The 254,967-nt window shown below is 41.2% G+C and overlaps 12 protein-coding genes across 26 annotated transcripts in view; 6 read left to right on the top strand and 6 right to left on the bottom strand.

Moving 5' to 3' along the window:
* Positions 1-1,032: 1,032 nt before the first annotated feature.
* abcb4 (ATP-binding cassette, sub-family B (MDR/TAP), member 4) lies at positions 1,033-25,127 on the bottom strand. The gene is made up of 29 exons (XM_035387986.1): positions 24,994-25,127; positions 24,770-24,896; positions 23,982-24,058; positions 23,711-23,771; positions 21,985-22,120; positions 21,732-21,777; positions 21,175-21,366; positions 20,676-20,847; positions 20,451-20,575; positions 18,674-18,845; positions 18,114-18,227; positions 15,895-16,005; positions 15,348-15,473; positions 14,781-14,984; positions 14,187-14,357; positions 13,643-13,804; positions 13,122-13,301; positions 12,009-12,155; positions 11,475-11,579; positions 9,355-9,432; positions 8,774-8,857; positions 7,853-8,056; positions 7,414-7,514; positions 6,969-7,109; positions 5,534-5,690; positions 4,491-4,688; positions 3,378-3,584; positions 2,524-2,670; positions 1,033-1,968 (listed from the first exon to the last, which is right to left on the bottom strand). The coding sequence occupies exons 3-29, from the start codon at positions 24,050-24,052 to the stop codon at positions 1,741-1,743; spliced, it is 3,840 nt and encodes a 1,279-aa protein (XP_035243877.1). The 5' UTR covers positions 24,053-24,058; positions 24,770-24,896; positions 24,994-25,127; the 3' UTR covers positions 1,033-1,740.
* Positions 25,128-31,576: 6,449 nt separating this feature from the next.
* rundc3b (RUN domain containing 3b) lies at positions 31,577-75,629 on the top strand. Of its 3 annotated transcripts, XM_035392438.1 has the most exons (12): positions 31,577-32,059; positions 48,463-48,578; positions 55,618-55,677; positions 55,791-55,927; positions 57,106-57,191; positions 57,866-57,955; positions 60,223-60,303; positions 60,508-60,676; positions 63,485-63,642; positions 69,459-69,605; positions 70,826-70,947; positions 71,644-75,629. In XM_035392438.1, exons 1-12 carry the CDS (start codon positions 31,965-31,967, stop codon positions 71,787-71,789), a joined length of 1,407 nt encoding a protein of 468 aa, XP_035248329.1. In that variant the 5' UTR covers positions 31,577-31,964; the 3' UTR covers positions 71,790-75,629. The 3 variants fall into 3 exon arrangements, with proteins under 3 accessions (XP_035248329.1, XP_035248347.1, XP_035248339.1); XM_035392456.1 differs by lacking the exon at positions 55,618-55,677 and having other exon boundaries at positions 55,794-55,927; XM_035392448.1 differs by lacking the exon at positions 55,618-55,677.
* A 1,697-nt stretch (positions 75,630-77,326) lies between these two features.
* Positions 77,327-87,053, bottom strand: slc25a40 (solute carrier family 25 member 40). 2 transcript variants are annotated; one of them, XM_035384315.1, is made up of 11 exons: positions 86,771-87,047; positions 84,509-84,603; positions 84,352-84,411; positions 84,140-84,246; positions 83,280-83,347; positions 83,032-83,156; positions 80,931-81,104; positions 80,242-80,351; positions 79,881-79,962; positions 79,688-79,768; positions 77,327-79,162 (listed from the first exon to the last, which is right to left on the bottom strand). In XM_035384315.1, the coding sequence occupies exons 2-11, from the start codon at positions 84,597-84,599 to the stop codon at positions 79,032-79,034; spliced, it is 1,029 nt and encodes a 342-aa protein (XP_035240206.1). In that variant the 5' UTR covers positions 84,600-84,603; positions 86,771-87,047; the 3' UTR covers positions 77,327-79,031. The 2 variants fall into 2 exon arrangements, with proteins under 2 accessions (XP_035240206.1, XP_035240200.1); XM_035384309.1 differs by having other exon boundaries at positions 84,140-84,411; positions 86,771-87,053.
* A 232-nt stretch (positions 87,054-87,285) lies between these two features.
* On the top strand, positions 87,286-96,472 carry dbf4 (DBF4 zinc finger). Of its 3 annotated transcripts, none has more exons than XM_035384283.1 (13): positions 87,286-87,398; positions 87,900-87,987; positions 88,563-88,735; positions 89,077-89,262; positions 89,391-89,441; positions 89,603-89,672; positions 90,456-90,541; positions 90,643-90,688; positions 91,629-91,674; positions 92,699-92,830; positions 94,674-94,809; positions 94,898-95,013; positions 95,123-96,472. In XM_035384283.1, the coding sequence occupies exons 2-13, from the start codon at positions 87,942-87,944 to the stop codon at positions 95,955-95,957; spliced, it is 1,923 nt and encodes a 640-aa protein (XP_035240174.1). In that variant the 5' UTR covers positions 87,286-87,398; positions 87,900-87,941; the 3' UTR covers positions 95,958-96,472. The 3 variants fall into 3 exon arrangements, with proteins under 3 accessions (XP_035240174.1, XP_035240189.1, XP_035240181.1); XM_035384298.1 differs by having other exon boundaries at positions 87,324-87,402; XM_035384290.1 differs by lacking the exon at positions 87,286-87,398 and adding an exon at positions 87,607-87,711.
* A 1,777-nt stretch (positions 96,473-98,249) lies between these two features.
* adam22 (ADAM metallopeptidase domain 22) lies at positions 98,250-175,901 on the top strand. Of its 6 annotated transcripts, XM_035402575.1 has the most exons (32): positions 98,250-98,728; positions 99,085-99,245; positions 103,361-103,437; positions 121,673-121,739; positions 128,092-128,174; positions 133,721-133,784; positions 145,844-145,913; positions 146,885-146,955; positions 147,566-147,640; positions 147,818-147,889; positions 148,826-148,992; positions 150,064-150,148; positions 150,818-150,908; positions 151,028-151,079; positions 156,246-156,345; positions 156,852-156,923; positions 158,223-158,315; positions 159,622-159,702; positions 160,221-160,271; positions 160,456-160,519; positions 160,605-160,710; positions 161,279-161,398; positions 163,338-163,506; positions 164,123-164,234; positions 166,030-166,120; positions 166,827-166,844; positions 168,347-168,547; positions 170,594-170,694; positions 170,821-170,887; positions 172,228-172,314; positions 173,893-174,016; positions 174,213-175,901. In XM_035402575.1, exons 1-32 carry the CDS (start codon positions 98,644-98,646, stop codon positions 174,231-174,233), a joined length of 2,898 nt encoding a protein of 965 aa, XP_035258466.1. In that variant the 5' UTR covers positions 98,250-98,643; the 3' UTR covers positions 174,234-175,901. The 6 variants fall into 6 exon arrangements, with proteins under 6 accessions (XP_035258466.1, XP_035258178.1, XP_035258096.1 ...); XM_035402287.1 differs by lacking the exon at positions 172,228-172,314 and having other exon boundaries at positions 98,252-98,728; XM_035402205.1 differs by lacking the exon at positions 172,228-172,314 and having other exon boundaries at positions 98,252-98,728; positions 166,827-166,880.
* On the bottom strand, positions 140,865-144,929 carry cldn12 (claudin 12). Its single transcript, XM_035402621.1, has 2 exons — positions 144,795-144,929; positions 140,865-143,670 (listed from the first exon to the last, which is right to left on the bottom strand). The coding sequence occupies exon 2, from the start codon at positions 143,641-143,643 to the stop codon at positions 142,552-142,554; it is 1,092 nt and encodes a 363-aa protein (XP_035258512.1). The 5' UTR covers positions 143,644-143,670; positions 144,795-144,929; the 3' UTR covers positions 140,865-142,551.
* Positions 175,902-178,346: 2,445 nt separating the features above from the next.
* Positions 178,347-187,301, bottom strand: gtpbp10 (GTP-binding protein 10 (putative)). Of its 3 annotated transcripts, none has more exons than XM_035402601.1 (10): positions 187,105-187,301; positions 185,207-185,400; positions 181,794-181,885; positions 181,358-181,502; positions 180,933-181,006; positions 180,576-180,628; positions 180,177-180,284; positions 179,986-180,063; positions 179,727-179,850; positions 178,347-179,143 (listed from the first exon to the last, which is right to left on the bottom strand). In XM_035402601.1, exons 1-10 carry the CDS (start codon positions 187,135-187,137, stop codon positions 178,902-178,904), a joined length of 1,143 nt encoding a protein of 380 aa, XP_035258492.1. In that variant the 5' UTR covers positions 187,138-187,301; the 3' UTR covers positions 178,347-178,901. The 3 variants fall into 3 exon arrangements, with proteins under 3 accessions (XP_035258492.1, XP_035258500.1, XP_035258481.1); XM_035402609.1 differs by lacking the exon at positions 187,105-187,301 and adding an exon at positions 186,748-186,878; XM_035402590.1 differs by lacking the exon at positions 187,105-187,301 and adding an exon at positions 185,494-185,585.
* Positions 187,302-187,505: 204 nt separating this feature from the next.
* Positions 187,506-189,506, top strand: LOC118212178 (protein FAM237A-like). Of its 2 annotated transcripts, XM_035389841.1 has the most exons (3): positions 187,506-187,545; positions 187,987-188,070; positions 188,457-189,506. In XM_035389841.1, the coding sequence occupies exon 3, from the start codon at positions 188,485-188,487 to the stop codon at positions 188,896-188,898; it is 414 nt and encodes a 137-aa protein (XP_035245732.1). In that variant the 5' UTR covers positions 187,506-187,545; positions 187,987-188,070; positions 188,457-188,484; the 3' UTR covers positions 188,899-189,506. The 2 variants fall into 2 exon arrangements, with proteins under 2 accessions (XP_035245732.1, XP_035245723.1); XM_035389832.1 differs by lacking the exon at positions 187,506-187,545 and having other exon boundaries at positions 187,949-188,070.
* Positions 189,507-195,402: 5,896 nt separating this feature from the next.
* osgin2 (oxidative stress induced growth inhibitor family member 2) lies at positions 195,403-206,482 on the top strand. Of its 2 annotated transcripts, none has more exons than XM_035380898.1 (7): positions 195,403-195,615; positions 196,202-196,273; positions 199,780-199,866; positions 201,472-201,608; positions 202,610-202,801; positions 203,692-203,783; positions 203,972-206,482. In XM_035380898.1, the coding sequence occupies exons 3-7, from the start codon at positions 199,800-199,802 to the stop codon at positions 205,053-205,055; spliced, it is 1,572 nt and encodes a 523-aa protein (XP_035236789.1). In that variant the 5' UTR covers positions 195,403-195,615; positions 196,202-196,273; positions 199,780-199,799; the 3' UTR covers positions 205,056-206,482. The 2 variants fall into 2 exon arrangements, with proteins under 2 accessions (XP_035236789.1, XP_035236781.1); XM_035380890.1 differs by having other exon boundaries at positions 195,403-195,653.
* nbn (nibrin) lies at positions 206,430-219,790 on the bottom strand. Its single transcript, XM_035380879.1, has 16 exons — positions 219,530-219,790; positions 218,193-218,326; positions 217,615-217,754; positions 216,951-217,110; positions 216,628-216,731; positions 216,423-216,540; positions 215,307-215,494; positions 214,611-214,708; positions 214,079-214,217; positions 213,167-213,493; positions 212,250-212,721; positions 211,895-211,978; positions 211,297-211,458; positions 211,033-211,146; positions 210,816-210,865; positions 206,430-206,804 (listed from the first exon to the last, which is right to left on the bottom strand). Exons 1-16 carry the CDS (start codon positions 219,558-219,560, stop codon positions 206,774-206,776), a joined length of 2,352 nt encoding a protein of 783 aa, XP_035236770.1. The 5' UTR covers positions 219,561-219,790; the 3' UTR covers positions 206,430-206,773.
* Positions 219,791-225,561: 5,771 nt separating this feature from the next.
* decr1 (2,4-dienoyl CoA reductase 1, mitochondrial) lies at positions 225,562-235,522 on the top strand. Its single transcript, XM_035391081.1, has 10 exons — positions 225,562-225,729; positions 226,382-226,581; positions 228,685-228,742; positions 229,101-229,187; positions 229,299-229,446; positions 231,223-231,322; positions 232,631-232,703; positions 233,086-233,232; positions 233,687-233,749; positions 233,832-235,522. Exons 1-10 carry the CDS (start codon positions 225,652-225,654, stop codon positions 233,889-233,891), a joined length of 1,014 nt encoding a protein of 337 aa, XP_035246972.1. The 5' UTR covers positions 225,562-225,651; the 3' UTR covers positions 233,892-235,522.
* A 3,833-nt stretch (positions 235,523-239,355) lies between these two features.
* calb1 (calbindin 1) overlaps positions 239,356-254,967 on the bottom strand; it is a 17,662-nt gene continuing 2,050 nt past the window's right edge. The window contains exons 3-11 of the mRNA XM_035410276.1: positions 249,300-249,374; positions 243,553-243,633; positions 243,047-243,103; positions 241,604-241,681; positions 241,066-241,121; positions 240,915-240,954; positions 240,764-240,817; positions 239,966-240,037; positions 239,356-239,505 (exon numbers count right to left, since the gene is read on the bottom strand). Coding sequence (XP_035266167.1) covers positions 239,392-239,505; positions 239,966-240,037; positions 240,764-240,817; positions 240,915-240,954; positions 241,066-241,121; positions 241,604-241,681; positions 243,047-243,103; positions 243,553-243,633; positions 249,300-249,374 — 627 coding nt within the window. The 3' untranslated portion in view covers positions 239,356-239,391. The remainder of the gene's footprint in view (positions 239,506-239,965; positions 240,038-240,763; positions 240,818-240,914; positions 240,955-241,065; positions 241,122-241,603; positions 241,682-243,046; positions 243,104-243,552; positions 243,634-249,299; positions 249,375-254,967) is intronic.

The raw sequence follows: 254,967 nt of genomic DNA, 5'->3' as shown, positions 1-254,967 counted from the left end.
GCCATCCTGTTTTGCGGCTAACTAGTGGTTTGCATCTAGCAGTGTAGCCTCTGCAGTTTTGTTTGTAAAGTCCTCTGAAGACAGTGGTCCCTGCTGCATCCACACCTGCCTCCAATAGAGTGTTTCTGATACATCGGACAGGTTTGGGGATTTTCCTTCATTATTGTGAGAAAATTATGGTCATCATCTGTAGATGTATTCCTTGGCCCACCAGGCCCTTTGCAATTGCTCAGCTCCACAGTGCTCTCTTTATTAATGATGTTTCAGAAAGATTTCGGTCAGCCTAAGGTTTGGCCTGTGTCTCTGTTTTTTTTTTTTCTCAGCCTCATAATGGCTCTCTTGAATTTCACTGGCACAGCTCTGGTCCTCATGTTGGCACATGTGAATAACAGATTCCAAAGGCAATAGAATCAAAAGCCTAGAATCAAAACTCAATACTGAAAGCTCTCTTACACCTTCCCAATGGAAACAACTGGACACACCTGACGAATCAAAAACACCTGTGAAGCCATTTGTCCCAAAATTTATGGAACCCTGAAATGGGGAGCTGTGTATAAAAAGTGCTGTAATTTCTTCACGGTGGAACGGAAATGTATAAAATACCCTTTAATGAAAGGTGAGCATCAGCACTTTAACCACCTCTGAATTGTTTAGAAATCTGAAATTGTGGAGTACAGAGCCAAACTGAGAAAACAATATGACCCACATGTTATGGAGCTCACTGTACATAATTGGTTACAAGCCCAGATACCCATTGTGCTACATTATAATAGTTATAATGATTGTATTGAGCTATCTTGGTAGTATAAATGGAAGCACAGTAGTAATGACATGGTTGGTATCACATTTACTTTAAGGCATGAAAGGAAAGCTTTTGTGATAGAAATGATAGGTAATATGAAAGAAATGAGACTAAGAATAGTGAAAGGTGTGGAAAAAACCAGGCCTGTTGTGTTATAGGATGTTCAGTGGAATCTCTCTAACTGCTTGAACAGTAATTCCATACACCATCTGAAGTACAAAGAGCACACATTTACTTCCATTCAGATTTGAGAATTTATTGTAAGGGTGCCCAAAACGATATAAATATTTGTAAAGATTTCTATTGCAGTCATAGGAAACCGCATACGTACAGGAAGGGAACATATTTAGTTCTAAAAGGCACTTCCTTGGCATTCAAGCATTTCAGAGAAGTCCTCAAGGTAAAAAATCTCCCCCTGAAAACCCCTGAGTATACTGACGGGAAGTAAAAAAAGATTTTTAAAAAATGTGTAATTAAAACTTAAAATACATTTAAACGGAAAGGCTTTACAAGAGCCAGTGTTAGTCCAGTTAGCAATATAATTGAAAACAAAAAGGAAAATGTAGCACGTAATACTTAAGGAGGGAATTTCTAGAGTCACTGCATTACTCCATAATCTCTTCATGTTTTCCCAATATTAAAATTCTATATAAAAGTGGGTGTGTAAACATGAAGCAAAATAAAGTCAATCAAAGCAGCGGCTACTGGACAGAAATATGGCTTGACATGGGTTGATTAGCAAATGGTGAGAATACAGCAAAATTGTCAGACACAGTGACGAATGTGGTTCACAGCATGGCACGTATGGAGCCGAAAATGCAATGCAGAGGCTTCCAACGTGGTTTGAGAATAAATAAGCCTGGTGCCCACCCCCGTGTCCTTAAGCCTTTCGGTTCTGAACCATGGCCGTGGAGCGACGCTCGTTGGCGTGAGTGTTCTCATTCCGCCTCTGCTTTCGGTGTTGTTTCGTTGTACCCCAGCTGGGAAGTGACCAGGGTGTGGTACGCGCTCTGCTTGGCCAGCAGCTGTTGGTGCGTGCCCTGCTCCACCACCACGCCGTTCTGGAGCACGGCGATGCGGTCCGCGTTCTGGATGGTGGACAGACGGTGGGCCACCACGATGCAGGTTCTGCCCTCTCTGGCCTTGTCCAGGGCTTCCTGCACAATCTGTGTGAGCAGAGGGACAGAGTGGGAGGTTTGTTGAGGGTTGGATTTGAGCGGTTTGAGTTTGTTGAGGGTTGAATTCAAGAGGAATTTGAGCAACTGTGTAACCCAGGAGCCACAAGCTTGCTTTTTCATTTAATGGACTATTTCAAGGAAAATTCCAGGCTAGAATCCAGGCATTCACATCATTAGTAAACATGTGCAGTGTGCAATTCATTATCCAATTTATTATATGTGTAATATATTTTTATTTACTGCTATTCACAAATTTTCACTTGCTATCCTGTCAGGATTCCTCTGGATCTGCTCCAGTGTACTGTCCTATGTTACTCAGAAGTACCTTCTGTCCTTTAAGCCTCCAGTTAATTAATAGATTAAACGCACTGGACGGTGTAACAAAGTAGTTCAAAGTAGATTCAAAGACGACAAACTTAAAAAGCGTTAAAAGCAACTACTAAAACACTTTAAAAATGTAAAAGAATGTGCGAAACTTGCTCTAAGTTGCTCAGGTTTAATAGATGGTCTTTGTTTGAACATTGCAGACAGTTTGATTAGCACCTTTTCACTTTCTGTGTCCAGAGCAGACGTGGCCTCGTCCAGGAGGAGGAGCTTGGGATTTCGAAGCAAGGCCCGGGCGATGGCTACCCGCTGTTTCTGACCTCCCGAGAGCTGGGTGCCCTTGTCTCCAGCCTGCGTGTTGTATTTCTTCAAAGAGAGAAAAGAGGGAACACATAATTATCTCTGCCCTCCGGCACCCCACAGCACAAAAGGGTTGATGCTGTTCCACTCTGTAGTCTGTGACTTCCAAAATTCAGTCTGTATATCCACTCCAGTTGAACTAGCTGTGTCAGACAAACCAGTTATAACACCCAGTATTTGATTGTCTAGAAACCCTACAGTGTGTATTTATGATATTTAAAATATAATGTATAATCTCTAATTAAAAAAATTATTTAAAAAACAAGTTCACCATTTTTTCTTAACATTGGGTCTACAGAATAACAAAGGGTGTCTGCTATCAGTAATAGATTAAAATGCTTTTCCCCCTTTTTCTCCACAACTTCCAATGCTCATTGCAACCTCTGTTGACAAACTCGAGAAGCACACACTGGCATGTGTGAAGCAGGTGATGTCAGCCACCTCCTCCTATCACACTGCAGTTTGCAAGTGGGGCTCACGCAGTCACGAGTTGGAGGAAGTCACTGTGTTGTGCAGCTCAGCTGAAGACCTTGCTGGTGCCCGATCAACAAGTGTTACAAATCCCTGCCGACTAAAACTGTCCGTCACCCAGCAGGGCCTGCCAGCCACAGTCGGCACTGGCATGGGCCAGATTCAATACCAGAACATGGGGCCCATCCGTGTGCTACAGCAGTGGTGCCAATACTTTCGTCATCCTGGTAAGGACTGCTTACCTGTGGCAGGCCTTCTATGAAGGAATGGATGTTAGCAGCTTTGGCTGCCTGTACGATTTCTTCCTGACTGACGGCCCTGCTGTTGTCACCGTAGGCGATATTCTCTGCCAGGCTGCAGTCAAACAGCACAGGCTCCTGGGATACGATTCCCATTTGTGCTCGTAGCCAGTGGATGTTCAGGTGTTTGCAGTCCTGCTGGTCCAGCATCTGCGACATAGGGGGTGTCCAGGCGACAAGATTACACCTTTATGCTGACTGTCTGTGTATGGGAACTGGGAATGCATGTATGTGTATAACTGGGCACTGAAGGGTTAACTGTTGTTTAGATGATTCATTGTATTACAGTATTTGTGAATTGTGAATTGAATTTCCTCATACATTCACAACCGGATCTGTATGGCATATAAATTTATCAAACAGACCCTATAAAGGCATGATAACTGTTCTTTCTCCAGTTTAAGTGCCTGTTATACGAATCATTTATGGACCTTATAGAGTGCGGTAAAAATGCAGTGATATCTTTATGTGCAATAAAACATCCTTGACAATGGTGTGCCTGTGCCAGTGTTCTCTCTTTATAACTTTAGACAGTACCATATCATTGTATTCCCAAAGGAAGAGGCCATATATGTTACACAATATGGATGCAATACAAGGAAAACACATAATTTACCGTGAAATTATGTTCTACAATTCTGTACATCTGTAGCACTCCAGTTAATTATCATTTGAATACTAAAGCAAAAATACTTCTCAACTCCAACCCAAGAGCAGGACACCAAAGGGTCATTGCGCAAATAAATATTTTTAGGTCTGGATATTATATTTAAACAACCTGGAGTCTGCTGTGGACTAAACCCCCAAAACCTCACTGAAAACACGGAAACCCAGTGGTTCTCAGAGCACACGTTTGCATAAAGTTGTACGATTTGCAAATGAAACATGTCCATTTTCTTTTTCCCTATCAATGTCACCCTGCTGGTGTCTGGGGGCAGTGCCAGGACATGGGACTATACGGTTACGCAAACTGGGCCACCCATTGAGAACCACCGCTTTCACCCCAAAGGCCAGGGGGTTTATCAGGTTTTTTATTCGGTTTGGGCAGGCACTCACCACACTCCCGTCCACTGGGTCATAGAAGCGCTCCAGCAGCTGGATGATGGTGCTCTTCCCGCAGCCGCTGCTGCCGACCAGCGCCAAGGTCTGCCCCTTCTTCACCCGCATGCTGAGCCCCTGCAGGACGGACACGTCTGGCCGGGACGGGTAGTGGAACTGAACGTTCTCGATCTTGACGTTTCCGTCGAACTTGTCCTAGAAGAGCAGAAACGGAGCCATAGGTTCAGAAGTCAACAGCATGACCGACGCCATGAAAACGACACACTGGATATGACTGCTCAGACAGATTTATAATGGTTCCGGAGCGCTGGTTCTGTTGGGCTCGTCAGACTGCCATTTGACTGTGGGACAGTGAGTGAGGGCCAGACACTCATGTCCTATGGACAACAGTGAGAGTAACTGGTCACTAGATGTCACTAAATACTAGGTGTCACTAAATATCTCGTGGACTGCTGGGGGTGAGGGACTGTCCCCCTAAACTAGGAGTCTCCTCTTTTTCAAGGGGGCTGCCCCAGAACATGGCCTTAGCCCCCCAGTGACAGTCCCTGTCAGTCAGGCTGCTTCCGTTTAGGGTTGGAAGGGGTAAGTGAAGGTCTCTTTGCCCTTGTTGCCCCAAGGCCTGAGAGGGGGGTTGCCCTGCTGGCCTGAGGTGAACCCTGGGGCTTGGTTCTGCCCTGTCCTGACTGGGCATGGCGGGCCATAACTAGGGGTTGTGGGGGCCGTATGGGTGGCAGAGGGTGTGGTGTCCCTCTACGGGGGGAGGCAGAGTTTAAAGGCCCAAAATGACTGGGTCGGACTGATTGGTCCTGCTTCCTGGAATGTGGTGGGCAATGCCTACAGCTCTCAGGAGTGTCAATGGCCTAGACATGTTTCAAACCCAAGCACATGACACAGAGAGGGTGGGTGTCCCTGGCGGCGATGACAGCATTGCATGTCATTCCCCATAGGTGTATCTCAAAAGCAAGATGGTGGAAAAACACCATAGTTTTAAAATTACTACTGTGAATGAAAACCTTCATAGAGCACAGACACAGACTTACCGGCTTTTCTCCCTCATCTGAATCGTTGTCGATGGCAGGAACTCGATTAATCAGCATGAACAGGTGTGCAGCGGAGATTTTGGCTTTGGAATAGTTTGGAGTAAAAGAGTTGGCCTCTCCGATTGCAAGAGCTCCATACAGCACAGCAGAAACAACCCTACAGGTGATTAATAATATTATTAATAATAATCATAATCACAATCGTAATACTATTCAGAATAATATTTATAATAATATCAATAATACTATTCATAATAATATTCTTAATACTGAATTTTTATTTAGGCACCTCTCACTTAATAAAAAGAGATATCACTAGAATATATTGCAAGCACATTGTATTGTATATATCAACCGTAGGTGCCTTCCCCTTCCCTTCCCTACATTATGATGATGTCTAACAATAAATCATGACAATGGCACATTTCACCTCTTTATCTTATCAACTTCAGCAAATAAAGCTTAAAAGTTAGCTAGGCCCAATAGTACTTCCAATACAATCATCTTTTCAAGACTTTCATGTTTTCAAGATGATCACTTGCATCATTATTACAAACGAGATGCCATTCTTCAAGCCACGGGGAAAGGTTGAACAGGACTGGGTGCGTGTGAATGCTTGATAACAGTTACAGTGTTTCAGTGTGCTGTTATCTCCAACCACTTCACCACAGTCACCTGTCATTTTTATGCCTCCCAGCCACCTCTGCCCCATAAAGGAAACAGTTTTCATGGTCGTAAGGTTAATTTGCTCTCAGTGTGGGGGCTAGCCGTATGCCTTCCAAGGCAGTAATCATTAACCGTTTCCATGGCGAAGCACAGAACCTTTGCTCGCTCATTACTGTAGGCAAAGCTTACAGTAGAAAACGTTACATACAGCAGGCAAAGATCCTGTCCATGACATGAAAAGATAAGATGCTACCACCATCCCCCCCTTCATTTATGCATGTACTTGGAATATCAGATACATTTAAAAAAAATTTTAAAGCTGTGTACACACAAAACTGCATACATAAATCTCACAGCAATTTATACGTATAAGGTATGTCAAACACAGTTTTCATATATTATTAAAACATTCATATTCAAAATATAATTTACTGTATGATTAAATTTATTATATAAGGGGCGTAATCCCTATATTAAAACCTCAGTAGCCTAATCTGATAATGTATTGCATACCAGCCGCGATCTTACTTATCATACTGTATGATAATAGACATAACAAACATCTTGACCGGCCCACTTTACTAATGTAACTGAAACATACAGCAACAAGAGCAGGTCAAAACCTAGTATATGGCTGGACCTCTCCGGCCGACCAATGGTGTAACTTCATCACTCATTCAGTCACTCACTCAGTCACAGACATTTGCGTTTGTAGGGCTGGCCCCGCTGCTGCGGGCCAGCCAAAAAAGGTTCAGACACCTGTACTTACAGAAAAACGTCCTCAAAATTCATGTGACCCTCTTCAATCAGCCAGGCCCCAAAGCGGAAACAGCCAGCATAGGAAAAGTAAATGATGGCTTGTGAAAACGCGAATGTCATGCCGTAAACATGAGCCTTTTTCTTTGCATTTCTGATGGAGGAAAAAGACAGATAACCACACATATTGCATAGATTCTCAATTCTAAAAATCCCTCAGTCTACAACAGGGCTACTCAAGTCCAGGTCCTGAGGGCCACAGTGTCTGCAGGTATTTTATCCAACCATGCACTACACCACCAGATTTCACTGATTGTTTTACCTCAGTCCAGGAAATAAGTGCACGAGAGAAATCAGGTGCTGTAATACATGGCTGAAGCAAATGCCTGCAGACATTTCAGCCCTCAGGACCTGGAGACGAGTAGCCCAAGTCTACAAAAAAGCATCTGTGTACACACCTGTATGGCACTACTAGGTTCTCCTGGTAGAGAGACTCAAATTTGTTTTCACGGGCCAGTGACACAACTGTGCGGATGTTCTCAATGGCTTCTGTTGCAATCTGTGTAATCAGAGCACATTTCACACAAAACATTTCTATGTATTGTATATGATATTCTATGAGAAGAACAAAACAGTCTTTCAATCTGAATTTCTGTAACATGTATCTGCTATATAACCTTTTTACATATTTTTATATCATAGAGAATCACAGACTGCCATTAAAAAATTAAATTCTGCATCTTGCCTGTCAATGCATGAAATCAAACATGTTGCCAACACATGAGCTGCATATCATTTGTAGACCATAATCCCCATTTGTTCCATGAGATTCTTATTTTTTCCAGCCTTGGTGGAAGGCTTTTACAGTGTTTGGTACAGTGGCTGGCGGATGCCTACCTTCCCTGCCACCTCCAGCTCTTTCTTGTCCTTAATAGCGTGTCCAGTCAGTGCCTTCATCTGGATCGCTCCAGCAATGGCCAACAGGGGCCCAATGCCGAGGATGAGCAGGGTAAGCTGCCAGCCATACACCATCGCTATGATGATAGACGTCCCCAGGTTGGCCACATTCTGGGCCAGCGTGGCCAACCTCATACCTGTTGCCTGCCAGATAGGATATACATATGTTTGGTTATTGAAATGGTAGATGCTATAGAGTATGTATGCTCTGTTACTGCCAGGGTACGGAGTAGATATGTCCAGTTATAGCCATGAAATAAGGTTATATATGTTCTGTTGTAGCCAGGGAACATGAAATGTATGTAGTATGTACATGTATGACCATGCACAGGTGTATGAATTAATCCAAAACCCTGAAAGCCTCTATTGATTATAGGAACATTTTTAAAAATTTGATTTCCTAGGGAGGTCAGCTGAGCATAACTCAGTTTAGCAGGGATGACTTGAGTAATCAAGGGAGGGAGGGCATACGTCCCAGATATTAGAGCCATGGGTCTTTTGGCATGGTAGGCTAACCGCTCTGGCTAAAGGTTGACCTTGCGGCACTGAAGACTGAGACTGTGGTTCACATCTACTGGGTCTACTGCAGTGGGTCTACTGTGGGTCTACTGGGTCTACTGCAGTGGGTCTACTGTGGGTCTACTGGGTGTACTGGAATGGGTCTACTGTAGGCCTATTGGGTCTACTGCAGTGGTTCTACTGTGTGGAGAGCCACTAAGTGAGCCCCCATCTTATCCCCAATATCAAATTCAGTTGGGCCGATGCCATGACATGGTGACGGCACACAGCTGTGGGCAGATTGAGTAATGTGGCCACCTGAGGAAATGGCATGTGGTTATCAGCCGCCACAGATTGACTTACACCTTGTACTTGGGCAGCGTCTGTGGCAAGCCTGGTGGTAAGGGCTCCCACACTGTTCTTGGGGTCATCAAACCAGCCCAGCTCCTGCAAACAGGGCCAAGGGATTATATGAGACAACATGGAGGCAGATTATCTAATGTAGGGCTGATCAACTATTTCTTCATGGGGAAAAGATTTCTCACTTTCCACTTCCTATTTTTAGAATCATGTATGCATAAATAAGTACTAACAGCATGTGATGATAATGTAGACATAATTCTTAAAATTTGCAAAGCAATTATTCATCCTATCCCTAAGGGAGCAAGAATCATTGAATCATTGCCTTTATTAATTTATCATGTATGGTAAATAGTCATACAAACATATGTAATCAAACTGAAAAAAATAAACTATTAATTCAATATTCAAAAATATTCCAGTTCAACAATTAATGATATTTACGAGCCATGAACCAGGAACTATTCCACAAATAACAGTCAATATATTAAAAAATATATATATATGTGTGGGAATATTCATTTACAGCACCAATGTGTTTTGTGACAATCCAGATGCTAACACCTGCGGCACCTGTACACTACCTGTCTCAGCATTGCCTTGAAAGCCATAAATCTCAGCCTCATGGTTAAAATCTCCCCAGCCTTTCCAAAGCAGAAACCCTGTGGAGATAAGATACATATCTTTATATTGTCACTGATGACAAATTGCTGTCGCTCTCAGCAGTAAATCTGGCAGTGAAAGTATATGAACCAGTGCCACCCAGCCCTTCTTCAGATTGTTAATGATTGAATGGGACTCGTTCGAATGGCTGCTTATTTGATAAAAAATAATTGGAGATGCCAACTCCAGTTGGCTGGTTATTTGTAGTAGTCCAAACAGAGGCATTTATTCAATCTTACCCCTGTCTGCCTTGTCCTTTAATTTGATAAAAGAACATCAGCAAAATAATCCAAAGCCTTCATTAATCCAAAGATTTATTTTAACAAAGATTTATTGTCCGACTTAATGGGAAGTTCAAAATATAAAAATGTAGACAAAGGAGTAGGCGTAACTAAGGACCTGATGTGAAACCAACTGTTGCAATATCAACCGATGCCATCCTAACCAACCAGAGTAACCAACTTTGTATAAACCCCCTGTAAATGATCTAATCTTTGAGACTATCCTGAACAAAACTCTGTGTGGCAGCAGTCTTCTCACCGGTGCTTGTATTAAAACTGACTGAGAACTGCGTATCTGACTCTGCCTGGTGTTTTGCCTCCTGAGCTGTCTTTCCCCTGGTTCTTCCCAGTATTTCACTACACCTGAACACTACTCAATCACTGTGTAAAGCTTGTTTGTCAATAGAACTGTACAAAATTATTGATTGACTGATTGATCTTTTGTTTTTTGGATTTTTAATTATTATTATTATTTTTTTTTTGGTAATGCAAGAGGCTGTGAATCATTGTCGAAGAACCATTTATAAAGCAAACCTGATTACATTTTTTCTAGATCTTAGCAAGCTAACTGAACAGAGGCCTATTTTTTCAGAATTTCAGGTTTAACACGGGAAACACCTGTGTTATCGCAGTACAGTGTGTCCTAGCATTCCTGTACACTGCATATCTGAGTCAGCAGCCTTGACTAGAGGATGGTATGCACGTATAATGAACAATGAATTTTGAAGAAGATTCAAATATTAAATGGCGTTAAATCAGAGGACTGGTTTTAAGGCCACAGTTTGGTACATGTTATTGCTACTGGGTTTATGATTGATGGCTTGGCCTTGGCAGCTCAGGCACACCATGGCAGAAGGCTTGGACTGTGAGTTAAGAGGGCTATCTATCTCTATCTTGCATATCACCTGTCTCATGAGTGCACACGAAGAGTGCACGTGAGATTACGCGTGCTCCTGTGCCCGTTACTGCACAGAGGACTTCCGTCCAACTCTTCAAACAGACTTCATCAAAAATAGTTCACTGTTGTGGATGGGCCCCATGGTCAAATTCAGGCTGTATCGGTGCTGTCTGTTGCCTGGCAGTCCCGCAAACGAATGCAACAATTTGGTTCTAGCATCTAGCAAGGGATGGGAGGGTTTCAGTCGGTCGGTATTACTGCATCTCATCGCTTACTACTGACCCCTGCTGGTCGGACATGCATTCGCGAGTCATTTGTTGCTCTGGGCATGAAGCGTCTTCTTCCACCTGATTAGTGTGCAAGCCTGGCTCGTGAACTGCAGTGTGATAAGAAGGGATGCTTGGTATCACCTGGTTCAGAAGAGTGCATGTGCTTGTCTGGGCTCTCCCAAATCAATCTCAGAAACTGCAGTAATGCATGCTGATATTCTGCACATACATGATTGGTCATTCTAAATATGGCAGAAAAGGAGGGAAAGGCACTAAAAAACATCAGCCTGCATTTAATCAACATTTGCCCTCAGTTTTGTCAAGCACATAAACCATGATTTGAAGTCTGGAGTATAAGGTTTTGGAGTTACTCTTAAAGGGACTTCATCTCCCATCATCGCACCACGGCATACAAAATGTGATGTGGCATACAGCCTATTGAACACCGCCAACCTTAGATTCACCACCGTACATTTCCTTCGAGCAAGCGAGAGTGCTGGTTTCCTGCAGGTCAATTGTTTCTGGTGAACGTTTTTTTTTTTTTACTGATGTGAGAATGCAACTTACATTGATAACCAATAGAGGAATGGTACCTGAAAAAACATTGTGACGAAGGAAACAACTCCAAGAGCCGCAAACATCAGGGAGAAGAATGTGGCCCGTTCTCTGACGACATCTTTGTTCGTTTCAGCAAATACCTGAAAAAATGAGAGAGAAAATCACAGGCCGATATAGATTATCTGCATGTGGAAATGAAACAAAAATACACTTTTTCACAAAAAGGTTACTCAACACCTCCATATATGCACTTTATTTTGGACATTTGATTTTTGGGCACATTACTGCATGAGATGAGTTGTTATTTCACTGATTCACTTGCACTTGCCTTCATACTTACAGGCCTTGCCATTTACTTCACAAAACTAGTTTAAGGATTTATATTTGGTGATCCAGAATTCACCAAACTATGATTATGAAGGGAATAAAAGAAAACTTGCATGTGACTGAAAAAGCAGAACACTGGCACGTTAGTTGTAACTCAAGGAAAAGGGCAAAACTTGATTGAATTCAAGCAATAGCCTTCTTCCAGGAAGAATGGCTGTGTTGAGTCCCAGATAAGAACATACCCCAATAATTTTGGAGAAGATGATGGCGAAGGCGGGCTGCATGCCCCCGTTGATTATGGCACAAAAAATGCCCACCACAATGTACGGCCACTCCGGCAAGTTCAGACGCAGCACCTTCAGGAACGAAACTGGTGGAACCTTCTCCTCCTGAACCAGGCAGAAACACAACATACATCCTAATTACCTTGTGAACCCAAAAGAATCACATGACATCACTTCCTGATTTCCTGTTCTGAACCATAAAGAATCACAAGACAGCACTTCCCATTCTCTTCCTGAACCAAACAGAATCACTTTCCACACTCCTCAACCAGAATTGGATGTCATTGAATCCAGTTCAGACACTGAGAGCTAAACAAATAACACCTGAGAGGAATACAGGTAACTGCCAAAATAAAGGAAACACCAACCACATCCCACTCTGCAAAGTTCTCAATTAGCTGTTCTTGACTAAATCACTGGCTCATGCCCTAGATTGCTATTTGTAGTCATTTGATTCAGAATTGCCCATTTTGCCTTGCCTCTCAAACAAAGCAAGGACACCCCCATCGAGGAGTTCATCTTCAGACTTCCATGCCAACATTACCTTAGCCACTGTTAGTGGTTTTCTCATTTTCTGACAAGTAGTAATCCTACGTGTTACCGAGAGTTGACTTGATTGTACAATTCAAAATGTGCCTGCAATGTCAATGTTTGTTGATATTAGTTCTGAATATCATTACATTTTTTTGTTTTTTTTAATGAAACATCAGCAAGTTTAACCTTTGTCTTTGTCACTGCAGCTCCTGTTAAACATGCCCCAACAACTGCCCATCCTTCAAAGTCACTGACATCTCTTCTTCTAGCTGTGGTAGCCAAATTATTGGGCAACTGGGCCTGCCCGGCATTTTTACGCACAGTTGTCGGCATTCTGGGATGTTAATTAACTCAGGAATCTCGGTGGAAGCACCTGCATTTATCATACTTTTTATCCCTCATTTATTGAAGTTTTTGCTTTATTTTGACAGTTACCCGTAACCCACAACACTGAAACATCACCAGTGCAAGGAATTCTTTTGTGTGTTTGTTCAAGAATGTTGTCTGTACATGCTATATTCAAATATATTGACTTGCCTCTGCCTCAGTTTGGTCACTTTTATCTTTCTCCTGGTCTGCCTTCGTGTTTTCAGGGGATGCTTTGGCTGATTTCCTCCGGAAGAGGGTGGTTTCAGACCCGGACATGACAGCTGGACTCTTCTGATCCATAATGACCTCTTCCTCCTCCTCATCCATGGTCTCAGCACTTTTGAATGTCTTAATAAAAACGAAACATATTTACCACCAAGAATAAAGATAAACAGCGTGATTGAAAAATCATCCTGTGAAATAATGAACAATTTACATCAGAGTGAATGACTTTATGATTAAGGGAACACCTTTGCCAATAAGTGATTGCTTCCAAACATGAAATGCAAATCTCCTAAGATAGAGTGAATTGTCCATACACAGTGAATCATCCAATAATAATTGTTAAAACACAGTGAACCATCCAATAATAGTGAGCAGCCACACCTCAGACAGAAAGTCTTACACTTTATGTTACTTCAAGGAGGATCCAGTCCATGCTGTTGTGTAAGTACTCCATTCTCACTTACCTGCATGGTGACCAGGGTGTGGTATACCCCATGTTGGGCCATCAGCTCACTGTGAGAACCCAATTCCACGATCTTGCCATTCTCAAAGCCAGCGATGACGTCAGCATTGCGAATAGTTGAAAGGCGATGGGCCACCACGATGGTTGTCCGACCTTGTCTCACCTGTAAATTTGAATATGACAATTGTATTATAATATAGTAACACTGGTATTAAGAATCCAACTTCTGAGAGGCTGGGTTTCATTTGCAGAAAAAAAGAATGTTCTTGTATGTTCTTGTTATGTGTTTGGTATGTCCAAAAAGTCCCAACAGTTAATTTTCAGCTGCCATTAAAAGAATAATGGGTTGGCCAAACACAACGGACATTAGAAAGATACATAAAACAACTTACGAAAACATATCAAGCTACACAGTGGTTAGATTAATGTTAGGCATAAGCAAAAACAAATCTTTTTTACTAAATGCACTGAATATTTTCATCAAAACTGAATTCATAATCACATTACAGTTTTCAACACTCAGCTCATAAACCATGAGGTGATACCTTGTCCAGAGCGGCCTGTACGACCGTCTCACTCTCTGAATCCAAGGCAGACGTGGCCTCATCCAAGAGGAGTATCTTGGGATTGCGGACGAGAGCGCGGGCGATGGCAATCCTTTGTTTCTGACCACCGCTCAGCTGGGTACCTCTGTCTCCCACCAGGGTTTCGAATTTCTGACCATAGGAGTTCATGTTCAACTGTCTTCATTACGCAACTTTAGTTCTATGGCTTTCTACTCAATACACATATTTCATATATATTTAAATGTAGATAAAATAGATAAAACATGAGCTCTTTAATGCATACACTGTACACTTGAACACATAGAGAAAGATTATATATTTTCACAATCTACAATCCATTAAAAATTGCAAGTCATGCTGTATCTGAATGAGGAAATTACTTCAGCGGTTTTTTGACCTCTAATACATTTGGTCGTAACTGTACTGTTATATGTTATGACATAGGTCACATGTCACAAAGGAGTTTTTTTTCACAAACCATAGTTTCACAGCCTATTTCCCCAAATTTGTTCTCATGACCAGGACAGCGGCCGCACAGGCCCTACAAAAGCCTATCATCCTGGGAGGTCTTACATCAGGGAGTTTCATGATGAAGTCATAGGCGTTGGCCTCGCGGGTGGCCTGCTCGATCTCCGCCTGGCTCACGTCTAGACGACCGTAGCGGATGTTCTCTGCAATGGTGGTGGCGAAGAGCACTGGCTCCTGGCTCACCACACCAATCATCTCCCTCAGGCAACGAACATTCAAGGAGCGGATGTCGTGTCCATCGATGCTGATCTGCAAATCAAGACACATAAGTACACTGTTCTCTGTTCTTGTGCGGGCGACATAGCTCAGGAGGTAAGAGCGTCTGTCTGGCAGTCGGACGGTTGCCGGTGTGATCCCCCGCCCTGGGCGTGTTGAAGTGTCCCTGAGCAAGATATCTAACTCCTAATTGCACCCAATGAACTGATTGGTACCTTGCATGGCAGCCTTTCACCGCTGGTGTGTAAGTGTGTGTATGAATGGGTGAATGAGAGGCATCAATTGTAAAGCACTTTAGGATAAAGCGCTATATAAATGCAGTCCATTTACCTCTGGACATTTACACTCTTACAGTCATGTATACACACACGCACACACACACGCACACACACTTACCGTTCCTTGGTCTGGGTCATAGAACCTCTGCAGCAGCTGAACGGTGGTGCTTTTCCCACAGCCACTGCTCCCCACGAGGGCCATGGTCTGCCCACAGTTCACCCTCAGATTAATGCCATTCAGGACCTGAGGACCAGACACAGCAGGTTAAAACCAGTCATATGCCATGGACGTTCTCCATGCATTCGTAAAACGAATGCTCATTTAAAGTTTAATGCCTTAACAGTTAATAAAAATACTTCATATAAGATAATACTGAGCAACAACAACAACAACAACTCCTTGATATTATTGATGATTTTAAGAATTAATGATTAATTATAATGAATACTACTAAATTTTAATATGCAAATAATGCTTTGTGTAATTCTTGGTTTTTGGATCTAGAGAGACTTCTACCCATCTATAATTAGCTGTGCATTTTCTTCAGCTTGGAAAGTTTTATGAGAACCTTTGGATTTTTTCTTTGTTGTTATTGCTGTAATTTTATCTGACAAGTAATATTCTTAAAAAGAAATGCAATGATTTTAATTTGTAGGTCACCTACTTTGACGTCTGGCCGTGATGGGTAATGGAAATGGATGTTCTGAAATTCGATATTCCCTTTAACTATATCTGGTTTGTAGCCATCCTTTGAAAAGCTGTTGATTTTTGGTTTCTGGAAAAAGGATTGAGACGGTCTTTGTTACATTATGCTCAGCCAAACCAAAAACATTCATGTTCTCTTAGGGGTTTCAAAGCCAGTGGGAAGCATTTCCGGGATATGAGAGAATTCAGGGGAAATGGCTGGGTATCAGAGACCCCTCATTACTCTCAAAACTGATCGGTTGCCCTGAAAATCTCCAAACTGTAGTGCCCCTAGGTGGAGCTTAGTTGATCTGCCCCATCGTCTGGATTGTAGTAGAACGGGTAAGGAACTGGTCTTGTAACCTAAAGGTCGCAGGTTCCATTCCCAGGTAGGACACTGTCGTTGTACCCTTGATCAAAGTACTTAACCTGCATTGCCCCAGTATAAATCCAGTTGTATAAATGGACGCAATGTAAATTCTATGTACAAAAAAAAAAAAAAAGTTCTGTAAGTCGCTCTTAATAAGACTGTCTGCTAAAATGCCTGTAACGTAATGAATCCTGACCATGCCAGTGCTGACTGGGGCCCAGAAATGCTGTGGGGAAGTGCACGACCGACCTCATTGTAGAACACTGTAGAAGGAGGGACAACATCCGTTTGCAAGGTGTTCTCTGCCTCATTGACCAATAGAAAAATATGGATAAAAAATGAATTACGCTATGTATGGTCATTTTAGTTTTTGCAACCACACCTCATACTAAAGGTAATTTAATTAAGTTAATTATTAATTGCAACATAACCCATATAGTTTGGGCATCATTCTTCACTGCATTCCAATGATTAGGAAAGGAAAAAACACATGGACCAATAAAGAAAAGAACATTTCTTTTCCCTGGTGCATTCTGGGATTGCTGCTCTGATCCTTGCTTCAGAACAATTTAAGGAAACCCCTGTGACTCTGGTTTATTTTAGCTGGATTTTTTTTGAATGACTCTCTGTTCCTCAAATGCAGGTTTCTTCCCTGTTTGTTTGGTTAGCTTTAGTCTAATAAAAGATTGCGTGTATATGACCCTTCTGAGTGACTACGCCCTCTTAGAGACAAAAACATCCATGGAAAGAAATCATGAAACAGCCTTCTCTCCAGTAGAGACAGGAAATCTCTCCCAGCCTCAAAGTTCAGCTGAAGTTTATGTGGAGTTACTGTAAACCTTGGCTCCTGGGCTGACGTCAAACATTAACAAAATTATTTTTTTTAAAAGTAAATGTCAGTAGTGTTGTCTTGTCCATATGCCAAAAATGTGGAATTTGACAACACCGGCATAAGTATCTCTATTCCAGTACAGAAACGATGCCACAGCAAAAATACAGAACATCAAGAAACGTACAAGAATATTATATTAGATAACAGAACATGGTACCTATTCTGACTCTTGAAATTGAAATATATTACATTATTGTTTCAATACATTAATATTTAACTATGTTTATGGTAGCCTATGTAGATTGTAAACCAACTAAAAAGTAGATACAAAGTAGATAAGAATAACTGCTGATAAAAATGTCAGGAATAGAGTAGGCACATGCCATGAACATCATCACCAGAGAATGTCAAGAAAAGGGCAAGAGGACAGAGAAAAATCTGCCCATTTAGCCCCACTGTCCAATGAGAAGTAAGCTATTTCATTCTCTCAGGCTTAGCTTATGACCTTAGCAGTACAGGTCACTGATGATAATGAATGCAAGCATAAGCCCCTGATATAGCAGAAGCCTATGATAGTGGAGAGAAATTAAAGATCTGTTCCACGCCCTTAACTATCTTGCCTTCTTCCGAAAGTGAAAAAAATCAACTTGTTGCCTCGCTGACTGAATATTCGAGGACTTGTTGGAAAAAATCTATCCCTGTCTGTGTTCTGTTATAAAATCATGTAGCTTAACAATGTAATTAGCTATCGTATTCGCTAACCTGTCAGTTTTTGAATGACCGCAGGTTTTAAGCGTTCCATCCAGAGGGCGTGGTCAGGAGGCCGTGCCTGAAATCTGATGGGCCACCCCAGATCACCAACCCCCCCCCCCACCCCCACCCCTCCCAACATAATAATTTTGTGGTCACTTAATTTTTTGGTTGATATTGTGGTACTGTATCCTTTGCTTTATTGTCTTGCTGAGAGATCCCTTTGCAGCCACGTTTGAGTACTCACATGGTCGATGACAGCGAAGACCTTGTGGGCAGCTCCCCGCGCGGTGGCAAATGACTGTATATTCGGCGTGGTTTGTCCCAATGCAAATGCGCCAATGATGACGGCAAAGAAAACCTGGCAAAAAAAATAGCGTGTGTCAAGATCCCTAAATGAAGCATCGAAACGATGACAAACTGCTCATGTCCTTCCTTTAGTGCTTCATTCTACTCACAACTGACTACATGACTACAGTCCCAGCTGTAGTCATGTACAACAGCTCATCTCAAACCATAAGACTTGCTTTAAAACTATACCAATGTAATAACAGCTGGCAAAAAATATTTTCTTTAAATGACCAAACTCAGGCATGAAACATTAATTTAAACAATTGACAACCTGGAAAATGACAACAAACATTTTCATCAATGAGCAGAAAAACAATCAGATAACAGATCCAAAGTGCCAAAGAATATAATTTAAGTTTTGATTAATATACATTTTTGATATGAACTACAGGAAGAATACTGTGTAACCAGGGTGCTAAAACACCCTAAAGTGAAACAGAAGAGTAACACACTCACCGCTAGCAGTGACCCAATGGAGTACTCGCCAGACAGAATAAGAGTGCTACCATACCAGAAGGCCAGGGCGTATGACAAGTATATAATCAGGAAGGTGAAGCCCATTGCAATGTTGCCAGTGATTGCTTTCTTCACACCCACATTCTTGGCATCCTCTAAATTTCTGTGATACCTTGGGGAAGATATGGATTGTTTTGCAAACAGATAGAGAAGAGAACACCTTAAACCTATCTGTACCATCCATTTCCATTTATCGCAACAGCAATCTGTATGGATTTAAATGCAATATAATGAAATTGCACAATTAATTTTTGTTAATATTCAAAAAATAAACTTTTATTTTATTTCAAATCACCACTGTTAATATTTAAGCATTCACCAAAAAAAAAAAAAAAATGACATGCAGCTCATGTGAAACAAAAAAATCATGCACAATGTCCTAATTCAAGGTTGAGAACAAAATACTGTGAGTTTGATCAAACCTGGACCTAAGTCATTAAAGCATAACCCCACGACTTGAAAAATATTTGGAAGTCATAATAAATCCGACATTTTTATATAATAGTGGTGTGAGAGAGAATGGTGGAGAGGAGACGAAGGTTTTAAGCCAGGGAAGCAGAAATGTATGGTTGACATCGCTGACCTTTACGAGAGCTGATATGAATATTCTCCACATCTGTGCATTTCAATAAATGATCTGACAAAAATATCACGCTGGTTTCTTGTTCATTCATAGCCAATTTTTGTGTAGCGTGCAGAGTTTTTAGTCACTGCACATGTATTTAGACTGTCTAAAATTTTTGGATAAGTTACTTCAATTCACACTGTCCTTCTAACATGTATGGACTTGTTTCCAGCACATGTTCCCCACCTCATCCAAGGACAGTACATCCTCATCAAAAAAGGGCCACACAGAGCACAGAAGAGCAAGTATGTCTCGTAAGTATTGCTTATTGCCTATGATTAGGGGCTGATTGCACCTGTAGTGCCCCATCCTTCAAAAGGGCTCAGTGGAGAGTGGAGAGCGAGAGTCCTGACTGGCAGCATTCCCTTGTGTTTGGTCCCTCTTCCCCTTGTGTTTTTGTCTAAGTTTCCTATTTTTCCTTTTTCTTTTGGGGAGGGAGGTCTGGTAGTCTAGTTATCGTGGCTTTATTGTTGTAGTTTAGTTTTTTCTGTTTTGTTAGTTTACGGAGAAGTCCTGGGTCTGACAACCCACTGCGTGGTTGGGCCAGGCTTCTCCTTCCTTTTGTTCTTTTTGACCAGACCTCCCTGCTCTTATTGCTTCATAATTTGTGAGTATTTTTGTGTTTTGTTAAATAAATTTATTTGCAGGTATTTTCTAACTCAGTGTGGCATCCTATTAATATGTTTTTGCCTCATGGTAGAGCCAGTGGTTTTTTAGGCCGTAACATCTACCAAAATGTGCACCTTTCACTGCCCATATCTCTGTATAGGGATTGCTTTGGCCAGCCCCACAGAGAGAATGCATTGGGTACGCCTTGACCTGTTAAATGAGCTAAACATTGTTTTGCGGTGGAATTTTCCTTTAACATTCAGGCTACTATTGTCCACTCTTGTTACATGGGCCTTAGAACGGAAACAATAAAATAAGTCAGGATCTTCTTCAATAACCTAAGAAACAAACACAACGCAACGCTCTGGCATTGTCCATGTGGGCTGGCTTTCCTGAAGCTATTACAGCTATTGTTGACCCCCTCTCTTCATGTTTTCCCGACCCACAGCACAAACACATTAAATGCAGCACTTCCGCACCCACCTCTGAATCTCCTTTCTTTGTCCACTGAAGGCCATGACCGTGCGCACTCCTGAGATAACCTCCTCAGCCACGGCCCCGGCCTTGGCGTAAGCCGTCTGCTCCTTGGAGGTGAATGACGTCATGAGCTGGAGGGGCCGAAAAACCGAGTGAGTATCCCGGAGACCGCCGCACGCAAACACTGGGGACGATGAGCCCGCCCGTCACCGCAGGCCTGCCTGCCCTCACCTTAGAGAGCACCGCGCCGGAAATTCCCAGCGCGGGGCTGATGGCCAAGATGACTAGGGTCAGTTTCCAGCCCTTTATGAAGCCCACCACAAACCCCGTGAGAAACGAGGTCATGGACTGTAGCAGCATCCCCAGCTTGTCACCAATGCCCTCGTTGATTTTGTAAATATCGCTGGAAAAAAATGAAAGCACAGTTAATGAAACAAAATTGACAGCGACCCATTGAGCAGCTTTTGTACGCTTACGTAACGTAATGTATTTCTATGCATTTCTAAGAGTATAAAAACAGCTACTGTTCAGGGCTTGCAAATCCTTTTTGGCTTCTATCAGCTTCTCAAGAATGCATCAAGAACCTCTTGACTATCTTGTTCTATATGCAACAGCTAAAATGGCTCTGTGTGTATTGCAAGGAAGTTTTCCCTCCTTCAAAGGGTGTGCCTCTATGGCTACCTAAACTGAGAATCAAACAAAACAATAAATAAACGAACAATTCACTCACTCAGTCAAGCGTGTGTTAAGTTGGCCTGTCTCGTTGACATCAAACCACCCAATTTCCTGCTGCACAATGGCATGGAAGAACAGCTTCCTCAGCCTTTTGACCTGTCTTCCCGCAGCCAGTGTCCATAGGGCGACTTGCAGGTAAGCGGCCACCAGCACGATGGCTCCCATGATTGAGTAGTAAATGGCATGCCTGGGGACGCAAACAAAAAGGCCTGTAATTGAAATTTACTGAATGCTGTACAGTGTTTCGACAAATGAAAATGGTCCGTTGACCCCCCTACTATACACCACCCATGTTAATGACAGTGTGTTCTACAGTACATACTACAAACTCGACTAGTAACTGGGGAGTGCTGTTTTATTCCTGAGTGGGGAACTGCTGTGGTACCCTTGAGAAATGGTATTGAACTTATGCTATGTTATTATGTGAATATTCAATTGTAACAATTCGATAGCACTACATGTAAATGTTAATGAGAGTACAAAAACAAAGGATGAGCATCTATGTTCAGCTAGCAAACGGAGCAAAGCAATGTCGTTATTAAGTAGCTGTACCTTGTCAATTGGTCTCCCAGTGTTTCATTAGATGGAATGGTTAGGTCTGGGTTTAAGAAATAGTGTTGCGTGAGTTAAAACTCCAAAGACAACTGGACAAAAGCACAGCAATTAAAACAAACAATACAACCCACAAAGATACATGGAGCACAGAAATGTACATTGATTAAGAATGCAGCTAAAAGACACATTTACACACCCATTACAGTGAACACAGAAGCACCCCTTCATCCATTTGGGCAGCTCAACTCACTTTTGGCATTATCCACAAAGCTGTCGGTCATGTCTCCGAAGACGACTGCCATAGCAGGAAGCACTGCGCCATTGGCCATAGCCATCAGTAGTCCCACTATCATTAGAAATTTATCCAGTCCATCCGCATAACGAAACTAAGGTGATGACAAAGAGGAAAAATAGAAAAGTAAAAATGTAACAACAAAAATAAAACTACAATTATCTAAAAGCCATCTTCAAGAGCTGTGTTTTCAGGTTGCTCTTCAAATGTGCTGCAGTCGGTTCAAATATTGAAGTACAGAGAGATGATGTGTGTACTCTTCTTGACTTCTGTCAAGATAATTGCATATATATATATATATATATATATATATACTGTGTGTGTGTGTGTGTGTGTGTATTTGTGTGGTTGTTCGAATACTACAGTAGTAGAGTGATCTAAACTTAAAGTTCATTAACTTCTCAGTATCAGCTTACAAGATGAGAGGTAAGGTAAGGTACTTTAGCAATGTTTCTCAACTGGAAAAGGGACACCTTGCTTACATTACTTATATGAGACTTAAGGCTTCAGTCAGCATTCAAAATTACACCTAGAGTTGTCAGTAGAGACTTGGTTTTGGACACCAGAGTTCCTATATTCTTTCACATTCTCTGTCTCTGAGCCGTTGAGCCAATGATATAGACCTCAGTGTTATACTCATTCAATTTAAGAAATTCCAAGACATAGTGTAATACAAACAGTTTTATAAGGAGCTGACAGTGCTTTTATCATCGTCAAGTAGAATAAGATATGATTACTGCTTTAAAATGGGATGGCAGCCATGCCATCTTGGCAGGGGGCATGCCCCATACCTATACAGCACCAAGAGTTTGGCACTTTTCAGGGTTTCCTACAGAAATAACCACAATGACGAGACTCTCAGCCCTTAAAAACATTCATTTCTATACCTCCTGACCTCATATCAACAGACAGAATTCACAAACAACTTCACACATCCACACAATAAATAAAATTGCATTTTTTAATTCTTCTTTTACCTGCTGATTACATCAACAAAAATGCTCCAGGCCCGCAATGAATATGTCTCCCATTGGACATTTAGCTACATCAGCCAATAAAAACACTGGATACACATGCAAAATGGACATATATAGAAGTGCACCTGTTTAAAAAAGAAACTTCTCTGCGCACTGTGCAGAACTGAAGTAGTTCACAGTTCTGTTTGCGGGCTATTTATTCTTAGATTTTCACCAGTGGAAAGACAGTCCGGTGAAACTGCTGATGCTGAAACCAAATACACCAAATGCTGATGCTGTACACCACAACTGTGTGTAAAGGCACTTAACAGACAGATTGACATTTCTACTACAAACTGTCAACACACAAACTGCAAGTAAAGAAATTAATGCTGATCAAATGTATATCTAGTCACATAAAATATATCTACTACCACAATTTTGAGCCTTTACATTTTGACATAATTTTTCCTTGCCAGAATTCTCAGTAAACTGCAGTATCAAACTGTAGATTGACAACACCACTTAAAACAAATTAATCCATTTTTTTGTTTATTATAATTCAGACAAAAATGAACTGTGCCAAGACTACAACTGCCCTTCTACTACTACTAATACTACTACTACTATCATGATTACTGCTACATTTTAAAACACTAACAGGTATACATAATGATAATAATAATATTGACATAAATAGTATTGACATGAAAGAATCTAGTACTTACAATAGCTAATGGGCTGACCATTTCCAGCTTTTCTTTCGGCTTTTCCTTCTCATTAGCTTCACTGTAAAAAAAAATCATTATCTGGATAAATGACTTTGACTTCAATATCTCAAAAGAAAATTAATGAAAGGAGAACTGCTGACACTGCATATTACCTGTTTAGCTGTGTAAATATAGAAATCACTCATTTTAAACCACAATTTACTGTCACTAATAATAGTTATAAGGATATTTTGATTGGATATAAACATTTTCAAATGACAGCATTTACCTTATTTCCCCATTTTGTTCCACTTTTCCCTTTTCCATTGCTGTGTCTTCTTTGCTATTTTTACTTTTCATTTTCACCTATAAAATGTCACATTTATTTTATTTATAGCAGTTATTTTGCATATATCATATAGTATATAGCACATGATATTGAGAGTCAACAACAGACCCCAGATTCAAATTCCACAGCTAGAATCAACTCCAGACCTTTGCTTAGCTTTCTTGTACATTAACTAATGATGCAAGGCACACAGCTGGCCAATAAATAGCTAAGCAGGCAACTGTCCCATTACTTTGCTCCCTTAGACTGGGGGACTGTGTATAAAGTACTGTAATTCCTACATAGATGTAAATACCCTTAAAGCTAACGGTCTGAACTTTAACCTCATATTCATTGTTTTATTTGAAATGTGCTGGAGTACATAACCTAAGCAACAAAAAATGTGTCACGGTCCCTCCCAATATTTTTGCATTTAACTGTATATTAAATTCAGGAATGTGTATAGTTTAGCAGCCTTTTGCTCCTTATCCAACTGCAGGTAGTTTTTCATGGTAGCCAACAACGCAGGTAGGCTATATCACTTTGATATCGGGATGTCCGAATATACGTTATAAACCTGGCCATTACTACTATGATGAGGTCCAACGTTTTAAATTGATTTCAAAACATCTGTGGCTTTTGCATAATTAAAAAAAAAAAAACCTATCAGCATTAATCCTGTCTGAAATAAGCAAAAATAAGAAATAATCGCAAGAGCCGAAACATCGCTGTAAAACGTGTCGACTTACTGTTTCGTTAAAGGCTTCGGCTACAGTCCAATCCTTTTAGCCTTGCCTGGTTCGTCTCCAAGCACTGATTCGGTGTTGGTCTTAGTGGAGCTGCGAAGCTCCCTTCCAGTGACTCGGGAGAAGAGACCTCAAACCAAAGTGACGCATCCTTTTATTACGGGCGATTTATGACACGCGCGCTATTCTTTCACGGTTACATCAACGACACAACCTTTGGTCCTTACCTTTCGTACAAATACCGTCTTAACAATCCAGGTGTAAAAAATGTAAACAATATATCCTTACAGTGCGTTAAGTATTTTTTACGATATGCTATAGGCTACCTAGACTACTTGTCTTGACCAACAGGACAACGCCCCCAATAGGACAATGTCGATTTCTTACTAAATTAGAACACATCTGGACATCAGTTTAGTATTCGCATATCTATCAAGCGCACATAGTGTTATCCCTGTGTTATCCTTGTAGATCAGTTATAGTACATTTATGTTCCTGACCTGGTATGGTTTAACCATGTTTTCGTTTCATATTACGTATTTTACCCTCCATTTTTATTTTACCATACTACCTAGTTGGTCATCTAAAACTATAGATTGACAAGTTATTTGTTCACATAGACCTCATTTATTTTATGATACACCATATTTTTGATGATCTCTTTTTTTCACTACCTAGCTGGCAAAACCTCAGCCTCACCATTGTTCTCTTTGTACAGTTATCAACGGACTCAGAACATAAAATACAGTGCCATGAAAAAGTAATTGCCCCCTTAAACTTATGTAATAACTAGTTGCACCGCCTTTAGCAGCAAAAACAGTGACCAAATTTTTCCTATAATTTAATATCATTCTTTCACATCCCTGTGGAGGAATTCCAGCTCTCTCTGCATTACAGAACTGCTTTAATTCAGACAAATTGTTTGTTTTCAAGCATTAACTGCTTGTTTCAGGTCCTGCCACAGCATCACTATTGGATTCAAGTTAGGACTTTGACTAGGCCATTCCAAAACTTAAATTTTGTTTCTTTTCAGTCATTAAAATGTGGACTTGCTTTTGTGTTGGATCATTGTCTTGCTGGATGATTCAATTACACTCCAGCTTCCGCTCAGGGACAGATGACTCGACATTGTCCCTAAGAATTCTCTGGCACAAAACAGAATTTGTGGTTCAATAATGGCAAATCATCCAGGTCCTGAGACAGCAGAGCAACCTCACACCATCACACTACCACCACCATGTTGGAGATATTTTGGCAGGCCAGCCACTCCTGGTTCACCACTGTTCCAGGCATTATCCATATGGAGATAATGGTTATCACTGGTTTGGTGGAGTTCCAGAGCCTTTTGAAATGGCGTTGGAACCATTTCCAGAATTACATATTTCAACAACTTTTTTCTAATCTCTTCTGGAATTTCCTTTGATCATGGCATAACGTGCTTGTAGAAACTTTGGTGACTACTTCACTTTGATGGTAAGGTTTAATATGTGTGTGTCTTAGATTCAACAGGGCTGGCTGCAATCAAGCCTGGTTGTGTTCAGCTGAAACTCTTTATCAATTTAATTTGGTTAATTTGTTGATTGAGTGACTAAGGGGGCAATTTATGGGTGTTTGATAACGTTTTTCATTCGATACACAAATTAATTTAAAAAATATGTTTTGTGTTTACTCAGTTTCCCTTTCCCTGTCTAATATTACATTTTGTCTAAAGATCTAAAACCATTCAGTGTGACAAATATGGAATAATAGAAGAAATCAGGAAGTGGGCAAATGCTTTTTCTTGGCACTCTAGATAAAATTCTGACTGGCCCAGGGTTATATTCAGTGAACAAAGGAGGGTAGACATTAGACAGAGCCTTCTGTATGAGAAACATCTGGTTTTGTTCTTGCTGAGGTCAGTGAAAGTGTAATGTAAAAATGACTAATTTAAGTGAGTTGATATAGTGGGGAGGCATATAATATCTTACAATTAAAGTTTTACCAGTCTTTAATGGAAGACTAACTTGTACATTGGAACTGGAGAGGGTGGGAGGGGCCAGACAGTGAAGCATAGGAAGTAGCAGCCTGGGAAATAACGCATGCTCACAACTGTTGAGAGCAAAAGCGCTTGATGACCTTTGAATTCAATGTAGAAAACCAAGGTGATTTAACAACCAAAGAAAACCTCATTGATAAATTTTTATTTCTGATCATAAATTTCATTATTTGTAGGAGCTTGTAAAACAATAGTTGTTATTGGTCCATACATTTTCCGAAAATGTTTATTCAAAATGACATATTATATTGCATATTACATATTTTCACAATGTGCTTTTCACATGAAACGTAACAATCATTAATAGAGTTTCAAAATACCATTGGATAAAATTTATTTTGCCTTCAAAAGTATGATATTCCCCATTCACTTTAATGGGAGCTCCAAAGTTTTGCCCTCAACATGTGCAGTACAGGCTTATTTCCGGGGTTCAACAAGCTTAGGTTAGCTGAAAGCGTCATTTTCTTTGTAGTTAAATAGGCATGCCTATGCTTGTAATTGGACAGGAACAGCATAGTTATCAAGACATACTTTAGTAATGCAACAATTGTACACACAGGTTAGCTACTGAAGAGGCTAGTTCTAGTTATATTTGCTTTAATTACCAATACATCACAAGTCACTTTGAACTACAGAATGATGTCACTGCCAATCATTTGAACACCCTGAAAGCTCACAATTACCATAAAATTAAAACATGTACTTCAGATTGATTGTTAACTTGGTCAATTCTGGGGGTCCTTATATACAGCTCACAGGCTGTAGGCAGTCTAGTGAAAGTAGCTTCTTGAACCAAATTCATCTTTATTAACCCAAAATTAAAACCCACAGTGAGGCGACCAGCATCTACCTCATAGATAAAATAATGAAATTGCTAACTTCTAAGGATATATTAGTTTGTTTTTTGTTAACCAGAACATTTTCTAACAATTTTTAGCGACTTGTATCTTGTCCCTATTTACAAAATCAGGTTTTATTCAACCTTGCTCTAACCTTAACTTTTTCCTTCTAGCTGTGTTGACTAATCAGTTACATTAAAGGAGGCAAAGGTAATATCCCAGTGATGTCATAGCTGACTCAAGGGGCAATAAAATGCAAGCCTGTGTTTGCTAAAGGTGAGGTTAGTGTTGATTTGTGTTATGATCTCTGTCATATAATTTACATGTCTAACAAAGGACACTCAAAAGTGTAAAAAAAAAAACACTTTATAAACTGGGTTAGGAATAATGGAGCCATTCAATCTAGAGTCTCATCTCCCCCCTCTGGTCAAAGCATGTTATTATTCCGTTAGCAAGTGTGGAGTGCAAAGGCAGTCAAATCTTTGTTGGGGTAGAATTAACAACTGTTCATACCAACTACTGTGCAGCATATTCACAAGCATTTTTAAATGGTCAGACTGGGCAGACAGTGTCCAAAGACACTGATATAATTACAACCATGTAGCATAAGAATTACTAAATATAGTGAGGTGCCCTAAAGAGGTGACAGCTGTACGTGATAGCATTCCACTAGATGGCGATACAGAGCTAATTTTGAGTTAAACTGTTGTCAACAACAACAATAAAATACAGTATAGTCAGAATAAATTGTATTTTATGTTTTATTCATATAATTGATACATCTTTATCATGAGACAATGAAGAACCTAAAAGTGATAGATGTTTGTTGTACAGTGGAGGTTAAATTTAACTTTGGCTTTTGGAAATGAATTCAATTGTCTCACATCTTCAAAATAGATATGCGGAAGTATCATAGCCTTATTGACTCATATTTGACTCTGTTTATGTAATCTATCATTTTGCACAGGTATTTTTGTCTGATTTTTTAAATGGAACTACACCCAGTTCTTAATCTTTGACATTGTAATACCTAGTAACTGTCAAAATTTCTGGTGCTAAGCCATCAGCCACTCAACACTACGACCCAAATGCACACCTGCACCCCACAAAACGACATCATTCACCCAAACTCCGATTGTCCTAACATCCTTTCATCACTGCTCATGCTAGGTCTGAGCAGTGGAGTTTTTCTGCAGTTTATGTATGTCTTTGGTTCACTTTTTTCTTTTGTACCATCCCTTTGTCATAATGAATGCTAAAATGTACTTCTCATCGGTCCATTCTTGACTTGAATTTCTGTATTGGAATATTTACGAATGGAAAAACACTTATGAGGAGAGGTATTAACGTTTCATTGATGGCCATCTAAATGTTACTGAATTAAGATATCTGAAAGCTAATTAACAATTCTGCTGATTCATCCAGAGCAAATCTTGGAGACATATTGACTTGACTGACTTTCACTTTCCACAGACATAAAAGCTTCCACTCACTAGACCAGCATGCTTTGAACTGTTTGGAATGGAGAATGTGAAATGGATGGGAAAGTTCTATTTCTATGTCTCACGTACGCAACACGCGATCCAAGGGGAGATGACAAGTCTGAACATATTTGGTTGACTTCTGGAAATTAATGTTCTATTGCCTGCAGCTTCAAATACCGACCAGTAGATGGCAACCATTTGATGAGGATGATGGTGCTTCATTTCCTTTTTTTGCCAACAGCATCTTTCAGCATTATTGATCCTCAGAACAATGTAAAAAGGCACATACAGCTGATTTCCTACCCACATCTAATATTTAAGTACATCATATTGGAGACCACAACAGCAAGGTCAGCCTGTCCAGCAATAGAACATACAAATTAAGCAGTACTTCATGTTTCTGTGAAACATAACTAAACATTCCAAAACGAAACCTTTTTTTAAAAGGATGGCAGGGCAGTCCACCTACCATTACCATGTCCATGACGGGATTCATCTTTCTGCTTTGACCGAGCTGGTTGCAAGAAAGACATTGTTTTTCCCTTTCAGTAAGATTTCGATATTTTTTAAGCTGTACTTGATAATTCACCCAATGACACTGCGGTATAGTTTTCTTGCCTTGCTAATAGTCTGTAATTGCTCGCCTTGGATCTATACTTTTGGATGAAACATGGAAACTAGTATAGTGGGAGTGTTGTCTGTCACACTGAATCTTGCACACTTGCCTGGAATCAGAGTGCCTTAAAACAGTTATGAGCAAGTTTACAGAAACCTGTCTAACTTTTGAGTTGATCAGGGGAACAAATAAAATATGTAAAACATAAATATGTCCTGTCTTTTGATTAATCTGTGACCACAGATATGTTATCTGTTCTTTTGATCAGTTCTCTATTTGGATTTTAATCAGAGCAGTGGTCTGCTGCACATATTTCTGTCAAAGCTGTCAAGCTGATGGTCTTGCACTGCTGTTTACTGCATGGTCTTTTAAAAATGCACGTAATTTGGGATAATACACTTTTCCCAGCAGGCTTTTTGCACTTACGAATACATCTGTCAAATGACATTTAGCAGTTTCTCAAGGCTGTCTTTTCCACAGCTGACAGATGATTCCCCCCTGGTGTTAAACTCAGACCTTAATTGACGTTTGTTTCTTTTTAATTGATGGTCTATTGTTATATTTATTTGTTTGATTTACTGATTCACTGTTACATTGCAAGTTGTGCAAAAAGCCCTGTCTCTGTGCAATGTCCTCGGTGGATATTGTTACCATCATTCACTCAAAGACACCCTTTTCCTCTTTGACATCCATGTCCTGTTCTTCCTTTAACTCTCCCAAATTAAGTCAAATTTTTTATAATTAGCCACTCAATTGTATAATTTGTCATTTCACTGTTCCTTTTAAGTAGCAGCAGAGATGGGAAGTGTTTTACTTATATGTATTTGAAATACATATTTCAATTACTTTGGGGTTATTTGTATTTGATCAGTGTGAAAAAATGTAATTTGTAAAGTTTTTTACAATAATGTCAGAATTTCAATTTCTGAAATGTAGTTTTGTTTTCTGGAAATACAAATTGCATATATTTTTACTTAAATACATATTATTAAACCAGTAATTTGTCGTTTATTTTGATACATTTAATTTACATGTATTTGTACAAGTGTTCTTTATCAGCAGCAAAGGTCTTCCTTATGCAGTGCTCTGTTCTTCTCATTGGCAAGTGACTCAATATCCTCAGAGACAAATCTGCATCAATAGATGGGTTAGCTGCTCTAGATAAGTGCATGTTTCTGTTAGATTATCTTTGTGGTCAAGAAAAAGTGTGTCCAGAAGAAGAAAAGAGCTATTCCAAGCATTTCAGCAGCAATAGATAAACATAATCAAAGACCAAATAATCAGCTGGGCTTGAAACAGCAACATGTCTGCAACACCCCAATCACAAAGCCACAAGCATTGTCGAACCTTACAAATGAAGTCAATGACAAATGGACTGAAAAGAACACCAAATCTACGGGAGTTTAACAATCTGTTATTTTCACTGAATGTCTCTTTGTGGTCATACATTAACAGCTCTGAAAACAACCTCACAGAAAGGCACAAACTCAGGACTATGAATTGCAGTAGGCCTAGGCCTATTATATGGACTGTTTCATGTTTTCGGCATCCCTGAGAACCTCTGCAACACAGCAAAAGTTCTTATTAACTCATTGTGTACATGCATGCATGGTGGGTCATTACCATCCGAAATGTCCGTCTTAATACATTTCGTTTGAATTTTGTCAGAATGTGTGACGGAATTAAATCATAATGCAACCTCTGCATCAAACAAATTGGTCCTACTCGAAGTCACTGCATCTCAGGCAGTGTCAGTTGTTTCCATTTTTTCACGTCAGGCTCCAAGAGAAAATATCTCGGCCCAACCCATCGCGAACACACGCCACAACAGAATTACGGCTATAGGCTACAATTGTGTTCTAGAGCAAACGTTTTTCTCAAACGTTGGCAGCAGCTGCAACAGCTACAGAGCTTCCCGTTGGAAACTCCCGTTTTCGACCCTTCACAATTCACAAACCACGCATGTGACTGTCAATTAATGAGAGATTATAGCGGCTCAGAAAATTCTTCCTCTTTTAGGCTATTTGCCTTTTCTTACAGATCTCATGACCGCGTCTCGGTCTTTCGCAAGCACGAGCTGTACATATCGTGTGTGTTATAACAAGCAAGGCAGAGCACCAGAACCGAGGTGATACAAAACTGCGGTGAACGGGGACTGAAAACCAAATATATATATCAATCTGGAAAATTGCGCACCAGTCAGAAGTGACAAAGCGAGGCAGGGATGGCATCTCTAAGCCTGGGGCTGAATTTATCCCGAAAGAAGGGAGCAACAAGGACCGGTGCCGTGGAAAGAAAGAACCTAATTACAGTCTGCAGGTACAGCGAGCATACAATTTAACAATTAACTAAGAATGTGTGTTTTTATACAGGGATGCTCATGCAATAGGATGATACGGCATTTCAAAACGCTGCACGTCGTTGCCTCTGGCTCTTTTGTCTCACTCACATAGCGAGCTAGCGAGCTCTTGACCACTCAGCTTGCTTTAACTTCAGTTATTTAATTTTGAAATATGTTTTATATAGCACAATAACAGAAAAGCAACGGGAACTCTAAAAATGTACGGAGAGCACAATTTTAGCTCCAGATTTTCTCACAACGTAGTCGCATCTTGAATAACTCAGCCAAATATTCAAACTGCCCTGCTTGCAAACGAATGGGAATTGCGTAGCCTATACAGTTCTTTAAAGAGCAATGATAACTGGTGAGAGCAACGAAGGGTGTGTTTTGATTTCACATACTGCATTTGTGTAGCCTCGTCTACATCATAGGCTATTTAGCCTACTCCTCGTGAAATACGCTGATATTCGTGAATGTAAATGTGCATGTGTTTGTCCCTGTTTGTTTGTAATAGGATAAGATTTTTTCCTAAAGTATACCAGTATTTAGAACATTTTAAGTTAATCATTTTATTACACCAGGATTACATGTATATTATAGCTTTTGCTTCATGCATAGCTGCAATGCAGACATTCAAAGTAAAAAGAGATAAGGACTTAAATTTTTTAAAATGAAGTATAGGCCAATTTCAGTGTGTTCTTCATAATGAAAAAAACAACAACAAATACACAAAAACTGGAGGGGGCTCTTGCCAAAGTGCTTCTCTAGTTCTAACGAGAAGAATTGAAGAATTGAAAACTTTTATATTTATATGTTCTCACAAATGTGATTTTAAAATACTGTTTTACTAATTTGTTTGTATGTTGTATATGTTACAGTAGGCAATTCGCAGACCCCATTATCCCTGATTGTATTTTCAAATATGGCAAGCATATATAAATGCAAATGTGGTTGTAATTACATATACCTGCCATAGTCTGTACTGATGGCAGAATTTTCACTTAACAAAGATGTAGATGAAAAGTAACACAACAGTGATTTAAACGTAATCACCACTAAAGCTTTAATTAATTAACTTGCCTGATATTTGGCAACAGCCAGAGCAGAAAAAAAGAGATAATGGCAGTGACTTAGTACTCTCATCATTACTTGTGGGACCTTTCTCCAAGTTGCAGGGGTAATTGATAGAAGGCAGTTAAAGAAGAGGGGATAAAGCGGTAAGATTAATGTGATGGGACTCCATGTTTGTCACATCAGCCACCAGTGGGTGGAACAGAGGTTATGTCATCACCATTGTTTGAGTGTATGTGAGCGACATAACAGTAAGTAGTAGTAGACATAAGTAGACAGATGTAGCTGAAACCTGGTAAAATGGTTGTATTTATTTTAATGGCTATTTGGGGCAGTGGAGGCCTGCCTTCTCTTCAGTGCCTCTGTATTATTATGTTGTAGATCAGTATACCCGTTTGGCCCGTTGGGGAGTTATACCATTTTGCACCTTTTAATGTAGCAACAAAGTACAGTATATCAAAATGCCAAAAAGCTAAAAGATCATTTTTAATTTTATTTTTAATTTAGAGACAGTGTGTAATGTCCTGTGGACTCTGTGGCAAATTAAAGATGGCTTATTGACTCTGCTTTTGTGACTGGCAGTTATCAAACCTTCATTATTACCAGGAGTCCCATTTCATGTTACCTTTATTTATACCGTGTGAATCACATTTGTTTGAGAAGGCCCTAGACATTCCTAATATACTGGATCTTGTCAGTGTAAATGAATTGAAATAGTTATTTGTGCTGGCATTGAGTGGGGTGGCAAAGGTATGGATGGGCCATAAATATTTACATTTATGGGGCATTGCTCCCCAGTATTAAGTATAATGTTCAGTGAAAGCTTATAATTAGTAATTTGTAATAATTCTCATAAATTTTCCAGAGACTATACGCTACCAGTAGGCTAGTAATGTACTTTAATAAATACACTTTCGGTTCTCATAGTATTTTGTCCTATTGGTCATGCATTTTAAAAGGTTGTCTTGAACAACTGTGCAAACTTGGCTATATACTGTAGGCTACTGGCAGTTTCAGTACCTGTAGCCTAGTTTTAAAATGAGCTGTATAATACCCACATAAAACATAGTCAGCCAGTCTCCAATATCAGCTGGTTTGTGACAAACAGCGAGGCTTACGCTACTTGTATGCAATTAAATGCCTGGTCTATTAATTTAAGTTTTACGATAATTCATGTCAATATAACATTACACTGTGATAAATCATTTCAGAGCAGTGTTAGAGCATATGGTGTAGATTCTTTCTTCCTCCATCGGACTGACAAACACAGGCACCCAGTAATAATACAGCAACATTTATTTTTTGAAAACACAAATTATAGCTACTTATGTCTGTCAGCAGGACTTTGATCAAATCTCGTTGGCTAAACATAATTTTGTAAGGAGAACAAATTCATCTGTTCAATTGAACTGAGGAAACAGACATTTGCCCATTTTTAATGTAGACAAGTGCTTTAGCTAGCCAATTAGTCTACCTTTAGCGTATGGTCAGTGTAAAGCTATTTAATGTCTGTTCTGGTGTGTTGCTGTAATGACTGTTTTCAAGGCAAAAATGCAAAACTTATTTGTCATAGCATACAGCTGAATAGGACAGTAGACAGAATCTTGGGCTTTGCTCTGGTTGTATGCTAAAAACGTTTTGTGTTTATTTGTGGAATTGATATAGTTTCATTCTGGAATGAGTTTTTCTAATTTCACTTAGGGGTTCATGGGATGTCTGGTAGCTATCATGGTACTTGGTAAGCAAGGGTTTGTGGTGGTTAGCATAAGGTAGGTCAGAATAATGTTCACTGCGTGAACTGAACTGTGTTCTTGGCTATAAATAGCTGTACGAAATGAGTATTGTACCTTATTGAACCTGTGTTTTGTAGGTGTTCCAATGACCATGATTTGCACTTTTTGTACGTCACTTTGGATAAAAGCGTCTGCTAAATAAATGTAATGTAATGTAATGTGGTTCCCTAGTGACTGAGTCAGTGAATATGCTGAGAGAGAAGCCATTCACTTTCACGTCACTGTTCATTCAGATGTTTCAGGCATGCTCAGTGTTAGTCCAATTTTATGCCCATTTTGGTTATTTGTCTTAAATATCTCTAAGCCATGTAACTTATTTTTTTCCTGTCATTTTCCGTTGTTAACTCTTTATAATTGTAGGGCTAATTGGTGGTGTTTTTTGTTGCTGTAATTGCAAAGGCTAAACTAAAGTAAGTTTTTAAAAAAAAAGAGAAAAAAGGCCACAGTGATTTCAGTGTAAAGCAGGACTCAAATAACCTGCTAGTGAGATATAATTATTCCAAATAAATATATTTAACTCTGCAGCCATTAATGTTGATGCACTGTAATGCTCAGTCTATCTTTACCTCATACAAACATGGAACACAGTCAGCAGCCTTGTACCCTAACTCATCAGATCTCTCTTTGCTCCCTGGAAACCATGTTTGTGTAGTGTAATCAATGGTGATGTTGCAATCTAAAAGCGCTATCAGCATTTTGGTTTCACCAGCTCGCTTGAGAAGCATTGCAATGGTCGATGAAGAATTTGAGAAAGCCTCGTGTAAAATAATGCTTGTAAACTGGCATAGAAGTCTTGATACTGAGGGGGAGAACTGCAATCCTTCTTTATTGATTCAATGGCTATTTTGAGTTTGGGCAATGTTTCCAGTTTCTCTGCTTTCATTTTTCATTTCTTGTGCAGTAATGGTATGACAGCTGAAATGACCATGTCTCACATGTTATAATTAGAAGAATTGGGGAAAACCTCTTTCAAAACTTTTTTGTAAGGTTAAAGGAGAATTCAAGGAGGTCTTTTGTGAAATGCATCCATACAGAACTGAAAACACTGATACACACATCTGTTTGTTTGAATTTCCCCCTGTGTCTGTAAGGATTTTAGGAACAGGAAACATTGTTTATTTATTTATTTAAGGAGTAGTTAAGACCATGGCTGTTGTTCTGTTGAAACATGATCATTAGTTACTAGATTAGATTTCAGCAGGTAAGATGTTCAAAATTAAGTGATTGTCTTAGCATAGCTCCTGTGGGTAGAAGAATATCCATCTGTAATATCTGTGTTTTTTCATTGCCTTTGCTTTGTTCACTTTGTTCCATCATAAGAAGCGTGAACCATGTTGAGGCTAACGCCACAGATGAAATATATAAAGGGTTTTCTTTGAAGCCAGTGCCAGCTCATAGCCCAGCAGGCTCTCACTGTTCTGTAACTGAAGTATTGAACATCCCGGTGCTCTCATCCTGCTAATTTCAGGTTCCCTGGGATTCAGAAGAACTGTTTTCTACAGCCTTACAGGAGACACCCGTTTCGAGTTCATTGAGCCTCACAAACTGGCGGCAACACATGTAGTGATAATGCTTTTGACACAAAATGAAATGCAAAAAACATAATTTCCTATTATGGGGTAAAGGAAAGCAGATTGAACTGGAAAATTCTAACAGCAGCTTTTGGTTTGATCAGTAATAGGTACATGAATATCCTTTGCAGGGCTGTCTAAACCCAAATTGGAACTGCACCGTTGCATGCAAATAATGAAATAATTGACCAATAATCTCTGGAACATACTTGGACCAATAATCTCTGGAATATACTCACTCCAGATAGACAGTCCTCTAAATTGAGTCGTGCTAGAGTTTAGTTAGCTCGCTAGCAGAATCTAGAAGACTATATGCAAAACGACACAGGCATCAATGACATCGAAACCTACCGATTCAGCGTTACTTGTACAAGCCAATACCAGTCAATCCCAATGATAGGGAGATCGCTGGCACTGCCTCCGGAGTGGGATCTGAACCTGTCCATTGGGTGTATAAATATTTGTCAGAACAGAAAAGTTTTATGTTTGGGTAGCAAGCTAGGTTAGTAATTTGTTGACAGCAGTACTTAGCCAAAATTGTTTATGTAAATATGCAGCTGTATAAATGGATTGTATGCAAACTGTATGTTGTGTAAGCTCTGGATAGGAGCAACTGTTAAAATGGCAAAATGTACAGTATATACTGTGGAACCGAATATATGGCTGTTTGTCATCAAGCCTTCTACCAAATTTCCAAGTGAAATTTCCAAGTTAAATAAAAAAAAAACAAGTTAAATAGCTTGCTTGCCAGCTGCTTTAATTCTCTCTGTCTGATAATGGAGTATCATATATTGTCTTTTTGAACGTTATTTCGCTGCTTACCCTATACTATGCATTAGCCCACTAATGTACCTGGTTATTCCATCTGAACAGGGATGTGTTCCTCTCTGCACTGCTATATTTTTTACAGTGCTAATCAATTTTCACATGCCCACGCAGCTGCTTATGCCTTTCATGGAGGTACAGTGATTCACTGGAGACTGCATCATCAGTGGATTTCATTGAGAGGTGCTAAATGGCACAACTCCCCACAGGTGATGTTACTGCAGGTTTCCAATCATACCTGATTTAGAAACATAACATGCACGGTGTGGCCAACGTGAAGGTATATGCAGACTGATTACATTAGCCCGTGCACTGTCACACAGCTTGTACAGTGTTGCTATGCCTTCAGATGTAAAAAATGTGAATTTTACCTTTTTTTTAAATTTTTTATTTTTTTTTATTTTTTACAAAATTATACAATCTAGTCTTTGGTTGGATCCATTTCCTTTGATTCCTGCAGCCTGAGACTGATGTGTTCAAGAAGAGTTGGCTCGGCTTCCTGTATCAATGGTACTTGTAGTGTATTTTTTTCGCTTTAAACTATGTTGCCTCCTATTCTTGCAGTTGTAAAGCTGGCAGGTCATTGGAAATGTCTGTAAAAACTGAAATATCCTTTAGTGTGCAAATAAACTGTATGAACCAATTGACAATGCACATATAAGAAAAACCCAAGAACATAAACTAGCCTTTGAAGATGTTGATGTGAGTGGTCACTGTGGCGTATTGTCTGAGATATGGCTTAAATAGAAGAGCTGTTTTCCTATATATGCTTAGGATTGTGGCGGCAAGTGAGCATTGTTGCCTGGTCTGAAGAGAGGGAGAATGGCTTGCATGCTAGTGGAAAGCTGCTTTGGTGAGGGATTGAGGGAGTCATGAGTGCAATGTAGCTGTAAATTGAGTTGGACCCTCAGAAATAAATGGGGAGGGGGCACTTTGCTCTGTGAGAAAATGCAACTTATATTCATCACACAGCTGTATGGTATCAGAACTTATTATGTGAGCTTGTTCCTTCTCACGTACTTGTGCCAGTGCTTGTACAGTTTGGGGGCTTTTAGGTGGCACTCCAGTTCTACAGTTCTCTGGCATTGAAGCTGTGGTGGGTTAGCCCAGAGCTCACAGAAAGGTCGCATACTGTACCATCAGGTGCGCACACTACTGAATACCCTACTGAATCGATGAATGGATTTTACAGAGATTGGATGGGCCTATTATTGCAGTTGGGTTCTCCTAAAAACTTAAATATTTAGTATTTAGAATTATAAAATTACATGTTTATCACACAGCCTTAATACTTTCATAATGCCTGTTGATGTACATATTTGCTCAAATCCAAGCTAAAAGGTTTACCTGTTTTAGAATGGTGGTAACTTGAAAAGGCAATAGGCCTAGCCTGAAAAATGTGCTTTGCACACCTGATCTATTGATCTTGTCAAACAAACACACACACACACACACACACATATATATAAATTAGTTTTCTGTCAATAACTGTTTGAAAATGAGCCACAGGATGTAGCTACTTTGTCAGTAAAATATGTTTTGTTAAAAACCTTAAAGGCATCACATGTTGAGTGATGGCTCACATGCTCACGTATAAGATTTCCCACATTCAAAATCAACCTGTGTAAAAATAAATAAATAAATAAATGGGAATATTTCTCAAAGCGAGTGCTGAGCGCATACCAAGCGCACACCAAGTCAGTTGACTTTACCAAGCTGTTTTTTGAAATACTCGGCCCGTCCAATCAAATGCTGTCCCCTAGTTGTTATATTTTCATGGAGTCCCCCTGCTGTGGGTGCCTTTGACAGAGCGCCTCTCTGATTACTTGGCCCTGCACCTCCCTGGCTCCAGATTGCACCAGTCGATGCGCCAGCTGCGCATTGATTTCAGGTCTCAGGATGGTGTGAAACTGCCTATGCGAACTGGAGATGCTGCTTCAGCATCTCATTACACCCTTCCTCTTGCTCTCTTTATTTCTTGTTTAACACAGGAGGTTATTTTCACTCGCAGGCATTTTGCAGGTGCAGCACCTTTAATTGTGGAAGAATCATATTTTGTTGGTGCCCCTTGAGTATTTTTTAATGAGGAACGGTTTGGCTGTAACAGACATCGAGTGATGGTGGTTGAATGGATGGCCGACAGAACTGATTGCAAAATCGGTTCGCAGGAAGCGTGTGATTGCCTGCCGCTGTTCTACACATGGCCAACAGTCGCCTGGCTTTGCCTCAACCTAATTGTCACCCCATGGATAGCTACCTTTGTCATCAAATGTGGGTATGTAGCCACATTGACAAAATGGTTGTGCATCATGTTTACAATACTTGTAATTAGGTAAATGGGGATTGACAGTTTAGGACATTCACATCTGACTGCTGTCCACCTCATCAAATCCTCCCCTTATTTGTAGTAAGATGCACAGAAGCACTTAACTGCGTGACAAAACGGTAGAGGCCAAACAGGCTAAGAATTGTGGTGTAACACCATGGCTGCTTGTGCCAGGAAGAAAGCAGCATAAATCATATTGGGACAGCCAATGAGATAAAGTAATGGATTACACCTGCACATACCCTGGTAATCAACCAGGCTAGTCTGAGCCAAAGCCACATCAGATTTTATAACCTCAAATGTGCTATAATGCATTGGTGGCACGAGAATCCTCAGAAATGGATGGCCAACCATGTAGGTTTTTTCTCCTGATTTTTCTGCAATGGGCAGAATGTTTGCACAAGCCAAACAGTATAATACTTTATCCATAATTTGAATTGGAAACATGTGGATTTTCTGACTGTCCTAAGGGGTAGTTTTTGACGCACTGGTTAGGCGTGATCTGAATTAGTTTGTAAGTAAGTTTGTCCCATGTAGTTCTGTGCTTATATGGTCTGGTCCATGATGTACAGCCTGCATACTGCATCTCATGAAGCCACTGAAAACCATTATATATTCCCTTATGTATTCCCCATTCAGGCCTGAAATTATGCTCTTTGTGCTTCAGAAAAGGAAAGGGACAGCAAAAGGGCATTGTGAATGATAGCTGATCACCAATTCCTCACTTGCTCACAAGGAACAAAAGGTTCTTGAGAAAGTTCTGAAGAAACCTCCATAATAAAACGGCATTAATTTTACATTAGCAAGAAGGGTTTTTTTGAGTGAATGCTGTAGAAGGGCAGGATGTCATTTTTGCTGAATGCTGCGAGTTGGTCTATTAACTTCCCCGAGAGTGGGAGGAGAGGCTTTGTCGCCGCTGAGGGGTAAACACGTCGCTTTCAGAGAAGCCTCCCACACTGACAGCCATGAATGAAGTGTTTATTCCTCAGGCTGTGGGGAGTGTAAGTATTGTACAGAATCAGTCCTGAGCATTGGAAACAGTTCACCCTCAGTTTCACTGTTCACTGCCAGTGTGGTGGGGGAATGAAGAATACGCGGATATTTATTTGCATATTTTTTAAAGTCTCTTAGGATTTAGAACGGCCAAGTGCAAGGTCTGACTGAAAAGCTGACATAAAATCGGCTAATTAAGGTTTAAAAACACTGTGTACAGTACTGTGTATGTAAGAGAGTGAAGTTAACCTAGTTCACAGTGGTTAAGTCGTGTGGCTTTTGAAACAGACCTTCCTGTCATCACATTCTGGGTTTCCTTTTTCTCGTTTTGAATTGAATGAGAAACACACTACATCCTTAAAGCGTGAGGTTTGTGTGTGTAACTATTAGGCAACAGCACAAAGCCTAGCTGATAGACAACAAGCTCTGAGGAAGACAACCACTCTTCAGCTGCTGGTATTTTTTGATGTTTGTTCTTCCACACGACCATTGTTGACTGTTTGACTAACCTCATCCTATCTAGTGTTCTCCAGGTAATTATCAGGGGGGACACTATGCAATAGAGCAGAGCATGATACGGTACACAAGAACATGAGTTTTCCCGAGTCGGCTGTATCTCTTCCATGTGGTCTTGAGGACAAGGTCTGTAAAGTCAGTTGTCGTTGTCAGAAGTTGTGCAAGACAGACATACTGAAGCCCTTTCAGCATCCTAAAATAATTTTTGCCCACCATGCAGAGGTGATTGAATGAGTTCCAAACAGAAATGATCCCTGTTGTTTTTCATTTTTCTGGGGTTTTTAAAAATGATCTGTTATTTTTCTGCAAATACAGTAGCTGATATGACTGCGTGTAAGCGTTCGGGTCCTTTACTACTGTAAATATGGACCTTTTTGTCCTGTTGAAAAGATGCTGTTGCTTTTTTAAAGAATAATTGCTTGTTTTGGATAAAACTATATCGCAACCACCAGAATGAATTGAGGAGCGGTTACAGATAATAAACTGGGCTTTAACAAGGTGGCTGCAGGTGTCCATTGCCATTTAGACAGCTGAGCTGGGTCCTAAAACCTAAAGCTGTAATAGGATGTTGCGCCCTAAATGTTTTATTGACCTGTGTCTTGGAGTCTAAGGTTCTGTTAGCTGCATTAGCATTCTGAGCTGGATACACCTCAAGGGTGAGGGAAGTGTGCCTATCAATGCCATGTGCTGTGTTTCTGCCCATCCAAGGTGTCCACTACAGCAGCTAGGTTGTTTTATTTTTCCTTGGTATGAATTGTATTCAGGCAGAACTGATTTAATTAAAAACTTTAATTACTGTGTTCCAGTCTGTCCGCGCTGATAACACAATACCCATGGAGCCTTAGGCACCCCGATATGATTAAATTATAGGTATGATTTAACAAGATTACAAGGATGACTAAATGTGATCCCACACTGAGAAGAGTGCACCACGCCCTCTGACAGGATGGCATTAATTAATTTTTTTGTTTTTGTTGCACACAGTCATCCACGGTTGTACCCCGCTGCGTGTTGGAAGCCATGTCTGTCACATAAAGGTCATGCTTTCTGCTTTGGCATACACAGTGGATGAGACAAAGGTCCTTTCTGCATTATGGGTTAAAGCCCTCTGGTCTTTTTTATTTTGCACATTCATGAAGTGCCATATAAAATGCAAAAATATGCATCTGTTGGTTTTCTCTTATGACCCCAATAAATATCAACGTGGACTGATTAGTTACTGTGTTGTTAGAATTCCTGCAAGAAATGAGCTGATTTAAACTTCTTTACAGTAATCTCATAGATTACATTAAGTATTTTGGTTCACAGACTAATGATTAGAGAGCCTGCCGTGACACTAGAAGCTTATACACAGTAATTTTTCAGTTTCAGTGTTGAAAGCATTTTTTTCATTTTTGAAAAGAACCTCTTAGGTAATATGTTCAGATTAAGCACCAGTCTTCGGATCAAACAAAGACATGGCCAGTGGTCCGGAAATGAGTCAGACCGTGCTAGTGTTGACTGCGGCCAACATCTCTGCACTGCGTAACATACCTGGACACAGCGTGTCACCTGGAAGATGTGGGAAAGTCCGCCAGCCCTTATCTACATCTGTGTAGAGATTTAGGGCAGATACTTACCTGTATTACCTTATAATGTCATACAAAGACTCTTTACAGCAGATAAGTCCCTTAAGGTAACAGGACTTTTAAAGGAACAGTTTAGATGGGCTGGACTGTCTCTTTTTGCCAAAAAAACGCATCAAAATTACACGTAACCAAAGAGCCCATTCAAACTATTTTCAGGCTGTCATGTTGATGAGGTCTTGAATAATTGAAGCTGTCACAGGTTTTCTATTTAAGCTGTTTTATGAGCCTAATATGGCTGGAGGCATGTGAGTAGTTTAACTAATGCTGTGTCAGGGAAACCAGCATTAGTTAAGTGTGAGTACCTCAGAGGCGACCTTTAAAGAAGCCATTCAAGGAACCCCCAAGTGCACAAGTCTGAACGGCTACAAACCTTAAAAATACATAGCAAATGATCGTTTATGGGCCTGTTTATGTTTTCATGTTAAATCTCATTGATACTGACATGTGGTAAATTGTTGGATGAGAAATCTGGCCAAGAATATGAATGCACGTTAAGCAGCATAAACTTCAGAATACAGGTGCCCAGAAAGAAGTCAAGTGTAATCATTGAAAATAGCTTAAAGCCAGGTTTTCTTACCTATGCACCATGGTCTCTCAGATGAGCCACCAACCCAAAATATACTTCCTGTACCTCTTAACTTATGTAGTCTGAGCTGGGTGATGTGATTTCCTGCCATGATGCTATGGAAGGCGGCCTAATTAGCCCTCATGTTTCATTACTTTCAACCAACCGTTTATCTGTTTTTAGAATAACTGAATAATTAGCATATGTTTAATAATCTGAGACATTTTCCTGCCCAGCAGTAAGTATATTTTTGCCTTAGTTACAATGACAAAGCTCACCATTGTTTGATTCTAACTCATTGACAGGTTTAATTAACTTCTAATACTTTGTAACTCTGTATTAAATTAATTGTTGTAATGTTCAGTTATACATTTAAGAAATAAGATGTACTGCCACAAGTGCATTGACCTGTTTTTGACCATTTGTCTGGGAAGTGCATATAGGGCTGTTAACCACCAACCATCTAACCATATTGCTAAAAGCCTGGGTACGTTGAATGGAAAGTTCAGTAGGTCTTCATCGTAGGCTCTTCATACTCTGCAAATTCATACGCTGCAAATATTAACTCGTGACAATAAAAATTCACCAACCGTTCTTAAGAAGAATTTTCTTCTTAAAACCCACTTACGCAGTTTTCACAAAGATTCTGACATTCACCAATGTTTTCTTATTTGGGATTTGTTCTTAGGTAAGAACACAATCTACGCACACTCAAGAGCACACTTACGCAAATTTGAGTGCGAGTGTTTGTGCAAAATAATTGGTTATTGCGTTTTCTTCAATTCTACAGTTGTGTAATATTATAGGATTTAGATTGCAGTAATATTTTTATCATTTATTATATTTTTTAATAATTATTTTCATTATTTTACAAAGCATTAAGGTGCCAGGTTCCACCTCAGAGGGTGGTTGCCTCAGAGGGAGTTCATCTGTAAATAAATGATAAAAATCAAACCATTGTAGTGACCTTTTATTTTTGGGGGTTTCAATTATGCAATGTTTGGTCTATACTGCAAAAGCAAATGTTTAAATTCTGAATACAAACTAAGCACTTAAGTAACACTTTTTAAACACATGGACATTTTGAAGAAGAGAACACTTATTCAGAGGCGTCACTAGGGGGATGCGCACCGGGGGACACCATCAGAGGGCGGTGACACCAAAATGACTGGCAATACATTTTTTGTGCAGTGTTTTGTGCAGCGATGGGTTGAAACCGATGCCAGTTTCTCTGATGCAGTTTACTTCCGGTTGATTTAATTAGCGATATTAATGTGACGAGAAGCGCTTTGTCGTTTGAATGCATAACACGCAATTCCTTGCTCCCACTCCCACCAGCATTTTTTTTTTTGCCTCAGATTTGACTTTTTTTTTACAGCGTTCGCTGAACGAGTAATAGCATCCCATACATCTTTTTTTGTGTTATTTTATATCCACTACTGACACTACTAAATATGACAGGTCGTTTGCTGTTCACTTCCTGCAGCAGTACCTCCACTTCAGAACTACTGAAGTTTTTCTTACGTTTGGAGTCCGGTGCTCCACTGTCTTTAGGTTTCCGTTTGGGCATTCTTGACTTCTCTCTCAACTTTTCTTTTCAATTTCTGTGTGTGATTTCTGTGTGTGCACACGGCCCTGCAGTCTCATGCCCTTTTATGGGGATTGGCGGGCCATTTACCTATGCTAATTAGGAACAACTGGCACGCGCTTTCAATTTACAAGGACAACGGGATTCATCATTCTAAGAACATGGTTGCGAACAATTCTGCAGTTTAAGAACATCTCATGAATCTGACGTAGACTTTTCTTAGGACCTTTCTCAAGAACAAATTTAAAGAAAAAACTTAGGAAGATATTGGTGAATGAGGCCCATTGTGAATGAGTGCCAGAAAATGACAAAGACATTCTTAAAATTTATGAAGGCTAACGGGCCTCTAATTGGGGTCTACTCTCAAAGTGAGTGCAGGCTGAATTCTGCAGTCATTTGCCGGTTATGATGGAATGTCCTTAGCCATAGTGGTGGGACACAGCTCTAGCTGTCTTATAGTTCTGTGCGATGACTTTACAGGCTAGCACATACACTGAATCATGCACTAAAACTGAAACAAAACTTCAGAGAATGGACTCTTCTTTTAATCTACACTCAGTGGCCGATTTTTAAAGTACACCTGCTTGTTAACACAAATAGTCTGCTCCTCTAAATTGGGAATCGTGTGGCTGAAACTCAATATATAAATCTGGCAGACATGGTGAAGGGGCTTATTTGTTGTTTGGCCAAACATTAGAATGGGCAAGACATGTGATCTAAGTGACTTTGACTGCAGTTGGATTGTTGGTGCCAGGCGTGGCGGTTCCAGCATCTCAGAAACAGCTGCCCTCCTGGGATTTTCATGCACTACAATCTCTACAGTTTACAGAGAATGGTGCAATTAACAAAAAAACATCCAGTGAGCGGCAGTTCTGAAGGCAAAAACACCTTGTTAATGAGAGGAGGTCACAGGAGAGTCGACAGACTTGTTCAAGCAAACATAGAGGCCACAAATGCTGAAATAACAGCTGTTTATAACAGTGGTGTGCAGTAGGGCATCTCTGAACATACAACGCGCCAAACCTTGAAGTGGACGGGCTGCAGCAGCAGAAGACCATGCCGGATTCCACTCCTGTCAGCTAAGAACAAGACATTGAGGCTACAATGGGCATGTGATCACCAAAACTGGACCAGTAAAGATAAAATGTTGCCTGGTCTGATGAATCTCAATCTCTGCTGCAACACGCAGATGTTAAGGCCAGAATTTGGTGTAAACACCATGAATCCCTGGATCCACCCTGCCTTGTGTCAATGGTGCAGGCTGCCGGTGGTGGTGTACTGGGGTGTTCAATGTTTTCCTGGCACATACCAGGCCTCTTGATACCATCTGAGTATCTTTGATGGCGCATGGCTTGACATGTTGCAAGCCATGTGTCATCTCAAGCTGGTTCCACAAAAGTGACTTCAGTTTACTCCAATGCCCTGCACAGTCCCTAGATCTAAATCTATTAGCGCACCTTTGGGATGAGATGGAACTGGAGGTTTGCAGTGTGTGGTCAACATTTTTGCAGGAACCATGTGGTAGTATCGAATCAGCATGGACCAAAATCCCTAAGGAATGGTTCTAGCACCTTAAATCCATGCCGCGCAGACCGTACAATCGGAAGTTTGGACTTGGGAGGACAGAAAAAGTTTTCAAAAATTTTGAAGATAAAAAAATAAGTCCACAATTGTCTTTGTATCAGGGAAAGAAGTCAAGTGAGGACTGATGACTGATGAATGTATCAGCTCTCAGGAGCCTCTCCACATTTCCAGTTTCTTATTCATCAGATGTCACGCCTCAAACCGTATTTTCATCTGACATTCATACGGAAATCTGAATGACACTTGGGAACTGAAAAAAAGAGCAAGAATGGCCTCTGAGGACTGACAGGAAATCAGCTCAGGAATGATAAGCTAGGACTGAGGCGTAAGGGTGTAATGAAATGTATTGCCTTACAGAACAATATCAGCGTGTGCTCTGTGAGGAAGCAGAAGCACAAGGCCCAGTTTCATCTGCTGTTGATGCGCTCGGACCACTTGGAAAATATTATTGCAATCAGGTGTTCATTACAGGGACTGGAGGGGGCGTAATGAATGCAGCATCTGAATGCGCAGATGGTGTATACATGGAGTCTTCCGGTGATCCTCTCCTTTGCGTTCTGACCTCTCATCTCCGTGTAATGGTGTAGCAGAATGAGGGGAGGGTTTCCAGAATTGGGTGGATGGGGCCACACCCAAGTTTCAACTGCTGTTGATGCGCTCTAACCACTTAGAAAATATTATTGCAATCAGGTGTTCATTACGGGGACTAGAGGGGGCGTAATAAATGCAGCGTCTAAATGCACACCCAAGTGCGACCCCCCCCCCCCCCCCCCTTACCCTCCCCTCCTCTCCCCCCCCCCACAATGCCGCAGCAGCCTGCGAGCCAGGCGGTGGCGGCTGCTTGGGGTTTTACTGCCAGCCTTAGTCCCAGCTCGCTACACTCAGGGGGGGCCGCTCTGTTGGGAAATGCTGCTGCGCCTGGCGCCCGTCATTGAAATGTGATGGGTCTATCATTTAGCACACTCTGTGTTCCGCTTTTTATGGCAGGGGAGCGATAATTTAACCTCCCTCAGTTTTGTACATTATGCGATGTACAGTAGATATAGGTGGGTATTGTTTTGAAGGGGCGTTAATGGTTTTTAGAATTTTGAAAATATATAGAGGTGTATTGCATGGCTCATTACCTCAAAGGGAACGGTACAATGTCATTTCGGTGTCATTTTCAGTCCCGTATTGTTTATGGTTTGGCAAGACCCCTCTAAAAAACTAGATGGTATTTTACTTTATTTTGGAACCTCTGAGCTCTGGTTATTAAAGCCAGAAAATGGTGATCGACTGCCCAATCTGGTGTTGTCTTGTTTTTAGCCAGCGAGGCTGCTGGAAGCGCTTTCGCAATAGCTGCACTGATTCCTCTATTACAGCGAAGTGTGGAAAGAGGCAGTTAGTATTCTTGCACCTGCTTCCATTTAGAGAAGGAGCTTAATCATGAAGGCTGTTATCCCTGTTTAGTTTTTATGTCATCTAGATTATTTACATTTTTAGTTTTGGTACATAATGTTGATATTTGATTTCCCTCTCCCTATACCCTACAGATTTCTTTTTTCAATTATTGTTTTATTTACTTTTTTATTTTATTGTACCAGCAGAATGACTCTCAGATATGAATAAATGTATCGGTTTATTAGCTGTATGATTAGTAAGTGAACCTGTAATGATGATGCCACACATCTTCCTTTTTTATTTTTGAGTCATTTCTGTACTATTATTCATAACAACTTACAGTTTGTTTTACTTTCAATTAATTTATGCAGTTTTATTTTTTTACTGAAGCAATTCAAGTACTTTTCTCAGGGGTACAATGCTAGTGCCCCAGTTGGGAATTACCTGCCATTACTAGACCCTGACAAACGCCTATATCCAAACATATGCTCTAACATCCAGCTAGGTGTGTTGAATCAAGAACGATGTCTCTCTTTTGCAGGTTCTCTGTGAAGACGCTCATTGACCGGTCCTGCTTTGAAACCATAGACGACTCCTCTCCTGAGTTCATCAACTTCGTCTCAATACTAGAGCAGATACTGAGCCATCGACTCAAAGGCAAGAAGCCCCTTTCCTCTCACCATCATTTGGTGCGATGTACAGTGTCATCACTCGTTTAGAGTGCCAGACAATGTGATGCAGTAGCTGGCTGTTTTTCTTCTTTCATTGAACAACACTGTCTGCGGAAATATTTGTGCTGATTGGTTAACACAGCTTCCTTCCATGCTAACTTGCTCCCTCGCTTCCTCTCACTGTAGCTATATCCCCATGATTTTACAGCATCGTGGAGCGCATGTATCTCACCAACATTGACAGACACACAGTCCAGTTAGCTCCAAAACTATTCTGAGGACTTGGTTTCCACCAGCCTGTTTTTATAAGGTAGCAAACAAAGTAGTTTCGTTTTTGAAATGTCAGAAATACAATTTCAATTATTATTGATGTAATATGACAGTTGCTTGCATTAAATAGCCAGATGTTTCAAATGCAGTTACGACACCAAGGTGCTTGTACAGATTGCTCAGAAGAGTCAGATCATCATGATGCTCATGTAATGCCTATGATGGTGATGCCTAATGCTTGCTAGCTATCATGTTAGCATGACAGTGGGTCTATAAACAGTTTTTGGCTACTGCATTGGGGATTTTATGGAATAGTATTGCTTAATACAGAGATATTGTTTGGCTTGTATAGCCAGCTACTGTAGATGTTAGCTTGCAAGAATTTACAAATGTGAAAGCAAACATTTTGTTTATCTAACTCAGTGGTCTAGCAAGGGTGGTGTTCATAACATATTAGACAGCAGACTTAATCAAGAACCTTTCTTGATCAGCTAGTAACTGGGGAAAGTAAATCTAAAATAGTTTAATGAAGTGGTTTTTCTTTTTTTAAAGGCATACAAGGTTCAATTGGAAAGGGGGGGGGGTGGTTAATCAAATCAGTGTAAAGCACGATCCCTTCATTATTTAAAGTATACTTCAAAGCTGGGTGTTCGGACTCTTGTCCATCTAGCTCATTAGTGATGGCTGATGACAAGGCTGGGGAAAACCAGGTCATGGAACAGGAGCTCTTTGGGAGCATAAAGCAAAGGCAGTTTTCTATAGCAAACAGGGCTGTCAGCTCCACTTCCTGATTGTCTGCCTGTGTGCTGCTTTTTGTTCTGATTTAATTGCCATGATTAGGTAATTAGTTGCAGTATACATGCTTACTGAGCCCAGGCAAGGAAATTACAAATGGTAGTCTGTAAAATTAAAGTCAAGAGGAAACTGTGTGCATCCATTTTTCCAAAGCCTGCAACTGTGACTCTGAGCTTGGGGATTTTATCCATCATACGAACCCCGAGTTCAGACATGTTGGCTCCACTCTCAATTGAACCATAAATGCCCATTTACATTGAGATCTGGAATATGTTTCCAAATGGAAATGCAAATCAATATATAGGTATTCTTCCTATGGAGGTGAAAAGGATATATGGAGTGGTGGACATTTTTAGATCCGATTTCCCAGAGGTACTTCTGGGGGAGGCAACCCTCACCATATTCAGGATATATTTGTGCTAGGGTACAGAATGGGTATGTAGGTAATACATTTAATAGTTTTTTTCATAGTTTAAATATCTACTGAGCTTTGACTGTGCCAGTGCTGGTTGTGGCAGGGAATCTGGCACACTGTCAGAGGGTTTTAAACATGTTAAGCTAGCTTTTGCATTATCCCAGCCATGTGGTGCAATTTATTGCAGAAATTAAAGCATACACTCAGTCCAGACCTTGGCATTTAAATTAAATCAATTTAACCAATTAAAACAGCTCAAAGCATGTCAGCACATTTGCTGTTATTTACGAGTTTGAAGAAGATAATAACATGAAATAGCAATATAAAAGACAGTTGAATAAGAGCAAAAATATTTTATTTTAGCTCTAAAATTGTGTTGGTTTTATAGTTTAATGCAGACTGGCTGAATATACTTCAGTCAGTAAGGTTTGTACTAGGGTGTTCAGTTATCATTTGTATTCCCTGATAGTGTTATGGAGTTTAAATGTTTAGAAGTTCATGTTTGTGACAGTTATAGGTATATACCTGCTCCATAAGCCCAAATTTTGTTTGTGACAGTTATAAGTAAAAGAGCAGCACAATTCTGACAAAATGAGTAGTGCAGACTGGATAGCATGGTGTAAAATTAAAAACAGATTCAATCTTTTAGACTGGTACAACTGATATAATTTATTTTACTGGAGGACACAGCTTGTTGCAGAGGGAGGGAAGAAAAGTTGGAGGTATGAGAGGGATCAGGATAGAGGGAAAGGGAAAATGGATAAGCTGGTATAAGGGGGAGTGATTTGACTTTGAACTCAAAGGTAAGGGGAAAAGCCACCCTGAAAGTAGAGTAGCCTGGAAACAAAAGTATGTCGCTGCAAGCAGCGTTGTTGGGGGCCAAGCACCTAAAACCTAATCCTCCTACCATTCACACCGACTTCAGTGTGTATTGGGTGTAAAAGTTCATCTGTAATATTTATTTGAAAATTGCAATTATGATGTGGTGTTGTAGGGTGGTAGTGGCACGGAATATGATACACATGACATACATGAGCCTCTCTTCAATTTCAACATTTCAAAAAATTTTAATTGCTGGATTTAAAGGAGGTATAGTCAAATATCTTCAACAATTTATTCATATTCATATTTGATTACAAAGAATCTTGGAATGCTTCTCAGGACTCTTGGAGGGAAGCTTTCTGTGGGCTCCTGTCAAATTTCATACAATTTGGCATTATGGCATCTATGCAAAGTAGAATTTTGCAAAAAGTGTACCCTACAGGCCATATTGCGCTACAACACTGTGAGACTGTGCATGCTCATCCACAATATTGCTATCTGTCATTGCCTGAAGATTATCTTAGGCCATCTTTTGACATATCAAAACTTCATTCACAACTGCAACATGCAGTAATGTACATCATGGATGCTGAATTTGATGAGAATCAGGCAAATATTGTAGAAGTACAAACAAGTTTTTTTTCTTTTTTTAAATGGGAAAATCCAATATGGCAGATATTACAGATTCTGTGTAATTATTTGTTCAGGCTGAACAGTGAGACATGTGGATGAAATTTGGTGCATTTTGGTGAAATGGGATGGCCATAATGGGAAGGACTGCAGAGTGAAAAGAAATGGCAGCTGGGCTTGCAGGTGCGCATTCCTGACAAAGGGCCTGGGCATTAAAAAATTGGGAGTAAATGTAAAAATAGTGAATACCAAGTTGTTGACTAATGGCACATTCTTTCATTGTTCATTGAACAAGCACGGAACCGTCCAGACCCACGACGCAACTCACTTCTGCAGACACATTTTAGCTGGGACCACCTGCGCATGCGTCCTTGTACGTCGCTCTGGATAAGAGCGTCTGCTAAATGCCTGTAATGTAATGTAATGTAATGTCCTACGAAACGAAGCACCACCTGCGCATGCGTCCAACAAAACGTCCCTCAAAAGTCGTCTGTGACTGAGTGAGTGAGTGAGTGACCACAATTTGCCATGCATAGCCCATGGCGCCAGTTCCTGGGCGTCGTGGGAAAAAGAGAGAATAACCTAGAGAGAAAGAGAGAGGGTGTGAGAAAGTCAATCAATGAGAAATGATTTCCATTAGGCATACAAAATTCCAGACAGAATGTTATCCATGCAGTGCGATGTACTGTATAGGTATTCTGTAGACTTCAGGTTATGGTCATTTAGTGCATTTTGTAACTTAAAAAGTAAAGTAAAGATGCTCCAATGTAAATCTTTTGAATACTTTCACCATTTAAATAGTTATTTACATTACTTATTTTGTAGATTTAACTTTTTTATGCAATATTGGAAAAAAATACATAATACCCTATTTCACGAAACAATTTAAAGGCCATTTTACTGCTATTAACCCAATTACCCTCAGACTGTTCCTGTATGCAGTGTATTTGCAGTGCCTGTTACAGGATAGATGGCTTCTTTGCCATCACGTGCCATGGAGCATTTTTGACAGATGGAGGGCAAGCGATATAGTGCCAGATAAAAGTCCTAACTTGCTGGTTTCAGCCAATGCATGAAGTTTAGATAATTAAGCTGCAATTTTGTTTTACATACAATCATCTTCTTGTGATAATGATATCTTTTGTAAATAATGCCACAATATGTCTATTGTGTAATCCGCTCTGCTTTGTAGTTTGCTTTTCAGGGGCAACAGTGTTATACTTATGAATAATAATAATAATAATAATAATAATAATAATAATAATAATAATAATGCCCCATTCCCACCTTATGTAGTCCATGGGTGGCTGACTGACCAGTGGGGGTTGCTAGACAGCACTGAACATGTATTCCTAATTGACTGAACCCTCCCACATCGGTCACAGTCAGCACTGGCACAGTCTGGATCTTTCATTGCATGCTAATTACTTTGTGACCCATTAGGTATCTTCTGCAGTTTGCATTACAAAAAGTCCTGTAGCTACCATTTTATATGTTTAACCTTGACATGTATTCTATAATATTCTGTACCTTATTCTTATCCAGATTGTTTTGTTTTTCTTTTGTCTGAAAATGTTGTAACATATTTTCTTTCGTCTGAAACCCTCTTATGTCATTCCTATATGACATTCACTATATCTTCCTTTCCTATATTTTTTTCCACCAAACACAAAAGGCAACCCCAAAGTTTTTGGGCTGTCTTACTGAAGTTTTTACTTTGCATTTTAATACCGTGAAGAGCACACTCAGACCACAAGTAACTACTGTTCTTTGGGAAAACAGAATACTGAGCAGTCTTGATTTCTCTATCTCTGATGTCCAACTTCAGCTGTGATGAGATAATCCTGGAATGTCAGTGACTAAGCCTCCTGTTTTTTCCCGCAAAATTCTGAGAATTTTCGGAATTGGAATTAACAGGGATTTATGTGAATTAACAGGAATTAATGTTTTTTTGGAATTATTGTGCAAAAAATCCTGATCCTTGTTATATTCTTATCAGTAGAAATATACTCAAGACAAATTAAAACAGATTTTTTTTTATTTTAAGTAAAATTAAACTTTTTATCATTGTGTGAACATTTTTACATTCTTTAACTTGTTATTTATCCCTTTGCCTTTGTTATTATGTAAAATCCTATGTAAATTTCATGTAAATCTTACGTAAACAAAAACACCAATCCTGTTGAAAGCAGTGCAGGATGCAAGCATGTGATGTTTTCCCCCGGTGTCTGATCTCTCCGGCCTGCCCTGCTGCAGTCCACACATTATTGAGAGGATCTCCAGCCAGCTGAATGATGTATGTGAGCCTCTCTGACTCACTACCAGTCCATTACAGTGACAGGATTCTTTTACAGCTGAACTCAGCGCAGCCTGAAAATGGGCTGCGAGAGCAGTAGGTTCCCCCCGGCTCCCTGTTGGCTCAGATTAAGAATCGTTAATACTGTACGCGTAGGCAGCGTTCTTTCCTTATTGAACCTGGGTGAACCTAGATCATAACTAGAGATGTAAATGTGGATGTCCTGGAAAATTATCCCACAGACCAGCAAGAAATATTACACTGGAGAACCACATCCAAAGATCTGCAGTCCTTCCTTACTGCAGTTGATTTAAACTTTCATACTGTTTCAACAATAAGACGTAAATTGAATGGCAATGGTATTAGTGGAAGGATAGCCAGGAATAAACCTTTGCTCTCAAAAAAGGACATTTAAAGTTTGTAAAAGACCATCTGCATGATCCTGTAGACTTCAGGAAAATGTTTTCTGGACCAATTCGTTTGTTAAAAACCTAAACACTGCCCACCACTAAAATAAGCTTATCTGCCAGACATGGTGGTGGCCATGTCTTGGTTTGGGGCTGCTTTTTTTGTGGATCTGGATGACCCAAAATCATTGAGAGGACCAAAATGATCTGGTGGAGAATGTGAGGGCCCAAGTCCCTGCAAATCTACCAAAAAATGGATTGAGATGAAGAAATGTTGTGTTTTGGATTCGCTAAGTCATAGTCCAGACCTAACCCCAATCAGATGGCTGTTCATGCAACCCCAATGGCTGTTCATGCAAGCTTTCCCTCAAATCTGAAGCAGCATAAGCAGGAGGGTTGTGTCAAAGAAGATCTGCGAGACTGATTAGTAGCTCTAGGAAATCATTTGCTTGGAGACATTGCTGCCATTTGCTTGGAGTGGTGCCACAACTTAGTGGCATATGTTAGTCAAAAAATAGGATTTGGAGTTTTCTCCATAAACGTTTGTAAAATAATTATTTTGTGAGTATATTGTGTGTCGGTTACTCAGGTTATAGTTAAGTATAATCATTAAGCTTTAAGTAAAGACTTTCTTTTGTCTAAAATATGAAATACAGACCACCCTATGTAAGGATCCATTCCTTTCAGGCAGCACTGTATAAATGTGCTATGAAGACCCAGTTCAAGGAAAGTGTTGCCAGTGCTTCATGACCAGACACTGAAAGAATACTAAGGCATTTTGCAGAGAAATGGTTATGTTTCTGTTCTTGATTTTGCCTGTTTGTCTCAAGACAATATTACACCTATGTGAAAGGCATTGCATTTCACAATAAGTACAACAGTAACTCAGGAGCTGCCTTTGTGATAAGGTTTTTTTAGCTGGGAAATGAAAGATACCTTTAGGCATTCTGTGATGCAACACTCCAACTATCTCCCATAACCATTATTTATTCGTACTGCTGGTATGATTGCACACTTATTCAGGTTGTGTTTTACATTTTCTTCTGTCTGGCTTGTTGAAATGCGGGTTCCAGTGCATTAAATTTGTCTGTAATTCAGGTGTCAGCATTTGATGTAGAAGACCGATTTACATTTTGTAATTTTGTGGTCAGTTAACCGTTTCTTGACTCATTTTGAGCTATGATTAGGATCATTGTATTGCGGACTGATCCATTTTGGAATGAGCTCATTTTTAGCTTTGTGGATTGGGGGGGGGGAGGTGTCACAGGATTTAGGCCAAAATGACCTGGTATTTGCTGGAATTCTTGATTACTTTGACCTTAACAAGAGCCCCAGGATATTAAAGAACCCCAATACAGTATATCAGGCCCACCTCCATATTTCATTGCAGGTCAACATAAGCAGCCTTCTTCTGATGCCAAACCCACCAGTGGCTTGCGGGACCCAAAAGGTTAATTTTGGTCTCATCTCACCATAGCACCTGGTTCCAATCAAAGACGAGCACTGGAGCCTGGAGTTGAACGGGGTGCGGAGGTAATAACTGCTCACCTTCCCTCTGTCCAGCAGGACAGGTCAACTGGTTTGGCTATGAGAGCCCACGCAGCTTCTGGGACTACATCCGCATGGCCTGCAGCAAGGTGCCACACAGCTGCATCAGCAGCATTGAGAACATGGAGAACGTCCGCATGTCTCGGGCCAAGGTGGGAAGGGGCTGTGTTGGGGGGATGGGTAAAGATAATAGGAGCAAACATAAGATAGCGATGGTGAATATAGGGATGATGACAATGACAACAGTAATGACAGTGATTATTATTTATGTCAATGGTAGTGCTATTAGTAGTAGTACAACTACTACTGTCATCAATATTTTCAGTATTTTCTTCATTGCTAATATGCAGTTTATAGTTTGAGTGATTTATGATACAGATAAAACTATAACAAAGGGCTTAAATGAAATCAGTGTCATTGTTAGAGAGGCAATGAAAAAAGTTCAACCCCCTCATCCATGTGTCTGGTGTAGCACTAGCTGCATGCAAAGCTCAAATAAAGATGACATGGCCCTGCAGCCCACATCATTATGTAGTGGGCGGGTTTTCATTTAGTCTGAATTCTCTCTGTCTGGCTGAGAGGGCATGATCAATAATAGGAGTTATAATTGGTCTTAATGGACTCCCTAGGAGCAGAAAAAGAGAGTGAAGGATTGGGGGAGGTTTTGTGGCTTATAACTGATAGTCAAGACAGTTCTAATAATTCCCACCACATTAATTTCACTGTAATACAAACCTGGTATTCAGATAATTAAGTGTTCATTTCACAATTTGTGTTCATTAGTCAACATGTCAGAGATGTGTATTGCATGTCCTAGTTTGTCTAAACATTACTCTCTGAACTAGCCTATGCTTACTGTGTGAACTGGACTTAATGTGTTCATGGCTATGAGTGACTGTTATATAATGAGTATTGTACCTCATCGGACCTGTGTTTTGTAGTTGTTCTAATGACTGTCGGTTTGCACTTATTGTTCGTAGTTTTGGATAAAAGCGTCTGCCAAATAAATATAATGTAATGTAATGTAATGTCTTGTGAATTTTGTTGAATACAGTTCTTTGACAGGTTTAAAGGAATGGGAAAAAAATATTAATGACAAAAATTAGTTGTTTTTCAATCCACTGAAATGTATATAATATGCAAAGTATGTTTTGTCCCTTTTCATGTTTGCGTGCTGGTATTAATATTTGAGGGAAGCAGGGATTAATAAACATTAGCCACTTAGTGCCCTTAGTGAGCTTACATGCCTAAAAGTGTGTAATGGATCTCTGGCCCGCAGCATGTAGTTTTCTTTGTGTTGGGAACATCCGCCTCTCTCTCTCCTCTGCAGGGTCGAGCGTGGATCCGGGTAGCTCTAATGGAGAAGCGGCTCTCTGAGTATATCTCTGCGGCTCAGCGGGACTTCAAAACCACCAGGTCACTTAGCTTCCCCGTTTCCCTTGTGCCTGCGTTTCTCTAATGTCGTACGGCTCTTCTGAGGAGATCATTCCGCCATTTCCGCTTACCGAACGTCGTGCGCTGGAATTATGTTGATGCCTCAAGACTGTTATCATTTCCACTTTCATATGTGGTGGATTGTGCTGCCTGGAGCCACTTTAGTTTTCAAAGGGACAATTTCGAGTTTGCTGTATTCACTTTGTTGCAAAGGCAACCAGACAAACATTTAGTGATTCATTTTTGTGTGGTGGCTTTATGCTATTTGCGCTGTTTATTTGAAATAGCTACAACAGTCTGTAGCTATTTCAAATAAAAAGCGCAAATAGCAAAATAACAAGTTAGAAAAAGACACAGTGCACCAAGCGGAGATGAAAAATGACTGTATTTTTCATCTCTGCTTGGTGCACTGTGTCTTTTTCTAACTTGTTATTTTATTGTAATAGTGTATCTATTTTAAAACAAAACAGAAATAATGGTTTGACTCAAATCTTACATTATGAGTAGTCATGATTCAAGCTCTCATGGATTTTTCTTGTTAAGAATGAAAGAAAAGGAGAGAAAATCATTAGTCTCTCTGAATACCTCACTCATGCAAGAATCGTTCAGTATTTTAAGATGCCCTGTTCTGAGGGTCCTTGTTCTATGTGGGACAGGCGTTTCTACGAGGACGGAGCGATCATGCTAGGAGAGGAGGCGGGGCTGCTTGCGGACATGCTCATCGGTCTCAACGCCATCGACTTCAGGTAGCTCTCGCCGTGTTGGCCTCTCGAGGGCTCAGCACTTCCTGTCCTCATGGAGGCAGTTCATAAGACCAACGCCAGCCTCCTTATTGTTCTTTTCTGTATGATATCTTTATTTACTTCTTGGAATGGATGCTTACATTTATAAAATAACTGCCCACATGTGGTAAATCTCTCAGATTACATTAGTTTCTGGAAGTGAGTTGAAAATGAGAAACTTGATTGGAAGTCTGTCATTATGGAGCCCAAACCTGTGGGCAATTAGCACTTCTGAGAACTTTGAGAAGTGAGTGGCTGTGTGATTCCCATGTGTTACTCTGACAAGAGAGCGGTTGCTCCAGCACGCCCATACATAGGCTACTGTGGGACATAGAAATTTCCTTGTGAAATGTGTGAGTGATGCCCATTTATCTCTTCTTCATGCTTGTCTGGTCGTTCAGAGCCCAGAGACTTTTTTATTCTTTTGACTTTCCTAGAGTTGAGTATGTCAAATAAGCCAGTTCTTTTTTTTTTTTTGGTTGGAACTGGTTATACTGTGCATTGCAAGCTTCCTCGAGTAGTACACTAAAGAAGCTGTACAATAGGTCCCATGGGCTGAGATCTGGTGCTCCAAGCTCAGATGTGTATCACCATAGATGTAAGAGCAGGGATTGCCCCTAGATCCTTAAGTATGTAATTCTGGCTTTCTTTCTGCAACCTGACCACAGCACATGGGCAAGCAAACCACACAATTTCACCCCATAAACACATTTACCCTGGGGAGGACTTTTTCAACTATTATCTTCAGATCTTAACTCTGCTTCTCATCTTGCTTCCTGCGAATTCTGGCTATGCGCTGTTATTTATGTATTGTCATCTTTGTTGATCCTCTGAAATGTATTTAATTAATCATGCAACATTATCCTTGTGGGGCACTCTGCCAAATCAGTAGTGGTAAAAATTAGAAACATAATTATACTACTAATAATCGTAATAATAACAATAATAGCCCTGTTCCTGGCTTACAATAATGGTGCACTGATTTTGTTCATTTGCAGAGCACATCCTACAGCAATAAACACTATGCAAACGGATTACATCACAAAGACTTGACTTGAGTCAACATCGGCATTGTGTGGCTCTCTAAATGATCAAAATCAGTAACACACCTGCATTTATGTATCAGTACTTGACCGAATGATGTAATCTGTAGGTTCAGACAGAATAAAAAAAGAAGGGATGTCTGCAGAAGACCCCCTTTCACATTGCTTTCATAGCGCTGGAGCGCAGCTTGCGGTGCCCACCGCTGCCCCCCTCCCTAAACCCCCTTCCCAGCTCCGGTGCCCCCGCTCGTGCGGCGCTGTTCTGTCGGTGACCTTTTGCTACGTCAGGGCCGGCTGGCTGAGGCTCAGCTGTGCGTCTCCTGAGATAATTGGCGGCACCCTAGCCTTAGTGTCACCGGCTCCCCCCGGGGATGTCAGGAGGGGCAAATTCGTACTGTCACCTCAGGCAACCCCACGGCGCCCCTTCCCCTCGTCTGTGGCCGCTAAGCTTCGGTGCCGCCGCTGCCGACGGAGAACCGACTCCGCTGGCTGCCTCTCTTTGATGTCGCACCGGTAACATCAACAACAAAAAAAAGTGTGGTGCACATTTTATCATGATATCAAAGTGTTTTTATGTGGTCGTATCAGTGAGCCTTATAATGCTCGGGCCTACACTACAAAGCCTTGGCTTGTGCTAGTCTTTGCGATCTAACCTTTTCTTTATCAAATTAATGCGTCCATGGAGAGTCTGGAGCTGTGAAATGATTATGAATATGCAGTGGGAGGGGTGGAGGGGTGCAGCGATTTCCGTGATTTAAGAACTGGGAGTCACTAAGCCGGAACTGCGACAGGGTGAGGTCAGGGAGTAGCCTGCTGATGAGTGCATTTACTTGCATTACGATGTTAAGGCAACAAACCTCAGCAACAAAAACACTTCTAGCAGCGACGCGTGTCTGATTGCGCAGGGTTTACTGTTTGGCGCAGAGCGAGAGCATGAGAAATGTACGAGGAACTCAAAATGGCCCACAACTGGATCACGAGGTTTAGTCACGACGCTGGCATTTTGCCTAACACATTCCAGTCCTCTTTCTGTGCCAGGCTGCCCCCCACTACGGCATCTGCAGCGCTCCTCAGACGTCTCAGACAGACCGTCCATTTCACATTCCTTTGAAGTTTTCAGCCGCAGAATGTTTCCCTCTCAGCGTTTTTCAAATTTTCCAGAATCCTGTAATTTCTCTGCAATTTCAGTTTCTGCCTGAAGGGGGAGGGGCTTGATGGAAGCTGTCCTGCTGTCATTGACTACACCCCCTATCTGAAGTTCACACAGAGGTGAGCGAGCACCTGCACTGTAATGAAAACCTGGAATACTCAGGCATCTGTTGCTTTACCACTGCCATGATTGATAGTTTCACACTTTAATTGATTACAAACGACAAATTGCCAAATTGCTTCATCAGAATTTATGCTATTTTGTCGTTAGTCCAGCTTGATTAGGACCACTTGTAACTTGCTGACGCATCCCCCCCCCCCCAGCTCAGACAGCATCAGCAGCGATGAGGAGGAGATGAGGACCCTGGGCAGCAGTGGGAGCGAGAGCAGCACGCCGGAGAATATAGGCCCCGCCCTCTTCCTGGACCAGAGCAGTTGGTTTAACAAGTGCAAGAGAGTGGAGCAGAAGTACAGGATGGTCCTGGAGCAAAAGGTGTGACAGAGACAATCATGATCTCATTTTGTTATCTCAAACAGGACATAGAATCCATGCTGCTCTTTGGCACCCAGAATTATCCATCCACAGCAGGTAGTGTCAAAGTCAGGTCTTGGATGCCGCCCCCCCCCACACTCCTAGGCTAAATTGGAAATTGGTTTCATTTTTTGGACAAGACATATATATATAATTGCATTTTAGCTCTTTCCAATATGGTACAATAGTTCTGGAGGATATGGTACAAATACAATTCTCAGCCATGAAATATATCCACAGTAATACAGCGCTGTTCACTAGCTGCTCCTGAGATTTGTTAAAGAAAAAGTATTTGCCTAAAAAAATGAATTGCAATAAAGTGACAATAGTAATACTGATTGATAAATAAGCAGACCAGTGATATAACAGGAGAAGTCTTCTTGTGTTTGCTGGTTTTCCCAGTCAGATTTCAGCTCACAGTGAGTCACCATGGTAATGGCAGACATTTTCCCCGCGCGCAGACCCAACAGCCTGTTCCGTCTCATTTTGAGCAGCCGCACGGTAGGGACATGGGGAGATGGAGAAAGCGAACCGCCATCTTGAGCTGCTGGGCCTCCCCCGGGGACCGGTTAGCGGCCTCGTTTCGACGGCCAACGTGATTACGGGCGGCCGCCGCGCATCCTGGCCCCTCTTGTTCGCGCCGGTCTCGTTTTTCACATCAGCCCAAACCGTTTTTACCGCAGCGGGGCGGCGTGGCGGCAGGAAGGAGGGGGGGGAGACGGGCCTGCAGGCTCGGGCCTGATTGAGCACCGCTGGCCCGCAGAGGGGGGCGAGCTGTGACCGTTTGGAATTTCTGTGGGCTTCACAGCCAGACAACAAAGAGTGGCGCAGGGCCAGGCTTCCAGCGGCAGCTGATCCAGGGCTCTGTTGTGAAATTGTAAACAACACAAGAGGGCCCCTCCGTGTTCTTTAACAGACTTCGCAGCCCCAGGGCATCAAAATAGAGAAGCCTGCTCCCTGCATTAGTGTCAAATGAAAAAAATGTTGTTTTTAACTCTTTGAATTCCGTGAGTTTTTAATTGCCGCCTACACATTTGGCCTGCGTGCAGAAAATCGTTTAAATTCTCAGACTATCCAGAAAAGAGACTGCTTGCCAAATATCGAAGTCAAATCGTTTTTTTTTTTCTTCTGTTTTCTGTCTGCAGTGAAATTGTCAGCTTTGCTTTTATTCTCAGCCGGCTCTCTGCCGGAGCACATGAACAGTACAGTCCATTGTGTTCCTGAATAGCCTCAAAGAAAAGGACAGTGGATGAATCCTTCAGAAATGATTACATTGAATATAAATGAACACGACTGCAAACACGACTGCTCATTCCCTTCGCCGTGACATTCTCAGACACAGGCGAAAGCCAGCTGCTTCTTTTGCTGTACACGCTGTTGGCCAAGGCACCGCAGCTGCCACATCAGAGCGCTGTGCGTCTGGTTTGATGAGGCAGCGGTTAGCATGCTGACAGGAGCCGTCCTTCCCAGGCCGACACTATGGCCAATTATGTCTCCCCGTGAGGCTCCCGGCTGCGTTCAGCACGCTGGGTACAGTCCAGGCTGCAGGACACATTACAGCACTGGGCACAAGTGCCCCAACTTAGATGTGCCACACGGCAGCCTTCCTCCTCGACACTTTATAAACATCTCTGTCCTCTAAAGGAGTTAGTGCTTTAATAGCTCGTCACTAGAAATGTCAGCCATGCGTTGGTTTGGATCGTATCCGTTTGCTTCTATAGGTGACCTAAGGATATTTCATGGCTGCTGTTAAAGTCTGTTTCACGCGTGTGTGCTTTCCTCTGTGTTGTGCATCTTGCAATGCTGCCTCCAGCTGTGACTGGATTCAGACTTTCTTTACATCCCCACATGAATGTCTGCGCTCATCCGAATCCCAAGTTCCGTTTGTGCACAAATCCTTCCTTGGACTGCTGTATAAACGTATGCTCTTTGCATGCTGACTTGGTGGCCATGCTTTCTAGGAAGAAGATATCTTATTGCATATTCTTAAATCTTTAATGAGGAGAAAATAAAAATAATTTCCATAAATTAATTGTATAGTTAAAAAAATGTTTTAAGCATGCAAACCAAACATTTCAGGCTATATATAGTAACCCTTGGACCTGGACCACATTATCACAGTGGTGCTAATTATGGATAAAACTAGCATCCCTTCCAGTTGTCAGAAAATCTAATGATGCAAGATTTGCTATTTTAGATTAGCAGGTGTATCACATTTTTCATCTCCAGCTCTGGTTTACCCAACTTATAATGATGTCTCATTGCATAATAACTCATTGATGATCTAGTAATTGGTGTGTCTGCTTCTCTTGTTTATCCATCCTGCAGTAAAGTTCAGCCTAACCCTGAAAATCATATGTGAATGCAAATGCCATCATAGACACTGTAGTGGGCTCTGGGAGCTATGTGCTCTTTCGGGCTGGGCACACAAGGCATTTTTGCTGTTGTCGCTGTTGTATAGGTCTTTTTTTTACACCAACTTAATTAAAACCAATTATTTTTCCTCACACTGTTTGCCTCCAGAATATTGCCAGCACAAACTATGTGGATGAAATGTCCTTGCAGATGTGTTTGTGTGTGTGTGTGTGTGTGTGTCATTATTTATTTATTTATTTATTTATCAGGGACAGTGTACAATTAAAACATTCATGACAAGCATGCAATGCACACACATTAGCCAAAAGGCTACATTTCATTGGTATCCTCAAGGGTTACCCTGCCACAGATAAACCCCAGGCTGATGCTCTGTGTGTGTGTGTGTGTTTTCAGGGTTACCTGGAGGAGCTGGTACGTCTACGGGAAGCTCAGCTGGCCGAGTCCGTGTCCCAGAACAAGGTGCTCCTACAGCGGCTGTCGGACACAGACGTCAGCCACAAACTTGAGAAAGAGCAGCTAGAGTACATCGTCCTGGAGCTACAGGACCAGCTGTGAGTCAGGCCTGCCACACCCACTGACCACCTGAGCCCACCCCTCACAGTCACCTGACTTAGTGCTGTATCTCCTTTATAGAACCAGCATCTGCCACTCCGCAAACTTGTACATTTATGGTTCTGTGCACCCTAAAAGCAGCATGTTATGTACAAGAGTCAGTGGCCGAAAATGTAGAAATAGAATCTACGTTTTATGGTAGTGTACTTAACGTATGTGCTCTGTTTACACACATGCCCCGTAGCATGAAGTCTGCTATAGTGGTCATTATGCTTCGATTTCCCCTCAGAACCCAACAGGGAACGATAGGTGGCCTCTGAGAATGCCCGCTGGGGCTAATTACAGATTTCGGGAGGAACAATTGTGAAAATGCGGATCTGCGGAACCGTTTTCAGGCAGCCACAGGGACGGCTGCTGCCTGACATTTGAATCACAGCAAGGAACCCTGAATATAGGGTTCCCCCTCAATGAGTAGTGTGATTAAACGCACTGTGCCTTTGTCTGTGGTGGGGACTTTCTGCCCATGCGAATGTTATCTTGAGTTAAAAGAGCACCGGAGTTCTTCAGGAATCAGAGAAGATGAGATCTGATGCAGATGCACATTCTCTGTCTGGAAATGACTTTTTAAAAGACAATGCAAAAACACATAAATGGTCCTGAGAGACAGGTCGTTTCGATGCACTTTTGGATTTTGACTGCAGAGTTCAATAGACAGTTTTGTGAAACAAATTGGTGAATGTTTCAGCTGCAGTTGTCTATAACTACCGAGGCATAATGGCAAAATTCTGGTTGGTAATTCTTTGTATTTAGACAGGTCAGCGCAAAGGGTCTGGACAATTAGCTAGCTAGCATATGCTGTAAGGAAAGGACAGATTTTGAGTTCACAGTACAGAAACCACCGTGGTGGGGGATCAAAGTCCCAACTGTGTGGTGTGACCTTCACATGGTCTGAGTCAGCCACCCCACTGTGCCTTTTTCTGTGGTGGGGACTTTCTGCCCATGCAAATGTTATCTTGAGTTAAAAGAGCACCGGAGTTCTTCAGGAATCAGAGAAGATGAGATCTGATGCAGATGCACATTCTCTGTCTGGAAATGACTTTTTAAAAGACAATGCAAAAACACATAAATGGTCCTGAGAGACAGGTCGTTTCGATGCACTTTTGGATTTTGACTGCAGAGTTCAATAGACAGTTTTGTGAAACAAATTGGTGACTGTTTCAGCTGCAGTTGTCTATAACTACCGAGGCATAATGGCAAAATTCTGGTTGGTAATTCTTTGTATTTAGACAGGTTTAATGTCTGTTGCGTGATGATTTACCCTATTAAGGCAGCGTGATGTCTGAAACAGCTATGCTTTCCACAAATAAATGCCTCATATTCCCATCCCAGGGCTTTTCATTTAGCAGATCAGCTGATGCTTCCATTTCATGTGCTGTGTAGAAAATGATTCCCTTGGAAAGAGGATGCATTTTGAGTTTATTAAATCTGTTGACTGACAGTTGAAATCAGCGAGGGCCTCACTGCTGACAGCACGAACACCTGAGGCCTCATTTACGAGCCGAGCGGACGCACACGCTCATTTGTGTGTCTTATCCAGACCGCGCCGGGGCCAAATGTGGCTGGGAACAGTACAGAGCCCTAGAGTCACTCGGTGATTGGGAGGGGGGGGGTAGCATCTCATCGTGCATCAGTGGCCCCTGATGGTCACTTAAGCACCAACACGTCCACTTTTTAAGGTACACGTGAAGGGCCTCGCTCTGACCCGTGTGCGTGCGAGCCAAACGTGCAAACTGCACAATGGAAATTACTGTCGCAGTTTGTTTCAGCAAGTGCCAAGAAACCAACATGAAGACCAATGTCACACTTTTACATTACATTTATGTATTTAAGCATTTGCAGATTCTCTTATCTTGAGCAAAAATGGTAACAAAGAGTTGAGAGTCAAGACTTTATGGTTGCAACAGATAGTCACCATTTACCTCATTTACTTAGCAAATATGTAAACCTGCTACATTATTCCAACACTGGGGCACCAGAGTAGAAGAAGTTGTACCTGGGAGGCGGGACCTTTTAGGGGGGGAGTGTACAGACAGGACTGTTTGATTTAATAACAGAGTTGCAGGTAAAGGTGCCATTTCTCTTGCTGCACCGTAGACTAGGGCTAGAACTTTGTGTTTTATTTGGGCCAGTGGAGGAAGACGAGGAGAAATGTGACGTGCGCATTTTCGCTGATTATAAATGCTTAGAGCTGCAGCATTCTGCATGAGCTGGAAAGGCTTGGCAGCACATGCAGGGAGAAGGAGAGAATTGCAGTTGTTCAGTCAGGTCAGCGCAAAGGGTCTGGACAATTAGCTAGCTAGCATATGCTGTAAGGAAAGGACAGATTTTGAGTTCTCAGTGCAGAAACCACCGTGGTGGGGGATCAAAGTCCCAACTGTGTGATGTGACCTTCACATGGTCTGAGTCAGCCGCCCCATGGACACCCCACATGCTTCTTCAGTTCATTTTTTGGCTACTTGGTATGCAAGGGTAGACTGCTTTATTTATAGTAGGCTGCAGTTCTACTGACTTTTGCAGATGTTACATAATGCACACCTGCTTTATTTTTAAATACATTTGTCTGTGATCCCTGTCCTTGGAGTGGAGCATGCAGTTGTATCCTTCAATTTTTGCCTCCCTCATCCCCTCCAATGTTGATGCCAAGTTGGCACATATGTGCGGTGAGGCTTACGTGGGTGGTAAGGAAAAAACTGGAGGGGTCCCAAAGATGGATCCTTGAGGGAGTCCTGTGGTAAGGTTGTGCCACTTGTGAATGATAGGATGGGTCAGAAAGATGTGAAGATGGCAATGTGTAGACATTGTCTGAGATACAATCATCAATCTGAATAGTTAATAATAAAATTAATGTATCAGCACACTTGGAATATGATTGTTCCATATGTTTGTGTTGCTCAAGCTCACCTGCAATGCAGGCAGGCCCTACTGATGGTCTCTGAGAGAATGACTTTGACCTACGGTCGGCCATTTTCACAGTATGCTCTTGTGAAGTTTGTGAAGCCAGCATATCTCAGCATATCATAAGTGTAATCCCAATGGAATATCATCAAAGTTCTAAATGGTATTCAGAAAATGAACAAACACCAGGCAAAACAATCCAAATGCATATAGGTGCATGAAACAGTGTAACAATTCAGGACATGATTAGCATGCTCAATTTAAATAAATTTTCTAACTGGATGATCTGTTAATAACCATGTTAATTCCAATGTGTTGGAAGCACATGCTACTTGAAGATTGCACAACAGGGTTGTTTCATACACCAGCATATAAAGAAGTGCAGTAGACTTTTGCGGAACCAGAACACATTTGGAGGTTTCCACGGCACAATAAGTAAAGCTGGTCCTGGAACAGTACTTTTAGAGCCATTCATAACACTCTCAAGGCAATCCCATTTATGGGAGACACAGGCCTAGTTACCAAAGTTACCCTTCTATATTACTCAAACTCTCTTTGTTTTTTTGACAGTGCCTGAGCTCGGGTGGTGGGAGGCTGCTCTCCTGGTAGCATTAGGCAGAACTGTCCGGGTGATGTCATTATCAACCCATCGCTTAATCAACATATTATGCAGTATCTGTGTAAGCAATTAAGTAACAACCGTATTTCACTCTGACATAAATGCACCTACTTCATTAGGTGAGGTTGTATAAGTTCCTTTGTTGAGTGGCATGTTGATTATGGTGTGCAGTCATTCCGATCTCCTGGCCTCGCTGTAACAGATTAGGAGCTGGCTGTGCTCATGCTGTGCGACACTCACTGTGTTTGCACACTAACTGACCTGGTTTAATCATTGAAGCCTACAGTATGTGTCCCAGCATCTGAGTACACAGGGCCCGCATCAACACCAGCTGTTGGGGAAACTGGTGATTGTGCATTTCTGTGTACCAGCATACAACAAACATATGTTTGAAGAAAGTGCTGAGAATGCTTCTTTCACACATTGGTTGAAATGGCTTTGTATCTGCTGTGAGACTAAGTGTAAATTTGTGATCCAAGTTTGCAAAATTGTCATCAATAAAACCGGGTGCTCCCTGGAAGGATTGCTATTTTTCTCTGGAAATAGACTAGCTCCATTCCTGAGGAAGTAGAGGGTGTTTAAAAGAATTATGGAGATAAAATGTGGTTCTTGTTCTGTATAAGAATTATAAATCATACCAAAATTTGTTTCAAGAAATATAAAACAAATGTATCGTATTGTTTGATTGTTATAACCCTTCACTTAAAAACCCTTTTTGGTCTGGCAGCAGAGATTTTAAAGTGTTCATTTTTGGTGTACTTTACCTCATAATTGGTTTTTAATAAATCAGATTTGTGCCCTGCATTACTTTTTTGCTGTTGCAAGTTATGAAAATTCACAGGGATTCGCCAACATTTTTATTATCTGAAATGTATTTATTAACAGGATAAGCCCCTTGAAAAGTCACATTTAGTTTTTGAAGGGGTCCTAACATTTACATTTGTCAAGGGCATACAACTCATTTCTGTCACACTCCTTACTTAAGCTTTTGTCTCTTAATATGAGTGGCAGACTCCAGCAATTATATTCACTAATGAGAACACTTTAAGAGAGAATGCTGCACTGAATCTGTGTTCGCTGCAGTATAGTAATGATGTAAATGCCAATTCCATTTGCATTTTGCCCTCCTTATGCTGAGTGCTCACTAAATGCTGAAGAGGTGCATCACAGCCTCCTCTGCTGCACTGGGTTCAGTTTAATGCTTGAAATGTCAGCTCCACTTCAAAGTACCGATGTGATCGTTAGCCCATCCTTCTCCCTCAGCCAGTCATACTTGTACTTGCGTTTCAGTTTTAGTAGTTTAGCAGTTAGTTTTCCGTTACCAGGTGTCCACACTTAAGCGTTCAGAACCCAAATGTGATTTTGCTTGCCAGTCAATCAGGTCCTTAATGGACTAAAGCTCAATTAACAGCTTATTAGGCACTTGAATTAGCTATCGCAGCTGTAAGGAAATACCAGCATATCCGAGGGTCCATGGGAGCTTGGGAAGCAGTGATCTGGGCCGAATGGCTACCATTCAGCTACTGCATTGTATTCCCGCAAGTCTTTAAGTAAGACTTCTGATGAAGAAGTGTTCATAATTCATCTATTCTGCATTGACCCTCCCTCTTCAATTATGTTGATATAACATTGAATAACATTTATTTAGCAGATAAATCATTTGTATGTACTTCTACAGCATTGCTACCTGGGCTAAAGACCTAGCAGTGGGATAGGATAGGACTCAAAGGGATACTTGAGGCACATCATACGATGTGTTTATTCAAAGGATAATGCCCAGAGGATAAGAAAACTATATATGAGATCTCTGTTGTGTGTACATAATTGTATGCATTGTTGTATTGCCTGTACCATTTCGTATAAAATTGTCTTGTGTTTCTCAGGTTATTCTCTTGGGAAACGTGATTGAAATCTCAATTTGTGCTCTAATCTTAAGGAGAATTCCCTGCAGCGTTTTTTCAAACAACACACTAGATCTATCGTCCAAATTTTCAGGCTGTTCTCATCCCCAGAAGAAAACGATTCAATTTGTCTATCTCACTGTGTTTCACTTTGTATTGCTGTTTTTCTGTGTGTATTGTAGCTTCCTGTGTGGAAATTAGAATCATTCCTCCAGACACAGAACATGCTATGATCATTTAATGAGATGCACCTAGAGGGAATAAGACTGGCTATCTGGAGGTGAACAGACTGCTTTTCCTGTACGTGCAAAAAGCCTGCGGCTGTGTCTCCTGTCCCCAGAACAGTGCTGAAGAACCACGATCTGAGATCCAGGCAGGAGTTAACCACTCATCTCACCAATCAGTGGCCTTCTCCGGGCGCCCTTGACACCAGCGCCGTCGCCCTGGATACCCTGCTGTACAGGAAACGCACAGGACAGTGGGAGGAGTATGTGTAATCTTCCATATTTTCTTTGTCTTTGACGTGATTAGCATAGTGAATGGAAATGTGAGCTGATGAGAAGCATTCTTTGCACTAATAATGATCATCATTGTCATCATATTCATAATCATAATGGTTTATTGTTTGTATTATTGTATTTCTTATTGTTATTGAGATGAATGAAAATAAATTTTTGTGTACAGCCAGGCTGTATTCAACTGAAAATACTACAGCACTTACCGAGGATTCAAACAGTGTAGAAAATTATTATTTAATAGAAGACACCACAAATTAAGGATTTTGTTTTGGTGGGAGAATAGCTGTTTTTTTCCTATTTGCCGCAGTACCAGTTAATTACTGCTGTTGCTAAACAAGTTCCAAGGACATGGTGCACTGTTTGGTTACTTACGCCAATAATGGTGCATACAGGTGCCAGCACCATCCTCAGTGTTCATTTCCACAATCCTGTTGCGCAGAATAAGTTATCCTTTATGTTGGCAGTACACCGAAATAAGTACACCGAGTTGTGCTACTGAAAAGCAGACTTTGATTATGGGAGTTTTCACTGACGCTGAGTCCGTTTGACATTTTTTTTTTCTTCCAATCAAATTAAACCTGCCTTCTTTGTGGTTACAACTGCGCACTAAGGACTAATTTATCTTCCTCTGTGTCCTTTTCACAGTGCTCGGTCAGGGATTTAGAGGAATATATCTTCAGATTAAAATGTAGAGGGCTTCAGTTTGTTGCATGTTGGTTTACAGTGTCATATCGTTCACTCTGGCTGTTGTCAGTGCCTTTGAGTAGTATCGTTTCACTTGTTTATTTCTATTTTGTGGCCATCGTTATTTATCCTGTGAAGTGCGTACAGCCTCCCTGGGTATTTTAAGAGGAAACACTGGAATGATCTGAGAGGGAGATGCTTTCCTAAGTGTGCCCTGCAGGTGTGGGGGCGGGTGTTTTGGGGTAATGCTCTGACTCTGGACATTCTGTCGTGGTATGCCAGGCAGCCTGGGGGGTCCAGCAGCCTGTCCCTCGACCGCTGAGTGCCAGGTCATGGGTGATGTCATCCACTTGCCATCTCCATGTCAGATCTTTGGTGAAAGCAGGCTAACAGTCTTGTGTGCATCCGCCTCTACCTCCTCTCACCAAAACCAACTCTCTCTCTCTCTCTCTCTCTCTCTCACACACACTCTCTCGCTCTCTCTCTCCCCTCTTTATGGTGACAGGAAAAGCTTCAACAGTCTGGATCAGCTCTCGGCTGACATCAGCCTGTCACAGATGTCCCTGGACCCTGCCCAATCTCAGGAGCCGGAGGGCAAGCCAGAGCGCCCCCGCTGGCGAAGCGAAGGTACGGCACAACCTGCCCCCATCCCCACCCCATCCCACAATCCACTGCAAATGCTAATGTGAGGGAGCTCCCGGGGAGGACTGAGTCAGCCTTGGTGATGTCAGCCCAGCTCAGTTAGCCCCCCATCAGGGACCTGTGGTACTGCAGCGCGCTAACTTGCCGATTGCCCTTGCTGTACATAGATGACTGTGAGGGCACCATGACAACACCAGTGTTCTATTTGCTTTGCAGTGTGTCACATACTGATCACGTCAAGACCGACATAGAATTTACAAATTACACACACTATTACATACGGTATTGATGGCCTAAGGAGCCCCATAAAAATAGTGGGGAAAATTGCTCATAGTTTCTTATTTAATAAATTACGTATTTTGGCCTTTTGGATAAACTCCTTGTCTGGTTTAATCTTCTTATTGAATGCTGTGATCGTATGAATTTATTAAGTATTGATATTGTACTAAATCGCTCCCAGTGATTTGTAGATCAGATTTTTATTATTTATTACTTGGTAATTTGGTGTGTCAGTTGTGTACGATACACTGTAAAGCAAGTGACTCCTTTGGAACGATTAAGATTTACTTCTTGATTAAATCCACTCTCTACTCTACCTGGTCAAATAAAGGTCAAATAAATGAGAGTCTGCAGTGTTGTTTCCCAGTCATGCATTCAGCCATCCTGTGTTTTTCCTCGTAGGAAAAGAAGACACCCCTTCCTTGCGTGGCCTCTGTGGGTCCCTGACGTCGGTGGCCAGCTACAAATCCCTGGCCAGTCTCAAGTCCAGTGAATGTCTAGTGAGTCCCACCACAGAGATGACCAGCCCTGGGCTCACACCCTCCTGAACCCGTCACTGGGACTGGCCCAGGACTGGCCTGGCCATATCGGCACCCCATAACATTCGTTAATAAAAAACAAAAACATCCCTACCATGTCAAGCCATGGAGAGACTGGGGTCACAGGTATAGACTTGACATTGTTTCTTTCTCTTTTGTTTCAGTTGAGGCCAGTGTTATTTTAACTGAATTGTTATGTACTTGCTAAGCCTGACTGGGCTATGCAGAGTGTCCATGTCAGTTGCTTCACGTCTGTGGTCTGCTCAAAGGACAGTCTCTTCTGACAAGCTTTAGAAAATGGAGGTACACTAGAGAACACAGGGATCGGTTCCTGGAATGTATCTACAAAGATTGGTTTTTGTAAAGCAACGAGGTTCAGCATAGCTGGTGTAAAAAAAGGTTTGGTTTTTTGCCAGCTTTCATCCATTTTATTGTCAAAGCGGTACGTTTTATTTTGGTGGGTTTATTCAATGACAGGTATTACTGCTTGCAAGTGCAGATAACAAACGATAACCCAAACATAATTTTAGGGAAATAAAATTTTCTCAGGCAGGCAAATAGTGGGAAATCAGTCAAATCTGAATTTCATTACGCATGAGGAGCTTATCTCATTTCACTTTTTCCCCCAAGCTGTGCTCTGCCTGTCCATACCTCAAACCCTCTGTAACGTTACGGGTAGTATGCTAACATAGGGATTGGAGACTGGGGTTAATGAACCCCAAAGTGGGTGGAGCGAAGATGTACTTTCAACCACTAGCGTATTGGAACCAATCATATTTTGAACCAATCATATTTTGCCATTGGAAAACTTGTTCCACCTATTATGGGGCTCATGAAGCCTCACTCTACCGCACCTCACTCAACACCCCTCACGCTCCCAGCCCTGATACAGTCGTGCCATTTGCTTTGTGCCTTCATCTTCCTGACTCCCATAACCTGCCATCAATCATCCTGGCACAGCAACAATTATAGACAGCCCACTCTGCCTTAGTTGCTTGAATGTGTTTGTTTATATGCCATGTTTCCACCTACAAGTATTGCAACTTTTTGCTATGCTGCAGCAAGTCTGTAATTTGATTAGGGTGAATAATGGTTTTCTAGCCTTTTCTTTTTCACCATCTCAAACCATAACTTTCCAGCTTTGTTGTGAATAGATACAGATCTCACACACATTTTTTAAAGATAGTTTTAAAACACTGATTGGCTGGTGGTTCCTTAAACTTATACAGACAGCCATTTTAATAGGCCTGTCATGGATGCACGCAAATTAACTTTTAGTGACATGAAACCCCATTACAGTGGTTGAAAAATGTAGAAGGTGTAACAAGTTCTGTATGTCAGGATGCATTCCTTTCAGCAATAGGAGTGCTTAATTCATAACTATTTTCCAACTGTCAAATTACTGACAGCAGTTTCTGGCCCCAGTCTGCTGTTTTCTTGTTGCCTAAGGAAATTGTTTAGTCTATATTAACGTCATTATTTCATTAGCAAGCTTCATTTATAGTCAATGCAACAACAAAAAAAATGCTCAGCACAATCCACTATCTTGTCAGCCCTTTGAGGATGCAGTTTGCATGTTCAGCAGTACTGTGGGAAATCAGTGGTGTGGTTTCAGTCGCTGATGTAATTAAAATGGAAGACATTTGCATTCTGCGTGGATGGTCAACTTCTGTCTTTCGCGGCCTCGAGATTACGGCATACGATCGGTTTTGCATCACGTGAGCAAACTGCTTAAGTTCATGAAGCCTGGCTGAAACTTTGGCCTTTGGCCTACGGTTTGCTAGATCATTAATTAATCAGGAAAATAAACTAAAGCATACAGAATCTGAGAGGATGCAATAGGTAGCAATGCGGACAAATTGATGTTGATTATCAGCTGGTCACTAGCCATTCATGGATTAAGGAACTAGATCAATTATCCACAGCTCTAATTAGCATTTTCTTTACATTAAGTTTTTCCTCCCAATTAAATTGGCTATATTAACTATATTATTTAATGTAGACTAGTTACCCAATCAACACTGATATTATACCGATTGATATTAATTAATATAAATGTTGTTGTTCCTGGAAAATGATAGCATTCATTAACATATTCATCTAAAAGCCTTGCCATGTGATTATAAATGAAGAATAAGTCATTACTATGGGTCATATGATGGTATATACCTTTCTGCTTGCTCAAGGACGAGCCACTGCACGCCACAATTCATGGTAACCATGTATGCGGTATGTGGACTAAAGGGAGAAATACAAGGATAAAGAATAATCTCACCCTGTGTGAGATGCTTGAATAAGCATTCTCTGTACAGTTCTGTGGGTCCTACAAGCTTTCCATGTAGGACCCACAATATCACTATTGATTTATAATTGCAAAAGGAAACTGAACAATCAGTAGATTTTTGAAAATAATGCCAAAATAATGAACCAATAATTGACCTGTATCCCTGATAACCATATATAATATAATGTGAACAATGAATGTAGCTAGTGTGAGGAAACAGGATGGTCAAAGCCTGGGGGATCAGGGTCTACTTTTGTTCCTTTCATCTCTGTTAATGTTGCACTGCTGCCTGTTAATGGGTCAGGGTTTCTTGCTATTTGCCTGTATGTTTGTTGTAATGCTCTGTTGTCATCCTGTTGGTTTTCTCTGTTTTTTGTATAATGTGCAGTGACTTTTTGCCATTCTTACTCAGTGTTCACACAGCGAGTAACTCAGTGGATCAGTTGCTGAAAATCCATTAGTTTTCTTTGAAGCTGAGCGGCCCCAGAAACTGGGCTGATTTTGCCATGGCGTAGTACTTTGTTGCCAGAGAAACGTTGATCATGGCTGATCTTTTCACAGGCATCACCCGCCAACAGCCAATCAGAGTTTGGCTCTGCACTTCCTTCTTTTCCTTCTGATGTGACACCATTTTGTGAATAATTGCTCAATTCAAATCAAGGCAGTGAATGCACACATTGGCAATGGAGGGTCGATTAAATAGTACAGCTCAAAGTCACCCAGCCCTGTACATCTTTACAAAAGAATACAGGGACAAGTGCCTGAAAAGTGAAGCTTTGAGGGCAGTTGCGACTGTCCTTAGCGTCAATGCAAGTTCTTTAGTTATTTTCTGAATAAAACATTGACACGGGCTATCACATGGGCTAGATAAATGCTAGATTTTTCTAGCTAGCATATTATGTATGGACCAAAATGCGAGAAAGTATGATTTTCTGTTCAAAGGTAGGCAAATTTACTTGGAGGTCACTGCTTTCAGAGTCTACCTTATTGGACAGGGATGCCGTTTTGTTGTCTGTGTAGACAGCCTATCTGTCATAAGTTAACAACATAAAAGACAGGCTGATAAGCTATAGATACAAAATTATATTAGATTTGTAGTTTAGCACCCTGTCTTATATGGCTGATGGGTAGGAAAATTCATTAGCCTCACGTTCATTTTTTTTGTAGCTGCACGAGATCACTAAGAGGACACAACAGGAAGCTCTTGCCCCACCCACAGCATAGTAGATGTGAGCGACCCACCAACCGAGTTGCTCACTGTGTGAACGTTAGGTTAGCTTGCCTGTTCAACAATCAGTACCTACCCATGTAAGCTTCATTGCTGTCGACAAATGGCCTCAATCCTTGTAGCATATGATGTTTGTGTCCACAGTACATCTAACTGTGCAGCTTTTGAGAGTCCAGCCATGGATTCAACAGAATGTTTCACCATTTATCTGTAACCTTTTTTTAACAGAAAACTGGAAAGTATAAAATGTTGGTTTTCCTTAGGGATTTTATTACATTGTGTATTTATTTTTTCAATTAATGCTTGTAATTAATTTAGAATAAATTTGTTTCAACCACTTTGCATTGTCACACCAAATTTTCTGGAGCAGTTCAACACCAAAGAATTTCTTTTGTATTCTTTTTTTAATCATACACATAAAGTGATCCACAATTCCTGAAATATGGGTAGGCACGCAATAAACTACCTTAATTTGAATACATTTAAACAATGTGCTTTCACAGTTCAGTTTCCAGTTATATTTGTCTTCAAAACTAGGTTTCTTGCTTGACAAGAGACCCCTCTGATTTCTCTGCACACTTGTCTCTTCAGGCAACAGTGGCTCATCTCCTGAATGCAGAAAGGCAAATATGCGCATTCTGCCAAGTCCCCTTCCCTGGAGACGAGGCATATTTAATCTGTGATTGTGCAATAAGCAGGGTCTGCCTCTGCCTGTCAAATGATGTGCTGTCATTTGAACGCTGTGTCTATTCACAGTCTGTGTGTGGTGAAAGGGGCTAATCCATTCTTATTCCGCCTTCCCCAGAACCACGGGGGCGTGGTCCATTCTGCAGTTGGGGCAAGGGCTCATTGGGCTGAGCCTCCGAAACCAGCATGGGCATTGTCTGTCACCAGCCTTACCACCTAGTCTCAGATATCTTTCATCTATTGTCTGCACACAGAGTCCACGCAGTAACAGGCCTGATGATGTGTATGTGTATATTTTCTCTGTATACTTAACCACTGTGGGGCAAAAACGAAAACAAAAGAGGGACTCTGAATTTCCTGTTCATTGTAAAGTCGATGATGAAGTGACTCAGGACCTGATCAACAAAAGTAGCACAAGACAGCGATTCTATCATCATCCTCTCCTAAACCAATACATACCCTTAACAAACAGACTTTATATTCATAGCATGCCTAGGCCAGCTCCTCTTGATTTCTCAGAAGCCAAGCCTATCAATACAATGTCCCTTGTGTAAACTTAATTAAAACTAGGTGTCGTCCACCTAAGAACTGCAGCCCTGAGCACTATCACACCCAGTTGGAAAACCAACTCCTATCACTACGTGTCTCTCCATCCCCAACAGGCCCATCCCTTCATTCCCTGTCATTCTGTGTGCTTACCAGGATCTCTCTATCTTGCCCTAAACTATCCAAGTCCTCCTTAAATCAAAGGTGGTTAGTAACTTAGGGAAAGCTCTATATCTTTCCTTCTACCATTCACCTCATTCCAAATCATCCATGACAAAGCATATATATACTCATACCTTATATACATATTAAATAGCAGTGTCCCAAGCTGAATTTAAACTCACTAATGAACTAATGGATATGAATGTGCAAATATGTCTTCAGATGAATTGGACATTTGAAAAGAGCAATTACCCTTTTTGATAGGAGGACAAAATGTTGTCTGCTTATAGCTTATTATAAATTTATGACAATAGAAATAATTTCACTGAGTGGTTTACAATATATTTCAAGTAAAATCCAAATGCACTGATATTAAGATAAAATTCCTAATTCACAATAAAACAAATATAGCATATTTAACAAATAAAAACTAAACTGACTTATTGTTCTTCGGTTGATACTCATGAATGTCATGTCAACAAAAAAAACAAACAAAAAAAAAAACAGTTGGATGAACTGTCATAAAGGAGTAAATCAGTATTTCAAAAAATCTATTTTTAGGATTCCAGTTTCACACAGTTACTTGTCAAAACATTGTCAAAACAAAATGAAATAAAGCCACAAAAGCAAATGTTTGGCAGAGTGCATGTATTCCAGAATAAAAATACAATATCTGAAATCATTTTAATGATATGAGTACAGAGAAAAGGATTGACCTGACATTGCAATATTTATAATTTTCTTTGGTTTGGCACATATCTCAATAAATTATTGAACAAAGTCAAAAAATCAAAGCCGGATGAAAATATTCAGTGGTACCTTTGAAGATGAATAATTTGAGGTAATTTTACCATTGTATGGGTTGGGTATTGTTCAGCTGAGAAAAGGAACCAGATGATCTGTATCCCTGAATGAAGAGACCACTGAACACAACGGGAGTCCGGATTCCGTGTAGCAGACCCGAGAGCGAATTCTGCTATTTGCTGTTCTGCTGGTTAGCCTGGATGCTATGGTTGCTACTTTTTTCTTTTTTTTTACTCCGGACAGCAGACAGACAAGCTTCTCCTGGTGTATGAGCCAAGAAATGCAAATGTTCATTTAAAGCTATGTTTATTTTTCACTTTATAAAATCCCCAAGGAAACTTTATTGCTTTGATTTAAGCCCAACGTGTAACTATTAATGCACTTAAATGCAAGTTCAAAAAGATTTGAATACCAAATCTATTATTTTATTTTCAATACATTAAGAATATCCTTATCACATAAACCTTAAGTGAATTTCATAGTGCAGTCTAAAACACTTGGCATATTGCAGACTTGAACAGAGTCCAGATATTCTGACGACTTCATTCTTGACCAATACATTTAAAAACGTCAAGAATGGAAACCTATAATTAAACGTTTTGCAATTTATGATTATAATACAAATCAAAAATTAAACTGGAGATAACCTAAGAGTGCACTGTTGCCTCTTCCCTGATTAAGAGACTCTAAAGATGTAAAATCAGCTACTGTGGAACATTATCCAGACTACCAATGAACACAGGATAATTCGGTTTTTTTCCACAGTAAAAATGTGCAACACATTTTTCACCATCTGGAGAAACATCTGATGATTATTTCATGAGCCATGCTGCCCACTACCACAACTTCATTTTGATTGTGGGAACTCTGGAATTTTGTCACATGCTTTTAAAAAACTGGAAATTTTTCTAATACTATTATTATTAAGTAAATAATATTCCATATTCAAGTCTGAACACACTGACATTTATTTACATAAAAATGTACAATGCTTAGACACTTAGGCCTCAGTACTTCAACACTCGCTTAAACTTCATGTTCAAAGCCATCAACAAAGTGGTCACACTGAAGAGAACGCAGCCACAAACATATGAAACTACGCTTTGTTCGGACCCAGTGATACCCCCCTTACCACCACAGATCTGGAACCTGATTGGCACAAACTGGCGCTAAAACCGGCTGAGCCAGAACAGCTCAAATCCATTTCACTGCAGTCCCTACAAACAGGGCTTCAGCACAGGCTGCCAGACTTAAATACAGGAATCCACCCAGATACATGCTTACACACACGCAGACACACACATAAATGTCTGAGCACACTGGCTAGACTTCATCTGCTGTTCAAGGCTGAGGTTTTCCCTCGTAAAAAAAGGTTCTGGACTACTCTGATCTTCCCTCACTGGGATAAGTGGAGTCAACGCATGTTGTGCTTATTCCCTTAGGTTTTAGCACCGATTGAAGCCATTTGCTGATGTGCCGGCTCCACCCACAGGGACCCGTACTCTGCGTCCTGTGATTGGCCGGCCCGGGGCCCCAGTGCTCAGGAGCTGGCCTGGACTGTCGGCCGGGCTCTGTCATGGTTGCGTTTGCGGAAGAAGGCCTTCCCGAGCTCGTACGTGCTGATCATGATGGCGCATGCAGGGGCCACTTTGATCAACCTGGGCAGGAACCCTGGGAGAAACGAGACAGGAGCACGTGTTTACCTGTAGTGTCAGCTCTGAGAGTGCAGACTTCACATCGCCTAATCCCACACCCGTTCCACATCGCCTAATACCACACCCGTTCCACAACACTGTATTATTTTTTTCCTCTCATCTCATCGCCTTTTAACTTCACCAGAAGGAAACTGTCTGTAGCAAACAGTGCCAGTTTGAGATAAAGTATTCTTGACAGCATAGCTGAGGAAATTTCTGTTGTCAAGGCGTTTTCCGTTCAGTTTTCACCCACAGTGTTATGATGACACCTAGTGGTAATATTCACCCACACTTCACCCGTTTGCCTCTGTAAAGCAGATTTTGGACCAGCCCTAATAATACACAAAGCCCAGGAATAAATATCCATTTGAATATTAATTTCATCATGTAAAAAGGTCCAAAACCACTAAAGCATCATTAATTTTATTTTAGACATTTAGCAAGCGCTCTATTCCAGAGTGACTTCTGATGACGGGCTTCGCCATCGCTGTGGACACTGTACCTGCAAATAGTCCTGTTGGGCCGTTCTCCGCCACTATTCTCCTCATCACACTCAGGGTGGAAGGAGACGTCTGCGCGCTGACTGCAGAACGAGATCAGTGCAGTGTGTCAACATGGATCCTGCTCTTCACACAAGAAGATCACAGTTCAACGTAATCCTGTTCCCTGTTCTTTAAAGGAACATCGATACTCACGATTCAAAGCCTGAAGCTCTCCGAGCTCAATCTGCCTCCTCGTTTTCACCACGTCGAAGGGCAGGGTCGCAATGGCGGCAATCTGAGATTAAAGGCGAATGCGCAGTCTTTTAACACTGGAACAAGCCACTACTACTCGCAGTAAGTTTGTTAATGCCGGAATCCAGAACATATAGTTTTACAACTGGCTGACGCACATATTTTAAACTACCCACACATCACATATCCCTGACTATTGCAGTGATTAAAAGGACTTTCGTTCGTAAACCATAGAATTCTCACGAAATGGATTATTTAAAAGTATACTCTCAGCATGCACGCAAGTAGCTTGTGGAAACGCAAATTCGCATCCTCCACTCACAGATCCAGACACCGCTCCAGCGATGAAGGTGATGGTGAAGGTGGGCTCCGTGGTCTTGTAGTGCTGGCAAAGCCAGCGCTTCCCCTGCTCATAGTTATACCAGTACATGGCTGTGGGGAAATAGCATGGGAACATATGTCAGCAGATTGCAGCTGCACACGAGGACCAGTAAATGTCAACTAGGCAGAATGGACTGCATACTGAAAGAGGAAAAGTTAGCTTCATGAGAACTGAATGCATGTATACAGCACAATGTGAACTGTGTATCATTATGTTTTACTTTATTATGCTGCATTATTGTCTTGTATTATGGTTCTAGGTTGGCAAGAGTGAATTTACATTTAGTGCTTTATTGATAATGCACTTACAGCTGAGGGTCAGGAAAAGTTGTTGGCCTGGTCTAGCACTCTTGCACACATAACTCAGGTCAATGTTCACTGTAAGTTGCTCTGGATACGAAGCAAGTTGCTCTGGATATGAGCTAAGTGAATGCAATGTCACGTATTGTAATGTACTGTATGGGTGCATGGACAGAGGAAATGGTGATGATGAGAACTATACGTGTCTTGAGAGAGAAAATGGCAGTTGTGTGAGATCTTTTTGTATTGAGAAAAGCTGTGGGGATGATGGTAGGGAGGTAATGCTTTTGAGAGAGAGTGCTGGAGTCTGCAGCTTGGTGCTGGGAGTACCTGAGAAGGGAACATCCCGGAGCAGCGTGGGACCCCATCCCCTCCAGAGGGAGAGCCAGCCCTCGCTCTGGACTGAGGTGCGGATGCAGACGCTCAGCTCTCTGTAGGACAGCTTCTGGGACTGCATCTTCGTACGGATCAGCTCCAGGGGGCTGATCACCGTGGCTGAGCCCACTGCAAATAGCACAAGGGAGGGAAGTGACACAGGTTCCCAAATACAATGCATCATTTCAGTCTGCAGTAGCCTATAGGCTATGGAGCTAGCCGACTGAATGCTGGGAAAAATGCTTCCAGCAGAAATGAAAGAAAAGGAATATTATACATGAAGCATATTATGCAGCAATTTTCCTCACAATACACTGGTGCCAGCACAACTTATCTATGCCGCAGCATTATAAACAACACTGCATTCATGCCATTAAGTCATTTACAACTGAGTCATTTTACAGATGCTTTCAGCCAAAGCAACTTACAAAAGTTCATTTCATGGTAAGCAACACCAGAGCTAGAGATAGGTAGAGTTATAATCATATAAGTGCCACAGTCAGGGCATGTGCCTGAAGACTTACAAGATAAAGGGACAGAAGGGTCAGGGTTTTGTGTTATGAAACAGAAACTTTGAGGTGTTGTCGGGAAAGGGTGCTGTTTTTTTTTTTTACATTTTCAGGAGACAGACACTGAAATCCACTTTCCTGGAGTGGCTGCCAGGAGCTTTAAGAAAAGGGACAGCCAGCTGGAGAGAGGATGCTGACAGTACAGGTCTGGTTGGAGAGTATGGTATAATCACTCGCAGTAGATAGGAAGAGGCAGTACCATTTGCAGCTTCATGTATCAGGGTGAGTCATTTGAATTGAAGGAAGGCAGCCATCGGAAGCCAGTGTGGGCAGTGTTCAAAAATGGTGTGGTATCAGTGGATTTAGACAGGCCGAAAAAAGGCCTACCATGAGAGGATTTAGGCAGGCCGAAAAATGGCGTGGCCTGAGTGGATTTAGGCAGGTCGAAGGCCAAGCAGCACTTCGGACCAGGAGAAGTGGCCTGATGGCACAGATTGGTAGACGGCAGGCAAAGCCACTACAATAACCCTGACTAGAGATTACAAGGTAAAAGTAGTAGAAGTAACTGTGTAACCAGTGTTGTGTAGAAATCAAGCAGCCAGAAAATCTCTGAAATATAACTGAAGTTCTCACGGCTACAGAAATCACAAGCGTAGCTACAGAATACGAGACAAGCTTCCACAAATCCTCACGTTTGTTAGGCTGCTCTGATCGAACGTTTCTGCGGTCTGCTTTAGTCACCAGTCGTAGCACCTGCCAGAGCAGTATTGAGCTGTAACCTGTTATCCGAAACGTTTCTGTGAAAATCATTACCAAAATTATCCAACATTAGTCAGCTGTCGAAATAGATGGGGCTACAGTTCACTGGGGAAAAACTGTTGAAAGGAGGAAGACAAATGTCCAAGAAGAACAAAGTGAGGCTACAAAAGAAACTGTTTTAATGAGAAGTGGAAGTATGAAATAACGACAAGTGTCGCGCATGGCTGGTATTCGAGGGTGAAGAGCAAGTCATGTTCTGCCCTGACTGCCGTCAGCCCCAAAAAAGTCAAAACAACACTCCTGAGTGAAACGCGTGCTACGTTTTATCAGAGATGTAGCTCTAACTTTGGTAGCCCTGGACTTGTCAAAGAAAAAAGACAAAATATTGAAATGAGCTACTATTGTTTGTTCATTTACTGGCACTGGAAATCTATTTTTCCTTAAAATAAAGATTTAAAAAATGTTCTAAAAAAGCATGCTCATGCTGTTAAATGTCTGCTAAATTTTTTTATCCATCAGTGGCTGGTTTGACAAAAAGTCTGTTTCAGACCCTGGGATGATACATGGATTTAACTGTAAAAGTAGAATAGTATTATATAACTATAACTCAAACACACACAACATGCACTGCTGCCACGGTGGGAGTAAGCATATCCAAAAGTCACAATACTTTGTTCAACATTATGTACAGTATCTTTCTGTGCGATTATTGTGATGTACTGCATCTGACACTATTAACATTAATTTATGAGAAAATAATAAAGTCTGATTGGTTCAGCTGGGCTCACCTCTGGCTATAGCGCCTGCCAGTAACGGAGCCGCCCCAGAGTGTCTGCCCATCCTGGTCCTCAGTAATGCACACAGCTGATCATAGCAGGTGAAGTAGATGACAGTTGCTGGTACTGCCATGACTCTACAGGTGACAGCATCATAACAATTTCACACAAAATGCATTGTGGGGATGAAATTAGCTAACTTGTATGGCGTGTGCATCTTGTGGTCTAAAAGGAAGAAGGAGGCCGTGCTGCAAGCTTACAGTGTTGGGGGGAGTCCGCTCCACAAGGACTTGATTCCCTCTCTGCGAACAATGGAAATGAATGCATCCTGCGAAGGGAACAGGAAGAGCCACAGTTTTACTAAACAAGCCACTGTTGTAACAACACAACATGGCTCTCTAAAAATAAGAAAACCCAGGAAACGTTTATATATCAACTATTTAGTGCCATGTGGAGTGTGCTCAGCATTTTCAACTGGAAACTTCACTGTAGTTTGTTTCCAAATACATGCCAACTGTGTTTCAGAAACTGTGAAGTTTATTTAAAGCTCCAACACAGCATACATGTCAAATGACAATTGCAAGGTAAAATAATAATGTTTTGATAAAATTTCCCTGTTTTTGCACAGTAAAAATGACATTTATCTTTTTAATTCATGAATAGACAGTACATAATTCAGAGTCTTGGCATTGTGGCATTATATGATGATGGAACAATTTCATAACAGGTATATTAGCCTACTACAGCTTTCCATGCAAGCTAGATATGAATCAGTAGAACCCTGTTGCCTCCAATATGAAAGAATGCTGTTTGCGAACTGGTCGTTATGCAGTATGTCACTTTGCAGCAACATTTGACAGGAAGCACATTCGGTTCATAGGTTAGAGTAACTACGCAGCTGATATGAACAGAGCCGCCAATGACCTATTCAAAATGACTGCAGTTACTTTCTGTCTTGTTACCTCATTTCTAAATTAACCAAAAGCAACGCAAGCAAAGTACCTAAATCATGTAACAAAAGTACTACATGACTCACAAGCAAATCGAATGGTGTACACATGCAAGAATATTTGAATATTTCAGCTCATTCCTAATCAGTATAGTGAATTGAGATCTTTACCAGAGTTCCAGTGAAATGTCCAGGGGCTTTATACCACGCCCTGGAGTTCCCATTTTCACAGACACAGAGGTGGTCCATGAGTCCATTGCAATACACAAAGCATTTTCCTGGTAAAAAAAAAAAAAAAGAACATACTTCAAAAAATCTGCTTGTCTTAGAAAATAATTTATTATATATGCCTTCAATAAAAAATGCCAAATTAAACAGAATACCTTTGGAAAACGGACTTTTCTGAGCTTGAAGTCGTATCTTCACAACATCCAATGGTGTGACTGGAAATACAGAGGTACAGCTAAGAATACTAGAATTCCAGATACAGAATCGTGGAGTCTCCAAAACATGTTCCCCACACAGGAGTGCTGTGCTCACCGAGCAGTGATGTGAGGATAGCCCCAGAGCAAGAAGAGATCATCTGCTGGAACGGCGTTATGCCGTTCACTTCGGTCTTTAGGGCGTTCATCTCACTGAATATCATACAAAATAAAGGCTTTATGATTCAAACTGTTTTTCTACAGCCATTCAAAAACACATCAGTTGTCTAAATTATAGATTTGCAATTTGTTTTACCCCACAATGATATAACAGTTTGAGGCTAATTTAGCCCAACGTTACAGAACTAACCTTGAGCTTGGCAGCAAAGTGACATTGTCTTCTTATTGTGTCCCTGACTTGTTTATGTTTTTTTTGTTTTTTGTTGTTTGTTTGTTTACATTCTGGACAGATGTGACTGGCAGCAAATGCATGGCTGTTACCCTAGCAGCACTTTGGACACAAGCACTAGGCTAGTTCAAGTAGTTAACAGTAGAAACGCCACAGCAGTCAATTTGACCATCGTCACTGAGAAAATCAATAAATCTTCCGTCATAAAATACATAGCCTATGGCTCCCTCTTCCTGACTTTTCCAAAACATACAGTATGTATTGAAAATTCTGATATAATTTCAATATGAATATTGAATAAGGAAGTAAAGTTATAAACACTTAGCCTACTTAAATATAGTGTATAACGTTGTTGCTGCAGCCATGGAGAACAAGCCCCGGGCTGGGCAAAGCCTGCAATAGTAGACTGAGGTTTTAGGGCCTACCTTGTATTCATGTAGCTATGTGAGTCATGAATAGAGTTTGGAACCAAAAGTTACCCACTGGACTGAAGCACAAAGCTGATTTTGATGCTGAATTTTGGTGCCATCTGAACGAACTTTAAACTTGCTGGGTCAACCCGTTAGAAAGCTATTTAATGTTAAAGTTTGTCAAAATGCTGAAAGCGAAACTGTTGGAAGTGTCGCTGTATTTTACCTAGAAGGTTTCAAACAATGGGATGTGCCTTTGCAATAAAATACATTCTTTAAAGTTGTCGTTTTCTTGTTCTTTTAAAGAAGGTAGACCACCAGTTCAAGTTTGAAAAATATTGTTTTAGCAGGGATATCATCAAAATACTAATGATACCCATACCTAGTCAAGAAACAATATTAGTATATTAGTAATATTAGTACAATATAAGTGTACACTTCCTCATATATCCATTTTGCGTGTGGATCAGAGTATCCTGCAAGAAACTTTCAAGATCCAAGGTTGTTATTGGCTGATGTAGCTAATGTCTAATGGGGAGAATTATTGATTGAAGTACTGAAGCACTTATGATGATGTAATCAGCAGAAAAAAGAAGGAGAAAATGCAAAATCACCCAAGTTTGGGGCTTTATTGTGTGGATGAGTGAAGTTGTTTGTGAATTTTGTCTTTGCGTGAGTTCAGAAGGTACAGAAGTTAATGTTCTTAAGTGCTGAGAGTCTGTGGTAATTTGGGTTATTTCTGTATGGGAAACCCTTAAAAGTTGCCAAATTCTCAGTACTGTATAAGCATGGGGAATGGACCACCAAGGCGTAACTTGGCGGATGGCATACGTATTTTCCCATTTTCTGTAGTCTACTTCAGTATACTTAATCTACAAAGAAGTTCAAGTATAAGCCTAAGTATACTTTTCTGAAGTGTATAATAGTTCAAAGGCCATGTACACTTTCTTATTTTAATAAATTATGCTATAGTATTTTACTTATTAAACTTTGTAGGGTCCACTTTGTCAAAGTTCCCTTCAGCCGAAAACTGGTTATTCAAGCAGCTAGTAGGCCTATCATATGATATCATGAAAGCCACCTTATCACCACTCACACAATTTTAATGGAGAATCCGTAGTTAGAAGTTACATGAGAAAACTTAAGTGAGCCTCAGCCATGTTTTTGTTACTATCTGTCCAGAATCTAAACAAGTCAGGGATTCTTCACGGTAAGAAGAAATTTTACGACAAGGTTAGATAACTGTTACATCACATAATGCACTAAGTATTGTCAAGATACTTTCACAGTCGTCAGATATTTGTCAGTTGTAAACGCCTGATGCACTTTACAGCCAATGAATTCGGAAAAACCAGACGAGTTACTTGAGTTAACTTAGCATCAAACCATTAAACTCTTGTTATTAGCTATATTACATTATGCAATAGCTATACCGGCCACTTTTCTGGCATGCTTATGTAGGTGGCTAACGCTAGATAGCGAGCTAAATGTATACTTGAACTTACCCCAGGCCTTCGGGACGCAGAAAAAGACAACAGTAACAACGAGGATATAAACTTACCTTTACCTGGCAGCTGTAGCTATAACGTTATCTTATTGCAAGCTAAATATTCATCAAATTCTTCGCCCTTTTGAAATGGCATGATGACACAGAGCTGAAGCCCAGAGAACCGTTCTTTAGTCTATTCCAGTAAAGGCGAAGGTCTTAGCCACTTAGGGTAGTTATTCATTCAATCATATGTTGACCTACTGTTCATCAGGCTAATGAGTACCGTGTCGCCTGCAATTCTACGCACACCACAGGACACACATGGTCGCACAGCAGAACAGTTCAGTTTACGCACTGGAAACAACCTGTCAATGTCCCTTTAAAAGAAGCACATTCGTGTCACTGGACATTTAACTTACGCCGGACATTTAATGACGCATTGATTACGGGATCTTAAGGGAGACTGTATGTAACAATATTTTAAACGACATTTTATTCTTTGCGATTTAATAATTTTGTTTAAGTGAATATAACGACTATATGTACGTTTGTAAAAGCGTTTGTAAGTATGGAAACGTCTAATTGGAAAGCCAAGATAGCAGGTAGCTATGAAGACGTCACGAGGAAAGGGGATTCTGGGATGTATTTTCGTCAAAGCGGGAAAGAAGAAACTGCAATGAAGTTTGTAAAGTGTTGATCTGTAGGTAGAAAACAGTTTTCCTTTATATTCTGTTCATATTTAGGTGTAAAAGCGCGATATCGTATGGAGTATCAGTTTTTATTTCTGTAGTTTCTGTTATTGTAAGCCTCACTTTGAATCGTGTAAATTATTATAGCTAGCCAATGATGGCAAGCTAGGCATGAACGTTAATCAACTTCCTGATTAAACGGGCAGTTTTTTAAAACTGCTTCCATTCAGCTGTGTTAGCTAGTAAAGTCGTTTTCTTTCCAGTTTCTTAGCTGTTTCGGCTAAAGCTGTACGGCTAACTTGCTTCCAGTGACGTTATCTTACGGTAACCGTTGTAAAACTTTTAGGGTTGTATTATTGCAGTCGGCAAGACTATTTTTGTCACCTTTTCATACTATGTTGTAATGGACTACAGCAATCAACTGAGCACTGTCCCTTTGTTGATCTTGCTAGATTGAGAAGTATTCAGTTCATTGCTAAAGACTAACTTGGTTATTTTCTCTCTTTCCTCAGAAAACATCCTGAAATTAATTTTTTCAATGAGCTTCACTTAAAATGAAACCAAGAGGTATTCCGAGGCAAAGCAAAACAAAGTTTCATGGTAACAATATGGAAGTTTCACATTTTTATGTATGCTTTGCTCCGATGAGGTCATTAGTACTATTATAGGCTGCTTATTATTATGGACATTATTATTATCATTGTCAATAATAATAAGTAGCCTGTTATACGGTACATTTCAAACTGTACACCACTGCACACTATAAAGTAAAAATTACAATATTGAAAATGTTGGCCGAATCCAGATAGGATATTGTTTATTGGGTTATTATTTTTCTGTTGGCCTTTAAATAGTTTTTAGTTATAGAATTCGTTGCAACAATGGTACTAAATGTTTGAAATCAGTGAAACTGAATACGGTTACATTTGTAAAGACGCAGAACTGTGAGAAATGTCATTGTTACTAGCTTCCGTCTTTAGATCGCATTTAAGTATAACGGCTACATTCTTGCTTATTTGTGATTTCATATTTGATTATTTGAAAACGTACTGGAACGGTACGTTGTTACGAATTTTTAATGTAATATATTCCTATTGGAAGTTGATGGTAAAAAGCAAAATATATCCTGCTACTACTTGTTTTTTTTCAACCGTCAACTCTTATTTTCTGAACAGAATCGCATGCAGATGATGGTCAGTGCAAGGAGACTTTGGAAAGCCGCCTTAAACCTGTGACAGAAACGAACCCCTTACAAAACAAGCCGCTCATTGGGAAAGGTTTTTATTTGGATTTACCTTTCAATAAAAAAACAGAAACCTTGGAGAAGGACATCAAGATCCTGGGAGGAGTAAGTATTCTGATACTATTCCCATTTCATCATAGACATAGTTGGCTGTGTACACTTAATTCTTGTACTCTTAATCTTAATGTGACAAATAACACATGCTTCATCATATTGACTCCTACTAAATTCAGATTTTAAGTGTTCAGCTGCATATGCATTTATGTGGGCCAGTGTACAATAAAAAACTGACATTGTATGTTATTTATTGCGTTTCATTTTGAATCCAGGCAGTTTTTTCTATGGCAGTTTTTTTTTAACTGGGGAAAAAAGATCTGTACAAAACATCCAAACTTTACACACAGGTTCCGCCCTAAATCTTTCATGTATATTTTGTTTCATGTCAGACAGTCGAGAAATTCTTCAGCAAGGACATAAAGTACCTGGTGTCGAACCAGAGGGAGGCCAGGTATGTCCAGAGCCTGGGGCGAAACTCGCCCATTCCCAGCCCCGCCGACTCGGGCCACAGTTCCCCTCACCCCGGCAGCCGGAGAGGAAGCCAGAAAGGCAGCTCGCAGGGCCCCCTGGATGCTGTGAGTGACTGATCATTCACCAGCCTGAGTTTTAGCAGGTCCTCTGTTACTGATGGCTCTTCTCAGTTTTCCTGCATATGCATCAGTCTGCTATTGTTTTGCTTATTGTGTGATTTATTTTTTCACAGGTGATCACAAGTCGAGGCAAATCGTTAGTAGAAAAAGTGATAAAGGAGCAGGTAAATAAGTGTGTAAGTTATGCTCTCCTGTTGTGTTTGTGTGTTTGCAGGGAGGGGTGAAGGTGTCACCGCTTGAATGTTTTACATTATGTTCTATCTTGACTGTTACAGTAATGAACTGTTTTTGCATTTTTAAAGAATTTCTTTTCGTGCCCCCTTAGGAACGGATCCAAATCAACAGAATCTTGTCCAATGCTCTGGAGTGGGGAATAAAAATCCTTTACATTGACGGTAGGACCTTTCAGTCCTTTAACAGTCCATTGTTTATGCTGAAATGGCAGCAGTGACCTGATATTAATTTTGATGTTCCCAAGTGCAGATTTCAGATATGGGTATATGACACTGCAGTTAGACAAACTTGTAGAAATAAAATTGGAACACTTGGATAATTAATTCAATATATTGAGTTTAAATTATCAATATTGAGTTAGTGTTTTCCCAAGGCTCTCCTCTTGATGAATGGCATCAAGACTTTACATTACATTATGCTGGTCTGGGAATAATATTGGCTATCGATCCGATGACTGGTCTGACTTAATATCTATAACTAATAGATTTACTGAAGTTACAGTTGTCCCATAAATGCTAAGTTAGCTAAAGCATTTATCAATACAAGCAAACTACTCCTGGCTGACCTCTGAATATCTTAAGAATTCTTGTAGTCACTTATCAATAATGCACTGTCTGTCACTCAAGATTTCATTGGCATTTGAAAGCGTGGATTTGAGAATGCAACGGCAAGGGTTTGGCAATGCAGCTCAAATCTGCCCCCTCCCCACCAGTTCTGAATGGGGATTGGCAGCCCTATGCTGTGAGGGACCCTTCTATTAGAGGCACGTTTGCTCCTGGTATGCCTGCTGATTTCACACTGACTTCAGGTCTAGTTCTTAAGAAGCCAGGTTGGAAGCCTAAACGTTGCAGCGACTGTGTAAATGGGTTTAAAATTTGAGTCACACATCCTCATTTTCACAGCCTGTACTTATTACCTTGTTCTTTCTGCTACCACCACGTCAGATGTAATATCCTATATTGAAAAGAAGAAAAGTGTTGTCACCTCACTGCAACAGAATAATACATCAGTTCCCGTTGTCAACAAAGTGGTAAGTTATAACAAGAAATCTGATTTGACTTTATAATATGATGTGGATTGTTTTTATCTTTCCATGTTTTGGCCTGAAGTAATTTTCTTTCCATTTTGCAGGCTAAAACTAGAACAACAGAAAAACCTGCTTTTCAGAAATATGATGGTATGTATAATCCAAGTCTTAAGCCTTTATGTACATACATATTTGTTATGTATTTACAGACTGCACTACATGAAAGGCTATAATCAAACTGTAGTTTGCATGTCACAGCAGGTGTATAACTTTGTTGACAGAACTAATCTTAGCTCATGCATTGGCAGCAGCGTAATTATGGTTTTGAAATTTTCATTGCTTTTTATTTCTGTTTAGTTTTTCATTTTGGCTTTCAATTTTCTGTTAGGTATTTTTTGAAAATGACTGATTACAGTTTTGTTTTATGTAATATGGCAGGGATTTGTCAGGGGTAGGATTTCAGCTCACGATGCATGTTGTCTAATATGAACTATACAAAAACACTGTTGGAAAAATCAGTTTGCATAATTAAAGGCTTATGCACACAGCGTTAACCATGAACTTCAAGGAATGCAGTACTTGGATTTCAGAAGTTTTGTTCCAATCCAAATGTGCAAAAACACGGTCACTGTCCAACTCAACTAGATCTCACTTAGTGTGCACGCGCCATGCCGCTGTTGACTTGCCTCGGCCTACTGTCGGCCTCGCTCTCTAACCTTCACTTGAAAAGCCTGGATAGCTTCTTTGTGTGAGCTCTTCTGATGCACGTACAGTAGCAACGCTTCCTTTAGTAGTATGGCCTTAACTAACCTATAGCCATCTAAACTTACGGTTTACTAACATTGGAGGGAAATTAAACAAACTGTTTCATATCTGCATTGAAAAGACAGAAACTGAAGTGATTTTTTACCATAATTTTATTTTATTTTCATTTTGTAAGCACACATTATAGTTTGTTTTGTTTTTGTGAACTCTAGTTTTATTTCAGTTAATGAGAGTGCTTTTTCACACCTAATTTTTGTACTTTTTTGTAAATGATAATAACCTTGACTGGCAGTGCAGTGTTTACCCTCAGTTTTGTCTTTTATAGCTGGACGAATCAGTAAGCCGTTTGTAAAGGTAGAAGATTGTAGCAGGTAAGTGGCTGCTTTGTGTTTTTGACAAATTTTTTGTTTGTGGGAACTTTCATGAAAAATTTCATGAACTGAATAGAGGATACTAAATTAAGAGCATCTCTCATTTTCACAATATATAACATCACTTTATATGTTTTTGCTCCCTTTAAAAATATGTTTCAGTAATTGTGAACGTTTGATAGGATCACCGTTTTCATGTGTAATGAAGGATACTTTGGATACAGAAGTTCCTGACAACCTGCTGGATTTATAATGTATAGTATACGGGCATCAATGGGTTTGTGGTTTAAGCAATAAAATACACTAAGTAAGTTCAAGCAACTTGTACAGCATTACTGTTTCCAGAGGCTGTCCATATGAACACATTGATTTTGTAACATTTATTCAATTGTAAACATAGTCTCTTATGGTGTCTCCTTTTCTTCTCGGTTCATAAGAAGTGCAAACCTTTCACTCCCAGGTTTAAGACCAGAGAGGTGTGGTTTATGTTTAGCTGGCCTTGCCAAGAGAGAGCTTTCCAACTGCCTGTTTTTTCATGCCCAAATTTCGCCAGCCTAATAAACCAAAGCTGTGATTATGAACCTATGAAATATGAAACAGGAGTTTCAGCTATGTTGCCAAATGTTTGTTAGAGCCTGAATGTGCCGATGAGGAGTTGCAATATTTCAAGGTAATTTTCCAGCTAGCTAGCTTCCCTGGGAGGTACTCTAATTGATTGTATGTTGTGAACAGTGCACAGCTAGCAGTGCAGCAGGATTGTGATCCATTCTAGTGTCACCATCAAGCTACTTTTGGGAGTTTAACTTTGTTTTCGTGAAGCTGAAAGTAAGAACTGAGTTTGGAATGCACTTTTCTTGAATAGCTGTCTGATTTCTGTTATTTCATTACCTTTTTATATTAAATGAGAAAATGCTGCATGTTTCTTCTGAGGATGCACAGTAATATCAGTGCCACGCTGGTATCGGCTTATGAGAGTTTAAACGGATTGGTATAGTCCGGTAAAAAAAAACTTTTTGTTTTTTAGGCACTACAGGCCAATCTACCTTCACATACCACACGTTCCTCAGTTGAGCTTGGCGTCTGTACCTCCCTGCAGTCCATTTCTTATAGTAGAGAGTGGGAAAGCGAGTCCTGGAAAGAAACTCAAAGAGCACAGGTAGGTACTGGGGTCCAGTGATATTTCTGTACTTATATTTTTCAATATGAAGCCGATATGCCAATATAGCGCTGTGTATCATTCCTCTTCTGGATTTTGTTGGAGCACGTCATTTGCTTGCTAGCCAATAATCAGACTTTTGATAGCTTAAAGACTTTAATGTTACTCACCATTCCACATTCATACGCGCACTCAGTGTTGATGATTGGCTGGTATTTATTATTATCCTTCTATTCTTATGGTCAGTATAAAAGGATCACATCTACTGTAATATGTGACAAAGCAGAGCCTAACCAGAGTGTATGATTGACAGAGCCACAGTATTTTAAAGGCTAAGAGGAGGGTGTGGTTTACCTCAGAGGATATTCGATGTATCATCAATATTCAATATGCAGATATTCAGTCAATATTCAGAGGGTGTGTCAGACTAAAGTTTCTCCCTGAATTGCAAGTCTGAATCGGGATACGATTTGGAATCAAGTGCATAAAATGTGCTTAAGTCTGCACTTAATTTTCCAAGTCTGGATTCCCCCTCTATTATCAGATGTTGTCATAATATTGTTTTTTTTGTAGCATGTATTCACAATTGTAAACAGTCTCGTATGTTGTCCTAGTTCTCCTTTCCTTCTCAGTTCATAAGAGGTGCAAGCTTTTCACTCCCAGATTTAAGACCAGAGAGGTGTGGTTTATGTTCAGCTTGCCTTGCCAAGAGAGAGCTTTCCAACTGCCTGTTTTTTCATGCCCAAATTTCGCCAGCCTAATAAACCAAAGCTGTGATTATGAACCTATGAAATATGAAACGGGAGTTTCAGCTATGTTGTCAAATGTTTGTTAGCCTGAATGTATGGATGAGGAGTTTCAATAGATAAGGGCTGAGTGGTTTAAGAGGGAGGGTGAACTGGCATGCTGACATTCCCTTTAAACAACTAGCCACAATTTCAGCAGATATTCAGAGTATATGTCCCATAAATATTCAATATGCAGATGTTCAATCAGTATTCAGAGGGTGTGTGTCAGACTAAATCTGAATCAGGACATAAAATGTGCAGAAATCAGTTCTTTATGTAACAGTTCTGGTACCTGGTAACTAGAAATGTGTGAGGGGGAACATACTAGTAACAGAATAGTAGTAATTGTAATAGAAAAGTCAATTGTCATCAAACCATGTGCTTTACTTACCGTATACAGTGCTGTGAAAATTTTCTCCCGTCTCTCCTTCCTGATTTCCTCTATTACTGCATATTTGTTACACTGAATGGTTTCAGATTGATATTGAAAAAAAACCAATACTGCTGGACCTGTAGGGCACTCTCTTACCAAATGCCACCTTCATTTTTACATTGGTGTGAGGAAAGGGGGATTTTGTGGAACTATCTGCTTCTGGCTGCTTGATATTTCGGCTAGAAAATATATGGAGGCGATAGAGGAGTGGTTCTTGGGTGGGATATTGGGGGGCAGGGGTACCCCTTTTGATGGGTGAGTTTTGTTGCAGTTTGTTATTTGTAGTGACTGGAGAGCAACAAGTGTGCGTTTTCCATGGAATTTCATGTCAATGAAAAATGCTAAAATATTAGGCTAACGTTGCTCAACTGTCGATGGATGGAACAAATGGCCTGCTAATGACGGGTTATGGGGGACAAACACAAGAGAATCTGGACTGTATCAACTTAATTGGAACCTTTGGTCGCCCCAGTACACTCGAGGCATTTTGCTAACAGAAAAAATTGTATGGATATGATGAGTTCCAGCTGTGGAATGTGGAATGTGCTGCACTGTGTTTTCGCTGATGCATCACTTGGAAAGCACCTCCCCCCTTTAGCATGTTTATATTTCCATTGTGCAGGAACAGAGGTCAAAAAGCTGCAGCGAGCGAGGCTTGCCGGCCCATCAGGGCCAAGAGCAAAGCCCAGGACGCCCGGGTCAAGAAGCGGGCAGGATACTGTGAATGCTGCCTTGTGAAATATGACAACGTGAGAGCGGTAGGTGGGCTGCGTTCAGTTTCTGCATGACCCGCACTTCGTGTTTTTATTCCCAAAAATGACTGTAGCGTTCCCGCTGCGTTTTCAGCATCTGAATGGCGAGCAGCACAGGGCCTTTTCAAAGAGCGGCGAGTACCATGTGGTGGACCGAGCCATCTCGGAACTCTCCTGCTGTTTCTCTGAAATTCGACAGCGGCTGAAAAGGTGAACGTTTGCTGTGACTCGTGCACACAAGCCACTTTTTTAAGCTGAAGAACAAGCTCAATATTAAAAGTTATTACTTTTAAAAAAATGTTTTCTTGCACCCTCACAGGCCGAAATGCTCTTTATCGTCTGTCGTGCATGCCTCTGGGACCAGGAGAAAGTCTGTGGAAAGGAGGGAGTCGTGCGTTAAGTTGGACCACAGCGTGGAAGACCGAACGGGGGCGTCCGCTATTAGCACCCCTGCAGCAGAGTCCACCACTCCCTGCAGTGCAGCTGGTACTGCGGCTTTCAGACCGAGGAAGCGTAGCATGGTCCTCCGCTCGAGCAGCCAAGGATCCGAGGCACCAGACATGTCACCCAAACCCCAGAAACCGCACAGGTCTGTGGCTTCCAAAAGGGTGGATGACCATGAGTGCCATCCGATGGGGCTGGACACACAAGGCATAAGGTCTGCGCCTAATCCTGGAAAACAGTCTGACGCCAAATCCCCAGAAACGAACCAGGCGCTGACCGATGGGGTGCTGGTGAACAAAAGAACTTGTGAAGACAGCCGGTTGTTGCCAAACCTCGATGAGGATTTTCAGTGTTCTCTTCCACCCAAATACCCCAAAACTACCTCAAGCCAAACTGATGGCTCCACAACTTTGGCGAACCTGACCCAGGAACCGTTAATTGAATGTGAGCAGAATCCATGTCCATTGAGAGAGACTTCACAAGGAAAGGCCGTGGACGACGCAGGCCACCATCCCAGCAGAACAGAAAGCCCCCCAGGCCGGAGATTACAAAGGAAAGTCAGGAATTTCAGAAGATGGAGGAAAGTTGGAAAAACCCCTAAGCACACCTGTAAAGAAGAGGACCCTTGCAGTTGTACCCTGCAGGATCTGTGGAAGCTGTTCCAGTCAAGCGAAGACATGGATGGTGAATTCAAGGGCTTTGCTGTCTGAAGACTGGCTTTCGTTTGAAATTTCAAAATGGCGTGCCTTACGCATGCCACTTTCCTTCCCCTTTTTATTTTTAACAGCGCAGCTACTCAATTATGTGAATTCCTTTGCATATTCTTTTCATACTTTGTAATACAGTTACGAAAATACCACTGGAGCCAAACTGAAGTTGGCTTGAGTAATTTTTCTCCTGTTTTAATTCATCTTAAAATGTGCTTGACAGACCTAATAACAAATTGCTGAAGTAGGAAACTAATTTTGCCAATACCAACCACAGCTCTCCATGTCTGAGGCTTACATCAGGCATACTTTTTCTAAGGAAAATATTGAACCGCTTTTGGTTAACTAAAGTCGTGGTGTCATACACCAAATTCTATTTAAATCATACAATTTTTCACTGCATCTTAATGCATTGTGATGTCTACATATTGTATGCCAACTGATCTTCAATGTAAATATATTTGAGAATTTACAGAATGTAACTTAATTTACCAAATAAAATTTTTTAAGCAAGTTTATTTTTTCCTCTAATATTGAATTCATACATGTGCTTGACCAGTCCCATTACCAACATTATGTTAACATTTTAAATTTAGCAATGTGCACTAGCATGCATGTCCTCAAATGCATATGCTGGAAAGTTCCAGATTTTCTGTCTGCAATCCACAAGCTGAGCTGTGCGGTCGTTGTGTTGACAGTTCATGCTCGAGTAGTATACTGACAGCAGGTGCTTAATTGACAAGGCATGATCAAACCCTTAGACCCACCTTCCCCTACAGCTACAGTTGACACTGGCACTGTCAGCCCAATATAAACCCTTTATAACAATCCAAACTGGGGTTACTGGTTGGCACATCCACGTGTGCCACGCTGGAACCCCAGTTTGGATTGTTTTATACTGGGCTTTATGTATACCACAATCCATGAGGGATCGATGAATGAACTACACTGGTTTGTCAAACCATTTAATGCTCACTGACTACAGTCATTCAACATTTATCATACAAACTTGTGGAGCTGAACAGTGAGCAGAGTAATGTCATATTTGCAATAGATACTGTATTTGGTTAGCTAATCTGGCCCATTGAGAATGGCGGAGACTTGGTGTATCTCTTCTTTTTCTGTTTATACCGCTTCTGTTTCTGCCTGTCTTGAGTGTGCTTCCACTTTTGGGGATATGTTTTTATATTACTGCTGTAGTGGGTTCTCCTGGCTTATCTGAAAAGTCAAAGGTCATGTCTCTACCCTCTGTGATGGGATCTTTTTGGTGACTTGGTGTGGAAATGTTCATATAGCCATTACAAATGAAATCTCTTTAAATGCATCTGAAAGGAAGGTGATGAGGAAAATAAAAAAGCCCATTTCTCCTTGAAAGCGGATATGTCTTTGGCCTACATTCCATAATGCCTCAAAATCCTTTGTTGTACCAGTCGACAACCATTTTAATGGGGGGGAAAAGTTTTCACTTTAGTTATTGCACCTTAATAGAAGCTGAGAATCTGCACTTTAACCACATGTGAATTGTTTGATTGCAAATATAAAATTTAGAAGGGTTCCCACTCGTCCTGGAAAATCTTGGAAACCTGTAATTTTTTCGACGAGTTTTCCAGTCATGGAAAACACCTGGAATATGAGAAAATATACAAAATGTCCTGGAAATATTTGTGAGGTCCTGGAAAATTGTAGGGTAGGCTATAAATCAAGCTATTAAACAGTATATTTAGAGCTGAGATTGCATATTTTTCTGTATTTTTTCTGTATTTCTCTCTGCTTTTCTCATTTTTATTAGCTGCTGAGATTACACGGCAGCACAACGTTTTGAATGGTTATGGTACTTGCACATTGCCCCCCCCCCCCCCCCCCCCCCGCCATGTCTGTAAGTCTTAGTCATGGAAATTGTCCTTGAAAAGGGAATTTTTTTTCTAAAATGAGTGGGGAACCCTGTTGAGGTACAGCAAAATCAAGAAAACAATGTCCCAAACATAATAGAGCTCACTGTATACAGTATATAAATTGGTAAAGATTTTAATTCGACAAAAATTGTAACTAAGTTTTATTTAATAGGGGCAGATATATTTGTAAAACATTATTGTAAAACAAAAAATCCAATGTAATGTATTACAGCATTTATAGCACATGGTAATTCTCAGTTTTACCACATCATACCCATGCAGCCTAAATTATGATCCGATGTTAAATTCAAATAGCATGTGCTGTTTTCTTTGTAATCTAAATTATTAAGATGTATGCAACAGTCTTCATGTGATTAGTGTTTACACAATTTCGTTATATGCCACCGGAAATGATCGTGAGGACGTGAAGTGGCCGCAGGTTGGCTAGTTTTCAATACTTCCCACACTACAGCTCCCGACATTCCGTCTCGGCCTCGCTGTTCTCTCTTCATGTATATGTATAAGGCGCTTCTGCAGTGAGCCGCTGGATAGTGATGTGTTTTAAGGAGGTGGCTCCGTGTTCCGTTGAGGTTGAGAGCGCTCAAATGCACTCGGCGTTTTAACCAGCGTCTCAATGCGGAGGCTGCAGGAACATCCTAATGGCAACCAGTAAGGGAGAATGCGCTAACCAGACGACCACAGCGCGTTCGCGGATGTGTTTAGCTCAGAATTACCTTTAGCGGCAAGGTTACCAAAAAGAAAATATTGGATTATTTTATGAAGACCATCTGATTATAATGTCTCCGCAATGTTGGATTTCCTTTTTTTGCATCTATGGAGCGATGTGCATCGTACATTCCAGCAATCCTCTCCTACGAATAGGTAATCTCATAATATTACCGTACTATGAAATATTGTGGAAATTGTAGATGAAATCTTTGTTTGATGAGATAGTCTACAGTCGACCACTTAGTATCCAATATGTCCCTTTCTATCATGGGTAGCCTACATAATTTCCGATGTAAACATAGGCTATTTTAAAATATGCATGCGGTGATATGAAAGAAAGCCTTGTATTATTAATTTGTCGCTGTCTCAGAAGAGAGATGAGTCCTCAGACGTTATTTGGGTTAGAGCTCTATCCATGCATTTTGAATGTAAATGAAACGGCCCAGTGTTTCGTTTGCTTCCCGAAGAAAATATTGCAGTCATAGAAATCTGTGTTTTCTTTTGTAAAGGAGACGCCTTGTCAAATGGGAAGACTGATCGGGACACAAACAGATTTTTCGGAAAGGAAATTACCATACCTCTTCGGTTAATTTACCGCATGGACAACGACAGTCAAATCTCACACGACGTACTCAACACCAGGATAAAAGCAAGTTCCGACTCAAAACAGGTAGAGTACATGGATTGTGGTGGGCTGTTATCGACGGTTTCAGTGTAGGCTGACTAATGTCTCCGCTGTGCGTTGCCCTTGGAGACGTTCTGCCATTGAAATATTTGTTTATATGTGCTTGTTTGTTTTTCTTTTGAATAGTTATTTTGTTGACTTTGAGAAACGAAAAATATATGTGCATCAATCTAATGCATTTACTTTCACGAATATGATGGGCACATCTCCATTATAGGTTATACGATTTGTAGATCAGGATAATCAAGACATAATTGGAATAGCCTATATAGCATTAACCAGTGTTTATTTGTGTTTTGACACATGTTGGTGAGCAGTTTCACCAAAACAACTGTCTTACACATAGCACTGCAGCAGTTAGTGGCCGTGAAAGCATCAACAAAGCGCTAGCTTACACTGAGATGTTCAGTGGGCCTTACATATCAACAAAGGAGCAAAGCAAGTGCTAAAAACGCAACGTAGCTTAAATTAAGTGTCACTTGCAAATATATGATGAACAACAGACAACAGGAAGCTTAAATTAATAAGTTTAAGGCTATGCTTTCCCCACCACACCTAGTAGGCTACTATAACAATTGAAAATAAAAACGAATTCATAAATCCCACTGGGACATATGGCAATGCTTTAACCGTTACTATTGTCTGATAAAGAAAATGCACGTGCTTTTGAGTATCAAGGTCGTTTTAATATATTTATATCTTTTGGTATATTATTAATTCTAGTTAATAACAGTGGAGTGAAGTGAAGGTTACAATAGGCTATGAACAGATAATATAGCTAGGTGTTTTAACTGTTGTCATTGTCTGATATACAAAATGCGTATGCTGTTGGTTATCTAAGTATTTTGAAGTCTTTTGTCAAATAGTTAAGTTCTATAGTCTGTGATCTGGCTTTTAATGAGATCACGGCATCAGTGGATTGTAACTTTGTGACGTCTCAGGACCCTGCATATAATTTTAATTTAATAGCCTATACAAAAACAAACAATTCTTAGTAGCAATTCTTAAGCATATTACTATCACATTACCGTGGACCATCTTAATTATAACGATGATGTTAGACCACTGTTGACATAAATATAAAAAACAAACAAAATCAAAAGTAAATGACCGATTATAAAATAAAATAACCGTGAAGTTGCATACCATCTAAATTGCTTTAGTATAATTATAACGATGCAATTTCTGTTACGACAAAACAATGGGAATTGGAAATATCTGAATATTTGAAATGCGTTGGAAATTCTCTCGACACGTGCGGTGGGCCAACGGTATGTATAACAAAGACTGTAAAGCGGCATGGGTTAGATTTTTCCTTTTTTGTGTGAATCCTACACGCTGTGTTTTCATCAGGGGTTGCCGTCTGCTAATACACTGCAGTCCTTCAGGCGATATTGGCTTGCTAAGGGCCTGCAGCATGTCAACGAGCTGCAGATGGCAGTCCCATAAAACGTTAACCCCTTGCCTCACTGTTGTCGAGAAGAAAACAATAGTGCATTTAAATGCGCCTTATTTTGTATATGCACACCATGCGTGAGGTATTTTAATAATTAAGATGCTGGAATGCACGCAGTGGCTGTAACTCAATCAGTCTAATAATTGACCACTCAGTTATCACTAATTGCAAGTCTGGTGTAGGCTAATGTCTTAATACGAAGTGTGTGTTGGCAAATGTTTGGTGTGTCTTAATCTTTGAACAATGAATAATAGTGGACTGAAGGATCGCACAATGATTTATAGTTTTGTCTCACTCTGTCACTGCACCACTCGTCTTAATACTTGTTTAGTAAAATATTCATAACTGACCATTTTAACTGGTAGGGGGAGTTCAATTTACCCAGTCTCCTTCAGTTGAAGATTGTTATGGTAAAATGAGGGGATGGGTTTATGTTTTATCATATCTCAAGCTTCTTTTTTCAAAAATTCAAAATTCAGCGCTCTATCAGTCTAATTCCACTTATAAATAAATGCTTGTTATTATTTGAGCAATTTGATTTATTTAATCAGCAAATTAATATTTTGGAAACATTGGTGAATGATTGAGCAATGTCATTTGGGTGGTTGATTAATGAACTAATTCAATCTTAATTTTCTTTTACTGTGAAGAATTCATGGTTCACATTCCCTGACATGATTCATTATGATATGAGGGCATTTGAAACATTTGAGCTATAAAAAAATGTTTTTAACTTTGCCCTGGGAGCAGGGCTGGTTCTAGGCATAGGCCAAAATGGCGGTCACCAATGGCGCCTTTCCTCTGCGGGGCGCCAAATTAAGGGGGAAAAAGGAAATAAAAATCCACGTGTTGTGTCCCTGATAGTCTGGGGAATGGGAATCGGGGCGTTATGAGAGTTGGGGTCGCACCATAACCAGACGCCCCACCCCACCCCGGGTTCGCAATCTCATCCATGGCACCATAAAAGTTTGGAGCCGTGCCTGCCTGTGAGGATTTTAATAAGCAGTGTGTTACCGACATTATGGCCAGCTGGGCACCTGCAGTGAACCTGTACCAGCTGCAGGACTGAGTTTCTTTGCTGCTCAGCTCTGGAATGTCTTTCCCTTAGTGGAGGATACTGCAGCAACAGGACAGCCACAACTACAGCTGGGCATGCTCGAGAAAATAGAGTGGGGGAAAAAAAGGTGATACCAGTAGGAAAACATACAGAACGCCAACACTTTTCTCGGTAAAAAAATGCATTCTTAGCTTTAAAATAGAATGCATTGTAAAGTACACATGTGTAGGTGTAACATGAGATATGGTGTAGAATGTATTTGGCCTCCTGCTAGTTGAGATAACTTGTAAATGGCTACCATGGCTGCTCATTGTTGAAACGGACATTGCAGTGGCCAGAAGATTCTTCTGTTAAATTTTTTCTGTGGGGCCTGGAATCATCCTCCCAATGGAAAAAGCTCTAGCACTATAAAGAGGGTGTCCCACATTTGAAAAGATATTTATTTTTTGTTGTATTATAAGACTTTTTTCCTGTGCAATGTTGTACCTATTTCTGATTCTTTTACTGCTGATCAAGAGGGAATGCTTTTTTATTTTTATTATGTGAAATGCTATAGGCTATCTTGTGTGTTCAGATGCTTTGTTTACATGGAATGCTTCCTTGCACTGGCACGCTGAGTGGAGGCCATTTTATAAATTGACCACACTGTACTGGCTTTTTGTTGCTAGGCTTTATGAATTTTGTACAGTGTTTATTGTTCTTACAACTGCATGAGCTCTAAAATTTTCTAATTCGCACCAAGCCTACCTACAGCTGAGTCGCTGATGCATCTTGGGATCTTGGGGGTGACTACTATGGCTGTGATCAGTTCTCGGCTGTCTTCGAATTTGTCACAAAATGATATGTAAACAAAGCAAATCATTTGGCAGCTGGGTGGGTTTGAGACCGATTGGCTGACGTCTTTGGTAGGTGTCCTGAATCAAAAATGTAGATTTTTTTTAGCCTCACATGTTTACAACCAAAGATTCTACAGTCCAATTCCATCAGAAAACATTTCCTTTAATGATTGCATTGATCACTGTAATGGTCATAAAATCTTAGAGTGGGCGGGGAAGTGGAGGTGCTAGGCAGTTGGTGTTCTGTAATGTAATGAAAGATCCGGTTTAAATGTATTAAATTATTTAATTAAAATTTTCTTCTGAAGCATGTTATGAGAGGTGAACGATTCACACCGTAGGCTATCAAATCAGTTAGATAAGCAAGGTCACTTGGGAACATATAGCTTGGGGTTGACCATCTGTGGTTTTTATACACGCCTCCCCCTATTTTGGGGTTGAATGATCCACGCACCCTTTAGTGTTATTGCTTATGTACTCCTGCTTGGAAATCATGGCAGGCAGACCCAGGGGAAATATCTGCGTGGCTTGGGGGACTCCCATTGACTAGTATGAGGACAATAGTGGGTAGTTCCTGCCTCAGGGACATGAAAGAGTGCATACGACATATGGTCCAATAGCATGGTGCCCATTAATAACTGCTTTAATGCTGTTGTACGACCCATTGAGGTGAAAAACTATTCTTGCTGACTCCCATGTTTTTCAAAAGCAGTACCTTTATTTGTCTGTTTTCTCTTTCATTCTACTACAGAGTACGCATGTAGCTCAAGCAAGCTTCCAAGTGGACGCTTTTGGTGCAACATTCATCTTCGATGTGGAACTCAATCAGTAAGTATGCCTGATGCTGCAGGTTCCTTGTTCCTTGGTCTTATAAACTGGTTGCTGTGAGTATAAAAGACTAGTCTAGGTCAATATTTGTCCTTAAGTTTCACTTACAAGTAAGCACACGTGTTTGTTAGTCAAAATTGCTGTTCTACGCCAACAAAACAAAATGGTATTTTAATTTCAACTGAAATTTAAGAACAAATGTTGATTAAATCCTGGCATGAATCTACATTTACTACCCTTTTAAGCATGGCGAAGATGAAAGAGGCTGTTTGCTTGACTGGATGATGCAGTGCTGTGAGCACTGGCATGCACTCATATGGGAGAATGAAAGTGCTCGGCTATTGTTTCATCCCTAAAGTTCAATTAAGCAATAACTCATGACAGGCAGTGGTATATTGTGATTATGTCACAGCTGAGGGTGTTGGGCACACAGTGCACAGTGGAGGGCCACAACCCCCTTAGCCGTGATATAATCACAGTATACCACAGCCTGGAGTGAGTTATTGCTTTTATAAAATGGTGAACAAATATGGTGATATAAATATTATAGACTCAATCCAATTGAAACAAGAATTATTTACAGGAAAGTAGTTTCTGGCTGCCCAAAGATAGTGCCAGGCGATTGCTATGCAACATTAGTGAAATCTCTTTTGTTCTGGCAAACTATCGATAGTTAGCTAGCAAGCTAGCGTTAGTGAGCCAACAAGAGTATATGCCTTATGATAGATGCTTTTTATTTGTCCTCGTGGAAAAATTGGTTTGCAGCATAATCACAGGGAATTTCATCATAACATTACAAAGATCACGAATAGACATACCCATACAAATACTTCACACATTGCAATAAATTTAAAAAATAAATAAATAAATAAAAAATAAATAGTTAGGATGGGGGCAACTCCTGCCCAGACCAGCTGGACCTCCTTTGTGACCAGGAAGGAGTGGTCAAAGTGCATGGGGGGAAAGTGCTAGCGCATTACCCGTTTAAAAACTTAATGGCTTGTGGAACAAATGAGAACTTGGATCTATTTTTAGTAAACTGGTGCTTTTTTGTAGATTCCCATTCATTGTACAACCACTGAAAAACTGCCCCTCATTAGTGGGATCGCGTTGCTCAGGTCTGCTGAGCTCGTTCGGTGGAGGAGGCGCATTGCTCGGCGAGGCGAGGAGTCCCTTCTCTGGTCCCGCAGTTTCGGTCACCAGTAGCTCTGGAGAGAGCTCGCACACTCGTGGCTGCTGTAATCTCTCTCGCCTCAGGACCCGCATCAGATTGTTTCACAATATTTCCATTTTGTGACTGATTGTGATTGTTACATGTCACGGTTTTCAAATGTTTGACTTGAATGACTGCTTAGCCGCGGTGTGATAATTGAAATAGAACTGTAATGAAGCATTAGCCGTCATAGCCGTGGTATTCAGTTATACCACCGGTTTTTGGTAAGTTAGATTGTAAGTTTTGCCCTACCTGTATTTATAGTGTGTACGTCATGGTGTGGACTTCAATGAGTCAGGAACGCACCTCCAGTACGTTGTCTGCTGAGGGTGCTTAAAAGAATCCGTTTGCAATGCCCCCCCCCCACCACCAGCCCCCCCGCCCCCTAGCCCGTCCAACAATGCCTGCAGCCAGGTAACACATTTCGTGTGAATCGATGGTCTGAGATTAAAAGCAAAACCACAGCGTTCTGTCTCTTTATTTGTGTCTAGTCATGAGAATGTAATTTTCGGAGCTTTTTCCACCTGTGCATTTTTTTTAACCCTAGCGAGTCCGCGCTTTTTTTGCACAGATGATTTAGCGTTCCATCATAGCGAGGGCTGATTTACGGTGAAAGCCGAGCGGAGGCAGGCTTGTGGTCGTGTCAGACTGAAATATTGATCACGCTTCTCTGGATGGAAAATGAGCTACTTGCACTGCTGACTAAAGTGCTGGTACTGTAGCCAGGACGTCCCGTAATATTCTGTACCGGGAGGCTCCTAGAGACGGGTGCTGAGCTCTGGGGTCACTGAGAGCCCTGAGAGATACTGGAATAAGAACAAAGATGATGGAGGTGATCATAATAGTGTTAATGACAACAGTGATGGTAATGAGGGTGAGGAAGAAGGGTGTCCATTGCTGGCAATTTACTACATATGGAATTGATATAGGCCTATGCCTGAATACAGATGTAAAGAAATATCACAAAATGTGGTTAGTAGCCTAATTGGAGAATTCAGTGTACTGTGGCACAGTGTATAATACAATCAGGACGTGAAACCTTGTGATAATAAGAAACACTAAACCCCAATCTCTTTCATGGTAAATACAGACAGATAGACTTTCCTATCTAACAGCTTCAGCGAATGGAGGACGTGACCACTGGATGGAAAGGCTGGCCAGCTGATTAATAAGAAAGGCTTAACGCCTCAGAAACAGACAAGCAAACTTTAATGATTTATACTTGTGAAAGGGCTGGGAGTATCTCTGCATGTATTTCCTCTAATCTCTGAGCCTCTAATATAATCCATCTGTTACCAAATCCCTCTTAATCATGGCGCTATGAGAGTATCATGTCCTGATGTTTGAAGCCTAGGTTTTCATCTCTTTGTCTGTTTGGATGGTGGGGACTTTGGAATCTTCCCGATTGCCGGAACGCATATTGTTCTTCGTGCTGCGTTCTCCTGGTGATCTTGAATGCGTGTAAATAGAAAACTTTTCTTTTGGCAAGATGTGTGGAGCAACCTGGGCCCTGTCTCACATACATGGCTAACTCAGTTAACCCGATTAGTTTGTTGAAATTTTGGGATGAACTCAGGATTTTTGTTTTCACAAAGCAATTTCACAATTTAGCCAGACTTGTTACCGGGGCAACACAGTCTTAAACCCTTGCCTGCGAAACTGCAGGTTTATGCTTGAATTAGCTGGATGACATGAACATAGCCTCTAAGCCACACGGTGAAATCACACACCAACTCTGAGAGAAGCGAGCCCTAACAGTGATAGACACTATTGAGCTCTGCTTTCTCACTCTGCTGTTGGCGACAGCAAAAATATAATAAACTTTATTTGTTCATTTGTTTCATACATAAAATGCTACGTAAAATGCTTCACACTTGAGGACAAAAATAAAAACTAAATGAAACCAACTCACAGGATACAAGATTAAACAATACAGTAGTAAAATGAGGAAATTAAAGCAAGGCAGAGACAAAAATGTAAGGAATAAAATGGGAAATAGGCTGTCGTTAAAGTCAAAGAAAATATAAGTTGGCTAAAGCCACAATATAGCCTACTGAGCAATCAGGAAAGTGTGCCTTGCTTTCAAAAGGCATAAACAGTGTGTTCATCAGATTTCCTGGCCATGCAAGAGTGAACACTAGAAAGGTTTCTATGCAGATATCATTTGCAAGAGGGTTTCACATTGGCAATATTTAGCCTACATAATCACTAATAGATAAATATAACATGGCATTTTCAAAAGTCTTAAGAGGTTAACCACTAACCTGTGCATTAGCTAGTTGAAAATGTAGAATTTCAATAAAGTGATTTGCAATACATTTTTATATTTAACTGCTGCCAGGTCCTTTTGTAACTGCTGTCACATGCGCTCAAAAATAATTGTATGTTTCAGTGCGGTGACGTTATCAGAAAGCAAGTGAATGAAAGTCTTGTTACGTAGGCATAGACCTGCTTAATTTATCTGCAATTATCTGCCTGGTTTCTTCTCTAATTTTGCTGCTATGGCTATGTTTGATTTGCTAACTAGGATTGCTTTCTCTTAATGAGTTCTTAATCCTTAGAGGTGAAAAATATGCCCATCTCCAGTGTTGCCATAATCTTGTGATCTACAATCCCAAAACAAGATTTAAAAAAGCCAACATAGGTTACTTTCATTTATTTCTAAATGTCACATGATCTCGCAAAGGTTAATGGCACCTCGCTTTATGTCTATATAAAAGGGGTATGATCCCGTTTTTGGTGTACGATTTATCTCCCCTTTATTGCAGAGCAGGTGCACTCATTTGTCCGAGGTGATTAAACTAATCAAATCGTAATTCACGTTTGTGAAATGGAGTAAGCCCGAATTTAATTAATGAGATAATTTGATAAGATACGTGTCAAATTATCCCGGATTGTTTAAGCGACGTACGTGAAACAGGGCCCTGTGGGGCGGCTGAATCTGAAGCCGCATTTGAGTCCCCTGTGCGGTTGGGGATTCAATTTCCCTGCCATAGAACCTTCTGGGCTGTGTCCTCTTTCTGTCTGTTACCCTCTCTGCTTTCCCCTACCTAATTAAAGTAAAAAAGAACCAAAAGAAGGGCAAGTTGTTTCCTCACATTTTTTTAAAATCTCATATACAATGCGTATTTGTATATCAATTACATTTTATCTCATGTTTTTGCCTTGGGTGAAATGTTTGTGCTAATGAGAAAAGGCTTGTATGAGGAATTTTGGTCACTGAGAAACCGTCAAGTTCAGCTATTTCCCCGGGTGCAGGGGTTTAGCACAACCTGTGGTTATTGGCTGCATTTTGGACTGGTCTCTGTATGCCTCTCTGATTCAAGTTGCTTTCAATGCAGCCTCCATCTGCCAAGTATCCTGCATTGTCCAGTCTTACTTTTTTGCCATCATGAAACTTTCTCGAGCTGTGAGAGAGTGTGAGAGTGTGTGTGTGTGTGTGTGTGCGTGTGTGTGTGTGTGTTTTCTTAGCGGAGGTCCATAGTGAATGAGCTGGCTTATTCTTGGCGTCCCACGGCGAGGCCTAGTTTTCTCAGAGTGATCAAGGGTCCTTGCCTTTTTCTGTCTGAGTCACTAGCTGATAATCTCTAGCTCTGGGTTTTTATGAAGCTCCACAAACTACCAAAAAAATCAGCAGTTGATTGTGATAATGATGTATTGTCATATATTGTGACATGTTTTATATTGTGACATATTTCAGGCTGTACCTGACATCAGTCCATTTCTCTTGCTCTATTTTTAACACTACCTCATTAGCTGCAGCCTGATTGTATTACTGAAGTGCAAACTGCTGGTGTGTGTGTTTAGACCAGCCATTGAACTGAAAAAAATCTGAGATAGGCACTGTTCACAGAGGGCCAATTGCTGCCTCTAAGTAATGCTCCCCCCCCCCCCCCCCCCCCCTGATTGCTCTTGGTGAATAATTAACATCTCTCTGAGATTAAAGGGGTCTTTAGAATAGTTCCTGTTTCATATTGTTGCAGGATCCTGGCCTGACTTGAGGACAGATTTTAAGCATTTATAAGCATTATAATTGTGCCCAAAGACGGTCATTAAGTCTGTCCGTTGTTGGCTACTCCAAGGATTTGGGATTTAGAGGACAGCTGTACAGCTGTCTGCCTTGGTGTTGTTATGCATTGGTATTGTCACTATAACATTACGTTTTTTATTGTTTGTGATACTGTTAATTTGTCACACTTGGTCAGCTGATGTATTTGGTATTGATGGGTAAAATATTGTAGTCGTGTTGGCTGGAATCACACTACTCTGGTATTAACCTATATCTTTATTAACTGTGCTTATTTGAACCAAACACAGAGTGTTATTTTCTTTGCCCTTTAAAAGATTTGCTTGTTTGTTCTATTTTTATTGTGGCTTAATGAAAAGCAGAAGAATTATGCAGTAGTGGGAGTGGCAGCTTAGTCTTTTCTTCATTTGCATGTTTCTAAATGCATTTCCATAGATATATGCTATAAGCAGTTTTCTGTTGCACCCGAGTGGGTGGATGTCAAACCCAACATTTCTACGTGAGCAAAAATGTACCTTTTCTGAACACAGCGATGGGAAGTGATTGAGAATGCGGACGTGTTCGTAATGCAAATCAAGGATGTCGTGTCAGGTACCATCTGCAGGGCCGGATCCGTTACTCAGCAAACTTCAGCACCCTCCTGAACTCTGCTTATATTATTTAGAATTCTGTCTTCAGTGTAAATTTAGTCCCTGACCTACCCTCAACAGAACAGCCCCGGTCTCTTCAGCACCATCTGCATCGGTCTCTTTCACTTCCCTCCTAAACAAACAACCAAAAAGAAAGACGCAAAAATGTGAAAAAACACACACTGTTGTGCGTGACTTAATGGCTGTCCTTGTTGTATAGATAAAGGGTTTTAGCAGAATGCTATAGGGTTCTTGCTCTAAAAGTTGGCCTTTATAAATTAACCTCCTTTAAAGGCCCAAGAAAGAACAAATAATGTAGGGGAGGTGTGTTTTATATGATACAGGAAGGGCTAATGTGTGTTCATATTTAACTGTTTATGCCTCTATTCTAACTGCTTAGAGTAATAATATCCAAGTAATAATATTCAGCCCATTTGGAAACAGGCGGGGGGTGGGGGTGGATGTTTGGGCTGGGGGGCCTCCGATAAGGACAAAAAAAATCCTGAAACCTCATTCATATGCGCACATGCCTTTGATATATTGCACAGACAAATTAAAAAATGAGAATATAGGAGTCTGAATAAATTAAATTATAATATATCAATTCTAGCTTAAGCATGTTGAGAAGGATTATTCAGGGCCACACATTTTTACTTTTTAATGCTTTTTTTGTCTCTCGTGAGTTGGTTGGTAGTGGGGGGCCAAGCGGTCTGAATTGCCACGGCTTTTGTTAAGAGAACTGACATGTGAGAACTCATGAATGGAAAAGAGGGAAGAAGGGCTTTCCCTGCTGGTGAGCAGCTGAGGGTGAGGGAGCGGTAATTGAAGGCCAATTACTCCACCGGCAATGCCGTCTGCGTCTGGGAGGCAGTTCGCGGTGAAACAGCGTTTTCTCCTGGTCTCCCTTCGCCCCTGACGCTCACGTGGGCCTCGTTGTACATTTGTACCCCTCGCACTCAAAGACTGTAGGAGACGACGAGAGCTGTCAGGGTTTCGTTTGTCGTGATACTGCGTTTCTGGACGGCTTTAGGGGGCAATCGGGACATCTGTTTGTTTTAAAGCTGATTAATGAAGACACCTTTTGAAACAAACAAAGGACGCTGACATCTTTTCCCCTGCGCGACTTCTGTGGCAAATGAGCATGAGGCGAAACATTTTAAAACATAAAAAGATTTATCTGCAGTCCACTTGATGGAAAAAAAGAAGAAACTGTGCTCCCGTTAATTTTCATGTATGCTGCCCAACACTGAGTCTGGGTGACACAAATTGAAAGATGCTGATGCCGTGATGCTATAGCTGTGATGCTAAGATGCTGCAGACTCAGAAATTGCAGGTGCTTGTGCACTATTTTGCAGCAGTAGCTACTGCCAATGTTTTCTTCCCTTTTCCTTTGTAGAAGAACGGTCTGCTTTGTAAATGTGCAGTCCTCATGCGAAATAGACAGAAGGGGAAAGGTGTGATTTATGGGGGGCTAATGAGGGGGAGGGATCCATGCGTCCTTCACGCACCCTTGAGTATGGGGGGGAGGAGGAGGAAGTACGCACGCAGGGCCCGGCCAGGGTCTGGAGGGGCTGCAGAAAATGGCAGAAAAAGCAGTAGGATCTGGGGTAGCAGCCGTGATTAATGGCCTGAGCGCTTTCTCGCGACTAGCCCGCACCTCTCAAATCGCCCTGGGACCGAAGGAGGGGGTTTCGCCTGAGCGTTTCCTGAGAGCTTCCGGAAAGCCCGCGTCGCCGCCTCCCTGCCTGCACTCTGTGGCCCTCGCCTCAGTGGGTCAGGTGGAATCTCTGAGTCTTTAAAATGACCCGGCCCCTCCCCGCGGCTTCCTGTTTGCTTTAATACCGTCTGCCCATCGGCCGTGCGATGACACGCGCTGTGACTGGCAGAGTCTCTGAGATTTATTACGGAGTTAGGGGTGTAGTGAAGAGATTCAGTGGTAGGACAGCGGTCAGTTAGGCTAAATTCAAACCGTAAATATCATTGTAGGCTCTCTAAAAGAAAAAGGTGATGGATGCAGGAGGTCTTTATGGGGTTTGACGGGGCAGTACGTACGCGCTATTCTCCCGAGGCCTTCAGTATGGGTCTGCTGTGCCTGAGAGTCTAGGGTTCTGCTGCATTGCAGCTGCTGCCGGGAGCCTGGAACTGATCTCAGGAACCAAACCACAATAAAAGCTCATCAACACAAATAGGCCCAGAACCTGAGTCAGATGGTCCTACACAGTAAAATGTTCAGGGTTAAATCAACTCTTACAGAGTACGTATAATCCCTATTGGACTCATGAGTACTGCTACTAGAGTTGAATTAACACTGGGCATTTTACTGTGTATCTGACATTTTGTGTGAAAATGTATATCTGATATGGGAATGCTGTTTGTTATGATAATAAGCACCTGAAATTACCTTTTGATACATGTTCAAACTTACACAGGTGCTATACCAAACAGTGCTGTGAAATCAGTCTTCAAAGTTCTAAAATATTATTAGATGTTAATCGAGGAGGAAAGTCCAGGTGTGAGCAAGTAAAAGTGTTTTTTCCACCCATGAATCTAGCCCGCTGATTTCACTAATTACTTCTACTTCCGAGCTGAAGAAATGTGCTAGTAAGCAAATTCGAGTGGTTAGAACAAAATACTGGGGAGGACCTTTCTACCTCTGGATGTAAATCAGTTCTCAAAATACACGCCCCCTTCACACACTGTTTTAATTCTGTTTTGCCAGTGTACTATTTTCCTGTAGCTTCGTGGGATGATTTTGGTGCATTTTTTGCTTCGAATGCCCAGTGTAGGAGGTGCTATATGCCGTATTTTAGTGACTCTAATCTGAATTTGCCCTGTGAATGCAAGGACTTCCAGATTTCTTCCCAGAGGTACAGTTTATCAGCAGCGCGCGCAGAATTGCTTCCGAGAATTGCAAACGCTTGTCTCCAGGGTCGGAGGTCGTCGCGGAGAGGCCAGGTGCGCATTAAGGAACAGCGCTTGACCCATGTGACCGTTCTCCCGATCACTGTGTTAAGCGGGGGGGGGGCGCCGGTCGATCGGTAGGTGCGATCGCCTGCTTTGTGTTTCGGGAAGCCCTTCTGCCGCTCGGTGGAGGACGCGAGGCCGAGCCCGCTGAGCGCGCGGGGCAGAGCGGCCCGTGATTAGAGGACACCATTGTGTTGGGCCTCGTCCGCGGCTCCGGTCGCGCGAGCGTGCTCAAGATGCGGCGTCTGTGATAATGAGAGCCCAGCAGGAGGGGCAGGTGTGACTGTGCTGGCCAGCTGCTGCTGCTATTCGGGGGGGGGGGTGGTCTAATGGGGAAGGGGAAGGGGAGGGGGGAGGGGGCACGTGGGTTTTTCCCCTCTGTGGACTCATCGCTCATATCGCGACCCTCCCCCAGCGCAGGTTTTACCCCTTTGTGTGGGTGTGCAATTGAGCATTTGAATATGCGTATGTGTGTGCCCATTGGAGCGTGTGTGTGTGTGTGTGTATTTGAGCATGTGTGTGTGTGTGTGTGTGCCCATTAGAACATATGTGTGTGTGTGTGTGTGCCCACTAGACCGTGTGTGTGCATGTGTATTTGAGCATGTGTGTGTGTGTGCCCACTGGGGCGTGTGTGTATGTGTGTGTGCCCACTAGAGCGTGTGTGTGTGCATGTGTATTTGAGCATGTGTGTGTGTGCCCACTAGAGCGTGAGTGCAAGTTTGTATTTGTGTTTGTTTACGTGTGTACCCATTAGAGCATGCGTGTATGTATTTTACAGTGTGTATGTATGTCCCCATTTCAGTATGTGTGTATGTGTGTGTGTGTATTTTACAATGTGTATGTATGTCCCCATTTCAGCATGCGTGTATGTGTGTGTGTGTGTATTTGAGCAGGTGTATGTGTCCCCATTTCAGCATGTGTGTGTGTGTGTGTGTGTATTTTACAATGTGTATGTATGTCCCCATTTCAGCATGTGTGTATGTGTGTGTGTGTATTTTACAATGTGTATGTATGTCCCCATTTCAACATGTGTGTATGTGTGTGTGTGTGTATTTGAGCGTGTGTATGTGTGTCCCCATTTGAGCATGTGTGCGTGTGTGTGTGTGTGCATGTGTGTGAGCGCATGTGTTTGAGTGCTTGGATGCATCTCTGTGCATCCTTGTGTTTTGAGTGTGCCTGTTTGAGCACGTTTGAGTGTGAATATGAATGTGTTTGTAAATTGCCTGAAGGTTATGATTAACATATGAATATTGTGGTGAGGATTAAAATGTGAAATTGTTAGCCGTGAACAACAAAAGCAGATTCGGGACACAATGATCAGTGAGGGAAGATCATTGCCTCCCTTATTTCTGACTCGCAGGCGACCACTTGGGTGAAGGCAGTCTGAAAAAAACATAACTGTGTGTTTGAACCCGCAAACATTTAGTGTCGGCTTGGAAATTTGGGCATTCGTGGACTTCAAAATTGTTAAAACCTTTGTTTTTTGGAAGGGTGGCCTTTGTCCCTGAGGTGAGAGTTTAATCAGCGAGACCCATGTGTATGGTTTATACAAGCACGTCGTGTTCTTACAGGGATAATGAAATCCCAGGAGTGGGGGGCGTGCCGGTTCCCCCCGGAGAGCTGATGCATTCTGGGAATTAAAATACTGCTTTCTTTCAGCGCGGAGGACCAGCTGTCACTTGGGCTCAGAACGCGCAGCGCTCGTCTTATCGCGCAGACGTTTGAGCGTGTGCATTATCACTCCCTCTGTACATCTCCAACCGATGCATCTGAAATGACATTGAAAAATGCAATGTTTATGTAATAATGCAATGTTTGCAAAATGGTGAAAGTGGCCGTCTGACTTATTTTGCTGCAGATTTCGAGACCCCGCTGACTGAGGATTTGAGGAAGGATTTATTGCTGTTATTTCAGATGAACCAAGATGTTCGTGGTGCACACGATACTATATGGTGCCTGAGATGTTCTTTTGTAACTTTAGTTGAGTAGCAGTTGATAAGTAAAGGTTTTTTTTTAGCAGGATAGATCCTCACTCTGTGGGATTAATAACAAGTACAAGCTATTGTTTACTTTAAACACCATCAGCATTAAAAATGTACATGTGGCAGGTATTGTTTGTAGTCATATCAGTCACGTTCAGCAGATGGTACAGTTAACGAGGCGATACGTGTTATCATGAATGTCAGAAGCCTGACTCCAGGCAGTACTTGCTCAGCAGTTTGTGTGCGCATGTGTGCATGTCCGTGTCTGTGTGCCCGCATGTCTGCGTGTGTGTGCGTGTGTGCGTTTTTGTGTGCGTGTGTGTATGTGTGCGAGTGTGCATGCGCGCATGTGCGTGTGTGTATGTGTGTGAGTGTGTGTGTGCGCATGTGTGTGTGAGTGTGTGTGCATGTGTGTGTAGATAAGTGTATGGGGGCAGAGGGTTTAGAGATCCCAGCACAAGGACCTGAGACATGACTGGGATGGTTATTAGAGAAATAAAAGTTGCTGTTTGGTGTAATAAAATAAAAGGATTGTTTTTTTGTACATTTTGTGTTAGTCACGTATCTGGTTGGGCCTCCCATTGGAGCCTCAGCCCATTGAATGCTAAGCAGCACCAGTGACGCTGGGTGTCAGGATTTGGTGGGTGGGGGGGTGCAGGATTATCCCCCCAGGCTATGATCCATGATCCAGTTAACACCATCTCTAAGTCAGTGAGCAAAATATTCAATCCTTGGCTCTGGAAAACGGTTTTGGAAGGGGAGGAATGTTTGCGTCCGAATGTTTGCAAGGTGATTGCTGATTCATTGTTTGCTTGCTTGTTTATGGCTTTATTTTCCCGGTGTCTGCATTGCTACAGCTCCGTCGGTCTCGAGTCTCGTTGGCTGCGTCTGACAGTGCATTCTAATCCAAGAGCTCCGAAGATGCTTTTGGCAGTGATAGCGTCAGTGCTAAGATGCAGTCGGGCGTGTGCACATAAGAAGCTCGTTGTTACAAGAAATAAAAAAATAAAAATAAAAACAAATATAAGTAAGTGGACTTAGGCATTTAAAAAGTAATCATGAGTCATCAAGGTCATAAGGAGCTGTACAAGGAAGGCCAAGGAAACCCCGAGGGGTTTATCGAGAGGCTCCCTTAAAAAGACAGACATGGTGTCATGGATTACATTGTAGATATTGCATGCTTGCAGGTCTTGTGAAGGAACAAAAGAGGGTTTCATATCCATGTAGTAACATCCAGGAAATGCGCATTTCTAGGACAGGAAGTGTGAGGTGTTGGGTAGGCGGGTGCTGGTTGCTGTGATTGTGATGACGGAAGGTGGCGGCTAACTTCGCTAACGGACCGCTTGTGTGAAGTCTGCAGATAAACTGCTGCAGCTGCTTGGTGGCCCAGAGGGGTCTCAGGTCCGGTTAATTAACTGTGACCGAGCTGCACTGACCACTGAGTTCGCACTGGCTACTGAATCTCCACTGGCTACTGAATCTCCACTGGCTACTGAGTCTCCACTGGCTACTTAATCTCCACTGGCTACTGATTCTCCACTGGCCACTGAGTCTCCACTGGCTACTGAGTCTCCACTGGCCACTGAGTCTCCACTGGCTACTGAGTCTCCACTGGCTGCTGAATCTCCACTGGCCACTGAGTCTCCACTGGGTACTGAATCTCCACTGGCTGCTGAGTCTCCACTGGCTACTGAATCTCCACTGGCCACTGAGTCTCCACTGGCTACTGAATCTCCACTGGCCACTGAATCTCCACTGGCTACTGAGTCTCCACTGGCTACTGAATCTCCACTGACCACTGAGTCTCCACTGGCTACTGAATCTCCGCTGGCTACTGAATCTCCACTGGCTACTGAATCTCTACTGACCACTGAGTCTGCATTGGCTACTGAATCTCCACTGGCCACTGAGTCTGCACTGGCTACTGAATCTGCACTGGCCATTGAGTCTGCACTGGCTACTGAATCTGCACTGGCCATTGAGTCTGCACTGGCCACTGAGTCAGTACTGGCTACTGAATCTCCACTGGCCACTGAGTCTCCACTGGCTACTGAATCTGCACTGGCCATTGAGTCTGCACTGGCCACTGAGTCAGCACTGGCTACTGAATCTCCACTGACCACTGAATCCCCACTGGCCATGGAGTCTGCACTGACTTTTGAAAGGGAGACACAGAGTGAGGATATGTATCTATGAGAGAGTGCGGCAGAGAGCAGGCCATAATGTCCCAAAGAGCAACACTCAGAATGCCAGAGGACGAGGCGGGGCGGGGAGGGGAGGGGAGGGGAGGGGGGGGGGAGGGGAGGGGGGTTAGTGGTGGCTTCAAGGGAGGATCAGACCCAGACGTGATTAATGAGGGCCAAGCTCTGAGTTCCGTGGCGCAGGCCTGTAGCACGCCTCTTTGTCTCCACACGCGGCTGCTTATTCAGCGCTGGGGGCCCTGACGCCCGTGTGCACGCGCTGGCGCGTGCGGCAGTGCACCTCACACACTGAGCATGCGTGTGGGGACGGTAGTGGGGAGGATTGGGGTCATTCTGCATATCTGGGTTCATCGGCCAAATGGGGCGCTATCAGGGGAGTCACAGCAGAAGGACACACCCCTACGCGCGCACATCCGTGCACGTGCGCATTCGCAGCCGAAAACGGCATCCAGTTACACGCCTACAAACGTACTCAATCATCAAGACTGCTAATATTGCATGTGCTGACCTGGCAGCTTTGGTCTTTCATTCTAAAATGGCAGCTCCTAGTAAAATCAGTCCGTCACAGGCCTTTAATCAATGCCTCACAGTGGAATCTCTCATATTTGTTTAATAGAAGGCCAGGGTTAAGGCCCTCAGAAGTGTGTCGATATCTGGAGCGTGCATATATCTTTCCAGGATAATTTTTAGAAACGGATCTTTTTGGCGCCTGACCCTATCTCGACATGCCACATGTAATCCTCATCGATTGTGACTGGGACTGTGTCCCGCTGGCCCTGAGAAACAGACCTCCCCAGCCTTCGCAGTCTCAGTCTCCACTCCAACCCCCCCCCACGCCCCACTGGGCGCTCGCTAATGAGCTCTACCTTCTGACTAGCAATAACGGAACCCTTTCACGTCCGGTAATAAACGCTAATGCGCGGCCTCACTTCAATTTAGCTCTTTGCACAATGGATTTGAAAGGGGAGGGGAGGTTTCTGTCGATGGAGTGCTTTACAAAGAGATGGATGTTATGCAAATGCGCATCGTGATAAAGGGAGCGAAGCTTGGGGGGCGAGCAGGGTGGGATGGGGTGGGGTTGGGGTGGGGTGGGGAGAGTGAGCACACGTCTCTGCCCGTTCCGTAAATTATTCAAATCCCAAAGCAATTAAAAACAGAAACAGTTATCTGCAGTCACCTCTAGTTATACATTCCCAATTTCGTCGGGGTTTCTTAATAGATTTTAAATGGTTTGAATTTTAAGCAGTGGAATATTCCAACTAGACCGGAGTCTACATGGGGATTGATGATGCAATAAAGCCCCGTGAATAATATTGCCCCATTCAGAACCTACACCATAATAGATTACATTTTCTCTTTGTTTTATTTTGGCCTATAAACCATCCTAGAAAGCATTGTTATGTAAGGTATGCATTATAAAGTGTGGGTGAATAGATTTTAGTAATACAATTTTGAGACTGGCTTAGCTAAACCTGAATTGACTGTGACTGTGATACGAAAAATGTTTTCGGAAGCTTTACAACTGGAGCTGACTCATTCATTAGGCGTGGCATTAAGAAGCAAGCAAACAGTCACTGACTGGGCTTGGAGAAGTCTCTACGCATGCATGCTGTAACGATGCTGCTCTTTTGTATTCTGGAAAGGCACTGGCATCTCACATACCGGATACCGCGCTATCCAACGCTTTCGCTTGCGTGTTTCCTTGCGTATTTCTTCACTGCAGTGGTTGCCGTCAGTGGTTGCAGATTTAATTTATGGTCCGGGTTAACATGGCGGCACCGTGAGTCACTTCTATGGTGATAACCTTAGGAATGTTCTCTGGCTTACTTATCATACTGTCTCCTGTCTTCAAATGACCTCAAAGAGGCTTGTGGCCCTGTTGCTTTCTATACTACAGAAATTCGACATCGGTTATGTTTATTTTAAATCAATATAGATGCTAAATATAAATGAACGGAATCAAAATGACACACAAATACACTACATGCAGCAAATTATTAGAAGATATTACAGTGTAAACCTAAACAAACTTATTTGGGGAAGTAATATTCTGAAATGAGGCAACTTTTGTGACTTGGTGCCACTGTACGGAACAGTCTAGTATTTGCAAACTACCTTTTTGTACAGAAAACATCTTAGCTGCCACACTCAGTGATACAAAGACTGCATATTAGCTGTTTTTCTCGACCACATGGTTGCCTTTTATTCTGTTTATAGTCAGGATGCTCAAACACAGAAACCTTCTCTCTGTGGTTCAGACAGTTTTGTTAAGTGCTGCGAATTGTAGCATTGGAATATGAGTCAGGCTTTTGCTTGTTGTGACTGCAGACAGAGAGTTGTCCTTGGTATAAAGCTATCATTGACCCCTGCATTGATCAGAGAGGCTGGCTCACTGAGGGTAATACTCCTGAGGCTGGTGACACTGGTCGTACACCATACCTTTTTATGGACTATTGTGCAAATCAGAGTAAATCAAATGGTTCAAATCAAATCAAATTGTAAATATGTCAGCAGAACCTGTCCCTAGAAATTCTCCCTATTTCCACCACCTAAAAAAATTAAGATGCATTTAAAAACCAACTAATTATAGAAAAAGAAAACCAATGAAAAACGACTGATATTTCAGAGAACAGCATAGCCTTCCAAGTGTACTAAACTAAACTACTGTACTAAGTACTACATACTAAATCCTAAAAAGGTAACAGCTGTACAGAGGCCTGTATTTAACAGGGTACCTTCAGCCGTCGGAGCAGATGCTGTGCACTTTGTCCTTCTACGGAGAAAAGGATCTTGTGGCCACAGTGTAATAACTCTTGGGAACAAAGATCCTTGTTATCCTGTGCCCGCAAATGAATCAACTAATGATTATAATTGGTCCTGACAAAGATCCCTGTGGATCGCAGTGCTGCCAATGCCCGTGTGCAAATGACATTATCACAGGAGCAAGGCAGTGGGCTGGTTTGTCTGCTTGATTTTTTCGTTTTCATTCAGAAATGTATAAAATATTAAACTGGCGTATATGATTGAACAACCGTAGTGAAACCTGGTGTGGCATCTAAGCATGACTTAAAGACATTGCCCAATGCAGTGACACTTCTTTCTGTCACAAAATGTAGCTTTGTTTCTGCTCAGAAGTTGCTGAGTACTACAGTGAATAGCAGCTGTACTAATTCAGCACAAATTTGTAATTCACTTGTTCTCACAAGTTATTAAGGTATGGCCACAAGATCACGTATTTCCTTTTCTGTGTCCATTCTGTATCCTTGTGCTGTTCTAAGGGCAGTGTAATTCACTCCTTTTCTAAAAATACCAATTGGCAAGTCTCTGGCAAAATACTGTTGGGAGAAATTGTTATCTGAAATGGTTAAAATATCTGGCTAAAATATTGTGTTTTGTTTCAAAATGTCATAAACTGCGGAAACAGTCATATGAGAAAACTGTAAAAGGAATTGGCACTTGAATTCTTTTAGGTCTCAAAGCACTGTGAAATTAGCCATTATGAGCTTTCTGGGGAAAAATATTTGTTTTGAAGAAAATTGCTGGAAATTATGGATGGCATAATTTATCTGTTACGTTTGGTTTCCAATTACAGAGAGTGTGTAGGGAGTAAAATCTGCATTTTTACGGATTTATTCATTCGTAAAGGGTTCCTATAACCAAGAATCATTTCAGGACCATGGACAGCAGTGTTAGGTTTGAGGTTTCTACTCCAGTTTAATGAAGGGAGAAATACCTGTAATTCTGTAATTGAGGCTTTCACATGTATGTAGTGGAAATTGAAGAAACTATGGTAGCTAAATTATAGATTGTCATTCCTGTAACAGTATTGGGCTGTGAATTATGATTCTATCGATCACATTGATCATATTAACATGAATTCAACATTTTTATGACTAGTTTTTATTCTGTTATTTCCCTTTTCTTTTTCCTCTCCTTCTCCCAGTTGTAATTCCCACATTATATTTGTAATCCTATCCATTTCAGCTAGCTTCCAGCAGTTTGACTGAGTGCACACTAGCTTGCAGAAAACATGTCATCCAAACCATGTGCTCTCGTCTTGTGCTAACGGCTACTATGCTCAGCTGCTGTGCAGGAGGGCTACACTTCATTCTTGGGCGATGTGGTGGGCGAAACCCTGCTGACTTAAATCCTCTCTTCTCTCCCACCCCCCCGGTGGTAGCCCGGGTGGTTCTTTGTCCTGGCGGGCCACAGGGTCTGCTGGTTTTTGTTTTTGCCTTAATTTCGGCAACCAATTCAGACTCCAGAGACCAGGTGAGGTGAGATGACTGTGTAATTGGCTGCTTTAATTCATCAATTAAGTTCAGAGTAACGACTAAAACCGGCAGACCCTGCAGCCGGCCGGGACCGAGAATGAAGATAACTGCTGTAGCCGACTGTGCTCTGGACCCCCAGGCACTGTCAGTGCTGACACAGTCAGGAGGCTGTACGGACCACGATGCACATCACTGTGTTAAAGAGCCAGGCTTTAGCTTGACATGTCACATTGGAGACGCATTATACTGAACGTATAGAACTTTGAATAACTTCATTAATGCTTGCATTCTCAAATTACACTCTGTAAAGACTCTCTAAGAACTTATTTGTCAGTGTTTTTCGCAGTTTGAATACCAGAGCGCAGCTAACGTCATGTTGATGGTCCTTTGCATTCATGGAAACTGGCACCACATTGTCCAACTGACTGGCAGGCGGATAGGAGACAGACACAACTGGCGCATCGCTGGCTAATTACCATATGGATGTGTCTGTAAACAGTGGAATTGTCTACAGACACATTTGGCAAAATCCTACTGAGCAAAAAAAATACATTTCTGCTGGGGTGTTTTGCAAACAAACTCCCTCTGTTGAATCTTAACTAGTTGTAAAGTCTTTGCTGGCTCTTCAGTCGTAGTTTAAAGCCGGAAACCTCGTCCTGAGTACAGGTGGCTTCTGTGCTGGGGTTTGGAACATGTTCTTGCTGAGGTAGCACCGGTAAGCCTGGTTTGCCCTTTGCTATCACTTCCTGCAATTTTATTTCCACACTGGAAACAACAGAATGCTGGAGGTTGTGATATTTGGCAGGGTTTATGTATTGGAGCATAGAAAACGTGCACTGGGAAATCTTAAATTTTAGTTGGGGGGGCGGGAGAAATCAAGCTGGTGGATGATGACAGCAGCGGGAAATTAAGTAAGTTTGCATAATTTTTTCTCCTTTTTTTCAGTGATCTCCTGTCTTCAAACTATGTGGAGAGACACATTTCAGAAGACGGGAAGTCCATCATTTCCAAGGTAAGGATTAGAATCTAAGTGATGCTTTGCTTTGATTGAATACCTTGAGGACAGGTGTTTACAGTATTTAAGCTTTAATTCCAGCCAATTAGCTTTGCTTAATTGGTCCAATTAGGAGAATCTACATGACTTTTAACAGCATGGTAATGAATTACCTGTAAAATCTCACAGTAGATTTTTTATGCATGTGCAAGTTTGAGCTTTATTGTATTGTCAAAAACAAATGGCCCCACTGATAGATGTTTGGGCTGCTACAGTAAATGAGTGAAATGATATTGGTGAAAAACAGACCAGCCATACATGTTCATGTACTTTAAGACCCCCTTTATTTACAGTTGAAGTACAAGTATTGTTATCTGTGATATTGGCCCAATTCTACTGTTCACGATAGATCAATTCTGCAATCAAGACCTTTAGCAGGCATCGGCATCACCGTGGAGCCAAAGTGTTAGTGTCATTTTGCTGTCATCTGTTTGTCTTACAGTAGGCTTTGTGATGAATTTTCATGAAATCTTATAAGCATAACCGAAAAATGATATTCAATTAGTTTGGTTTTAGGCTACATTAAACCCCGGAGTTCAGAATTACCGCGTATTAGAGTTGTCAGGGCCTTTGAGAAATAAAGGCTCAGCTCACATACCCTTAGTTCAAAGATCCTCTCATATCCCATAATAATCCTATAAGAGATTATTATATATTATAAAACAGGACCCTTTTCATACCTCGTTTTTATCATACCAGACTTTCTACATCCTGCACGTATTTAACTAAATAAAAATGGTGCGGGAATGTGAAAGGTGCTTTTGCTCTGAGCAGCCTACTACCGTTAGCGCTAGGCCTACTGCATTCTCCGGGTATTGCAACACCACCGAGACCGTTGCGTTGCGGCTGTGTTCAAACAAACAGCGCCTGTGAACATGGCTCAGAAACGCATGGTCAGGGATTATTTTAAGACTCATCCGAGACGGTTGTTTTCTTTTCTCGCGGTGGGGCGACAAAATCGTGATTCTCTCTGTTTCTATTTTTATCTGTCAGTCTCTGTCACCCTGCTTTTCCTCGTGGTCTCATTTTTTCTGTCACCGATTTGTGCGCAACTGTCTCAGTGGATCGCTGCCGCATTATCCACGCCGTTATTATACATTATTAAAAATAATGATGATTATTATAACGTCGTGAATCGTTTAGCCTTGTCTCACGGAGTTCGACTGGGAGAACTGTCGTGCCGTTTTCTCCCTTTTGAGGGACGATGTGGGAGGTGGGGTGAGAATGGTTAGGATTGCCGCATGTAGCCTACTGCAGTCAGAAGTCTTGAGCAAAGTACTTGCTGTACTTGTTAAAATGTAGGACATGGTAGTGACTCCATCATGCAGTCTGTTGTTTCATTTGTTGAAGCAATGTGTAGGCTTATAGAGAGAGTTTCATGGGAGAAGTTTGCATTGAAAGTGTCTTTTGAAACCTTCCGTATATAAAAGGTCAGTGTGACCCAGTTGTTTATTTATGCAGCACTTGACACCTTCAGACTTTTTGGTGGAACTCTTGATGTTGGTATAGAATGATTAATCACTGTTGCCACAGGCAACACCCACCACCTCTGCCATATGCAGGTAAATATTGCTGGTGGGTGAGCAGTCTCTCCCACGCCATAAGCTAGTAAAGTATTTTGCTGTTGGGTACAACACCACTGTAATTGCTAAACTTATTTTTACTGCCTGCCATGCCCTGGCTCCACCCTGCCCCTACCCTTTTTACTCACTCACTCACTCACTCACTCACTCACTCACTCACTCACTCACTCACTCACTCACTCACACACTCACACACTCACACACTCACACACTCACACTCACACACACACACACACAGACCACAGACTGACGTTTACATTGATACCTTTGTCACTATGCGACAAATTCAGTGCAGCACGCCATGCGCATGCTTGCGCTACCTTTATCTAGCCAGCACCAAGGGTAAAATTTGGATGCAGATTTTTTTTTTTGAAGGATAATTTAGAGCACTATGAGTTTTACTGCTTTTTTTATTCTATAAGCAAACCAAATTACCGTAAAATAAAGTAAGACCCGGTGTACTTTTTGATTGAGGAGAAGCAGAGGGCCGGTTAGATCTGTGTGCGGTTGGGATGTGGGTATCCCTCCTGCTCTGTGAGAAGTGGAGCAGAAGGATCGGGAGGCTGGCGTGTGGCTGAGGAGAACTGCACTGTATGGTGGAGCTGAGCCACATTTATAAATAGCTGCCTCTCTCTCCCTCTCTTGGCTACTCTTCTTCTCTCTCTCTCTCTCTCTCTCTCTCTCCCTCTCTTCAGCTCCCTCTCTCTCCGCTCTCCCCCCTCTCGTATTATCTGTCCGCTCTCTCCTTCCCTCTCCACCCCTCTCCCTCTAGCGCTACCTTTCTTCTCTCCTCTCGTTGCCAATTTCTGCCTCTCTTTTTTTCCTTTCTTACCTTCTCCCTGCGCTCTCTTCACTTCTTCACTTCTCTTTCGTCCCTCCCTCCCTCTCTTCTCGGCCTACTCTCTGCCTGAAGGCACAGGCTGCTCAGCTTTCCCCAGCCCACCGTCCCATCCTGCCACCTGCGCTCTCGCACAGGAAACGGCAAGACAGGAAATGATGCGTGCCAGTGCCATCACACCTTCTTTCTGGAATTCTTTTTTTTTTTTTTTTTCAGTCAGCCCCCGAGGTCTCAGTCTTTACATCAGAAGTGCTTCATGGGTCCTGTGTCACACAGCTTGGCTCCCAGAGGGGGGCGCTCACATTCACACTCAGGGCTAAGGGAGGTTTACAGGAACATCATCGACGTGAGAAAGCCAGTGTTGCGCATAAGGTGACATTTACCACCACCAGCTCACACCTAGTCTTGACTCTTCCTCCTTCATTTTCCTCATCATGAGCGCCTGAGGATTCTCTGTGCATATGAACGTCTCTGCACCAATTCTACACTTTTTTTTAAAAAGGGGCACTTACCAGTGATCTGGGAATACCATACCGAAACCTCATTTTCAGTGCTTGAAACCCTGAAGATGAACTGTAATTGGAAGCTACGGAATATCTTGCCTTCCAGGTTTATGTGTTCTTTGGTAACAGAGTTAACTGTCATAATGTTGTGAAGATAATCCTTTTTCTGCAAAGTGAAATGGATGAATATTTGCTCTGCATTGTGTGTTATCAAACTGCAGCAGGTAACAGCCGACGCTACACAGGAAATGGCCTTGCAGTTCATGCAAATTTAAAGCACATTCCCTGTGACCTCTATTATCTCGATACCAGTTAATAGGATTTTAGTTTTCATGGAAACTTTTCCCGAGGAGTATAATATAGCATTGAAATAATATCCCTGAAACTGAGTGGAGTGTGGGATGGCCCGGTGGGCCGGAGTGTGGTGTTCAGCCCAGTGGGAGTGTTGAGCCCCTCCCTGGGTCAAGGTGTGTCCGTCTCTCTCAGTGGATCGACTCGTACTGTCTGCTCCCTGACTGCAGTGGGGCGGGGTTCAAGGGCCAGCAGGCAGTGTCAAAACGGTTCTTTCGTCGCCCCGTCAAGCTGCCATGTCTGATAGGGGCATGCAGGAGGAGGCTTACGCAGGCAGGGGGCGCTAGAGAGGAGAAGAGCCCAGAGCAGAGGGGAGGGGATGAGATGGGAAGAGAACAGGAATAAGAAGGGAGGGGTTTTAAAGGATTGGGCTAGTAGGGGAGAGGACTGGGGTAAAGGTGGAGATAAATGAGAGTAGATGGGGTTGGGACAGTAGATGGGGAAACAAAGGGGGAATGAAGAGTTGGTGAGAGGGCTTTCTAGAGAGATGCAGATGAGAAGAGCAGAGGCTGGGGAGGAGAGGAGGTGATGAAGGGGGGAGGAAGAGCAGAAGAGAGGAAACTCAGATACAGCTCGTCGATGCGCCGCTGACTTACAGTAATAAAGCTGCGGGGGAAGTGATGTAATTGATCTGCTGTTAAAAGCAGCTCCAGCGGAGGACCCGTTGGGACAGGGGCTTCCAGCTTAAAAGCAGCCGGGCTCTGCCCGGGCCCTTAATGGAGCAGTAAAGCGAGGGCATGGGCACTTTGTAAATGATATATATTTATACGTGTTTATGCAGACGTGAGGAGAGGACGCGCTCAGCATTTCGTAGGCGAGCTCCCTGAGCGTCAGGCGCGAGAGGGGTTCACCGGAGGTAGGGACCGGCTGTCGCCGGGACTTCCTGTCGGCAGGAAGCGTAGGGCCGGGGGATATCCTCCAGGTTGCGGATAAAAATCGAGCGGTAACAAGCTGGCTAAGGGAGATATGAGGAACCTGTGGTCGCCTTTGATCTGTGCTTCATTTGCAATTATAAGAAAAATAATGAAATATGTTTGTTTGGTATGAAAAGCCTTGTTAGGAGTGTTCTGGAAGCAGCTTCACCATATTGGTGGGGTTAGGATGGGCCCTAACTGACAGGGGCCCCCAAAAATATTAGAACATTGGATATGCAACTTTTTATATGTCAGTTGTTGAAATTGATATTAATTGAATATTTTATTTGCAATGTACAAATAATAATGGTTCCTGTTGCGGGGATGGTGGGGCCCAATTTGAGAACTTTTCATCAGGCTGAATAGCCCTCATCTGGAGGAGACGCCAGTGCTGGTCAAAACTGTGGTTGTTGTCTCATTTCTTACAAGTTAGAAAAACTGTGTGTGTGTCTGTAGCATCACTGGAGAAATTGTATATCTGAGTGTGGTATCAAATTACTTTCTTCCTCAATAGATCCACATGCCAGGGAAACTAACATACCTTATGTTTTACATTACATCCATGAACTATTGTGGCCCACAACCCTAGTCCTGCACAGCTAGAGGTTCTGGTAGGCATTGTTACTGTGCACTTAACTGATCAGATACAGTAGTTGATTACACAGTTGACTTACCTTATGTAGTTTATTGGCTCTCAAGAGGTTGATATTAGTCCGTAAACAAAAACTAACAGACCCTGTTGCTTTCCTGGGCCAGGGTTAGGGACCCCTATTATACTACAGTTGTGCACAAGCAGGATATTTTCCCAGCATACCCCACCTGCGACCTGAGCCTGCAACCTCTAACCACTACTTCAAACTGCCTCGATGGTTGGGTAAGGTCTGTACTTCCCATATGTCATCTCAGGCACCTAGTGGCGGTGGGGATGTGCTGTAGAGTGCTTGTCCAGGCTGGGCTAGGTGTTACAGTTAGAGGCTTGATAAAGGCCGCTTCCAGCTCACGCACAGGCCCATACGCACTGATGTTCTGCACAGGTACCTTCATTTACGGCACTCTGTCGTCCTTCACACCGGACAACACTTCCATTACTGACATCATGTGGGCGGCGGTGTAGTATAATGGGTAAGGAGCTGGTCTTGTAACCTAAAGGTCATAGGTTCGATTCCCGGGTAGTACACAACCATTGTACCCTTGAGCAAGGTACCTAACCTGCATTGCTTCAGTATATAAATGGATGCAATGTAAAAAATAAGTTGTGTAAGTCACTCTGGATAAGAGCGTCTGCTAAATGCCTGTAATGTAACATCATCAGTATCTTCCTGTCGACACATCTTCCTGGGTACTAAAGCTGATATCATTGCCAGTCATTTTGGTACAAAATCAAAGAATGGTACACTTTACTCATCCTCAACAGGACATTAATACTGATCAAGCCATAGGTTTCAGTATGTGGTGATGACCTGATAGCATGTAATAGAATGCAGAATTCCAGTTTTATCTGCATGACCTTATCTAAGGTTGCGCTTTCAGCGTTTGCAGTGTTCATGCAGTTGGATAAGATGACATTTTTCAGCCTGATACTCATTTATCGTGTTAAATGTGCTCCTCTATCTCTGTTCCACAGTTGTAGTTATTTCTGTGATACACTTGCCATTATGGCTAGAAGTGATTAACATGTAAATTATTCTGGATAAGAGAATCTTCCCAATAAGTAGCTAATACTAATCGGGTTAAGTATCCTGCTTAAAGGTACAACAATAGGACTACACTGGGAATTTGAACCGAAGTGATTCGGAGTCTTTCTGGTTAGGAGCCCAGTCCCTGAACACTGATGCTTTCCACCACTACAAATGATGATAAACGCCTTTGTTTGTCTAGGACCTCTCAAAGAGAGTGCACAAAACCCTTTATAAGGAGCATTAGAGACGACACTAACATTCATGGACAAACACATAAGGAGCCCAGCTGCTCTCTCCCTCCCTCTCTCTCTCTCTCTCTCTCTCTTTTCTCTCTCTCTCTCTCTCTCTCTTTTCTCTCTCTTTTCTCTCTTTCTCTCTCTCTCTCTCTCTCTCTCTCTCTCAGTGGTTGACGTTGACGTTTTCCGTGTCTTGTGTTTTGCAGGGCGGGGAACACTGCTACTACCAGGGCAGAGTCCGAGGGGTCCCCGAGTCCTTTGTGGCTCTTTCCACCTGCCACGGGCTACAGTAAGCAGCCGCGTCCCTCTCCCCCTCCCTCCCTGCGCATACATGCAGGCAGTCACCCAGCACCCGTGCCCAAGGAACGGACTCAAGTAGCAATTATCCCATTTAGCAATCAGTGCGATGTAATTACTGTACAATGCTTTCTGTGCTGATATTCAGCATTGTTTTTACCACGGCTCGCTCTTTTGTCTCCTCTGCGTTCGCGTGCCTTGCCAGCGTGCATTCTCCAGCTACAGCTGACTACACCTGCGCTTCCCTCTCTCCCTTCTGGTTTCACAAGCTGCTGGAAATGTAGCCTATCCATCACATATTGCCCAATTCCCCCCAAAAAACTTTGGCAGTTTGTTTAAAGCTGAGCTTATAGGTTTATGGCCCACTCTCCTGTAAAAGGCACCCTAGGCATGGTTCTGCAGATGCTGAAAAATACAAGAAATGTAATTGCTTAGACATTCTCAGTATATATGTGCAGCTTATTTATATGCAATGTTATGAGCTGGCACAGAATTATTGTGTGTTTAAATATATCCAGTCAGCCCATTCCCTAGTTATCAAATGCTTTCTACTAACTAGAAAGTATGAAATCCACTTTAATAATGTGCTGCATCTGAAGTGATTGTTTTAATATAGAAGTATACAGTTTTTCAAAGCGTTGGTTACCCATTGATATTTTACCACTTTATTAATAGTTTAATGCTTCACAACTCAAATCTCATGGACAGCCCACCACCAATATTGAATAAACATGTTAGTGGGCTAATCTATAATAACTTAATTACATTACTGGTCAATAAGGCTTAATTTAACAGAAATGCTTTGTGATTTCATTAAGAAATTTAATTTAGTGATCCAAGATTTCATTCTGTATTAGCCAGGACTGACCAGCGGCATGGCAACGCTTTTTTGCCCCCCCCCAACCCCACCCCCCCTCACTTTTTAAACACTCAGCATTCTCGGGCAGTTGGGTTATTCTGTGTGTGGGGCAGACAAAGGCTTTCTCTCAGAAACAGATTCTTTTGTCTCTCGCTGTAACCTGGACCTATTGCCAAGGTTTCCCTTTATGGTGAGAACTGAATTAGCCTCAATTGAGAGAGCTCCTTTCAGCGTCTGATGGGTTTAAGACCTCCCCCCGCCCCTCCCCCCACCCTTCCTTCACACACTGCATGGCAGCCGAGCCTGCTTTTTCAGTCCCTGGTGCCAGTATTTTTAGTTGGAGCTGGATTGCACAAAGGAACTCAGGTCAAATATAGTTTTCTACAGAAAACAAAGAGAGTACAATCCATTTGGTCTCTTCTCGTAAAACTTTGTGCCATTTTCTTTCATTTTCCCCAAATGCACGCCCTGTTCACAACATAATATTATTTTGGTGCTCGAAAGCATTGTTTCATGTACAAAACATTAATTCATTAATTTTTCATGAATAATTCCAGACTAATTAGGACACCAAGATGGAACACACAAAGGCAATTATTTGGCAATTTGTTATTTATTATTCATAAGGTAATCCATGTCATTTTATGTTAACCCACCTTGAATTGCTCTTTGAGAAGAATTAAACCTAGGGAATACGTGTTTGTGCATATGCATTTTTGAATTTTCAGGAATTTGTGGGCCCAATCTCTTGACATTTAAATATAAATTGCTTGGTTTGTCAAAACAAATGCAATTCTGCAGTTCATTTTCAATGTAACTTTTCACTGTTTTCATACAATTGAAATTGATTTCAAGCCTTTGGTAGATAAAAAATAGCATACTGTTTTTTTTTCTACTTTTATAAAATACAGGTACCTTTTTAGCACATGCAGTTTCGCGATGGGGCTGAGCACCCACAGAAAAGGCCTGTGTGTATCAATGCTGTCACAAGCTGAGGTGTCAGTGGTGAAGGCCGGCGAGGTTTGACTGATTGGCTCGCTCGCTCAGATGCATGACTGGGCCTTACTTACACTGAGCAGCTTGGATGATGCAGAGCCATGCCGCGGGTTACCGAAAGTGGGAATCACCGCAACATGACGCACGGTGAATCACACGATTGAGGCCGCGCTGTACTGCTGCTCTGCCCCCACTCCCTGCCCCAGAGTAGCCCTCCTTCCCAGTTCCCATCCATCACCATCAGTGTGTGATGTCATGGGCTTCATAAGTCAGCGGAACATTCCGGTGAACTGAGAGGGAAAATGATGCAAGCTCATCTCATTGTGCCTAATGAAGTCTCAGTCCTTTTATTAAATAGTTTAATCCTTTTCTATGGCATTCGGAAAGAAATGTCAAAAAATAATCCATTCAGATTTTCACTGTTTTTGCCTACATATGGTATACCTTTTGACACAGGAATGTGTTATTTTTCAGTGTGAGTGTGAGTTTTTAACTTAATGAGACAAATTTAAGTGTTAAATTATGTATGACACCACTGGTGCAAAAAATGTTAGTGCCAAATGACACAAACTTGATATGATCAGACATGTAGTCTATTTTTTTAAAAATAGTATCACTACAAAATTAGAGTTACTTGGCTGGCCTCATTTTAGAAAATGTTATGCACCCCAGATAAGCAGACCACAGTTTTGTGAAGCGATATATTAGGTAAAAAGATCTGAGATGCAATACTTGACAATGTAGCACGCCACAATCAAGCATCCTTTAAAATTCACTGAATCCGATGTTGCTGAGTGGCTTGGCCTATTAAAGCACTATTCTAGTGCATGGATGAGCCCCACAGTGTGGCGTTGAACCATGCCAATGCCAACTATGGCCGGCATCCCTGCAGGGCAATGCTTGATTGGTGCTAGCATCACCCAGGGATGGGAGGGATTCAGTGAACTGAGAGTACAGCATCTCAGTGACCCCTGCTTCAGTTGGGAACCCCTGATCCACCTATTGAGCTACACATGAAGTGTCTTCCTGTGACTCATGTCTGTGTGAGTCCAAGCTGTAGACAGCGGTGTGATGAGAAGCGGCGGCTAACATCTCCTGCTTGAGAGGAAAGCGTGTGCTCGTCTGCGCTGTCCTGATTCAATAGCAGCACTGGCGAATAATATAATTCAGAATTCCAAAAATTGGGAGAAAAAGGGGAGAAGGCATTAAAAAATGTTTAAAGTTCCATCAGCCCCAGGTTATGTATATTCAGCTGAGGCACTTGCTTTTTGTGCAGTTCACGAGGATGCTCTACAGTAGATGCCAAAGGAAGATTTTTCAGCGATGGGAAAATTATGACAAGGAATTCCAAAATAAGCCAATAAAAAGTAAATAAAAGGCGTCTGCTCAGGCCAGAGCAGTGTCCAGGTAACGCCATCAGGCGGAGGTGAAAAATACGTTCAATACGTTATCTTCAGTGTCTCCGCCAGTTTGGGCCCCCGAGTTAAATCCGTCCCTGCAAATTTGACTCCTGAGGTTTTGTAAGATAATCGGCGGTGTGATGTAAAAGGCTGTCGGAGTGTCTGTGCTGAGGTCACCCGTGTCTCCTTGCGAAAATTAGAAGTCTGCTCACGACCTGAGCCGTCATCGCCAGTCGACCGAGGCAGCTGGCGGCAGGGTTCGCTCGATCGATTTATTCCGGAAAGGCCTCCGTGGCACAGGACACGATGTTGAGTGCTCTGCACTGCCTGTGAAACGTGTGTGTTTGTGTCTCCGGTGGTATGTGTTTATACACATCTCTCCACATTAGCAGTTAAAATGCTGTATGCTCAACACATCCATGGAGCCATCCCTTCCTCTATAGCACATGATGAAGCATGAAATAAGAAAAGGAAATGGCATTGTCATTCTTAAGCACTGTAACAGTATGTCAAAATGTACAGTGGCTATAGATAGTCACCACCCCCTTTATAAATTTGTACCTTTTGAGGCGTTACAAAACCAAATTAAATTAGGCTTGTTCTGCCTCTATTTAAAAACAGTAACCCACAATATCTAAACTAAAATAATTTTTTTAAAACGAATTACTGTAAAATTAAAATAAAAAATGTAAAATACATTTGGATAAGAGAACACCCCCTTAGAACTGCAATTGTAAACATTCTCAGGTATAATGAATTACCTTTCAGATCACACACCAAGCAAATTTGCTTTCACCTGATCAATTGTAGCGATTTTGCTTATTTCAGAATATAAGCAGTTGGTCCTAGAGGATTCCACTGCTTGGTAGTGCAATAAAAAAGTTGTGGAAAGGCACAAGTCAGGAGATGGATATAAAAGGATTTTAAAGGCATTAAGTATCCATTGGAGCACAGTCAAGGCCATCATTAAGAAGTGGAAAGTGTATGGCGTATGGCACCACCCAGCCCTTGCCTAGATCAGGCTGTTCCTCCAAACTGGGTGGCTGAGAAAGGACACTGATCAGAGAGGCTGACCAATGGCAACTTTGAATGAGCTGCAGGCCTTTATGGCAAAGACTGGTCTATGTGTGCATATGACAACAACATCACAAGCTCTCCACATATCCGGCCAGGAGGGTGGCAAGAAATAAGCCACTCCTTCAAAAAGGCCACATCAAGCCTCATTTGAGCACCTTGAAGATTCTGATTCCAAGCGAAAAAGGCGTTGTGGTCAGACGAGAGAAAATTTGAACTGAATGCAAAATGGTCCTGGTGAAACCCCAATACTTCTTACCAGCCAAATGATATCATGATCACAGTAAAGCACAGCGGTGGCAGACTAGGACTGGGCACATATCAGCATAGAAGGGAAAATGGATGCCTGAATATACTGATAAATTCTGCCTGCCACCCTGCCGCCCTCTGCTTAGGAAGTTGAGAATGGGAGAAAGGTTCACCTGTGAACATGACACTGACCTGAAGCACACTGCCAGAGTGGCTGCAGGACAAGAAGGTGAATGTCCTGGAGTGACCTAGCCAGAGCCCCCACGCAAATATTATCAAAAATCTATGGAATGACTTCAAGAGTGCAGTTCATCTGCAGTCGCCATGCAGGTTGATTGAGCTTGGACAATTCTGAAGGGAGGATTGGGCAAATATTGGTCAGTCTAGGTATGCAAAGATGGTAGAAAAGTATCCAAACTGACTCATGGAAGCAAGAGTGCTTCCACGAAATATTAACGCAGGGGAGTGCTCTCTTATTCAACCCAGTTATTCTAGTTTTTTATTTTCAATTATTTTCAATGAATTCACATGGATGTTGTAAGGTACAATGTGTAAATGATGTGTTTTTATTTCAGGCTGTATGGGAGCAAAATGTGGACATTTTGAAAGGGGGTGGTGACTTTCTATACCCACTGTAGATACTGTCAATATGTTACACAATGTGTGATTTTGCTGTACATTTTGCAACTTATGTATGAGGCAAAACCCAGAGAAGTTGCAATAATTTGTCATTTACATCAAATGTGTGACCACATTGACATCCTGTATGTTTTGATGACATGCTCTTTAATGTACACCATGATGAAGGCATAAGCACTGAGACCTTTCTCAGGTCCAGTGGCTTCAGAGGAGGCCCAAAATCTCTCAAGGGTCACTCTGAGGAAGCCCTATTCGTCTTGTTTACATCCTGGATGGCGTGTGGCCATATCGATTTCCCTTTACTCTTTTTTTCATTGACAGTGGGATGTTCTTTGACGGAAATCACACCTACATGATTGAACCAGGAGGAAACGACAGTGTCAGCGTAAGTCCCCCCTTTGGAATATTCATGACTTGTTCTCTCTCTCTGTCTCTCTCTCTCTCTCTCTCTTTATGAGGCAGCTGAGCCCCATTTGCACATGAGGTGGGAGGTGATGAACAGTGAGGCATGCTGGGTAATGCTGGGAACCTGGCTCTGCCCTGTTAATTGCGTGATGGGTTCTCAGATTGCTGGTAGAGGACTTTTAAGGCCTGCGTAATGACTTGAAAGGTCTTGCGGTGCTATTTTCGGAGCAGGTCATGCCAATGCAGATCGCATACAGAACTCTCAATCAATAGTGACATCCGATACTGCTGCTTCACATTATACAAAAGGCCTTCAGGCAGAAATGTTTGCTTTAACAGAGGAGCACAGGAACCTAGCATTCTCCAGTCCATTGCATATGTCAATGTTAGAGGGAAATAATCATTCACAGCCCCTCACAGTTGAAAAGATAAATCTGAACCTTGGTTTAAAAACTGCCTTTTCTGCCTACGAGAGAATTAAGTCTTTGATAGCTTCCCTTGATGACTTTGTTTTTGCTAATTAAAATGACGCAGAAAAGGGAAGATTCGTTATCAAAGCTATCTGGTGATAATGGACCCTTGTGCCTATCTTGTCATCATTGCTCATGGAGACCGCATTATGGATACTGATTCACTTCCTGCAAGCGCGCCGTTATGGAGAGGCTGGTTTCTGAACGCAGGGAGGAACAGACACAGCGACAGTGAACATGGTCATTGTTCGTCTCCCTTTCGAGCTGAGGGTCAGCCGGCTGCTCGCGCGCTCTCTGTGGGCTGAATTATTTAAACGAGTTACCCGTTACCCGCCATGCTGCGCGCGCTGGAAGATTTCTCCACGGGACGTATCCAAGCTAATCCCTTCAGAGAAGGACGGAGACGAGGCACAGACAGACACCGCGCTCACGTTTCCTCCGGCCTTCGGTAACGATAGCCAGTGCTCCGCGAGTCCTAAGGGCACCTACGGCCATCCTCTGATCGATCCTCAGCCGATTTTCCTCAAATTTAATCACGAGCGTCGGTAGCTTGGAATGTAAAAGCTGAGTACTTGCCAAGAGTACGGTTCTAACACAGGTGGTTTGTGATTGCTTGCTTTATCTGTTTTTGGGGGTTTTCTCGCAGATACACCCTGGGCGAGTCTTTTAAGCGGTTAACAGGGCCCCTGCATTGGTCCACTGGCTCAGTCCTTTCGGCCCATAGCAGCTGGCACTTTCACAGTGTGTGGCTGGTACATCCCCACCGCTTCTGCGGTTGACAGTCCTGAAACGGCTTTGTGTGCAATAACACCGGGCACAAGTGTCACAGTGGCCAAGCTGCTTTTAAAAGATCAAGTTTATCCGTATTGCGAATGCCAAGTAAACTCAGTGACAGATGTAATGCCCTGCCCCTTTGGCGCCAGGTACATTTTGATGTTTATGTATATTGGCAGCATTATAAACACCGTGCATTTTTTTCTCATTTATTTTCAATCTGTTGTGTTAAATTCTTAGTGCAAATTGGTTTGTGGAAAAAACCACTGGTTCAATGGTAGGTGCTAGGTTACCACCAAGGGATGATTAGCAATTTACAATATTCATCACGAATCTCAGTGAATGACAACTATAGCATTAGTGGTCTGTTTTACCTGTTAGCCTCACTCATGGTCATGGAGCACATAATGGTCTGAACAATGTTTCGGATGACTGTGAGATCCAGTGAAATTATACAGTTGGATGTGATGAGAACTGAGTGAGCACATTAAACCAGGTCCAGCCATATGGCCACTACATCTGCCACCTCCACACGTACGAACAAGCAGTGAGTGGTGCTGCAAAACTCTGTGCTGTACTATGTGCTGTGTTCTTGTTTGACCCATTCTGGCTTATTGTATTTCCACAGGCATGTTAGGGATGTATTCAATTGACAAAGCCCCACAGTACATTGGACAAAGGGGCTTTTGGGAGGTGGAGTTCTAGAGCTTCTCAAACACACTTAAGAATGACAAGCTCTGGACTTCCATTACATTACAGGCATTTAGGAGACCCTCTTATCCAGAGAAACTTACACAACTTTCTTTTTTTTTTACATGGACTTCATCTCCCATCATGCTTTCTGTGAAAAATTGTATGAAGATCTAGTCCGCATGCACCCATGACCTTTGATTTCTGACTATTCCAGAAGCATCAAGAGAGCAGGTGCTCTTCACTCTGCCCATACGAGCCACTAGCTGTTAATGTAGCAGGACACAGAATATTTCTACATTTCAGTTTGCTTATGATTTGTGGTTCCACACTATTCCCAGTTGTCCATGTGGAAACTAGCTTGGAAACTGAGGAAGCATGGACACTGCATAAAATTATATCTCTGCTAGTCAACGCCATTTTGTCTCTGAGGGAGCTTATTTCCACATTGATTTATGATGCCATACCTGAATTCTAGTTCATTATATTTAAGTTGGCAGCTATGTAGTTCCGCCTATTCGGCATTGGAGGGAAGATAAATCATAATGGGTTCATTTTACTTGTTTGAGGAAATCAAGCGTATCATGTCAGGCCATTAGCTACAAGGTATGAGAATACACACAGCTTTCAGCCCTGTGTTCAACATATCTGTGTTTTGCTTAGCCTACAGCAAAGCTAAGATTCACTACTTCTACTAACACTATCACAAAAACAGATATTTAATAATGATAATTTAATAATGATAATTCCAGAAAATAGGTTTTTATCATCACAACATGATTTTGGAATTATAATTATTCATTATGAATTATTATTGAAGTTAAATACTTTTAACACAGATTTATCATTTTTTACATAATAATGCAATATTAGAAAGAAAATAATGCAAAAGAAAAGGCCTTTCTTAACTACTGTATATTGTGTTAAGGGTGGGACGCTATCCTGATGGTCACATAAAAGATAGTTTTATGATGCCTCTACAACATCACAGTTAGCATGGCTATACCATGTCTGCCTGCTTTTGGCCTTGTTGTGTTTCATGTCACGAAGCAAGCTGAAAGAGTCCTGGCCCAGGGTACTCATAGTTTTCCCCCAGGTCGCTTTTAGAGTACACACCTCCACATCTGGCATCCTTATGCCTAGAGCAGCTAGGCTCGACCCCAAACAACAGCGTGTCAGTGGGCTAGATGGCATGTAACAATGTCTCACTTTAAGACATCACAAGGCGGTAAACACAGTAAAGTGACATCACCTGAAAACTATGAATACATTGACATGAAGCAAACATAAAAGATGCCCTGGCCATGTTTAGATGCACGTCTGAATCTGGGCCAGTGCACACACAGCATTATTAATGGACCAAAGGCCAATAGACAGAGATCTGAGAAGCGCAGTCTTTACAACTCCAAAGCACTGAGGCTGTTGAATCAGGCCAGTTCCCACAGGGCAGGATACTCAGAAAGGCTGGCTCCATATAGTCATCCCCCAACCAACTCTGTCTTAAAGATATGTGGACAACTCCTGCTGTCCCCCCACCCTCAAACTCACTTACACACACACACACAAATTCACAGACACACATACACTCACATTTACTTGTAAGAAAATACAAATGAACATGCTCACACATGCACTCACACGCATAGGCACACACTAATACACGCATACACACACACACAAATACACAGACACACACATACACTTACATTTACTTGTTAAAATACAAACGAACATGCTCAGACATGCATAGGCACACACACACACATGCATACACACCTACATACACACACTCACACATGCACACACACACCTACACACACACTCACTCAGACACACATAAACTCACATTTACGTGTAAAAAAATACAAACGAACATGCTCAGACATGCATAGGCACACACACATGCATACACACCTACATACACACACTCACACATGCACACACACACCTACGCACACACTCACTCAGACACACATACACTCACATTTACGTGTAAAAAATACAAATGAACATGCTCAGACATTCACACACATTTAGGCATACACTAATACGCACACACACATGCACACACACACACACACACCTACACACACACACACATACACACGGCGCCTGGAGGAAAGATGGCTGCTTTCCAGCACAGTTGGAGCTGCTGACTTGCCTGTGCGGAGAACACCATATGCTTGATCACATGACACACTCTGCCAGCCGTCTGAATCCATCCCCTTCATGGACGTCCAGGCACGTCCTGCTGTCTGGCTTTCCTCCCCCCCCACTAGAGCTACTGCACATCACCAATACCATGGGCAAACAGAACTGGCTTAATCTTTACGCAGCCAGAATCAGTGTTTTTCAGACGTGATTTTGTTGGGTTGCAAAAACATCTTTAAAACAATTTCGTTGGAGAGAAGCTGTGTGATCAGGACCTATTTAGCTCAAAAGTTGAGGTTTGGGACGGTAAAAAAGGAAATAGAAAGTGTAAACATGTTGTTACACACCGCAGTGATACTGTGCATTTGTAGGTTTTGTGCTAGCTGGGGAGGCTGTGGGGTGTCGATTCGTTCTGTCAGTCAGCTGCAGCACCGCCCCCCGCTTTACATTCACGAGCCCACGCTGCGTCTGTGATACCATCTCCCGGGGCACACGGGCACCTGTCACCCTGGGCCATCTGCGTGGCTCTCCTAATCCTCCCCTTGTTGGCACCCCCCCCCCCCCCCCATCCCACGCCCCTCAGCCGGTACTGCTTAGGGTGGGGAGGATCAGGGGGAACATGTTTCCTGGCTGCCGGGGCCTCGGGGGCCACATTTTCTAGTAGCTTCTTTTTGACTGGAGGGCGATTGACAGCTCATCCCGGCTTGGTGCTTGGCCAGCACAATGGTAAGCTCTCGTCAGGCCCACATACGCACGATAACCGAACATTTACGTCTGCCCCCAGGCCTAAGCCACAGTTAACAGAAATGGCGGGTTCTGATAGAGACGACAGCTGATTCAGTTGTTAAACCAAACAGCCATTTTAAGACACATGAATAAGGCATATATTATACGCATAGGAAATAGGTCGAGTTGAAGGCCACATTCATTTCAAAACAAAAACTGTTTCAGTGGAATAAATCTGCTTCCAAAGACTTTGTTGCATATTTGTTACTTACAAAGTCATGTGAATTTTTTTGCACCACTGATGACTTGTGACTGAGATTTGGATATGAAAAACCAAAGTAAAGTAAATTTAACACAGGAAGAAGAGTCTAGTGTACTTCAAATATCTAGATCTAGTTTTCTTGCATGGTCATCACCGCTAATGGACAGTTCCTAAGTTCATTCAGAATCTGTAGAACTGGGGGTTCATGTCAAGCATAACCTATAAGCTGAAGACCGTTTGATTATTCAGATTATAAAATACATGTTGATTTTACTGCAATTAAAATACACTTTGAAACTACCACAAGTGTTGGTGGTTGGGATTGTGATAAACTAAGCAGTTCCTTATTATGAAACCCTATTTAATGTGAAGAAAATGTAATGAGGAGCTAGAATGCTGGAACAAATTTTGATGGGCCTTTTTAGCTCTGTGAACACCATCCATGGCTGTAGCTTCAAAGACTAAATTAAGCCGTAACCAAAAACTCTGTTGCTACTTCTGTGCCTTCAATGGGGGAGCTCAGCAGGACTTCCTATTGGTGGATGCTGTATGGACGTGCAGCTGCCATGGTAGATACCCCATGAAGGTGCTGTTCTGTTGGCTGGCTGATCCTGTAAAGTGGGTGCCTGTGCCAATATCCTGCTACTTGAGTCAGTGGAGAGAAGCGTCTCCGTTGTTACTCCAACCACGTTTGCTCAAAAAACAGATAATGTAAGATACCAAGGTGATGTATTTATATAATGCACTACCAGATGAAATGGTTGATTGCAGTTTCTACTTGCATTCAATCATTTATCTCACTAGCTGAAATCAATTGTGGCCCCTCTGAAAACTGCTTGCTCTCTCCTTTGTTTTGGCTAGCTGTGTATGACTATAGCATCTGATAGCTGAACTGAATTCCCCCTTAGAGCATCCACTCCCTAAAAGCAGCTGCCAAAAGAACTGCACATTTTCACAGCATCCACCAATAGAAAATCAAATTGGTCCTTTGTTGCCATGTGAATCATTGCGTGGAGACCAAATATCCGATGATTTTATGGTGTAGAGGTAAAGGTGTCTCTTGTGGTGCATGCTATTTGGCGGTCTCTACTTACGCTTAGACACTGCCACCCGCCTAATTCTGACGGTCTGACACTCTTTGACACCGCGTCCTCACTGTGATGTGAAAGGCAGCCCTTTCTGGGTCAGAGGGCACGTTGGCGCACAAGGTGTAGTGCCATTCTTGGCACAGTAACTGAATAATGAATGGCATCTGGAGATGCGTGCGTGTTATCAGGCAAGCCTGGGCACAGTGCGGAGTGCACATTGGTTAATTGATTGGACACATTTCAACGGATGAGCATCCAGTCCTCATGATGTAAATCCATGTGAATTCAGGCTATTTTTAATATGAGGTATGAATATTTAAATACGTGTAATACACAAAAGATGTAATTAAAAATCTTAAATTATAGCGGATTGATTAACTATGTTATGACACTACATGACGTGAATGCAAATACAGTGGCCTAATATATCATGGTTCTAGAAAATCAGAAATGTGACCCAATTCCAAAGATGAAATCTGAACCCTAGGTTTTCAACAAGGGGTCTGTGAAGGTACTGTAGGGGGTCCCTGGCCAGACTTGAAACGCTGTACAGTGGCTATATACAGATTCGGGACAACCCCTTTTTAACTTATGATGGGGGTCCCTCGGAGGCCTTTGAGCCTGGGTGGCGGTCTCTGGTTCAGAAAAGGCTCAAACAGGAAATTATTATTATTATTATTTTTTTTTTTAACTACAGTTTTAAGCATTCGGAAGTACTAATATTAATTTTTCACCTTTAGCATGACATGGACTGTCCATTCTTTACACTATAGGCTGTTGGACAATCACTATGGACAATTATTTTCAGTGTCCCATGCCAATATAAGTAATCATATTTGAACAAGTAAAAGAAGTCATCCTTTGACCTGTGTGAAAAGAAAACTCAGCAATTCATAACATCAAGTGAAACAACTCATTTATTAGAAAATACAATTCTACAGATATTTTCTGTATGGACAAATTGGACATTGTAATAACCTCTGCCTACTTCATGTGCAAATTCAAAAGAGACCGTGCACAGAGTTTGACAAATACGAAGGTTATCCACAAAAAAAAAATTACAAAAAAGCAAAGTGTAGTGTTTTTCTGCAAGGTGTTGTGTTTGTGACTAAAAGTATCACGTTTTTTTACAAGTGTTAATTTATTTTATTACTGATCTAGCGCAGTGCAAAATGGCTACTGTGCATCTTTGGGGTTAGTGATGACTCAATAGAAATGACTGTGTCCCCAAGAGTGACTACTGCGCAAAACATCCCAATTGCTGTTCTCTTCTTAAGAACTCAGAAATCACCAGGTCTGCCGTTCCTAAAAAAAAAAATTCACTTTCTTTATATACAAAGTAGCCTAATACTGGAATTATTTTGTAGATAAAATAAAGAATCTGAGAGTTTTAAGACTGGTAAAATCACATAAGCTCTCTGGAAATTCTACCCAAAATGTAACAGAACACGCACTGGGATGCTACACAGCTACGATAATAGTGCTTTGACCATTTAAATCTATAAATACAACATAGAAAAGAGAGAGTAAGACTGAGGTGCAGAGTATGCAGCTTTAAGTCCTAGTGTGTAGCTGCATATCAAAGGGCGCTTTTCCACAGGTGAAAACAATAAGACTTCCTTAACAGACAAGATGACACAGGTGGCCATCTATGAAGAGCAACGTTATACCGAGACGTAGTTTTGAAAAGGTCCACTTCTCATGAATGTGAATACTTCAGTACATGAAAATGCGTCATTCTACAGTAGGACAATAATTAGCTGCACATTCATTTTTAAGGTTTTAGATTAAGACTGAAAGAGAAAAGGATATGGCTCTTTTCTGGTTCTGTAGTGTTAAAAACTAATTTCACACATTCACATTTTAGAATGTCAATATATAGCCTATTCTAAGTGTTACTGACACAGTCAAAAGCTGTCTAACGTAAAAGCATTATATGAACGCAACATAATATAGCATTAAATTGTGAATTACTTGTTAAAAGGCACAGCAGACGCGAACTGATTCACAACTCGGGACAAAATTTATACCAAGGCACAAATGAGAAATCTTGAAAAATCAGTGGTGGCCATTTTTATTTTTAAGGAACTTTGACCTCCACTCATTCTTCAAGATGTCTTGACCGTTTCACAAGCAAGCAGCTTTTCTGAGGCGCTACTTCAAAAATCAGTTTATGTTAATCAGCACATAAACGTCGCAAAGCTGAAATCACATCGTAATTAAGGGGCTGAAAGAAAGTGCAAATGGAAATGACAAAAACATTGTTTTCATAAAAAGAATACGGGCTAATTTGCAATGTGGCATGAGTTTTCTTCCTCGAAAACGAGAGTTTCATTCTATCCATCTCTTTTTCTGCTTGGTGTATGATGCACTTTTAAAGTGATGTCAGCTGAGTGCATCTGTGTTCTTACAGACATTTGCAAATGACAATGTCTTATTTGTTCAGTGTCTCCGTAGTGCTAGGACTGATCCGGCTGATTCAGTGCTTTTGTTCCCGTCTGACGAGTCCCGTGCCCGTCGCCCTCCGACGGCACGCCACGGTCCCCCCGCAAACGTGTGGGCCCCTCGGTGGCGACCATCTCTCTCTCAGAGCTCGTGCGTGACGACGGGAATGTCGATCTCGATGGCGGACAGCCGGGACCGCGTGGAGTAGCGGGGCCCGCCGTAGCCGGACCCGTAGCCTTGCGAGGGGGCGTAGCTGTGGGCGCCGTACGCCTGCGACGTGCCCGCCTCCGAACCGTACCCGTCGGGGGCGGAGCCTTGGGGCGCGGCACTCGCTGCGTACTGCGACTGGCCGTACTGTGACTGGGGGTACTGCGACTGGGCGTACTGCGACTGGCCGTACTGCGACTGGCCGTACTGCGACTGGGGGTACTGTGACTGGGGGTACTGCGACTCAGGATACTGCGACTGGGCGTAGGCCTGCGCGTCCAGCACCGAGGGCGGGTACGCCTGCGGGACGTAGGTCTGCGCGGGGGCGTAGACGGGCGAGGGGTAGCCGTTGGAGGTGAGCGGCTGCGTGGAGTAGCTCTGGGACATGGCGGGGAACGGGAGCCAGAAGGGGGAGGGCAGCCGCTTGCACATGCAGTACCACATGAACAGCAGCAGCGCTGCCAGCACCAGCCCCCCCGAGCAGCCGATGGCCATGTACGCCGCAAAGTCGTCCGAGAAGATTCTGTCGTACTTCCTGTTCATCTCCTTGGTGTAGAAGAGGAACCAGACGGAGGGCGCCATGGCGATGGCCCCGGCCAGGAAGAGGAACATCCCAGCCACCAGGTGGCAGCCCGCGCTGTTCACCAGGCACCGTCTCTTGCTGTCCACCTCGGGGGTGGCCGCGCAGCAGGCCGTCTTACACATGCCGCACATGCTCAGGAGCAGCGCCAGCGTGGAGAAGAAGATGGAGAACGGGAGGGCGAACTGGAGCACGCGCAGGTCCAGCTGGTCCACCCGTGCGTACCACTCCGTGTCGTAGAAGTAGCAGCCGGTGCTGCCCTCCTGGCGGACGCACTTGGCCCAGAGCCCGTCGTAGACGGTGACGTTCCGCGCGTTCCGGTTGAAGGTGACCAGCCTGGTGACACGCCACTGCGGGATCAGGGTCGCCACGAGGAGCCCGCCCGTGGACACCAGTGCGATGATGAAGGCGAACACCGAGGTGGCGTGTACATCGCGGCAGGACATTTTAGCTGCCTGTGACACTGCGTGGTCCTAACGAAGGAAACGTAGCATATTGAGAGGATATCGAGAAGTGAAGACACAGACATGGCCACAGTCAAAGATAAAGTCACAATTAGCCAATACCATGTAAGATTTTACATGGACATTATTACAACTCTAGTGCCCTTCTGGCCTAAATTCATCCTGAACCTGTCAGTGCCATCTGTTTCAAGCAGTCCTACAGGTCAATATACAGTCTATAGCACTATCTTGGTAGGGAGGATTTCAGTACGTAAGGTATCACAATCTCATAGCTCAGTAGTGAATGCAATCAGAGCGTCACTGCATAACTGCAGGTTTCTTGGAGGCTGGGTGGGATATTAACAGGAGTGCCCTGGAATCATGCGATTTTGACATTCGAAAATTGGGCAGAATATAAAAAAAATGGTGCGCTTAATACGCTGTATAAACAATTTGTAGCTAGGAATTCCTGTTGTGTAAGGACTTTTAAAATTTTTATTTTGCAATACACAAATGGCAGAACTTTACGCATGTTCTGATAACGCTGAAGTCCTGACATCATTATTCGGAAGCCACAAATTCCACCAGCAGCCAATCACAGTTTGCTTAATCAACCAAGTACAGAACTGAAGCAGTTGGCAGTGAGGTCAGTAAACAACAAACAATAGAACAATAGACAATAAGCATTAGCAGCTATCTCACACTATTGGAAAAGTAATGTGTCAGAATGTTCTTAATCATCAAACAAATACGTTTAAAACAGTGATTATCTGTCTTTAATTTTAATATTTTTATTATTTTTGACACGGTCAGAAACCAGTAATTATGGTTCCGCTGTGATTGTCCCTCGCAGCCTAAAATAACGTTACTACAAGCTAGGAAGGGTCAAACACACTGGCACTCAAAAATAATGCTAAATTTCTTACATAAATATAAATATGTAGCAACCCCATCTTAAGTATGTCTAAACTTAATGACATTAATAATGTCCAGAAGCCATCATTTAAACGATTATGGAGGAATCGAGTTAGCTTTCCAGCTAGCTCGTTGGCTAAAAATCAGAATTGCAACCTGTTGCTCACACTTTAAATTCAGATTCAAGACAAAAAAAGAATCCACCAAAACTCATTACACCGTTAGATGTAATTACATACCTTCGATTAGTATATTTGATGCGCTGCGTGTACGTTTGCTAAATAGCAGCCATTTCCAATTTTGTTTAGATCGCACCTTCTGTGTGCTTGGCTGCTATTTCCTGTGGAAAACAGCTTCCTGAAGCGCGTTCTCCGTGAGCTTGGGCTGCATAGCCAAAGCTGACGTCACCAGCACAGCCACGGCTCCCATTGGACTTTGTGCGACATTATAATTATAGGCTAATTATTTTCTTTCCGCATAGTGTAGTTATGTCGTAGTCAGACAAAACAGCTGCTGTCTCCGCAGAAAACAGCCAACAACAGCAAAATTTCTTTTGAAAAGGTTTCATTTTGAACGTGCTTATAAATGTTGTGAATTTATTGATAATTATTATGGAGGATTTCTAACGAGCTAACTGTTGTAAAGGCCTTGGTCCGAATACGAAAAAGAAAACATAATTATTGTTGCAGACATTGAAACACACAGAGTTAGAAAATAATGTTATGTTATTGACATGCAGTTAAATGCTGAAGTATTGGGACAGTGACACTTGTTTTGTTGCTGTTTTGGCTCTGCACTCCAGCACACTCATTTTGAAATAAAGCTGACAGTCTGAACCTCATATTCATCATTTTAATTTGAGGGTATTCACATCCATATCAGGTGATCTGTGTAGGAATTACAGACATTTTATAAATAGCCTCGGTTTAGATGAACAAATGTAATTGGACAATCCATTGGCCGCCCAGCTGTTTCTTGGCCCGCTGCGTGTCTTTGCATTATTATTCCATGCACAAGAAAGCTAACAGAATGTCTTTAGTTCATTCTAGGTGTGGAATTTGCATTTGCATTTGCCTTTTGAGTCTGCTGCTGTTGTCTATCAGCATGAGGGCCAAATCATTGTTAATGCCAGTAAAGCAGGCCATCATTAAGCTGAAAAATCGATTAGAGACATTGGTGTGCATGTGAATGCTGCCAGTGATAAGAACCATTCACTAATTTATTGCTTCTTATTTCCTTTTTTGCATTTTCCTGCCAAATGTCACTGGGTTTATTTCTGTTCCTGTAGGGAGATGTTTCCGTCCATATGATATACAAGTCCAGGGGCATGGAGGCTGCCGCTGACTACATTCCTCCCGGTATGGTAACCGTGGCAAAACATTCTGGACATCAACACCTGTCCTTAAGTTTGACTTAAATAAATTGTGGCGACTTATGAAATGACTAAACTGGGAAATAAAAATCTGTCACTTTTATCACTTTTACGCATTTAATCTTGAGAGAAATTTAAGGAAAATATTGACCAATCCAGGTTATTGTCACATGTGATTTTCTGTAGTTTTGGTGGGAGGAGACTGAGCAGATGAACATCAAGTGTATTAAGAATTTGTCCAGTAGGTATAATATGTAAATAATGTCTTGCCTTGACAGTTTCTCTCCAAATGTTGCATGTCACAAAATGAGTGTGTGTATCAGGTTAGCACAACACTCTTCATGACTTGCAGGTTGAAGGTCATGCTGACTGAAATGGAATTCACACTGTGAATTAAGGATTTGGAGAGATGTTGTGTTGATGTGAGAATTGCTCACAATTGAAGTCATTGTTTGGAGAATGTTTCCCTCAGTTCTGTGTTTTAGACAGCTTGGTAGTATTTTGGTTTACTATTTCCTTAACATTTAACCTGTTGGACATTGATTAATTATGTCTGGATTCAGTTATGTAAGCAACAGCAGAGCAGAAGGGAAGAATAGCAACTGTCTTTGCTACTATTATGAAACGCTGAAGGAACGTTCAGAAGTGGGGTCCTCAACCCTGGTCCTGGCAAGCCACAGAGTCTGCCGATTTTTGTCATTACTCAGTGCTCAATTGATCAAATAAAACAGTTTATTAGACATTTAACTTAATCCACATGGGTCTAAATTGGTTTCTGATTTCACAATGAAAGGAGGACCAGCATACCCTCTAATTTTCCAGAACCAGGGTTGGCCATTCCTGCTCTAGAAATTACATTACTCATAAGGAAGCTCCATGATAAATTATAGATGATAGGAACATTCAGTGATGGGGTACATTTGTGATCAGTGCTCTGTGTTGCTGCTGTGTTTTAAGCTGATGCTCCAGAAACAGATGCTCCACCCATCCCTGACACCATGGGGGCCCATAGGAGGAGAAAGAGACAGGTAAGTAACCTCACTTTGCTGGTCTGCAGGTGAGAAAGTCACATTATCTAAGTGTTTTAAAAAAATCTCAGGTCATCTGAGATTGTTTGCATTTCAGTCTTTTTTCCTTGTTGCATTAAATATATTTTTATGTAGCTTTCCCATGAAATATTTCAGGGGCAACTGCTTTTCAGATTTGCCGTTTGCTTGGTTCACATTGTGACTGAATTCAATTCTGAAAGCATACTTGTTAGGAACATGAGGTAGGCCACTGTGTAGTCAAGGGCCCGTTTCTAAGGGAACGTGTAAAATGAATGCCGTTTTCTTTTATGAGCTGAGGTGAGAGAGCTAATTAGCATTCATTATATGAGCCCTGGTCCACTGCACCGGAATTGTAAGTTAACAAACAGGACTAGTCAATTTAGTTTTTTTCCTGTTCACAGAAAATAAGAACTTTTGAACCTCTGATAAATATTCTAAAATGCTCTTGTAATTATTGTAAAAAATTCTAGCATTGTTTCCTATCATCAAAGATAGTATACTAGACATCATGATCTATTAAGTTTGGTTGCGTACATTTTAAGATAATATGATTTTATCAGCAGCATTTTCTGTTGTCTTTTTACTGTAGGTGTCCAGAATTCCACACAGTGTTGAAGATGAAACCAAGTATATTGAACTTATGGTTATCAATGACCACCTGATGGTAAGATTCATTGCCGGTGGAAATGGTTATGCTTCCACACAGTGTTAAATGTTATTGAAACCAAAGCTGGTTAATGGCCAAAGTTTTAATGTCTGAATAAGTGCATATATGACTCCTTCAATGGGTAAAGGTTTTCTGATTGATCTTTCGGTGCTTGTTTGTTTGTTTTCCCAACAGTATAAGAAACACCGTCTCTCTGTCGGTCAGACAAATAATTATGCAAAGTCTGTTGTGAACATGGCCGATATCGTAAGTCTGAAAATTTGCTGTATTTTTCATGTGCAATTTGCTGGACTTAATCGCAAACATTGAATTTAAATTGTGTATTTATTTTGTATCTGTGTTTTGTATCTGTATGTGTTGTAAGCTATATGTATTGCATAATAGCTTAGAAGGGAAAGATTTGAGTAAATATTCATTCCATTTACTTATCAGCTTGTTTATAACTTCAATGATAAGCTTAAATAGTTTTTACTTAAGTGAACATTTAAAAAAAATGATTGGTGACTGCTGAACTGATGTTAGAGTTAAGTGATAGAAAAAAAATGGCATGTGTTAATTTTTTAATCAGCATTTTCACTGGATTCAGGGTTGCTTTTTGAGACCTTACAGACCAATTACAGTAGCTCCAAGGGCAGAGTTAGGGGCTGAGGGCTTTATCAGTGTAAAATGGTGGGATGACGATCAGGGGGCTTCTCAATGCGTGGGTTCAGCTGTGGGCCATTCAGGACGATGACCACCCACATTCCCAGCTCTGCTGCTCTGGTGAAATTGGATAAGCCCGGACAAGCTAAACATGGCTGCTCACTGAGTGCCCTTGAGATTAATGTGAACACGTGAAAACCAATGCCTTATGGAAACAGAAGGAGGCATTGATCTTCACTGTAATCTTCAGCATTTTTCCCCTCGTCGGGAGGCCTAGTGATGTTGGAAATGCAGTACGCTCTGACACATAAGACAGTTTCCATTTAAATCAGTTTCCGTTTTCTCAGCTAAATCGGTTGGCGTCTCTTTTTGCCCTTTTCCTCTCAGACGCAGGTCTATTTATATATTTGTGTGTGTGTGTGTGTGTGTGTGTGTGTGTGTTTGTTTTGTTTCTTACAATAAAGAGCCAGTTCTCTTATTGTCAGCAATAAAGAGGTTAATGCGGTGCTGTTGACTGAAACGTTTTTGGACCCTTGTTAGATTTTCAAAGAACAACTGAACACCAGGATTGTCCTGGTAGCTATGGAGACTTGGGCAGCTGACAACAGGTTCAATATAAACGAAGACCCCATGGTGACCTTGCGGGAATTCATGAAGTACAGACGGGACTTCATCAAGGAGAAGTGCGACTCAGTGCACCTATTCTCGTGAGTGGCACACATAGTGGTATACTGCCTGAGAAAAGAATTAAGGAACTCCTTCCACTTTATGTGCTCTTAACACCAGGGGTTTCAAAGCTTGGTCCCTGCCCACCAGGAATCTGTGAAGGAATATTTTTCTCTTATAATAGTGTATTGTTTATGCTGCATAATTCCAAAATGTTTTAGGCTTTCAAATACAATCATCTTCTCTGCATTACACATGGGTGTGGGTAATATATGAAAAATTGTGAATATTAAATGTTTGTATTTCATTATTTAATGTATAAACGCTTATATAGATCCATGACATAAAATAACTTGATTCAGACGTGTTTAGACATGCCCATGCTGATAAATGGTGGCCTTACTGCAGCCTGTAGGCGATTGGCTGTTGGAAAAAGATTTTAACACATATGCCATTTTGTTAAAGCAGGGGTTCTTGGACCGATACAACTGTCATTGGGGCAGTGAGATGAAAATGTGTGGGAGTACTTCTTTTATCCTACTTTCATTTGGCCTGTTTTGAACATTTGAAAATAAGTTCAGTTTAAAGGGGCTGTTCATTTTCTGTTTTGTAAAAAAAATATTATTTCAGTTTTAGTTAATGCGTGTGACTAAGGATATCTGAGATATTTACGAATGTTTCTGAAGACCTTTACAATGCTTTAAAAGGCTTTACAATGGCTAGTATAGAGGGATTCAAGTTTTTGTGGCCTAAAGGAAGAAAATGTACTTCACACAGCTCAAAACCATGTTATGCCCCCAGAGATTGTATATGTGTTTATTTCCAGATTGATCTTCAGCTGCCCTAAAGGACAGAAGTACTGGCACAATATAAACATGTATATTATATTTATAATTGTGAATAAAATGATTCAATTCCTTTGTTCATTAAGTACAGCCTCTGGAAACATAATGTTGCTCTACAAGCTGCTTTGTAGTTGACCAGAAACCCCTGAATGCCCTTATACTATCCAAACCTGTATCCAAAATGAACTTTAAACTTCATTCTGCAAAAAAACTGTCTCAGTCACTACAACTGAAATAACATTAAGTCCTCTTTTTTATGTCCACCAGAGGGAGCCGTTTCCACAGTAGTAGGGGAGGAGCTTCTTATCTTGGAGGAGTCTGTTCACTGACTAAAGGTGGAGGAGTCAATGAGGTACATGCCTGCTCTTTCATGGCTGCACACTGGGAGACAAGTCTTATCTCTTTTCCTCCAGGCCTCTGTGGCTTACTGACATTTTTCCTCTTGATGTTTAAAACGGAAGCATCATCGTGCAACTACAATATAAAAATAGATTTTTTTATCACATCTGCTTGTCCAGATCACATTCAAAATCAGTGCACTATTCAATATCAGTCGCCCACTGGAGTCAGACACTCTTCTGAATGGCAAGGATACAGTGGTACAAAAACTATAAGGTTCTATAAGGTTCCTACAAACACCTTTACCAGATCCTTGTTGAGGTTGTTCTTATTTTTAATAAAACCACTCACATGTGACACACATACACACATGCACACATGTTAAAATCATATTTAACTAATTGTCTGAAATACAACACTGTTCTAGTGGAGCCTGAGTTTAAATAAATGATCTACCTATTGACATACAGTAGTTACTGCAGCAAGGTGTCTCAAATACCAAAGTAAATACATCTGACCTTGGTGATATGTATGTGCCAAGCTTTAAGTTGAGCTTAGTGATGTTTTAGTCTGTTGCTTTCAGCTTTTGGGAGAATTACTCAGGATTACAACTAAATGTAATGTCAGCCATGTCCTCTTGACTGACATATATTTAGTTGTTCTACCTTTCTTTCCCTTTCAGTATGGAAAAACAGACGAGATGGCTATAACGCTCGCACAGTCGTTGGGACAAAACATCGGCATTTTTTCCGACAAGAAACGAATCCTCAATGGTGCGTGCCTCCCTTTAGTCCTCCTGTGGCCCTACCTATTCACAGACATGTAAAAGCAGAAGTCCCGGAAGGTGTGTGACAGGCCTGCTATCATGCAATGCTGTGTCTGCTTTTCTCAGGGGAATGCAAGTGTGATGACAGATGGTCGGGGTGCATAATGGATGATGTTGGGTAAGTTGCTCCTAAAGAAGTAATGCAACCACTGCAAATTTCACTTAACTGACTCAAATGGCAGCACGCATTTGAACACATCTTGGATAGTTTTGTCTGTTCATGGGACATTGATCTTGCAGATAATTTGAATGCACCAAATCTGCATGCACTAAAACTTGGAAATTCATATTTTCAAGTATCTGATTAAATGAAGATTTTGCTATTACACCTTGCCTACCAAGACTCTTTTCACTAAAAATTAATGGATGTTTATTTTTGTGATATTTATAATACTATTAACTATGTGGCATATGTGCAGTATAATCAAATATCAGTTGCAATCTAAAAAAAATGTTGCCACTAGATGTCAGTATGTGTCTACGTTTCAAACTAGATGCATGATTCAAGTAGCCATGATGTTTGTTCTGTAGTTTGAAGTAGGAACAAGTATGGATGATGGATGAAATACTGTATTAGAAAAAAGACTTTAAACTCTATACTACAATAGAGTTTAGAAATAATTTGAATTAGTGCAAATGCATATATCCCAAATTGATTATAACAGTATTCTGGAGCTCAGTTTTATCCACGAATATTTGTTCACACCAACATTTTTTAATTAGCTTAATATGTTAAGGTACGGTGTAGTCTTTTGGATAATATGAAACAGTGTAACTTCCAGACTGTGATCCTGTAATTTTTGCTGAAATTTAATGGCAACATGCACAACTCAATAAACCGATGAGAAATATTGGGTGCTTGATCCCAAATACGACATACTGTATAAATGGAAAAAATAGCACTCCTTTGAATGTGTCAAATTGCTAAATGTATTGATGCATGGGCACAGTACTCACTAATGTTTTGTTAGTTTTCTTCAGTGTGCTGGACCATGTCAAAGAAAGTATAAAAGATTACTAAACCCAACAAGAACGTCTTAAATAGGAACCAAAAACCATGTGGCATACAATGAAAAACCTGTACTGAAGTAGCATTATTTGACACAAATCTATCCAGCAATTAATAAAGTTATTAATTGGTAAATTTTGTCCAATTCATAGGAAGCAATGACACAACCTATACATGAGATATCATTGCTACCAATTCATGAAAATCGAGAAGATGAATGATTATTGTATCACAGTCAAGATGTCTCCTGTTCAGTGTTACTGCAGTGTGATTTGTCCTTAACTTTCTGTTACAAATATCATTCGAAGATACTTGCCTAAGTGTTTTGTGTAAGAAATGGAAAATACGGTTGCGCTTGCTTGAATTCATTAATGGAAGTTAGCAACAAACCACACTGTAGTTTGGTTGAATTTAGACCTGTCAAATAAATTGGCTTTTGCTTTAAATGGCTACAGAAAGCCCCTTAATTACAACTCTGTTGACACGACTGGGGAAGTGTGTCAGTCACATGGCTGAAATGCTTGCAGATTCTCTCAAGCTTGAAGCAGTGGGGGCTCTTCAAATTGCTAACTGTCCTGAATGTGAATTTCATTGTTTTAGGTGACTAACAAGTGCAAAAGAAGGACTATACATTGTCTGCTGATTATTTTTTCTCTCTTTTTTAATGGATAGAGTCCTATATGGCTATATCACCTTTGAGTGCTTAACATTGTGTAGCTGTAACAAGGAACTTCAGCATTCAAGGCTACATTCCATAATTTTGACTTCAATAGATGTTTGAGATTTCTCTTAGCATTTGCTATTACACCACCACATAACCGTATTCATGTAAAACAATGAAAAATTGGCCGAGGAGGTGTATTAGGTTAAAGGTGAGCTTCTAGGCTTCGGTGTTTCAAGCTCTGGAGTATCCACTGCGGGCACCAGTTTCAGCCTGTGTGGTCTGATGCCAGACACCCTTTGTGGTGCCCGTACGTGCCAACGAGCGTGAGTGTGTACAAGCGTGTCTGTGCGTACGTGCTGCGTGCGTGCGTTAGTGTGTGTATGTCTTTACTCTTCTTCTTTAATACCTTTTGCGTTTTCCCTCAATCCCAAATGGGACAGCAGGTGAGCAGAGGCTTGGCTATAAAGCTGCTCATGCGGTTTGACCAATCGGCTGCTCGGAAGGGTTGTCAGTCATACCAACCTTCCATCCCATTCGTCAGCATCGGGCCCGCAGCTCGATGCACTGCCTAGCTGCTCTTGTTTCTAATGCGGAAAAAAAACACAGCCTGTTTATTCAGTCTGTGTTTTTTTTACACTTTTTTTTGGACATTTTTATTTTGGCTGAAGTCACTCGTGAGAATGGTCAACACTGAACGCTACTGGCACAATGGATTGTACCTTGATAATGGGTGATATCCGCCACATCATATACCATCTCTAACCGATTGATACAGTCTGCAATGTCATTCCCTTCTAAAACAGAACACACACAACCCCTCTCCCTTTGACCAGAGGAGCAAATAAGCTCACCTTCTTTAGTATTTGACCCTGCAATGTGGAATATAACATTAGTTTTGGTCATTCTCAGCAATTGGTGGCACACTTCTGGTCTCACATCTTCTCAGGTTGTGGGTCCTTCAGCTAATGCGCCATGCTGCAGTGCTAACCACTCTAGCCCCTTCTCCTCCTCCTCTTCCTCCTCCTCTGTATCCTTATTTAGGCTGCAGCAGTTGTCTTGAATGTCAATGGTATTTCAGACGCTTGTATTCAATGTTGGAAACACCCAGTTAACCTCCCCTCTGTCACTCCATTGGCGTAACGCCCCTCGGCACCTGCATGTGTAATCAGATATACTAATACCCCCCCCCCCACCTTGCCCCCCACATCCCCACCCCAACCCCAATCCCACGGCATACTGTCCCTTTGCCATTTCAATGCTGACAGAAATTGAAATGAATTGAAAACTGATGTGTTCCTGTGGTGATGCGTCCGCCAGTGACTTGGCAGGCGTTGGCAGGTGCCTGAAGGAAGAACCTGCCACGCCCGCAGAGCGGGGGCCACTGCTACCTCAGAGAAAGGCGGGCATCGTCCTGCCCAGCTTGTGGAAAACAGCAGGGCATAGTCCTGCTCGCAGATACTGTAGCTTACTTTTATCCATAAAGAGGGAAATTTAAACCTCAGGCCTCGCTACATGTAAACAGGCATGTAAACTGTGCTGCTAGTAGCCAGTGCTGCATTTGGTGTCACTTGTATGTGAAGGACACCTGTTGCACATTAAGGACAAAGGGTTGTTTTTTAAATATTTGCAGTTTTCATTGCAGTTAAAATTTAACTTGTATAACTGTTGCTGCTTTCAAACATTTTTTGTGGAAAAAGTCGAATATGTTGAGTAAAGCCACAATGTTGTGTTGTTGTTGGACATACAAAAACACACATCAAGTAAATTATGCTTGTAAGAGTCATTTATAAAGACCTCCTCTAGATCATAGCTTTATGTCAGAGGTATGCAACAAGGCTTTTCAGATGAATATGTTTATATATACACCAGTGTCTGCTGCGTGTCTCAAAATTCCGTTTCTTAGGCTTTGAAATAATGCTCACCCCTTATTTATTCAGGGCAGACATACTATTCTCCATTTCCATATTGCTTGTCACTGGTTAGGATTGTTGTGGTGATTAGGAAAGAGCAGGCACTTGTACATTAATATGTTGGTCCAAATCTCGCGTAATCAACAGGAGCTGTGAGCAAGCACAATGGCTTTAACATTAGAGTGCTGATTGCAGCGAGATTATATGCTTTTGGTTTGAATGCCAAGGCTGAGTACTTTGCCCCCCCTCCCCCCCCCCCAAAAAAAATGGCTTTGATTAAATTTACACAGCAAAATTGCTGTCTGGGTTTAGTTGAAATTGCCAAAGGATCTAACATCAGGCATTTAAGAGCACCCTTGTTTTGGAGATGGTTGATTTTGATTGTTTAATTTAGATTTTGGCTTTCATGCTAATGCTTAAGCAGTGCACTTTGACTCCAAAACCCGGGTGCTAGCTGCCGTTCCCTGAATCGATGCCTGTGTTCCTCCTTCCTTGACACTGATCTCAGTAGATACCGGCCGGCATCAGACATTCTTTCAAGGCAATACATACCGGCCGGCATCAGACATTCTTTCAAGGCAATACATACCTAGTCTCAGCTAGCTTTGAAGGTTCATTTGTTATATGTTGTGTGTATTGTATGAGCATAATACATAGTAGGTCATCATTAATTATCTTTCTTCTGGCCCATATTGTAGATTTCACTTATGCAAATGAGTCCGGTTGCTACCACATTGGCGATTGGCTGCTGTATATAGTCTGCTGAGTGATCTCTGTATTCACTACTCATCATTTCCTGTGTTTGCTCACACTCTCCCAGCTTCTCTCTGTGTGACCCAGAACCTGTTGAAGGAGCCCTCTCCCCTGCCCAGAGTGGACAAGTGTTCCCATGGGGCCCCAACAGGGCCCGTTTGGCCCCTGCTTGTGTGGTTCCATGCCTGTGATACCGCAGGGAGACTTGGCTCCTGCCCGATGAATAGTCATGCCGTGGTTGGCCGAGGTCATGTGGTGTAGAGAGTGGGCGTGGCCTGTTTCACCAGTGTTACCATACCTCCCGCTGGTGTCATAATAATATATCGTAATGTCTGTGCCTTTAGAAGGCATCCCATTTATTTGCACATATGCACAATGTATCTCACTGATACATTGTTTTGGAACTAGTATTTTGAAAAGTTTAGGCCCATATCCACCCTTGTATAAATGGAAACTGGCTCCCAGGAAGAAACAACTGAAGACTTCTGGTGTATGGCATAGCTACTTGCTCAGTGACACTGACAGAGCAGCAACAATTAGATGGACATGTCAATACTATATATTCTTTGAACAATGTCCACAGAAAAGCAATATGGCTTTTTTATTGTAGATTCACAGAAATTCCATAAAGTTTTACCTTATTGTGTGAATGATAGAGCATTCACATGAACCAAGGCCAGGAAGTGGAAGGAGAGAGGATGAAGTCACAAAGATAATCATTTCAAAATAAATTTCTGCCAGAGGGAGAATATCCATCAGATTATTTGATTTCTGATTTGTTCACAGAAATAAGAGTTAAAAGTGGAAGAAACCGATTACAGGGCTTGAATTTGACGTGGTATGACACATTCCAGTTTATAAGGGTGAAACAGGGAATGAAACCACTCTTGAGCTGTGAGATAAATGTTAGTGTTCTTCCTGATTTACACTGTTGTTACTCCGAAACAGCTTCTACCTGCCCAAGAAGTTTTCTGACTGTAACGTGGAAGAATACCACAACTTCCTGAACAGTGGCGGTGGAGCATGTCTCTTCAATAAGCCCTTGAAGGTACTCAGACTGCTGTGTTACTCAGCATCTCACAATTACTGTCTGATTAGTCTGATTACTGTTCCATATTAACTCAGTGTAATTTGATAAATAATGAATTAGCAGAGTTTTTGAATTGTAAGGGGAGTAAAATAGTAAGGTTAGTAAAAGTGGGTGAATATTTCATTTGTTGGATGCCTCAGTTGAAATCCCTGCTGTATGCACAAATGAATGATCATTGGTAGGGGCAGTTTGGTCAACAAATGCGGTAAAGATTTCTTTTGACGATAGTCTTGTGCTAAGGAATTCTCATGCATAAAGCTTTGCATTGTGGGAAGTATGAGGCTTAAAAGCCATTGCCTACCACTCACAGCCCATCCTTAATGACAAGGCAATGCCTCAGAAAGCTTCAGTGCCCTTTCTCCTCAGTCTCTTGTATTAATTCTGTTTGTATTATACCTATCTGTCCCCTGCTGTTCCTGTCTCTCCCCTGTGTCCCCCACCCCCCACCCCCCACCCCCCCGTAGCTGTTGGACCCTCCAGAATGCGGCAATGGATTCGTGGAGTCGGGGGAGGAATGTGACTGTGGCAGCCCTGCGGTGAGTCCCTGGTCCTGGACACGCCTGGTAGAGGAGAGCTGCTTCTGGTAGAGGAGAGCTCGAGCTCTTGATATCTGACCTCATTCCTGTTCATTTTCGCAAGTTAAAAAAATGTCAAAAATGTGTGAAGCAAGAATGTATTTATCAAATTGTTTGTATTTACACTGAGTAATGTTAGAATGCGGATTCTGTTGACCATACATTTTTAACAGTAACATTTCCAGCGTTAATTCAACACTAACAGTGTTAATTCATCTCTAACAGATAACATTTGGTCCCACTCTGGTCCAAATGTTCACATTTTACTGTGTAGTGGTTTTGATATCAGCAGGGACGGGGTCAATTCTTTTTTTTAAGGAAAGTGGGCAGTTCCACCTTTCTTTCATATTTTTTGCTTTATTTGGAAAGGGAGAAAGTAGAGAGGGTAACAGATAGAGATGGGACTGCCGCTCTGTGCCATGGCAGCAGATTAAACCTCTGCCAGTGTGGGGGACTCATTTATCAACCATTACGGACTGTGCCACACATCTCACCGAGGGCTGGGCTACATTCGGAATTGAACTGAGAATTACTGATAAATTCATTGGAAGTGATGAATACAAATTCAATGAAATTTCAGTGCCCAATGCATTTATGACTTTTAATATGACTTTAAAACGTGATTACTCTCGTCATCAGCAACATATTCTTACTAGGACTATGTCTAAACTGGACACTGTTTAAATGTGATTTTTAGTATTTTGCTAAAACTTTGAGATTGTAGTATTTTGGAAACTGGTGGAAGTATATTTATGAATATGGCTTTCTTAGCTTTCATGTTTTCTAAATAAGTAAAATGTCTTCATGTGTGACATAGGTATACTAACAGTCAGTGGAGTGTCTTATTGCTCTTCCTAAACTCTGGACTAGACTTTGCAGATGACCGCACTACTAGCTCAACATCTTGTTCTCCAGTAAACATACTTTGCTATGATTGCATCTGCTGGAATATAAGCTATTTGCAAGCCAGATAGAAATCAATCACATTTAAATGCAGTTTGAGATAACCTATATGGCTTTTTCTTTGTTTTCAATGGAAAGTTGCACTTGGAAGGGAAAGCTTGAGTGATTTAACAACAATAAGCAAGGGTGATGGGACTTTGGACAGGGCTTGAAAAAGGGTCGATCTGTGAATTGAGTTGGAATCAGTTCCAAGCGTTCTGGATTAAGGAATCAGACAATTAAAATTCATCTGTGTGTACTTCACATTTGTGAGTTCTTAGTCTCTGGGCATTGACCTTTCCTTCCCTTGGTGTCCAGGAGTGTCAAAAAGAGGGTGAAAACTGCTGTAAGAAGTGCACGTTCACCCAGGGCTCCAAGTGCAGCGATGGACTCTGCTGTAAAAACTGCCAGGTACACACCTGAAACACACACACGAGCACACACACATTATAGAGGTTAGAAACAATGATTGAACTGTTTCTATTTGGATGTAGGTAGCAGCGATGTGCAGTGTACAGTATGTATAAACAACAAGATGGTAATTAAACAAGCTGGCCTCAAGTCCTGTATTTCCAGAAACACCCCTAGTTCCAAAACAAGGACACCCTGCTGTTTTTAGATAAAGAAAGAGCAATCAAAGGTCAGGGGTCTCCTTGACTGGAATGCTAATGAGAAATAACATTCTCAAAAAACAAAACCATAGTTTTTTGGTCTCAATGGTCTCACTAAAAGGTCTCAATGACTGATAGGTCCCAGTGTCTGTACTGAGACAGCAAACTTGAGAGATAGCTAGGGTGACTTTAAATGAAAACTTAGGGAAAGTACTTTGGACGGAAGTATTTGCCATTCATCAGTCGGCTTTATGAAGGCAAATGGCTTGGTGTATTATCACAAGTCTTTTCTTAGAGTTTCATTTTGAAATACTGACATTTCCAGGGAACTCAAAATTGGTTTCAGTTCAATTGCAATATTTATTCAAAATGATAATTGTGAATTGCTGGTCATTTTTCATGAGAGCGGCTGTGGTTGCCTCGCGGTTGGCTGCTGGTCCCAATGCCGTCTTGAGATTGTGGTAGCACTGCAGGTTGGTGTATATGTCAAGTTGAAAATTTTATTCCGAGAGGGATGAAAATAAATGAGCTCTCTTGAAAAACCTGAGACTTAGTAAAATTAGTTGATGAAAAGTAGGAATGGGTGAGCTCATATTGGACTCATTTATGAGGGCATTACAAGGTATTGCCAGGCCATTGAAAGAAGAGATAGCACACTGTGCACTGTGCAGCATATTTCTTCTCTGAGATACAGTAATTTTATGCCATTCTGCATAAAGCAAATGAGCAGCTGTGATATTGATGACATTGTGTTTCCTGGCTGACCTATGGATGCCCCTTCCTTCTGTTTCCATGGAGCTCACTCTTCTCTGTGATGGCGGGATGGTTAGGTATTAAACAAAGAATGCACCAAGGCCTGGCATTGTATCTGTTTTCTGCTCTGGGCAATAATCTCCCCCCCCCCCCCCACAAATAAAATAAATAAAAGCTAGCGTAAAATACATAAATCAAGGGCTCAACAGGCTAAAAACTGGTCCTCAGTGACACATTTGTTAAGGTACTTCTTCGAGATTGCAGAATCGTGTATTATGGAGATTTTGAAGAGCTGCTGGAACCATATGCCATCACAAAAGCCTTTTTTCCTCTCTCGGGGTCTGCTGGTGTAGATGGAGTTCATGGGCGTGGTGTGCCGAGATGCAGTGAACGACTGCGATATTCCTGAGAACTGCACTGGAAACTCCAGCCAGGTGAGAGAGCTGAAGCCTCGCTCAGCACACAGCTGCTATGGCCGTGACCCTTCAGCCAGGCAGCTCAGGTGCAAATAAGTTCTCATTTAGAGTTTTGAGATGACAGGCAATAAAGAAAATTTATTGGGAAAATAAAAATAAATAAAAAGGGGGAAAAAGCATCCTTGACAATTTAATATTTGAAGGAGGCTAGCCAGGAAGGTAAAATAATCTTAAAGTGTGGTTTGGGTATCACAGATACATGCATCATTTAATTGTTACGGGTTGGGTGTCAGTTGTTGACTCTGTTAGCTTGACATGTTAAATTCAGTCATTTTTTTTGGGGCTTGTATGTTCCATATTTGATCTTGAGTGAACAAGTTTCATCTCCTTACTAGACAAACTTACGAGGCAACTTTTCATTCTCATGTTAAAAATGTTATTCCAGTATATTTAGTGAAATAGCATACTTATTCCAGAAGTTGCTTTAGTCACGAATTTGCAGGCTGTTTACTGCAATCCTTTGTTTCTATTCACAGTGCCCACCAAACGTACACAAGATGGATGGATACACTTGCGAAAAAGATCAGGTATAAGTGAACTGTGAATATGAGTATTGTGAATACTGTCAAAGTGCATATGACGTGCCTGAATATCCTGTCAAAAATGGCATTTATTAATATGAGTCTAAATTAAGAAGGTCATTATTGAATAGAAATGACGCACAAATTTGAAATTTGATTAAATCTGATGTTTTGCTGATCTTCCATCCAGGGTCGTTGCTTCAATGGAAAGTGCAAAACTAAAGACAGACAGTGTAAATACATATGGGGAGAAAGTAAGTAAAAACATTTTAAAATGCACAACCAATAGGTCCTTTGCTTTAACGCTTTGGCATGAACCCTGTTTGATCTCCTTTGCAGAAGCAACTTCGGCAGACAAGTTCTGCTATGAAAAGCTGAACATCGAAGGCACCGAGAAAGGAAACTGTGGAAAGGACAAAGACACTTGGATTCAGTGCAACAAGCAGTATGTTTCACCCTCCTTCTACCTTACATTTACAGAACAAACACCAGTAACCCGGTGATGGACGAACATAATGTTTTGCTGTGGAGAGAAAACATTTTGATTGGTTCGAACAAATCAGAGATGGACGAGTCGGTGTCACCCGACTCATTGTGGGATGAATGCAATCTTCCGTTATTGGAATAACCTCACTGATCATATTCACTGAAATTGCTACTTAATGAGGCTGCTGCTACTTAATGAGGCTGATGGATGCTATTCTTCCAAGCAGAGTCCACTGTACTACCGACTCTCATGTAGCGATGATTAATAATGAGTACCAAATAATGTCGTAAAAAATCGGAATTTTGAGGCAGTTTGTTGAAAAATGATGCTTTGTTTTCTCATTTTAATCAAATTAGAGGCCTCAGTGAGATATTAATGCCAGCCTTGGGACTGCTGCTGGCGCATTTGCGTTGAGGCTCGCGTTAATGAGCCGGTGCTGTGTTTCTCCACCGGGCTGTTTGGTCGTTTAGTCACTGGCTCGGTGATTCAGTAGTCAGACAGATGGAGAAACGTCTCTGTGTTTCAGGGACGTGCACTGCGGCTATCTGCTGTGCTCCAACATCTCACCGGCCCCCCGGCTGGGAGAGCTGCAGGGGGGGCTCACGTCCTTCTCTGTGGCCCAGCACAGTGCCTCTTTGGACTGCAGGTAACCCTCCACTGATGACCCATTACATTACAGGCATTTAGCAGATGCTCTTATCCAGAGCGACTTACATTGTATCCAGTTATACAGCTGGATATATATTGGGGCAATGCAGGTTAAATACCTCGCTCAAGGATACCGGGGAATCGAACCTGCGACCTTTAGGTTACTAAGACCAACTCCTTAGCCATTATACTACACTGCCGACCCCAGCCCATCATCAACATACACACGCAAATTCAATTCAGTAACATTTTTAATAATTGTTTAGTGCTTTCTTTGCTCAGACACTATTAAAAACACACTGTCGCATGCGATGTGACACACCTGGAAGGGAGATGCGGCAAATTTGATTTGCCACAGAGAAAGAGAGAAAGAGAGATAGAGCGTGAGAGTGAGAGAGGGTGAGGGAGAGAACACCTGCAAAGGCATTAATACAAACAAACAAAAATCTTCACCCTTCCACTCACGAGTTCCAGGCAAAAACTGAAACAACGAAGTCAAAACAAAGAAAATCTCTGACCAGCTCCTCATCTTTTCAACTACGTTAGATTCATTGTATCTCTTACGAACAAACAAACTCTCAGCATGCGTGCTCCAGGTTTCAGAACTATACCGTGGTGAGGAGCACACCTTCAAGCACCTGGGCTGATTAGTTAACACAACCCAGGAGCATGTACTCTCTCATTTGGTAGCTGAGACTATTCCAACTCCACCAGATCAAACCAGATCAAACACTGCACACACTTAACTAGAAAATAGGAAAACAGGAAATAGGAAAGTCCTGTTAACCCAGGGTAACCCTGTGCTTTATTGTTTTTGAAAACCTAACTGACTGATAATCAGGCCCCTGCTCTTCAACTATCACACATTTAACTTATAACCAGGCTTATAACCAGAGCTTAATCTGTAAATTAGGAGGCGCCGAAACAGAAAGAGGCCATGTGAGGGAGGTGATCAAACTCGGGAGGTCCTACAACACACAAAAAATGCTGCCAAAGTGTGGGGAATAGGGGGGGTGGGGGGGTTCTAAGGGTTGTAGGTAGCCATTGCTGACTGGGAACACAGGAAGTCCAACACTGAGAGGTCCCAGATCCTGTTTCGGCAGGATCCGTCACCAATTAAGCATTGTTTACAACTGATATCTCCTGTAATAACCACTATTATCCAACAATAAGGAGCCCAAACCATACAGCTATTGTGGACACCTTTGGAGCATTAACCTGCGCCCTTTGTGCTTCCAGCCATGTTTTATGCACTAGGTCATTCTGGACGAACCTGAAAGGCATGCTGGGCCTTTGTATATCTAATAATTGGTGCAGTAATTTAGGTTGATTGAAGGACTTTGGTTTGCAGTTCTGCCATTCATTAGTTCAGGCAATGTTCCCACTGTCAAACTGTGAGGCTCTTTGTATCTCAAAGCCTTTCTGTAATGGGTCTCATGTCTGTTTTTCATGACTGACTATGGCTGTGGCATTTATAATCAAACCAACACGTGTTCGTATATATATACGATACACAAACAATACATCAATAAGCCTTCCTTGATAAATGTCATTACCGTGTATGAAATGTGGTAGCCTGGGGTGGGCAAACGGAAAGAGAACAATGGATTATTAATGGATTAGTCATCATGGGACATGAAGTGTGGGTCTTTGGTAATTGTATGGAATGAGGAGACATAAAATTACATTGTATGATTTGTGTGCTTATTGAAGACAATAAGTGTGGTGGTGAATAGGTCACTCTGTGCCAGGTTTCTGTGTTGAGAAATGGTGAATCTCCCTCAGGTTTTGAACTAATTATAGTAATTTAATAGCACAGAACACAGTCAAATAAGAGGATTGTATCATAGTTTAATAAATATATTACTAGAGCTTCTTATCTTTTTTTCTGACATGAAAAGAAGTAATTGAACGTTCATTTCCGTTTCCCCTGGCAGTGGGGGTCATGTGATCATCGATGGCGACACGGACCTGGGCTACGTGGAAGACGGGACCGCGTGCGGCACCGATCGGATCTGCTTCAACCACAGGTGTCTCCCAGTGCAGGAGTTCAACTTCAGCACCTGTCCCGGCACCACCGATAAGAAGATCTGCTCTGGCCATGGAGTAGGTCCCTTTCCCCCTTGCCTTATCTGGCCCTTCTTATTTAAACACTCATCATTCACTCAATGAAAGAGAGGCTACTGCGAGCTGACATTAGAGGAAGAAATGAACTGGCTGAGAATGCGGCTGTCGGACGGAGAGGCGGCCCTTGATCTCTTCAGCCTCTGTGTTCTCCAGTGTTCGGATGGAGCCATTCTCCTCCTTGGTGCAGTCATGGTCTCAGTGGACATTGAAGAGCTCTTTCAAAAACGCCCATTTATCTCAACTTCATTTAATTTTACTCTTGCCTGTTGTTCGTGTTTGTGCTATTGACCAGAAGTAATGGAAAAACATGAATCTGATTTATTTTCTTGGGATGGAGTCCAGCATAGCTCTCATCCTCATCGCAGTTATTGTTTCCATTACAATGGTCTAATTGAGCGATGGTAAGGATTGGACTTTCTTAATGAGTGTGCAGTTACATATTGAGAGCAGATGGTGTCATAAAAGAGGTTATGTGCAGTGCTTCATGGCTTCGGTTTTATTCAGATAAAGACATATTTCAAAAGTGATTTGGTGATCAGATATCTTGTATTCTTCTTCTCCTTCCTTTGTGTGTGTATGTGTGTGTGTTCTGCAGGTCTGCAGTAACGAGCTGAAATGTGTTTGTCACCTGGGTTGGGCCGGGGAGGACTGCAACGCCACCTCACCCCTCAGCTACCTGGTTGTCGGGCCAACAGCCAGTGCCTCTGGTAGGCAGCTCCTCAGTGGTGTCTGTTCTTATGAGTGTCGTACCCGTGTGTGTTGAGGTATATATGCTAATGCTTGAAGCTAAATGCGATCGTGCTGTGGCAGTCAAACTGCATTTTTCACAGCTCTATTTTATGTTATAAGGTCACCTTAATTAGTTAGTCAGTTTTCCATCTTGTAGCTGAAGTCTATTGTCCAAAAGCACAGCAGTGCTGGGGATTTGAGCCAACTTCTCTATGCATACTACCCACATACTGAATTATCAGACACTGTTGTAGGTTTTTCCTGTGGCCTTAAAATTTTGGTATAAATATGACAAATGCTTAAAGGTGGCCAGTGTCTCTGCATGTTGTGTGTACTGCTTAATGTATGCCATAGTTTCAGGTTTGCCCTGTGAGAAATATATATTTTATATTAATATACCTGTATAGGCGTGACATTTAAAAAAAATATTTTTTCCCACATGGACGTGTGCTCACCTTCTTGTTTTTCTGCTTCCTTGTGAATGGCCATCTGTGACCTCACTCGCGGTTTCTTTTGCGTTCAAAGCCTTTTCACGCTCGTTCTTTGTTGGGAGGGTCATGTCTTTGTTGGAATTCTTGAGTGGTATGACTGTGAGGTTAGATTTCAGTTCCTACTCGTCGTGATGCCCTGTCTGTATCTGTCGGCATCCTCTGTGACCATTTTCTCCCCCCCCCCATGCTCTTCCTGCCACTGCCATTTTCATGGCAGCTCTGCCCGAAGCGAATCTGTGTTGATCTAATCAGTTCGTTTTGAAATCCTTCTTTGTACTATGCACCCTGAGCACATGCAAATCAACCTCTCATTAATTCCCCACCTTACCTTGACTGAAGGGTGTGCAGCTTCAAATATGAACTGCCTTTTCATCTTGTGCCATCATTCTATATTTATTTTTTTAACAGAGAATGTGACTGATTAATTCCTACAGCAGTGAAATTTGCGCAAGGCTTGCTCTGCCGAAAGTCACAATTAGAGCTAAAAATAATATAGTCTAGGTAAACACCTGGCTTTAAAGGTGTATAAACAACCTAAAGAGTAATATCAAATTTGGAAAGTGCAAATGTGATTTCCAATTCTGTATGGTGAACAAATGATGAAATATTTTAAGTTATATGCCCTTCATAGTAAACCAAAGGTGCGAAAAATGTAAAATGTTCATTAAACTAAATCAAAACCTTTGCATGAATTATATACCACATACCGTCAAACAGAAGAAATAAGTAATAAAAATAGTTGATAGATTATTATTATTATTACATTTTATATTGTTTTTGTAAATATAAATATCCCAGCAAATATGACAGCATGTGCGTTTAATACTGAATGCAAAGGACTCTGGATTTTAAACAGTTGGTTTTGGGGAGAGGTTTTAAGTCATACAGATGCACACTGTAGTGCAAGTGATGGAAATGTGTACTTTTTGAGTTAACATTGAGAGCATTGTATGTAAAAATATCAGGGATATCCTATGGGCTGCAATGCTGAGACATGATTGTGCCAAGAAGCAATTATTCTACTCTACCTTTTAAAAATGTTTGTTGTTCCCCATCTTAAAGTACATTAGAGTGTTACCTTTACCATCTGGATATGTACCAGTGCTTTTAGGCATGTGCCAGTGAATATTCAAAAATAATGACCTCTCATGCCCTGGCTGCTGTCTAATCCACATACGGTTTAGTTGTGCAAAGATGGTTGAAATGTGGCATTTAATCTAGCATGATCCTTTGGATGCCTGTTAAATGAGATGTCTCTGTTTTCCTCACTCTCTCTCTGTAGGTGTCATCAGCACCAATATCATAATAGGTGCCATTGCAGGCACCATTCTTGTCCTGGCTCTAATTTTAGGGATCACTGCCTGGGGCTACAAGTAAGTAAACTGAGAAACTTGTATTTTAAACCTTGAAGCTTTGTAACTTTACTGTTTTTTGTTAAGTTTTCCTTTTTTGAAACTTTGTTTTACATTTTTTAGCAACTTATCCTAAGATTTAAAGTGTGAACTATCATTGTGAGATCAAATAAATATGATACTTTTTCTTGAAGGCTGTTTAAAATGCGATTCAAAATGATTTTCAGTCATTATGCAGTTAGCCCTTAATAATTGTCATTGGACATGCATATTTTGGATCTTGAGACAAATAGAAGATTTAGTAGAATCAACTACTTTTTGCAAATGAAGCCTAACAACGGATGAGTGTATAGCCAGGAACACCAGCAACACAAAGTAAGCAGGTTTCTCAAGGCTATGATACTGTCCAAGCAAACACTTTCCATGGGTTTAAATCCCTGAAGCAGTAATCCTATGTACTGGGAAAGCCTTGTGGCTCATCTTGTTAATATGCTCCAGTGTGCAGATGTGCCCCATGGTCTGGTATTTAATCCCATGCATGCCAGTGCTGACATTGGCAGGTGGCCCAGCAGGGCACTGCATACTGAACAGTAGTGATTTCGGTGTTTTTTAAAGGTGTCTCACCAATATGGTGCCATTGTTTCATTAACATGGCAAAGTAAACCGGTGTGTGTTCAATGGTAACTCATGTCTGCTTCTGTCTGTCTATTTCTCCAATTCCCAAAAGGAGCTACAGGCAGAGGAGGTACGTAGAATCGGAGGTCCACAGAAGATTCTGTCGGTTTGTTCTTGCTTATTTTCCTACTTACTCTGTGTGGTGGGGGGTGGCGGGGACTTATGTCACTGTTGTAGATGCTGTATTACTGTTTCCCTGTTTTTCAGAGCACCTGCCTTTTATTTCTTGGAAATGTGTGCAGTGGAAGTAAATAATCAGTTTAAGTTAGAACTGAAGTAAAATCATCTTTAGTTATTTTGATGAAGTTATTTTAATTATTTTAATTTATTTGTTGTATTTATTTTAAATAATTATTTTAATGACAGAGCACACATTTGTGTACGTGTGAATCGAACTATAGAAGTGGGAGAATGATCTGTTGAATAGTTGGCAAGTTATTTGGTTTCCGCCTGTTGTAAGCATGTTCATCTGAAGGTGCACAATAACTCTGAAGTTTGCTCAGCACAGCGGTGTAGCTGACTGCTCCATAGATGAAACTTCAATCTTCGGTTGTGTTCATAGTTCGGTTGAGTGGGAATTCCTGAAAGTGTAGTTTTGCATATGAAAGGGGCATGTTATGAAAACTGTTCTTTCTCTCTCTGTCATTGCTGTTGCATGCTGATTTGTTCGTCGTGGCTTTCTTTCTTTTTAGCAATGTTTGACTGCTGAAGAACTTGCTGCATTATCACCATGTTTCATGTCTACATTTTTGTGTGTTTGGGTCCATGTTTTGAATTATACCATCACCACCATGCATCTTCATTTTAAATGCTGTTTTTTTCCCACAGGCTCACAATACTTTAACAAACTTTCCCCAGCTTTTCCCCAGTTTTAATAAATGTAACTAATTTTGATCAAATAACCTCAAATTATTTGCCATACATATATGACATCATCTTTTCCTGATACTCATCTTCCAGTTCTTTTCCATTTGAGGCTGTTGAACAGAAGCACAAACCTTAATGATGACACATCCTCCAGGAGAACAAACCCTGACCCAACAGTCCTGCGTCCAAATGACCTTCTTTCATTTCAGCTGTGATGAATGGAAGAGCCATTTAAGCGTGTTCAGGGTCTTTTTTATTGGGTGTATGGAGATTTATTTTTTATTTAAAAATATATAAATATATATATTTTTTTTATTTGGTGTTAATACAACTTCTACTGCTAATACTACTACTACTACTACTAATAATAATAATAGTAATAATTGTAAGAATTATAATACTCTGGTATAGATTTGGAAATTAAACAGCAGAATCTAAATATCAAACAAAAATATTATCTGTAGCATACAACTACATAGAAAGCAACACAAAGCCAACTTATGCAATAGTTAATTGATCAAAAATACTGCTGTGAAATTCAACATGAAAAGTGTAGATTGTGTCAGTTAAACAATGCTAATATGAAAGGAGCTGAACAGAGGTCAGAAAGGGCTGGGCGGGCCCCGTCTTTGATTGACAGGACTGTGTCCTCCCGACCCCGCCCCTTCCCCCGCCGCCTCTCACGTCACCTCGCTGCGTCCGCAGGCAAATGCCGCCGGGGGACTATGTGAAGAAGCCGGGGGACGGCGACTCCTTCTACAGCGACATGCCCCCTGGCGTCAGCAGCAACTCCGCCAGCAGCTCCAAGAAGAGGTCTGCCTATCTGTCGCACTTACAGATCTATACGTGCTCCTTCACTCCGTCCATCCCATCCATAAGTCAGAACATCTCATTGTTTGGCTTCAGGTGTGCCTCTCTCTCCATCTCACTCTCACCCATTGTGACGCCGCTGTGATCGCAAAACCGCTTTCTGCATCTGGGGGGTTTGGGGTTTGGGGTGGGGGGGGGGGGGGGGGTTAAGCGCTTCTTAATAAATATTCTAAATAGGTGTTCAGTTCCTTTCCGGGAACAGACTCCACCCCTGGTGGGTGCTAAACATTTCTGGTGCCAGCTTCCTGTCTCCACTGTAAAGCATGTTGAGATAAGGAAAGGCGCCATTTTTTTTTTTTTTCCTCTTATGGAAGAGAGCCAGGTGGTTCACAGTAGTGAACGAGTATTTTGAGGGTGAATTAGAGCTGAGAATGGGGTGGGGTGCTTTATCATGGATGCAGAAACAGGTTCTGTGCTGCATTATTATTGCTTTGCATCGTGTGCATTGGGGTCCATGTCTGTCTTACTAATCATGCCTTCTCCTTTAAAAAACATTAATCAGACAAGAAAAGTTTCACCAGAGTCCCTGAACTGTTGGGAACAAACTTAAGCTTGCACTGTCCATTGAGCTTTGAAAGTTATCAGCAGTGTTTTACAGAAATAAAATGATCGGCACTGTTTTAATTCAGCGATGCCATGCTGTTCCTGCAAGCTGGTGTGACCCATGTTAATAGCACATTGACAGAGCTGACATGCCTCATTTAAGCGGTGCCTCCACTGGCCCATGGAGTTAAACTGTCTGTCTCCCAAGTTAGAAGGAAATATGGGAAGTATGCTTCTGCATGCGGTCTAAGCTTTGAGCATCAAGCTCCTTGAAGCCGTAAAGAGTCTCATCACTCCTGTGACTCATGCACAACAGGGAAGACCAGTCACCATCAGAAGAATGAAGTAGCATCTGTCAGTTGAGTCAGGGAGGAAACGCGCTTTCACACATGTCCCATGACCCCGTGCACACCCTCGGAGAAAGGGGAGAGGGGTGAGGTTTTGACGTCAGCCTGCTTACATTTACATTTTTGGCATTTAGCTGACGCTCTTATCCAGATGCCAGTGGGTAATGACAGGGGTGGAGAGCTACAAGGGAATATGAACCACAGCTCTCCATGTGTTTAATATCACCAATCAACAGCTTATAATGTAACTGATTCAGGTAATTAATCATTATAATCACAGTCTCTTTTACAAGAGTGATCTGGCTAGGGACAACATTCAAATAGTTACTACCATAAAAACAGTAAATCAAAAAACAATTATAAACGAAAAATAATAAATAATAAATAATTACCATACCCTGAACAGTCGTTCTTCAAGGCTATCTGTGGCTGCAGTACCAGTTATGCTTTTGCTAGATTTGTCTTTGTTATTATGAACTCTATTAATTCTGCTTGTCTTTGTTTAGTTATCGTGGCCATTTTTCATCTTGTCTTCATTCTATGTCTGTTCCATCTTCTTCTTGAGAGCATTGTCTGGGTTTAAATGGTGCCACTGAGTATGGGTTTCTGTTAAGCAGTAAAAGAAACTGAGTATGTATGCAATATACTGTATATTTTGAATATACCACATGCCGTGTCCATTAGCCTAGAACTGTCTATAAAATGTCAGTCATAATTATCTGGGTTTCACAGCTCAACACCAGAAGTCCACCTCCAGCTGGCTAAAGGGAGGCCAAAAAATATTGCCTGTATGCAGAGGCTTTCCAGTCAATGGAGTGATGCTGTGGCTACCTTGTGAAAAAATGAATCAACAGTAAATTACAGTTCTTCCAATGAAAAGATGTTCTCCATTTGCATTCATGTTTCAAATGAGTGTGATGCTTCAAGTGGCATGTGATCTCTAGCTACCAATGACAACACAGAAAACACATGAAGAAATGAGTTCCTGTTCTTAAATTCTGGAAGATGGTGCAAAAATTGTTTTTACCTGGAGCTTACCTGGGTGTCCAAGCAAAAATGTCTCATTTTCAGGATATCCATTTTTGATGATGGGGTTATCTAACAACAAACCGATAACCACGATTCCACATCGAGTAAAATGTAAAACGATCCAGGTTTTAAATAAGGATGGGGTGTGTATTTTGATATGTAGGTCCAATGGCCTGTCCCATTCCTGGAGTGAGAGGATTCCGGATGCCAAACACATCTCTGACATCTGCGAAAACGGACGACCGAGGAGTAACTCCTGGCAAGGTAACTAATCACTGTTGAGGAGGTAACCCATGCTATTCAGTATCAATTGACTCCCCTTGCCTGAATCTATGATGAGTTTGCGCTGTGTATAAAGCGTACTGACTAATTTATCCCGTGACTCTTCAGGAAACCTGGGAGGCAACCGGAAGAAGCTGAAAGGGAAGAAATTCCGCCCACGCTCCAACTCTACAGAGTGAGTAACCTTAGAAGTGTGTTTTCGGAAAGGCAAGTTTCTCATTCCTGGCCTGTTGCCAAGTTGCTCCACTTTGGTCCCAGAGCACGGCCACAGTCTAGCAGGTTTTCCCGCTCTTTGGGGAGTCCACAGAAGAGTCTCAGACTTAGCCTCAGCCCATGCCTCTGTTTGAATAAAGATGTCAGATTGCTTCAAAAACTTAACTGAGGTGTGAGCAGTGTTGAGTAGCTCTGACCATTGGCTATGGCCATCAGATAAGTTTGAGCCTCAGCTGGCTATGTGCTGTATGCAGTGTACATGAGATGGAAGCAATATTCATATACTCTCATATAATCTTTCTCATACTTATTGGGTGAGATTATGAGTAGACTGATAAATAGACTGATAAACAGCCCGTAATAAATGATCACGGGTACTAAGCACCATATAATGCAATGAGGCAGAGAACCCCCTGCTAAAAAAAACCTTCAATGTGATTTGTGGATTGATGATGAGATTAAATGACACTGCATCGATATGGGGAGAAGTGTACTGCAAAATGAGTGTCACGGTTGACCTCTGTGTCATTTCCTTTCTGGTTGTTTCTCCGTGGTTGTGCCTGTTCTTATTTGACGCATGTGACAGATCAAGAGGAACAGAAGTGCTTGTAACAATTTGCTACCAAACCAAAATGCAAATGATCTGTTCAATAAGCCACATTATTTTTGGTGACATTTTTGCTGTATTTTGACACTGTAGCTCTGTAATGAAGAACTGGTATTTTTGTTAATACTTCAAAGGCACCAAAGGTCTGTCGACATCTGCTGATAATATTTAACAATTTGCATGTGAATACACGATTAGACTTAGCCAAATAGCAGTAGGCGTTTGAAAATCAGACCCTGGGTAGGTGGTGGGATGTACTAAGCTCACCTGGTGTAGTGACCGTTTAGAGCATGTTTGATGAATGCTTGGTAAGTCCGGTCACTTCCCCAGGGCTTATTGCTTATTATACAACCACTTTCGGTGCCATTTAAATAGTACACTACTGCTGCCAGTTTTTTTGCATAACAGCCACTAAAATGTGACCACACAAATTGGAGGCGATTGCCTGTGGTACTAAAACCCCAGCTGGAAAAGCACTGCATGCTGTGCATTCGTTCGCTGAGGACGTTTCGAGTCAGACGAGACGGGATGAGAAGGCATATGGTTTGGAGCGACTGTGAACGCGCGCTTGCATCTTGGGTGGACTGAACAGAATGTCTGTGCCGAGCCCTGTTGTGTCTCTGAGATCTCGTCTCCCTTCTTCTCCCTCCTGCCCACCGCTCTCTGTTCCACCCACCATTACCCCCTCCCTGCAGGTATTTAAGCCCCTGCTTCAAAACAGAGTATTATGTAACTAAGTGGGTAGAAGATGTGAATAAAAACACTGAAGGACCGTTTATTAGGTATTTCCAAAAAATTATTTTGTACCCCCCACCTCCTCCTTCTCGTGCCCTTCTTTTTGGTTTTCTCTTACTTTTTCGTTTTTTTTGGCCAGACAAGTTAAGTCATCTGCTGGTAATTCTGAGCCTGACCTCTTCGTGCGTTCATAAAGTGCTGGGCCTGGCCCCGTCGTTGTCTCGAGGGGCGATCCAATGGCTTCATCCGTCTCAAAACTGCGGAACGCCCCTTTCTCATGACCCCCTACATCACAGCTCCCCTTATAACAGTATCTGCATGACGCCGATCATTGCTTGTACTCTTAGTTCCACATGAAGAAGAACACACTAAAAATTGAGGGTCTGGATACGCAGGTCCTGCATTCTATTTCGCATATTAATTTTATTAGTCCCTCTGAATATGTGTTCTTACATGTGACAGTTCATCCAAACGGTTGGAATGCATACATGGTGTGCAGTTTCAGCAAAGGAAGTACCCCAGAAGAAGGAAACAAGCAGTGCCCTGTCAGTCAGGGTGGATGCTGCAGTTGTCAGCAATCTATTCAAATAAAGTTTCAAAAAACACTGATTTGATGCACTTTATTGGACCTGTGCCTTTTGTCAGAACATGACAACCAGAAGTTGGGGCTAGTATTATATTAGATACTGAAGCTAAAATCATTTTCCTCACAGAGCTCATAAGAGTACCTTGCATCTATAGTGTAACTACAGTGTATTATAGTGTTTTCAATCAAATGTAGGTTCATAACTAAGAACATTGTAGTCTTTCAGACCATTGAGTATTAAACAGGTGAAAGTCTAAGTGCTGCACATGGAATGTTTAAATGAAATTTGGAAGAAGTATTACACCCTTGAGAGGAGACTGGACAGGCTCCAATGAGCAGAATGTAGACTTGTAGCCATCTCTATGGGTTACTAACACCTTGGAGGGGCCTTCGCAATACATCCTCATGCTCTCTTTTAACATGTAACTAATCACTTTTGTGGCATTATTATTTAGTATTACGTCCTCATTTCTTTGTGAACCTGCCTCATTTTCTCTCTGCATGTGCATTACTTCAGTATGGTGTACCTTGCCGTCTTACGCTGTCATTGTCCACTGCTTGTCATGTGATGTCATGGTTCTGCCTCTGTGTCACTGAACCCCCCCCCCCCCCCCCCAAGTATCTGTGCTCACCAGCCTGGTCTGCTCAGCGTCACCTCATTTTCACCACGTGTCCAGCACCGGCAGCAGTCAGCCGCTGTGACTGATGCAACTTGTAGAAATGGGGCAACAGGGAGGAGACATTGAGTTGAGTACAACATGCACTGCAGAGTACTGACAGCCCCGGGAGGTTCTGAAAATCAAGAATGCCTTGTGTCTGGAGTTGGAATTTGTGGATGGGGAGGTGGGGGGGGGGGGGGTCAGGTGATAGTGGCAGTGGATGGAAGCTTCTGGAAATGGTGACCATCACCCTGGTACGGTAAGGTGACGATCCAGACCAGTGCTGTGCTGAGGGTGTGTCTGGTTCGGTCGTCTGTGTGGTTCGGTATGTGGTTTTGGACTCCTTGCACGACGCGTTTCTCCTTGTTCCCTTCCTCCAGGACGCTGTCGCCGGCCAAGTCGCCCACCTCCTCCACTGGATCCATCGCTTCCAGTCGGAGATACCCTTATCCGATGCCCCCACTTCCTGACGAGGAGAGGAAAGCCAATCGGCAAAGCGCTAGGGTAAATATACCACATGTGTCTCCTTACTGGAGAGACCCCAAATAAGGACATATATTCCCTTCACAAATGTAAGCTTGATCACTTTCATTGTGTGCTTACTGATGATGATCTTAAGATATATACATTTGTTCATATTATTTTTTGCTTAACTTTAATAGCGGCTCCTCACAGTGAAACATTCTCTCTTGGTCCACAGCTATGGGAAACATCAATATAAAGCCCCTATTTACTCAGCAAAACTACTTAAGAACTACATTTTCGTCTGCTTTTATATGAATGAAAAACACAAGGAAACAAAACAGGAAAACTAAAGTAAAGGAGAGGGTGTGTATGTGAGGACCTCCCCGACCAAGCCACTCACCAGGGGGCGCTGCTGTGCTGGCTGACTCACCCTGGGCATCAAGGAGTACAATTTCACCACCAGACCACACCGTCTGTGAGCTCGTCCTGCGCTTAGGAAACATGGCCGTTGTGCAGAAGGGGGGAAAATAGCAAAATAATCACAGCGGCAACAGCGCTCAAGATAGGAACTTCCTGAACAAAAGCCTGCCACTTCCTCCTCTCCTCTCAGCTCCCGCCCCTTGCCCTCTGATGCCCCACCCCCCTCCCTCCAGGCCCACCCATGTCCAGTGTGAACGATCTCTTCGATTGGTGCTCTATCCGATGCAATTCGAACAGGTCACTATAAAGCAGGATTATTTAACATTTTGAAGCACGCGATCACTGTAGAAATAAAACACTGTATGCATGTGAAAAAAAACCCTCTGTTTATTGATTCCTTGTAGTGTTTTAAAGCGAACACAGTAGGGGACAGCATGTGGAAGACGGCGATTATGTAGGCCCTTAAAATTTGATTTCTATTTAGGCTTCTTGAGGATCAGCGATACCATTCACATCATAGCTTGCTGTGAATCATGCTCGCATTCCAGTCGTGTTCTCGTCTGGGTTTTTTTGGAGTGGGTTTGTAAATATGTATAGGTCAAAACCACAGTCAAGATGTAGTGTTTCTTATAAGACCTCTTAGAATGGAGAAAGTTGACGATGTTTGTCTATACTGCCTCCCCCTGTCATAGTATTATTGATCAGCTCACTCAGATGAAACAGTCCAGTAAGGAAAGTCTTTTTCTTTGGTAGTATACACCTGCTACCTTAAAAAAAAAAAGTTTATTTCCACAATGTTAACTGTGAACTGTCCGTGCAGCCAGAACCACATGCTAGTGCTTCTAAAATTCATTTCTGAACGACATCAAAGAAGCCTCGACAGGAAGTTCTTCCCTGAATTCTGATACCTACTGGTGTTTGCCAACCTTTTGAGTATGCAAGGCAGATATGCAGGAAAGGGAAATGTAACAGCGAGGAAATTATGAATTCACATTGGAAATTAAGTATAGTAACACTAAAGTTCATTTGCTTGAGCAAGCAGATATAAACACAGAAGAAGCCACAGGCAGAGTTGGCAACTCAGTGAATTATTTCAGAAGACTTCCTTATGACAGTTACCTCTGACTGAATTGTGATTGTAGACCGATGGTTCTCAAACTCGGTGTGCTGGTTTTTGTTACAGCCAATATCTTGCTTGTTGAACACGTTTCTTTCATAATTTTTCTGTAATCTTATTAACACAATGTAGGTTTGGCTTATTTGCTTTGTCTTTAAATTAATTATCTATCAGATAGTTCGTTTTAGTGGCCAAGTGTCCACACATCCATCAATGAGGAGCCTAATGATTCACCAGTTTAATTTCTTTTCTTTTTTTACCCCTTTTCATGTAATTGCATTTATAGTTCCACACAATGTGAATACTTTGCTTAGGAAGGTGAATAATCCATCAAAATCCAAAAAAAAAAACATGAAAAGCATAATTAATAAGAACGTGTTAAAATCCTGCAATTGTGGGTTTCAATTGTGGTAGGACCGAAAACCAGCATGCACAGGGGTCCCCAAAACAGAGTCTGAGAACTATTGTACAGTATGGACCATTTTGATTTTTGACTAGAAATAGAGATTTTTTTTTCCAAACGTTTTTGAATTTTTATTTAAAAATTGCCATTTTAAGGGGATAATTTACCCTTGTGAAATGTTTGATAAGAATGATGTAAAGTAGTCCTGTTACCCCCCATTAGCCAGTGGACCAGGCTCCTGGACCAAGGGTGTAGGCTCCAGCTGACACCTTTAATTTTTGACATTCACTCTGATGATTGGAACATCTGAAGCCACAGATCCACCTGAATGTAAAGTTCACAATGGGGGGTGGGGGGGGGGGGGGTGGGGTGGGATGGGGGGTGAAATGTGAAAAACCTGTACAGTTCCTCAAAATAACTGATGAGGCATGAAGCTTTCACAGAAATATTTTGATAAAAGCAACATTTCATACAAGCATTTTTGATTTATATATATTTGTCCTGTAAAATGTTTTTTAAAACGATTGCTGTACATGTTTTTTTTAATTGCCGACGAGTACACCGTGAAGTGTCACAATCCGTTTCTTTTTTGTCGTTCTTTAAAGTTTGTGTTGTGGACTGTACTTGAGTTGATGTGTCCAGCACAGGAATTCACAGAGTTGCATTGGAAGTCAAATTTCTTAAAGATTCCATTTTTGTTCATTCAAATTTATATAATTTTGCATGCCCAAGCCATTGAGAAAGTTGACCGCTCCTTCCCCATGATCCAACTACACCAGGCCAAAACAGACTTGTCCGTCCTCTGCCCAATTTAGAAACTGGATCTTGTGGACAACGAAAAACATAAATGTAGGACAGAATTGCGATCAGAATACTTAACGTTCACCTGGAGTTTTATTTAAATGTTCCTGGAGACATTAATCTTACTGTCATGTGTAGATACTTTCCATCCATGTATTAGGCCTGCTGTCTGTTATTTACTGAATATGCTTTTGTTTTAACGTGGGCACTGATAACGAACTTACTACTGTATGCAATAGTATTGTACTCAATATTAAGATCACTACAATATTGGATTCATATTACTATGAGTATTAGTGTTTTTTTTTTTCTTTCTTTTACTTACCGTACCAATTACAACTCTCCCAGGTTTTTTTCTCTCTCTTTAATAGTACTACACAGCCATATCTCCATCAGAGGTACACACTCATCGTTTTATGCAAATTGACAAGTATACGGAAAGCGTGTGGGCTAGAACTGAGAAAGTTCTGCGAGCATGCTAGCATACAGCTTTTGTGGAATAACAAAATCACTGTGGGGTCTCTGCGATTCCATCTACTGGATCACCTTTGTCAGAACACTTTCCCGCTCATTTGCCACATCTTTATGATTTACAGATAAAGTTGGTGTGCAGTCATGCCAGGTGTCGGCTTCTGAATGGGCAAGAAAAAGGGAGAAAGAAGCAGCAGTCATGGCTGAGTCGTTTCAAGCAATAGATTATACTGCATGTTTTGCCTTGTTTTTCTACGCCCAATCGTTCTTTAACATACTTAAGATTTGCACAAATGCTGAGGCGGTATCAAGAACAGGCCGAGAGCATTTTCTTTGGTGTCGAGGAGTAGCTTGCGTTCCAACTCGGAGGCACACGTACGGTCTTTTTATGATTGGTCCAGGGGAGTCACGCGGGCCCTCTGGACCAATAGGAATAGCTTGGAATACCATCTTGTCCTGTCTGTTGAGGCGTTCTGAAATCTTCCAAACTTTGTTACTGCCTCATTGCCGGCGCTCTGTTCTCTCTTCGGATGATCCCTGCAGGGATACTGTTACCGCGTTACTGTTGCCGTCTGTATCTGTAAACCTGGCCGATGACGTTGAATGACTGCCCTGAGGAAACGCTTCATCCCAGCCAAGGCAAGAGGACTGGTCCCATCTCTCTTGAATGTATTTCACGCAATTCAGTCCAGGATTCCACAAGCCTGCTCAACTAGAGGCATCAGGACACTGTGTTTTTAACCTGTTAATGTCTGCTGACCCGCATCGCCAGCTCCTGATATATAAATCTATATACTTCATTCTTTTCTTTTTCCCTGTATGCTGTACATAGACTGACAATGCAAAAAATCAATGCCCATATTTTTTTTCTTACAATATCATTCAGTATTGTAATATATTTAATATAAAATAAAACTTTCATCAAAATGCCAGTGTACACGCTCTTTATGTTAACAAAGCAATGCAAAGGGAGGAGGAGCATTTACAAGCCAATTCATACACTCAAGTCCGATTCACAACTGCTCACCCCCATCATTAATTGATATTGGCAAACAACTGCCCCAAAGGTGTTCTCTCAGGATTAATTTTCCTTTATTCAGTGCACATCTTTAATGCCCCACATGTAATTTAACCATTTTCATGGCTGTCTGGACCAATCCAGCAGCAGTCTGTTGTGGGGTGTGTGGGCTAGTTTTCCCCTGGGTCAAGAGTCTAAAGGCCTAAACACCACAGCCTAAGGAGTTACCAGCTCATCTTCAATTTAACAAACTGCACTGTTAGGAAGCTTCATTTCTGTAGGCAATAGACCACTGCTATGACCGACAATGATAATAAGGGACTGCATTTATTTAATGTCCCATGATTGCAGTGAAGGGAGAAAACTCACCTCCACCACACCCAATGTGTGGCATCCACCTGGATAACTCACGGCAGCCATGTTGCAGCAGAACACAGCTCAGGTCGAGTCAGTTAAATCGGGGGGTAATTAGATGGCCAAACTGAGAGCGGTGCAGCAGGTTGGGAATTTCCCCATGATGTGCAGGAGACCCGCCCTGATCTCTTCCACAAGTCACATGGTATCTTTAACAATGGCAGTAAGGACCCTCAGAGTAAGGTCTCATCTGAAAGGCCCTGTCACATATGAGCCAGTTTAGCATTGCTCCCGCAATTGTGGGCTGGATGGCGGGCGTTCGCGTCGCTGAAGCGCAGGTTCACGCGGGCGGCCTCGGGCGGAGGGGGCGGCCGGTCGGGGGAGGACGCGCCCCTCGCAGCTCCTGGACCCGCCGCGTGCGCTCCTCCTCCGTCTGTGCGGCGGCCTGCTCGTCCAGCGACCCGCGGATGCACGCCTTCAGCTCTTCCACTCCCAGCCCCGTCGCCGCGGAGATCGGGACCACGTGCCTGAAGCCCAGGCCGCTCTTCGGGACCAGGTCCTCGGGCAGCAAACTCTTATAATCTTGAAACGAGAGACAAGAGTCCATGTGAAGGCAACAGAGCCTTGCACCTGGTGCGTGTGTATGGTATTTCAATGTATAGTGGTTTCAGCCAGTTCAGGTTTTACTAATAGGAGGCTAGTGCACTAACAGGAAACTGCCTCTAGGTGGTATGCTTGCCTGCTTACATTTAGACACCAAGCACATGTACTATATAACCAACAGTATGTGGACACCCCTTGTCCTTGGTTTTGTTGAGAACAGTGTGGAAGAACTTGACTGGCCTGCACTCAGCCCAACCCCATGCAACACCTTTGGGATCAATTGGAAAGCCAAATCGCCCAATCAGTACCCGACCTCACTAATGCTCTTCTGACTGAATGGAAGAAAATGCCTACAGCAATGCTCCAACATGTAGTATAAAGCCTTCCCAGAAGAGTGGAGGTTGTTATAGCAGAAAAGAGTGGACAAATATTAATTCCCATTATTTTGGATGATATGTTGGACGTCAGGTGTCCACAAACTAACTACAGAAGATACAGTAAGGTTAAAAAAAGACATTATTCCAATCCCTGGAAACAGAATAGGGGACATTTTTTGAATTACCATCTTGGTTTTGAAGTTGATCAAGAAGCTCCTGAAGAAGCATCTCAGCTTCTGGAAGATCCATTTTATTCACAACCAGGAGGGCAGGCTTAGAGAGTAGCTCTTCCTTATATAGCTCCAGCTCCTTACGAACACAGTACATAAATGACAGAAATGTCACTTTTAGTTATTTTTGTAGGTGGGATGCACAGACTTCTTTTTGTGATTTTTAGCTTTGAATGCAACTAAAGACATCATGTGGATTTTCTGCATACGTTACCTTGGTTAAAAGCTGTACAGTCTCAAAAGCTGATCTGAACGGTGTTTTGCTTGATAGCTGAAAACCGCAGATATCGACCTTAGAAAACAAGAGGAAAAGGAGGAGACCAGCAGGAGTGGTCCACACTGGGACTTACCATTTAAATACAGTCATAATTATATATACACATATATATGTTCCAGGGAACTCACCACAAACATCAACTGCTTGGTTCTCTCCACATGTTTGAGGAATTTGTGTCCCATGCCCTTGTTCATGTGAGCACCCTCAATTAGGCCAGGTAAGTCAGCCACCGACACCTAAGAAAGGAACAAATAGAATCAACTACTTTTCCCCTACCCTCTACCCTGCTTCCACTAGACTAACGAACCAGTCTGATGGGCTAGCAGAGGAATGACAGGGTCAGGGCCAGTACCAGGACGATCATAATTCCCAAGATTAATATTAAATAAAATAATATCACTGATGTATTTAAAGCTCAAAATTCTACAAGCCTGAAATAGACGCACAGCTTGCTACCTGTTTAAAAGAGTCCGGTTGTTGTCCTGATGATGGATAAATAGAAAAAAACCAAAGGTAAGCAGTCTTACCTGCCTGTAGTCATCATACATGATTTTTCCAATCTCAGGTCTCAGGGTTGTGACTGTAAAAATGTATGAAAATTTGACGTTTCACTTCACCGGTTTGATCTCACATCCATGTTAGCATGTGTAGTCAAGCAAAATATGTTAAAGGCAAAAGTCTGTTCAAAACCAACCCATCTTTGCCTATATATCTGATAATCAAATAAGACAACTGGGAAGAAAATAACATTTATAACAGCCTTATAAAGTCTTATAACAGTGCTTTGTGCTAAGCAAATAAAATTTAATATTCAACACTGCTCTGAACACTATATAGTAAATACATAGCACTAGTGAATAATAAAGTATATTGTAGACACTTACATGGGTAATTCGCTATCTGTGGTTTTGCATGGGAAAGTGTGCTTAGCAATGAGGATTTACCAGCGTTTGGAAACCTGTGAATCAACAGAACCACTGTTATAGCAAGCAAAGTGGTGGGAACTGTCATATATAGTACAGTCTCAGAGATATGAACATCAGTTTACAGGCTAATGGGTCAGCTGAACAGGGTATGGTCCTGGAAGTAGCTTAAGCAATAGTTTTTTTTTTAAATCACTGATGAAAAAAGTGAGCTTTAAACAGAAGAAGTCAAAATTTCTTGAGATAGAAAAGGATCTAAACTACACTGTGTCAACCTTAAATGTACATTTTAAGTTCTTTGAGTGGTCTGGCGGATGATCTTATTGGTTACCGAGAACTTGATGGCTCTTCCCACCCTGGTAGTAGAATGAAGAGGGTTTTCTCACCCCACAAGGCCCACGTCTGCAATGAGCTTCAGGTCCAGGCGGATTTGGCGAGCCTTGCCTTTGCTGGGGAGGAAACCGGAGTAGTGGGCGCCGCCAATGCCCCCCTTCGCCACCAGGACCTTCTCCCCCTCTGCATTCAGCTCCCCTATGAGGCAAATGACATATTTCACTGCAAAAGAGGGTTCCCTCATAAACCTAAGCAACATTCGGTGATAAAAGTACACATCATTTCTCCATCTTCCAAGTTTTAATTTCTGCAATGGTCATGTTCCTGTGGAAACTTTAAAGACTTCTGGGTACTTGAGTAATCGCAAGGACAAATCATTGTGTCATTGTGTTGAGAAAATCGTAAAATGTCCCAAGCCTATTTCTGACACCCAGGTTTGGTCCCTGAAATGGCAGCAGCTCTGCTGTGAGTAGCAAGCCAGAGACTTACCTATGACCGCCCCTTTATCTGTGGTGACGACGATCCCGACGGGAGCGAAGATTTCTACATCCTCTCCGTTCTCCCCCTTCAGGGTACGGACACTGAAAAGGAAACCCCGCCCACCTCAGGCTCATTTATTTCCAACAAAATAACATCTCACCATGGTGGAGACAATAACAGACTCCACTGCAGAATTATAAGGCAGTTTGTTAAGCCATTATTTGCAAAAACAAAGGGGCAGGCTTTGATTAACAGACGCTTAGATTTTAGGGACATAAGCGTCCGAAAGCCTGCCTCTTTCAACTGCTGGAACTAAAAATCCAACCAAATGAAATAAACCCTGGTAAGCAGTAATGACAGGGAAACTCACCTAAAAAATACACCAAAACAATAATGTTAACAGTCTCCACATAGCCTAATTGGGAGACCTTGGGAAATAATGAACACAACCTTTTTCCATCTTTAATCTTTCTATACCCTCCCCCCTAAAGCATTTGTGTATTATTTTCCCTTCACATAAACTACAGACCTTAAAAACCGACATTTGTAATTGTTTTACTTGAATAGTATAATGTATAATCAACGGTTTCCTTTCTGTATGGCGGTCTATGTGTAAACTGACTGCTAGTAGTGTCTCTTGGCCAGGGCTCCCTTGAAAAAGAAATGGAGCTCTCAATGGGGCTCCCCTGGTACCATAAAGGATAAATAAATATATAGACGAAGCAGGCAACCAAATGCCATTCTAATTAAACACCGAACACGGAGCACCAAATCCCTTCCACCGAAGGTTAAATATTCTTTGTCTCTGGGGTCTGTCATTTAGCTTATCAGCCCTCCTGTTCAGCGAGTCATGGGAGCGGCCTGGGTCTGCCAGAGGCTTCTTCAGACACAGCCGTATCTCTGGGTACCATGGGAGCCTGGGAGCACCGCTGAGGCACCGATTAAGTAAAAAAAAAAAAGCCACCAGTCAAATGGAGAAAGTTCATCTGCTCTCAAAGTTCACGTCTGACTGGAGACAGCCCACGCTGCGGCACTGGAGCGGCACATCCCTGCTCCTACCGAACAAATGCCGATTTCGCTGAACTTTAAAAAAATACGTCAAATTCTAAGCGAAAAAAATTATATGCGCTTAGTGAGGAGGTTAATGATTTAGCTGTTCCATCCCCCCCTCCTCGCTCCACAATTGCAAAAGCCGACAACTTTGGACCAGGTAAAGCCTTCAGCTTTTCTGCGTATTGTGAAATTACTCTTACTTTTTTTACTAAAGAAATCAGCAACTGTGGTGCGTTGTTTGCGATGCACCACATTCATAACGTAATAATGTCAACACGCAGCAAAGTTGTCATTGTCACTCATCAGAAAGATTTTTATTTTTTTCTCTTTAGACAGTTGTAGTTCGAAAGACAGACGTTGAACTTAAGTTAAACCACTAAATTTTGTGCTTTTAGTCAGTAGATATGATGGAGGGGAGGTGGTAGGTAACTAATAAATTAATGTTAAAGGTGCCTGTAGACTGTTTTTTTAAATGAATTTAATTCATTCATTTTAATATGTATTGGACCATGTTTGTGCAAAGACTACCACCACAAATAAATGTCAGACCAGTATGAAACACTGAATGTTTTTAATACATTACTAGATTTTGTCCTAATTGAAAGACATATAACTGACCACTTCAAATGCTCTCCTTGGGCTTTGTACCTGAAGAGTGTATGACATTTTTGTGGGCGTGCCCTCTTTTTCCGACTGGATCTATTTCAAGTGCCTAGGCAAGATGTTTACCACTGCTCCATTTGCTTTGCCTATGCCCTGTTGGTTGAAATCATAACTTATCAGTGGGATTATGTTATGAAGTTTTTTTTAACTGCGTCAAAACATCTCATTATTAATACACAAAACGACCATATCCTTAGGCTACGTCTGTACTATTTTATAATAGCCAATTTAAGTGTCGCAGGCAGAAGGAAGAGATGTTAAATTCTCTGAGCCGTGTTGATTACGTTACTTTTTCATTTGAATTTAACAGCAATCTAAACAAATATTGTTATGCGCTTTCACACTGCGGTAGATATTTTTCTCTAATGTGTTTTGAATGTGGGTGAAAAGAGTCCCGGTCACGAAGCCTGAAGTCAGGAGAAGTACTGCCTCTTGCGTCACTCGCATTTTATTGGTGAGCGACACTATATGACCAAAAGTATCTGGACACTTCTAGATCTGGGGCTGTTTTTCATTGTTTGGGCTAAGCCCCTTTAGTTCCTGTGAAGGCAAATCTTAATGATACAGCATACAATCACATTCTAGACGATTCTATGCTTGCCCAACAGTTGGTTTCAGCATGACAATGCCCCCAGGCACACAGAGAGGTTCATATGAAAATGGTTTAATCAAGAATGGTGTGGATCTGCAGGTTATTGATATCCTTAATTTAGTGGTCAGATGTTTTTCCACGATTGAGGTGCGTTTTCTCTTTTCTGAGATCCACTTTCGTACTTACAAGACATTTTCATAAATTTCTTTGTAACATCATTCTTCATTGTCACGATGAAAACGATAAATTGACAAACACTTGACATTGGACTACATACACAAGCACACTTCCCAGCAATCTTTGAATGTCAGAAAAGAATAAAATACTTACTATACTACGGTTTCAAAGAAAGCACCACAAATAATTAGATGAATGTTTGCAATACATTCTCTAGATAAGTTAGACATGCTCAGAGGCTATTATAAAGTTTAAAGTGAGTAGTCATAAACCCATTATGTTTGTTGAAGGATATGTGAAGCCTGTCGACAAACAAATAAAGGGTATGTAAAGCACATCAATCAGAAGAATGTCAAAGCTTTTTGAGTTTCTTGCAGAATCTAAAAGTATCACACATACATTGATACAAAACATCACACTGTATCATACAAAGACAGTAGAATAAATGATGTGCCACTAGCTATATTCAGAATTTACAGCAGAACACAGCATGTTTGGCCATCCAGGTGTCAGAGTAGCACAAAGAAGTCAATGACTTTGGGGAAACGGTCAAATTATTCCAATCACTGACAAACCCTCATTGACCGGTCAGTGCTCATTTCTGGGTAACGTCACTGTCTGGGGGTACAAGGGCTGTGACTGTGTAATCAAATCGCCACAGGAATGACACGAGCCACATTTTTATGCGAGATGCAGCACGCCTCTTTTCCACAGCGTGTCTCTAAGCTTTTACGATCGTAGTGAATTAACGATGCACTCCCGCACACACGCTGGTGAGTCACCGGGAGCCCAAAGACGAGAGTTAACTAAGCCTTTTCTGGCGTGAACTGCAATTTACGACAATCAAATTAATCAGCCAAACACCCTGCAAACCTGGGCTACCCGCGGTCACGGAAACGGCAGTCAAACCGAAGGAAATATAAAAATCACGACATACCTGCTATTAGCTCCGGTTCCAGCAACAAAACGTCTGTGAGGGTACTTGTCCTTGATTTTCTTCAGGGTGAGACCATCTTTGGCTGTCACCCAGATGCTCCCTCCCTTCCCCCCCTGGCCACCCAGGCGAGGCAGTCCCATCCCTCCGCTGCCACCTCTCACATAAAGACGGAGGTTGTCCACGAAGTTGCCATACTGACAAAGCAAACACACAGCACATCAGGATTGAGTATAACACATTAATACATTTTGTGTTAATACTGTCAAGGTATCACACCAACAGCTCACCTTGATGAAAAATAAATGCTGCTGGTCAAAGATAATCACCTTAAGGGTGAACATATAACCCTCCCATCCCGAACATGACAAGAGGAATTCCTTTATACTGAATATGTAGAGAAAAAAATCTATTGCGGAGTTTACTTCTTTACGAGGGAGGAAGGTATTAAACTAAACAGAAAGTAAATGGGAAGATACAAAAGCCTGTTATAACACTGCAGAGCAGCCTACTAATAATGACCTTAACAGCATGTGGTGGGTAGTTAGTTAAATTAATTCAACTTTCCACCATACTCACAGCAAATGGCAAAAGAACAGATAAGGTAATTGAAACAGTCATACCTTATTTCAACAATGTAATCTATTTGTAACGCACCACCACAAATGTCTTCCTTAAACTTTGATAAGATTTGTTCTTTATTTTGCAACAGGTAATAACTGAATGCCTAAACAGGATTTTGTGTTACAGGTTAGGTCAGATCAAATGGCAAGAACGATACAACATAATTTACCAAAGGGGATACCGTGTTTATTGTTATCGGCTATTTGTTATCCACATGCTGGTGATGCAATCTACTAGCTGGCCAGAGAAATGTTTAACATGTTTGTACCAGACCTTTTTCTTTAACACTTTAAACAGAAGCACATTCCTGCAAATTACAAACATTTTTTTTTATATAAACGTGTTTTGTCCAATATTCTCGTGTGCGTGTATTGAGTGTTTTTGGTTAGTAATATGATCATCGGATATTCTTATGGACCAGCTGGAGTTTTCCAATTTTACTAGCATGGAGATGAAGTATTTCAGACGCATATTTGATACACGTCTGACTTTATGGAATTAGGTTAAAATAAAAATGTAAATAATTTGATAATTATCTATTAAATAACAAGCTATATACCCTAATACACAATGCTACTTTCACATAGAGATCAATCTATAAGTAACACAGCTGGTTGTACCGTGCAAAATGTACCGTGTTCATTAGGCAAACGTATTTGTTTGATCAGTTTTCTTCTTAATTATAACTCGTTCTCTATCAGATCGTGAAGCGTGTTCGCAAAACAGGTGGTCATTAAATCTGTTCACTAAACTTCCATTTCGTTTCACCTGATCATGAGTGCAGTGAATTATCGAAAGTTAACTACGAACACGAGGCAACAGCTGGCCATCATTAATAATATCTATGTTCTTCCCTTATCTTAGCAATTAATCTCAGATAGATATCCATTGGGTACAAGTTCATCATCAGCTAGCATTACCTAGGACTGTACTGCACCCGTCTGTCTCTCTATCCAAACTTGTTGACTATGCGGAGATCCCGTTTCAAAATCATCAATCGTTTGCAAGTCATCCAACGTTCGCTGAGCGATAAGACTACGTTACAGCTAACACGCTTTAACTAGAAAAATATACTTATAACGCTAGTTGCGTTCTAGAAAGTGACCTAAGGTTTTACAGTTACCATACATTAGGCTACATTTTTCTACAGTCTAGGGTTACAACCAAATCACAACGTGTGAAGCGCGACTGACACTCGGATGGCATGGCAATTGTGCCTTGCCTTAGAATGCTAGGTTAACTTAGCTAGCAAGCAAAACACACGGCTCTTTACAAACCTTCCTGAAACAGATTCTGCTGGTCCAAACCATGTTGTACCTGCTGCCCAAAGAAATAGTGTAAAATAATGCGCTTAATGAAATATTACCCTACTGCTGACAATACATTTTGTTTAATTTCTGAGCTGAAATATAGCTACTAATATCCAGCTGTCGCACGTAAACGCCCCTCACCCATCACGACAGCATGTTCACATTCAGCCGAGTGAAACAGGAAATGTGAAAAGTCTCTTCAATTCGAGCACTCATTGGATAAAACATGTGGCAATCATGTATCGGCCAATTATATCAGTGATACATATAATAATTTATGAGCTCCGTCGCGATTCGCGAATGCTAACCACCAAACCTGATCTAATTCATATTGCGGTGTGGGCGAGATTGTAACTTTGTGTCAAAGACTACAATAGGCTATCTGTGGATATATTGTGTGTTGTAAAGGTAACAAATGTAAAACTCCAAAATTCCATCACTGGTATTTCATGTGCACAGCATTCCTTGGATGAAGTCCATTTAGCTGAAAGTTGCATTGGAAGAGTCTACAATTAGCTTTATGTTTAAGCTGAATATCACTGACCTATGTGGAACCGTTTCTCACCTACACGTGATTCCAAATCAATGCAGTTTATCGTTCTGGACAGTTCTGTATGCGTTGGCGGTTTTCACAGCTTCGTGTTTGTCTTATGCTACTCAGCTTTGCATTTGTTCTGCTTAACCCAGACACTGTCGGTCTGAGGACGATGTCACATTACTTGCTCACGGTAATGTGCTTGTTGCTCATAGTACTAATACAATGACGCTAGGCTTGTGGGCGGTCACCACTATAAAATAACACAGGCATGAAACAGCAACTCATACTTTCCCCAACTGTGTTTCGTCCAGCTGTGAAGGGTAGCTGAATTTGCATACTTCATTGTTTCTGGATCATCTTTCAGTGACAGCAAAATTTGGAGAGGACGTCATATTGTAAGTGAAAGTGTGCATTTTTGACAAATCTATTTAAATACATGACTGCATTTATTGACATTGCATAAGTACAAAGCTAAAATATAGTACTACAAATAATTTTGGTGTGTGTGTGTGTGTGTGAGAGAGAGAGAAATTAGTTGTATGAATGGTTTAGTATTGAATTTACTACACGACGTGTGTCCAGTTCGGTTAAAATAACTACACACAAGGTTATGTGAAGGCATAGATTTATTTATAAGTGAGCATGGTAAAATACATTTTATTTTTTTAAACTGTTCAAATGACGCTCCTTGGCCTTTTATGAAGCCTTTACTGTTAGCTCCCTTTTAAAATATTTATTTATTTATTTTTGAAAGCGTGTCTTTCCCCTACTGACCCCATAGGCTACAGGCGTCCCAGGCCACCGTCATTATGAAAACCTTAAGTGGCGGGTGGTTTTCCCAGCTGCTCTGCTTGCTAACGCTCTCGGCCGCGACAGCTTTGCCGAGCGCTTTAAAGGACTCTGGTGCAATGAGCAAAGTACCGGTGGGGCTTGGAGAGATCGACCCGCAGTGCTGGGACTCTTCATCGCTTGCTCTTATCGAGATGAAGAAGCTGCGGGTGGCCGGCACGGTTAGCGGTCTGTGGGACTTAATGATCTACCTGAAGCTGTCGCTGCACCAAAAGCACAACGATCTCTTTCTCGACCTGGCTCAACTTTTCTGGGAAATGTACGTGGACTGTGTCTTGTCGCGATCCCACGGACTCGGCAGGAGATACGTTGTGTCCAAGCGGTACATTATGAAGTACTCACAGAACTATACAGAGAACAAGTATTTCGTTTAGCTGCTGGCGAATGCATCCTGAGAGTCTGTTAAAGCGTCTGTCGGACATTTAGGTTATTTGCTGTCGTTGCGTTTGGGTTTCGATATATTCAGAAGTATGCAGAATAATACTGAGCAAATAATCATGGCTGAACGAATCAAAATGTGTTCCTTTGCGTAAAAGTTCGAAATATATTTGCGTTAATATATAATATTTGCAATTTCATATTAAATCTGATCTGCATTCTTGCCTACAATATCATTATTGTATCATTCGTTGCAAAGTTTGATTGCATTATCTCAGTATTTTATTTTTAGACATGAATATCTCATATTTATTTACTACAGCCAAGACTTTTTAAATGCAATCAAGGATTCTCAGGACATGTGAGAGTTATTATAAGCAAGATTGATATGACTGGACGCCAGTCTATGTATTTTATTGCACATTTGTCTGTAATTAATTAGTACATTTGAACAATTTTTTTGTCCACGCCATTACAAGGTACAGTACTATGTATATTTTGTTTTTGAGAACTTTGTTTCTTGAAGGACATTTTACTATTTTGTTTTCAAAAAAGAAAACACTGAAAATATAACAATTTTGATTAAAAAGAGAGACATTTTCTATGCAAGACAATAAAATTTATGTTTAATGGTAACAGGTGATGAATATTTAAAGCTTTTGTGATATTGTTTACAGTATTTTATGTGAACCTGTGAATTTCTGAACCGAATTTGAGTTATAAAGTCACTTGTGTGTGTGTGTGTGTGTGTGTGTGTGTATATATATATATATATATATATATATATATATAGTGTATTAACATGCAGTCATTTTCATCAAAAGGTCCCATGGACAAGAAATTTCGGCATACATATTGAGTGCATATATGAAATGTAAAATATATTTCTTGGGTAGGAGCTTGAACTGTAGACAGGTAATCATATACAAAAGAATGCCATGGACAGTTGCAGGACCAAAACAAACTGCTCCTTGGCATCATTATATATTTGTCTGACATTTATTCATCCTTATCCAAGTTAACAATATAGCAGATAGCAGTGCCCTTCATGGAAATAGAACCTCTAGTTATCTGGTTATGAATACAATTTCACAACTACAATCCCACGCCCTAAAACGTTATATTAGAGATATCTGTTTAGAGATGCATAGCATAATGATGACATACTAGCAATAATGTCAGCTTGACTAAATTTATGCTTGAAATGGAAAATAATAATGTGACTGTGTGCAGGATGGATGAATTCAATAGGTTTTTAAATGAATTAATTTATCTCACTTTATTGCAAGTTGCATTACTAAAATACCAATAGAACTTAAATGAATAATGAAACAGCACAATCCATTTTGTGTAAAAATGCAGGGAGGGTTCAGTGGGGGTTACCCTCCGGATAAACACACAACACCGAAATATGTTCGAAGTGATTTATATAAAAAATGTCAAAACATCAAAACACCTCAGGCTCTAGTCATAGGCCCCAATGGTGAAAAAATGGCACTCCGTAGATGTCAGCTGCCGCTTCTTTATCACACTGCAGACTTCCATATCTGAGGGAATGTGTTGGAGATGTAGTTTAACCAGGTGACCTGGGGGCAACCGATCGACCAGCGAGCGTTGATGGTGTGCAATGAATTACATATACATATGAATCATCTCAACAGCTTAAAACCCTTCCATCCCAGGGTGATTCTGATTGGGCCTCACCTTGCTGAGACACCGGTCACAGTCAGCCCTGACACGGTCCAGATTTGACACCATCCATGTAAATGGTAAATGGACTGCATTTATATAGTGCTTTTATCCAAAGCGCTTTACAATTGATGCCTCTCATTCGCCAGAGCAGTTAGGGGTTAGGTGTCTTGTTCAAGGACACTTCGACACGCCCAGGGCAGGGTTTGAACCGGCAACCCTCCGACTGCCAGACAACCGGTCTTACCTCCTGAGCTATGTCGCCCACAGTACTAGATGTACCATGTACTAGAACAACTTGTACACTTGCATGGAAGGTGTCCAAAGACAACGCGGTATGGTTAAAATAATCGAATCAAGATGTTAACCATCACATGATCAAATGAAAATATCACTTTGTCTTTGAGGATAAGTAGCACAGATGTATAAATTTTATGAAATCCCACCGACTCTCATTCAAACCAAAACGTTACTTCCTCTGTATTATGTTGTAGTTCTGGCATTCAGAAAATCCAACAGCACGACCACAAAATTTATTTGGTTCTGTGGGCTCAATGCTTTAACAGTCCTCATCCTCTTTACTGAGGGAGTTGAGAGAACCAGGTTGACTTCCAGAGTTTATAATGAACAGTGGTAAATTATAATATAGCGCCATCTTCTGTTTAAATAAATATTGGCAAATAGGCCTATGTTTTTTGCCCTGAGTTGCCACACTGTTTTTCAGGTGAAAAAGACATAAGAAAAAATAATAAATAATGTTGGGCATAGCGTACTGTATGAGAGAAAAATATTTGGCGTAAATAATTCCATGTCAGCTAGGCCTAGAAGTAGATCTTATTGACTGCCTTTGACTTCAACATCAGACAAACATGGGAAAATATCCCTCTTGAGCAAGGTACTTAACCTAAATTACATTGTTAGAAAAAGTCTTACAAACTATCCTTTCCTATTTAAACTAACAGTTGACTTACACAATTATCAATAGACTCTGATTCTATATGTGCTGCTTCGACGTTCTGAAAAACTTCTGGTACAGATCATCCTGGAAGTGGGGCAAGAACAGAAGAACATTGCATCCATTAGACCAAAATCAAGGCTAGGCAAATAAGATCTGCTCAGGGACTAAGATCTACATGAAGGGGAGGAGCAAGATAGGCAAAACACAAACACAAGATACACAAACAGTTTACACAACTGGAAGAAGAAGGATATTATAGGATTTGTATGCACACATATTCTATAATATTATAAGAATTAAATAGTTCTAACAAAATGAAAGTATAGGTCATTTTCAAGTACAGAGCAATTGGTCAACATTGGTCAGTTTATGCACCAGGTGAAGTATTTCAGTTCCACACAGCATCACCACTAGGCGGCACTATTTTCATATTTATGTTATCTGACTGCAGGTCATAGGTCCCCATCCCTGGTCCTGGAGATGAGCCATGGGGTCTGCTGTTTTTCAATGTTACTAATCACATATTTGATCTATTAAAGTTGATTCTACAGTCATCTCACCACACATTTTTGCATCTAAATTGGTTTCTGGTCATACTTCAGTCTGCTTAACGAGAAACAAACATCTGCCTGGCTACCTAATTAACTTTGCTAGACAGTAAAAATATTAGTTGGGTCATTATCACAATTAAAAAAAAAAGTTTTATGTTTTATCACAGAGAGTAGACATTGGACTTAAATAAAAACATGTTGGTCGAGCTCAGGCACTTAGCATCAAGTCATTTCAGGCCATTTTGTAATGGTTCTGTGTTTCAGTCTGTCTTTCCTTGTTGGGCCGCCAGATGGCGTTACTTCTGCTTTGTGTCCTGCTCCCCCTGTTTGATTGTATTATTGTTTTCAATTGTTCAATTATAGTTTTTTGGTTGTCTCGTTTTCCCCTCCCTCTCTGTGGCCTGATTGTGCATTGTGCCCTGCTGTGTCTTGTCAGTGTCTTGTCTATTTAAGTTCCCTTCTCCCGGACTCAGGTGCTGGATCCTTGGTTGTGTTTGGTTGCGTGTGCCTCTGATCGTGTTCCTGCCCCGTGTGTTCCTGCCCCGTGTGTTCCTGCCCCGTGTGTTCCTGCCCCTGTTCTGTTTTCCACGCGCTTTTGGATTTTTGGATTTTCCTTGTTTCCGGTGTTTTCGTAGATTTACTTTGTGTTTTTTTTGAAGAGTTGCCCTGCGAGGCCTTTTGTTCCCTTCTGTCCAGTTTTGTTAAGTAAAGTCTGTTTCAATTACCGTTTGGAGTTTTGAGTTTTTCCCCTCACTCTGCGTTTGGGTCCTAACCCCCCAAGCACCTCGACACATTTATCACTGAATAAACCATGAAATAAGTCCACCCTGTCAGGGACAGATTAGTATAATATTATGAAGATATTGTGTCCTGTCATGTTCCTGTGTTCCTGTCTGCATTTTCCCTGTTGGGCCGCCAGATGGCGGCACTTCTGTTTTGTGTCCTGCTCCCCCTGCGTTAATTGTATGATTGTTTCCAATTGTCCAATCATTGTTTTCAATTGTCTCGTTTTCCCTTCCCTCTCTGTGGCCTGATTGTTCATGGTGCCCTCCTGTGTCTCGTCAGTGTGTTCTATTTAAGTTTCCCCCTCCCTTGACTCAGGTGCTGGATCCTTGTGGTTATGTGGTTCGTTCTGATTGTTTGTTCGTAATCCATGTGTTCTTGCCTATGCTCTGGTGTTTTTGGATTTTTGCATTTTCTTGTTCCTGTGTTTGTAGTTTCCCTTGGTTGTTGAAGGTCGCCCTGCGAGGCTTTGTCTTCCCTTTTGTTCCCCCCTTTCAAGTAAAGCCTTTTTGTTCTTCCATTTTGGAGTTTTGCATTTTTTCCTCTGCACTTGGGTCCAAACCCCCCACGCAATCTTAACAGTGTCCCTTTCACAATCATATTCATTTATTGCTATAAAATTATAACCAAATATTAGACTGTGTAAAATCTGTACTTTTCTGAATAAACATGCTCAGTTTGCACCTTATATTCATAATTCTTTTTTTTTTTAGTTTAACTTTTTAAGTATATATTTATGGTCCCCTCTAACTCTTTAACTTGCTAGACAATTGTTGTCAGTATTGGACAATATGATAAAATAATGATACCAAGATGGTACCAAAAAATACCAAGATGACAGGCTGGACAAGGGCATGGTAGAGTGGACAGCTATGGCATTATAAATCATCAATGAAACAGACAATGAGAATACATTTATGTGATGAAATGTGTTTGATAAACTGCTGATTAGCATCAAAACACATTGAACATGAGTACTTTATGAGAGGCACACACAACTGTCTTGAATATCTTGAACAATGAGTAAAATTAAAAATAGCAATGAATGTATAAGGTCAGCACCTTCTTGAATAGAAACTGAGCTAATGTGCAAATGGAAATTAACTGCAAAATCCAAACTGAAATGTGATATTCTAACAAAAATAGAAAATTGCATACTATTTTTATTGGCTTCTCTCCCCTGAGTAAACGCTTGGTGGTGGTATTTCATATATATCATAGAAAGCTGAACAGATTTTTCCAGATACATCCTAACATCATTGGCATTCATGATAGCCATGACTTCACTAACAAAATTCTTGGCCTCCAGCTCATTTGAACTGCTCTTTCACGTGCTTTCATGTGAATGATTTCATTTGCACCGAGTATTTGAGTACTTGTGGCTCAGGGTTCAGACAGAGCACCTATCCATCACACATGATTCATTCAAAAATACTGTTATTAGGGGTCTTTTCAAAGTGGGCAGACACAAAAATATGTCTGGGTGGACAGCGACTTTAGGGACACATGCACAATCTTTTATTTTATTATTTAAAAACTCAAACATCATCAAAACGCTTCAAGTGAGAAATAACCTAAAGCAAAAGTAAGAAATAGTTCTCACTGAAGTTAAGTGAGCAGCACAGGGGGCATGGTAAAATTGCCTGCATCCAAAGAATGCATCCAATGTATCATGAGGCCCATGTCTGTGGGTTTTTATGGCCATAAAAGCTTACTCGATGCCGAGGAACATTTTGATATGGTCCTGCTCTACAATTAACATGAAATCAACATGGTTGATATTCAGGCCACAAAAGGCACACCGTGGTGATATTGACCCAGTTACCATTTAATTGTTTCAAGTTAGGACTCCCATCCCCAATCCTACAATTCTTAAACTTAGGCAGGGGCGTCATAGTGGGGGGGAAAGTGGGACTGACTACCCGAATGGGGGAGGGCCCTCAAAAAGCCTGGAATGATGCGTGAGAGACATGGATCAAGAGAGGAAGGGGGAAGGGAGACTGCTTATGTATAGGGCCCAGAATTTTGTGCTACACCCCTGAACGTAGGCAAACAAGTCCTGTTGCGTAAACTCAGCATAATTCATCTAATTATCATTCATTATGTTCATAATAGAAATTGTAATATTATTTAGACAAATCGGAGGAAGTTGCATAAATAACGTTGATCATTGTATAGGCAGGCATTTACATAATGAATGATAATTAGATCCATTCTTTGAGGCAAGGTATTCAAACGCACTTTCAGTGCACAGTTGGACTACGATCGCTATACATCCCTAATAGGTATTTTCATTGAAGCGTGCTGCGTAATATAACGTTGCAAACAGTATGATAGGCCAGTGAACAGAGCCCAGTAGCCTACATGCAAAAGCGCCACAAACCAATTTCACGTATTGCTGATGTGTAGTCCAGTGTATGATACCGCTGATCTTGCTGCTATGGTAACACATGCACTGATGGGTACAGCGCGTCGAAGGGGACAAACACTTGAATGCCAAAAAGCACTTGCAAAACGATGCACCAATGCTAATGTTTCGCGTACTGTAGCCTGTAGTTAAGTCTACATGAAAAGGACGGATATATGAGTTCAAATTTAATTGTAGCCTACACGCTTTATTGGTAGCTAATTACTTAAATAGGCGTGCGTATTACATGAACGATAAAACAACAGAAGAAATTGGTTTCAAAATCCCAGAAAGAATAGCCGACACGGGGTGACTCCAGGCTGAAGTAATTGGGAAGCCTCTCGACAAGACTGCAATACGTCTGTATGTGTGCGCGTGTGGTGTGCGTGCGTGTGCGCCTGCGTGTGTGAACAGAAAACATTCATAAAAAGGGATTTATACAATTAAAAACAGATGAAAATCGACAAACACATAACTGTACGAAACTGCTTGAAAAATCAGCATATTTTCAAATTGATTAAGAATCCTCTAATTAAACAGGAAAACGTTCCGTCGTATTCATTGCTGTACCTCAGCAACGCTTCCGAGTTAAGGCTATGCTCTACGAATCTGTGCTCGCGCTCCATGCCTGCCGGTAAAAGATGAAGCGCATTTGATGAAAAAATCAGACCGGCTATTTTCGCAATTCGTTGGAATTAAGAATTTCCCTCCGAAGCATACTATTATTTGCAATTTGGTTTTACATATTTAGACAGTAAAACACTTCATTTTGTTTTGATGAATAGCCAAGATTTGCTAAATCGATACAGCTACACTGCAGCAATAGAATCTCCGAAAAACCGTGGTCTGTGTCATCTCATGTCATGACTTCTAGTAGATCCTCCCACTAATGCCTTTGCCTATTTATACAGCTTAGAATTTGCGGAGACGGGTAGTCAGACAGCAGGGATTGCGCGAGAAAAAATTGCTACAACTCCGCTGAGGTAAGTGGTTTCAAGTCATTATTTTCAGCATGGTCTGCACTGTAATGTATGACCGTGAGCGTGACCTAAATTCTGGAAGATTGGTGACATACATTTATATATGGGCTTAATCGCTTATACATGTTATATGTACACGACCAGTTAGCCTACAGGGGTAGGTAATTAGTCTGTTCTGTGAACGGATCATTTAATTCATAAATACATTGCTGCAGCTGTCTTTTACGTAGACTAATGCTTATCATTAAAACATGATAGTTATTACATTTTATGAATACCTATCAATTTATGTGAGAATATTATTGAACGAGACGGAGGAACTCCATGGCAACACGCAGAGTAGATTATCATCATAGGCTCAATGGAGATAAATTTAAAATGACAAAATAAAAATGCTCACACAGAAACTTTAATACAGCGAGGCTTTGTTTAGGTAATTCTTTACTTTTGTTTCTCTGATCAGTAGCTTCCTGACTGTAAGTCCTCGGTGCAATATAGTTTGGCCACATGTTGATAGCCTAATGTATTTCCAATCGGAGTTAAAAGTGTATTCATATATTACTTAAGTATTAAACATGTCATTTATAATTTAAGAAAATGAAATAAAATGTATTTGAGTTGTAATTGCATTATTACTACATCCTTACAAAGCAAGGGTTTAATTTGCAATGGATCATTACAGCTTAAAATACATTTTCTTAATGAACATTAGTACTAATCAGCTGTCAACACAGGTCTGTGAAGCAAGTTTACAATACAGTAAGAACAATTTTTAGTTTGAAGCTTGCTTATGCATGTACGCAAACATACATGCATGCATGTACGTGCACACACACACACACACATAAATGCAATACCTTTTTCAATTCTCATTTGGAGAATGAACACATAACATTATTCCAACAGTCCCCAGGATACTGTAGCCTACATGTTTAAAAAATCACATGTAATCACAAAGAAGAAGAAAAAAACAGCATCATGGTTGGCTTCGCATATATTCTGATCTTGTAGGCTACACTCCAAGCTTTTATGTCCTTGTCTGGTCAGCTGCCAGCCAGTTAAACAGGGCAACACAAAACAGAATGAGTGTTGGCATCTCCCAGCGTAGCACAATAAATGTTTTTTTATTTGAAAGTACTATATCACACATTTTCCCTGCCTATTACTTTTAAACCACTGACATTAAAAGCTTTTAAAAGACTTTTAAAATGTGCATTTTGTTCATTTTTTCTCAAATAAGTGATGAAAGTTATATTAGCTGAATGCAAGTCCTATTTATAAACATATATTCAATAAGAACAATGAATATATTATTCATTATTATATAATTGTCCTTATGATAATTGATTTGGTCTCACCCGTTCAGTGTGGAAGGGCTCAGGGTTCATGAGAAAGAATATTGTCAGTGCTTTGAAAATAGCAAAAAAATTGATTGGGTTGTAAATCTGCCTCAACGCCAATTTGAGTGCTCAATTTGGGCAATGCAACAGGCAGCACGGCTAAAATCGCCAGTTGGCTCAGAGCAATAAGGTGACACTTGTGTCAGCGGGACTGTAGTCCGGTGTGCTTTGACGTCCTGCAAAAAAAAAAGAAGCAAACAAGATGACGGACGTTAAAACAACAGCGCTATATGAGTAACCCCAGTGAATGTGGTTAAGAGAGTGTTAAATTGTGAAGCCATGTGGAAATGCCAGCTTTAGCCTGCCAGCCGGAGTAGCTAAATCTATCCCGTCTCCCAACAACGGTCTGATACCCCATCCAAAGGGTTCTGCAATGCCTGGAATCCCTCTCTTTTAATGGAAAGAGTAAATAGTGGGCCAAAGAAAAACAAGGATGACGCACAGGGGATATGCAGACGGTCGGCGGGCCAGTTGTAAATTGAAAAAGGAATAGACATAAACATCGCTCAGAAGGATTATTCTGCAAATCGACGTGTGATCAGAGGGATTTGTTCCCGCCACAGCACAAAGGCACATCCAGATAACAGATCTGGGCCTTGATAAATCTGATTATAATTAGCTTTTGTTGAGGAGCAGTGACTGAGTTAATGAACTTTAACATAGCAAGGTAGCCATGTGAAATAGGGGCCGTTTAAAGTTTTTGTGGTCATGGCAGCAGCCGGACAACCGGATGAATAGTTTTAATTCCAGCTCCCCTAAAAAAGGAATCTGCCTGTGAATACAGTAAAAAAAAATGAATGAGGAGGGGTATGTAACACCCACCCAATTAAAACAAAACACAAACAAGTGGAATAGAATCAATTAAAGCAACATCCAGCAATGTGGTTATATAGAGGGTATTATACAGTTCATTAATTCAGAATTTTCTTGATAGGTGGCAGGGCATGTTTAGTGCCACAGGCAAGTACTGGTTGTACTTTCCAAAACCCAAAACATTTCTCTTGTATTTCTGTTATTCTCATCAAACCAAATAACTTCATATCAAATGAATGCCTTAACAAGACCCAGATATGCATGCTTTTGGCCAGGAGAACAGTTCTTCACAAAAGGATAGTGGGACAGCTGATGACTACCCTCTTCACGCAAAATATTTGCATTACCTCAAAATTTTGATAAATTTGTTTTATGCCCTTTTCACACAAAATATTTATATTACCAAGGAATAATGTATATGTGAATAAGCAAGATACCTCAGTTCTGCTCTTTGAAGTCTTTGTTTTTCTTATGTTCACACATTTGCCTCTTTAATAGCTAATTAAAGACTATAAACTGTTTATAGTTTATAAATTAGGGGGCATTTATCGTTTAACCAATCAGAAGCCAAGGCCAGACCATTCAGCACATCCCATCAAACAGTGCACTGACTTATTGGTCAATGATTGTATATTGTACAGTAAGTAGAACAAAGAATTAGTATACATATTAACAAAATCCCACAGGATTGATCGATTAATTCACCTTTAGGCAGAATTTTAGCATAATTGAAAGGTAGGGATGCATTAAACCATCATAATCAGGACATTTATATTATTGAAAAACACAGGCGAATCAGTCCTGTGTTAGAGGTTTTTCACGACTAGGCTCAAGTGTCTTTGGACACCTGTGCATTTGTCTTTATTCTCAACTATGAGTAGATCCATTTGAACAGCTAACCAAGTGTGTGCCTTTGACTCAAAATTATTTAGTAGAGCTAGCTGTTACTGGTTTATTTATATATTTAAAGTGATAAAGTCAGTGTGATCGTTATATTAGATCCACAAATCAATTTAGATGCTCTGAATGCTCTGAATAATATAACAGTGCACCACAGGAGACACATGATGCATCCTCATGTAGGCCAATTGACATTCCAAAATAGCCATGCAACATTTGTTATTTAAGTACTTTTATAAAAACATTTACATTTTCACACATTTACAGGCTTGCTTTAATTTGAGCCATTTTGAAATTAGAGGAGTAAGGCAGGGTACGTGACTGTATATGGTTGTCAGACTGGTTCTGAAACCTTTCCATTTCATGTAGCAGTTATCTTGTGCTCTTGGTTCCCAGTGCCAGCTGTGGCTGCCAACATGCCTCTACTGGAAGAAAGCTCACTGTCCAGGGACCACCTTCTTACCGTGCCAGTGGTCATTATCGGTCAGTCTCTTCTCAACACATTTTTCCTGCTATCTGCCAAAAGCTTACCTCCAAAATGTTAAAATAGTTACACCATCATTTATCAGCTTGAATATTACTAATTAATATTAATAATTAATATTTTTCCATGTTTATGTTCCATTGTGAAAAGGTGCAACTGGTAGATGTTCCACCATTTTGAATGAATTAAAAACACCTAAGACATCTTTTTCTACGGAGTTTGACTAATTTGCAAAAAACCTTCAGTCATGTGTTCAATGGATGCTGTCCTTCAAAAATTATTCAAATATTGTCTGTATCTCAATATGTTGTTTGTATCTCAACAGTAAGCCAATGAACCTGCATATGAGTGCCGCTTCTTACAAAAAAGCTGGTATATCCCGAATGGTTGGACGTGAAGTGATGAAACTTATTGTGTCTATTGATAGCACCATCCTGAGGACAATCAGAAAGAATTGGCCCAATTCAACAACAGGGTTGTGCTACTGAGCTCAACAATTTTTAAAATCAATAAAAATCACTGTTTTTATTTTGACATTTCAAACCTGCTACCCTGACTAATCACCTCAGTCCGAATATGTCTATATATGTTTTGGTCAGTGTCATCTTGAATTTGTGGCCATTTTGGATTTTGTTTGTTTATATGTCACTTTTCAGACTTTCACCTGGTTGATTCACATGCAAATTGGCACACTGATTAATGGTAGCTCCACACCTCTACTCATCAAATTTGGTGCTGATTGGCCACATGGTGGCACTATGTCTGTAAATTGAATTTCCACAAATTAAGAAATGAGAAATTATGAACCCGAAATTATGAACCCGTAATTAATGGCACAAGATCCGACTTTACATACAGAATAAATATGCCTCAAGGACCCATTAGCCTAGGATTATGGATTTACTAAAATTTTGAATAAATGAAAAGAAAACACATAAAAGACATCTCTGACTGATTTTCAGGAAACTTGAATTATTGCATGTATTTGGAAATATCTTTGAAAGTTATTGAAACAAAGTTACTTTGCGTAAAAGTGTTCTCACAGTAATCCAATGAATTTGCACGTGGCTGTGGCTCTTTACCGAGAGGCTAATACATCCCAGACAGTTAGGCACCAAGCGATGAAACTTGTTAAGTCTGTTCACACTTTCATCCTGAGGATAGCCATAAAGAATTAGCCTGATTAAACCTGATGGTGCTATGGAGCTCAACAAATCTTTAAAATGGAAAAATTAATGAAAAATCAGTTTCAGCGTGGACATTTGAAACTTGCTCGGCTGACTAAGCACCTCATTATGAATATGCCTTTGCATGCTTTTTTTTGCATTTGTATTTGTGACTTTGAGTGCTTGGCCCCTTTAATTGCTGCTTGTAGCTATGTTTATAGTCGCCCTTTATTTAAAATTTTCACACTTGTATTACTTGTTGTGATAAAGTAGACCCTGGAAATAAAAAAAATCAAATATCTTTGTTTCATCAACCTGTCTTATGTTTCACATGCAATAAAGCGTATCCAAAATATGTTTAAATTAATTTGCTCTTAGAGTATTAGTCTTACCTGTGCATTACTCCTAAGAGTATCACTCCTTGATTCCTTTTTATAGGAAATGGTCCATCTGGAATATGCCTGTCATACTTACTGAGTGGATATAGGCCTTACTTGGACACTGGAGTCGTGCATCCAAACCCAGTTCTCTTCAGGAAACTACAGGATACAAAGCACCTTGCCATTACTGACCAGGTAGAGTCGGCCGAGATTCATAGCAGCACACGAGGAGAGCAAGTTATGGTGACACTGGTGGACACCATAAACTGTAATAGCACTAAATGCTTACATAATAGGATGCAAATAATTATTTCAAATAGCATTCAATTCTGTTCTCTGAAAGAAAGGTATTGTGTTATTCCATAAGGTTGTTATTTAACAGGAGTACCAACTTGGCTAAACAAAATGTACGTTTCCAAAGTTTGAAAATGTGCATCAAACCCAATGCACAGTTCTTGTAAAGTTGCATAGATGTGTGCAATAATCCTAAAAACCAGAGCACCATGATCTGTATGAGAATGCTGCTGATAAGGTCTGACAAATCTTCTTTAACACAGAATGATGGACATACACTCACCGGCCACTTCATTAGGTGACAGGAGTGGCACCCGGGGTGGTCTTCTGCTGCTGTAGCCCATCTGCTTCAAGGTTTGACGTGTTGTGTGTTCAGAGATGCTCTTCTGCATACCTCGGTTGTAACGAGTGGTTATTTGAGTTACTATTGCCTTTCTATCAGCTCGAACCAGTCCGGCCATTCTCCTCTGACCTCTGCCATCAACAAGGCATTTTCGCCCAGAGAACTGCGCTCACTGGATATTTTCTCTTTTTCGGACCTTTCATTGTAAACCCTAGAGATGGTTGTGCGTGAAAATCCCTGTAGATCAGCAGTTTCTGAAATACTCAAACCAGCCCGTCTGGCACCAACAAACATGCCACGTTCAAAGTCACTCAAACCACCTTTCTTCCCCATTCTGATGCTTGGTTTGAACTTCAGCAGATCGTCTTGACCATGTCTACATGCTGAAATGCATTGAGTTGCTGCCACATGTTTGGCTGATTAGATATTTGCGTTAACGGGTGCAGTTAGCAGTTGAACAGGTGTACCTAATGAAGTGGTCGGTCAGTGTATATCCTAAATGTAAATTAAATTGTGCATAAAAAGTTAAACAAAAATGTATTTCTTTGCTGTTCCCCAGGATTTGCAGTATCTCAGTGAGGGGCTGGAGGGGAGGTCATCCAACCCAGTGGCGGTCCTGTTCGACACCCTGCTGCATCCCAATGCCGACTTTGGCTACGAGTTCCCTCCCGTGCTGCAGTGGAGGCAGGAGAACCAGTACCACGTACCACACCTGGTCCTGGGCCGCGCCGCGCCCGGGGGAGCCTGGCACGTGAGTCTCCAGCCCACCAAAACACACGGCATGATGGGATGTCCCACAGCAGAAGAAGGTGCTAATAGGAGACAGGCCTTCCCTTTACATTAGTGATTGATCTACAATGGTTTTATGAAAAAGCAAGTAAATTGGAATTTTTAGCAGGATGACATGTAAAACTTTTCTTAACCCATTAATGCCCAGATTTGTCCCAGAGATTTCTTAAGCATAAGCATCTATAGTCATCCAAAAAATATTCACAGATGGAAAAAGAGTGGTAGAGACTTTGGCAACTTTAGTTGCCTGCGGGCTTAAATGGGTTAAAGGCAAACTAGAGATAGATGTTTGGTGCTAGATATGTGTGCATAGATATGAACACTAGGCTTTTGACAGGTCATGGCTGCTGTGTATGTTTGTAGGTTCTGTTCGAAACAGGCTGGGTAATTAGCATGTGATGCAAACCTAAGACTCCATGCATGTGGTTTTTTCCCATGCCATTCTCTCATGTGGTTTGGACTTCTCCTACACTTACAGAAGCTGCCGAGGAAAAAACGCATTATTGTAATCATATTAATATATTGTTAGCTACAGCTGTTTTGCAACTCTTACATGACAAAACAATCTTTATTTGTGCATTGGTTAGGAGGTCTCGTTTCAAATTGCAGTGAAGATTGCACAAAGTGCTACTGTGGACTGCCTGAGATGTGACCACCAAAAATATGGAGATACAGCCCAGTAGTCATCAACCTTCAGGGTTATAGATAAATAATTCCTAGGGCACTGCGTGTATGTGCCTTAAAACTATAAACAGCTGAATGTCTTCACCCTGGTGTTGTCAATTTTAACTCTAATTCACTTCTATCCCATGCTGTTAATCAGTGTGTGAGATTCATCTCACTTGTTCTCAGGCAATGGAGGGATCCATGCTGACCATTAGTCTGGGCATTTGGATGGAGCTCCCTGGGGTCAACTACAGAGACCTAACTGCAGGGAACCGAAGGTAATCCATGAGACAGAAAGTGGATATCCTGTAAGATATCTATGAGCTGCTGAAACATGGACATAGCATGGAGATTGTAACCTTTGCCATCTACACCTTTGGTAAAACTGCAGGTAGAAGTGTATCCTGATTATCAGTTTATGTAACTACCATTCTGAAAGAGCACTAACAGGTCTTGTTACTTTCAGGGGTGTGGCAAATGACAGGGCCACGCCAGAAGAGATCTCATCCTACTACAAGAACTATGTGAAGCTGATGGGCCTGCAGAAGAACTTTCTGGACAACGCGTACGTGACGTCTGTTCAGCGGCTGCACCGCGACCACGAGGATGCCGTGGAGAGTGAGGGCAGGGGGGATGCTGTGGACGGAAAGAAGGAAATAGAGGTGAAGGATGGCAGCCCTGCCATGCTGCCCCAGGGCATCTGGGAGGTGAGGGGCTACCAGCAGGTCCAAGGGGATGCCCACGTGCCTTTCAGCATCTTCGCTGAGAATGTGGTCCTGGCTACAGGTGCCTCCGATGCCCCCGCCCGGCTACTGGTGGAAGGAGAGGACTTCCCGTTCGTCTTCCACAGCATCGCTGACCTCGGCATGGCCGTAAGCAAGGGGACACTGGACCAGAACTCGGACCCCGTACTGATAGTGGGGGCGGGCCTGAGTGCGGCTGACGCCGCCTTGTGCGCTTACAACAACAACATTTCCATCCTGCACGTCTTCCGGAAGCGGGTGGACGACCCGGGCCTGATCTTCAAGCAGCTGCCGAAGACGCTCTACCCAGAATACCACAAGGTCTACCACTTGATGTGCTCCCAGACTCACTCTGCAGCTGCCACTGAGGCCACCACAGCTCCAGCCTCTGGTAGGTTCCAGGACTACACCAGTTTCCCCGAGCACTGCGTCGTGTCCTTCCAGCCGGACATGAAATGCGTTCTGAGGAGCGGCACCAATTCTACGGTCTTCAAGGTCTCCATGGCTCTGGTGCTCATCGGCACCCACCCAAACCTGTTTTTCCTCAAGGACCATGGCCAGTATCTGGCCCTCGACCCCAGCAAGCCCATCTCCTGCAAACATAACCCTATTGAAATCCATCCTTACACATTCGAGTGCACCAAGGAGGCCAACCTTTTCGCCATGGGCCCTCTGGTTGGAGACAACTTTGTGCGCTTCCTGAAAGGTGGTGCCCTGGGCATTGCCAGCTGTCTGATGAAGAGGCTGAAAAAGAAGGGCGAGCTGATAGCTGATGGGGGAGGTGGCGGTGGCGGTGGGTTAGTCTAAGAATGAAATAAAAAGCTACGGCAGGCGAGAGGTTAGAGTGCGGGCAGTGCCATAGCTAACGCTTTCCTAAATGTTTACGTATGCAGTGGATATATCTACTTTAAAGCTTTCTTACAATTAAAAAAAAAATTACGTGGAAAAATGCAAGGCTGTTATACATTAATGGAGCCTCACACTCACTGCACAGTTCATGTGGGAAAACGAAATGCAATTTTGATGAAAACATTTTTAGTCAGAACATTTATTTTCAATCATGAAATGCTGTCTAAGTGCAATGTGCCAATGTCATTCCGACAGTATGTAAATATACATAGTTCACAGCTTTCAGGTTTGTACATTTGTTGTGCTGGGGACACAATCTTGCAAACTCATCCCATTCTTGTAATTCTGAAAAAGACACATTAATATAAAAACTAAAAATAAAAATTTTCTTCCGTTCGCCCTGTGATTGAGCAGTAGATTCTCCACTTCCAGATTCAGTGTTTCCTGAGCAAGCACACGTATTGCCAGTTTCTGCAGCCTAAACTAAATATGTCCTGATTTTAGAAATGTGGCTCAGAAACACTTGACATTGTGAAACTGACAATACGATAATTCAAGGGCCGACATTTTCATATATTAAAAACCGTGTACCCCAATATCCAACAGAATGAAGATTTACATTAAAACCACTGTCTATTGTGCAAAAGTCAGTGATAAGGATAGGTAAGCACATTATATTTTAAATAAAAATTATATATTGTTATATATCATTCAATTATTTAATTTCAGTTTAATTCAGTTACTTATAAAGGGTTTTTCCTTACTGGAGAAGATGGATGGAGTGGCTCCTATTAAAAAAAGGAAATCAAATTCTGAAAAAAATGAATGTATGTTTATGGATCAGGAAACATGGCCATCTCCTTTCAAACGACACTTATGCTACTGTACATGTAATAGTAAAAGCAATCATTCTATCCCATTTTGTTTTCCCATATTTATGTTGTGCAAAACTGTCAGGGGTAGTTGTAAGGACTGAAAAAGGAGCTTATTTAAATTATGGACCTTTGACGACATTTATGCAACTTCCATGGCGTTGCAGCATTTTCAGTGACTTAACAGTGACATTTAAGCAGACAACAAAGAACAGGTAAAGAGGAGGATGGTAAAAATGGAGAAACAAACCTACTGAATACTGTGAAAATATAATCCGTGACAGACTATACAGGCAAGAGGAAGTATATTGGTTTATGTAGTAATGCCCGTTTGAACTAACATCAGACAGTAGAATCTTCGCAATTAGGTACACCTGTTGTCATGGTAATTTTGCTGTCTGTTTTAAAAGAGGCTTGGCATGTGAAGGCGAGACAAAAAAACTCAATGTTTTACTACATGTTTTGTAAACAGGAATTTTTTTTATTATGGACAAATAAAATATTTTAAAAATACTTGATTTACTCATTTTTGTACGCACATACGCATTGCGCTACCTTACTTGCCATCAGTGACATTTCAGGCAAACTTATATGGGGCCATAAAGAAAGAGGGGGAAAACAAATTGGCCATGTACTGCATAAATCAGCAACATACATTCTGCAAAAAACAACGTATTTAACGGTGCAGGCTCCATGGAGTGAGCGAGCCCCCCATAAATTAATCAGGACAATGCTTCAAACAGAACTTGGACTGTATTACAAAGTGTCGCTCATTGGAAGTTTTAAAGTGAAGCTTTCATCCTCTCATCTTCTCTTGGAAGGTTTGGGATTGTATCTGGGGGAAACAAGCAAGAGACAATTTAGACACCCGGCAACAAAAAGTAAATCACAGGCAAGCTTTCTTAAAGTGCACTGATGACTACATTTTATTATGTACAATTATCTATGACTATGGCTACATTCGTCTACTACAATTCAGATATTTTTGGCTGGACCGCAACAGCGGGGCCAGCCCTATAAACGCGACTGTCTGTGACTGAGTGACTGACTGATGAAGTTACACCATTGGTCAGTCGGTTCGGTCCAGCCATATAATAGGTTTTGACCTGGTCTTGTTTTAAAGCATGAAGCAAATGTCTCATACCAGCCATCAGTTCTAATCAGTTTGAAACATGCACACACACGCACACCAGCACAAAAAATTGTGTTCTTTGAAGCTTCTGTGCATTCTTTTCTCACGCATGATTGGTCGAGAATCATGATTCAATGCTCAAACATTTTTGCCTCGCTAAAAGGGGACCCTGCTCTCCTCGTCTGTATTTTTTTTGCTTAGGCGAGGAAATGTCAGGGCTTTAGAGCCAGGTTACATCATGGCCTGACACCGTCTCCAGGCAACTCTTTCCCATTCTCCCCGGGAACAGGAAGGAAACGCAGGGCTGCTCTGGCCACTTTGCCACCACACTCATAGCGGCCCAGTCATGAACAATGAGGCCAAATTACTTAGGTGTACCTTTCAACCACATCAAGGGCCATTATGGCTCTTGTTGTTTTGACAACTCTTCCATTTGGGATGAAGTGACTTCTATTCCCCTTTTTATTGTTCTTAACCTCAACCAATTTGACAGTGACAAGTTCTGGGGTTGTGACTGAAAAAGGCTCCATACTTTCTCAGGAGTAGGGATGGAGGTGCTTTTTTGTGGGAAAATTATTTTACTCTTCCCCAAGGAAACATCTATAGTCAACACTCCAACAACCTGTAGTTTTTATGATATACTATATATCCATGTTCCATACACAGTAATGGTGTTCTTTATGTCTGCTAGATGACAATCCTTAATTTGTAAAAGTATGGCGGGCGGGTAAAGCTATTCCTATAAGCTTAAGCCTTGGTACTGCAGGCAAGAGCTGTAGCCATATGTCACATTTTGCTTACAGACAAAAAGAAAGAAAGTATCTGGGGAATTTAAGGACAATGGGCTGATTAATTATTACTGTTAACCCATACGTTTACTTTGTACATAGAATAGATTTATAAAACCCATAGGACACAAGCAAAATTTTCTGCATTTTGTTTAAATTTGGATACCGTTTACAACACATGGTCTCAAATTAATTCAGAAAAAAACTACCAATAGAACAGAAACAACAAAGAAAGTAATCAAATCATTAAAGAAACAAAAAAGAAAGAGAAACACAAGACCCCTTCTCCTGGTGGCGGAGTGTTTGTGTTGGGGCTGCGTAGCCACATTGCTACGAGTCAGCACTTCTTCTCAGAGCTGACAGCTGGGATCAGTGCAGAGAAGCGCGGGGTCGCTCCCGCCCGGGCCCTCTGGCGGGATTAGATGTGGCGTGGCTGACCCAGACACTGTCTGGCCACACTTTCACCCACACCCGTGTTTACGGTCCGCCCGGAACCCGCACTGCACGAAAGGGGTGCGGGGCGAACGGACGGTGTTTTCGTTTGGGCGCTGTCGCCGAAACGCCATTCCTGTGAGCAGAGAGCGAGCAGCGGTCTGTTCCCCCAGCCCCCCGTCGTGTTACCCCCGTATGCTACGGGAATGTGCTGTGTGTTTAAGCAGAGGCCCGCAGAAGATCCATGGTCAGGCTTGAATTTCTTAACCAATTACCATCACCCCTGATTAATTACTACAACTATAAATAAACATGGCTGATGCGATCCAAGGCCACGGACACAGCATCTTTTTTCCCCGTCCAGTACCATTACCCTAGTACTACTACTAATAATAATAATCACAGGCTTTTTTGAAGGATGTCATAGATGCCTAAATTTCTTAACCATTTACAGGCCAAATATTCGCTTTGATGCATTATAAAATTATTTGCTAAAACCTTTCAAGGTAACAATATTACTGTCTGCTGTGTGAGCAGCTGTGTGTTTAACATGCTGCCGACTTTTCAAATGATTTTAAAATAAGTGTGAAGAGTGAAAACTCTTTTTTTTTTGAAAAATGAAATGTGTGGAAAAAGAGCATGAACGAGACAGCTAGTCTCCCACTCAGTTTGAAGAGCACTGGTTTGTTCCATTTTCTATGAAATTACAACACCAAAGATATAGCTGCAAGCAGCGATGTTGGGGGCCAAGCACCAAGGATGAGCTATAGTGCATTGGAGGATACTTTGATACGGACTGCAAACTTAATCCAAATACTATCCATACCAACTTTGGTGTGTATTGGATGCAAGGGTACATCTATAATAATTTGAGAAGTGGGATTTTGAAGTGGTGCTGTAGCACCACCTAGGGTGGCAGTGGCTTGAAATTTGATACATATGACCTCTTCAATTAGTACATTTCAAAAGTGTGAATAGAGAGTGGATTTTTTTTAAAGTGTGATGTGTAACTTTTGCACAATTTATGCACATTCATGTTTCATTTTCTTTATGAATCTAGGACTGACTGCAGAGTGCTTCTCAGGACTGTTTCAGGGAAGTGGTCTAAGCGTTCCTGTCAAATTTAATAGAATTTAGCAAATTAGTATTTAGCAAAAAGCCCTTCCAATAGGACGTTCCACTATAACGCTGCATGCCAGAACATGCTCGTCCACAAATGTTTTTTTTTTTTTAATATCTGAAATATCATAACAATCAACCTAAATTTGGGGTTATACACATAATTTGGGCAAGTTCAGCCATTTGGATTAAATGTAAATTATTGTCCTATGATCTTTAGACATATCATAATTTATTTTGCAATTTTACACAGGGACGTGCTGTAGATCACACATGGTGAATTTGGTGAGATTCAGACATTGTAGGAGAAGTTGTTTTAAAAGGAGAAAAGTTTGTTTTAAGTGCTGGAAAATGCAATATGGTGGACTGTATGTGTTCTATGAGGAAATTTGTTCAGGATGAGGGGGTACACATGGAAAAAATATGGTGCATGTACTGTAAATGCAATGGGATGGCTGTAATATTTTTTTCAATGTTGCAAATTTGCGGGTGGCACGATTGCAATTTTTAAGTGTTAATGTAGGCCCACCTAGTGTGGTAGTGGCACAGAATGATACACATGACCTACATGGGTCCCACTTCATTTGGCACATTTCAAATACGTTTTCCACAATTTATGCATATTCATATTTAATTATCCTTAAGAATCCTGGACTGAGGGGCTACATTTGTGAGGACTCTTGGAGGGAAGCATTTGGAGGGTTCCTTTGAAATGTCATACAATTTGGCCTTATAGAGCCCATGAAAATTACTATTTTTTGCAAAAAAGCGCCTCTACAGACCATACTGCATTATGACACTGCAAGCCTGTGCATGGTCGTCCACAATATGGCTACGCATCATTCCTTGAAGTATCGCTGCAATTGCCGTAAATTTATGGCTATACGCATATTGCGGGCATGGTCAGCCATTTTTGCTAGATGTAAATTACAGTTCTGGGGCTTTTGATGAATCAAAATTTCCTTCGGAATTTAAGTGGCGTGCTGTAGATCATGCATGCCAAATTTGGTGAGAATAAGGCAAACGTAGGAGAAGTTTGAAAAAGTTTGTTTTTTCAAATTTTCTAAATGGCGGAAAATCCAACATGGCAGACAGTATGGGTTCTATTATTTGTTCAGAATGAGGAGACATGTGGAAGAAATGTGGTGCATGTACTTGAAACTGAATGGCCGTAACAAAATTTTTTCAATGCTTGCAATTTTGCAGCACCATTTTACTTGAAACTGGATGGCCGTAACAAATTTTCTCAATTCTGCAATTTTGCGGTGTCAGTCACATGGGTGTCATGCATACTAAATCGTCAGCCTTACCGGACATGCCGGCCAGATTTTGTGAGTTTTTGAGCATGAAAAATGTCACAACGCAAGCAGCATACCTGAAGAGATCATCCCCAAGTGCTTCCTCTCTCTCATTCTGTTTGTCCTCCTGTCAAACAAAAGATGTTTTGCCCATCAGCTTTGCTGACAAATCCCTTTCTATTCCACACAGAACCCCACCACCCCACTGTTGTTGCTCTGTGGCCCTGTCCCCATGTTCTCCCCGCCCCCCTGTCTCATAACCCCGCCCCCCATCCCATCGCCCTGCATCCATACCTCTGCTGCCTCCCTCAGCCACTCCTCCAGTTCAGAGTTCTTTGCCCGGTTGTGTGCCACCAGGTCCGAACCTCCGATGATATTGGGGAGACCCTGCGCCCCAGGCACGGGTGCCTGCGGAGAACACACATGGATAACACAACTCAAAAAGGGCCGCTTGGCACTGAAAGGGGCAGCGTGTGCCCTCGAACGCGAGCCTTTTGGCTCTCTGCTCCAAGGCAGTTTACAGGCATGAGAAAGGCCGTCTGAAGTTAAACGCCTGACCTTACGGAACTTTTTGAAGTTCTTCTGGTTCGCGTCCCGAGGCTGCAGGGCTCCGGTTCTGGGCCTCACAGGGTTGCTCACGATGAGGGACTTAAACTCTATCAGTAGAAGGTTCTTGGGGAGGTCCTCCCCATTCTCAACCTTGAGTGATGCTTTGGGCACCTGTAAGGCAAACACAAAACCCTGTGTTACAGGCAAACCTCACTTCAAATGTACCATAGCTAGCTAGCTGAGGTGTAAGTTTTCTAGCTTGCTTGGCAAGATAATAATAACAGGCTAACATTAGGGCTAAATCTTTTTAAATCTTGTCTTTAACACTTCCTTGTAACTGAACCTGAGTTGACAAACATATTTTCTGAATAAAAGTCAATTTTCATACTTATTTTCAGACAATTCTTCCCTTCTTACTTTGATTACTTATCACTGGTCTTTGGTGCCATCTATTGCACAAGAAACATTACACTCTTACACTCCTATTGTCTCTGCTAATTTGTTTTTGTACATACTATACACACACACATCTCACATGCGCACATCTCACACCACGCATGCACATGCACACCAAGCAAATCTAAACAGCTTTCCATTCCTAACACACCTTAGTTTCCTCCTTTCCGGGAACATTTTCCTGTTCAGCTTCTCTTTGCTGCTTTAGTGTGATTCCTTCCTCTGGTTTGGAGGCCTGGAGCAGGAAGTGACATACATGTTAATAACCTTGGGAGTAATTTCTCCACTCCTCCATCACGAGGCCTCATGTACACCTTCATGCTGGGGGCTTCCATGTGCCATCAGGTGCCATACAGATCTGTACCTATACCCGCAGCTATTTCTGCACACACTACATCCAGGTTTGTGTCAAATCTGCCTCATACTGTCACCACAGCAAAAACCTAAAACTATCTGCTCCTAAGGACGAGCCCATAAGGTTATGCACAGGTCAGTTCTGATCTCACCTCTGTAAAAGACTCCTCTTCCTGCTTGATTTTGACAGTGGTTTCCAAACGTTGCTTTTTACTGGGCGTGGCAGGAACTTCCTGCTCCTCCATAGGCTCAGACATGATAGACTCCAGATCCTCCATCTCCATCTCCTCCATTGAGTCAGGGGAGGCCATTTCCTTCCTCTTGTTGGAAGGAGGCCTCTGGACAGCCTCTCCAGAGGAACGGCCCTGCTGAGACTCCTTTGGAGGGTCAGAGTTGGGATCCTTTGAGGGGTTCGAGTAGGGACCTTGACTCCCTCTGTTGCTTGGCCCTCTTGGTGCAGGGGTCGTCAGGCAGGGTTCAGGCACTGGGGCGGCCTGCGGGGTCTGTCTCCAAGGGTTACTGCGCTGGGGAGCGGAGTCCCTCTGCTCCGCAACGTTCTCCTCAGCGTCCCTCCTGGAGTTCTTGGCTTCACTATAGTCAGCGGGGTCACTCCCCTCCCGTGTTCTGGCCAATGACAACACAATGCGCCATTATGCTTAAACATCAAATGTGATGTATGTGACATTCATACACTCTTATGACCAGTTTATTGCACAGTGGTTTAGATCACATTATGGCATAATTACCCAACATATTCTAAAAACCCAATATATTCTGAATACATGTCAAATAAATGCAAAATAAATTCCAATTATATACCAAACAGGATGAATATTTACTCCAAACACATGAATAATGTGTACCTTGCATATATAGATTCAATAATTGGTACATTACAAACTTCAAACCAAACACAGGTCAAATATAAGTAGTATACATTCTGAATACAAGCCAATTATATACCGAACAAATGACAAATGGGGCCAAATACATGATGAAACACATGGCCAACAGACACCCAATGCATGTGAATTACATAACGCATTTTTCACCACATTGCTACGCTCACCTTTTTTTGCTTGTGGGCTGGAAGTAGTCAGTGATGGAGATGGACGGCTTCTCTGAGGGCCTGCTCTTGTGCCCGTTAGTAAGGGGCGGTTTCACAGCTGTTGGGTCATCACGTTTCGGCCTGGACATCAGCGCAGATTTCTCTCCCTGGACCTCGGAGGTCGCGACGGCATTGGCGCCGTGCGCTGACATCATCGTCTCCGCCACGGTGGAGGTGAGGGGCGGGTCCTTTGCCAAGGCTCCTTTGCCGAGCGGCCTGTCCCACTCCCGCTGCTTCTCTGGAGTTTCGGCCACGGCACTGAGACCGCTGGTGCTCAGCCTACAGAACCTGAACAAAGAACAGCCCTGAACGCTACTCTCCGCACTGGACTGAAGTTTAAAAGGCACCAGGTCCTCTTCCATGAGGACCACAGCCCTCCTAAGAAAGCCTTTGGTTGAACATACCAACAAAGGACATACGCAAATCTACACGAACGGTATAAATCAGCTTTAGTACACACAACTGTCGGTGTCAAATTTCAAATTTCCCTTTCCCTGAAATTCATTTTCATCTCAATAGCGATTTTCTTTTTTCCAGAAAACAAATTAACTGAATATGTATTAAATAGATATGCATATTAAATGATAAAAGTAAGGAAGACCATCCACCAGATAATTTTTTGTTCCCTCGAGATTACACATTTTTTTTGCATTTTAGAATTTTCCTTTCACCATTAATCCAAAGAGGGAGATGGCCACAGAAAGAGTAAGAGAGATAGAGCAGCAGAGACAAAGAGATAGAGATAACGTGTCAGAGGGATAGAGATAGAGTAACAGAGAGACAGAAATAGAGTGACAGAGAGAGATAGACATAACGAGGCAGAGAGATGGACATAGGGTGACAAAGAAAGACAGAGACAGCTGGGGGGGGTACCTGCTGGCACCCTCTGAGGGTTCGGTGTTGGGGGCAAAGGCTGTGATGTTTTGCGAGATGGCAGGCAGCACGGTTTCATCCACTGCCACACTCTGAGACAGTGTCGCACTGGGAATCGACGGCTTCCTTCTGACCGTTTCTGTAGGAACAGGAGAACCAGGGGAAATTACAACGACAATCTTCTGTGCAGCATATGCTGAGCCTGACCCCAGCCGTGAAAGCACCTGCCAAACCCCCAACCCTCAGGACTTAATTATCACTGGCAATGGGCCCAAGGGATGGCTCCCATACACATATACAGACGCCATTATAATTAATGACGTCAAAAGCGCATTGCACTCCCAACTTCAGTAAACATCCATCAACAGCAATGTCAAAGACAGCATTTCAATTTGTCCAATGACAAAAATGACAATTAGATAATACCATACTGAACCTCACAAATCTACGATTCTGTGAAGACCAAAAAAATTCCAGATGAGTTATCAATTCAAAATGGATGCTTCTAAATTTATACATGCGAGTCACTCACCTGATTCCATCTCTGACAGCGGATTGCAGTAGTTGTCTGTGGAGATGTAGATGGCGGCCAGGCCGATCTCTGACTCAGCGATAATTCGAAGGCCTTTCCTGATTGGAGTTCAGAGGTGGACAGAGAGAGTAGGGTAGAGACATCGATAGAAGGAGACATCAGGTAAAAATAGAACCTGCTGACTCAGACTAGCTTGCATCATCACAGCCCTGGCCATGACAGCCCAGATCTCCCCTTTTAGTGCTAGAACACTTCCTCTGTAAAACCATGCAGTGTACACACCACAACAGATGGACACGGCTGTTTTGTCAATTCAAATGCTTAGCTCACATTTTGAGCTGCGAAGATACCATTTATTTATTTTTAGCAAAGATACTGCTGCAAGCATCCCCACATCATACAAGACAAACACTCCCGTGCCTGTATACAGGACAGATCATCGATTACAGATAAACACTCCTGTGCCTGTATACAGGACAGACCATCGATTACAGATAAACACTCCTGTGCCTGTATATAGGACAGAGCATCGATTGCAATTGAATGCTCCTGTGCCTGTATACAGGACAGACCATCGATTACAGATGAACACTCCTGTGCCTGTATACAGAAAAGAGCGTTAACTACAGACAAACACGTGGGTGCCTGTATACAGGACAGAGCAACGATTACAGATAAACACTCCCATGCCTGTACCTGCGCAGAACTGCAGCCACAGAGTCGCTCCACTTTGTGGTTGCGGACGAGAGGGCCTGGGAGTTGCCAGTCACCATGTCGACTACGCAGCTTCCGGATGACTCCAGGATGGACAGGGGCAAAGACCCCTCCTCCAGCAGCTGGCTCCGCCCCCCTCCAAAAGCCACCACTGAACTCAGGCGCTTTTGCTAGCCGGGAGACAGGTCCTCTCAATGACTCAAAGACAGGTAACACTACAGGTCTCACACACTGCTGTTACTTATGTAAATGCTTAAAAATGTGTCTATAAAACTAAATTTATCATTGTCAAAATGTGCAGTTCAGGTAGTAAATACATACACATTATTGGTCTACTTGGTCTTATTGGTACCCAACAGCACTTCAGGGGGGAATTTATGGCATTTCATTTTCCTGGTTTGGAACAGCCAAATCTACTGGGGTCTAAAGGCTCTATTCTGTCACCAGACTCTCACAGAGATGACTGCAGATGAGCATAAGTACACCCCTGACACGATCTCCCACAAGACAATGGCCATTTTCACACTTCAACACCTCACATCACAGGAGAGTGAACACTGAGCAGCACATCTCTTACTGACAACTAGTACCCTGCAGGTGCTTAATGAGCAGCTAGAGGTGCTTAAAGTGGTAAATCAAGGACTGAACACTTCTTAAATGAAGACAGAAACCCTTATGAACACGCCCAGTGAACACTGCAGAATAATGTAAACTCCTGTAGCAGGTATATCATTAAATAGACTTCACAAAATGAAATACTACACGTATAAGCGAGAATTGGTCAGTCAAATGATTGGATCCATCTACTGAGCCAATATGTACACAGTATTGCCTCCTGAAATTAAACATAATTTGTTCACCAAAGCCTTTGACTGATGCAGTCCCAAAAACCTATGCAAGTACATACATCCATACATTTTCACTGTATGACATAGCCATCGTTTAAACTTATAATCAGACTGGTGTCTTGCTACTTTGCTAGCTGGAAGCAAAATCAGCTGTGAAGCCTTTATATCATGTCAAATAGGGAATAGTTTTTTTTTTTGTAAATATGAATGCCATCATCTCAGACCTAAATAAAAAAGACTGTAGTCTTACCTGTTTGGCACTGAGGAAAATGAACGTCTTCCCTTGAAATAGGCTTTTCCGTTCAGGCCTGGCATTGAGGTCCACATCCTTTTTATTTAAAGTCGGCTCGTCGATTTCAGGGTAAAAGCTACAAAAATAAAAAGGTGGTGTGTCAAAAGTCAATTTGAACAGACGGAACAACGAACAGAAAGGAGTGAAATATCTGCCGTCTCACCTCTCAACTTTAGGTCGGGTAAGTTTCTGTTGGAGGGCTTTCCCCAGCTCAGAAAAGTACTCCGGCTTCACTATTGGTCGGCAGCAAATGAGGGCGCAGATCGTCTGCAACACGGAAGAGGGACGCCCGTCACCATTCAACTCTCAAACCAGCGCGCGTCTGAACCCACTGAAAGGCAGCCGGGGTGAGGCCGGGCCGGTGGACGTGCAGGCGGCAGACCCGGACCAACACCGGAAGGAACCGGTCTTTCGGGTCCATTCCAGATGTGGGTCGTGAGCCTTACGCTCCCCGACGGCCCTGGCCACAGTAAAACTGGTTCTGACCTTGATGGTGACCTTCACGGAGGACATGACCAGGTGTGTGCAGTCCTGGGTCCAGCTGTTCACCAACTGACCCCCCAGCAGCTGAACGGCTTGCAACAGGGCTGCCTTCCCCTCGCTGTCCACACAGGACGAACACACCACCAAGGGCTCATATTCCACCCTGGACAAAAGCAAGGACCAAAATGTGCATCAAAGATGGAATGCATATCACAGTGAATTTCCATTCATTCATTCATTCATTCATGCCTACATACACACACATGCATTTTTTGTTTGTTTTGTTTGAACCTCTCTAAACAATTGGACAGTTCTTCTTAGGTAAAACTTTTTAGTGAAACACACGGCGCTGCTAAAAAAAATGTTCTAGAACTACTAATGCAGCAATGTGTACCTTACTACCTTTAAAACAAAGATGCTATGGCTTTACCCTTTTCATGAAGACCCCTACCAAGCAGTGAACCTGCTCATTTATGCATTGCTATTAATTTTGTACTATGTGCTGGCAGGCTGTAAAGGATAAGATTAGATTTAGACCCCACAATATACAGTAAATCATGCTTAGGATGTCAGTTCATTATCCTCTAGTGCTATACTTAGGAAATTGGTATTACAAGAGAAAATGTAACTTTGTTATTTCAAAAGCAACATTCTCTGCTGTACTTACCTGAACTTGCTCTGGAAGACTCCAAATGTCAGTCTATCTCCAGAACGTAAAACTTTTGATATGGCATTGGAGAGACGTTCCTCGTTCACAAAAGTGCCATATTTCGAGCTGTCCTTCACTGTGAGCTCGACCGGCTGTTTCTGGGAATGAAATTAGAAATGGATCAAAATCTGTTGTTTCCTCACCAAGGCCAATGCTCAGTTTTGCATAAATAATGATGGTCATTCAGGAACAGAAAACCTTTCCAGCCACAGGAACAGGATATTTGTCAAATGTATGTCCTAATATGCAAACAACGCCATCTAGAGCACAGAAATATAGGAATGCCTCAGTTTGGCTGGCCAAAACCCATAATCCTAAATAAAATGCCTGCATGCAAACACTGGCTCTTACCTGAAGTACTAAATGTTGTACTTATATCATGTAAATTGCATTTTGTGCAATCTACACTGGTAAATTCTGAATGTCTGTATTTGATCTTACACTTGAAAACAATTAATTCCATCATGTTCTAGAAAGCTACATTTTATATGAGAAACTAATGTAAACTCCTTGATAAGTAGCAGTGAATAACTGACCTGGTTAATGTTCTGGGGGCTCACAGTAAGATGTGCATGAACACGGCTGATGGACTGGTCATTCTGCAGAAGTACTTCACAGTTCTTGCGACCCACCACATACTCTTTGCCTGGTAGAAGGTAGTAAGATTCTCCTGAAAAAGCAGAAGATATTTTGTTAATGGCGGTAACATGTCAGAAGAACACTGTACGTGATACATGCTAAATGCACTGAAATACATTCAAAATAACAACCTGATCATTTCTCTAGGCTGGAATGATGCACATAAATTGACTTTATTCATACATCTCTCAACCCCAACTTAACACACCAATGTTGGAGCTGAGTTAGGACATGGGAAAACTCAGTCAGTAGGGTGGCTGACTCTCAACCCATAATACAAATCCTGCCTTGTGGCTGGGGTTTCATTCCCCTCCATCGCACTTCCTATGCGCTTTTCGTGCTTCCATTTCTACAGCTAAGCTTGTCTGCTTTCCCGTTGTCAGGATGAAATTGTCTGTCAAATTGAGTTTTTCAATATTATTCTACAGATCTTTTAATTTTATCCTCAGGGGTTTGTCCTAACTGAGAGCTACAATACTTCAGATGAATTCAAGGGCCGTCATTTCTGAAAGAATAGATACAGTCGATGCCCAAGTCTTCTTTATGATGACAAGCGGTACACTTAAAGCTTGAAAATATGTTTGCCATTTACGGGTTTTCAGAACCTCAGAAGTATGCAGAATTATCTCTTTATGAAGCTTATGACACACTGAAATCACATTTTCAATGTGCCATAATAAATGCCTATATTTCTTTGGTAAATACCTATATTTATCAATCGAACTGCTGCATTCGAGGTGCTGACTTCATAGTGGGCTTACGTCGCAAGTTTAATTCACAAATTCAATTCTGGGCATTCAGTTCATTACACCGAGTGATGATCATGATCTACAGTCGCGTATTTTATCTATAAAATAATTACGAATACAAACGTTCCAAACAGATTCACAAATTATCATACATGCTTTACTTCACCATCATGTGTTTCTAATACCAGTAGCCATCACTTTACGTTTGTTAAAATCTCCACACAGCTCTCGACGCAAACATCCTTGTTTTGTTCATTCATGCTGCATTCAGTAATTTAAATGTTCGTTAGCTAGCAATAGCCTTAGTTAGACCGGATCCACCACATTGTGTCCTCGAGCTAAATGCAAAATCTACATACCTGTTTCTTATGTTTTGTTTTTTAGCGAGATTAAATGTGAATTTGACAGCAAAATGAGGAGAACTGTTTTTAAAAGTACGCAAAATGTTTGGCCATAAATAGTTCTGACTAGCAAACTTTACTTACCTCCGACTTCCACGGGATTCAGTTTCCACATTTCGTGATGTTTTAAATCTGGTATAATACATACACTTTTGCGATATGTTAACTCGCACCAAATAAAATTTTCATTTTTTAAATACCTAAGTGAGTACGCATGCAAACCTGTACATGTTTATATTAAGAAATGGTTTTTGCATTTAGCCTTGTAGATTATTTGTCATCTTGTGAACTTTAATACACTCCCCCCTTGCAGTTAGCGATAGACTTCCGTTTTCCCAAGCTCCTGTGAGCGTACATTTCAGTGACGTTAGCCCAGCCACCAGAGAGGACAAGAACTTTGAGAGAGCCAACTCGCTGGATTTTGTGTCCGCCCAAACTACAACATTGTAACCCGAATAGTAGATCAGTAAAACATTTGCACTCGAGAAATTATGATAAAAATGTGAACGTGACAATGACTGAATTTTATACAGATACCAGTCTACATTTTCATTTCGCAGTGCTTTATTTTGTACCATGCAAAAATGTATAAGGTAGATTTAACATGTATTCTGGAAGTTACGATGCTACAGCATTTCCTTATATTATCTGTTGGCAAATGTAACAGCTTGCTTTCGAGTTATCATTTCCATCGTTTCACTCAGCGCCCGAATTTCTTTTGAATATTCATGTAAATGCCCATTAAGTAAAATGTAAATATTAATGTTTCACGTAAGTTCCGCGAAGGACACCAATCTGACGACTACTTGACAGTACTGTTCTCCTTTTGCTTGCATTGTAACCTTTCAATCTTGTTAGTTAGCCCGCCAGCTTTGTTCCCCGTTCCTACGTAACGTCACTAGAGTTGAAGCAAAGATGACGGCCGAACTAACAAGATAACTTACAGCTGCTCTATTCACAGAACTGCATAGTTATTCGGCTCTGTGCAAGATGCGCATCTATCCAAGAATCTATCCAGGGCTGTGCCCGACCTCGGAAGTGGGAGGAGCTGAGAGGCTCAGTTGGAGATCACTTGTCTCATTGATGGAAGAGGTACCAGGGTGGATGTTACAAGAAATTCAGTTTCGTGCCTAGATCTTACCTTAGTCTCTGGAAATATGAGTAATTCATGTGAATGGAATGTAAAGAAGGATTCTAACATAAGGAGTGATCACTTTCCGATATTATGCTCTTTGAATTTTGATATGTATGTACAGGAAGGTAACGTAATTGAAAGATGGTGTTTTCCTAAAGCTGACTGGGAAAAATTTATAGAATGTTGTATTGAGTACACTGAAAGAATATCTATGAGGTTGGTGTAGATAACTGTACAGGAGCAGTGACTTCCATGATTATTAGTGCTGCATCAATATGTATTCCTAAAGAGCATGGTGAATGGGAAAAATAAATGATTCCATGGTGGAATGATGAATGTAAAAATGATATGAAAAAGAAATCATGCATTCATAATATTAAGAAATTATTTGAGTCAAGATAATCTGATTGATTATCAAAGGAAGAGAGCTGTGACAAGGAAAATTATTAAGTCATCCAAGAAGAATGCATGGAGGCAATTCTGCTCCTCCATTGGCAGAAGAATAGAATTGGGTGACATTTGGTCAATGATTAAAAAGATAAGTGGAAAAAGAAAATCTGTTAAAATCCCAGTGTTGATAGATTGAAAATATCTGGCAATTACAAATAAGAAGTTTGCAAGTGTACATAGTGAAAGTCATTTAGATGAGATACATAAACAACAAAAAGATGAAATTTTAAGAGCAAATGCTGATGTAACAAAGAAAAAGGATAGTGATGGATCATCACTTGACATGGACTTTACATTACATGAGTTGAAAATGGCCTTGGAGGGAAGTGGATATACTGCTCCAGGACAAGACCAATTATGCTATGCTATGTTTAGACAATTACCAGACGAAGTCTTGAAAATTATATTGAACCTGTTTAATAAGATATGGAGAGAAGGTGTAATGCCTTGCAGTTGGAAAAGTGCTTTGATTCTACCTTTTGATAAACCTGGCAAAGACCCAGTTAATGCAGGAAACTACAGGCCTGTAGCGTTGACAACTCACTTCTGTAAACGGATGGAAAAGATAATTGTTTGTAGATTGTCATACTGTTTAGAACAAAGAGGATCGCTAAGCTCATGTCAAAGTGGATTCCGTAAAGGTAGATCTACGCTAGATGCTTTAGTGAAAGTTAGTAATGAGGCAGAAAAAGCAATTAGTATAAATGAGGTCATGGCTATAGTGTATTTTGATATTGAGAAAGCTTATGATTCCATGTGGAGAGAAGGACTATTGATTAAAATGCATAAAATGGGTATTGGTGGAAGGCTATACAACTGGGTCTTAGATTTCCTGTCTAGTCGGACATTCCATGTTGAAGTTGAAGATGCTGTTTCAGATGATTTTGATATTGTAAATGGTATTCCTCAAGGTAGTGCTATTAGCCCTATTCTGTTTAACATTATGATAAATGATATTTTTATGAATGTTGGTGGAGATATTGGGTTATCGCTTTATGCAGATGGTGGGGCTATATGGAAAAGAGGGAAAAATATTAGACATGTGACTAATATTCAGAGTGCTATATTGAATGTTGAAAGATGGTCATATGACTGGGGATTTAAGATGTCAGTTGCAAAGTCATGATACATGTTCTTCACCAGAAAGAGAAGGATAGATAATATGCAGCTTAAATTTGTATGGGCAATGTATGGAAAGGGTAACAGAGTTCAAATGTCTAGGGTTATGGTTTGATGAGAAATGTATATGGAGAACTCATGTTAAACAAATTGAAACAAAATGTAAAAAAGTACTGAATCTCATGAGATCAGTTTCTGGATATGAATGGGGAGCAGATAAACAATTGTTACTGGATATCTATAGGGCCTTAAGACAATCATGTATTGATTATAGGTGTATGGTATATGGAGCAGCAGCTAAGAGTGTTTTGGAAAAATTATACAGAATACAGTCCAGAGCTCAGTATTGATTCAGTATTGGTGCAATTAAAACAACTCCTACTAATGCACTACTGGTGGAAGCTGATGAATTTCCATTATATTTAAGACGCTCAAAGTTGTCATTGGCATATTGGGTTAAGTTAAAGGGATCTGGAGAGGAACAACCTACAACAAAAGTGCTGTGTGATTGTTGGGAATATTCACAACTTAAAGGTAAAGGATTTGGTTGGAATATTAACACAACAGCAGAAGAATATGGTTTAAATAGGTTAGAATATGGGCCAAATATTGTGTGGGGTAATTTTCCTCCATGGATATTACCAGTGCCCAATGTGGACTTGCAACTCGTGGAGCAGAAGAGAGAATGGATTGAAAGGGAAGTGGATAACATTGGATATTTGGTTCAAGATTATGAATTATTATAACTATATGTAAATATTTACTGATGGATCTAAAGATCCAGGGAGTGGACATGTAGGAACAGGAGTGTACATACCTGAGTTTGATGTAGTCATATGCAAAATAATTAATGATAGATTATCTGTATTTACAGCAGAAATAGTTGCTATAATTTTAGGATTACAATTCATAGAAGAGGTAAGGCCTGAGAGAGTTGTCATTTGTTCAGACTCTACTGCAGTTTGAATTAAAAAGAAACAATAAGAGATGATTTATTGATGGAAATATTTACGATAATGCTAAGAATACAAAGAGTTTGAATTGATGCACAATTTTGTTGAGTTCCTGCTCATGTTGGTGTAGAGGGTAATGAGAAAGCAGATGAGATTGCAAAGAGAGCGTTGAAATTAAATGACGATGAAATAATGACAGTTCCTTTGGAAAAGGTGAGGCCAAATCGTTCATAAGAAAGGCAGTGAGGGATTTGTGGCAGAAGAAGTGGGAAATAGATATCAAAGGGAGACACTATTTCAGTATACAGAAATCCATTAAGGTGAAGGCTTTCAAAGGGAAGTGCAGAAGGGAGGAAGTGGTTTTTTCTAGGTTAAGATTTGGACATAATGGATTAAATTCAACTCTTTATTTAATGGCGAAGTATATTTCAGATAAATGTGATATTTGTAATGTTCCCAAAAATGTTTAGCATGTCATAATGAGATGTAGTAAATATAATTCAGAGAGGAACACTTTACGTGATATAGCTATATAGCTTGGACGGGGATGGAATTTGGAAGGGATTTTAGGGATGGGAGAAAAAATGTGGGAGTGCTGCAAGGCTCTCTTTATTTTCCTTAAAGATACAGGATTATATCATAAAATATAGGGTTTTTTTTTCCTTTTATGTAATCTGAAGTATTAAGCACTAATGTTACACACTCCGGCACAGTAGGTGGCGGTATGCACCTGTACACGTTTGTTTACGATCCGTCATTAAATTTAGAGAAGAAGAAGAACACATCGGCGTGATATTTGGTTTTAGAAGAAAGTTACCTAACCTAGGACTGCACATGTATGAATCTTCACTGGAGAGAGTGAAAAACTTCAAATTTCTGGGAATCTGGTTTGAAGAGCGAATGACTTGGGCGGTTCATACAGCAAGAGCACTAGCAAAAGGGGAAAAAGTGTTAAATGTCATGAGAAGTCTGGCTGGATGTGACTGGGGGGCAGAGAGAGAGACTATGCATTTAATATACCAGGCAATGATAAGATCTGTACTTGACTATGGGTGTTTTGTTTATGGCCAAGTCGGTGCTCGGGAAATTAGACATTCTACAGAGCAAGGCATTGAGACTCTGCTGTGGGGCTTTTAAAACGTCCCCAATTCCTGCACTGCTTATTGAAATGGGAGAAATGCCCTTATACTTAAGGCAAATTAAGTTGGGGCTGCAGTACTGGGTAAAACTAAGTGGAGCTAATAAAACACTCCCAGCCAGGTGTCTTTTACAAGGGTCATGGAATCCGGGTGGCAAGATTAAAAGGAAACCATTTTTTGACAGTGTTAATCAGTGGGCCAGTAAATTGAGAATGGAACAGGAAAGCATAGCAAATCATACGGGCTGGTTACCTGTACCTTTTTGGGTAATGCAAGAGCCGGACATTGACCTCACTTTTTTTACAAGAAAAGGACAGTAGTGTGATAGTTTCAAAAACAGAACATTATCTCAACAGAGAGATGGAGTCTTATTTGAAAGTTTTTACAGATGGTTCTAGGGACCCAGAGAGTGGGAAAGCAGGATTTGGACTGTATTTGGCTCAGTTTGGTTTTAGGATTGAGCGGCGTGTCACTGATGGAAGTTCTGTCTTCACGACAGAACTACTGGCAATTCTTTGGGCTTTGTGGTGGACAGAGGACGTAAGACCAAAGAAAGTCCTCATTTGTTCTGACTCAGCAGCTGCTCTGATGGCTATAAGAGGACTTAAATCAAAAGCTCGGCCTGACCTTATTAATGAGATTTTATCTGTTTTGTTCAGAATTGGGAAATCTGGTTGCGAAGTCAAGTTCTGCTGGGTTCCTGGGCATACTGGAGTTGAGGGAAATGAAATAGCTGACACTATAGCAAAGGCAAGTCTTAAGAAAGGAGACATAGATGTAAATATATCCCTGGGAAGGGTGGAACTTAGAGGAAAAATCAAGGAGGGTGTTGAAAGAGAATGGCAGGGATTATGGGAAAAGGAGACTAAAGGAAGACACTATTTTTATTTCCATCCTCAGATTAAAAAACCCAGTTGTTGGTCTGGAACCCGAAGAGATTCAGTTAAAATTAGCAGACTGAGGCTTGGACACTGTGGGTTAAATCATTACTTGCACATTGTAGGAAAACATCCAACAGGACTATGTGAGTGTGGAAACCCAGAAACAGTCAAGCATGCTCTCCTGGAGTGTGGCAAGTATAAAGCAGAAAGGGAAACTTTCTATAAGAGATTGTCAGACCTAGGAGTAGTTGCATTCTCCGTTAAATCTTTTTTTGGCCAAAGCGAGAACCACCAGCTGATCACCAATACAGTTTTACAGTTCCTGCACGAGTCAGGACTGTATATGAGAGTATGAGCTGCAAATGTTAAATTTCTATCCTGTGGAGGGCAGTAATACGCCTAGTTGCGTCTACACTGCCGGAAACTGACAAGAAGAAGAAGAAGAAGAACACATCGGCGTTTAAATAAGTCGGTGAAAGGCATAGACCGTATAAAAATAGGTGAAAGGGCAATCCCATTTTTTCAAAACATGGCGTCGACTGTAATGAGAAGGGTTTCAGCATTTAAAGGTGATCTGAGCATGCCATTAGGCTGTCTGCATCAAAGGGTAAGATGAACGATTAATGCAAGATTTTCGCGTTGAGAGTCAACAAAAGTGTCACAAGTAAGGAAAAGTTTGCAGACTACATTATCTCCGTGGCTTATGCAGTGCCTCATTGGTTCTGACGCTAACGTACTAAAAAATTAAAATACAAAGAAAATACATTTTTAAACACTTGCGTGACAAGCTACCATAAATCTTCCAAGTAAATATGACTCTTTAGTCTGATAAACTTTTTTAAACACGTGAAGGAGGTTAGCGTCAGAACAAGTGAGATATAAGGTGGAAAATTCATGTTCAGAAAGTAAGTCGTCCCCATTATTTTGTTCCAATCACCTGGGTTTGCCAATTTGAACAATTTTTCAGCCAGTAGAACTAATTGCAGATATTGTATAAAAGAGTAAATAGTGGCGAAATCAAGCAGTTCAAAGGTTCAAAGGTGGAAGAAACGCATGTCAGGGTCTTTCTGACCCCCTCTGCAGGTGCGCCCTGCGACCTGCACTATTCGTTTAAATGTTGCGTGCCCTATCTCATGATCTCATGAGAATGTGCATTAGTACACATCGCTAAAAATAAAGTTGGCTAGCGTGTTCTCAAAACTCTTCACAGAAGGGGTGTAGCTAATATAATGCATGGGTTTCTTTCTCTTTTTAACTAGTTTATAAGCTGTGGACCAAAGGTTTTGTTGCAATCCAACCTTCCTCAAGCTGGATTTTTCCCGCCCAATGAAGGGGTGATGTTGCTACCTGGTTCGTTCAAAAACAAAGTTGCCTTCATAACCGGAGGTGGCACAGGTCTGGGGAAAGGAATGACCACCACTCTTTCTACTCTGGGTGCCAAATGCGTCATTGCAAGCAGGTGAATTCTTCTCATTATTTTACATATAGGCCTACAGAAATGTTAATTATTTTCATATAAGTAATGGGTCACATTGTAGTGTTTCACCTATAGTCTTCTTGACAGACCTTTTGTTGTCTGTTGAAAGTTGGCTAAATTTAGCCACCTGTCTGTCATAGTGCGTGGGTGCACAACAAAGGGCCGATTTGTTTCATGATTTTGTGCAAACATCTGCTCTTAATTATCTCAGTCATATCTTGATCTGGCATCTGTATAAGCCCAGTAAAGCCAAACTGATGTTCACTCTTGTCTTGTCTCTTGCTCAGTTCAATTTCTTTTTGGTCAATAAATTATGTTCTTCAGTCTTTCTTTTCTTCCTTTTTTTTATCAGTTTAAGCTGTTGTTGGCAAAGCTGGGATTCTGCCATTCTTGTTTCGTTCTGTACTAGCTAGCTATAGGTCTAGTACTATCTCTGCAGTATTTCTGCTCTGCTATTATCTGTGTAGCCCCACCCTGCCTGCTCTGACTGTTGTGAACATGCCACTGGATTGACAGGCAGGTAAGGAAGCCTCCTTGTAGAGAGCTGCCCTAATTTATTTCAAGATTCAGGTGCAGATAAATTTGGAGTGGCTGATTTCTGAGGCAGTCAGAGAGACCAAATTGTCTTCTTAGAGCTTTTAATTTATTCATATCTGTGAGGAAAGTTAACCAAACATGAACAAAAATGTTCTAAAACAAACTTATATACTGCACCTTTAATTAGGGGGAAGTGTAAGGATGGAAGGTGGAAAGAAGATGGAGGGAACATCAGATGCAGGCTATTAAAATAATGTTTTTGAGGAAAAGAGCGTAACCGTATCTGCTTGGTACACTGGACAGACATATTTACAGATTTTTGTTTATTTTCCTTTTTTTTGCACAACTTGCAATTTAAAAATAAATTACACAAAGAAGATAACTAGGTTGAATATTAAAAACAAACAGAACAACAGAGAGTGGGAATCATCTGTCAGTAGGGGAAACGACAGCATTGAGTGGTGACTCAACGTCTTTAAAATCAGAGGTGTTCTCAAGTAAATGTTATTCTGGACAAGTGTAAAATCTGAAATTACATACATTTTCAAACAAGCATGTAATAGATGGAGGGGCCCACCGCTAGGCAGCTTAGAAGTGTGTGCTGTATGTCTGCGGTCCAATATAATTGGGCTGAATTTAACATGCAAGAGTCGCTTTTAACATCACAATGAAACATCACAAATGAATGAATCATTGCATTTATATAACAATATACTTTTCCAAATGCTCAAAGTGCTTTACAGTGATGAGTGGGAACTACTGTAGCGTATTCTTTTGTCTAGTTGGCTTTGCAGAGGTTAGGTCTGAATAGTGTTCACTGTGTGAACTAAACTGTGTTCTTGGCTAGAAATAGCTGTACAAAATAAGTATTGTATCTTACTGAACCTGTGTTTAGCCGTTGTCTATGACCATGAAATGCACTTTTTGTACGTCGCTTTGGATAAAAGCGTCTGCCAAATAAATGTAATGTAAATGTAACTCACCTCACCCATCACTTGGCACCCAATTGGGTGATGCACGATACCCAATTTGCACCAGCTAAGATGGAAAGGGAGAGTATTTTTTTGCCAATTAAATCAGGGGATGATTAGGTGGCTAGTTTGAAGGATCCGTTTGGGAATTTAGCCAGGGCACCGGGGAGCCCCCTACTCCCACCCTGCTGGCTCACCAACACAACTTAGTTTTCCCTGGTGGTCTCCCATCCGAGTACTAACCAAACCCACACTTGCTGAAATTCAGCCATTCTGTAGGAGCAGGGTGCATGGTCGTATGGCTGCTGGCATGAATCTGTGTTTAATAAGTGGTAATTGCTCTATTAAGGCAGATGATTGGGGTGATGCAATCAGGATAATTGTTTGTTATGTCGTTTGACCCCTTGTTGGTGGAGGATTGAAGTAGGCTAAACGATGTATGAACACGAGCAGTGGAAAACTGATGGCTCTAGTTATAAGTAGACACACAGCCTGAACCATGTCTGTTCTAATGATTTTTCAAAAAGGTAAGCAGGTTTAAAAAAAAAAAAGAAAAAATTCACTACTTGTGTTTCAGAAAATTGGATGTTTTAAAACAGACTGCAGATGAAATATCAACCCAAACAGGAAATGAGGTATGCTACAGATTCTTTATATACCATTTTATGTCTGAACTGAAAACTCACTTAAGATTGCTTATGACAATTATTATTGATTTTGCCTGCCTTTTCTGTTTATTTTTATCCATTAATTTCATTTTGTATGTATTTTGTCTCGTCTTTTTGAATGCACTGTGAAGCACTGAGATGCTGGTTTCCTTTAATAAAACAAAGTGTATTGTTATTATTACTAATGTATAATAAACCAGCTGAATGTGTCTTTGACATTTGTTTAAAACTAACATACATTTTGAAAAGCTGGTTAATTTAAATGTTTTTGTTCAGCACCATTCGTGTTTAGTTACCTTCTTGTTCTGACACATTTTGTTGCTAGGTTTATGCCGTGCAGTGTGACGTGAGGGACCCGTCATCAGTGAAGGCATGCGTCGATGAGCTCGTCAATGTTGCGGGCCTGCCCGATGTACGTCAGTACTGACATTTCACATTGATCTCATTGGCACACATTCTTTCTATGCTCCCCATGTGATCCTTTGACTTTTGGAGTTGAGGTTTATCATTTCACCTGGTTTAGGTTGTGATCAACAACGCCGCTGGAAACTTCATCTCCCCCACCGAGAAGCTGTCCGCCAATGCCTGGAAAACCATAACTGACATTGTTCTCAACGGCACTGCCTACGTGACCCTGGAGGTTGGCAAACGGCTGATCAAAGCAGAGAAAGGTAAGGATAGTCAGAGGGGAAATGAGACGTATTCTCCTATAAGGCCTTGGATGACCTACAAATCTATAAGGTTTAAAGTTATAGGTCACCTGAAATTGATACAAATATATTTCTATCTAGTATGCAAATGTTATGCATTTTAATGTGATGCAAGTTATTGTAGGCATCCACTTTTTCCCCCACTATTTACATGAATTAATGTACATCGACTAGTATCGATGTCAACAAACAATGTCCATCTGGATAACTTATTGAAATCTTAGCTTGTGTAAACTACAAATTTAATGTAAATAGACATGATTGCAAATAAGCAGCAAGGTTGTCATCAGTGCAGTTGCATACAATATTTCCCATTTCTTGTGACAAAGGCTAAATTTGTCTGCTGAAGAGAAGGATTTTTTAACTTGTGGATTTAAAGAAATGGTAATGTGTATTAGAAGTGATGCAGTTAAGGACTGTAGCCAGCAGATGGAAGTAAAGACTCACAAATCTCAATGCGTTTACCTGTATTTTGAGGTAGAAAGATGTCACTGTTGGCTATGTTTTGGAAAAAGTTATACATTTGCTTATTAAGTACGTATAATTATTTCATCCAAGCTGAATTTGTGCATTTCATCAATCTACTTCGAAAATAGGTTTTGCATCAGCATTTGCATTACAGGCATTTTAGCAGACACACTTACCCAGAGCAGCTTACGCAGCCTACATAGCATTTACATTGCATCCATTTCTTCGGCTAGATATATACCGAAGCAATGCAGGTTAAGTACCTGCTCAAGGGTACAAAGGCAGTGTCTTGCCCGAGAATCGAACCTGTGACCTTCAGGTGACAAGACCAGTTCCTTACCCATTATACTACGCTGCTGTTGGAAGGCTACCTTTTTCTTGACAAAGAGGTTGTGTCTTTACAAAACGTGTTTGTATACAGCCTTTGTCTGCGGTAGAGAGTCCCCTCTGATCAATAGTTGTTATTGATGAAGGATAGTAATCTAAAAAACTTTGTCACAATCTGCAAAGGCCCCTCTGTTTCAGTCTACTTAAAACTCAACATTGTAGTATTCTTATCTCTATACTACAGTTGCCTTTTGAATTGTGGCATAAACATGTCATTGTATCATTATTTTTCAGTCAATATTTGTCAAGCCAGGAAGTTCATTATAAAAGCAGATTCATTTTTTAACCTGAGCTTTGTATTGTCATCTTGTTGTTTGTTCTATTGATCCAAAAATATTGGTGACTCATCACAACCCATATATAGTAAAGCTTTGGAATGACTCAGAAATGCTGCAGTGTTACAGTACATTAGTTCCATAATGATGTAATCTGTTTGAACGCTACACGGAAAACATGACTTGGTCATGTTTCGGTCTTCACACCCCCTTGCTTCCCATTTATACCTGCAGTTTATTTAGATTTACATTTATAAGCACCAAATGCTGTTCACCAATGTGCTGGGGAAGTGGTGCGGTGCATTTGGAAGAGAACTGGAAATACTGTATGAGCAAGATTACAGGTTTGAATCTCAGGTGAGGTGCAGTCATTTTACCACTGAGAAGAGTATTCCACCAGAACCGTAAAAGTCCAGCTGTATAAATAGTTATAACTGAAATGCAAGCCAAGAAAGTTGCCCTTGATAAGGACGCTCACTGGGCAAATGCATCAGTGTAATGCATGTATCAGCTGTAGCTGTATTTTCTGTTTTATTGTTACTTATTGAGGTGAACAAGGACTGTGATGCAAATATTGATGTGGCTTTTTTTTTTTTTGTTTCCCCAGGAGCAGCATTCTTGGCCATAACTACGATCTATGCGGAAACCGGCACAGGTTTTCTGGTGCCCAGCGCCTCGGCTAAAGCAGGAGTGGAGGCACTCTGCAAGTACGCATTTCCATTTGAATACATAATGTGGGGGGATTGCTGGAATGTGCAGCACATGGGTTGTGGAGTGGCTTGTGCGGGTAAAGCACATGCTCTTAATGCAGCAGCGTCATGCCCCACAGAATGGAGTCCTGGTTCCAGGTTCCTCTGGTCAAACAGTCAGGTAAAGTCTTTCCACACTGTGTAAGCAGTGCAGTCTTTAACATGATGGCTGTGCAGCAGAGCTGTTCGACTGAAAAAAGACTGCAAGAAGAAGCAGCGGTTGGTTACATTTGTTTTGTAGGGTGCGCACACAAGTCTGTGCTCTCCTGAATTGCGTGAAGCTGTTGCAGTGATGGAACAGTCCTAAAATGTGAGTTGCAATTCCAAATTAAGCAAAACAATAAAATAAAATTATACAAGCAATAAAAATAAACATTGAAAGTATATTAAATATAATAAAATCTTAAATAGAATGTTAAAAATACAAAATAGACCCATTTTTTGAAGCAAATGCAATACATGCTTCTCTGTGTTTATTAAAGATGAGCATTAATAACCATAATTGGAATTCCTCAAAATTTTAATTATCATTAGAGCATGAATGTCTTTACAATCTCTGGAGACATTTGGGCATAATGAAGATGGATTAGCAGGGGTTGAATAAATCAGTGAGAGGGACAGCACTTTCCCCTCATCAAAGGTGCATAGGAGCTTCATTAAAAAACATGAATTCAAATGTCATCTTTGAAGAAGAGATGGGAACTTCGCTACTAGAAACAATTAAGAAACCCAGGAGATTTCACATTGATAGAAACTGTTTAAGACTGCACTAAGCTCAGTTTTAAACAACAGTAGCTAATAGCATGTTAGAGAACTGCAGGCGTCTTTATAGTGTTTAGTTTTCCGAGCGGTTTCAAACTTGCACCATTGGCATTTATGACCACCTACCAGTTAGTTAACTTTTTACCTGACCAAAACAAAAAATATTTAACCTGTCAGTGTAGACTCTTCTCTAAAGATGTTGTCTAGGGTGCTTTTAGCACAGGGTGTGTACAGGGTTTCCAGAATCAATGAAGGTCAGCTCTGTTCCCTCTCCCCCTCCTCAAGCAAGAGGGAGGAATCTGTGCAGCATTTTGCATTCATTTATAATCTCTCTCAGGTCCGTTGCGTGGTGTGACAGAAATAAATGGGACTCGTTTCATTTCCAGCAGGTAATTGTACGCGGTTTCTTTTGGCCATTTCTACAGTTAATGGAGGATTGGATAAGGCATTTTTCACAGCCAGAACCTTAAGAGAGGGGAGTATGCGTATGTGTTTGAATTACAGGTCCCTAGCAGCTGAGTGGGGGAGGTACGGCATGCGATTCAACATCATTCAACCAGGCCCAATAAAGACTAAGGTGCTTTATGTGCACTCTTGCTTTTTTACAGTAAGCTTGTGGAATTACAGAACACAGTTTGTGGGTGCAATTGGTTTCTCACACAGTTTTACGGTATAAAGAGAAATGTCTGCTGATTTGTGAAAAAAGAAAAAAAATTGAAAAGAAAAATATTTGAGATGTTTTAAGTTGTAGTATACTGAATATTTGAAGTCGAAATCTGAATCTAAATATGGTTTAAGTGGTAGTACACTGAATATTTGAAATCTGAATCTAAATATTGTTTAAGTGGTAGTACACTGAATATTTGAAGTGTAAATCCTGTATTTGATTCACTGTGCACTTTTTAGTGATCTCTGGTCTCTGGAGTAACCGTCGCAGTCTCTCATTGTTACTGCGATAGGGCGCCTTCAGTCGGCTGGACCCGATGGGCACGTTTGAGAAGTCTCTGATGGGCCGGATACCGACGGGGCGCCTGGGCACCCCCGGGGAAATCGCCAACCTGGCGGCCTACCTCTGCAGCGACTACGCGTCCTGGGTCTCGGGAGCGGTGAGTCATCGCCGGCGCGTTGGTCCGTGAGCTCGGCGCGGGGGCTCCTGGGTTACAGCAGCGGGCGGAGGGCACGGGTTGAGGCGCGTGGCGCGGCTGGCGTCCGTCCGTCCGTGGCGCCGCCTGGCGCATGAGCGTATATCAGATGCCCCTCTGCATCTTCTACTTTTACTCATTTGGCAGCTGATGTTGTGCTTCTTTTCAATGTGACTTACTGGGCCTTATGACAAATAACACCGAATGCAACAAAACATGACCGCTTCCTATGCAAACAGGGCAGGTAAACAGTTCAGAGACGGTGATTCTGTGACATCTGAAAGATACCCATACTTTTAATAAATATTTTTTTGAGAATGTTTTTAGTAATTAAAAAAAAAAAGATACATACTCTCACTGTTTTAAACTGTGTTGGATCTGAACATGTTTGACAAACCCTTGCATCTATTGTTTGCAGACCATTAGAATGGATGGTGGGGAGTACGTCTCAATAGCTGGCGAGTTCAACGTCCTGAGAGAGGTAATGGCCCCGTTTGAAACGACCACACTTAATGTGTTCTGCAATTTTAAATGGCTTAATTGTGCGTGTTCCTTCCATGCAGGTCACAAACGAGCAGTGGACTGTGATGGAATCTATGATCAGGAAGACTAAGGGATCCTAACGTCTGCCACAGGCATTTGGCTGAAGGAATGATCTGTGCTGTATGAAAGTAGAAACTTTTATGTAGCCTGAAACTGTAGGCTGTAGTCGCCCCCCCCCCCCCCCCCCCCCTTATGAAATGTGAACCTGTTTGAACATGCAGATGCAGTGATGTAAAATAGCAGTGGATTAAAAAACTGAGACATTGTTTCATATGACAGGCTGTCTTCACTGCATAAAAATTACACCACAATGTTTTAAAGACCTTAACAGTCCTTAAACTCTCTTGTAATGTTACTCAGGATTACACTGATGGCAATGATGAGTTGCTGGATGTCGGCTGTCATGTGAGGATTAACCTGTGGGAATACAGATTTTCTTTTAAAATATCCATATATCTGACAGTCATCTGATGTGCTTCCTTCAATATCTGTATATCTGACAGTCATCTGATGTGCTTCCTTCAACCATGTTAACTGTTTTACATAAATGCTGTGTGTTGCTTTGAATACAAATATGAACATCAACAGCAGAGATGCACACTACAGCAAATTCATTAATGTTACAATCTTGAAGATCGCCGTTTCGTTCTCTTTGGCAGTACCAATGGCGAGAAGCGGTAATTGCAGGTGTGTTTTTGCACCTCACTTCCCAGAGATCCAACCGGATCCAACCAGCATCACCTTTATGACATACCTATAGCCTACATCAGGGATCATCAGCTCTGGCCCTCGAATACAAATCCAGCCCTGGTTTTCTTTTCTCCCGGGTATTTAGTGCTACTGATTGGCCAGACTGTCTGCACACCTGACTCCCAGGCAAAGGGAGGGTGGTAAATTAGACAACCAGATAGCCAACTAGAGACTGGAAAAAACTGTACGCCGCTCACACAACTGAGTGGAAGAGCGAGCGTCTACCCTCTCTGGCGGACCAACCACTGATGGGTGATGGAAAACGCGTCACTAACTGTGCGCCGCTTTCAATTTTTTTCCCAGGAATGTTGCCACAGACACCCAGTTCTTTAATCATAAATTATAATAATAATAATATAAATTAATATAATGGGCTCAATCACCATTGTGTTACCTAATTCGCCAATAGATAGTGACTTAACAGACATTTATTAATGAAAATCTTTGAGATGATTACTTTAAAACCATTACAGACCGGTTCTTATTATTTTAGTAAATAGTGTTTTGACTTTATTTTATTTAATTCATGTAGGCTCTCTGGATTTAATTCTACTGTACGAGTGAAAATGGCAGAATCAGATTGTCCATAAAGATCTGTATGATAAGCAAATAACCTGTTGTTGGTGTGTCAATTGAGATTCTTAATGATAATCGCTGCATGCATGCAAGGTCACTTCTGATGCTATTATATTGGTGACAAGTGTAATAGAAATGGTTGCGGCATAGGCTGCATGACAGATGGAACAAAGGTACAAACCATATCAAGCGGAAGCGAGTGTGTCTCCATCTGTTCATTGTCAAATGGTGCTAGTCTTGGCACAACATGCGAGTAGTGACCCGAACAGGCGGACATCAATCAATCACTGGATGTAGGTGCTTGCACTCAGCATGTTGTGCAACATTATTGCTTGAAGGTGACCAGATAAGTCAGAATTCACTACTGTACACTACATTGAACTATTGCTGCTTCATCGACTAACATATTCCTGCCCAGCACTGTGTAACAATAAACGGCCCACAGTCCTTGTTTCACCGCTTTGTTTTTCCACATCCTTTCTGTATGGTTTTTACCAAAATTAGTTGCTTGGTTTTCTGACCTTTCGTACAGCAGTTTGTATTAGATTCTGCAGTCAGCCTAAACTACCTGTGTTCCCCTATTTCCAAATGAAGAGTCTTCCAGGACAGGTCACAAAGGTCCCCCAAGTGGCGCTATCTTCTAATATTGTCTCGTTCCATTCATGCAGTTTGAAACTTCCCTCCTCTTTTAGTGGAAGGCACGTGAGTATACTAGTGTTCGCTGCCAATGAGAATCTTTTCAGCTGAAAACAAGGCACTGGACTGCACAGGTTCAGGGAAATAGTTTTTAAAAGTGTCTGTACACTGGAATGTCTTCCAAGCAAAATGTCACTGGGCTGACTGTGATGTTTGCAGTTATTTTGAATAGTTTGAGATTTCTGTTGAGATATCCTTTGAGAAAAATCTATGAGCAGCATTTGTGAATGTATGGATTTATGCTACTGTGCTCTGGTAAGCTATTTTTAGTTAATTCGATTTTAGGTTTTATGCAATTTTTCATATACTCTGGGCTATTCATATTTTGTCAATTATATACAGATGCACAGGGGAAAATTGTGAGAGAATAATAATCTTTTGCCTCAAGTGTACCCTTGTCTGGCCTAATCATCTTAAAGATTTTTTTTTTTTTTTACTGACTAGTAAAAAGAATTGTCTTGAGCTGCTGTTTGATTGTGAACATGCACATGGTGAATGAAGCTTCGCTGTTATTGCTTCTGGATTTTTCCATAAAAGTGACTTTCACACCTTATTTGACCAGAGGGAATGTTTTTAACCCTAGTTGTTTTGCTGCTGATGTATGTTTAGACAGCTGTGAATGCTTGCTTTGCTCGCCTGTGCACACCACTGGACCAGATAATTAATCGTGAGAAAAAAACCAGTGCTTCCAGCTCATATTTCTGTGGACTTACTGTAATTGCTGTATTTTATTCCTCTTTTTCTTGTCTTACATCACTCGATCACATACTCATGCAGGCAACTCGATTGAGAGTTTAAGGACTAAACCTTTTGCAGTTTGCCAGTTGGGAAAATATCTTCTAGACATATACCTTCTTGGGTGTTGTTGCATGAGAAAACAAACCCATGATAAGTTGCATGTTTGTTAACCCGTGCTTGACCACTACCAGTATCTTGCTTATGTCCAGTTCTTGGTGGTTTCCTGAAAAAAACTTATTATGGATATCAGGTACTAAAACAATATGCAATTTCAATGATGATCTGACAAATATTTCATAGAATTCAGTACCCTTTTAAAATAATTTGTTGCTTTTATTTTCACCGCATTTTAGTCTTATTTGTATATGAACAATCACTTCAGCCAAATTGATTAAAAGTGTCAAAGCTTTAGAGAAGCCACTGGTGTCCTTTAACTTGTATCCTGTTTGAAACCTCATGGATCTGCTCAGTAGGATCCTTCATAAAACTCACAAGCAGAAAGAGAACTGAACAGGGCGATTCACGAAAAACAAGAGTGTTTCTTCACAGAAGTAAATTAACACAATGCATACCAGATGGCCGCTGTGCACCATAGCAATCTTCCAGATAAGACTGCCGTACATCGAACAAGTTTGGGGGGCCAGCGGTCCAATTATATGATAAGATCACCCCACTGTTTTAACTGGCTCTGCACTGATAGTGCTTGCAGTTCAGTCTCTGCTTCTCCTTTATCACTTCTCACCATAACATGTCTGGGTACACACACCCTCACACACACACACACACACACACACACACACACGCACACATACAGACACAGACACAGACACACACCCTCACACACACACTCACACACACACACACACACACACACACACACACGCACGCATACAGACACAGACACTAACCCTCACACACAAGCACGCATGCACACAGACACACACAGACACACACACACACGCACGCATGCAGACACAGACACACACCCTCACACACACACACACACACACAGACACACACACACACAGGAGTTGGGCAAAATAATGGAAACCACAAGCAAAAAAGACTGATTTTGAAGTAGTTAAATCACAAATACAAAGGCAGCTGCACAGGTGAGTCTAATTAAGTTGAATGACATTTAGCAGTATGCGTAGCTATAAAAGAGTTCTGACAATCAGCGCACTGATGTGCGAGTTCTCAGAGCAACATGAGGCAATTAACAGATCCAAAGTGATCAAACAGATGGTGCCAGAAGTCAAAACTCACTGACAGGGTCAGACAAACACACAACAGCATAGCTGCTAAACTCCCCAAAACTACAGTCCCAAAACGGACCACAAAACATCTCTGTGTCAAAGACTGTCCTAAGCTTCACAAAGCTGGTGTTAATGGCAGGGATGCCGTTTGGAAACAAAATTCTTTCAAAGTTAATGCCGCATAACCTGATGTAAAGAGCACAAACCTGGACCCCTGATGTGAGTGAAAAAAGTCAGATTGTGTGATGAGTCTACTTCTCCAACATTTGGATGGGTTTATATCTAGATAAACCTAAATGAAGTCTTCAGCTATGAACAGAACAATGTCTGTTCCCAAATTTTATGTATGGGCAGCCATCTTATAGGAGTTACTGGGACCGATGATTGCTCTGCATGGACATACAGTATGGCGAGCAAGGAATATGAAGCCATCCAATGGTGTTAAGTTAAAACTACACAAAATATGAATAAAATCTTGTGGGGACTGAATGCTAGAATGGTACGCATATACATACATTATATATCATTTTGAGTTGATTACGCTGAGTAAGTGTTTCTACAGTATTACTATTGTCATGGTTACCTCTGCACATTCAGAGCTGAGGTTTCAGTGAGAACTTGTCCATTTACATGTACAGAGGAATTTACATTCAAATATTTAAAACATTGCACACAGATAATGGTTGTTTAGAGGGAAAATTTAATCTGACATGTTTGGAGGGGTGGATTAGAAGGACAACACACCACAACACAAAGCCAGAGGTTTTTAGGTAGTATTTGAATAATGTTTAATTACAGGTTACACAGTGAGTCTGGTATTCAGCATAGAGTTGCACATCATTCCTTACAGTGCAAAATTGTTGCTATTACACTGGACATTTATCGTCATATATATAATCAGGGATAATAAATCTGGGAGATATACTAGGCTATGTGCTTACAACTTCAGTAATGCCTTGGTAGAAGGCTTGCCTTCAGCAACAAACATGCACTGCAAGAGTAAATGACAGCTATATAATTAAAATACATAAACCTTCAGCTAATCCTTCAATTCATTACTCACATATTACATTCCATCAGCTGCTAGTAACACATTATTGCTTTGGCTACAATATCATCAGGTAGATTTTTATTTTTCATTCTGGTGTGGATATTATATAACTCAAAAATATGACGAGGTGATCTGATACTCAATGTGTATAGCTTTCAATTAATGCGGAGAGAAGTTGTGATACTGCATCACAGAATATATAGAGGTCAAGGCTTGGGTCTGTTTTTTATTGTATCAATCTTGTCATTACAAAAGCTGTACATTACAAACAGTATAGAAACAACAGGTTGAAAAGTATGTGCCACCAGCCTCATATATATACCTACATGCCGCCGATCAAATTTACAGGTTTAAAAAATAAATAAATGAAAATACGTCCTACTACCCTTAGAGTCTCTAGCTACCTTTACACACGTCACGAGTCAGTGGGGTGGGAGAGGCGTATGGATGAGGGTGGGAGTTTGGGGAGGGGGGGGGGCGGGGTGTGAAGAGGGGATGGTATGGGGGGGTTTCTCAATCATCATCGGCACATAGGACCAGCGCCAGCTCAGTCCTGTACAGCTTCCCGCCGTCGGACAGCGCCATAATGGCGTTCTTGTATGTTGGGATCTTGCTGGGGTCTAACACCTGTCAGGGACAAGGAAGTTTCTTTAGAAGCTGCTGTCTCGTGTTTATTGCTGTAGCACAAGCTGAAACCACTTTGGGTAATTCTATTTGATTCTAAGATCTTACAGCCAATAGCAGAGTTAGTTTTTTTTAGTCTAAAGACTAAAAAATACAAAGTAATTTTGTGACTGGTGAGGAAAAACATCATGATTATATAGTTACATATAGTTTATATACTGCTTTTTATTTTAAAATTCAGCAATTGTACATTCACATCATAGCCTTATTAAAATAAGGTTTATGTTTGTGTTTTATTTACCATCTGTTTTTACATATTTTGCAAGAAAATGTTTACATTTTTTCAAGATTTCTGAGCATGGTTTCATCCTCCGCAAGGTACTTAAACTCTTTTTGTTATCTGAAAGGCTAAATTAGGACATTGAGTTGTGGCTGCTGTGCAGAATACATTTTTGCGAGTTACCTTATTGTTTTTCTCACACAGGTCTTTGAGTAGGGCATCCAGTTCGTTCTCATCCATGTACCCATTTCCGTCCTGAAAACACGGAGAGATCGACAGGGTCACTCCCTCCAGAATGCCAAAGTCTTTTGTTTTGACAGTGCAAGGTGATGGAGGCTTTAGCGCTGCCACTGAAAGTCACAGGTGCTCTCATCGAAACCACGGGACCAGATTATTTTCCCCCTCCAAGCCCCACACTGTCGACACCAGCAGGGGTGCTCAACATCTGCCGTTAATTTGCAATCTGATGCCTGCTAAACATGACCAGTGGAAGCCCCCCCGCTGCTCAAAGCGCCCCTTTAAACGAATGTACCGCCATTTCCTTCACCAGTCACCTCTCTGGGGTGTTCAGCTATTACACGGCCCCAAGCGGTCTGACTGCTTATGCAATCCGAACCTGCCAATCAGCACGTGTCAGGCGGCGTGTCATCCCCGCCGATCCAGGGATGCGGCAGTGCACTGCAGAGGGCCTATGCCAACTGCCTGCTGCGGTGCGGGCTTAGCCGCCAGACTCTGCCTCGGTCTCTGCATACAGATAGAGCTGTCTGCTTTAATTTGGAGCAGAGGGAAAGCCCCGATCGGCTTTATCTACCCCTCCCCCCTTTGAATTGCTGTCTAGATGATCACTGGCATCAATAGGAAAATTATTATTGGTAAAATCTACACAACATTCAAGTTAGACAACCAGTCATTTGCAGCACATTAAAACTTGAACTGGGATTCCATTATTGCTGACATGGTTATCATCTTTAAAAAACATACCTGGTCATAAAGCTCAAAAATCTTGTTGAACTCTTTTTTTGTCATTTTCACCCCCTTAAAAGAAAGAAGACACATACTCTCTGTGAAATTGCTGGGCCAAGGTCATTTTATGCAGAATTTTCCATTTTCAGATTCAAAACACTCTTTGTACCTGGAACCTGAGCAAAAAGTTCTCCTGGTCAGGTAGCAGCCTGTTAAAAATACACAGAAAGCAAGTTTTTTTTATGCCACAATACAGTCTGGCACCACAAACATCTGGTGATGATTTATGCACAGAGAATGCCACCAAACAATTAGCCAACCTTGCCATTTCTGCCAAGCAGAGCTTGCCATCGTTGTTGGAGTCAAACATTTTGAGCTGGAATAAAAATCACGTGATTTATACCACAAACAACACAGCAACAAAATAGCACATCAGGAAAATAGATGAGTGAGTTCTAATGCAGTATATAATCTGGGGCTGGCTGCCTGTTCATAGCCTGATGGCAGAAGGCACTTCAGTGTTACACAGAACATGCATTGCAGAGGGACCGTCTACCGTCCATCGTGTTTAACTCATCATCTTATTTATAAATGCACTACTTTAATGTAATAGACCCAATAGAGAAACGACCTGAAAAGCCTCAATGTTTTTTGGGCATCTCCTGCAGGTTCATCTCATGGTAAATGTCTGTCTTGTGCAACTATAAGCGAATAAATAAATGTAAATAAAACACACCACACAAACATGATATAACTGATGTAATACACTCTGTGATTATATATTTGCGTTTGAAGTCCATCTCTTTGTGTCATTCAGCCTGACCTGCTCAGTCAGAGAGAAAGCAGAGTGACTCTTACTGTTGTGCACGTATATTCATCTAATTTTTTGTCATCGTATTGTTTCCCAGCCTTCCGAAGTAGATCTTTCAAAAAGTTCTGAAATCACAGAGGCACAGACAGAGATTAGTGTTCTGTTTTCAAGCGCACATACAGGCTCAAACCAGTAATATGCATACTTAGGGCAATAATCCATTGCAACCACTTCTATAGGCCACCTGCTTTGGAGTTACTTCAAACACGTTTTTTTTTTTTGTTGTTTTAGACCATGAAAACCTAAAATACCCGATACTCGCCATTGTAAAGCAAGCAGGTCATTAGAAACTTCTGTAAGTAAGTATGCAGAAGAGTCTTAAAAGAGACTCAAAAAAGACTTAAAACAGTGCTTGGAAATGGCCCTTACATAAGCTCTTTACCCTGCAGCCATCAAATAACATTCTAAATATATGACCCTCCAGCCTCCATAAGGTATCCCTCTCTGCCACTCCTAACCATATTGATAGACTAACAATCAACAGCACCGTCACTGTCATATAACACGAGGGGAAAATACGAAGACGACCACAAGCTTTGGGCTCAAATTGAACGTCCTGTCAACATCACCGCAGAGATATCAACAGCACCATCACCAACACCTGCAGTACTGAACTGCTTTGTATATTTTGTGATTAGAGGTGAAAGCCCTCCGTCCCGGCCCCTCCACAGGTCGGGCGGGGCTGCAGGACATTCCGCCGACTGCAGAAAATTCAGGCACTCTCCCCGTCCCCATTGAACCACACTGCACAACGTCTCGCTGACATATTACCTTCATTATCAAGTCACCCACTGAAAATCTGACAGCTGTTCAGGGACTGCAAATAGAAAAAAGTGTGCCAGTCTTTCTAAATTTCTGTTGTTGTCTTTTTTTCATGCCAGGATGCTCCAGTCTGCCGCACTGCTCCCCATCCCCCACACTAGCTATATGCTGTGTAAGAGCACACTGCCATCTCAGATGTCTGTCTGTGTTCTCTAACTTCATTTGAAATAAATTGGGTTGTAATGAGTGTAAACACAATGCACCCAGAACAAATGAAAGCCCAAGCACTGTGATGAAATGGCCTGGATGGACCTTGGACCTTCAGGCACGCATCTTGCATCTTGATGCCCTGCTCACTCTGGGCTCCAGTTTAATTATTTCACTTCCTTACAACCGCTGCTGGAATGGGTAATATACCCATGAGTGCCACTTTAACACAATATGAATACAGTCGGGCTGCTCCATTACAGTTCCACATAAAGGCCTGCAATATCCATTACATACATTTTAATCACCAACCTCTTTCATAATGGAATTACAGTAATAGTACTTGTGGGCCAAGATAGAATAAGGCCCAGGGGTCCATTGCTATTACCGAAACAGATGATGAAAAGACGGGAGATACACAACTTGTCCCAGAGTTGGGGTTTGTCTCCATGGTTTCTCACCTTGAGTTCATCAGCTTCGATGTAGCCGCTGTGATCTGCGTCATAATTGCGCCAGGCCTGTGAGAGAACAACGGCCATTCCATGTGACTCATTATGGGGGGGGGGGGGGGGATTATGGGGGGGCAACTACACAGATCTCAGTCTGTTAAACAGCTTTCATTACATCCATTGCTTTGCAAACACAACATTGTTAAGCTCTTCAGCAAAGCAATCATTTGTTCAATCACATTTGTTAAGCGTAATATCAACCCACCACAACATATTACAAGCTTAAACCTAGAGTTCCTGAACTCTTCAAATCTTGCCGTAGATTAACACTAAGTTAAAAAGAACAGCTTTAAGTTAAAAAGGAACCTATAAACATTTTTTATAGAATATTTTTCTATAGATCACTGTATCTGCACTATACAAAGGAAGGTGAAGGGTTTAGTCTGGTTAATATGCTGCAGACTAATTATGGTTTATTCAATAAAAATAAATATAATAATCAAAATAAATAATACTACCTGCATGAACTCAGCACAGGATTTCAGCTGTTGTCGGAAATATAACAAGAAGTTTTCTTCTGTGGGTAATATCTGTACAAGCTATGGCAAAAAATAAAATAAAGAATTTCATCAATTCAAATTACCAGGCTGCATTGTCAAGATCAGAATGTCTGTTAGTGTTAGATGATGTGAATCATTTCTAGATATAGCAGTTGAGGAATTATACTATTAAAATTATGTTAATTTTGTGATACAGTTATGCTATGGAGTTAGTTGAATGGCTGGAACACAGCAGTGGTTCTGTGGCTTAATGAGAAGGAACATAATCATGGAAGTGATAAGACAAATATGACCTTACCTATTGTTTGATATATTAGCACCTTAAATATGTGTTTGTGTAATTACACAAAATATTTGTGTATATAGATAATACTAATATTGGTTAACTAATTGTTTTATACGCCTCACAATTAGCCACCCAATCGTGTGATTTCCATTCCAGTGCCAATCAGGGTGCTTGGAGGTTTGAATCCCCATGAGCCACGTGACAGAAACAAAGAGGACAGAAATCATATCATATCAACATATAATCAATAATACCTGTGATTTGCACTCCCAAAGTGAAGAAGAAGGACCACAAGACGCATTCTATTCCTTGTGGTCATCAATGTATTGCAAATAATGTCAATGACCATTTCAGAGACACTAATACATTATCTAACGTCAACACTGTCATCCATCGCATCTATTATCTATACTCGCTGTATCCTAGTCAGGGTCACAGGGGGTGCTGGAGCCTATCCCAGTGTGCATTGGGCGAGAGGCAGGAATACACCCTGGACATCGCAGAACACTGTCATTCATGAGACAAAAGTCATTCATGTGACAATTAGCACCAAACAACGGATTAATGTCATATATTTGTAATAATTCAAGTAGCAAGTGAAATGAAAATTAAGGAAAAAAAATCAAACATTACCACTAATTCTGACAGCCACACACAATCACAATGACAACACTACACAGGAAAGTATACAACCTACTTGACATCAAAATATAATAATTAAAAATACATTCACACTTAGCGTTGAATAATTCATCTGTGAGGAAGGAGCAAATTATATATATATATATATATATATATATATATATATACAGCAACTTTTTTATTTTCAGAATGCAACTGTAATTTGAGCCATTGGTTTTTACACAAATATTACATCTAAAAGTTCAGAAACATTAGAGAAAAAAGATGCACAATTGGGATTATTGCAGTTGAAGTGAATTTCGATAAAATTATATCTCTTTGGAGAATGAGCAACTCCCTACTTCAAGTCTTTATTTCCTGTTTAGTTTTATTCCTAGGCACACTAAAGAAGTCTGCTATGAGTAACAGATCATCCTTTTGGCAACAGTCAAACCGTTTCACAGCGCGAAAGATAGCAAACCTATCTAATCAAATTTAGCCATTTTTGAAGATGTTCCCCCAATCCGGTTATGAACCAGTCTAGACCGTAACAGGAAGTTAGGATAATGGAAATGAGTAGGGAATGGGTAAGGGAAATGATACTTCAGACTGACGAGTAACTCGGTCCTTATCAGCCTATCCAAAACTAACTAAAACCTGGCTAGTCTTTGAAGGCTTGGTGGGCATGGGCTGGCTATGAACGCTGTGCTTCGGGACAATTAATCTGCAGGCTGAGACCAAGCATCTGAATAGCATACCCAATGGAGATTTAAAATTCCACCCAGTTACCTTCAGAAAAAAATAAACATAACAATATAGTGTCCTGATGAAAGGATCTGTAATTCAGCTAGGAACGCTGGGAACTAACTGTACGGCAAGCAGAGGGGCAGAATGGGAGTCAAGGTCAAAACAATGAGCCAATTGTCAAATACAAAATCCAATCAACAAACAAACCATAACAGCTAGGCGAGAATCAGAACTAAATAGAAAGAGTTAATGGTCAAACAAGAAATCCAATTGACGAACGAACCAGAACGGCTAGACAAGAATCAGAATCGAACAAAATAATGTCAAATACACAAAGTCAAAACAAAGTAACTGCTATCCACGAAATAGAGCACAAGTTTGAAGAGCCCTGGTGAATGCAAACACCAGTGTAATTACAAAAACGGTGGACCTGCAAAAGCCTGCAAAACCAGCATCAATCTGTTTCTGGGTTCAGGGGTCATTAGGACATATCGACCATTTTACTGGTTACAAGGCTAAGCATGTGTAACTATGTGCTTATTCACGTAAGATCTGCGTTGGACAGTACTACCCATTATTAGCCTGCTGGTTAAAGCACTGCAAGCTAAGTAGTTAGCTGAAGCAAGCAAACATTTCAATAGCTACTCACTTAGCTATCAAGCTACCCAGATAGCCAGTGATTCCAGGCCAGATCTTTGCCAATTCTGACATGGTAGTGTGAACTTCATTTAGCTACAAATTGTGACATTTCTGCTTTATGAATTGAACAGAATTTAACATGCCTATCATCTGGTAAGTTAGTAACTACAAAGCCTTGTTAGCTACTTTCACAGCTAGGAAAGCTACATACAAGGCTTGTAAATTAACTAACAAACCAGTAACTTCTAAATACACATACGAAAGAACAATGTGCCGTAGTATATGATTGTACAATCATGTGATAGCCCTGTATCCAATAAGGGTTTGATACATCAAAATGAAACCGAAACAGATTGATGAGTTTTTGCAGGTCCACGTTTTTGTAATTACACCGCCTTTTTCAAAGTGAGTAACCAGAGGCCAACCTGATGATGAACTGGAAGAATGAGACATACACATTAAAAATGAGAGAAAGCATCACTGAATATTTAAGAATTAATGACACATGAGATTGACTCAATCATCTTATGGGAAGGAGTACAGGTAGAATTGAGAGGGGAAATAATATCATGTTCATGAGAAAGAACATAAAAAGGTAGAAATAACCACTGAACTGAAATAATTCTACATTTGATAAATTGGTAACACATATGTAACTGTATAAACCAGTCAGAGAATATACAGGCATTTCAAAATGGAAAGTTTATCTCAGAAATCTTTTTTGCTCTCAATAGCAAAATCATTTCCTTCCAATAACTGAAGAAACTGTACAGCAAATAAAATTTCATACATGGAACTTGGGCACCAACTTGAAATGCTTCCTTATTTACAGTCATTCATGAACAGGGCAAAGATGCAACAGTCCGTTCATCATACATCGTTTCACTTTCAAATGCTGATCAGAAAATATTATTTGCCAATATAGCAATTAGACTAAACATAATTTTCCCAGACAATTAATGTTGACCAACATGAATCTTTAGCTAATAAGTTATGATCAGACAACATTAGATGCACCTTGCATATTACAGACCACTGAAGTACTATGGGAAATACAAATTTATTAACAATGCACACAGAAAAAGCCATTAAAATGGTACTCTTGCCAAACATTTTTGAAGCATTTGGAGAATTCATATTTTCATCAGTTTCATGTACGAAACCCCAAACTCACAGGTGAAGTTAAAGGCACATTATTTAGATGATTACCAATAGCACAGGGAACTAGGCAAGGATACCCTTGGCAGAAGCCATAAGTCAACAGGAAAACTTTAAAGGAGTGGCTATAGGCCAAAAATAGATATAAATAACACACACTAGCTATTCAGATGATTTCATGGTGTATCATCTATTGAAGAATCATTACCAGCTTCATATGAAACAATAGCACAGTAAAGTATCTTTTCAGAGTACAAACTAAATGAGAGAAAATGTAAAACAATTATACTTGGAAATCCACATACAGAAGATTTTAAACAGATACACACTGGAATGGGACCATTTGAATTATACAATTATACAAGTGCAGTTATCCAACACTAGAAAATAAACTTCATGAAGATTTGAGCAGATGGAGAACAATACCAGCCTCAATATAGGATTGACACAAGAAAAATGAGCGGTCTACATTGATTACTTTTCCAAGCATTGCTCCTCCCTATAGCTTCATCTACGTTAAACCATTACATACTGTATAGAGACAATGGTGGATTAACACTCCCCTCCAAAACCTACTAAAGTATATCAATGCTGCACAAGATAGTACTTTAATGTCATGGATCAATGACAAATCCCGAGCAAAATGGTGATCAATTGAAAGGACAAATGCTAGGAATGGCCTTAAAAACACTACCCTTTATAGCACAGCAGGATTGAAGCTGAGGAATTGTAAGGGGCATGTGCTGGTGGCCATTAAACTACAGTACTATCTGTAAGTACTGTAGGGAGTTTCCTTGGAAGACCTGTGCAATAACACCACAAACTCAGGCTAATACTTACAATCTGTCAGGTGGCGATGCAAACCACTCCCATATACTCTGCTTAGGCACAGGATTAAATGACTTCTGGGAGGATGTTGGCAGTAATATATCCTGAATCTTCAATATAAGAGGGGATTTAGAACCCAGAATGTTTATCGAAGGGATTCCACCTCTAGGAATAAACTCTATACTCAACTACAATACTGACAATGGCAGCTATGAAGCTAATTACTCAAAACCAGTTTAAACCGGATAAACCATCATATATAAATATTGAATATGAAATCAGGACTTCTCTATCTTTTGACTTTAACAAAAGACAAAACAAATAGCAAAAAAGATTATATAAACATATGCATGTATGAAAGTAAAAATGTATGAATGAACTGTTTCTCTTATTCCTGTTTCATTTTACTCTTCTTTTGTTTTTTTAATTGTTTTTTATTAGCTTTTTACTGTTAGTATATTTGTCATAACTGCCTGTTTGGTTGTTTGGCTGTTTGCTTTCATTCATCATCTAACAAGACAAAAAAAATCGATTGGAAATTATTCTTGACCAAGGAATCAAAAAGTAATTGCGAAATAATTTAAAATGAACATGCCCAAACTAACTCAATGGCAGTAGTATTAAATCAGAACCACTCAGAATTTATTCATCTCAGCATATTTGTCAAAAATGCATAGATAGCAATGATATCTAGGAATAGCCCCACCCTCAGCACCAGTGTCCAAGTGAGACTGACAGGTGAGAAGTCAAGTTTATTTCATTTACCCCAGAAGGTCAACTGGTTTTCTTTATCTATGCCTTGTGTGCTATCTCTTCCGAGCCCATCAATTCTCACACGCGGTCCTGCATTCTGGGTCCCTAACCTTATTTATCAGCCAAGCTGGAGGATAGATTTATCACAAAATTGACAGGAAAAAGCTTAACATCTCTGACCCTTTAGTGAGGAAGAATTCCCTCAGTCTCTTCAGCGATACAGTCAGTTAACTCAGTGAAAGCAGACACTTGAGGTGAGATTAATCCTTCCTTCATAGTCCAGAAGACATCGGCAATAAATTAACTAGATTCTGCATCACCTGATTGAGATGCTAATCGGTTAAAATACTTCACAAATGTTCCTGCTGCAGAGCACGGTTGTCCAAACTTATCTCAGCAGGATTGGTATGGGTGCAAGCTTTTGTTCTAGCAAAACACTAAAACACCTGATTGTACAAATCAACTATCCATAGTCTTCAATCAAGTCCATTATTTTAAACCAGGTGTTTTCATACTGGGATGGAAAACAAGCCAGCATCCACACAGGCCCTTCACAGATAAGACTGGACTCCTTGGTTCCATTTGACTGATCATGTACAGACTCTACATTCATAAAAATAAAAATATTTGCATAATATTGTTCTTCAGTTTAAAATAGATAAATGACTCTCACCTCCACAATTCCAATCTTGCCATCTGCATTTTGCTCGTATTCCTGCACGAAGGCCTTCATTTGCTCTGTCAGCTCCTGCAAAGAGTCAACAAAAGTGAGCCTCCATGTTCCAAGCCGTCAACTGAAAGTTGCTTGAAAAATGAAGCACATGCTAGAACCCACTGTTATCACCACGCAATGAAAAAACACCACTGCACATGTCTCCCAGTACCAACATCAGATTGTCGGGTTCATAAAGCACAACATGCAGTTATCTGAGGGAGTGTTTGGTTGATTTGGTGGCCCTTTATTAATACATGTCATATGTACTGGCCAAACTTACATATTTTGCAGGGGTTCATTTTCAAATATTACTTCATTTGTTTTCACAGCTTAATAATTTTCAGTGTCAGTTCAATATTAACATGAAATTAATTATATGAAGTTATCTACCCATTTTTTTCTCTCCAGAGAACTTTGAAAACATGTCCTTCCAAAATAATGTTATTTCTAAAGGGTGCATACAGTTTCAATATAGTTTTGGGCTAGATCACTCAATACTATTGCTCACATTTACTCCTGAGGGCATTCAGTGTCTACCCAGAGTACCTGACTACCATCTGATCAGAACATCAGTGATGTAATGCGATGATGTAATGCTGTTTTACAGTAGCTCTGTGCCAGGGACATCTGGTTGACTGGTTCGTCTATCAGATCCACATTAGCTGGAAGGCATGGTCCATACAAGACAAGCTGGGAAACCCCCACACTATAATGTCCAGTGAAGTACTTCTGTTCCAGGGGGTTTAAAAAGTGGTGAAGGGCTTCACAGAACAGAATGTTGTGGGTGGTTTGCTTGTGTCTGTGAACCTTCTTTCAGTTCTGTTTAAACAGCATATAAAATTGCAACATACAACCTGCCTTTGTCAAAGTCCTGGACAGGTTTGAAAAACTGTGTCAGTATCCTATTACAATGCCTTAAGTTTTCACCCCCCACTGATTATTTCTCATTGTGCCTTTGCAAAGTCAAATCATATTTAAATTGTTTTTTTCTACCCTTATATACGTTGCTCTCTATAATATCAAATTAAATATTTAAATGACTTGATTCATTAGTATTCTCCTCCTTAGTATTCACAGCCTAAATCGAGCCAGATATATTCCATCTCGTTGAAAGATCACATTAAATGTATTAACTAAGTCCACATATGTTGATTTCAGATGCAACTCTTCAATTGCGTGTTGTAGAATAAATATCACTGATTTTGTGAGATCTCACAACTGAAACAGTTACAATGATCAGTCACACTGTCATGGAGACCAAAGAACTGCCCATGGAAGGTTATAAAAAGCATGATTATTTTCATAATTAATATTTTATCATCAAAATGAAAAAAATATGGCACAACCCCCAACACTCTCAAGATCAGACTGTCCTACAAAACTGAGCAATAGATGAAAAGGGCAATTGACAGAGTAGTGACCCATCTCAGCTGATTTTGGAGAAACTCTCCAGAGATCAACAATCTCTTCAACACTTCACAGGTTTGTATGCTTTAGCAAAGTAACTAGTTATGCCTGTAGCATGACCCTGAGACCTTCTCTAAGAATATTTTATGCTCTGATGTGACTAAAGTTGAGCTCTTTGGTCGGAAAGCAAAGTGCTATTTTGACACCAAGCAAATACAGCCCATCACCCAGGTAACACCATTCCTACCATCAAGCATGGTGGTGGCAGCTTCATCGTATGGGGTAACTTTTCAACAGGAGGGACTGGAAAACTTTGCCAATTACCATCAAGGGTAAGATAGATGGGATGAAATACATGCAAATCCATGAGAATAACCAGTTTCAATCAGAGATCTGTGTTTATGATGAAGATTTACGTCCCAAAAGGCCACTGGCCCAAAGCACAAATCAAAACGACTGAAAAAGGAATGGCTTTAAAAACAGCGCTGTTTGATTCCTTAATTTTCAAATATAAAGGGCAAATCTTCTAGACACTCCACATTGAGAGAAATCTACAAAGGACTGTAATGCTTCTGCGGCTGTTAAATCATCAAATTTACAAGAAAAACTTTACATACAAAAGCACCACAGAGCATGGAAAGCACATGCTACTGCACTGCAAGGGAAGTATAGCAACACAGTGTGCTGTCTGGGTTGTGTATGTCTAAAAGTTGTGTATGTTCTCTACATACGGTACATTTCAGTGCCAAACGGACACATTTTTATGCAAACATAACTCAACACAGTCCATGTCTAATTTACAAATATGATGGCAAGGTACCACTTTCAGTAAGCACGGATGTTTTAAGACAACCTGAAAACTGGTGGTTTGAGAATATCCCATACAAGGGCATCCCTCTGTGGGTCAACAGACGGAAATTATTCATCATTACAGGCTTGCAAGAACACTACAGCTGTTTACTGACACAGATGAGATTGGACCTGCCCCCTGCAATTTGTTTTCGACAATAATTTATGTAAGCTATTTTTGTGTATGAATGACCTTTTAATCATTCATTCAAAATGGTCCAGTTCTGTGAATTGAGACAGTATGTTGTTCCAATAAATATTGAACTGGTCCATTTGCTGGTCAAGCAATCTTGTTTGTGGCTCAATGGTTGCCTTTTTAGTCATTATTATTCCTGCACCATTATTTGTGCATCAAAAATGAATCACTTGTAAAATGATGCGTAAATTTCAAATTAATGTCCCTGAATCAGTGCTGGCCCAACTTCAAATACAAACATGAGTGAAATCAACCATTTAGTTTGTGCATTCTGAACAACATAAGATCTCTGACATATTGTATACTGAACTATTGACTAAAGTACTAAAACAAAGCTTGAACTTTGCCCTACTGGATTAATGAAATCAACCTGTATCATATTCAGAAGGCTGTAATCAAATTTGCAGTGAGGCACTTTGGTTGTACCTTTCAGCAACACATAATTGTTTGTACAATAAACATCCTTGTCTGTATATGGAAAATGTGCAATAACTAAGCAAACACAAAGGGAAATAATCTTGGAAAATAGTGTGTATTATTTGCAAATAAATGCTCAACTGAGTCAGTAATTGGACAGGTCAGGGTTAGTGTTGCTGTTACTGTCCAAGAAAACTACAAGAGCAAGATGGAGCAAGATGTTCAGCACAGCAACTACATATTCAAATATACAAGTATTATCAAAATAATATTCAAAGCCTCAAACCTTCAATCTAAATGTTCATGATTAGTTTGCTCATGCATATGATGTGACGTATAAAATGATTAAAGTGCATTTTTGTGTGTGCATTATTTATTTGAATTTTCAGACTTTTTGTCCTTCTATTATACATTTCTATATTGGTACATGAGAAAAAACCTGGTTTGACAGAATATAAGATTGGCCCAAGTGCTTGTCAGTTCAAATTACTCAGGTGATACATTCCAACAGAAAAACTTCACACCAATTTAAACATATTTCACAAAATATAATTGCAGTGAAGTATTTCATTTTCCATGGTTTATAGTGAAATCTTTCTTGTAGTGATTGAATATGATCCACAGCAGGAGAACAAAATGGCCTCAGAAACATTCCAGATTGAACACACAGTGACACAACACACTCATAGATGGGTATGACGATTCTACATAAGATTGCCTTCTCTAACCCAGTGGTCAATAACTTGGAAGGGGGAGATTTCAATTCACATTGACATTTGCTATGATATTGTCACCTAATTCAGCTCAACAACCAAACCTAACTGTAATTTTGCATAGGGCTCAGCTACCAAAAAACATGATGGCCTAACATTATTCCATTCTTCGAGAATAATTGACAATCAAAATATGAAGTCATTTCACTGCATACAAGACAAACAGTTTGCAATCAGTAAATGGATCAGATTATCTATGTGAAATGCAGGAATTTTTCTTTTTTCCTGCGTGACAGAAAGGGACACACAATGCCTTAATAGTGATGGGAGTTTGAGACCTTCACAAACCATCTGTTATCAGTGGCTGACTGCTTTAAACCAGGCATGGCTTTTTTTCTTCACAGAGGGAGGCCTTTTGATTGGTTCAGAGTCAGTGACTGAGAATGCACTGTTGCCCCACCCATTGCAGGGTTTGTGAACCTTTACCCACGATTTACACCAAACACAGCATCTCCACTGTACTCTAGCTGGAAATAATAATTTTCAATTAAGTGAGGGCATTATCTTGTGATTCTGAGCTTGCCGCTAGCCACAACAACTACTGAAGTTAAAAATATTTGAACTTCTAAAACTATCACCCTGAACTTTTTGTTCTGCTGTGTCAGTTTTGAAAGGCCTTTTGGTGATTGGATTGATCAAATAATAACTCTTGTTTTTCTTAACTCTCGTTTCCCCTAGAAAAAATGCTTTTACTAATTTGCATGCCTGCTCCCTTCTGAGTGAATACAGCCATTTTACTGAGAGAAAAAAAGGGTATTCTAATGTCACAACCCATGCCTACCAGGCTAGGATGAGCAAACATCAAATGCATTCATTCTAAACTGTAAGCTAACAGCTGATCTAGAGAGACAAGTTTCATTTGGTGTAAATTGAGAATCGCCCTAATATCACTAGTCCTGTTGTCCACCGGCAGTTGTAAGGGAAAGTGGCAGACCCTGCTGCTAACCAATCCCCTGGTCAAGTTTGAATTGGAGAGCCACTGTGAATAGGCTGGTCCTTTTGGACAAATCCAACTTGGTGCCATAAACATTGCCATTCTTTCACCTCCTTGGTCTGACATCCATTCATGTCCATAACAGTCTGCAGAAAATGCCAGTACTTTCAAATCTCACCGGCCCTACTGAGATGTGAACGATGACACACTTCCTGTGAGCTTGCACCCCTGTGGAGCTTCCAGATTATTCCACCATCATCCAAATCTCCATAAACTCATTTTACATTGCAGCCACAAAATGTCAATCCCCTTTCGGTAATCGGTCAAGTGCGCACTCTTGTGCAATTATCTCTGCAGGGTAATTGCCAACGAATGACTGAAACTTGGTCTTCTTCCAATCATGGTAAACCTCCTGCAATGTACTTCGGATACTAATGTGACTGGCAACTCCGGTCTCTTCCAGTGGTTAATCTGTTTATGATCAACACAGAGTATAAATATAATGAGGCCAGTGTCAATGCAATAGGACAAGCCTCTTAAATTTTCCTGACACAATTCATGTTGAATAGCTTAAACATATTGAACAGTTTTTTGGCAGGATGAGAACAGCCAGCAATCAAATTAAAAACGATTAGCGTTGGCCTAAAGACATGTAGATCACTTACTTCTCTCTTCCCCGTAGACTTTAATTCTTTCCACCAAAATGTGACTTGCTTGCAATGAGGTAAAAAGGTGTTGTAGATAAATCACTTTTCTTTAAAAACATTTACATGTCAAATAGGGACATGTTAGTACTGTTTATAGACAGTAGTGGCCAAACACTGTAGACTAAAATGTGTTCTATATCTCAGTTCCCCATTGCAAAATAAAATAGAATGAATAATTCTGACTAATTTTGGCACAAACTGGGCACTGTACGTCAGAATTCTTAAAAAAACAGAATTATAATTTTCTTCAACAGAAATTTCCAAAAATTCTGAAAAAAAGGTCTGAAAAAGGTCTGAAGAGCTTAGGAAAGTAAAGGTTTTGGTATTCAATTACAGAAATGCT

This window comes from Anguilla anguilla, chromosome 1, assembly GCF_013347855.1.
Source record: "Anguilla anguilla isolate fAngAng1 chromosome 1, fAngAng1.pri, whole genome shotgun sequence".
NCBI classification, from domain to species: Eukaryota; Metazoa; Chordata; class Actinopteri; order Anguilliformes; family Anguillidae; genus Anguilla; species Anguilla anguilla.
The sequence above is the reverse complement of the archived record's forward strand: the minus strand, read 5'-3'. Positions and strand labels throughout refer to the sequence as shown.

Coding starts and splice junctions, on each gene's coding strand:
- nbn (XM_035380879.1), bottom strand. CDS start 219,560: ATGTGGAAACTGAATCCCGTGGAAGTCGGAG. Junction 213,494..214,078: donor CCCTCAGAGGGTGCCAGCAG/GTACCCCCCCCA, acceptor TTCTTTGTTCAG/GTTCTGTAGGCTGAGCACCA. Junction 211,459..211,894: donor CCGGAAAGGAGGAAACTAAG/GTGTGTTAGGAA, acceptor TTTGCCTTACAG/GTGCCCAAAGCATCACTCAA.
- dbf4 (XM_035384283.1), top strand. CDS start 87,942: ATGAAACCAAGAGGTATTCCGAGGCAAAGCAAAACAAAGTTTCATG. Junction 87,988..88,562: donor AAGCAAAACAAAGTTTCATG/GTAACAATATGG, acceptor TTTTCTGAACAG/AATCGCATGCAGATGATGGT. Junction 88,736..89,076: donor ACATCAAGATCCTGGGAGGA/GTAAGTATTCTG, acceptor GTTTCATGTCAG/ACAGTCGAGAAATTCTTCAG.
- slc25a40 (XM_035384309.1), bottom strand. CDS start 84,599: ATGAACGCCCTAAAGACCGAAGTGAACGGCATAACGCCGTTCCAGCAG. Junction 83,157..83,279: donor AGCGGACTCCCCCCAACACT/GTAAGCTTGCAG, acceptor TGTCACCTGTAG/AGTCATGGCAGTACCAGCAA. Junction 79,769..79,880: donor AGAGCTTCAGGCTTTGAATC/GTGAGTATCGAT, acceptor CTCGTTCTGCAG/TCAGCGCGCAGACGTCTCCT.
- osgin2 (XM_035380898.1), top strand. CDS start 199,800: ATGCCTCTACTGGAAGAAAGCTCACTGTCCAGGGACCACCTTCTTACC. Junction 201,609..202,609: donor ACCTTGCCATTACTGACCAG/GTAGAGTCGGCC, acceptor GCTGTTCCCCAG/GATTTGCAGTATCTCAGTGA. Junction 202,802..203,691: donor CGCCCGGGGGAGCCTGGCAC/GTGAGTCTCCAG, acceptor ACTTGTTCTCAG/GCAATGGAGGGATCCATGCT.
- LOC118212178 (XM_035389841.1), top strand. CDS start 188,485: ATGAAAACCTTAAGTGGCGGGTGGTTTTCCCAGCTGCTCTGCTTGCTA.
- adam22 (XM_035402575.1), top strand. CDS start 98,644: ATGTCTCCGCAATGTTGGATTTCCTTTTTTTGCATCTATGGAGCGATG. Junction 128,175..133,720: donor TCCACCTGCCACGGGCTACA/GTAAGCAGCCGC, acceptor TTTCATTGACAG/TGGGATGTTCTTTGACGGAA. Junction 164,235..166,029: donor GCCAACAGCCAGTGCCTCTG/GTAGGCAGCTCC, acceptor CTCTCTCTGTAG/GTGTCATCAGCACCAATATC.
- cldn12 (XM_035402621.1), bottom strand. CDS start 143,643: ATGTCCTGCCGCGATGTACACGCCACCTCGGTGTTCGCCTTCATCATC.
- rundc3b (XM_035392438.1), top strand. CDS start 31,965: ATGGCATCTCTAAGCCTGGGGCTGAATTTATCCCGAAAGAAGGGAGCA. Junction 63,643..69,458: donor CTGGAGCTACAGGACCAGCT/GTGAGTCAGGCC, acceptor TCCTGTCCCCAG/AACAGTGCTGAAGAACCACG. Junction 70,948..71,643: donor CCCCCGCTGGCGAAGCGAAG/GTACGGCACAAC, acceptor TTTTCCTCGTAG/GAAAAGAAGACACCCCTTCC.
- abcb4 (XM_035387986.1), bottom strand. CDS start 24,052: ATGAAAAGTAAAAATAGCAAAGAAGACACAGCAATGGAAAAGGGAAAA. Junction 18,846..20,450: donor CAAAGAAAGGAGATTCAGAG/GTGGGTGCGGAA, acceptor ATCTTCCCCAAG/GTATCACAGAAATTTAGAGG. Junction 8,057..8,773: donor ACGCTGCCCAAGTACAAGGT/GTAAGTCAATCT, acceptor CCTATCTGGCAG/GCAACAGGTATGAGGTTGGC.
- gtpbp10 (XM_035402590.1), bottom strand. CDS start 185,547: ATGTTCACCCTTAAGGTGATTATCTTTGACCAGCAGCATTTATTTTTC. Junction 181,007..181,357: donor GCAGACGTGGGCCTTGTGGG/GTGAGAAAACCC, acceptor GTTGATTCACAG/GTTTCCAAACGCTGGTAAAT. Junction 180,629..180,932: donor ACAGATAGCGAATTACCCAT/GTAAGTGTCTAC, acceptor ACATTTTTACAG/TCACAACCCTGAGACCTGAG.
- decr1 (XM_035391081.1), top strand. CDS start 225,652: ATGGCGTCGACTGTAATGAGAAGGGTTTCAGCATTTAAAGGTGATCTG. Junction 225,730..226,381: donor TAGGCTGTCTGCATCAAAGG/GTAAGATGAACG, acceptor CTTTTTAACTAG/TTTATAAGCTGTGGACCAAA. Junction 229,188..229,298: donor ATGTTGCGGGCCTGCCCGAT/GTACGTCAGTAC, acceptor CACCTGGTTTAG/GTTGTGATCAACAACGCCGC.